We start from the raw sequence: 286,752 nt of genomic DNA, 5'->3' as shown, positions 1-286,752 counted from the left end.
ACTTGACTCCACAATAGAGCCGTGGCCTTGGGATAAGGGCCGTGCATCCCATCCTGACACTGCCCAGTCCCGCCCAGGCTCCACTGTGTGTCCCATGCAGCTGGACAAGCTCCCTGGTTATCTGAGCACACCCAGACAGGCATGACCAGGGCTTTGTGCAATTCTTGGTCTCATCAGATCAGATCCTCCAGTGTACACTGAAGCCAGAGAGCAATTTCCCTGTGAGATCCAGCTGCTGTCCGACATTGGTATGCTAGGCAGAAAGACTACTTTTCTATCCAGCCACCTTCAAGGCACCCAAGGCCACCCCCAGGCTATCAGAGGCATGGGTCAACCCCTGAGCTTAGAGCTTCCTTCAAGTGGAGACAAAGCAAGGCTGCAGTTTGAAGGACCCCAGGGGACAACCTGATAGACCCAGCCCTCAACTATCTGTCTCAGAACCGGGCTGGAGCAGAAAAGTGAGGCTGCTGGCCCGCTGGCCCTCTAGCTTAGGCCAGGGTAGCCCTGGCAGAGGCTCAGCGCTGGGCTGGCTGCTCATCCCACACTGACTGTCCCCCTCAAAGCCAATCTCTGCCTGGCCCACGTCTGCTACCTGAGGGCTTAGATAAACTGCTGAAAGTGGAGAAAGACCCTGGGGGCCAGCCCCTCCCACAGCCCAGCCCAGCCCTCCCCGCAGGCCATCATGCCCCAGATACACTTCTGGAAATACACTCACAATTAAATGGAAAGGCCGAAAGCGCTGCCCGCAGAGGAGAGCAATGCAATTACACAACATCTCATTACTGTGCTCCCAGCGGCCCAGGAAGACACTTGCCCGCCAAGGCTGGACAGCAGCGGTCCAGACTGCCTGTGGCTTCTGGGCCCAATAGTTTCCTGGCTGGAAGCAAGGGAAGAACAGGGCCCCACTGGCCTCTCCCCAGGAAGGTGACCTGAAGCAGCCTGCATCCCCTCAAGTCTTTAAATAAGGGATACCCTCCCGGGCTAACCGTGAATTAATGCATAGGGTGTGGGGACCCTGGGAACAAAGCCCTCTCCCATTTCCTGGGCTCATGGCGAAAAGAACCTATCTGACAGAGAGGTGCCTACCAGAGAGACAACATGCTGAGAGAATTTCCAAAGCAAGGAGGGAGACTCCTGTAGGAGGTACCTAGGTTTCAGTGGGGTACAGAGGCCGAGAGGAGGGGTTGAGACACAAGATGACCCTGGGGTGCAGGGCTTGGTATGGGTGATGCAGACAGCTGGGTAGCTCAGCAAAGATGTTACTAACCAGATGGCTGGCATCCTTTTGCTCTACCTGGATAGGAATTGTGGGTAGGTGAGGAGAATCTCTTTCTAGGAGGCCTGGCCTCTTGTGTGCCCAAGAGGTTGCCGGTGAACTGGCAGACCCAGAGCGTTAAAGCTCTAAGCCCTGAGAGCTACAGGCCTATTTCTCTAGGCTTCAGCAAGCCACAGGCTCATGACTCAAGGCACTCAGGCCAGAAGCTTATTGCTTCGGCCTTTAACTACCAATGGCTCCATCACTTGGCAGTGGTGGCATTCCTTGGTTTCCAGCAGTAGTGGGCAGCAGTAGCTGACAACAGCAAGCAGCAGCTGGAGGTGCCTTCTAATGTTACAGCCTTCATACACACGCCAGGAGCTGGGATCCCGTGCTCTTCAGTGGTAAGTGTTACAGCCTTCATACACACATCAGGAGCTGGGATCCCATGTTACAGCCTTCATACACACATCAGGAGCTGGGATCCTGTGTTACAGCCTTCATACACACATCAGGAGCTGGGATCCTGTGTTACAGCCTTCATACACATGCCAGGAGCTGGGATCCTGTGTTACAGCCTTCATACACACGTCAGGAGCTGGGATCCTGTGCTCTTCAGTGGTAAGTGTTACAGTCTTCATACAAATGTCAGGTGCTGGGTCTTGTGCCCTTCAGTGGTAAGTGTTATGGCTTTCAGGCAGAAAGAGTTGGACTCCTCAGCCCTTGACAGAAGCCAGTGTTGTTTCTCTCAGGCCTAGGGTATTAAGGAACTGCTACAGCTCTTAGGGCCTAGAGTGTCGAGACTGTAGTGAAGCTGTTTCCTTTATCTCTGTTTTGGAGATGAGCAACTGTGATGACCCACAGGAAACCCTCAGGAGAGGGTTAGCTCTCCCTCGTGGAAGGGGTGGGAGGGTGAAGAGCCTTACAAGCCTCACCGTACTCACAAAGCTCATGAGAATCACATCATCTCCACTGTGGAGGCTCCTCCATCCTGACTGCTGTGAAGTAAAAGGAAAATAATTGATTAGGGGCATTTCTAGGGGTGTAGCTGACTAGTTGCCTGCTAATAGCCATGGCATTTCTCAGTGATACAGCTGCTTTTGAGTTGCCCATGCTCCTGTAAGTTACCCTAATACAATTATTAGTTCACCAAGTGGGACTTGGACACACTCTTTTCTTTGGTCTATTGGTGACCCAGATAAAGTCCTGTCACAGAGATCCTGGAGCCCGCTGAGACCAGGGCCCACAGTTTCTCATCTTTTCACAGCCTTTGTTGTCTCCATGACTTCTGCCCCGGCTGCTCTCTGGAATTTTTCAGATGCCCGTTTATTGCCACTGCCACCATTGGCACCCCTGGAGCAGTGGCGACTGCTGCCTTCACCTCTGCTGACACCTTCCTTTCTTCATGGTACCAGCCCAGCCCACTCTGTTAATGATGGAAATCAAAAGTAGGCAAGAAAAGACAATTGGAGAGCAGTTTTGTTTGGGGGGAGGGGCGGGAGGGCTTATAATTGCAACATCAGGGTGCAGCACAAGAGGGTGTCCTTAAGCTGGCTCACAGAGTGAGCCAAACAGCTTGCTTATATAACCAGAAAAGGGGTGCGTTAAGGGTGTCTACTCCAGTTACAGCAAACCCAAGCAAAGGATAATGATTACACCAGTCATGGCACAGTCCCATGCAAATAAGAAACTTCATTTATACCAATTACCGTAGTCCCCCATGCAAATGAAGAGCTGCATTTACACCAATCATGCCATAGTCCCTCATTCAAATAAGAAACCATGCCTATATCAATCACATCAGTCTCTTATGCAAATGAAGGGCACAATTCCTCATGCAGAATGAGAAACTGCTCTTAAACTAATCATAGCAGTCAGTCTGTTATGGCAATGAAGAACTGTGCTTACATTAGTCATAAGCCTCTGCTGGGTCATCAGAGCAAGTACTTGTCTTAGGGTTTCTATTGCTGTGATGAAACACAATGACCAAAAGCAACTCAGGGAGGGAAGGGTTTATTTTGCTTATACATCTACATCACAGTCAATCATCAAATGAAGTTGGGGCAGGAACTCAAGGCAGGAACCTGGAGGCAGGAACTGAAGCAGAGGCCACTGGAGGAACTGTACTTACTGGCTTGCACTTCATGGCTTGCTCAGTTGCTTTCTTTTTCTTTCTTTCTTTTTTTTTTTTAATGTATTTCACTTTATTTTATGTGCATTGGTGTGACGGTATCAGATCCCCTGGAACTGGAGTTACAGACAGTTGTAAGCTGCCATGTGGGTGCTGGGAATTGAACCCGGGTCCTTGGGAAGAACAGTCAGTGATCTTAACCACTGAACCATCTCTCCAGCCCCCGCTCAGTTGCTTTCTTACACCATCTAGGACCACCTGCCCAAAGGTAACACTGCCCCAGTAAGCTGGACTCATACACATCAATGATTAATCAAGAAAATGCACTAAAGACTTGCCTATAGGCAAATTTTATGGCAGTATTTTCTCAACTGAGAGTCCCTCTTTCCAAATGAATCTAGAGTCTGTCCAGTTGACATAAAACTAACCAACACAATTGACTTCTAGTCATCTTGACATGCAAACACATCACTATTAAACCATAACCTTTCCTTTTTTGTTTGTCCCCAAGATGTCATGTTAATATTAATACCACAATATAAAACACTATGACTTCTGAAAGTTCTGGTCTTTAAAAATTCAAATACTTGCTAGGTGTGGTGCTGCATGCCTTAAATTCTAATACTCTGGAGGCTGAGGCAGGTTTGAGACCATACAGATCAACAGCCAAGCCTACATAGTGAGACACTGTCTTAAAAACAAAATAAGGCAAAAATAAATCTGAGTTCCAGATAGCCTGGTCAGTTCTACCTCTTTGACTCTGGCATCTTCAGCATACATAATTTGTTTCACAGGCTCAAGCTGGTTCTACTTCACAGCTGCTACTGTCTTTGGTGGTCATCCCATGGTATTGGTGTCTCTGAAATGCTGGAGTCTCCATTGCAACTGGGCTGCACCTTCACCAGTAGACTCTCCTGGGTTCTCTTTGGGAATCCTGGTCCTGCAAATGTCCTCTGTACCCAACATGATACAAAGCTTCAACTTTCGATCCTGGGGATTCTATTGTAACTGATGCTGCACCTTTACCAATGGCCTCTCCTGACCTCTCATTATGTCAAGCCTCAACTTCTCTCCACAATCCCTTTATACCTTCAAAATTTCTACCTGAGAAGCTCTTACATATTGCCAAGTTCAGTTGCTAGCATACAGTATAGTCTCAGGCCCCTCTGGACCACAGTTTCTTTGTGCTAATCCTGAGGAAATACTCTAAAAGATTCTCAATGATACTACTGTCATCATCATCATTGTCTTCTTGTTCTCCTCCTCCTCCTTTTTTGAGACAGGGTTTCTCTGTGTAACAGCCCTGGCTCTCTTGGAACTCTCTTTGTAGACCAGTGATTCTGGTCTCTTGTTAATCACAGTCCCAGTTGAACAGACCCACAGCTTATCAATTTGAAATGTCACTCACATGGCCCCAGTAAAGTCTTTATTTCCCTCTGAAATGTCACACACCAGACCTCTAATATCCACATTGCTCTCAATATGCTTATCTTCCAAGCTCCCACAGAACAGCCCACTGGTCTCTGAGAACTCAATGGTTTGTACAGTCTGGTGTTCAGATGTCACCACAATCCTCCCCAAAACACATGGTCAGGTCTGACACATCAATATCCCACTCCTGGTACCAATTTCTGCCTTAGGGTTTCTACTGCTGTGAAGAGACACTATGACCACAGCAACTGTTATAAAGGAAAGCATTTAATTGGGTTAAATTGCTTATATTCAGAGGTTTAGTCCCTTATTGTCAGGGCAGGAAGCATGGCAGCACACAGGCAGACATGGTGCTGGAGAGGTAGCTGAGAGTTCTACAACCAGATCATCAGGAAGAGAGAGTGAGCCATTGAGCCTGGTTTGAGCTTCTGAAACCTGAAAGCGCACTCCCAGCGACATACTTCCTCTAATAAAGCCACATGTACTCCAACAAGGCCACAGGTCCTAATCCTTCCAAACAGTGCCACTCCCTATGAGCTTATGGGAGTAAGCTTTATTCAAACTGTCACAGGAAAGAAGGGTTTATTTTTCTTACACTTCCAGACCATAGTCCATCATCAAAGGAAGTCAGGGCAGGAATTCAAGGCAGGAACTGATGTAGAGGCCATGGAGGAATGATGCTTACTGGCTTGCTCAGCCTGCTTTTTTTTTTTTTTTTTTTTTTTTTTTTAATACCATCCAGGACTATCTTCCTAGGGGTGGCACACACATGTCAATGATTAATGAATAAAACACACCAAAGACTTGCCTACAGGCAAACTTTATAGAGGTATTTTCTCAATTGGGAGTTTCTCTTCCCAAAAGAATCTAACTTGTGTCAAGTTGACACAAAATTAACCAACATGGTGCTCCCACTTCGGTCTAGGTGGAAGAGGCTAAAGAATCATCTAGAGTTTTGCTGAGGCTTGTGGTGGCCAAAAAGTCCAGTGCAAAGTGCTGGAAACAGCTGGAGCTGCGCCTTCAGGCACTGGCATTGTGCTTTGGCAGCAAGCAGCTGCAGTTACTGAGTAGCTTCCTCCTTGCATCTGTGGGGGATTCAAAACATCTGGTGCCAGCATGCGGGCAGTCTAGCTGGCCGCTTGGCTGATAGTCCTTTGCTCAAGTCAGCAAGGGCACCAAGAAAGAACTAGTTAGACCCCCATCCCTTGAATTCTAAAGCTTATTTAAGGAAAAGATAAACATCAGCAGGGGTGCTTACCACAAAGACCATACATTAACAGTAACAGTGATTTAACAGTATTCGATACGGCCATAATGATGTTTAACTCTTGCTCCAGAACACCCAGGGAGAAATGGGTCCTTTAAGTCTGTCTTGAAGGGACTGGTGTTCACATTTTATCCCACATACACGTGTGGCTATGATCCTTTGTGCAACCTATCCCTTTGTGTGCCTAAAGCAAAAGGAGGAAAGGAAGAGGGAGAAGGAGATAGATGAGGGGAATGGAGCTCTGGAGGGCACCTAGGGCTGCAGTTACATCCTTGGCTGGAAGAGGCAATGGCTTTGGCAGCATTGGGTAGAGGAGGCCTCTCTGAGCCTGCTGACCTCATATGAGTCTCTCCTCCTCTGAGATTCTTCCTGCCTCACAGATAGGGCTGGTAGTGTGGTTGGGCATGTGGGTCTATCTCCGAACCACAAGTATCTCAGAAAGTTCTGCAGATTTGGCACCTTGTCTTGTTCTGTGGAATAATCCTCTTGTATACTGCAAAGATTTGTCACTCAAATTGGTTTAATAAAATGCTGATTGGCCAGTAGCCAGGCAGGAAGTACAGGTGGGGCAACCAAACTAAGGATGATGGGAAGGAGAAGGACAGAGTCAGGAGTTGCCAGCCAGATGCAGAGGGAGCAGGAGATGAAATATGCCATGCTAATAAAGATACCACCACATGGCAGAGCATAAATAAGGAATGTGAATTAACTTAAAATGTAAGAGCTAGTTAGTAATAAGCCTGAGCTATTGGTTGAACATTTACCATTTGTATAAGCCTCTGTGTGTTTATTTGGGAATAGGTAGTTAGGACAGGAAACATCCGATTATAGTCCTGGGCCACTGACATTCTTGTTTATGGCCCTTTGGCCAGAAGTTGTCAATTTAGGCCCTATTAGCCACCTGAGGACAGGTCAGCTCTTATGCCAAACCTGGACCAGCAGGCCCAGGGGTCTAGAGGGTTCCCTCAGCCTGCCCACATCAGGCGGATCTCTGACCTCTTTGTTTGCTAGACATCTGCTCAGATGAGCACACATTTCAAAGTTTTCCCATAAAATAATGTTTCCTGACTTACTTAATGACAAACCGACTTATTAATAATATAAAAAATGTGTAAAATAGAAGAAAACATAAAAACACTCTAAAAAATCAGAGCTGTCAAGAGCTATAGCACTATAATTGCTATGACCTTCTGGCCTGCCTTTGACCTTGTAGCCTTCCTTGAGTGTATTTGCTGTTCAGGCCTCCTTCTGGCTAGCTCATGCTTGCCTCATGCTATGGTGGTGATAGGAAAAGGCAGAGTTGCCCCCAAACCACCCTGATACTCCTGCCCCAGGAAGGAAGCTTGCAAAACTGCTGCACAAGTTGTGTGCAGGGGCTATCTCTGGGGTAATTTAGATATTTATGGGATAGTTCATTATTTAAGGAAAACGAAGTTATGTCTTTTCCAAGTATTCATATAAATCAATACCAGCTGGATTAAAGAAAAAATGATGTTTCAAGGGGAAAATGTTCACATACATAAACTCTGCAAGCACATACATAAACTCTGCAAGCACTTTACCACTGAGCTACATGCCCAACCCTTGCTTTTTGAGGCACAGTCTCATTATGTAGCCCATGTTGGCCTTGAACTCACAACCTTCCCGATTCAGACTCCTAAATGCTGGGATTATCCCACTACACTCAGCCTAATACAAACTTCTAAGCATAAGCCTAAAGAAGAATCATCAGAGAAAAGTCTGGATAAATTTAAGTGGTTGTGATTTTCACACAGAGAGACGTTCAAAAATTCTTTCAGTGGATTAATAGCCAAGTGACAAAGAGGAGGGAATATTTGCAACAGATGCAAAACTCTGACACCAATAAAAAGACAAATGTCCCAGAGGAATGGAGAAAGAGCAGGAAGAAGCAACAGAAATAAATGAATGTCACTCTTTGGTCACAGAGCCACTAAGGTGAAACCAGATAGAGCTGGTCACAGTTGCTCCCCTCCGTAGTCTCAAGCCCTCTTGAGCGGTTCACTGGCCCTGCCGGTTGCCCCCTTTACTGAGGTCTCTTGTTTAGACTGTGCCTAGACTTTCCAAAGGCTCATTCACATAGTTTTCTAACCAACAGCCAGTTTCCCTTGGTGACAAACTCGCTCCAGAGCACAGGAACCTGAAGGAAGTCAGAACACAGATGGATGATGTTTGCAGTCAGGCTGCCTGGCGAGACTCACACCCTACCTACAGAGCCCTCTGCTCATCGTGACTGAGCCTTTCAACCTTGCAAGGATCCCCTCTCCACTACTCACAGCTCTCTGCCCTAGCAGTTAGTTAATAGCTCTTTCTGCCTTGGGGCTTTAGTGCTAGCTAGGCTTTCTGCTTGAGCAATCACTCAGGTTACCCGCTTACCAACTCTTTGCGCAATCTCACTTCATTCCAACGTTCTCCTCGATGGCCAGGCGGGAAACAGCTTGGCTGGACACCGGCCTGACTTTCTCTGAAAGCCTGAACTGTCACAGAGGGAGGCTGTGCAGATAATAAAGGCTGAGCCTATAGAAGGCAGGAGGACAGAGCTGATCCCCAGGCTAGGGGAGAATGAGGAGAAACCCTGGGGTCTAGCCTCAGGGAGTCAGGAGAACTCTGGGAGTATAGAACAGTGTGAACTGTTCGGGGGACGCCTATGTGGGCTGCAGTCCATACTGAAGAGCCAGCACATCCAAAGTGGCCTGGAGGGGACACAGCAGTGTCACAAGGCTGCCTGCCCCCCTCCTTTCCCAGTTCCTTCTGTTACCAAACCAACTCTGCATGCAGCCCACACAAGGGCCCGTTGGCCACCACAGGGCAGGACTGCAATTTCACCAGCACCCTGCTAAACTATAATTTAAATTGATTTAAAACTTAGGAGTTGTAAAATCTTTATAATTCTGAAGTGAAAAAATAAATTAAGTCAGAATTCTTTACCTTGCTGAGCTAAGCAAGCAAGATGAAAGACAGACCCAGCAGCAGCAAGCAGGACAGATAGAGCCAGGGAGAAACAACTTTGCTCTCAGGGAGGGAGCCAGAGGATCAATGCTTGATCAGACCAGTCAAAGAAGCACACAGAAGTTCCACTCAAAACAAGGCACAGTGGACATGATAGGCTGCTGCTTCCAGAAATAGTCAGATAAGGTGCAAAAACAATATCCGAGGTACCTAGGAGCTATGCACGCAACAAAGGTTGCGGACAGGCAGACCCTTTGCAGACAAACTGCCTGTCCCAGATGTTATTGATGTTACCACACTATCATCTCCACTACCACCCAGTCACCCACTTACCCATAACCCACCCTCCAGGACTGGCTGAGCACTGGTTTGGCCTGACAAGGATCCTCTTCTAGAAAGAGAAACCACTAGAACTTCCAGTGGTTGCTCCAGCTGAATAGCTAACCTGGGAGCCCAAGGCTCCAGCACAGCCCTGGCTTTTCTGGTCTTGAACTCACAGACATCATCCTGCTTCTGTCTCCCAAGTGCTGGGATTAAAGGTCAGCACCACACCCCACATATTTAATTATTTTATTATTGTGTGTATTCCTGTGTACATGTGTGAGTGTGTGCACATGTGTGCCCTGGCAGGCTTGTTGGGGTCAGAGAATAACTCTTTGGAGATGGTTTTCTCTTCCCCTTTATGTGGGAACTAGAACTCAGACTGCCAGGCTTGCTTACCAAGTGCCTTTTGCAGACCTCACTACCAGGGAGGTTGGGGGCCGGTAAGAGATCCCAGGGCAGAGCGACATCTCCAACACCCTGTCTGTCAGGGAGGAAGCTCCTTGGGTGTCACAAATCTCTCCCTCTGCCAAGAACATCACAGATAACAAAATAAGAGAGGGAAGTTGGAGGGCACTGTGGTGGAGACAGACCTTGCACGGCCCTTACTCCCTCTCAGAAGGCCATGCACTGAGCAGACAGACAAGCTGCAGACATGGTCATCTGCCTCCACAAGGCTCTGTCTTGACTGCTCTCACGTGATAGGCCCTTACCCCACCTTCTCACGAGAGCAAGAGACCCTCCCAAGTGAAAGATAATGCCACCTGGTCCTCACTACTTCCTCCATACACAATGTAAAACACAATCAATAATCACCAGACATGGTAGAGGCAATTAGGAAGGAATAATTATGAAGGAATAACTATGACTAATTGTTAAGAGAAAAGAGACAGCCGGGTGATGGTGGCTCATCCCAGCACTTGGGAGGTGAAGGTAGGGTAGCTCTTTGAGTTCGAGGCTAGCCTGGTCTATAGAGCAAGTTTCAGGACAGCCAGGATTGTTATACAGAGAAACCCTGTCTCAACAAACAAGCAAACAAAAACAAAAACAAAACAAACAAACAAACAAAAAAAGTCCTTTAAAAAAGAAAAGAGACAATGGAAGGAGGACCACCACAAACCCAGTCCTCCAGGATCAGCCTCCTGAATGCCTGGATTACAGGTGTGCACCACCACTCACGGCGTGTTTTCCTTTGAGATGCGCAAGTGTTATGGTGTTGGACGTGACTCCACTTGTTCGTAAGAACTGCTTTTTTATAGTGAATTATTTTCAGTAACCAATTGTTTAAGCCATTCTGTGCTTTATTTATTTCAAGACCCACTATAAGTATTTTAAATTTCAAGATGTGCCCGTCCTTTCTCTGATGTCTTTTCTCTGGTGCTATTTCTCAGCTGTCAGCATTGGAGAACGGGAATAGACTTCTCAAGCCCACGTCCATACAGGTGTGCCTTCCTCTAGATTCCTCGGGTCTCTCTAATCTTTCCTGTCACGCTCTTCATGCTTACATGACTTGTAGACACCTTCTCTGCTTTAAAAAAAACAACAACTTACTTTATGAAGACATCTTATTTATCCTTTGTGCTCTTGAGTCCATGTTTTCTTGGTTTTTAAATGAAAGTACAAAGCAGGCATTTAAAAAACATTTCTTTGCTGGAAAATAGTTCTAATATTGTTGTTATAGCCTCTGTCTTGCATGATAGAGAATCTTTCCATCAGCCCCATGTGAGTTTATTTTGGGCACATACATGTGTATGGGTTGCACATGTGTGTGTGTGCACATATGTGTGAACAAGTGTGAATAACTATGTGTAGGATGAGTGTGAGAATACATTGCGTGCCTGTGTGTGCTGGTATATGCAAATGTGTCCCCCACATGTGTTCATGTTGCTATATGGGAATGTGTTGTGTGCATGCTTGTGTGTCTCTAGATTGTTTACCCTGGAGGCAGGAGGCCTGACCCACCCAATAGGTTAGGTGCCTGTCAGTGTTTCTTGATCTTTTATATCCTTTGCTTTCACACTTAACCTGAATAGGCTTGGCCCCTGGCCATGCCAACATCTGTCAGCCTTTCTCATGCAGATGGTGCTGGCCTTTGTCCCCCTTAAAACTGGGAAAGGGAAATCTCTCTTCCAGGAGCAGTGGAGAGCCAGGCTCTGAGAGGAGCCCCTTGCTTGCTAACATGCGGCATCCATCACAGATCTAGGCACCTGGGTTCAAGGCATCCCATTTCCCATGCTGTATCTCCTCCAGCTAGACCATGTCCTGGGAATCCAGGTCCCAGAACGGGCACAGACCAGGTGGAGCGCCCAAGTCTACGAGTCCAAGCTGCGACACCATTGCACTCACCCTGGCTTCCTGCTATCCCTATAGTCTGGCCCTTCGAGGATGCTCTTTAGATTTCGGTGAGCTCCTGCTAGTGATCAATAAGCCATTTACCACCGCAGACAGAGGAGCTGTGTGTCTGACAGCCTGTGGCATTTTGCTGGGTAAGAATTAATCAGCGGCAACCTTTTCGGCTGTCAGCGTCTCCGCTCATGATATGTTCCCAAATCTAGGGCTTAACCTAACACTAGTCACAGTGGCTGCTTAGGTTCTTAGCTGGAAAGGCCTTGGGCTAAGACTGCCATCACCCTCTCTTGTCACCCAAAGATAAGGCCTGTCCCATCCTGCTTGCACAGAACAGACAGATGGCCAGAGTAGAAGCATTAGGACTCGTAGGGCAAGTGGTTGCCAGCAGCTTGGTGAGGGGCTGGCAATGCTCCCAGTGCCTCACTACCATGTATTCACTCCCTTGGGGGATGAGTACCTCTGTTCCTATCCAGTTGTACCCCTGTCTGAGGCACTGAGGGATGAAGATGTGGGCACACTAGGAGATGGTACAGGGTCCTCCTTGATGCTCCTCAGGTTGATGGCCAGCCCTCCCCAGTGCTTCTGTTCTCGTCGTCTTTCTCCACTTGACCCCTGGAGCTGCATCCGGCATCTCCTCATGGCTTACCTCTAATGGAAGGACCACCTCTAGCCACCCCTAAAACCCTCCTCCTGAAGACATAGCCCCAAGACTCTATTCAACCTTTTAAAGAATCAGCTCTAACATCAGGCAGCCCCAGGCTTCCCTTCCTATCATCTCTTATCTCTGACCTTGAATCCACCTGGAGCCCCTCCTGTCTCAGCCTGGAGTATCGGCTCCCACCATCTTCAGAACGCCCTCCTTCAGTGGGTCTGGCCCCGACATGATTTACTTGCTCCCCCTAGTGGCCGAGGGCTCCAGGAGGCAGAAAAAAATGTCACACAGAAGTCCTGACTTACTGTAGATTCACGAAGCTTCAAGGAGCTGCAAGGTTGGGACCTTCCTGCTCCCGTTGGCCTGTGCCCACAGAGATGGCCTGGAGTGAGTGTACATGAGTTCTCTTCTGTCCGGTACTCAGAAGTTTCTCCTCATTCCTGCCTGCTCCGCTTCAGTGGGACTAGCTGCCCACTGAAGTTTGTCTATTTGTGTGTGTGTGTGTGCACAGGAGAGCAAGCAAGAATGGGTGAGCGAGGGAGAGAGAGACAGAGCAGGGAGAGAGGGAGGGAGAGTGTGGGCGCATAGCATGGGGAGGCTAGAGGACAACTGACGACTTGGTCTGTTATTACAGGCACTGTAAACTTTTTTCTGAAACAGGATCTCTCACTGGACTGTAGCTAACCAGCTAGGCTAGGCTGGCTGGCCAATACACCCCAAGGATCTGCCCATCTCTGCTTCCCCAGCCCTGGGATTACAAGTGCATGACACCAAGACTACCTTTTTCTTTCTTTCTTTTCTTTTCTTTTTTTCCCTTTTTCTTATATGATGTCTTAGTTACTTTCCTGTAATAAAATACCACGGCCAAGGCAATATATAGAAGAGTTTGTTTTGGCTTACACTTCTAGAAGGTTAGAGTCCATCACGGCAGGGCAGAGGCAGCAGGCAGGCATGGCTGAAACTTTACATCCTGAGCCATAAAAGCACAACGGAGAGAGAGAGAGAGAGAGAGAGAGAGAGAGAGAGAGAGAGAGAGAGAGAGAGAGAGAAAGGAAGAACGAACTAGAAATGGAGAAGGCTTTTTACTCTCAAAGCCGACTCCTCAATGACACACTTACTCCAGCAATGCTACTCCTCTTAAACCTCCCAAAACAGTACCACAAACTGGAGACCAGGATGGGGGACATGTCATTCAAAGCACCACACATGGGTTCTGCCATTGGACTCAGGCCTTCAAGCTTGAAAAGCACGAACTTTACTGACTGAGCTCTCCTCAGCCCCTGAAGGCCATCTTTTATTGATTAACTATGCGCTGAAGGAACAGGAACATCCCTTCCTAAGAACCTCCTACTTATGACATGGTCAAGACTCACACCTGGAAGGGTCCTGGCCAGAAGTTTAGCCACAACAAAGACCAGGCGCCAGTCCTTTTAACCAACACAGAAGCCGCGGTCTTCCCACATGTTGGCTTGTTGTTAATGGAGCACATTCTTTCCTCATCACTCTGCCTCTTGATTCAATGATCCCATCAGATAGCAGTACATTGACTATTGTGCAGTTACAGGGAGATTTTTTTCTTGCTCCATCCTGATCTCAAGTCCCCCGAGGCACCGGGAGAAAGACCATGAGCCTTGAAGTTAGGATCGCCCACTTTACAGAGGCCTCCAGCCAGAGGCCGCCCAAAGACAGCTGGGAGTTCTGTGGGCTGCAGGACAGGCCCATCCAGCTCTCCACACCCAGAGCACTTTGGAGTGTATAGGCAAGGATTTGGGCTGTGGAGGCTGCCAAGGGTCCAAGGCCGCATTGAAGGCACACCCTTCACTAACTGAAAGGCATCCTGGGAGGAGGTCACCAAAGACCAGCCTGATTATTGCTGCCCAAACCACTAGTGCCTACAACACTGGAGCATACCGCACACCAAAGCCCTGGCTACATTTAGGGCTAATTTGTGCAGTTCCTGGTGTGCCTCCCTCCGCCAAAGTGGCCAGTGAGGCTGGAGATGCTTTGTTTCTTGCTTCCTTTAGCAAGCAGCAGGTGGGCCCTTCTTGACAGCTCACTTGGCTTCCAAAGTGGGGATAAGGCTTTGAGGGGGTCCCCAGATCATAGCCATGGAGCTGGGGATCCAAGTATTCTGCACACTGAAACTTGGCAGTGAAGGGCGGGATAAAGATAAGGGAACCAGAAAGCAGGTCATGGCCCTGTCTCTCACAGCACCCCTCAGGACACCAGGGTCCCAGAGATAAAACAGGAGAGACTTCTGTCCTCCAGGCCAGGTTGTGGGTGTGCAGAGATGGGGTACCCACCAGCTGCCCACCCTGCAGGTGCAGCCTACCTGCCCTCATTGCATGCAGTATTAAGGAAACCACCTCAGTAGTCATTTGTAGGTGCTTATTCTGGGCTTTCCCTCCATGATTTTGAGCTCTGACTGTGGCAGGTCACAGAGGCAGGGGCATACTTCCAGGGTCCCAATGCCTCTTAACTCCATCCCCTGCTATGTGTTTGCAGCCTTGAGGAGCAGGAAAAGGCATGGAGAGGTGTCCCCCATAGAACCCTCTGCCTTCCAGGCCCTCGGCCATCAAAGCTGTCCCTTGGACCTTATAGCTTGGCAAAAGTTTCTCAAGGAGAAGCCAGGGGCCAGGCAAGACCTACAAACCTCAGTGAAAAACTGGCTGTAGTTGAGGTATGTCAGAAGGTGGACGCAGATGTCCTGTTCTCCTGACATACCTAACTAAACCCAGTTGTTAGGTGTAGTGGGTAGCCATTCCAGCTTTGGTCTGGAAGTTCCAACCCCCATAGAGGCTTGCGTAACTGTCACGCCTACAAGGCGGGGCCAAGAGAGGACCCTGAAGACCAAAGATCCAGATGAGCCACTCTCTCTTGTTTCCTGGACCCTGGACGCTAGAAGTAGATCGAGGAGAGTTCTCCAGAGAACAATGCCAGACTGCGCTGCATTTTCCCCAGAACCTACAACCTATCTATCCCTTCATTTGTAAGTTACGGCACTAAATAAGTCTCCCATTTAACTATGTGGAGTGGCCTTAGTAATTTCACCAATAGTTAGGGTTTGAATAGAAAATGTCCCCTTCATCCTTATGTGTTAAATATTAGGTCAAGCCAGTGGTTCTATTTTGGGACATGATGGAAGCTTTAGAAGGTGGGGCCTCATTGAAGGAGTTAGATCACTGAGATTGTGTCCCTGAGGCCTATATATTGCCCAGCCCATTCCTATTCCCAGTATTGTGATGACCTGCCCAAGCTCATGGGAGCAGATAACCATGGGCTGAACCCTCCAAATCTGTGAGCCAACATAATTGCATTGCTTATGTCAGATATTTTGGCCACAGCAGTGAGAAAGGCTAACACACCCACTAAACCCCTGTTGAAGGACCTAGCATCACACAAACCTATGCCAGAGCAGGCCCAACTTTATGGGGAGATCCGAGGGTTGCAGTGAGGCCTGAAACATCCAGAAGCTGACCAGATAAGAGTCCTCTCAGTTGGAAGTACCAGACTATGTGCTTCTGTGAACCCCACTGGCTCAGAGTCCTGCAGGCTTGGCCCTGAGCATTCAGTCAAGACAACCCTGAGTAGGTTGCCCTCTGTGCTATCTGAGCCAAAGCCTGCCTTTGTTTCTTTCTCTGTCACAAAATCTCCAGCAAGGCTCACTGAACCTTAGACCAACATCCTGTGAAGCTGTATATCAAGGACCCTAGCCTATACAGCAGACACAGCCCAGGGGCATGAGGATAACATTGGCTAAATCAGAGCTCTGGAGGCCAGAAGGCTCAGACCAAGGTGTCACAAGGCCCTAGTCCTTCTGAAGGCTGCAGGGAAGAAGATTTCCTGGACTCTCAAAGCACACAAATGGCCACGCCAAGGTGGCAGCATCTAGTAAACTCATGGGACCCAGGTCAGGATCCCAGCCCAAGGGTAGGCTGAGAGAGCCATGAATCCCATCCAAGTGAATCGGAGGAGAGCTTTGGTGTGGATATGGATAAAGATGAGAACTCTGCCCCACCCACACACCCACACGAGATAAACTTGAATAGCATGGCCTCTTTGAGATAGAAGATAAGCTCCCATGGGAGAAATGTGCTGAGTAGAAACCAGCTGTGCCGTGTGGCATGGAGTTGAAACTGGCCTCATGGCAGCAGCCTCCTTTGCCTCCTCATCCCACAGACTGGTGGCCCCTTACATCCAGCTGAAATAGAGCCACTGAGCCTTCAGCCATTTGATCCCTTGCCTGGCCTACATGGGTGGAACTTCCATTTGTCATAAGACACAGAACTCAGGTCACAGGGGGACACAGAATGTCCTTACTCGGGGCCTGCCCAGCACTGTTCAACACATGGTGGTAATGTATGAGATGGACCCAACTAGGGCATGAGCTGCAGGACACTGACCCCTTTAACAAGAGGGCAAGGCAATGAGCCTGGTGCCCAGTGGGACACACACACACACACACACACACACACACACACATACACACACACACACACACACTATCGTTGCTCCTGGGTGATACCAGAGTCCTTTAACAACCTGCCTACCCATTTCCAGACCTGTGTCCAAATGGTAGACTGTCCCCAGCTGTCAGTGTCCAGGGAAGGGCAGTCTGTTTGAAGAAACAAAGGATCTGAACCAGGTAATTCCTCCCAAATCCACAATACCACTTCCCAGGAGTCTTGGTTCTCATCTCTATTTACAGACACGCAACACATATAAATGAAGAAGCCCTTTTGTTCTATCTATGTCATAAATGACATTCTACTGGGATTATTCTATAACTCCCTTCAAAGAAAAATGCTTGATGTTTTCCACATTTTTTTATAGTTCTACTGTATGCATTTAGAATTCTGCAAACAAATGGAAAATGGCTGGAAGTCCCCAGAGCAGGGTTGTTTCTACATGTGTAATATCGCTCACCGTGGTGTAGTGGACATCCTTAAGCCTGCTTCTCTGGTACTCACTCCTTTCAGTTTGTGTGTATGACAGGTCCAGCCTGGGAAAATAAAACTCTAGAGCCAGCAGACAAAAGCTTCTTTGAACCTTGGGTAAGGAAGGAGCCAGGCCTCTGTGGTAGATGAAAAAGTGTGATATGAAGGTGGAGGAGAGAGAATCACTCATCCCCACAAACAAGTGCCAGCTAGCAAGCATGGAAGACTGCAGGAGTGGAAAGATGGACACCTTACAGGAAACACAGCCACTAATGATGGTGGCAGAACCATCTGTGGGTCCTAAAGCCACGCCGGGGAGCATGCAGCCCCAGACCTAAAGCTCATCTGCAGGAACACACACTTTACAAGGGGGATAAGCACATGGCCACGCAGAAATCCCATGGTGATTTGGAGTAAACAGTAGTTACCAACACTTCCCCAGTAGACAACTGTGACGTATTGCATGCTTTGCCCTTTGTCCACAGCCCCAGGCTGCAGTCCTGGTATGGGGCTCCCCAAGAGTAAATCTGTCATAGCCCAGTGACCAGAATCACTGACAACAGTCAGGGCATTGGATTAGTTCCCAGCAGAGGCCCCTGAGGCTGCTACATGTGATGGCTCTCTGCTGAGACCCCACCCCAAAAAGGGGTGCCAGATCCAAGTGAAGACTAAGTTAATTGTAAGGTCAGTGTCCTATAGCTAACTCACGTGTACAAGGAAAGTGCTATTGTCCCAAAGTCACAATTGAGAGCTAGATTATTGCACACCAAAACAGACCTCTGTGGTCCTCCATTAGTCCAAATAGAGACGCATCCCTTACAATAGACCCCCAATCAGGAGAGACAAAGGGGCAGATGTAACACGAATCTTAAAAAAGTCTTATTAATGAAAAACAAACCTGGAGGGAGCCAGCTACTGGGGTCAATGATGGAAGATCAGAGAGACAGAACAAGCCACAGCTACCTCACCTCGCCAATTCCTCAGCTGATCCTGTTTCCTCAGACTGGAAGCCTCTCAGTCCTCATCCAGAATGGGTCTCAGCTGAACTGCTGCTCAAAAGCCTAAAAGTTTAACCAGCTCTAGTTCCTGGTCCTCATGCCTTATATACCTTTCTTCTTTCTGCCATCACTTCCTGGGATTAAAGGCATGAGTCACCATGCCTGGCTGTTTCCAATGTGGCTTTAAACTCACAGAGATCCAGGCAGATCTCTGCTTCTGGAATGTTGGGATTAAAGGCGTGTACCACTATTTTCTGGCCTCTATATCTAGTAGCTGTTCTGTTCTCTGACCCCAGATAAGTTTATTAGGGTGCACAATATTTTGGGGAACACAATACCATGACAGGCAGATGCAGGTTGAGGAGGAGAGAGAACCCAGGGCTGAATGAATCCTGGAAACCACTATGGAGGATGATACTGGGCCACTGAGCATTTTGACACGGAACATACACCAAGCACTGGGGAATGTCAGTGGAAAAGTCCATCAGTGATGTGCTGTTCTGTGGCTGTTTCCTCAGACTGGACATGGTCACTGTCGTTGTCCTAATTACTTTTCTATTGCTGTGATAAGCCACCCCACCAAGACAAGTTAGAATCCTTGAGCATCACTATGTAGAGCATGGCAGCAGGTAGACAGGCATGGCACTGGAGCAGTATCCCAGAGCTTACATCTTGATCCACAAGCAGGAAGCAGAGAGAGGGCACCCTAGGAATGGCCAGAGTCTTTTGAAACTTCAAAGCCCACCCAGTGACACATCTCTTCCAATGAGACCACACCTCCGAATCCTTCCCAGTTTCATCAATTGAGGACCAGGTATTCAAACATATGAGCTTATGGGGCTTTCTCATTGAAATCACCAGAGCCATCTTGAATCAGAAGAGCTGTGGTCCCTCACACTGGGCCCTTGAATGACTGAGCTCATTAACATTTCTTATGGAAGGAGGATCTGGTAGATTTGAGTGACTTATATTGGCATGCTGGTCAGGTTGATGGGGTGCTAAGGCAGTAAAGGGGGAATGAGAAAAGGGGGAGCTGGAACAGGGGCCTCTCTAGCCCCTGATTTGTGCTGAGCCAGAGTTTCTCGGGAAAAAGTTGACAGAGGCCCAGATACTTGCTTGTGATCGCTGGAAGAGTTTAAAGCAGTGGTTCTCAACCTTCCTAATGCTGTGACCCATTAATACATGTCTTCATGTTGTGGTGACCCCTCAACCATAAAATTATTATCGTTGCTATTTCATAACTGTAATTTTGCTACTGTTACGAATCATAATGTAAATATCTGTGTTTCCTAAACATCTTTGGCAATACTTGTGAAGGACTCGTGACCCACATGTTGAGAATCACCACTTTAAAGCCTGATGACAATTCACTGAAGAGGTAGAAGAGATGCCAGTGATCCCCAAGGTGCTTGCTACTATGAAAGAAAACCTCCAGGTGGCCAAGACTGCCCACGGGTGAGGAGCATACAGGGCAATAGGAGATCCCACTTTGAGTTGTGGATTTTTGGGTCCTCTACTGTATGAGTAAGTTTTCTCTTGCTGTGATAAAATACCATGATGAAAAGCACCTTATAGAAGAAAGGGTTTATTTCGGCTTATGGTTCCAGAGGGAGAAACCATAACGGCAGGAAAGGCATTGCATGGTGGCAGGAGTAGAGATCATATTTCAACCATACAGAGAGCATCAAGGGAGAACGGGAAGCAGGCTGAGGCTAATTTATGGCAACCCCAGAAGCTCCAGGAACAATGGGCAACAGTAGACAGACTTATAGAAGAATGCCCGTAAGAAAGACAAACCTTGTCACAGGGGTGGGCAGTTACCTCCTGAAGGCATGCTGTGTACATTGCTCCCTGGCCAAAGATTACAGTGAGGGTGGACGGACGGACGGACTGCTGGGACTCACCCTACAAACCGTGGTTAGAGTTTCACAGTGTGAACTGTGAAGGAGTCATGTTCAGCTGGGTGAAATGGGAGCTTATCGAGCTGCCCAGTCTCTGTAGGGTAGTAAATACCAAACAGTTTAGTCAGCCTGGCTGATATGACAAAATTACAGAAACCTTCTAAGAATTAGAAAAGATATCAAATAATTGCCCAGGCTAAAGCCCTTACTACAGTTGGATGTGGCTGGGAAAATAAGAAATAAAATCAAACAACCCACAAATGAGTCAGTGAGAATGACTTGATTCTTGAGAGCTAATTAAGGACGTCCCTCCATCTATGGCAACTGTGTCCAACATTGTTCTTTTGAGGAAACAACTGATATGTTGTGGGATCTTTCCCTTCTGTGCTGTGCCTCACCAATGCTTTCTTTAATATCCCCTTAGCGCTGAATCCCAGGACCAATTCCCAGTCACCCGACATAGGCAGCAGTTCACCTTAGAGTCTTGCCCCAAGGTGACCTTCACAGTCCCGCTATTTGCCACAGGATGGTGGCTTAGAACCTTCCTTTGTCATCCTGCACATCTTCTATTAAAAGCCTTCATTACAGAAATGATGTAATGCTAACTTCTGAGTGTCTTACGGAGTCAGGAAGCCCTGGAGGAAGGGCAGACACATCTGAGAGAAGGAGAATGGGAGTCAGTGTGGACAAAGCGCGAGGGTTGAGTCCAGCTGCAGAGTTTGGGGGAGTTTTATGGTTGGGTAAGACACGCATGCTGCGGAGAAGGTTAGTGCATAGCCTGTACATGTGAATGTGAAACAGCTGCAGATGTTTGGGGGCAGGGATCTTGGAGTGGTGCATCTTGGAGTGTTAGGTTTCACACCCCGCCTGGCCCAAGTTCTCTGCCATTTGTGTAACTTGATCAAAAGGGGCTGGCTCCTTGTGGGATTGGGACAGAAAATCTTAAGAGGCTTTTGAGCAAGTAAGATCCCTGCAGGACAGCCTAACAAGCTATTTGCTTCAGTGCATCCATCCCTTTGTACTAGAAGTCATGAGGAACCTGGAAGGTTAGGGGGGCTGTGGAAGAAGCAGCCTAAACAGGTGGTTCTAATAGGCTTTAGTCTCCGCCATGGAGAGGGAGAGAAGCTCAGGTACAGAACTAGAAGAGTGATTGCCAATAGTATGTAAAACAATCGCATCCATTATCCCACTTTAGTAACAGTAAAACAGTCTTGATTTAAATATGAATGCCCCACCCCCATGCCCATATATCTGACTACTTAGTCATCAAAAGGGACACTATTTGAGAAGGATTAGAAGGTGTGGCCTTGTTGGAAGAAATATGTCATTAGGGGTGGACTTTGAGGTTTCAAAAGCCCACACAGGCCCAGGCCCAGGCCCAGGCCCAGGCCCAGGCCCAGCCCCAGCCTCTCTCTCTCTCTCTCTCTCTCTCTCTCTCTCTCTCTCTCTCTCTCTCTCTCTCTTGCCTACATATCAGGATGTAACTCTCAGCTACTTCTCCAGCACCTGCCTACTTGCTGCCACACTGCCGCCATGATGATAACGGACTAAGCCTCTGAAGCTATAAGCAAGCCCCCGGTTAAACGTTTTCTTTCATAAGAATTGCCTTGGTCATGGTGCTTCTTCACAGCAATAGTAGAGTGACTGTGATGTTCAGCAATACAAATCAGCACAGACATCATGAGGCCAAGAAAGAGGTGGGGGGGGGGATACCCAGTGGACTGGGGTAAGAGCAGCATGAATGAAAACTGACCCACAATAATCTTTACTGACGATTAGGCTATATGTAGAGGCCTGGCTTTATGGATTGCCCAATGGAAAAAGGAGATCTGGCAGATGCTGGTTTAACCACTGTGGGGATAACAGATGTGGAAGGGGGTATATAACAGAGTCCGCCCGGGATCAGTTCCTGATACTTTTCATGTGACAACCCAATAGCTCATTGAGTCCTCTCAGATGATTGGTGGGTGAATACTATAATGGAGTAAGTGTATAAATATACCTGTTTTGTGTGGGATTAACAAATAGGCTGTATAGGAATACCTATGTGTGTCACTGAGGGATTCAAATACGCCCTCTCTGTATGGGCACTGCCACAGGCCTCTTGCAAACATTTACATACAAGCAAACAGCAGGTAAAGCTACCATCAAGGCCCTCACCCAACTCAGTGTTATGTGTGGGCACACCAGAGAATGGACAGTCACAGGGGCACTCATTTCACCAACACAAATTTGCAGAACTGGGTGGACGACCACTAAATCAAACATCATTTCTACCTACCTTACAACCTTAAAAGGACTGCATTAGTTGGGAGGAAGGATGAATTGCTAAAATAGCAATTTAAGAGTTTGAATGCTACCTACACTGGTGGGGGAAAAAAAGACCTTAGAAGTTATTAAGTTGACTAGATGAAATTCCCAGTGTTGGAGATGGGCCTCCTTTCTATGAGTTCTTGGAAGGGGGGCTCACACATTATACAGGCTATTGTCACTTATGTTGGTTACATGCCAGAACTGAACATATAAGTCCCTACTGCCCAAAATATCATAAATTTTGGTTGTAGGACATGTAGAAAGCGGGCTGACTTAGTTGGAATCTCTCTTCCTACTGGCTTGTATTGATAGTATCAGAGGGTGCTATGTGCTGTGCTACTGGGAGAGAGTTGTCACAGGTGGTTTTTATTCCTTATAGATTCTGCACATTGGTACCCACATGCCAGTCAAGTTATGTGCACTGGCACAAGAGTGGCATGACTGATAAGAGTGTAACCAACTAGTTTCTATTAGATTGAATGCCCACTCTACTGAAGGAAAGGAATGCTTGGTACCATAAGCCTGGGAGTGGGGGGCTGTGACTATGGAGGTCCTAGGCTCTAATGTGGAAGCTACTGCTTTTATTTTATTAAATGGATGCAATGCACCCATCAAATTACCTTAAAAAGGTTTCTTTTAAAGGTTAATTTATTTCTATGTATATGGATGTTTTGCCTGCACACATGTCCATGTATGCCTGGTACCTGTGCATGCTTGGTACTGCAGAGGGAAGAAAAAGGCACTGGACCACCTGGAACTGGAATTACAGATGGTTGTGAGCCACTGCATGGGTGCTAGGAACTGAACCCAGATCCTCTGGAAGAACAGTCAGGGCTCTTCACCGTGGCGCCATCTCTCCAGCTCCAGCAGTTCCACTTCTTTGTGCCAGCTTTCCATTTTAATTGCTTTTCCTGTAATAGAATACCCTAACAAAAGCAACTTGAGGGAGAAAGAGGCTTATAGTTTGGTTGGTTTGTTTGTCTCACAGTTTGAGGGGATAGTCCACCATAATGGGAAAGCCCTGGCCGTAGGAGCTCAAAGCAGCTGATCATATTGCACCGTCAGGAAACAGAATGGTAAACATTTGTGCTCGCTCCACTTTCTCATATTTATTTATTGAAACACAGTCTTACTGTGTAGCTCTTGGTGGCCTGGAGCTCTCCGTGTAGAGCAAGCTGGCCTTAAACTCACAGAAATCCACCTGCCTCTGTCTCCCAAGTGCTGGGATGAAAAGTGTGCGCCACCATGCCTGGGACTTTCTCCTTTTTTATACAGTCCAGCACAGGAGGACCGCCTTCAGACTGGACTTAGAAAACACTTAGGGGCTCACATAGATCACCAGAAGGGATGGCTGTTATTATCCTTGATTAATGGGCTGTTCCTTCCTTCTGGGTGGCAAGGATTTAATTAGGGAGGTGGGCTGGGATAGGTATGATGTGCTATAGGTAAATGCACAGTGAGAGGAGTGTGTCCTCAGGTAGAGGCTTGGTAGGAGTGGTAAACTGTCACATAAGTACACTTGAAAGGTTTGGACAGTCCTTGATGGAGAGGGAATCCTGTGCTGGCTGGATCTTGGAGCTGTTACTGACTTTCAAAGCTTGTTGCTTTTCAGAGCCTGTGACAGCCTGGATGACCTTCAGAAGCCCTTTCTGAGAACAGAGAGATGGGCCTCTGCACATCATAGACCCACCACAGCAAAAGGCAATTGAAAGCCAGATTTCAGGGCACCACATACCTTGTTGCTGAGGTTCATTAGATGCCCTCTTTCTTAGGGTTTCCACAGGAGCCTTTCTTCCTCAGGCCTGTGTTCCAGGGGCCTCCTCCGGGATGATTTTTAATATCTTTGCCAAATTAAATACGAGCCACCTAATTACAATGGGGACACCCTGCCCTTGGATGAACAAACTCGAGCTATAGAAGAAATGTTGCATCAGCATTGCATTCTCCCGGAACTTTGAAAAGGAGGGAACTAGAAGCTGTGTCTGCTTCTGCTCAGGATGGATCCGTCAGCCCCAGTGACTACTGTGAGAGCCCAAGGTGCTGCCCCAAGGTCCTTACGGAAAACAGAGTGCCACGCCCACCAAGAATGCAGCTGATAGCCCTCCGTGACTGTGGCCTCTCCTGTCATTCTGTAAAGTGAGCCAGGGAAGCAGGCCTGAGGCTGGCATGCAGCTCATCGGTGGCTAAGGCCATGGTCAGCATGAGAAGGAGCTGAACACACCGTTTCTAGAACTGCATCTGGACCAGACTCCCTTTAGAAGGGTGTGCTACAGAGCCCATAGGCCCTGAGTGGTCCAGGCAGTGGCTAGCGGGGCTGGATCCTCACCCTAGGAAACCCCCTCATAGCTGGCAAAATCTCTGGGAGTCCCAGGGACCCAGGGGCCCTGCTTTTGAAGACTCTGAGTACTCCAGAGTCCAAGAGAGGAAGTGACTGAGAGCATCAGAAAGAATCTTCCATGAGTGAGTTTGGTGCAGGCTATGTTTCTAGATGGAATTCTGGACCCCTCAGAGTTGTTACTGATTGATGCCTCTTTCTTCTAACAGTTGAGGGTTAACAGAGGTCCTTGCCACAGACTCAGTGTGGTCTCTGTCTTGTGAGAGTTCTAAGAATCTGTCTGTCATCCCTACTCTATGTAGTGTCTGGGAACCACAAGTTTTGTGGGAAGAGGGGTGAGAAGGAGAGATGATCACTCAGAGGTGATGGCTTCCTCGGGGTAACACTGGGTGAGAACTACAAGGGGGTTTGTTAGAGGTGAGGCTGACCCAGAATCTCAACAGCAGCCACCCCCCCAGCCTCAAAGGCAGCCTGATCCTGGTGGGGTCTAAACCTTTCTCTCAGCTGTTGTTGGGACTTGTCTGGGAAAAGTCTTCCTTCAGTGTTACCTTGTAAAAACAACTCTGTTGAGATAGCATTCACATACCACGCAGCCCACCCACCCACCCATGGTGTGGAGTCTGGAGGTTTGAAGAAATTCACCAACACCAACACCACCACAGCCATTTGTAGAACATTTAACATCACCCCCAAGAACAGCTCTGGGCAGCAACAAATCTACTTTGTGTCTCATGTTCCCCGGTCTGGAAGTTTCATAGGGATGGCATCCGTGGTCCGTGCCAGTTCCTCCCCCATGTGGAGTTTTCTTTGGACACAGTAAGCACTAACTGTGTCTGACTGATTTGCTTTCAGTGAGCCCTTGAGTTCTAATAACGGTTAGGTATATTTGGGATAGGAATGTAACTCAATATCCAAAGCCCTGCATCCCATCTACAGTAACCCAAACACATAGCTTGAATGACAGTATTGCTCAGAGGTCAGTGACATGGGACATCCTAATACCTGGGCTTCCTGGCTTCAGGTGAGGGAGGAACCACCTCCATGGGTAGAGATAAGCACTTCACCCATTTCTCTTGACTTCTTGGACACTTGCCACTCCCTCTGACAGTGGGGACATCATGTTCCCTTAGAAGAGTCATTGGTACTGCAGTTCTCCTCCCGAGCCACCCAGCATCTCCAATGGCTCCCCTCTATCCTAACCCTGCTTCTCTAGGAGGGGCAGTAAACTGATAACTACCCCACATAGTGTTGGAGAGATTCAGCGCAACCGGGGCATTTTGGCAGTCACAAGGGGTATGGTCCACACAGGCAGGAAGAAAAGACATATTTGAAGGAAGTTGAGTTGAGGGGAGAGATGTATAAACATCTGTGTGTATGTGTGTCTATGTGTGTGCATGCACATTACATACATGCGTGGAGGCCAGAGGTGAACATTCTCCACATTAATTCTTTGTGTGTGTGTGTGTGTGTGTGTGTGTTTGTTTTTTTCGAGACAGGGTTTCTCTGTGTAGCTTTGCGCCTTTCCTGGGGCTCACTTGGTAGTCCAGGCTGGCCTTGAACTCACAGAGATCCGCCTGGCTCTGCCTCCCGAGTGCTGGGATTAAAGGCGTGCACCGCCGCCGCCGCCGCCGCCGCCGCCGCCGCCGCCGCCGCCACCCGGCTCCACATTAATTCTTGATATAGGGTTTCTCACTGAACCCGAGCTCACAAATTGGGTAGGCTAGCTGGCCAATGGGCACTGGAGCTCCACCTGTCTCTGTGTTCCCACCCTTACCCTAGTGCTGGGGTTATAGAAGTGTGTTGCTCAGCCCAACTTTTATGCACATGCTGGAGATCCAGAGTCAGGTCCTCATCCTTGTGCAGCTAAATCTCTACTGACTCAGTCATCTCCCAAGCCCAAGATGTTTAAGCATTGTAAATGTCCGAGGTGCAAAGCATTCTTCTTTGTTGCCGTGATAAAACACTCAACCAAAAGCAACCTAAGAGAATTTGCTCACAGCCAAGGAAGTACAGCAGGAACCATGGAGGATGCTACTTGCTAGCTGACTTACAGGCTCACACTTAGCTAGATTTCTTATATAGCCTAGAGCTGCCTGCCCGGAGAAGGATGCCATGCCCACAATGAGATGGGCTCAGGAAAGGAGGACCCTGACCTAGTCCACTGTGAACACAAGCCAGCCCAGGATGATTAGAGTCATCATAGTCTAGCTCCAGGCTCCATGTGGCAGGCTGGGAGAAGTAACTGGGTCACAGTCAGCATGACTCCTTTTGGACTATAGGCTCCGAGAGCATCTTCATGATATAACCACAGGCTTTCATGTTAATGGCAGGAAGCCCCATCTGCCTTGACACTGCTTCAAAGAACCATTCCCTTTCCCTCTGTGAGATCAGTGAATGTGTCCCCAGGGGCCTCTGAGTCTGGAAATCAGGAGGCTGAGAACTGAAAGAACCACAAGACCGAGAGCCCAGCAGGAAGGCCAGGAGAGAACTTGACCCCAGGATGAAGTATGTAATATCCTTTGCCACTCTGCATGCTGTGCTTCAGGAGCCAGGGAAGGTGCATGCTGCATGCTGCCTTGGCCTGCTACCAGTCCCCACGGCCTCACCACCGAGTACTCATGTTTCCCATCACATTCCTCCGTGGGCCATTTGCCCCCAAAGCATGAAGACCATAAGGCATTCCACACTCACTCTGCACTGGGCCCAGGCAGCAGATTCTGACAGATAGTTTGGTTCTGCACACTGACAGCCATCTCAGGCAGTCCTATCAATCAGCCTCCCATCAGTAGGGAAGGGATGTTCAGGGAATCTTCCAGAATGCAGATAGTGGGAGCCCAGCAGCTTTCAAGTGGTTTTGGGTCCATTTAAATGACACTGGGATCCCACATAATGACAAGTTTGGGTGAGTATATGGCAGGCATGGGAGTTGGGGGAAATCAACCATCCTCCTAGAGCCAACCATGCAGCTGTAGTTGGTGCATGGGATGGGGGGGGGCTCAAATATCATAGTCCTCTCCCTCTCCATTCTTCTGTGTCTCAATGTAGCTGGAGTTTTCTCCAGTCCCACCTGGCCCCGCAGCCACTCAGGCCCAAGTAAACACACAGAGATTTATATTCCTTATAAACTGTTTGGCTGTGGCAGGCTCCTTGCTATCCAGTTCTTATTTCTTAAATTAACCCATTTCTATCAATCTATAAGTTGCCACGTGGCTTGTGGCTTACCGGCACTTTCACATCATGCTTCCTCTGTCTCTGGCTGACGACTCCTGACTCAGCCTTCCTCCTCTCAGAATTCTCTCCTCCCATCTATACTATGCTTCCTGCCTGGCTACTGGCCAATCAATGTTTTATTTATCAACCAAATCAGTGCAACACATTCACAGCATACAGAGTGATTGATGTCCACAGCATCTTGAGGCTCAGGACTTGGGACTATTTGCCCTGTTTCAAGCTTGGTGTGTGTGTGTGTGTGTGTGTGTGTGTGTGTGTGTGTGTGTGTGTGTTGGGGGAATCCACACATCACAGGGCACATGAATGTCCCATCCCTCTTCATTCTTCTGTGTCCTGAGGCTCAGGCATTGGGCAGACATAGAATGGGGGGATCAGTCAGACTTCCAGAGAGGTGGAAGATGAGTTATAGAGAGCTCTTCTACTGTAAAAGTGACCCCAGGGTGCTTTCTCTCTAGCATGAACCACGTGTCTGTAGTTGTTCCACTGGTGACAAGAGCAGCTTGTCAAGCACACTAAGAGTAACCATGTTGAAAATGAAGCTTGGTTCCTAGAAAAATTGTCATGTCCAGCATTTTTAGTCAGGGCTACTCTTCCCCATATTGGCTAAGGTGCAGGTAGCTCAGTGTTCCACCCAGAATACCAGAAGAAATGGGTAAGGACAGGATGCAGCCTCAAAGCAGGGCTAGTGGCCCAGGCTTCATCCAGGCACTCTCTTGGACACACTTGGCTTCTAGGGCTGTGGATTTAAATTCTTGCAAGTCTGTATTAGAGAACAAACCAGTACCATAGGAGCTCCCAGTCAGGTGCCCCTACCCTCAGGCAGGGTGTGTCCTGGGAGCTAGGCTGGCATGTTTGTGGCAGCCTTCTCATGGAGGTCAAGAGTGGGAGGCAGCATCTCTGCCCACCTGGCTGGTGGCCCTGAGCTCACTCCATAGGCTCACAGATCTGTCTCAAACCTCTATTGGTATCACTGAGTTTACGGCCTGAGCACAGCCACTCACATAAGCTCTACAGCAAGTTCTGAAGAGGTTGCACTTGAGCCAGGCATAATGCACCACATTTTTAATCCCAGCATTTAGGAGGCAGAGGCAGGTAGATTCCTGTTAGCTTGGGGCCAGCTTGGTTTCTATAGCAAGTTCCAGGGCAGCTAGGGCTATATGGTGAGACCCTGTCTCAGATTTTTTTTTTTTTTTTTTTTAAAAAGGAGGTTGTACTTGACTTAGGTTTGGCTGCCTCTCCCCAAAGCAGAGCATTTCCCTTAAATGAAATGACCTCTGGCCCCAGCTGGAAGTAGTCATCTCATCTCGAAAATTCATTAGGATGCGCCAGCTCTTTCCTGCAAAATGCTTCTCAGAATTTATATAAAGAAGGATTTAAAAATAGCTGCTAGGAGCCACAGTGAGCGCTGACCCAATTATCGATCAAGAGAGGGAAACAGGTGCCCACTGGGCATGCTCGTCTCTGCCCAGGCCTCCCTCATGGCTAGCTCAGAGCCTGTGCACTGCTGAACCTTCAGGAGAAGGTGTTAACTTCTCAGCATGCTCCCAGAACAAAATGTGCTTTTGACTCCTGAATTTTCTGTGCCTCAAGGGTCTTTCAGCCGGCACTATTTATCACCTGGCTCTCGTTTCAGGGACTGGGAAGCTTTTGGTTCGAGAATGTTCATGTACCTGCTGACCCCCTCCTCATTGTATAACTACCCCCAAGTGTTTTTAGGATTTTCAAGTTTTAGGACAATTGTTAGCGACTGGTTCCTAGTTCCTTACTTCTGAACAACCACATGGCACAGCACAGGTTCTAGCTATGGTCCTGGCTCTAAAAGAATCACAGGCCTCCATAGCCATCCTCTTGTCCTCCAGTTTAAGACTCTGGGCTTAGGCTGGGCGGGTGGTGGCACACAAGCATGAAGATGGCTTAAAAGCAGGGTTCAATGCCGGTTAGGAAAAGATAATGCTGGATGGACTTGTAGCAGGACATCATAATCTGGAGGCAAAGGGTCAGCTGGCATTTCTGGGGAAGTGGCATTTGAGAAGTGACCTTAACATGGCCTTCTTCTCTCTCTACCTTCAAACACATAGGCCATCTTCTTCCACTCTCCTCATTCTTAGGCAGGCAAGCCTTGGCTTCTAATCCACACACCAGGAATAGGCTTGTCCAGTGCCTCCCTCTGAGGTCAAATACTTTCATATTCAAGCTGTCTTGGAGGAGGTGTGTTCCTGGGGCAAGCTTTAAGGTTTTAAAAACCCACATCATTCATTCCCAGTTAGCTTTCTCCTGTGTCTCAAGATGCAAGCTCTCAGCTACTGCTTCAGCGCCGTGCCTGTCTGTCTGCTGCCATGCTTCCTGCCGTGATGGTCATGGACTCTCACTCTCTGAAACTGTAAGCCCCCAATAAACTCTTTCTTCTGCAAGTTGCTTTAGTCATAATATCTTATTACAGCAATAAAAAGTAACTAAGGCACACACCTGCTTCCTCGGCGTGTTTCTCTGGTGTATATTTCTCATATGTTCTGAATCTCTTTGAATGCAGGCCTTACATGTAATACACAGACAGGGTTGTTTTGTAATCAATTCCCAAGATCATTTTATCTTTACTTGTTTTTTAACAAGGAAAAAAAGGTGTAATCTGTAAATGCTATCCCTAGATGCTTTGGCCTCTGGCTAGAAGGGCAGTTGAACATAGAACCCTAGAAGAGGGCTCTGCCCAATGAACAGCCATCACCAGGTAGCCTGTCCTTCCTTCTACTTAGTTATTTCCAGCTTATTTATTTATTTATTTATTTATTTATTTATTTATTTATTTATTTATATTTTGAGACAGGGTCTCACTATGTAGCCTTGGCTGATCTGGAGCTTGTTATGTAGATCAGGCTGTCCTTGAACTCACAGAGCTCTATCTGCCTCTGCCTCCCAGTACTGGGATTAAAAGTATGCCATCACACCTGGTTTATTTCCAGCTTTCCTGCCGTGAGGTGGCATTACTTTTGAAGCAGAAGTCTTGTTATTTCAAAACTTGGTAGCACACAGAAGGAAGTCCCTCTAAAGCAGGAGGGTGTATGTGTCCCATCTGGCTGCCTCTATGAACAGTGTCTGGGGCCCATATATAGAACTGGGAATAAGTCCTTTTCAGAGGGAAGGTCCAGAATCTCAAGGCAAGACGGCTCTGAGAGCCCACAGAGGGGTACCTGGATGTGCTAGGTAGGGACCCCGAGGCCCAATGTCTAAGGGTGCCTCCCTCCAATAGGAACTAACTCTGGACACAACCTGACAACCCTGCACATCTGATGCAAAAGCTCACGGTGATGCCAACAGCATTTCAAGGAGTAAACAGAGATTACTAACTGCAGGTCCCTGCCAAGGCACCTACTCACAGTGACTCGGTCATTGCCTTCCAGGCCAGGCTAGAAAGGCAGGGCCAGCTGGCCTGCACCAGGGGCCTTTGATGAGCTGGTTAGATCTACCATGAGCCAGGTATGCAGGGATGGCATTCGGGGCACAGCTTGCCTGGATCTCTCAGGAATCTCAGGTGTGCAGACAGTCCTTACCCTCCTGGAGCTCCTGGAACTTCCCGGAATACTAGCAGCTGCCAGCACACTTGAGGGTAGAGAAAATGGGGTCATTAGCAGGTGCCAGCATACCTGAGGGTAGGGGAAATGAGGTCATTAACAGGTGCCAGCACACCAGAGGTTAGGAGAAGGCAGGTCAGTAGTCCTAGCCACCCTGTGTTCCTGGTTACATTGGGTTACCTCATACTAGAGTCCCTGCTGTGGATAGGGTCCTGTGTAAAAGGCTGGGACTTATGAACATCCCAAGATGAATCTCCAGTGTGTCCTGAGGTGGCAGGAGGAAAGGTAGGGACTCAAGCCAGCAGCTTGCCCCCTTTCCACACTCCTATGGGACTCCAGCCAGAAGCGACAGCAACAGGACCCAAAGCTCCTGTCAGCAGTTCCATGAGCCCCCATGGGTTCTGGCAGGATGTTGGTGTGGGCCAGGAGCTCACTGACAGGGCCACTTCTGAAAGTCAAGATCAAGGCAACCGTATATAAAGTGGAGCATTGTCTCTGCCTCACCAGGGAGGGAGCTATGCAAACAACTTGGCATTCTGCACTGGAGATAGGGGCTTCCATGGCCCATTTCCTCCTCCTGGACTCCTGGATGCAGACACCAGTGTGCTTGTCCCTCTTGGAGACGGCGATTGCTAGACACCTTCAGCAGAGGTATGCTCGGCTGTCATGCCTGTAGTCTTCGAGGCTAGACAATGCCATTGTGAGTGGAAACCCCTTCAGCACCCACTCTGCCACCCTTGCCTGCCTTCTGAGAAGCCTTGTAAGATGGGAGATGGCATACCAGAGGTAAGATGGTTCATACACACAGATGCTTGCCACCTAACTTACCACTGAGCTCCGGGTCCCTCCTGTAGCCCCAGAGGTGTACCCTGGGCTTTGTTTCTTCCAGAGTAAAGTGACCCTCTGGGTGACTGGCCACAGCTTTCACTCCACAGAGGCCTGACTGCATAGGAACACCAACAGGACCCCATGGAAGCCGGGAGGGGACAATCCCTAGATGAGGGTGAGGCTCCCGCTGGCTTTCTCTCCCTTTCACTCAGGAAGGACCTCATTCAGGATCTTCACTCAAGATTGGAAGGATACCTCAGGGGCCTCCTCGAAGCACCCAGGTGGGCCTTTTTGGGGACAGACATCTGTGTCAGCAGTGTGGGTGTCTGCGGAAGCCCGTGGGTAGGGTGAGGGATGCACTGTCCAGAACAGCATGTCTTTTCCTTTGGAAGGGAGTACGTCTCAGCCAGAACTGGGTCTGTGTTACCTGCCAGACAGGCTGGGAACAGCGGACCCACCAGTTCACTCAGCTGTAACCTCAGCAGTCAGGACTCTAGGCTTCAGATCCAATTCTGTCTGGTAAAATTGGAGCTCTCTTTACGCTAAATGGGCTCCTTGATCTGATTCCATGATCATCATGAAATCAGTTCTATCCAGAGCCCACTCTGAGGTCCTGGAAATTAATTTAGCTATTTCTTGAGCAAGCTCAGCCTTCCCACACTGACAGCCCAGCTTTCAAATGCACTGGCTGCTGTTCCCAGGAGCAAGGGAGGGAGGCCAAGATGTCACCTGTGGCATGCTGGAGAACACAGGACCCAGCCAGGATGCCAGTGAGGCCATTGGCTCTCTACTTGATGGGTGCATCACTAGGCCCAGCAAGGGAGACTCGACCTCACTCAGCAGAGGGGTGCAGAAGTAGCCTCCCTAGCCAGGGTCTCCTATGGGGGAATGTGTGGTTACAGAGGGGTCCCAGAGTTTGGACACAGGAAGGGCAGACAGTTCCTAGCCTTTGCCTCTTCCTTCTCTCATAATCCCCCACTTCGGACATGAACATTATCACATTGAAAACTATCCACTGTGGACCAAGTGTGTTAATAATAAACATGGAACTAGAGTGGACTGTCCTTTCTGGTCCTGCCTTCACTCAGTGTGTTTTAAATGTTGTGGCCTCAGGGTAGTTTTGGGGGAGTTTTTTCACTTTTCTCTCAGGAAGTGTCTGTTTCAAACTGGAATATTCTGTTCCTCGCAAACTTGGTATAACACATCTCTGCAACCTGTGTGAGACAAATAACACCTCCCACAGGTTCCTAGCTGGAAGGGACCCTGTGACAAAAGACAGCTGAAGCAGAGAAAAGTGCACAGAAGCTTAGTGACGTGTGTGTTTTGTGAGCACAGACACTCCAGGGAATACACAGCTTTCAGGATGGGCCTTGTATTGCAGCTTGTGTAGCTTCCTCAGTCAAGATCTGCGAGCCTGGGAGAGGTGACAAGGCAAGGAACACTCAGGGTCTCTAGAGTTGGTGTTGTCAGGCAAGACAAGTGCCTAGCAACGGATGAAAATGGATGTTCTCTCAACCAGGCTAAAGCCAGTCGGCATGGACCCCTCCAGGTCTCCCTGAAGGCTTCAGGGAATATGTTGTTAGCTTTCACCTCCCAGGGACAGGGGTGGTGGCGGGTCCCTTTGATCTGTAAACCTGGGGCCTGCTTTTTGGTGAGCAGAGGGAGGCAAAGCCCTTGCGCCTGACGCTTCTTGACCTTGGCACTTAGCGGCGTTTTACAGTTGTCGGCTGGGTTTTCTTAGGAGGAGATAATAATGGCTCTAGAACTCTCGGGTCAACCCTCTCCTCTTGAATCAATATTTAAGTCATTATTTTCTAGGAAGTGATTTGCTTTACATACTTGAACATCTCGTTCATTTTGAAGGAGACTTCAAATTGATTGGTCTTTTTATCCTTTAAAACTGCTATACACGTCAGCTGATTTCCTCATTTTTATCCTAACAGCCCCTGGCTTCCCTCCCATGAGCGCTGTGGACGACACTTCAGTCAACTCCCTTTCCTGGGTCTTCTGGATTGGGCCTTATTTGATGACTAATTTTAGCTCATGTCTTTATCATTTTTCTCCCAGTGACATTGCCTTTAGCCTCCTCTTCTTCCTCTCATTTAGGTTGGATATTTAGCTCATTGATTTTCATTCTTTCCTTCTCTTCAGGCTACAATTTCCAGGTACCATTACTTTAGTCTATGTAATGATAACAGAATACCTCAGGCTGGGTAATTTATAAAGGTAAAAAATATTCCTCAGTCTTGAGCCTGGAAAGTTCAGAAGAATGGTGCTGGCATCTGGCAGGAGCCTCCAGATGTATCCTGATGTGGTGGAGGGGCAAGATACACAGAGAGGGTTGGACTCATCCTCCTATCAGGACCCCACTCCAGGGAGACAAACCTGGTCCCTCATTCATTACTCTTGAAAGCAGGGCCCTCATTCTTGGTCACTGGGGTTTATTGTTATTATTACTTTTTAAGATTTATTCATTTTATTTTTATATATGAGTGTTTTGCCTGCATATATGTATGTGCACTACATGCATGCCTGTTGTCCAAAGAAATTAGAAGAGAATATCAGATCCCCTGGAACTGGAGTTACAGATGGCTGTGAGCCACCATGTGTGTGCTGCTAACCAAAGTCAGCTCCTCTGCAAAAACAAATACTCTTAACCACCGAACCATGGCTCCAGTTCCCTTGATCACCATTAAACCCACCTCTCAGCACTTCAGACTGTAATGGCGATTGAAATTCAGCTCATTTGATGTGTCTTGTTGTTAGTTAGTTTCTTTGTTTGCTTATTGGTTGAGATAAGATCTCACTACATGTCCCACGATGGTTTCAAATTCATGGTAATCCTCCTGCTTCACCCTCTTGAGTGCTAGGATTTCAAGTGTAAGCCACAACACCCAGTTTGCCAGTTTTAAGGATTTCTAATGTTTATTTTGCATCATTCCTTAATTTGTGTGCCATTTAGAACTGTCTGCTTTATTTTTCCAAATAAATGATGATTTGTAAAGGTTATTTTCATGACAATTATCTGTAAAATCTTGTTTTTACTTCAAACTAATTGCATTATGGCTGAAAACAGTTTGTATGCTACTGAGTCATTGAAATAGACTAACTGACTGTGTTGAAATAAAGTCATTTAAAAATTACATTTATTTATTTACTGTGTGTTTGTGTGCATACACAAGCTTGCCAACAATACACATGTGGTCATGTGGTCAGAGACAGCTTGGGGAAGTTGATTTTCTCCTTCTACCACATGGATTCCAGGGATCAAATTCAGGTTGTCAGGCTCGGTGCCTTTACCAGCTGAGCTATCTCACGGCCCCCACTTTTGTGTTTGAGAGCAGGAAGATGCTTCGCAGAACCACAGACACCAATACTTAGAAGGAACATCCATTCTCACTTGCTGTAGCCCCAAATTCCTACCTAAAACCTCTACCACTCACAACAACTTGGATACATACCAACCCTGTCCCCCTTACAAGTCCAGTAGGAAATGTGGCTCTGACTTTGGGGAGATCCAGATGCATCTGCAAGCCTTACCCAAGCCCTCAGTTTTTCTCATGTCTCAAATGGGGGCTCATCCTTCTGTGCATGGGGTCTCTTTAGAGGAGGTGCTTGGCTCACACCTGCACTTGATAAGGGCAGTTGCTTAAGAGTCAATGCCCTGAAGCTTTTGCTAGTGGTCCTTTCTCAGAGCCTCCCAGATGCATGAGGCGGGCATGGCTTCTCTTTCTCAGGCTGGTGATGGGTGGGTACATATACTGGTCCTTATTTGCTAGTGGGGTAAGGTGGTGTAGGCCGCAGGACTGCTTCATGTTTAGCCACAGGGTGACTTCCTTTTGAGCACAAGAAGGGCACCCACCCTTTCTTTCTGACCTTTGGCCTCCACCTTAACTGGCAGTGAGGGCTGGGTTATGATTGTCTGAATGGGTATCTCAGTTATATGGTTTTAACTTTAGCCATGGCCAGCAGAGGGACAAGAGAAGGAACAGGCCATATTAAGTCCTAGGGTCAGACAAGCCCGGACTCCAAGGAAGGGACAAACATTATCATCTTCAACTTCTGGGAGAGGGATGGGGCCATGAGCAGGCCCATTCCAGAGCTGTGTTGGGATACTGTGAAGCTACAGACATGCCCAGGACTGCTCTAAGAGCATTGGGAACACTTAATGCTATTCTCTGCAGATGGGCTGATGGGAGGGGCATGGCAAAGAGCCCTGGCCCTAAGTGGGACAAAGCCGCAGATCTCTCAGTGCCTACCTTCCAACCTCAAATGAAACTGCATTATCTCAGCCCAGAGGCTCCTACTCCATAGGCCAAAGTTCTGGTTTCACCACACACTGAATCACCAGCTTCCCTCTGTATGTCCATGAGCAATGCACCCACACACATCTGTCTACACACTGGTGACACTTCAGAATGAACCTTCAGAGAGCAAAGCACCTCCCACATGGTACGCCACTTTTTCTTGGGAATCTATTTCTATTCACCCCGGATAAAAGAGCAACAGACGCCCAGACAAATGGCACCATCACAGTCCATTTGGTGAATTCATGAGTTAGCTGGGGGTTATCTGCAGTGGGAAGGGTTACTTACAGAAGCAGAAATTGGTAAGTACTTATGTATCCTTGGGGAGGTCTGGTGAGTCTTCCCCTCCTTTCACGGGGGAATATTACCGAATTCACTCTTGTGAGTGTCTTGTGTGAGTGGCCACCGTTGTTCTGATTCAAGATGGCAACGATCGTATTCAACCCGGAGAAAACAGCTGTGCAACACTCTACCCCTTCTACCAGCTCTTAAATTCTATCTCCTCTTTCACGGTGTTCCCCGAGCCTTGGAGGGGATGATACAAAGGTATGACTCTTTTCTCCTATTTAGAACTGAGCATTGGGCTGTCATGACATGGCAATAATCATTTATTCTCAGTTGTTTCACTGACTAAGAGTCTCCTCAGTAACTGCTGCCCACTACAAAAAAAAAGAAAAAGAAAAAAGAAGAAGAAGAAGAAGAAGAAGAAGAAGAAGAAGAAGAAGAAGAAGAAGAAGAAGAAGAAAGAAAGAAACTTCCCTGACCAAAGCTAACAGCGACAACAATCTATGGGTATAAACTGAAATGTGTAGAAGACAAATACATATATTTGTATTGATAGGTACGTCTTATCATTTAGTAAAACAACAGTAGGGGCCTCTTCATGAAGCCATATGACATCCCCAGTTATAGGTTTTTGTCCTCGTTTGCAGCACCGAACATGAGTTTCCTGCTGCGGAGTCCGCCTTACATCCAATTGGAAAGCATTTGGTTACATTCACAGTAATCATCCACCGTTGTACCAGCAGACACATCTTGTCTAGCATCCTGAGAACATAATTGGGGATTGAGGGAGAGATGGGGGTGTCCATACCCAGGAAGGACCACTGATACCAATTCTTCCCCAGCAGCCTGCAAAGCACCCTCCAGCACTGTGTACAGCAGCAAGTACAGAAGCTGCTTTAAGATCAGCTACAGCCTAATTTCTAGATGTCCTCAAACACAAGCATGCAGTATTCTCAGGCATATGGATTTACCATCCAGTTCTGACATGTAACCAACATCAGTGGCAATAGCCAATGTTATATGAAGAGTCTCAGGGACCTCCATGGCTAACAAGTCATAAAAGGTAGACCACCTCTAGTGCCAGGATTTTTCACTCGGTAACCTTGGGGCTTCTGAGAGGATCTTTCCCCACTAGTGCCAAGTGCCTTCACTAAAACTCTGGAATAACTATTTCAGCAGCTCATTCTTCCTTTCAATTGACCCAGATCCTACAAAGTTTTCAGATAGCTTACGAGCCACTGGAGTTGGTTGTACCAAGCCCAGTTCTGCCTATCAGTGTTTGTGAAGTGTGTGCCCCCCACCCCCTGTCAATTCTCCAAGAATACCCATATATAACACTGACTTGGCTAAGACCCCTAATGGTAGCCTTCTATGTTGCTTGCTTGCATGGGAATGCTTACAAGAAAGCTTTGGCAGTGTCCACACGGATGAGGACGTATTTGCATCTATTATTGACAGGCACAAGTGTCATGGAGTCTACCTGGCAATCACAACAGGACAGGTAGTTGCCCAATCACAGCATCCATCTGTCATGCCAAGCCTCACATGTTTGAATGGCATTCAAAATATCACAATATCCCACGGGAATGGGGCAGTCGAAGCTATTTCCAGCCTATCTTGGCTCCCCTATGGCTGACCCAGCACTTGCCAGTTCTTCTTTCTCATGGGACTGTCCATAAAATCAAGCCTCTAATTAGAGTTCAACTGTCAGTCCAGTTGCTGCCACCATACTGCTCTGACTCATCTCCTTGGTCCAGCTGCACAGTAGCCGTGTTCACTTGGATTGCTGCAGTCACCCATTTCTATCTGGTTAAGTGACCTGCGTCACCAGGAAGTGCAGGGGAGAGCCCTTCCTAGTGTTTGCTTTGTTTTAGTCGGTTGTAGAATTTCATTGATTTCCTCATCAGGTGTCCACAGGTCGTACTCACCTGTGAAACTTGCCCAGATCACATAGCTGTGCCTGGCTCTTGCACCGTGTATGGACTCGCTTCTCTCTTCATTCCTTCAAGTACATTTGTACATTTTCCAGATGGCTTCCTGAATCTGTAAGATATCCAGAAATTAGCATTATAGCCTCTATTCAGTAAAGAGGGCTTTTTTTTGTTGTTGTTGTTTGTTAAATAGAAGTTGGGCATGATAACAACAACAAAAAAAAAGTCTTGGGCTATCATCCCATGACAAATGGGACTGGGACGGGAACCTTGGAGGAATCTAAAGTAAACATTGCCTGTGCCAGGTGAGCAGGAATTGGTCATGGAACTCAGCAGCTAACAGAATACTAAAGAAAGCACTACTAAGGTCCAAGGCAGAAGGGGAAGACCCCACCACATATCAATTATTTCATTAAAATAAAAAAGCAATAGCTACTTTATTTAGCTCTCATGAATCCGGCCATTCTCTATGACCCATTTGTGTTTTTGTTACCAGCCACACCCATCTGCAGAAAGGGCTTTTAGCCTGGGAAAATAATCTCCACCTTTCTAATTCCTAGAAGGTCTCTGTAATTTGTCATATCCGCCAGGCTGACTAAACTATTCGGTATTTACTACCCCACAGGGACTGGGCAACTCCATAAGCTCCCATTTCACCCAGCCAAACAGGACTTCTTCACGGTTCACACCCTCAGCTAAAACTCCAGCCATAGTTTGCAGGGTGAGTCCCAGCAAACACCCACCCCAGTATAATTTCTGGCAGAGGAGAAATGTACACAGTATACTCTTGGGTTGCCCAAGAGTTGCCCACCTCTGTGACACATGAGAAAGACAAAGCTTGTCCCAAGGGTGGGCAATTATCTCCCCATGCTAATTCACAGATGGTTCTACTGTGTTCCTGTTTTGGTGGCAAATGCTGTGTGACTATTCCTGGGTGATGTATTTCTATTCTACTCAGAAAGAACAAGAAATCATGGACAGAACTAATGATTCCCCCCGAATCCAGCTTGTGAACTAATAAGCGTATTGGAGTTACTTAGGAGCATGCTGACAAACGACCAGTCCCCTTCTCCCAAAAGTTAACTAAATATCCTTGAGGATGCATGGGGGCCTTATGGGCCTAGTGAGCCTTCCCATTCTCCCTGAGGGAATACTAACATGCTCAGTCCTGTGAAGGTCTTATGCAAGTGACTACAGCTCCTTTCTATTCAAAATGGCAGCGATCATTTCCACGCAGGACATGGAGCTAATTCTTCCTGGACCTACTAAGAGTCTCCTGTCTCTACCTGCTCCACCTCTAAGAGCAGCCAAGCCAAGCACACACACTGCAGGACAGACTCTCTCATCCCTTCTCTGCAGCCCTGCCCCCACACCAGCCACTCTCCAGCTCCAGAACCCACCAGCTCGGGGAAACCCATATTCTAAAGAGGCCGAAGTAAACGAGTGAGCCCAAGAGTGAAGGAGTTCATGCCATTGAATGAGCTGCTTTGGAGGCAACAAAATTGGGTAACTCCAGGGAGTGCGAAGGCTATGGGTCAGTCAGAGAAGGCCTCACCAAGGGCTACTGGATGACAAGAAGGTGGCCACAGCCTAGGCTATGGTAGAGGTGAAGGTCCTGAGACTAGATCAAGCTTCAGATTCTGGGTACAGAAAAGAGGCCTGGGTGTCACTGCGGGAGGAGAGAGGGAGGCACGTGGCCTGGGTGGTTGGTAGGATCTGAAAGACAGCTGTAGCCTACACCAGGACGTCAGCATGTGAGTGAGACCCTGTGGCCTCTAGAGCAACCAGTGACAAACATCAACCTTACTGTGTCCATAGGTCCTGGCAATTGGAGCTCGCTGCCTTTTGACTGCTCATGGGTCATTCACTGGAAGAGTTGGGAGAGGCTGAGGGTGGGGCTTCCATTCAGGACTAAAGATAAAGCCACGGTCAGGAATGAAGAGCATTGTATTAGGAAAGGGTCCCGGGTGTTTTTTTGTTCTTCTTTTTCACAATTTTATTTTTAGGTTATTTTATTTTATGTGTGTGAGTGTCTTGCTCACGTATATGTCTGTATTAGAGTTCTTTGTTTGTTTGTTTGTTTTTGTTTGTTTTCCGAGACAGGGTTTCTCTGTGTAGCTTGCGCCTTTCCTGGACCTCACTCTGTAGCCCAGCTATATTAGGGTTCTTTAGAGTAAAAGAACTTCTAGAACGAATCTCCGGAAATATAGAAAGGGGGTTTAATAGAATGACTTAGAGGTTGTGGTCCACCTAGTCCAACAATGGCTGGCTATGAGTGAAAAGTCAAGGAATCTAGTAGTTTCTCAGTCCATGAGGCTAGACGGCTGTCTGAGCTGGTCTTCAGTACACTCTGGAATCCCAAAGAAGTAGGCTCTAATGCTAGTGAAGGAATGTACGTGCTGGTAAGAGCGAGAGCAAGCAGGCAAAGAGCAAAAGCTTAATTCTTCCATGTACTTATGTAGGCGTCTAGTAGAAGGTGTGGTCCAGATTAGACGTAGATTTTCCCAGATCAAATGATCTGGATTAAAGGTCTGTCTTCCCAACTCGAGATCCCAAAAAGGCATACATATCTCTTCCTAACTCAAATGATCTATATTAAAGGCATGTCTTTTCCAAGCTCATAAGATCTGGATTAAAGGCATGCCTTCCTACCTCAAAGATCCAGATTAGAAGGGTATCTTTCTACTTCATATTAAGCAAACATCCTTTACAAGTGTGTCCATCATTTTTGGGTTTTACTTAATTCCAGATGTAGTCAAGTTGACAACCAAGAATAGCCATCACAGAGCCTGTGTACCAAGTGCACACCTTGTGCCCGAGAAGGCATCAGGTCCTCTGGAAGTGGGGTTATGGACAGTTGTGGGCCACCATCTGCATGCTGGAAACTGAACCTGGGTCCTCTGAAAGAAGAGCAAGCGTTCCTCACTGCTGAGGAACTCACTGCTCCAGGCCTGCACCAGGAGCAGAGGTGGCCACGAAGAGAGCTTCCGTTCCAGAAGAGGGAGGCTAGGTATGCTAAGTGCCCAGTGCTAGAGACGCCGGCAGGCAAAGGGGGTATGGAAAATGCTCCCAGGATGAATAAGACCGAGGCTGGGCTTTCCCACACAGGACTCTCCATTCTCAGGGAAGCCTCCTTCTTGGCAGGGCACCACCACACCCTCCCCTCTGCTCTCGTCAGGCCCGGCGCCCTAACACCTGTTCCTGGACCTTGCACCCAGCCATTCAGGCACACCCTCTCCTGTGGACTGTGACTGTAGCAATTCTGACTCACCATCCCTGCCCCCCCACCCCCGTCCCTGCTTCCTGCCCAGCTCTCCTTTCTCCCAGAGCCCCACCTCAGGTCCTCCCTATCCTTGACGGGTGCCCTTCCCTCTGACTTGAACAGTCCAGTGCCAGCTATTTGGTTTCTCCTGCCAGCTACTCCAGGATCCCCATCCCTAGTGCCAGGTCAGAACCAGGATCCCATTGTTGTCCTGGTCTCCAGCTTGGCTTGGAGGAGTGGTTTGTAGCTGCGGTGGTGACAGTAGTCACGAGCAGACTGGTGACATCTTCACTTCTGCACCTGAAGCTAGGCCAGCCCCATGATGTCCAGCACATAGACTGAGCGCCGCTTCCCTGCCCCCCCCCCCCCCCCCCCCCCCGTCTCCACCCCAGTGGCTCAATGTCTGCTGGTCCTGAGAAAACTTCAAGTCTGGCCAAAATAACCAGGAAGCTGCCATCTTGTAGAACCCAATACTGGCTAGTTTTATGTCAACTTGACACAAGCCAGAATCACCAGGAAGGAGGGAACCGCAATTGGGAAGTTTCCGCCATAGGATTAGGCTGTAGTGCATTTTCTTAATTAGTGATTGATGTGGGAGAGCCCAGCCCATTGTGGGTGGTTCTGTCTCTGGGCTGGTGGGCTGGGGTTCTATAAGACAGCAGACTGAGCAAGCCATGAGGAACAAGCCAGTAAGCAGCACCCCTCCATGGTCTCTGCATCAGCTCCTGCCTCCAGATTCCTGACCTGTTTGAGTTCCTACCATGACTTCCTTCAGTGATGGACTACAGTGTGGAAATGTAAGCCAAATAAATACTTTCCTCCCCAACTTGCTTTTGGTCATTGTGGTGGTTTGAAAGAAAATGGCCCTAAAGGGAGTGGCATTATTAGGAGGTGTGGCCTTATTGGAGTAGGTGTGGTCTTGTCAGAGGAAGTGTGTCACTGTGGAGGTGGGCTTTGGCATCTCATATATGCTCAAGCCATGCCCAGTGTCTCAGTTCACTTCCTGTTGTCTGCAGGATGTGAAACTCTCAGCTCCTTCTCCATCACCACGTCTGTCTACACATCACCATGTCCCGCCATGATGCTAATGGACTAAACTTCTGAACTCCAAGTCACCATCTCAGTTAAATGTTTTCCTTTATAACAGTTTCTGTGGTCTTGGTGTCTCTCCACAGCAATAGAAACCCTAATGAAGACAGTCATGGTGTTTCATCACAGCAATAGAAACCATAACAAAGACAGACCCCTTCATGGTCCTTCTCCCAGTGACCACTCAGACCATGGAAGCAGAGAGGAAGAAGCAGGGTAGGAGGAAGCTGCTGGCTCCATTGCCCCGTTTGCTCTATCTCTGTTTTGTAAGAGAAATCACCTGTGAATCTGAGAAATTCTCCAGAGCAAACAGGGGCTTCCAGCTTAGAGACGCCAAAGGAACCTGCCTGTAGCTGCTAAGATTCCCTTGGGAGGTCATGCCGGTCTTCCATGCCAGGAAGCAGGGAGTGTCAGCTAGACTTGGTCTTCAAAGGAAAGGGATGATGGTGCTCACTGAGCCCAGGCCAGGCCCAGTATCACCAGATCTCCACTAGCCTTCCCACATCCCAAGTCATCAGCCCTTTGCATTTTCATATTCAGCTGGTCCCACCTCTGAAACTTTTGATGACAATCCCAGTAAGATTTTACTATAGTCCATGACAGACTGTGAAGAAAGACAAAGATACTGCAAACAAAACAAAAACAAAACAGAACTAAACATCTCTCCCCAAAACCTAAAATAAACAAAGAAACTATGGACCATGACATCTCATACACACAGAAAATGTTTAGCTAAGTATAAATAAATTAGACTCAGGTTTAAAGAAGAGTGATATTACTTCACAAGCAAGTAGAATTTATCTTGGGAATACAGGGTGGTCCTTGTTTAAAAAATCAGTGTGGGGCCTGGAGAGACGGCTCACTCAGTAGAGAGCTTGAGGTGCAAGGGTGAGACCCGAATCCATTTTAAAAACGATGTGTGTGGCAGCATGCACTTGCAATCTTTGTACTGGGGAAGTGGAGATGGGCAGGTCCCTGGGACTCACTGGCCAGCCAGCCCAGCCAAATCAGTGAGTTCCAGGACAATGAGAGAGTCTGCCTTAAATTAAAAAAAAAAAAAAAAAAGAGGATAGCACCCGAGGAACTACAATTGGGGTTGTCTTTTGGCTTACACACACACACACATACACACACACACACACACACCTGCAGACACATTTGTACCTGCACACACATGAACACACCCATATACTCCCCAACCCCCCAAAGTGATCTACCATATCAACAAACTAGAGATACCCGTGGTCATCTTCCCAAAATGCAACATCCATGCATAAAACCCTCAGCAAAAGAAACCTCCTTCACGGAATAGAAGGCCTGGGCAGAGCTTCAGAGCTCACATCCTTCTCAGCCGCCAGTCCGAACGCTTTCTCTAACGTTGGGAACAAGGCAGGAAAAGCCACGCTTCCCAATCCCGCTCAGCTTCACTACAGGAGTCCTAGAGCAACAAGGAAAGGAAAAGAAACTGACCTAAGAGAGGAAGCTGAAGTGCTGTGGGATGATCCTTCTGTACTCTATGAGTGTGTATTTCTTTCATTGGTCGATAATAAAGTTGTTTTGGCCTATGGCAAGACAGGATAAGGTTAGGCAGAAGAATCAAACTCTCAGAGGAAGAGAGGCCGGGTTGACACAGACACCATGAGCCGTCTAAGAAATAGGATGCTGGAGGACCTGTAAACCACAGACCATGTGGCAATAAATAGATTAATAGGAATGGGTTAATTTAAATGTAAGAGCTAGTTAATAATAAGCCTGAGCCACGGGTCAAACATTTATAATTAATATAAGCCTCTGTGTGGTAATTTGGGAAGCAGTTGCTGAGTATTTGGGAGCAGGCAGAACAGAAACTCTGCTTCCTTTTACATGGAGGCCTGGCTGTGGTGGTACTTATCTTTAATCCCAGCACTCAGGAGGCAGAGGCAGACTGATCTCTGTGAGTTTGAGGCCAGCCTGGTCTACAGAGTAAGTTCCAGGGCAGCCCAGGCTATACAGAGAAACCATATCTCAAAAACCAAAAAAACACACACTCAAAAGGAGGGAGACCAGACCAAACAGAGGAGACAGTCATGTGGAAAATCACAATTTGCAGGAAATCCGAAGGTAGGCTGGGGTGAGGCTCAGTGTGTACCTAGCATGCTTGAGAGATACAATTCTAGCCTTAGCATTGCAAATCCCAAGGATCAAATGAGTGATTTTTCAAAAACTTTATGCCTTTGTACAATGTATTTTGACCCTATTCACCCGCCATTATCTCCCTCCAACTCCCCGTAGTACCTCCCAACTTCATTTCCCAGTCAACATTCTGACATTAATAGGGGAGGGTTCCCCTGCCCTAAGTCCCACCCCTGGCAGAAGAACTAAGGACAGTGGGTGGTTGCTGAGGGAGGGAGAGCCACTCTCCTTTGGACATGAGGCTGCTAATAAATTGCCCAAGCTTCCTGTTGCCCCACGTCCACGAACGTATGGGTAGCACTAGTTGAATTCAGGGTTATCAATAACACCAAAAAAGGTGCATTTTGTAAGGCCACAGGATTCATGAAAGTCACCTGTATCTGTGCATTCTTCTTTCCTGGTCTTCAAGCTTTGTATCAGTAGATTCAACCAACTGCATATGGACTATAGACTCAAATGTGTGTCTGCACCAAACACACAGACCTTACTACAAACCCCACGTGTAGGACTGGTGGGATGCCTCAGGGAATGAAAGTACTTGCTGCATAAGCTGGATGTTCTGAGTTTGACCCATGGAATTCACAGTGGAAGGAGAGAACAGACTCTTCTAGTCTCCAAATGCATGCTGTGGTACACATGCCTGCACACACACACACACACACACACACACACACACACACACACACACTAAAACCTGCCCTCTCCATTTGTTGTTGTTGTTGTTGGTTTTTGTTTTTGTTTTTGAGACAAGGTCTCGCTAAGTAACCCTGGCTGGTGTGGAACTTTCTATGTAGACCAGGCTGGCCTCAAAAGTCACAAAAAACCATGGCCTCTGCCTCTTATACCAGGATCAAAGCTGTGTGCCACTCTACCTAACCCACCTAGTAAAGCTCTCTGAAAAGACTACTGTGTGTAGATTAGCATTTCATCAAACCCCTCCTTGGCATTTATTGAGATGGGCTCTTTTCTTCATTGTAAACTGCTTGGAATCCCAGGCCACCACAATTTTCCCTTCTTGAATTCGATTGACTAAATAGTCTATCTTCGCATGCAAATAGTCCATAATTTTCTCTTTTGAATCACTTTTGACCTGGCCAAGGTTATTCTACCTCATAAAACACAATTAGGCAATATCTAGTCTTTTTCTTATCAGAAAAGTTTATATTGCCCGATAATTGCTGTAACTCTGTGAAAGGTTTACCCAACAGGACCCAAGTCAGCGATAATTCCTGAACATCTCCAAATGTCTACAGTGGTTCGTCTGCTTAGTTTTTCCACATAATTCTTGGAGCTTTTTTAAAATATTAAGTGTGTGTGTGTGTGTGTGTGTGTGTGTGTGTGTGAGAGAGAGAGAGAGAGAGAGAGAGAGAGAGAGAGAGAGAGAAAGAGAGACAGAGACAGAGACAGAGACAGAGAGACAGAGAGAGACAGAGACAGAGAGACAGACTGAGGACAGAACCCAGGGCCTAGTGAACTTGTCCACCTAGGCAAGGGCTCTATCACTGAGCTAGCCATATACCCTGCCCTCTCTTCTCCACCTTTTATATTGCGGCAGTTCTCACTAGATTACCCAGGCTGCCTTTAACTCACTTTGTAGCCTAAGCAAGCCTTGAACTTCTTGTCTTCTTGCCTTGTAACTATTTTGTTGATTTCTATTTTTACAGAATTATTTGTGATTTCATGTTTTAGCTGCCTTTGTGTTGTGATTATAATTTTCTTTCATAAGGACCAGCAGTTGGGAGCTGGAGAGATAGCTCAGTGGTTAATGCCAAGTACTCGTCTAGAGGACCTGGTTTCCATTCCCAGTGCCCACACGGAGGCTCACAAACTGTAACTCCAGTTCCAGAGCCTCAAACACACTTTTCTGACCTCCTCAGGAGCCAGGCATGCATGTGATACACATACATACATGCAGACAAAACACTTAACACACAATAAAATTTTTTTTTTTTTTTAGCTGAGTGGTGGTGGCACATGCCTTTGATCTCAGGATTTGGGAAGCAGAGGCAGGCTGATCTCTGAGTTCAAGGCCATCCTGGTCTACAAAGTGAGTTCCAGGACAGCCAGGGCTACATACAGAGAAACCCTGTCTTGAAAAAACAAAACAAAACAAAACAAAACAAATCTTTAAAATAAAGACCAGTAGTTGGATTTATGTCCAATTTTGACTGTTTTACCATTTTCACTTTTAAAGTAACCAGTTATTTCCTTGTGATGTTTGGTACTGTGTTTTTTTAGCCATTGTATTTGAATCCTTCACAAATTATCAGTTGCTTCTAGGAACAGTTCTTCATACATCCCAGAATACTATCAAGTAGTATTTTAATTTTCATTATGTCTCAAACACCTACAGTTCTTAAATTTTTCTATTTCTTTATTTATGTATTCATTCAGTGATGTGTGTGTGTGTGTGTGTGTGTGTGTGTGTGTGAGAGAGAGAGAGAGAGAGAGAGAGAGAGAGAGAGAGAGAGAGAGAGAGAGAGAGAGAGAGAGATCAAGTTACAGGCTGTGTGCCTGATGTAGGTACTGGGAACCAAACTCTGGTATTCTGGAAGAGCAGAAAGTTCTCTTAACCACTAAGCCATCTCTTCAGCAACCCCCCCCCCTCCAATGTGACTTCTGAGGATTTATTTTCAGTTCTTGTGTGGTTGGTGAATATCTGTGTGAACCATAGGATCAGCCCAGAACAATTCTGAGGAGAGGATTCAGCTACTACTGGCCTCCCTGTCCCTGATGTGAGTGGCACTGTCCCAGGTTGTCACTGAGAGGAGGGATTGCATGTCTCTGTAGCCCTGGCCCCAGTGAAGTATTTAAGGATGGCTGGCAGACTGTTATTCACTCCTAACATATATCATTGTAGAAAAAAGGGTCTCAACAAATCACATTTCTTTGGAGGGCATTGTAGAGGTCTTATAGACATTTTAAAATAAACTTTTACTACATGCTTACCAAATAAATTCATATTTATTTTCTTTATTCTTTATATGACATGTAGCATTTTGTAAACAACTTGATCAACCTTGTTACTTGAAAATTTTATCGCCTCATTTATCAAAAGTGGGCAGAACTAATTTTATGTATATATGTATGTATGTATGTATGTATGTATGCATGTATGTATGTATGTATGTATTTCCCACAGTAAATTGCTGATTTTTGTTTCAATTTACAGAATGGCAGCATTGATTTCTCTCACACTTTACTCTCCAAGTTCCTCCCCATCTCACCTTGCCTGATCCCCTTTTGTCTTCCCTGTGTGGAATTCAGCATAGATTTCTAGATTGTCTATAGGGACACTGCCTTTGAAGAATCGTTCCTCTAATAGCCAGCAGAGAGGAGGCATTTTCTATCTCTTGTGAAGGATGCTTTATGAGCCCTGTGGTGGTGAGGGCTGGGGGGACATGTGTCCTGTGTGATGTGTGTGCACATGTATGCCTCTATGCAGCATATTTGTATGGACCTGTGTTTGCACCTATGTGTGCTATGTGTGCATGTATATGGAAAGTTTGTATACATGTATGTAGATGTGTGCTATGTGTATGCTTTGTGTCCATGTGTGTACCTTGTGTGCAAGTGCACACCTATGTGTGGTGTGCATATATGCAGTATGTATATGTGTGTGTATACCTATGAGAAGTAGGGAATTACTCTCAGCCCCCTCTGGGGACATTTTGGAACCCACTTGGGGGATCTCAGAACCAGGGCTCTATGGCTGCCCTCAGGAAGCCCATTCCTGGGCACCTGGCTATGTCCAGCACAGCGCCTCTGTCCTCGGAATGCCTTTGTTATAGCCCTCACTCACATGAGACCAGGTCAGCCTGTGTGCATCGCCTGGTGGTTACTCACTCCTGGACTGCAGTGCCCTCCTGGGGGCTCCTAGGCCCAGCGTCACATTGTGTTGTTTCTCACCTGCTGGATGTGATGAAATATGGATGTTGGGGGGCTCATCCCAGTGGCTCCCAAAACAGCCTCCAGCCCCTGGCCTGGAGGAGCAGAGTCTCCAGGCACATTCGCCACAGATGTCTGTCAGTCTCCTTGTTGGTCCAAATTCCTGCCAGATTTCAACAAAAGATGGCAAACCCCAGTTTTAACAGGTGTGACCAGATTTGCATTATTCTGTCTTTGGGGGCACCTGAGTGGGAAGTTTCAAGGGGAAGCCTGCGGCAGGAACGGCTAGCAAGGTGTTTCAAGTGGAAGTCGTTTGCTAAGTGATTTGGAAGTTAATGAGAAACAGCATGCCACCTTCATTCTCTAAAGTGACTTTTTATAACTCTTTCTATTTTCCTTGCTTCATTAAAGCCAGACTTAGGAGACAGCAAACAAGCGCAGGATTAACAGGGTGAAACTGGCTTGGGGAACAATTTTCTCCCCTACATATAAAAGTGCCCTAACTCTGAAGCCCAGAGACAGAGGGTGGACGCTGTATGACTCCAGTGTGTACAGCAGCAAGTTGGCTTTTTGTAACCTCCCCTTCCAAGGGTATAAGCACAGTGAAGACCCAGTCACAGATACCTCATAGGAAAGGCAGAAAGGCAGGAAGTGGCTGGGAGTGCCAGTCCCCTGCAGAGCTGGGGAGGCCAGCCAGTCTCTACCTTAGCCCTAGCCCGTGTCCCTTTCCAGCATTGCCAGGGAGGCCCAGAGCCAGGGCTTCTAAGAACTTGTAAGGACTGGGGACTTGGAAGGCTTCAGGGCAGGCCTGCCTATCACCACTCCAGCTCCTGGACAGCTGCATCTCTGCCCATTGCAAAGCCTTCCCATTCTGGAGAAGGGCCCCCAGTGCCCGCTCCTGTTGGGGTGGTATTCCTCCTCAACCCTGAGCCTGACCCTGAGGAGGTGAGTGTAAACACGAAAACTGTGTTTGTGGACACACAGGCATACGTGTGCAGTAGACACCACAGCTACAGATGTATGCCGAATGTCAGCACATACATGAACTCGCCCTACCCCCAACCTCCTTCTAATTCTGCTTCCTACCCTTCCCCATCCTGGAGACCCTTTCCAGGACTGGACAGATTGGGGTTTCTACGCAGCCAAGGTTCAGGGATCCTGGCTGGGGCAGGAACAAGCACTGTTCCAGATTCACCCTGTGACCCGCTTCAGAAGCTGTTTTTCTGGGCAGCTGTAACTAACTGGGCTGTTGGGGTGAGGCCAGCTCAGTGACAGGCTGCCTGGTACCTTTGGGTGCTCAGCAATAGGGCAGGATGCAGAAACCAGTAGGCCAGGGCTGCAGCAGGGGGGCAGGAAGTGGGGGATGCTGCTAGGATGGAGTGCACCTCTCTAGGAGGAGTGGACCTCAGGGTGCCCAGAGATGCCCAGTGGGGACATGCCCACCCCCCCCCACCCCCCTTGAGCCTCAGGCAAGATGGCTCCCTGGGAGGTGAAGGTCAGGCCACATTCCTTGCTGAAGCTGGAATTCTGACATCAGATTTTCCATGCTCGCCTGTGGGGGAGGAGCAGGCTTGGAGCCAGAAGTGCAGGAGTGGCAGATGGGGGGAGGGCAGGGCGGCTGAGGCTGTCTCAGCCTTCCTAGGCCCAATGTCCAAGGAGGGGAAGGCTTTATGGCCCACCCACCACCTCCAGGGTCCTCGCTGCCCAGTTCCTTTCCCTGAAGCATCCCTGGCAGCAGCAACTTTCCCATCCCAGCCGGACCTTGCTGAGTCACAAGGGGGCTGGATTAGAGAATGCTAAAAATAGCTGGCGGCTAGCTGGGCCAGCATTAGAAGTTATAATTAGGAGTGGGTAGAGCCATCCTCCTGGGCTGGTCTCACTGTTCAGAGCTGCTGGAGAACCAAGGGTTTAGCCAGGGGCCGTGGGGCTCCGGTATCCCACCTTGGTTACTCTGGATGGCGGCTCAAGTGGGATTTATACCCTGGCTCCTTGGCCTGACCTCCGTCCAGAAGCCCCATGGTAACTGTGGCTGTGGGGCTGCTCTTGACTCTAATCTCCGGTCAGGAGAAACCTTCAGACCTCCTTTGGCTCTGGCCCCAGGAATTCACCAATATCGGTGGGGTCTTTTTCTGGACACAAGGAACCACACAGTTCTAGGGTTCCTTCACTTGGCAGGCGGAAGCAGTGCCAAGCGGAGGACCGGATCCTTGTTCAAAAATGACCAAGAATGTGAAGGCAACCCTGGAACCTGAAGGAAGTGCTCATGCCCAGGTCACAGGCCAGGAAGCCAGCCTACATCCTTCTCCTGAGGTCATCTGGCCTGCAGGGATGCAGGGGTCATCTGGTAAAGCCAGGGAACACATGAATCTATAACCTGTTTCCATGGGAAAACAGCCCCGGGCAACCTAACTTCAGAGAAAGGATCTCCCCAGCCCCACCCCAGACTCAGCCCCTAGAAGCCTTACACTGGACAGGGACTTGAACCCTCAGCCAATCCTTAAGTTAGTTTCTGAGGCCCTGGGCAGTATGCTGGCCCCAGACTGACTGACCAGAGGCCACTTGCCTATCTCAAAACAGTGGCACTTTTGTAACCAAGGGCTAGGGAACCAGATAAGCCCAAACTCCACAGCTGAGGCTTCACAGCCCCTAGCTCCACCCAGACACCAGCACCCTACGATTCAGACCTCTGCAGGCAAGCCTGGCCCCCAACACAGGCACAGTGTAGGGGTGAGCAGTTCATTCTGAAAACAACTTTCTGGCTATAAAAAAAAAAAGATATTGTTCTCTGTAAACAATACAAACCGTTAAAAAAAAAAAAGTAGGAAATATCTTCTACCAGAACCCCCTAAAGCATGCGGATGTGGAGGCCCTGTCTGTATGCCATCATAAGAGGGATATGGCAGGGATGGTCGGTGTCTCCAATCCAATAGGAACATTTCCTGTGCCATTCTGTTTGAATAAACCTAGAGTTGGGCCGATGTGCTTTGCCCATATCTGTCAGTAGACATTTTTGTGGGTCTGCATTTTTGTTTCTGTTTTCTTTTTTTTCCCGATGTTAGTGTTTAAAGCCAGGGCCTTGCCCATGGTAGGCAGACATTCTTCCACTGAGTTCCATTGGCAACCTGGTTCCATCTCTATCCGCTTTCTAATTTTTCTCAGATAAACCTCCCAAGAAGACATGGGTCAGGGAACAGTCTCTGTTAATTTGACTTGAATTTTTTCAAGGCAGGGATTCTCTGTGTAGCCCTGGCTATCCTGGAATGAGATTTGTAGACCAGGCTGGTCTTGAACTCAGGAATCCACTTGTCTCTGTTTCTGGAGCGCTGGGATTAAAGGCATGGGCCACTTCACCCAGCCTCCTGTTAGACTTTGAACTGTTGGGGCTCGGGAGTCTGGTATTTTACTTCTCTTCACTGATAGGTGATGGACCTAGGAACCATTGACACTGACCAAACCCTGTTCCTGCGCCAGCTCTAGTTAAGATCTTTGCTGTAAAATGAAAGGAGTTTTGGTTTTGGTTTGTTTTTTTCTTTCCCCAAGGTTGTGGGATGCACCTGGGAGATAAGTGCAATCCATTGACACAGGGCAAGTGGCCAGCTGCCTGGAGGGTAGGTCCTTCTCACTCTGGATAATCATCTCACCTCTGGCCTCTACACTCTGTGGTTCAGACAGAGCCTCCAGGACTATCCACTAGAGAAGATCTTGATGAAGGGTATTATCACCAAGCATCCTCCCTCTACTTTGGGCAGAGGTCAGGCAGGGTGTCTAGCCTTCAAGTGAGCCCGCAGTCTTCAAATACTCTTCAGGATCTGGGAAGTAGTCCTTCCCTGAGGGCTAGTTTCAGATCTTCTTGGCTGCTAAAGATCTGTCACAGAACAGTGTGAAGAAACCCTAGAGCACAGAGCTGGGACCATGAGGACGTTCCCGGAAGGGATGGCTGCAGATTGACAAACCCGGTGCCCATGAAATCGTAGTATGATCACTACCACAGTAGAACGTGTATTCAGGCCCCCTGAATTTGTGTTTCTGAGCCATGGTCACTCAAACTCTTACCCACTTTGGCACAAGTGCTGTAGTTTGCATCCACACTGTCCTGCTTGGCCTCAGCACCCTGGTTCCTCAGGAAGCCCCAAGGGAAACAGGAACTCCGCCCGGCTTGAGATATGTCCCCAGAATTCCACTGGGTGGGTAGGTGAGCTGGGGGATTGCAGTGCCCTAGCAAATACTAACAAGGATATCCCTTAAGAAGAGTTTCCAGGAAATTTCTGCTGATGATAAATGCTATCCAGAGAGACTCCAGCTTGAGGGGCGCAGAAGATAAGATCATCTGTGATCACCCCTGGGAAGTGCAGCCCTATACACACATGCTGAGAGTCTGGGAGTCTCTGGGTATCTCTGTGCTTAAGGAGGCACCTTCTCTGAGCTACCTTCCGAATGCCCACAGCAGGGGCCCCTCCCCCACCTGGTTCTCAGAGGAACGAGGCAGACACAGGGTCACATGCTTTCTCGGCAGATACCCATTAGAACATTCTAGTTGCCCTTCCTAAATTTTGCCACATCTGAAAAAGAAGAAACCAGATCTACACTTGTCCATGATCTCATGAACAGTCACTGTGGGCCCAAGGGCACTGCGAGCTGACCCCTTTGCTATCTGCCTTGGGTATGTCGGGCTCCACAGAGTCTTCGTGTCACAGGTAAACTCAATATTCCCGTCATGCAGCTGGACACTCGGGGATTGACTGTGAAGCTTTCCTGTTAAGTGGAGCCACCTGGAAGAAAAGAGGACCTGCTGGGTGACAGCCTAGAGGGGGGACAGCTGCAAGCTACCTGGTGACTGACAGGCTGACCCCTGATGACAGGGTGAGCTTGCAAGCACACCTTTTGCCAGAATCTGAGCCGCTCATAAATCCTTCATCCCTGAGAACAAGTCCACCAAGGGCCCAGCTGCCACTATGGCGTTTATCACTGAAAGTGGCGGGTTTGTTTACCAAAGGGAAACTGAGGCAGTTATGGGACACAAGGCCATTGAGCAGCGACTGCTAAGTGTCTCTCACCAGGACAAGTTGAGTTTTCCTGGGGCAGATGACACCTGTAACAAGACCTGACACATTCAGGCCCCTTAGGGGTACTGTGGATGGAGGCAACGCCCTGGCTGAGAGAGCTACAGAGAGTCAAGAGCTAGCAAAATGGACAGACCAGAAACACTGGAGGACGGGGGAAGCTGTGTAGCAATTCATGCAGGTAGATTGTGTAGGGCAATCTTTGGAATGAGTGGCTGTAGGGGAAGGAAGAAATGCTGTGGACCCCAACCCAGAGTAGGTTGCCCCTCCATTTCCCCTCACCCCCACAGCATGTGCTTGCAGAAGACATCTGGTAGATCCACATCTGCATGGATCCCTGGAAACCATGAGGTGGGATACCTCCGAAGCAACCATCTCTCTGGCCATGAGCAAAGCTAGTTCTATGACATAATGTCCACAGGGTCCCCGCCAAATTTTATCGTGGACACTATTAATCTGTGCCTAGTCTGTGTCCAGCAGCATTGGGGCCAAGTTAAAAACTATGCAGATAAAGAGGTAGGAGCATAGAGAATGATGGAGGTTGACTCCCGGGCTGAGAACATTTCTGAGACCATTCAAGTGGACAGTATGCCCTGGTGACTGGTGACCCTCCCAGCTTGTGGGGGTACAAGCTCAAGAGCAGGCTCCAATTGGGGCAGCTGCAGACCTGAGTGGTGGGCTGTGCAGGTACCATGTGTGGCTGGATCCTGTAAACCCTCTCCTGCCAGAGCCCGGGTGAGCTCGCTGCACAGTCCCTCTCTCAGCTTTGGTACTAGATCTCTGGAAACAGGCAGCCAGGCAACGGCTCCTCCCAGGCCTGGGAGCCGGCCCGCGCTGACTGAAAGGAGCGTGCATGCACTCCACGGCCTCTTGGCCTAGGGCTCTGACTTGCAGCGGTCCCTGTCATCGGGATGACACTCTGATGTCCACCTCATCCTTGAGTGTAGTGTCCAGGGTGGGGTGGGGGGACCTGGTGGCTGATGGCTTGGGCAGGGGACCCTAGGGTGGGAGACAGTCTGCCCGGAAGAGGGCAGTTTCATAATCTTAAAGTCTGCCTCTTCAGTTTAGTCAGTGGTCCCCAAGTAGGCCCCAGATAGGAGGCAAAGAAATGTTGGCAAGACTCCGTCCTGGGCTAGAGGTAGTGAAGGAAAACCGGCAGGAAGGAGCCACGCAGGAGCAGCTGGGCCAGCTCTGAGCCCCAGCATGCAGCCGGGCCAGGGTGAGCCCCTGCCAGACACGCCCACCATGGCCTTTGCTGCCTCCCTGACCGATGAATTACGGAAACTTGGCACTGATGTTGGCCAGGATCCTTGTTCTAAAGCTGGGCCTTGCCCTGTGCCAGGTGGAGCTGGTTGAGGCCTGGAGACCCGGCTCTGGCCAAGCGCTGATCCAGCTGCGGGGCCTGCTGGCCAAGCTCTTTGTCCCATCGCTCCAGGAAATGGAAATGTGCCTGCAGCTTTTCATTTTACAGCTGCTTTTACTTTATAAGTCTCTGCTTAAAATAGCTCTGAGTGGGGCCTCTGGTTTACCTTTCCCGAGGTTAAAAGCAGTCGGCTCTGTGGCTCTGCACTGTCAGGAGCCTGAGGGAAAGGCGGAGAGGGGGAAAGGCTGGCCGGAAAGTGTTTCTTCTTTTTATATAACTCTGAGCTGTGATGCTTATATTTTGAAAGTTAAGTAAATACTGTATTCATTCTTGAAACTTATTTTCTTCTATGCAGTCTAAAAGGGTCGTACCTGAGTTAAGTACGACAAAAAGACGCCCTGACATCACCCCACAGACTGACACAGGGGCTGGGTCCAGGAACTGAACGAGGGTCTTCCATCCAAGCCTCTGTCTTATATTAATCTCAAGGAATGATGTAATTGGGGTACATCATCTTACAGATGGGGAAACTGAGGCTGGGAGATTCAGTGGTTGAACTGAAGTCATGCCATTATTGAGGGTGAATACCGAGGAACAATGCCTGAAGGTCTTGCCCAAGCCAGCCTGGCCGGAACAGTCCATTGTGGACATGGTAGAAGCCCTTGCTTGCTTAGAGGCTACTGCCAACCTCTCAGATATCGCTGGAGGAGAATGACAGAGTCTTCCACAGACCAGCAGAGCCTCCTTGTCCTAAAGTCATAGAATGTTGTAAAGTCCTGAAGTCTCATCCTTGAGATGAGCCTCCCACCAGTCTCCTGCCTGAGCTGCTTCCTGGCCACATCCTGGGAGCTCTGGCTTCCTATTCACAGAATTCAGTGGATAAGACAGAACCTAAAGGGTAGGAGGAGCTCATGCATGCCATGGTGCTCCACACCCAGCTGCGCCCTGACCTAGGCAGGCCTAGGAGAGAAAGCCTCCGCTCCATAGGTGCAAGGCACGGGTGGGATGGTTTCCATCACTGAGCACCAGCCCATCACAAGGGGTTGGTGGGCATCAAGATGTTTCAGCAGACAACCTGGAAGCTGACACTCAGGGCCTGAGTCAGATCGCACTCTGGTCAGAACTCCACGACCACGAGAGCTGCAGGGCTTCATCTGTACAGATTTACCCTCCATACAGAGCTCATGAGACTTACCCCTTTTAGTCCTTGGGTGATTTTCTGCAGTCCCCAGGCTCATTGAGGGGCTCTAAAGTTCTTATCCAAGATTTCCTTTGACAGCTGAGAGAAGGAAGCATGCCAAGGCGGCCCTTAGCTATACGGTCAGTTGTATAACACTGCTTGGGGATGACAGGGTTTGTGACAGGAGTCAGGCCTGGATAGGTGGCTCATAAGCTCCACAGTGGAGGCAGGAGATAGAGGAGTTTGGTGTAGCCCGGGTAGGAATCAGTGCTGCTCAGCTCTAAGCCAAGAGGCAGTGGAGAATGCATGCCCCTTTTAGTAAGCACTAGCCGGATCCAAGACCTGGGTGGAGCTCTTGCCTGGCTGCCTGATCCCAGAGATCCAGCCACCAAAGCTGGGGGAGGAGGGACTATGCTATAAGCTCACCCAGCAGGGGAGGGTCTCTAGGACCCAGCCACATGTGGTACCTGCGCAGTCCACCACTCCAGCCTGCAGCTGCCCCAACTTGAGCCTGCTCCTGAGTTCTCTTCCCTTGTCCTGCAACTCCCAGGTCACAACACTGACCACACCAAGGATCTTCCGAGCCATGCCCAGAGCCATGTCTCCCTGACCTCAGTTGCATGGCCAGCTGCGCTAGGTGCTTCGAACCCCACGGTGCCTGCTCCAAGTATTTGTACTATCTCTGTTTCTGCCTCATTCTGTCTCTCTCCCTCCCCACCACGATCTCTCCACCCACCATCACCCCTCCTTTGTCCCGGGGCCTATAACTGTACCCTTCCTAGGTCACCTGACTGCAGCATTTGGGCAGCCTGGGCCCCGCTGAGCCTGGATCTACTCGAAAGGAAACAGAAGTCTTAGACACCACTTCCCATAACCCAGCATGTGTAGATTGCTGCTGGCCACACAGAGCAGGCTTATAACTCCTGGTGGGATGATCTGGCGTTCACATAGCCTGTAAGATTGTTATCAAGGTCCCCTGAGGAACAGGATAGGAGCATAGTCAGTGTGTTCCAGGGAAGGGCAGAGTGGTGTAAACCTGTATCACAGTGCCGGGGACCCAGGATCCAGGAGAAGAAGCCTGCACTTGGTCAGGGATACTCATACACTCTAGCCCAGCAGGGGCTGGTTGGGGACCTGCCAGACAAGTCCTGTGGCCCAAGCCATCAAACCACTGCCCTCACCCCCATGCTAACGTTTTGGCCACACCTGACTCTGTTTGCCTTCCACATAGAAGGATCCGTAGAGAAACGCATATGAGCCAGCTCTTGGAGCTTCCCATTAGCTGCCTTATGAAGAAGGGCTAATGTGATTCTTTCTTGAGAGGAGGGCCTTTGAGGCTGGGGACACACTTAACAAGAGAATCCCTCACTTCAGGTGGCCACCCCTGAGTGGAAGGGAGTGCCCCTTCCAGCCACAGTGCCACTGATCACCACTCCAAAACAGACAGAGCAGCCCAGGTGACTCAGGCCTGATGCACTGCTTATCTTGTACAGGTGTGAGATGGAAAGCAGTAGGTGGGAGGGTGTCTCCTCCCTCTTGGCAGGCTGCTCCTCAAGTTGGGATGGGGAGGCGTTGTTCCCACAATGCTGGCCTCTCCTCTCTGTTCCGTCTGCCCTGCCTTGTACCCTCTGCTGAGGCGTCTTGTGGCTGAACCTAGGTTGACTTACCTGCTAACTTCTTGAAGGATTCAACACAGAGGAGAGCCATGGAGAAAGGAACTGTATACTTCTTCCCCATCCTCCCTGGGCTGCCCTGACCACAAACCCTTGGGTAGGTATCCCTCTTCCATATGCAGTTATCTCGGGCTCTGGTAGGGGTAGCCCTCTTTTCTATCCCTGCAGAAGTTGGCTCTTCACTTGCCCCCAGGTTGAACAACTGCCTCCACTTGGGTGAGAGACCCTTTAGTAAATACCCTGGTCCATCAGCTGGCTGACATACTCGCTATACCCATGGCTTGTCCCTGACTCAAATTCTGTTCTTATGAAAGTTTCCTGGTCTTAGGAATATTTCACTCAGACTCAATCAGCAGCAGCATCCTTTGCTTCTGGCCTTGAAAAATTACATTCCTCCTCAGTTGACAGCTGCTGTCTCCTAACGTCAGACCCATTGTCTGTCCTTCACAGAGGAAGCTTCAAGGTCATATCATTACTCTGATGTATGGTCTGTCCCTAAACTCCAGCTTTCACAAGTGGAAGCTCACTGAGAACCCATTCCACTGAGAGTATTGCCCTGTGGGCTGGTGCTCTGTGGATTTGGAGAAGATGCATACTAGTACCTGGGCTGACAGCAGATCTCAGTCTGGGTGCTGATTATCAGGTTATGCTATCCACTCTGAGGTTTCTGGGCTGGGCCTAATCAGACAAGTCCAGGAAACCATGTGGGACAAGGCAGCTTTGGAGAAGAGACATGCAGCTTTCCATCTCTCTATATCTGAGACTCCTTACATTTCTTACTTTTCTTTTCTTCTCTTTTTATTTTATTTTATTTTATTTTATTATTTTTCAAGACAGGGTTTCTCTGTGTAGTCCTGGCTGTCCTGGAACTTGCTCTGTAGACCAGGCTGGCCTTGAACTCACAGAGATCCACCTGCCTCTGCCTCCCCAGTGCTGGGATTAGTTATTTTTCTTGTTGCTATGGCAAAATACTTGCCAAAATGAACTTAAAGAAGAAAGGGTTTGTTTTGGCTTATATTCTGAGGTCATAGTCCATCATGGTGGGAAAGGCATGGAGGGCATCAGGAGCTTGAGAAAAATGGTCACATTGCACCTGCTGTCAGGAAGCAGAGAGAGATGAATTCTAATGCTCACCTTGCTCTCTCCAGCCCCAGACCATAAGTTTGTGCCACCTATAGTCAGGGCTGGGTTTCCCATCTTGTTTAGCATAATCTAGAAACTCCTTCATAGACACTCCCAGATGTTTGTTTCCATGGTGATTCTACATTCTGTCAAGTTGAAATCAGTTTTAAGCATCACACTCCTGTCTGTCTTCTCTCTGATTGTTGAGTGACCTCTCTCTGTCTCTGTCTCTGTTTCTGTCTCTGTCTCTGACTCTCTCTGTCTCTCTCTGTCTCTCTCTCTCTCTCTCTCTGAGTGTAGACTCTTCATCTTTCTTTAGACAGTGCCCTCCTGGTTGTGGGAAGTAGGTTACATCATCTATGGCAGACTATCCTTCCCATATCAAGGTAGCCCCTGGATCATGTACAGCCTGGAGACTAACTTACCCAAGGTAAAGCCAGCAAAGGAAGGGAGAAGATGCCCAGGAGAGAGGAGAGAGAGAGAGAGAGAGAGAGAGAGAGAGAGAGAGAGAGAGAGAGAGAGAGAGAGAGAGAGAAAGAGAGAGAGAGAGCCCATCAGACAAATATCTTGAGTCTGGAAGGGTTTAAGAAGCTTGAGTGTGCTGAGCAAAGAGTGACTAGACCTCCCAGAAGTGATAGGAGGCATGCCTATCCCCAGCCACCCAGGGTCAGCAGAATTGAAGCTTGTGTGTATTTGCAACGCCCAAGGAAGCCATCCTACCTGCCCAGGAAGATTCAGGCTCCAAAGCTTTGGAGACCTGGAAATAAGCACTTGAATCATTCTTTGTGCTCCATAGCTCAGGTAAGGAACTGGCCCTGGAGAGGTCTGCTGGAGGAACCTAGCTAACACTATGGCTCTTTTTCTAACCCCTGTGTGTGTTTAGAAGCATAGCAAGCTGTGTATTCCTGCAGGCTCAGGATCTGAGCTCTGATCAGGCTCTGGGCTGCCCACATTCAATGATGCCTCTTCTGATCTGCCCACTTTTGTCCTGAACCGTCTGCATGTGGTTTCTTTCCTCTGTCCTTGCCAAGGCACTGCTGGTCTGAGATGTTCAAATGGAGAGGGGTCCCTGGGGCTTGTTATAAGGCCAGGAGCAGAAGCTTGCATGTCTGGGGCAAATGGAGAATCACAAGGCCTGGGAGACGTCCGAGGAGCTCCCCTTTTGTGAAGGGCAAATGTGCAGTAAGAGGTCAGCAGAATGGCTCTTGAGTTTCTCCTGAAATTTCAGGGTCTCAGGTCTATGCTGTTTTCTGGGCTTTGACTAGAAAAGGGTCTCTGCCGTTTGTAAGGAGCCTTGGGTTCCCCATGACTCTTGTAATGAACACAGCTAGTCTGGTTCTGCTACTTGCTGCTATACTCATTTGAGTATCGAAAGGTAAAGGCACCAGCTGCTTGTGGGCAGCTGAGTCATCTGCAGTTCTGCTCTTGGGCAGGAGGACATTGGATGATGGGGAGACGGCAAAGGAAGAGGTATGGTGCAGCCAGGATAGTGAGACCTTTTCTCGGTGAGACCAGTACCACTGGCCAAACCAGATGGGGATTCTGTTTACTTATTTACTGTTGTTGTGGTTTGGTTTTGTTTTTTAAGACAGGGTTTTACTATGTAGCCCTAGCTATCCTAGAACTTGCTTTGTAGACCAGGCTGGCCTTGAAATCAGAGATTTGCCTGCCTCTGCCTCCCAAACACTGCAACCAAAGTCATGTGCCACCATGCCCCTTGAGATTTTTATTTTTTAAGAAATATTTCATCTTAAAAATTATGATCATATGAGTTGCAAAACAAATATTTTTGACTCATATTTCAAAAAATAAACAATTTTAATTAAATTTATTTGTGGTTTGGAAAAAAATCTGTCATGTATTTTCCATTCTCAAGCATATTGTCATTTAGCTTTAAATAGCATTACAGTTTTCATTCAAACTTGCTGATATGATTGTCCACCTGAAACATTCAAGAAGTTGTCTAGCTGGGTGGTGGTGGAGCACACCAGGGAGGAGAGGGTGGGAGCCGCCCAGGCCTTTGGAATTTGCCCCACGTGAGCGCCAGGTATTGGTGAAATTATTAAGGCCACTCCACGTAGTTAAAAGGATATTTATTTAATGGCGTAACTTACAAATTAAGGGATAGGTAAGTCGCGGGGTCTGGGGAAGGTGTATCACAGTCTAGCGGTGTTCTCTGGAGCTCTGCTCAGTTCACCTTCACCTTTCAGGGTCCTGGCACAGAGAGAGCGCACAGAGAGCGCTGGCCCATCCAGCTCTTGGGTCTCCAGGCGCCTCCCCTGGCCCCATCTCATAGGCTTGACAGTTGCCAGAGTCACTATGGGAGTTGGAACTTCCAGATCAAAGCTGGAATAGCTACCCACTACAGCACACCTTTAATCCCAGCACTCGGGAGGCAGAGGCAGACATATCTCTGTGAGTTCGAGGCCAGCCTGGGCTACAGAGTGAGTTCTAGTTCAGGCTCCAAAACTATAAAGAGAGACCCTGTCTTGAAAAACAAAAACAAAAACAACAACAACAAAAAAGTCTAATAAATGGTAAAGGAGGGAAAATCAGAAGTGACAGTTTTCAAATGTTAAATATTCTTCTACTTACAAACTTCAGCCAATTTGAACATGTGGTAGAAGACAGGGTCAGTAAAAAAAGCACAAAATGCCCAGGAATAAATATAAGATCTATGACATTAAAAAGAATAGATATGGGCAAAGATGACGCCAGTAGACATTTCCCCCATGGATGGGGGAAAGGTCACGAGGTCTCATCCCTGCACCGTGAACTATGGGCAGCCAGGGGATGCTGATGGGAGGAGAAATAGTCTTCCCTAGGGAAGAGCACACCAGTTGGTTATCCAGTGCCAAATGGTCAGCTCTGAAACATTTACATATAAGTCACATTGCATAGACAGAGTAGGTTGTATTTACGTACTTAGAAATATCTATCTCTAGCTACACATACATGTATATATATGTAATAATGTAAAAAAGAAGTCATAAATTTGAAAGAGAGAAAAGAAAGGTACATGGCACGGTTTGGAGGGAGGAAAAGGAAGGGAGAAATAATGTAATTGTATTATAATCTCAAAAAATAAAGGGGGGGGGAGAATATACATGGTGGGGTGGGGTGTGCCTTTAATCCCAGGCAGAGGCAGGCTGATCTCTGTGAGTTTGAGGCCAGCCTGGTCTACATGAGAGTTCCAGGATAGCCAAGACTATGTAGAGAGATACCCTATGTCAAAGAAAATAAAACAAACAGGCCATGTGGTACTCTATTAATATACATAACTTTTATGCTTTATATATCCATTAAAATAATTGCCCTGAAAGAGATATAAGAACTTTTATATAATGGAAAGGCATGCTTTGTATTAGATTTAATTATATAATTTAAAGACTAGAGAAAAGTTTTCTACCAAGGAAAGAAACGCTTTGTATCATAGAACACTTCTGGGATTTTGTTCTTCTTTTTTTTAAGATTAAATTATTTTATTTTATGTATATGAATGTTTTACCTGTATGCATGTTGGCTAATCACATGTGTGCCTGGTGTCCTCAGAAGAGGGCTTTGGATCCCCTGGGAATGGAGTTACCAATGGCTCTGAGTCATCAATGTGGGTGCTGAGAATTGAACCCATGTCCTTGGCAAGAACAGCGGGTGCTGGTTGAGCCCTTTCTCCAGCCCCCATCATTGTTTTTGAGCTACTGATTCTCTGTATAGGCCTCGCTGGCCTCAAACTTTCCAAACTCCTCTACCTTTGTCTTCTGAGGGCTACGATGACAGATACACACTAGAATACTCTTGGTTTTATTGATTTCTGATTAATTAACAAGATAGAAAAAAACAAACACAAATAATAATAAAATATGTTATTTTTATCAAATTTGTAAATACTCTAGCTATTAGACCTGAACAAATGGTGAATTAAAGCAGTTACTGTAAGTCAGGGAGGAAGTGTCTGCAACGGTCTTGATTGTAACTTTTACAAGATGTTCCCATTTTCAGGAACAAACCTGTTTTCATAAGTTAAGGTAGCCCTGCCTAGAAGTCAATAAGCACAGTGGTTGAAATGGAGATTTGGATATGTTCCCATTGTGAATTCCCGGGACCACACTGGGCTTGTGCTCAACCATGAAGAGATGGGCACACATTCAAAGGATTCAGAAATGGAAATGATCAACTACTTTTTCTTTTGGTTTTTATTTTTCTTTCCTTTTTTTTTTTTTTTTTTTTTCAAGACAGGGTTTCTCTGTGTAGCTCTGGTTGTCCTGGAACTTGCTTTGTAGACCAGGCTGTCCTCAAACTCAGAGATCCACCTGCCTCTGCCTCCTGAGTGCTGGGATTAAATTTCTCATAAATCATGGTATGGTGATAGTAGCCTGTACACAGAGTGAGTATTTCTGGATGTATCTGTTACATGTGGGGGCTTTGGAGGTTCTCCCCACTACCCCGAATCCTGACACAGCTCTTCTCCTTTGACACAGAACTGTGGGTGTGTGTGACTGCGGAGGCCACACTTCCTCTTCCTCCCACTTGCAGCTCAAATTCCCAGAAGAGGACCCAGAGAAGCATCAGAGTGGCAGCACAGCTTTTCCTCCATGCCACTTGGTTGCCAGAACTACTCTCCGCAGAAAGAAAGAGTGACCCACTCCCCCTGCCCTCCTGGCTCCTCTCTGGACTGTCACAGACAGCCAAGAGCATGTATTCATTCTCCTGAGGGATAGAAGATGTACTATGGCCAATGTAAGCAACTTACCAAGAGCTGCCGAAGCAAAAGTAAACCATCTGACAAGAAAAAGTCCTGGTAGAGGTTTTGTTTTTTTGTTTTTTGGTTTTTTTCCTCTTCTTTTCTTTCTTTCTCTTTCTTTCTTTCTTTCCTTCCTTCCTTCCTTCCTTCCTTCCTTCTTTCTTTCTTTCTTTCTTTCTTTCTTTCTTTTTCTTTTTCTTTTTTGGTGTTTCAAGACAGGTTTTCTCTGTGTAACAACCTTGACTGTCCTGGAACTCTCTTTAAAGACCAGATGGCCTCAAACTCACAGAGATCTGCCTGCCTCTGCCTCTAATGGGTTTAAAGACGTGCACCACCACTGACTGGCCTAAATCTAGATTTTTTTTTAAAAAAATGTGTAGTCCAGGCTGACCTCGAACTCGTGATCATCCAGCCTCCACCTCCTTTATGAAATCTTACCAGTGTGGGACACCACAAGAAAGTTATTTTAATACAGAGAGGTGTGTAATGTGTATATACAGTGAGATTTATTTTTGAATGGACCATGACTTAAAAATAAAACAATGTAGAGGAATAGTATCTTCTCACTAGAACGGTTCAGCTCAGTGGGATCTGTTTACTAGTTCATACAGCTTCCCGTGTGTGTGTGTGTGTGTGTGTGTGTGTGTGTGTGTGTGCGCGCGCGCGCGCGCCAGGGACCATACTCAGCACTCCACATCTACCAACCAATGAAACTGGCTCCACCCAGACACACAATTTAGAGGATCTGAGAAACAAACTTTCCACTATGATATAGCAAATGCCTGCTCCTGCTCAGTTAGTTTGTTTGGTTTTGAGACAAAGCCTCACTATGCAGCCTTGGACTACAAAATGTGACCTGGAACTCACTCTGTAGGCCTTGAACTCACAAGAGAGCCATCTGCTCCTGCCTCCTAAGTGCTAGGACTAAAGACGTGCTACCACACCCAGATTTTCAGCTTTTTAAAACTTGTTATTTTTAGTTCTTTCCTTTTATAACGGCTGGAGTATATTTTTCAAGTGTTCTGTAGACTCAACAATGGACAATAGAAACGGATCTTTACAGAGATGATTTATTGAAACACAAAGTTGCAGAATGGAAATTATGGCTGATCAGAGAATCCTTGAGGATGGCTTGTCAACGCTAGCCTTGCCAATTATTATATTAAGAATGTGGGTATCTTCAAAACAATTCTTACTTTAACTCTAAAGAAAGCAGTTTTGGCATCAGTATAGAGCATTTCCAGTGCAGAGGCAAATGCTCTTTGTATGTTTTTCCTGACTTCGGTTTAGTTATTTTTGGGGTGGGGGGATTTCAGTTGTTTAGGGACCTATGTGCCTTTTTGGCCACAGAGGTGCATCCCCTCATTGGAGATTTATCCTTTTGCAGGGGTCCTGTTTCTGCCAGGTCTGGTGCAATGAGCCTCGATGCCCCTGAGCGTGTGTGTTTCTGTCTGACTCTTTGTTCAGGACAATGCTTTCTGCCTGCTAATTTTATGTGGATCATTTGACCCTGCCTGCAGTGTTTAAGACAAAGGAGAGGGAATGATTTCCTTCCCCAGAAGAGCAGTCATTGAACTCACACCATCCTACGGAGAGCATCCTGAGGTGGTCAGGAAGGATCAAAATTACCGTCTTACAGCACTGAGAGGGTGCTCTGGATCTGGGTGGCTGGGGAGGCCCAGGTTGCAAGGCATGCCTGAACAGGTTGCTTTCCTCCTATTGGAATCTCTTATCGGCATCAGTGACTTTTATGGAGCTGGTTAAGTGTGAGAAGGGCTGGGAATGGAGTTAGCCTGTGGAGTACTTAGGGTGGAGAGAGGCATCAATCCTGCAGAAGTGGGCCCCTGAGGGCAGAAGAGAAACCTTGCAGAACTGAGTGTCTGGTTGCTGGTGAGGTCTCTGCCTGTGCTGCAAGCTCTCAGGTGACTAAGGATTTGTAAAAGGTCAGTAAATGTATAGTGACCTTACAGCCCAACCCCCAACTGCTGATTTACTTCCAGGGAAGAGTCTGTCTCCTTTCGCAATGCTGGGAGCAAAGTATAGCCTGTGATTGACAGCCAACCCTCAGGGCCAGACTTTTTGGAGAGCCTCTTCTGGACTTGTACACTCAAGTGACTGCCTGCATCCTCCTCCCAGGTGATGCCAGATGTGAGCTGTTGAGAGCCAGATAGTCTTCAAGCGTCTCTTAACCAGACACTATAGGTTTGGGGTAGAAATGAGCATCAGTTGCTTGCCATTCTGTTTCCTGACGCCTCACTTGTGGAGTGGTTTTTTTTTTTTTTTTTTTTTTTTTTTTTTTTTTTTTTTTAAGAATGAAATGTGCCCAGGAAGCTGTTGTTATCTAAGGTACTGCTGCAACAGAAGGGCCACAGCACCTTTTCTGAACTTCTCAGGCCCAGATGCCATTCAGAATTCAGATTTTTCTCCCCAAGGACAGTAGTCCACACAGCTCATACATTGACCATGATATAATACAAAGGGCATCAGAATACCTGGGTGTTTCATTGCATCAGAAATGAAACCTTAGTACACACAAGACTATTTCTCCTTTTTTCTTTCTTTTTTTAAAAATATTTATTTATTCATTATGTATACAGTGGTCTGCCTGCATATATGTCTGCAGGCCAGAAGAAGGCATCAGATCTCACTATAGATGGTTGTGAGCCACCATAAGGGTGCTGGGAATTGAACTCAGGTCCTCTGGAAGAACAGCCAGTGCTCTGAGCCATCTCTCCAACCCAAGACTATTTTTCTTTACTTCCACTTAGGTCAACAAATTAATTCACAACTTCCTATGTATAAAGGATTATGGTTTATATTATTGCTTATAAAAATTGTCAGTATCCATACACATCAATGTGAATTCACCTCCTAAAAGTTCCATAGTGTTAGCTTGGTGTGGTGCCCTTTGGTACACGGTATGGTACAGTCCAGATTTATTCTGCTCTGCACAGGGAGCCAACTGATCCCAGCAGCATTTGCTGAAGAGACTTTCTTTCCCTAGGGAATTGCCACCTTGGGCTTCCCATCCTATGTCCCTCGAAAGGACTTTGACTGAAGTTTCATGACAAGTTCTGAAACCAGGTAGTGTGAGTATCCAAACTTTGTTGTTTTTTTTCAAAGCTCTCTTGGCTGCTCTATATCATTTGCCTGTGTCTATGTGTTTTAGTGTCAACTTCTATAAAGGAGAAAAAAAGGCGGGGGTGAGGGGGAGGAGGAGGAAAATGTAGAGGAGGAAGAAAAGGATGGAGGAGGAAGAAGAAGAAAAGAAGGAAACAGAAGTTGGGATTACATTGAATCTACAGATCAACAGAGGAAAATTCAGGTTTTGCTGCCCCTATGGAGTCTTCCATCCATAAACATGACACATTCCTCGGCTTAGTGTTAGGTTGGAGAGGCTGCTTTGTAGAGGGAAATTAGCCACCTCTTATATCCTATTTATTACCTTCCATAAGCTGGTAAATTCCTAGAGTATGCACTGCATATGTGCCTGGTGGCCGCTGAGGCAGAAGGTTTCTGATACCTTGGAATTGGAGTTACAGAAAATTGTGAACTACCATGTGGATGCTGAGAACCCAGCTTAGATCCTCTGCAACAACAGTAAGCATCCTTAACTGCTGAACCATTTCTCCAGGTCCTAAAAAGATCCTAAAAGCTGAAGATGCTTCACATTTGTTACAACATTCATTTTCTGTTTTTTTTTTCTTTTTATTTCCTTTTTTGTTGTTTGATTCAGGGATATGTAGTCGAGTATGATCTAGAATTCCTGACCCTCTTGCCTCCATATTCTAAGTACTGGCATTATAGACCTGAGTTACCACGTCTAGCTTATCACATTTTTCTAACTATGTGGTAGTAGAGACAATCTAACAGCAATAGGTTGTAACCAGTTAAGTGAATTACCATGAGACTATTAGGTGTCCTTTATTTATACAGCCATCAGAAACATCTATAAAGAGTTTTCAGTTTATCAGAAAGCACTTACAGTACAACATTGGGTTTAACTAAGGAACCCAAAACTGTGTGCCTGGTATGATCAGAGAGCGTCCTGTAGGATGAAGTAAAAAGAAGAAATACTATCAGAATAATATGTTACAAGTAGATGCTCCCCTTGTGGGGCTCTGTGCAGTGTTGTAGCTTTTTGATGTTCTTCCACCAGCGTTTGACTGTTCTGTGTGTACATAGATGCAAGTATGCATGTTCCTGTATGTGTGTGCGTGTGTGCATGCACATATATGTGTAAGTACATGTGTGCGGCAGAGATTAGCCTCAGGTGCCATTCTTCAGGAGCTAGTCACCTTTTAAAAATGTATTTATTTTAAGTCTATTGGTGTTTGGTCTGCTCCCATGTCTTTGCATGGCATGTGTGCCTGGTGCCCACAAAGTCTAGAAGACAGTGCTGGATCTCTTGAGACTAGAGTGACAGAGATTTGTGAGTCACCACGTGAGTGCTGGGAATCAAACCAGGGTCCTTTGGAAGGGAAGCCAGTGCTCTTAACCACACCTTAGGGTTTTGTTTTGTTTTGATTTTGAGACAGGATTTCTTATTAGGAACTGGAACTGGCCAATTAGGCTGGGCTGCATGGTCATCAAGCCCCAGGAATCCATCTGTCCTAATCTCTCTAGCAATAAGATTACAAACATGTACCCCCATGCCTGGCTTATATGTGGGGGCTGGGGATCAAACGCAGGTATTAACTCTTGCAGGGCAAGTATATTATCAACCAAGTCATCTCCCCAGCCACCACCATATGATTCTTAGAGGGAAAAGTTCAGAAAGGCATCATACATACAGCTATCTGACATACAGTACACGTGTTTCTTGCCTACCTCCACTGGGAATCTCAGCTTTTTAAAGATTTGGACTTTAGTGTTCAACCATTTTAAGAATGCACAGCAGCATGTTACCTTTCCTATGGAAATTCTTTGTGTTCACACCAGGTAGAGAAGCCACGGAGACACCAAAGAAACAAATAACCCCATCCAAGTCCAGCTTGGTGAATCAGTGAGTTCACTGGAGTAACTTACAGAAACATGAATGACTTGGGGAGTTGCATTGCTGCAGAGACCACCCCATTATGTGTGATGATCCACAAAAGCTATATGATTTTGCTGCACCTTTTGCTCCATTGGTGCTGACTGCTAACATAATCTCAGTGAGACCTCGTACATTTTGTAAATTTTATGAACCCACAAGTCTTTTAAACTTCTTGCTAGTTTCAAAAGCCGCGTGAGCCTGGTGAGTCCTCGCCCAGCCCTGAGAGAATGTTACCATCAGGAGGAAACAGCTATACAACAGTACCTAATAAATATTTGTCAAATGAATAGTGATGTGAGAGCATGTTTGCAAGATGAGGCTGCATGGTGCTGCTCAGAGCAGCTGATCTGGAGACCTGCCCGAGCCTGGGCCTGGCCTGTGCTCCTTAGTCTGGAAGTCTCATTTTAAAAAAAGACTTGTTTTTTTTATGATTTTAATTATGTGTATGTGTGTGTAAGTGTATGCACACAAATGTAAGTGCCACAGAAGTCATATTCCCCCAGAGCTGGGCTTATAGACAGTTGTAAGGCACCTAATGGGGGTGCTGGGAATCAAACCCAGGTCCTCAGGAAGATGGTATGTTCTCTTGAGCGCTGAGCCATCTCTCCAGCCCTTAAAGACAGTGCTGAGAAGCAGCAGTACACATTGTGACACACTCTCATACAACTGGACCTGAAGGTAGTGGTAACTGTTACCGGGCACATCAGTGAGGAGAGGACCCCTGAGACTCGGGGACACCCTCCTTTCCTTCAGGGCTTTTAGGTGATGACACATGTTCCATCAGCAAATCCCAGGCTCAACTAGGCATGCCGATCTATACCTGTCATTTTAGAATTTTGAGGCAGATGGATCACCAAGGCAGATGGACCAGCCTTGGCCACAAAATGAGACCTTGTCTCAAAACAAACATGTCCAACTAGATAATTCAAAGTGGATGAAGATTCATGTTGCCAAGTGTGACAATCTGTGTTTGATGCTCAGGATCTACATACTGGAAGGAAAGAACTGACTCTCACAGGTCACACAGGTTGTATACACACACACACACACACACACACACACACACACTATATATATATATATATATATATATATATATATTATATATATATATAATATATATATATAAAATTGCAGGTAAGTTGCAATAAATAAATGAATAGATAGATAGATAGATAAATAAATAAATAAAATATATCTCAGTTTAAAGGACTCTCAAGCCCCCTTTCCCCTACCAAAAGAAGACAGGACCTTGGATTCTTCTCACTCTGAACCTAGTTAGGCTCTCTGTTTACAGAAAATTTACAGAAAATCCAGTAAGTCACTAACCTCAGTGTTTTGAGATACAGTGGTGCTGAGGAGATATTCAATCACACTGTGAACCCAGAGTTTGCATTTGTGTTAATTAAACAAAATTAACCTTAGGTCAGGAGGCTGAGTTAGTAACTAGTTGACAGAAAGCAATCATAGAGCATCAGAGGGCATCTGGAAGAGATAGAGAGACACAGGAAGTAGTAGGGAGGGATTTGGAGTGGTGTGGCTTTTTTTTTTTTTCTTGACCAAGTGGAAGGATGCTCTTTCTTTGGGAGATACCAGCAAGGAAAGAAGGTTAGCTAGTTGCGACCCAGCCTCTCTGAGAAAGCAGATTTTCACCCCAGTTTTTGAATCTCAAGTCTTATTTGTAAATAGAGTGATAGAGATTTAGTTAAAGCTACCTTTCACAGCAGGGACAGAGCCAGTGCCTGCAGGAACAGAATCCTCCCAGGCTGCCGCCTGAATGGCTGGGCTGCTGCTAGAGAAGCAGGCCGGTAACTGTGGAGTGGCAATTGCTGGCTGAAGTAGCAGTAGATTAAGGCACAGCCACTGTGCTGGAGTTAAAAGAACCCAGTGGTGGGATGCTGAAGCCTGCCTATGGAAAGAGTGAATGTACTTAGCAACGTGAGGTGCCACACTACATATGCCAAGAGTGGCTTCTGAAGGGGACAGAGAATACTCACAAGGAATATGGGTTGTAAACTTTCAACTTTTTGCTAGCTCAGAATCTGTAAATACATCGGTACTTCCTTAGACTAAGTAACAATATGGCTAATGCGCTGCTCTTTCTAGGAAGGTTACAACATACAGTTTAGCAAACGGCTTGGGCCTAATTTCCTTCCTGGGGCCCCAAACCTTCTGGCCAAAGAGGGGTGGATGTCACCACAGCAGGCAGGACAGGATTCACGCTGTCTCTGCCACCTCCTCCATCTTCTGCCCTTCACTGTCCTGGTAGGCTCAGGTCTCTCCCAAACAGGGGAGCAGAGCTTTGCAGCCCTTCTCATTTTGTCTTGGTCCTGGTTCCGTGGAGACCCTGGACCACATCCAAGAGGTGATGGAAGCTCAGGGGAGGGGGCCTCTTTCCTGCTTTTAGAAATGTGTGGCTTTGAACTTGGGTGAGGTGAGCACCGTTTCTTTCTGAAGACTCGATGGTTCTGGATGCAGCTTTGTGGTGGGCCTGACATCTCACTGATTCATACTATAAATATTTGTTGAGAATTTTTTATATAACCAGCTTCATAACACCGTGATAGTGTAAAGGGACAAGTGGATGGGAGGTCCTATGGAGGAAGGGGCCGGTGTGGGGCCTGAGAGAAGAGGAGGCCAGTCAGGCTAATGAGACATGTGGTTGCCATGGTCCCGAGGCCAGAGCTAGGGTGTTACTGAGGGGATGATTAAGATGTTTTAGATATGAATTGGAGAAGTAAAGGGGCATATAGGTTTGTGAAAACCCTCTCTGAGTCACATTCAGTTGTGAAGACCAAAGGCAGGGTGTGGAACCCAAGAGTTCAGTCAGGCGGAAGTATGCCCCCAGAAAGTACACAACCAGGACCCCAGGACTTGGGTGGGGCACAGAGAGATCCTAGCAAAGGAGAGGAGAGGGAAGGATAAGAGAGATGCACAGGATCCATGGTGTAGGTGCTGGCAGGTGTGTCCTGAACGTTAGAGCAAGCATCCAGAAGTGATAGAGGCGTCAGCCACGTTGATGAGCTGGCTGAGATCCGGTCTGGAACCTGGACCCTGAATTAGGAGGGCAGCAGGAATCCAGTGTCAGGCCTTGATAGTATGTGGGCATGAGGAGCAAACCTGAAGCTCTGGAAGATGTGGCTCCTTGGCATGCTAGGCAGACTCCAGGACGCCTTGAGGACAACGTTTGCAGTTAAGGCAGAAAGAAGCAGGGACAGTTCGGGCAGTGGTGGCTCATGCCTTTAATCCCAGCACTCGGGAGGCAGAGCCAGGCGGATCTCTGTGAGTTCGAGGACAGCCTGGTCTACAGAGTGAGTTCCAGGTAGGCCCCAAAACTACACAGAGAAACCCTGTCTTGAAAAAACAAACAAACAAACAAACAAACAAACAAACAACAAACAGGGACAAAGCAAGGTACAGGGGAAAGGAGAGTTTTTAAAAAGCAGAGTCACAGGCCTGCTGTGAGCTGATGGCCCCAGCCAGGAGGTAGGGGTGGGGAGTGTGAGATTGGTGCCTCATCTTCCTGAAGGGCAGAGGAGTCACAGAGTAGCTACCAGAGTCCCACAGCCTGCTGCTGTAGCAGCATGCTCAGACTGCACATTATTTCCACAGTGAAGAGTGAGAACAGCTGCTGGGGTGGCCGGGGGTCCAGAGACAGGGGGCAGAGTTTTTGTTGACAGTCTTTAGTGATGATAACTAAAGGTGGGCAGACTGGGGTCTGGCGCTCAGTGGATGAGCCCCTGAGTATGAGGGTGCCTTGGATTGGGGAGTACAGACATGTTCTTTAGTTGTTTTTCTAGTTGAGTATTCTCTACTTTGGGGGCAGACTCCGAGCAAGTGCATAGACACATGATCAGTCTTGGGGGTCAGCCAGAAAGTGTAGGGAACAGAGAGAGGCAAGGGAGGGAGTGCATGAGAATGAGGAGAAGCTGAGGGAGCTGGAAGCCGAGGCAAGTGCATGTCTGTCTGTGTTGGTGTCATGTGGGCATGTATGTGCTGATAAAGGATGGGAACAGCATATTTGAAGGTTTTTTTTTTTTTTTTTTTTTTTTTTTTTTTTTTGTGTGTGTGTGTGTGTGTATGTGTGTGTCTTATGAAAGAGAATTTGAAGGGCAGAGTTGAGGGTGAGCAGCTTGGACTTGGAGGTAGTGTAGTTATTGATGATATGAGGAATGAGGCTATGATAGGGTAGGGGTGTAGCCGTGGGACTAGGACTACACACTAGGGTACTGGAGGAGTCCAGAAGGGTCTCACGATCAGAAGTCCAAGAGAGGGCTAAGACTGTGGGTGAGCCATGCTTGGAAGGATACGGGAAGGACAGAATCTGATGTGTATGAAGAAAGGAGGTTAGAACGACACCCACCTTGGCCAGGGAGTGATGGGATACGAGGGAGAAGATGGCCTGAGGGGAGGCAAGGAAGCAATGGCGCCACGTTCAGAACGCTTACAGGGAACAGCGTGCTCTATATTTCGTTTCTATTAAGGGTATGTTTACCAGGTGTAGTGGTGCGCTCTTATTCAGCCCTTGGGAGGTGGAGAAAAGAGGATTGGGAGTTCAGGGTCAGCCCCAGCTGTGTGAGACGCCCCCACCCCAAATAAAGACAAACCAAACAAACAAAACAAAAAAGATAGTGTTTGCCACATGTTTGCTTTGTTAAAAAATAAAAATGAAGACTGTATTATCCAGCTTGCCTGGGGTGGCAAAATGACACCGACTGGGTGGATTTGATAGCAGAAGTTTACGTCCTACAGCTCCAGAGGCTGGAGTTTCCAGCTCACGATGATGCTCCTGGTGTTAGGCAGAGGTCCTCTTGTGTTCACATGACCTTCTGTGTGTAGTTGGAGGGGCTATCGAGGACCGGGGCTCTCTGATCCCACTTCTTATAAGGACACTGATCCTATTAGACCAGAATGCCCCTCCCCCTTCAGGCCCCATGTAACTTTAAAGACCTCCAGATAGGCCTTATTTCTCAATAGTCCCATGTGAAGTTATGGCTTAAATCTATTGATTCTGGATAGGGTACACAATGAAGTTCACAGCAGACATCTACCACGGACTGGGGTGGACATCGGCTGAGGGATGGGTGCTTTAAAAAGGATTGTCAGGTGGATTAGGGAGGGAGAGGGGGAAAGAAGCAGAGTGCACTACTGCCCGAGTCTGATGCTACTGCAGAGTGCCCTGTAGGGCCGGCGGCACACCAAGTGACTGGGCAACGTGTAGACAGACACCCGGAATGAACATGGCGCTAACAGTCTTTGAGTCTTCATAACAGCATTTCTACGTCTCTGGTCCCATCATACATCTGGCATCATGACATCCCCAAACCCATGAGGACAGAGGAGTGAATAAACTTTGTTTTGGGAAAACGTCGATTCCTTCTTGGAATTTCTCTCCCCACTTCACCTCTTCAATACTCTCTTCTTCCAAAGCTTGCCAGTAAGACAGGATATCCAAAGTCACAGCCATAGAGTTTTCTTGAGAAGCTTGCACACATTCGCTTGCACACACACTTCCTCTCTGCAACGCTTTCTCCTAATTCTTTACTTTGTCTCATCTCTGAAATCTTTCTTGGATGGTGCCAAGAGTTGGAAAACACTTGGTTGAGACCATGTGGCTACTGGGCACTGTGCTGCAAGTACCAGATACTCATTTCAAAGCCTTGCTGTGGGAAGCTCATTAACATTGCTAAATGCTAGTTACACATTGGATGGTGTTTATATCTATTGGGTTAAGCAAATGTGCTGCTAAAATTAATTTTGTCTATTAGTTGTTACCTTTGAAAAGTACATCTACAGCCGGCAAGATGGCTCAGTGGGTAAGAGCACTTGCCACGAAACTAAATAAAAATTTAAAGAATGAACCCACCAGGAGAACTCTCATTGCAGAAGGGTTCTGGCATGTCTGTAGCACTGTTTCTTTAAGGTGGATGCCTTCCCTAAGGCGAAGATGCAGCAGTCCCATTGGACAGGGCTTTCTGGTGGCCTAGACTAGCTAGGACAGCTCAGCTCACTATTTGTTCTGTCCCAGGATCAACTGAGTCTGCCTCGGAGAAATTTCTTGATTCCTTCTACATTTAGGACTGACTCTACTCTTCCAACCAGCATACCTCCCATCCACCCCAGCTCTCTATGGTGGTTAAAATTCCCGACTGACTACAACCTCAACTCCGGGAACTGTCCCTGGGTGTGGCATATGGACTGCAGTTGGCTGTCCCAGCACCTACTCTGAATTTTCTTTCCCCCTCCCTTCTTCCCTCCCTCCCCGCCCCGCTTTCTTTTTTTGATATGGTCTCAAGCTATAGCCCAGGCTGGCCTCGAACTCACAGCAATCCTGCCACAGCCTCTTAGTGCTGGGATTACAGGAGTACACCAATACGCTTGTTTCTTAAAACGATTTTTAATTTTTCTGTTTCTGGATGCCAACAGCTTTCTGTCTTGTAAGCAAAGTCCTACATAAGGAACTGGGTGGACGTGTTAGGAAATTGCAAAATCCCATACACTTAATCTGCAGACCCACTCTTTGCAGACCCAGAGCTGGGGCTGAAGGAGGCTCCTCCCCAATTCTCCAAGACCTTGCTCCCTCCCACGATCCACCAACGTCCGATTCACTGTATCCGCCAAGAGCCCGGACCCCGGCTGGAGTCGCGTTCTCCATTCGGGCAAGGACCGAGGTTTCCGGAGCTCCAAAGCTCCCAACTAGAGCGGGTAGAAGAGCGCGGGCTACAGGTTCCCCAGCTCGCGGCTCCTTTAAGAGGTGCCTTGGTAGCAGGGTCGTGACGTCATGGGAGTGGAGGCTGGAATATGCGCGTAACAGCGGCAGGGCGGGGCAAAGCCTGGGGAGGATCCAGAGACCTGACTGACAGGAATGCCCCATAGGCCTCGCCTCTTCTCTCTCTGGTGTTGGCTCCGCCCCACCCTAGGCCTAGCTCCCGTAGGCAGACCCCGCCCCTGCACAGGCCACGCCCTCTCAGTCTGGCTCGGGCTCGAGGCCCCGCCCTTCCAGTTGACCCAGAGCCGGAGAGCCGAGGCCCCAAGCCAGTAGGCTGCCCGCAGGCCCCGCCCCATCCATAGGCCCCGCCCTCGGCGCGACCACCAGCCCCGCCTCCTACGGTCCCACCCTCTGTGGGGCGGGACTTGCCCCAGCCGGAGTCGGCGGCGGCGGCTGCGGGAACTTTCCCGGCGGGTCTAATGGCTGCGCGCGGGCCGCTGTGAGGCGCGGCGGCGAGCGGGCGCGGGGCCGCGGAGCAGCGAAGAGCCAGCGACCGCGAGGCTGGAGCCCCGGCCAGGCCCGGTCCGACCCGCGGAGCCCGCGATGCGCCCCGGTGCTGTCCCCCGGCGCAGCTGACGCCCCGCGGCCCCGCGAGACCCCAGCCCGCCCGGCCCCGCAGGAAGCGGCCGCCGCCACCCAGTCCAGCGCCCGCTCCGCCCGGGCACCATGGCGGGCAAGGCGGCCGCCCCCGGCACCGCGGTCCTGCTGGTCACGGCCAACGTGGGCTCGCTCTTCGACGACGTAAGTGCCGCGCCGTCGGCTAGGGAGGGGCGGCTGCGGGCCAGGAGTCTCCCAGCCCCGGACCCTGACATCCCCATTTCCAGCTGGAGACCCTAAATTCCGGCCCCTACAGCGCCTTCTACAGCCGCGGACTCCGGGCCAGTTGTCTTTTGGACGTGTGACTCTGATGCCCCCTACCCACAGCTGGGGACACCGATCTGGGATCCTCCAGGCCCCAGACCCTGACCCCATAGTGGTGGACCCTAGGCCAGGAAACTTCCAGCACACGCCCCAGACCTTGACACCGCTTTTCTGATTCCCGAGGCCAAACTCGAAGACCCAGTTTTTGAACCCCTGTCTTAACCCAGACTACAGGAACCCAGCCTAAGTCTGGATCTTTGAATCCCGATGCTGGTACCTTGCTGTGATCTCGAGACAGCAAATCTCTATCCCTTTTCTGCTCCCGAACTCCAGAGCCACAAGTACTGACCTGGAATTTTGACCCAGAATCCTGGTACTTGGATGCCCTGGCCTCTAAACCTAACCACATGCTGACCCCAGGTCTCCTGATTCAGTCCTGACCCCCCAGTCTCTGACTCTGATTTCCAAAGTCTGAATTCTGACTCCAGAAACCCAGCATTTGGTTCCTTCCCCCCTCAACCCAGACCACAGTGACCCTGAACTCTGAGTCCCTACCCTAAAACCTCAGATCCTACACCTATCCATGGCCTCGGAGCATGAACCCTGGCCTCTAATTCTGCTCCCCAACCCTATCCGTGGAGCCTTCCTCACGAAGTCACAATAGACCTCACCCCCAAACCTTGAGCTCCATCATTTGAGTCCTGATCCCTAGATCCCATCCCTAGGTCCTGTCTCCTGGGGGTGGGGGGAGTCCTGAGATGTGAAGCACCCTTATTTTGCCGTGTTACTTGTAATCGCACTAGCTCTCAAATGAGGCAGTTCTAGTCAAGCCATGGAGGACTTTCTATTCCTTGTTTACTAAATGAAAAGGTGCTGAAAAGCTCTTCAAGGCCAAAAACGATGCCAAAGGCCTTTATCTTCTGGGACTGCACCTCCAGTCCTCAGTCCCACCCTGGAACCCTGGGTTTTCTCCTCTGGGAGGCAGAAGGGAGCTGAGGCCTGGGGCACTGGGAGCTCCCTAGAGCAGGCTGAGGCTGACCTAGTTCAGCATTGCAGCCACGGTGCCACCCTGCTGTTGGTACTTAAACTGCCAACCCAAATAAAGCAGAATGCGGCTCCAAGTGGCATGCTTGTTTAAGAAGAAAGGGTAGTGTCACAGATGGAACTATGAAGCCACATACTCCCCTCTCTCTCTCCCTCCCCTTGCCTAGGTGAACAGTTGGGGCAATGCCAGGCCTTGGATACAGGCCTGATGTAGATTTCAGGGGAGGGTCTTGTTTCGTTCCTGGCAGCAAGCATGGGAGAGGAGTTTCGTTGAGCTGAGTTCTCAGACAGCGTAGACTTGGTTTTTATTAGTAAAAGGCAGGCGTTATTGCTGTATTTTGTGATTTTACTTATAAACATGTGAGTGTTCTAGTTCCCTGCAGGAGAGGCACTGTTTACCCTCTTAAGTTATAGACAACTTGATGTAGTTTCACGTGTGATCATTTTCTACAAGGGCCTGTATGGGTGTGTGCCCATATATTTAGCATTCTATTCTAGGCCTTCCAGTAACATGTCACTGTAGCGTGGTTTTGTTCAGATGATTCAGATCCGTTAGCTGTGGCTTCAAAGCCTCAGAAATGTCAGGAAAATTAGGCATGGTGGGGCACTTTCATCTCCAAGGGAAAATAATTTTGCTATGAAAACATTCTTTCTAGTAATTTTTGATTCTGAGTTCTAGAGTTTTTATTGTGTTTCAATCATATACATACATATATACATACGTACTTCTCTCTGATGATATTAAAGAGGGTTCTTTTTGGAACAGGAGCTCATCTAGTAGTCCTGGCTGGCCTGGAACTCACTGTGTAGACCAGGCAGACAGAGATCCACCTGCCTCTGCTGGGATTAGAGATGGTACACCACCAAGCCTGGCTCAACTCACTTTCGTTTAGCAACATGTTTTCTGAATTTTTATTTTTTCCTTAAGGCTCTCTGGAGTTTTGTACTGCATTTGTAGCTAGAAGGTGTATTTGTCTTGGTGAATTGTACCTAAGTTAATTCTGAACCAGTCTTCAGGGGCAGTCATACCCTCAATGGAATGACCAAGAAGGGCACACTCATATTCTGGGGCCTGCTTCCTTGGTGGGGGTTTGGGTGCTGTGGGAAAGAAGCTGGGGAGAGAAAATGGCGAATTCTCAAGTGAGGTCGATGCTAATTCATCGGTTCTACTAGACTCAGAAAACGTGCTTGTGATTGAGTGTGCCCCTTGGTGCCTCTGATGACAGACATGCCTCTCCAACAGTCTGCAGGACTATAAAGGAGTTTGCACTGTGGGAAACAAGCTCTGCCCTGCCCAGCACAGCGCTTTAGCTGCCGCTTAAGGGAGTCGGTTCCCAGGAGGAAAGTGTCCGATTTGAAACAGTCAGGCTGGCTCCGGAGGCATTTTTTCCTTTTATGCACTAGCAGTAGGTAGTTTGTTTCTGCGTTTGTAGTTTTGAAAGTCTTCCCTCTGATGCCCCTTTCCTCTTCCTAATTCAGAGGTGACCCTTCTTAAAACAACATGTAATTTTTTTTTTTTTAAAATTGGGGTTTGAACCCAGGACTTCCCTGCTTAGCTATAGGCCCCAGCCCATGTATGTAAATTTTAATCATAGCTTTGTCGTCAGTACCCTGGGATCTCCAGAACATCTTGTTCAGCCTGCTCTTGTCTCACCAGCAGTCCTGGCTGGCATCCTTGCCTGGCAGGGTGGCCCACTACAGTTAGTGAGCTGTGCTGCTCAGGGCCCGCAGGTTGCTTCTAGCCCTTTGACCTTAGAGTGTTGTCCAAATGCCTCACTGTAGGCAGACTTTTGTTTCATGTTCTTAAAAACTATTAAGTCCATTAATAGGTGTGTGTGTGTGTGTGTGTGTGTGTGTGTGTTGTACTATCAATAGTCATTGTGTTAGATGTCAGAACTGAAAATGTTAAGCAGAGAACACTCAGCGGACACTCCATTTGCTGGCAGAGGGATTGGTCACTTTATACCCAGCCGCAGGGCAGAGAAGCTCCACGGGCCCTCGGGTTGGAGTGAGACAGTTGACGTTATCACACGGTGTTAGGAAAAGGCAATCTTGGCGAGGTCACTCTTCGGGGGAAGAGTCTTCAGCCCATTCTCTGAGGGCCTCCGTCCCAGCTGGTGACCCTTCAGAAGTATTTTTCCAGGTAGCCAGGGCACCTGCGACTTTCTATCTCACTAGTGGTGACTGCCACATTGCCTCTCACTGATTCCTACTTTGACTTGGTGTCACTGGGAGAGAGGGAATGGGTGATCCGGGCCATGTCGACGGTTGTTCTGCTGACCTGGCTGGTGTTTTGACCAATGTGTTTCTAGCTCTAGTCTCCTCACGCATTGACTAGCAGTGAATGGAGAAGGTAAATGCCGGAAGGCTTGCTTCAGAGTTCTCCTCACGTTTTTACGGTCAGGCTTTGTTGGCCCTTGGTCCTGCTATAGATTCAGAATCAGATGTCATTTGGAGCTGGTTTCCTGCTTTGCTTAGTTTGCTCCCAAGTGGCCCTTTCCAGGCAGACATGGTCTTGCAGAACTGGCAGTAAGTGTTAGTGGGGAGCAAGGGTCCCTAGTCAGCAGGTGTTCTTGAGCCTTGGGGTAGAGAGAGGCAAGTCAGGCTGCTGTGGGGGGGAGAGACTCAGGCAGACAGCCTCTCCCTCCTGCCTCTTCAGGTTGTCTTCGTTGCCAGGTTTTCCCCATCAGTGTGGAAGGGGCTGTAGTTCTGGCTTCCACAGATCTGCTCTGTCCTCCATAGCAGCCTTCATGAGGGCAGTCTCCACCTCACTCATGTCCCCAGGTTCTGCCCCATACTACTGCACTCTGAGACTCTTGGTGTCAGTACTAGGGTCCTGTTCTTGCAGTCAGCCCAAGAACATTCAAGTCACCTCAAAGGGAAGCCCTGTGCATTGGCTGTCACCCTCCATTGCTACTGCCCACTAACTGTATGTCTGCCGTCTGTGGATTCGTCTGTTCTGGAGGTTCCTGCTTCCTGGAAGTGGATCTGTGGAGCATGTAGTTTTTGTGTCTGGCTTTTTTTTTGTTGTTGTTGTTGTTTGTTTTTTTAAAAATTTAGCGAGAAGTCATCAGGATTCTTCCTGTCATAGCATACATCACTGCCTCATTCCTTTCTGTGGATGGACAGTTGTTCATGTGTGCTTGTGTTGGTCCAGTGATCAGTTAGTGGGCATTTGGACTGTTTTTGCATCTTGGTTGTGAAAACTGTTGTGAACTCTGGTGTATATGTTCTTGCGCATGAGTGTTTTCAACTCTCAGGGTGTGTGTGGGCCATGCAGAGGACTTGCTGAGTCCTGAAGAAACTGTGTCCTGCCGCTGGAGACAACAGGCTGGTTATACGTGGCTCTCCCATCTCTCTCTCTCTCTCCCCATATATATATTATTACTATTTATTATATTACTATTCTAGGTTTGTGTTTTGCCTACTTGTATGTCTGTGTAACACATATGTGCCTGGTGTCCACAGAGGTCAGAAGAGGCCTTGGGTTCCCTGGGAGTGGAGTTACAGACAGTTCTGAGCTGTGAGGGTGCTAGGAATCACACTAAGGTCCTCTTCAAGAACAAGTGCTCTTAACCATTGAGCCAACTCTCCAGCTCCCTGCCTCCCTCCGTTTCACATCCACCCTAGTGGTTCTTGGTTTCTCCACATCCTCCCCAGTACCTAACCCATTGCTCTTTTTTCCCCCCTAAGACTTGGCTTCTTGGAAATGCTGCTGCATTTGCTTCTCCTTTCCTACTTCTCAGGGTGGTATACCAGGTGAAGCCACACCTTCCCTGCCATGCTCATCTTCTGGTCCTCACCTAGATTCCATTTCTCTTTGCGATGCCCAGAGCTTCAGGAGAGAGAGGCTGAAGCTGAAGCTGAGGCCAAGATGGACTTGTGCAGCACAGAGGGCCCATCCAGGCCCACTGCAATCAGCCTCTGCAGAAGACCAGCAATCTCTCTTTACAAAGTTATTTTTAGCCTGGCCATGGTGGCGCACGCCTTTAATCCCAGCACTGGGGAGGCAGAGGCAGGTGGATCTCTGTGAGTTTAGGGTCAGTCTGGTCTACAGAGCTGTCAGTTACAGAGAAACCCTGTCAAAAAAGCAAACAAGCAAACAACAAAAAACCACATTATTCTTACGTGTGTGTGTGTGTATGTGTGTGTGTGTGTGTGTGTGTGTGTGTGTGTGTGTACACATGAGTATAGTGCCTGTGGAGGCCAGAAGAGGGCAGTGTGAAGGAACTGGGACTTTGTGTCTCTCCACTGATCCCTGGTTGGTCTCAGGATAGGTAGGTAGCTAAGGAGTCTCAGTATTCTTCCTTTTGACACTGCTGTTTGTGAGCAGAGATTTCAGCAGACAGTCTGAATTCTAGTCAAGTTTCCTGAATATGTAAGACAGGATCACTGGGTGGTGGTGCACACCTGTAATCCCAGCACTCAGGAGGCAGAGGCAGGCGGATCTCTGAGTCTGAGGACAGCCTGGTCTACAGAGTGAGTTCCAAGATAGTAAGGGCTACACAGAGAAACCTTGTGTCGACCCCCACTCCTGGGGGTGGGGAGTAGGACAGGATGGCTCTTATCTCCCAGGGTGGTAGAGCTCCTGTCTCCCAGGGTGGTAGGATCAAGTGAGACAGTATTGCAACATTTATGCTACTGTTGCTGGCTCTTCTGACCACTGTATGAAACCATTTCTGATTTGTAAACACAGGTGATTTTCCACAGACATCATTTCCTGGCTGCTTTCAGTGTTTAGAGTTTTGAGATACAATGTTTAGAATTTAGAGATACACCTGGTGGTCGTCTGCTTCCATGCAATGCTTCCCGCCAACCCCAGCTTTGTCCCAGCATAAAGGAACTGGAACCATGTGTTTCTCTGTTACTGACTGGCCTTTGAGGGTGCAGTATTCCCCTGTGGGACTGCCATTCTCCTTGTGGCCTACTTTCATTGCTCCAGAGGTGCTGAGGGGCCTGGGTGCATGGGGGTGGCTTGAAATATTAAGTCTTTTTTCATCTTTTTTTTTTTTTGTATTTTTTCATCTTTGAGGTAAGCACTTTGAGTAGAGCTGTTGGACGGCCCAGTGACATTTGGGGGCGTTTGTGTTCACACGGTCCACATAGACACTGCAGCACTCTCATCATGAGGGGCAACTCCTCCCAGTGGCAGAGAGGGGCCTGGAATCTGATGGGTGTTTTCATGGACTGGGTGGTCTGACTGAGAAGTCACAGAAACCCATCCCAGACCTGCCTCTGCAAAAGGCCTCAGGAGTCCCTGGCCCCAGCAGTGAGACTACAGCTGAGAGGCTTTGACTTGCAAAGAGGAGCCAGCTTCCCTAAGTTACAGCTGGCCGAGTGTGGGCTCTCTCTGGAAATGGCCTCAGCTCTGAGGTGTTCGCCTTCTGTCCTGTGCTGTTAAGGACAGTCATGCTCACACTGGGTGTCCTGCCCTGGTGTGAGCTCACTGAATGACCAGTGTGCTTGAGACAGAGAAGGCAGGACCCCCACCCCCCACCCCAGTGCGGTGGTTGAGTCCTTTTCAGTTGTTAGGATACTTGGCAATCTCTCACACTGACACTCTCCAAAGGCCTGGAGAGGTGCTTATGCTGGCCAGGCTCTTGGTACTGCTAGGTAATCAGGTAAGGTCAAAGGTTTGCCTTGCAAGCATCACCTTTGGAGTTGTAGGGAGGGAATTTAGAAGGTCTGGTGGCCATTCTGGACTCTCGTCTTTCCTGGAGAGTAGATTAGGTTTTGGCCTCCAGGCATGGTGAAACCTAGAAAGGTCCAGAACTAATTCTCAGGGAAGACAGTGCTGAACTGTTTCATCCAGAGGACTAAGGACGCTGGTGTAAACCTCCTGACAAGATATAGTGGTGAGAAAGCTTTCTGGGTTTTCCTTAATGATGAATGAGAATGGAGTGCCCACAATGTAGGACCAATGTGAGGCCATTGCCTGTCTTCATGCTAGGATAATTTTGATCCAGATATGGAAATCTTACTCTGATTTAATAATACTGTAGTATTGGCAGATTGGGAGTGTTGTGCACCAGATTAATACAGAATCCCTGTGGGTTCTGTGGGAGGCTGGCTTCTCACCATTGGTCCTTAGCCCACAGTTTCTCACAACTGCTCTGTTTTGTGAGCATGTCTTTGGACTTTATCTTCTAGACACTTGAGTCACTGTTGTGCCTCAGCTTGGCATTAGTGATGAGTATACCCCTGGTGCCTTTGTAGCTCCTCCAACATTTAAGCTGTGAAAGGTTGTTTTGAGAGGTGGCATGCCACCGGAGGAGTGATTGCTGGATGCCCCTATGCCATAGGGAGGAGGTGTGCCAGCTGGTCCTCTATAGGATGATTGGGTAGTTATCTTGTGTAGATCAACTCTTATAATGCAAAGGGTCCTAGGCCCTGGCAGGGGCTCTGGGTGGGCTGGGCTTAATCTTTGATGTAAGGGGGTTCCTAGCCAGAGATAGGCCTTGAGTATGACACCAGGACACTAGTGCTTTGCAAGTCCAGAACACACTGCCTCTGGGTTTGCTTTTTCTTTTGCAAATGGAATGCCTTCAACTCTTTCCAGGAGTGTCTCCATGGGCTAGTTACTGCAGTGTCCCGGCATACTGATTGACCATTGTGACCTTGAGGCGTTTGTCTTCTTGATTTATCTCTCTGATGAGGGTATGGTGCCTTTCCTTGGAGTTTGCTGAGGCTTGGGTTATTCTCCCTACCCTTTGTCCTGGGGTATATGTGTAGAACAGAGCTGCCTTTTCATGTTGGAACAGTTGGACTAGCTCCTGCCTTCTGGTCTGGCCCTACTCCATCTCTAAACTGGCTACACCCCAGAGCACAGGCTTCATGATGAATCTGACCCTTACCATTTGCATCCCAAACTCCAAGTCTGTTACCTCACATGGTTGGACCTTCCAACTGATGTGCTAGCCCTTTCAAGTTGATCTCAGGCCTTTCTCTCCTCTTGGAGGCTCAGATAGCCCACATTCCAAGTCAGCATGGACCCTGGAGTCTGCTACTTCTCTTTAAAAATATATGTATATTTAATTCCATGTACATGTGTTTGTGTATGTGTGTGTAGGTGCCTATGGGGAGCAGAGGAAGGCATTGGATCCCCTGGAGCTAGAGTTTCAGGTGGTTGTGAGCTGCCCAACATGGGTGCTGGGAACCAAACTAGGGTCTTCTAGAAGAGCAATGCATTTTTAACTGCTGAGCCATCTCTTCAGTGCCCCATCCCCCCACTCACTTGACCTGTGACCCTGGTTCATCTTCTGCTCCTGCCTGTTGATGCTTTAGCAAGCCAGAATCACCTGGAAATCTGGTTAAGGACACCGAAGCAGAGAGGAGGCCACATGTCTTTGTCAGTGTTACTGGGTGAGCACAAGGTTCTTGAGGCTTTGCCTCTGCCCTCCTCGTTCCATGTGGGGAACTTGCTATGGGCCCCTAGGGACAGCAGCCTCATCTTCAGTATGTCTCTGGGTGCTGAGCTGCTGCCAGATGGCTGGCCAGCCACTCACTGAGCCTGAACGCATGTGGCTAACGGTTATAGCCTCTTGTATGACCTGGCACTGGTCCCAGAGGAACCTCATCCCCTGCAGCTTTGCTGTCTGGCTGCCTTGGCCGGCTGGAACACTTGGGACTCCCCAGAAACCTTGCTTCTGCATTGGTGCAGTCTCCCTTGCTCATGCTCTTGTTCCCTCTCCTCCCTCACAGTGCTGGTTGCTCAAGTAGGAAACATTTCTACATCTGTGGCCTCCGAACCACTGTTCTTTCCCAGGGACACCTCCAGATCCCTGCAGGGGCAGCGGTCGTCACTGATCCTTTCAGGACCAGCTTGTGTCCTGGCTGTGGGCAATACATTTAGACTTCTCCTTGCTTGCCTCCCTCTTCTCCAACCTGAAGTGATTCCAGGCTTTGCTTTGTCATGCCGTTTTTCCCTGTTGACGGCTCTCAACATATACGTTACATCCAGATGTCTGGCCTTTGACAGCAGCACTGTGCATGTTTTGGGGTTCTCCAGGAGTGGAGACCTGGTGAGTTTCCTTGAAGTTGCTGATGATACCCATGTCTGGATGAAGGCGGAGGCTGGGAGGTGTTTGAGTCAGCTGACACCAAAGGCAATGTGTTGCCCTGGCACAGTGACGTCAGCATTGGCTCTGTTTGCACCTCATGTGCTATGGGGGTAAGTATGGTCAGATCGACTCTTGGGGTTAGTGGAGGAGTCTGATTCTTAGACTGCAGCTCCCCTCCCCCTTTTCCTCTAAACAGTTTTATTGAGGAATAGTGTGCATACCAGTCAATTGACCTAGCAGGCTGTACAGGTCGGTGACTTGGAAAATGCCTGCATTTATGCAGCCGTTGCCATGAAGCGGTTTTGCAACACTTCCCGCCTGGCACTCTGCAGTGCTCAGCCCCAGCTCCTGGCCCCACCCACCTCAGCTCTGCTGTCCTGCTAGATTCTGTCTTTCCTGAAGTTTTCACATCCTGGAATCATATGATGTCCAGTGATGTCTGGTTTCTCTCACTGAGCACAGTGTGATGCTTTTGAGGTTCCTCAGGTTTGCGTGTCAGCAGTTGGTCTAGCTCATGGCTGAACTGTATTGCACTGTGTGGTCACATGGTTCATTCGCCCCCAGTAGGCAGGCCTTTGGGGTACAGTGAATGAGTAAACAATTTTTCCATGGACATAAGTGCTTGTCTTCCTGGGGCTTACAGTTCTGTATAGGAGTGGGTGCCTGCTTCCCTGGGACTGATCGAACAGTGTGTGTGTGTGTGTGTGTGTGTGTGTGTGTGTGTGTGTGTGTGTATGTGTGTATGTTTCTGGCTGTGCACAGTTTCATACCCTTCTGGCAATGTGTAGGGCTCAGCTAGCCCTTTGCTGTGCAAGCATCTGGTGGTGCCTTCCTGATGATGAGTAGGCATGGAGTGCCCTATGCATTTCTAGCCTCTTTTAAATAGTAGGCATCCTACAAGTTAGTTCCTTTGCCTTATTGTAATGGCTTTTGGCAATGACTGTGGTGGGCAACTCCATGGCTGCTATCCTCCTGCTCACCTCTCTAGGAGGGGTACAGGGACCCCCCCACACACACTGGAGGCTCCATTTACTGGACAGACAGGCAGGTGTGATAATGCTCCTTCATAGAGTATAGTTAATTCAGGTGAAGCAGGAGTAGGCATCCTCCCAGGAGATCTCAGTAGAAGATCCTCTTTTGTTGCTTACAGGTGCAGGGAACATGCCACTGTTGAGTGGGAAAGGGGTCCTGCAGTTCAACCCATGCCTGTCAATCTCTGGGGGGTGAGGTGGGCCTTTTCTAGGGCCCTCACTGACTCTTGACCTGGTATTCTTGCCCTTTCTCAATTACCGTCTCCTTGGGGTCTGGATTTGTGTTTGTACATCGGTATGCAGGTCTGGGAGGCACTTTGTGGCTGTAGCTCTGTGGACCTATTACCCAAACTCTATGTAGAATTGTGGTCATGCTGTGTAGATAATTAGTGGCATGCTGGGCAGGAGCATTGCTGCCAAGCAGGGTGTTTCTATGGACTTGGCTGTAGCATTCTTTGAGGTTAGGTGGGAAACATCTGTCTATGATGGGATGGGCTGGTATTCTTGGTAGCAGGTGGCTATCTTGGCATAGACCTGTCAACCTGGGCAGCCACTGTAGGAGAGTAGGGGGTGTTAATTGCAGCTGGGAGGCATGTGGCTGCCTCAGTGGTGGGAGAACAAGAGGAAGGGTGAATTGCTCTCATTTCTCTATTTAAGAGGGTCCTTGACCTTGTCTAAGGCTGCGGGGTGATGGGCTGTTAGGCTTTCTGGCCCATTGCACGTCTTCTTGTTCCTGTGGGCCCCTCAGCAGTGTGGGGCCAATTTGCCCTGCAGTGGTTGTTGCCTTTCTGGGAGTTGGCCATTGGGATGGCTTGGGTGTGTGGCCCTGGGTCCATCTGGGCTTCAGGCTCTGTTCTACTATCTGAGGTCCTGAGAAGGAGCCAGGGAGGCCTACTTCAGCCCTGAGCAGCTTCCCTCATCTCCCTTTTGGGATTTTGGTGATTGCTGACTGCATGATGAGTTAGGATGAGAAGTCAGAGTAGGGACATCTTTGGGCTGCTGGCTCTGACCACCCGAGTGACACACATCTAGGTGCTGAGAGTCAGCCTTGCAGCTTCCTTCTGTGGATTCTGAGAACCTTCTCCTGGAAGAAGAGGTTGCTGCTCTCACTGGTCAGTGAACCCCTGAGGTGTTTTGGGGTTGTGTACTGGTTGGTTCCAGGCTACAGAGTTTTGTTGGGGGTTTCAGTGGACACTTGCTTTGTCTAGTTCAGGAAGTGTCAGGTGTTCCCAGCATCTCGGAGGTGAGGCCCAGCCATGCTGTGTATGATCTAGGGTCATTTGGAGTCACTCTCCTAGCTCTTGTTCTGTTGGGATGGCATCTGTCCAAGGAGCAGGCACATTTCTGGGGACATGTTTTGCTGCTTTCCTCCTTCATCACAGTTTGGGTTTTTTAGATCTGTCATAACTTCCTGTTTTGTTGTAACGACCTGGGGCCCTCACTGTTGCAGTCAGGTGGTGTACTCTGTGACTGTCCAGGTGTGAGGAAAGGACCGGCTCGTGTGTGGGAAACGAGAGTGAGCCATGGAAACTGACCAGTAAGGTAAACAAAACAGCACCCTGTGACGGACCTGAGGCTGTCTGAGAGACCTCACTGTGTCAGGTGGGCTCTCACTTCCCCCAACCTGCCTCACTTGGTGCAGAAGCTTTGGGGTCCCCCCAGACCGGCTTGCTGTTACCTTTGCAGAGCTCCAGTTTCACTTGGCTCTGCTGTATCTTAGAGGAAAGACAGGGCCTGGGGAGGGCATGCTGGGGAGTGAGGAGAGGCCTCCAGCAGGAGGGTCTTGGTCCACTTGATATGGCCCAAGGTACTTTGCACATCAGGCCTGCCACCCTCATGGTTTTGGGGGTTCTGCCTCCCCTGCAAAGACATTGGTGACCCACGTTTCCCACAGCCTGGAACCCTACTCTGCCAGCCTTGGAGCATAATTCTGAATGAGAAGGTCTTCATGGAGCCAGTCTCGAATGGCCTAGAGCACAGAGATGCTCTGCTGTGGAGAGCACCAAGTCCCTGGTGCAGGTGGCCAGAGCTGAGTCCTAAAGGCTTTGGTTTGGAGGATCAGAGCCAGCTGGAGAGGCAAGGGAGGGGTGACTGTTGGGGTTCTGTGACACAAGAGCAGAGTCAGGAAATGGGGAGTTAGGCGGCCGATAGGGCTGACAGTAGTGGGAACAAGCTCCATGGGGTAAGAGGTGCTGTATGCTAATGGTTCTCAGGCCCCTGCTTGTCTACAGTGAACAAGGTCATTGGCTTGGGTTTGTGCCTAGTGGGAGAGTGTGGCGAGTTGTGGGGTGCCATGTCTGCTCCATTGTTATTGTCCCTTCGAGTGGGGGCTTGAGTCTGGTTGAGCCCCTGACCTGACTATAATCGTTTCTTTATCTACACGTAAGCAGCTGCTCCCATGGAAGAAGAGAGGTTGCATTGGGGGTGGGGTTAAGGGAGTCTAAAGGCTTCAAGTGACTTGGGACTTCTGGCTGTGGATAACAGACTCAAAGACACTGACACATGATCTTTGCATTTTATTTTTTGAATGCAATTCTCCTTGGGGAGAGGTCAGCTATACCTTAGTGTCAATAGGAAACCAACACCTATGCTTCGATGACCTCAATGACCATATTCTTCAGTAGTGGTGTGTAAGATAGATGCGTAACACTGGCCTCCCTGTTCACACTCTGGAGGGGCTAAATGCTGTGAGCTTCGTGGCCTACATAGATGTGCGGTGGAGGGATGTCAGTCTTTCCATGGTGTTTGCATTAGGGGCCTGTCTTAACTGATGAGACCCCGGCTTGCAGCATCTTGGTAGGAGAGTGCTCAGCACTCACCTGCTGGAGTCAGCTTACCTCCCGTGTCTGGGTGCTGCTCATGGAGCAAGTCCAGTTGTTAGAGGTGCAGATCTGAATCGACAGTTACTTGCCAGAATGTCCCTGGGTACTTGTTGAAAGATCCAGGTACTTGTGTCTGAGGGCAATGAATTGAATTAGATCAGGGACACGTGGTTAGGAAAAGAAATGAACAGTTTATTAAGAAGGAAAGCCCTCCTGGGAGTGGGAGTGGGAGTGGGCTAGTGAGTTAAGGGTAATGATCCCAAAGCACCAGGCCACAAGCAGCGCCACCCTTTATAGGACATTTACATAGAAATGCCCACCTCTTTTTCTTTAGCTCAGGCTTTTCTTGGAACAGCTCTGTTTGTTATATGAACCCCAGGTGAGGAAGGGCTTCCAGTCTTTTGCTAAAAATTGACCTGAACATGCTCTGATTGTTGTATGAAGCCCAGGTTGGGAAGGACTTCCAGGCTTTCTCTGTCAGTTGGCTGCTTTTCTGTTAATCTTTTTTTTTTTTTTTTTTTTTTTAAAGATTTATTAGCTGGCACATACCTTTAATTCCAGTACTTGGGAGACAGAGGCATTTGAATCTTTGTGAGTTCAAGGCCAGTTTGATCTACATAGTGAGTTCTAGGCCAGCCAGAGCTACCTAGCAAGACCCTGTCCCCAAAAACAAAACAAAAAGCATATACAAGGGATTTATTTTTTATTTATGTGTACATGTGTGTCTGATTGTTTATATGTGAACCACATGGATGCAGGTCCCCTTGGAGGCCAAAAGAGGGCATCAGATCCCCTGGAACTGGAGTTAAAGGCAGTTGTGAGCTGCCATGTGGGTTCTGGGAACCAAACTCAGATCCTTTGCAAGAGCAGCAAATGCTCTTAAATGCTGAACCATCTCTCTGACCCCTTATGTTAATCCCACCCCTCATAGGTTTCTCTGTTTAGCCCTGGCTGTCCTGGAACTCACTCTGTATACCAGGCTGGCCTTGAACTCCGAGATTCGCCTGCCTCTGCCTCTCAAGTGCTGCGATTAAAGGCGTGCACCCAGCTCCCTTATGTTAATCTTAGTGTAGCTTTCTTTCAGCCTCTATTCTCCCGCCATGCAGTTCCACTAGATTGCAAAGGATTCCAGAAGATCTGGGTTTGGATGAGGCCTGCCTGTCATTTGGCCATGGTTCTCTGCTAGTTGCAGAGTTACTGCCCAGAATGTGCTTTTTCACTCTGAGTGCTGTCCAAGTGTGATGGAACCTCTGGAAGGCTGCTCATAACTGTCTTGTGCTTTAAAGAGTGTCAGTCTCTGACAAACTGGGAAGCTGACACAATGTTACTGTTATTGTAGAAAGGGTTCAGAGTTTCACCATGCATTCATTTCTTACTTTGTACAAAAAGCAACTTGCTTCCAGGCATGGTGTTCAAGCAGGATAGGTAGGAGAATGTAGAGGTACCCAGAAAGGAAGGGGCACTCTGTCTCTGGGCTGACTTCCAATAGGCACATATGTGACTAGGTTGCCAGGAGCCATTTAAGAGTCCATGCCTTCCTGAGACTGACCCAGGAATGTTTGGGCACATGCACCAAGCAAACATGAACACACTGACACGAGGCTCTTGTGGAGGCTGCTTGTGCTGGGGCTGATCATAGCTAATCCTTCATGATCCCTTCTCATCCCTGGTGGCCTGGATGACACCTGCTCTGGTATTTCTGCCTCTTGAACAGTGTCCCCATCTGGGCTTTCTAGAGGGTGTTTAGACTACTTGGTACTTTGCTGCCAGTTCTCTGGATTAGAAGAGCCAGGACATGGTGGCAGTGGTATTGACTCTAGTGAGGGGTGTTATACAGGGAACCTGGTGTCTTTTCTCCAGAGCTGGAGCAAACTCTACAGATGGGAGGAGAATGTATATGTAACATTAATGGGGTGTGCCGAGTCCCTGTACATTGCCACAGGACTTTGTTTCCCCCTTCAGAGTGTGGGACTCTGATAGTCAGAGGGACCTTTGGGGTGGAAGCTACCTTGTGATAGTGACTTTCCAGGCACTTGCTGGCTGCTGCCTCCTTTGCAACTTCCAGTTTCCCAGAGTCCCCAGGGTCTATGCACATGGGCCTTCTGGAAGTTGTAGTCACGTCTGCATCTGTGCCCACTGTGCCTAGCCCAGACTGAATTGAGTAGATCTAGTGTCCTTCCCAGACTTGCTCAGTGTTGCCTCCTCCAAGGTGCTCTCTGAACCCTGGGCCTTGTCATTCACCTGGGCTGGCCAAGAGCTGTGGGTCCTTAGCTCACTCAGCTTGCAACTTGCATCTTGTGGCCCTTGCCTTTGAGCAGTATTACCAGACTAGAGAAGCCTCCATGGAAAGGTTTCATCATTCCATGGCTGCTGGCAGTTTGTGAAGCATTGGGTTCTGCTTTTGTGCACATGGTGTGGGTGTGGCCTAAACCAGCTGCTTCCTTAGGACCAGGGTTTTCTTACCTCAGCCCCACTGACTGAGCACATGGGTAAGTGAGGCCCCACCTTTTGAATATTTATTTCGTGTGTGTGTGTGTGTGTGTGTGTGTGTGTGTGTGTGTGTGTGTGTGTGTGTGTAATGTGTCCATATCTCTAGAACATTCCTCCTTTTCGTTTGGAAGAGTCTGTACTGGTTTCTTTTAGTATTATCTATAAATTACAAAGTTCATATAACATAAAAATCCTGTTCTAAAATATACAGCTCAGCACCTCCATGTATTCACCAGCTTGTGCAACCACTAGCACTCTCTAATTCCAGGGTACTTTAGCATCCTGAAAAGAAACCCAATGCTTACTTGTAGTCACCCCCATCCCATTGCCCTGAAACCCTAGCAACCGTGAATCTACTTTTTGTCTCTGAGTCACTGGTTCTGGATGTTTCCTATGAATGGGATTCAGCAGTCTGTCCTGTCGGATGCTTTGACTCAGCACTGTATTTTCTGGGATGGCCCATGGGGTGATACCTCATTCACTTTCATGACCCAGTGCTATTCCTTTGTGTAGACACACATCACGTTTTGTGGGTATTGATGGACAGTTGGCATTACAGATAGGGCTGCTGTGAGCATCCACGTACCAGCTTTTGTTTGAACACAGGTTTCTGTTTTCTTGGGTGTAAACCCAGCTGTGGAGGTGCTGGCCAAGTGAGCTTAGCTTTTGAGGAACTGCTGGGTGCTTTCCACGGCCAGACTGTTTCACGTTCCACTAGCAGTGAGTGACGGGTCCAATGTTTCCACATCCCTAAACAGCACTTGTTATTGCTCATCTTTGACAATAACTGTCCTGCTAGGGATAAAGTGACATCTTCTTGTGGTTTGATATGCATTTCCCCAATGTTGAGTTTCTTCATGAGCTGATTAGGTATTTATATGTCTACTTTGAAGATTCAAATCCACAGCACATTTTAACTTTTTAAAAGAATTGTTGAGTTATTAGAATTCTTTATATATTTTGGGTGCTAGCTTACCAACTTTGTGATTCAGTTTGTTTTCCCATTTGGTGTATTGTATTCATTTCTTGAGTGTTATTTGAGACATTGATGGTATTAGTTTTGATGGACTATGCCTTGCGTTTTCTTTGATTGCTTGTATCTAGTCTGAGGTTACAAAGACATCTGTTCCCTTTAAGACCTGTAGTCATATAAGGAAGGGGGTCTTGCTTCTTTTGTATGTGGCTATCTAGTCACTCCAGAAGCACTTATTAAAAAGATTCTTATTCCCCACTGAACCATCTTATCACTCGTCTTGAAAATTTAATTGGCTGTGAACATACAAATTTATTTCTGGACTCATTTATATTTCATTGGTTGACCTACCCATCCTTTTGCGGGCAACACACTCTCCTGATTACTGTAGCTTTGTAGTAAGTCAGCTTGAACTTGGACAGAGGTTTTCACGAGTCTGTAGTTTCTTCAGAGGAGTATTACCATTGCAGTGGTGTGCTTCCAATCAGGTTGAGTTCATTTTAATTTCTTATCTTATTGGTTTTTTTAAAGTTAACATACAAAATAAAATCTCTCTCTCACCATTGTACCTTGCTTATTTACTCTCCTACTATCTTTCCCACCTCTTTAATTAATTTCACTGATGTTTTAAAAATTATTTTACAGGTCTTGAACTTAGGTTAAGTTTATCCTCCTCGTTGCATTTGTGACATCTTCTTGTGGTTTGATGTGCATTTCCCCAATGTTGAATTTCTTCATGAGCTGATTAGGTTTTTATATGTCTACTTTGAAGATTCATTTGCTTTCATGACCCAGCGCTATTCCTTTGTGTAGACACACATCACATTTTGTGGGTATTGATGGACAGTTGGCTGTTACAGATAGGGCTGTGTATGATCTATTGAGAGTTTTCTTTCTTTCTGAGCCAGCTTTACTGTTTGTATCTTGCTAGGAATTCTTTTTTTTTTTTTTTTTTTTTTTTTTTTTTGGTTTTTCGAGACAGGGTTTCTCTGTGTAGCTTTGCGCTTTTCCTGGAGCTCACTTGGTAGCTGAAGCTGGCCTCGAACTCACAGAGATCCGCCTGGCTCTGCCTCCTGAGTGCTGGGATTAAAGGTGTGCACCACCACCGCTCAGCTGCTAGGAATTCTTATAGCACCTGGCTGCTTAGCTACTGCTCCATGATTGGCACCTCACTTCTCAGCTCACTGCTCCATGATTGGCACCTCACTGCTCAGCTCACTGCTCCATGATTGGCACCTGGCTGCTTAGCTCACTGCTCCATGATTGGCACCTGGCTGCTTAGCTCACTGCTCCATGATTGACACCCGTTCCTTTCCTTTCACTTCCGTGAGGTTGGATCATCTTGTCCTTCATTCCTGACTTTAGGCTTTTCCTCACCAGTCTAATTTAGCTTTACCAATTTTGCTGATCTTTTGGCTTTCTAGGTTCTCTGTCTTCTGGTTGGTGTTGGATGCATTCGGAGTTAAATCACCTGGAAGCCTTTCTTGAGTATTCCTATTTCACCCCCTGCCTTTACCTCCTCACTTCTTGTAGTTGGTAGACACTAAGCTGATGACCTGAAAACAGCTGAGCTGACTGTCTCCTGTGCAGACAGATGGGGGTCACCCTCTTCGGAGTGTCCTGGGTCATGGCTCTAAGTTTGAGGCTTTGCTCCTGTTTGCGTAAGCCTGGGGGGGGGGTTGGACCTCATAAGGGGGCACTCTTGTTGTCTTAATATACCAAGAGTGGGTCAGCTTCCAACAGAAAGATGAATGCCCTGGGTATCTTTTGAGTCAGCCGTTCTGTAACACTGTGCTCCAAGCATGTGAGAGGACACAGCACCCCTACAACCGGAGACCGTGTACCTGCATGTTGCCATGTTCTAGTGAGTTCTCCTCTGGCCTAACAAGGTTTCTGTTGTGATAGGCATCATGACCAAAAGCAACTTGGGGAAGAAAGGCTTTATTTCATCTTATAGCTCATGTCCATCATGAAGGACAAACCAAGGCAGGAACTCAAGGAGGAGGAACTGAAGCAGAGACCCTGGAAGGATGCTGCTTACTGGTGTGCTTCCATGGCTTGTTTAGCTTTCTTTTCAGACAATCCAGACCTACCTGCCTAGGTGTGGTCCACCCACAGTAGGCTGAGTCCTCCCACATCAATCACTAATCAAGAAAGGCTTGCATAAAGACCAATAGGATGGAGGCTTTTTTTTTTTTTTCAGTTGAGGTTCCCTTTTCCCAGATGACCTTAGCTTGTGTTCAGTTGACAAACTAACCTGTACACTCTCACTGTTGACCACTGCAGCCGACACTAGGAAGAAATCGGCACTTCAGGACTCTTGAAAGTGTTCGGCCTTTGAACACTTTCCACTCAGTAGCCCTCGGCAGTGAACACCCAGGGGTGTATGTTTTGTGTGTACTCCCTGTGGGCTTGGAGAAGTCAGTGTCCAGGCCAACCTGCCTTACTTGCGTTGTGACTCATCTACTTATCTTATTCCTGAAGATGACCTTGCTGGAGGTCCTGGTCCTTAGGGAACATGGACACTTACTGGCCTGGGGCTGCTTACCAAAAGTCTTATTGGGACCAAAGGCAGCTGTTAGCCTGGCTTCCTTCTCCACTTATGTGTGTTTGCTCACTTCTGCACTGACCTGTGCTGTCTCTGCCCCTTGCAGGAACAGAAACTGCTTCTTGCAGTGAGATACATTCGTCTTCTTGTGCATGATTAATTGCTTTCTTTGAGAGATTGGTTTGAACTGAGTTGAGGCGCATCATCCCATAGAAACTGATCCAGTGCTGCCTCTAACTTGGTTCTTTCCTGTTACTGCTTCATATTGATGCAGTCCCGCTGGTGTCTCCTCTCTGACTGCAATAACAGTTGCTAAGAGACCCTGAAGGTCAAGCCCTAAGCTACAGATGTATGGAGTACCTTTTGGGGTGATGTAAGACAGCCTTCTCATTGAGCCTCAAGATGTGACAGCAGTCACAGGGGCCTTGCTTTTTGTTGGCTGCAACCTTGGTCAGTGTGGCTTGAGCCCGTCTAGGTTGTTAGACTGGTTTCACATTTGTCTCCTAGAAGAATGTGTAGAAAATACATCTGGCTCTTGTGTCTTCTTTTAGGTTGTGGGCATGGTTATTGATGTCACAAGGGCTTCTTGCTCTCTGCAGATGTGAGTCTGTCTTGTGCAGGTTGACCTCCAGCTGTTGGCTCTGTCTTTAGGTGTGAGCTGCAGGTGCTGCTCCACCTCCTACTGAGAACAACCAGGCCTTTTCAGGCCCTGGGGTGTATTTGAAAGGATTACATACTACAGAATCCCTTAGCTACCTGTCAGCCTAAGGGTGGCTTAAGCAGAAGAGGAAGTTTAGAAACAAGCCACTGGATAGCTCCTAGGAAGAGCCCAAGAGCTAGGCTGTTGTACCAGCACCCCATGCCTCTCGTGAAGGAGTCAATGTTCATCTTTTACTGTTCATGTGGGCTGAAAGCTCCTGTCCTGCCCTTGTGTCCATTGCCAGGTGCATGTGTATGCTACCATGTCCAGAGTTTGGCTGTGTGGGTGGGCTGGAGGCTAGAACCTCTGGTTTATGGTCAACTTGCTCATGTTGTGGACAGCACCCTGGCACCTCCTCCAAGGAGGATGGCTCATGCCCTGAAGCCAGGAGCACAGTGCTGGGAGCGGGAGACAGTGGCTGCTCCTTTCCAGGGCCAACTCCTAGTTTCTGTTTCTCTGCTTTGTTCCATGTACTGCTATGATGTTTGTGTGTGTGGCGGCGGCGGCGGCGGCGGCGGCGGCGGCAGCGGCGGCGGCGGGGGGAGGGGGGTTGCCAATACCCTGGCTCCAAGCCCTGTCTCTGTGCTGTTTTTCCAGGCAGCCACTAGGCCTCTTCTTGAGCTCATCACCAGCAAGGATTGACCTATATCCCAAAGAAGCTTCTGCTGTTGGGTGGGGATTCTTAGCTCATCCTAGAACTGGCCAGGGAGGATGGCTGACCTGGTGGATGCAGTGCCCATCCCCACTTTCACAGGGAGGACAAGGGGCAAGGCCCCAAGGGAAAAGGTACTATCTTCATGGCTTGCCATGGCATCTCAGCTTTTTCCTTTGTGCTGTGCCTGAAGGCATCCCTGGGCAGGCATCCTGATGATACTCTATGAGGTTAGACATCCATGTAAAGATTTTACAGTCTGGATGAGCTCCACAGTGATTCTAAAGGGAGCTCTGTCTAGTGTTTTAAGGTTGAGAGCTTTGTTGGACCAGATGTGAAATGTGATGCCAGGAAGGTGAGCATGTAAAAGTCTTATGTTTGTGGGTGTGGTCAGCTTTCACATCCATGGTAAACTGTTCTTACATCCACGGTAAGCTCTTGGGCCCATGGTTAGCTCTCAGGGATCCATGATCCACTCTCCACTTTATGATCAGCTCTCAGGTCTGTGGTCAGCTCTCAGGTCTGTGGTCAGCCCTCAGATCTATGGCTAACTTTTATGTCTGTGGTCAGGTCTCAGGTCAGCCCTTAAATCTATAGTCAGTTCTCAGGTTTATGGTCAGCTCTTAGATCTGTGGCCAACTCTCAAGTCTATGGTTAGCTCTCGGGTACATGATCAACTTGCATGGCCTCGATCAGCTCTTTGGTCCACGGGCAACTTGCAAATCAGGGCTTAGCTTTCAGGTGTATGGCCTGGCTGTTAGGTATGTAGCAGCCAGATAGGCAGGACTCCAGGATGTGCTGCACCTGGGAATGCAAAGCTCAGGGCCATCTGTTCCTCAGAACATAAAGCTACCAGGCCACTTGATTGACAAAATGAAATGTTGCTGCTCCTACTTCTCACATATGTTCTGAAGTTGGGGCAGAAACACAATGCTTTTGACTGGCAGGCAGAGCAGAATGTGGGGTGCTCCTTTGATGTGGGGCTTCCCCTAGGATACTGCATTTGGCAGTTAGTGGAGTTCCCAGTGAGATATGTAGACCTGGCTCTCTGCATGTCCAGCGTGCATGCTTCAACAACTGTGGAGACTACTTTGGGGTATTGTGCTAACTATAACTAGTTCATCTCCCTGCCTCCCAGCACCTAGAGGTGCTGTGGATGTGCCATGGTGTGAGCTGAGGACTAGATAAACTGGAGCTGGTTCTCAGGTATGCCCTGAGCAGTTAGTTGTTCCAAGTCCCCAACCAAAGTGCCTGCAGGGTTGGCTGTCTGTAGAGGAAAAGCTGAGGCTGTCTGGATGGCAGGCCGCTGCTGCTGCTCAGGAGACTAGATGGAGCTCAGGGAAGGCTCAGGGTTACATTTCCTCCTCTCTCTGTGCTGCTCTCTGTAACCCTGGCCCCATCCTTTGGCCTGTCTATTACCCTTCTTGAGTATACTCAAGCCCTGAGGGCAGGGCAGTGTCCAGGCTTGCTTTGCTCTGTACAGACCGTGGCAGGGGAGCAAGACTTTTCTCTCCAAAGCCTCCCCCTACTCCCTCTGATTGCTCCTTCCTTTCTTGGATCCTGCTATCTGCTGCCCTTGTGCCTTTTCTGTTCCTTGGCAGCTACACTCATTCTAAAAGCTTGCCAGTATTTTTTTTTTTTTCTTTCTCACCTTTCCAAAAATCTGCTTCGCTATGATTCTCCCTGAGAAGCAGTGTGCATCTGGGTGGCAGGGACCCCAGCCCTGAGCCCTCACACCTACTCAGCCCTGCAGCCCCAGGCTCTGCTTCCTCTTCCTCCTAACGAGTCACATAGAGTTCTCAGATCATTGCCTGTCTCAGCCACCTTCCACTTGTTCTTTACTTTCCAGGCTGAACTGTGACTTTAGATGCTCTTCATGTCCCTCTGAAGACCTTTTCCCACATTCCTCAGGATGTCCCACCTTCCCTCCTTCCTCCCTGAGCGTCTCAGTGGGTTCACATTGGGCTTTTGGTTCAGCCATTCCTCTCTCCAGCTGGAGACACCATTGTGGTCTGTGTGAATTTATCCCTGTCATGTAGATCCAGGTCCCCAGTACAGGTCCCAGTCTATACAGGCCCAGACTTTCCTCCAGCCCCTATCTGGGCGAGGAAGGGCCCAGTGTTCATTATTGCAGCCTGGGTGTGAGGGAAGTCCTAGGTGCCATCAGCCATGGATGGCCATCTGAGGGCCAGAGCCTTTGGGGTCCTTTGGGTTAGGGCATGTGTCTGTGCCTGTCATGTTGTTGGCCAGTTCATGCCATTTCCTTTCTTGAGCTTCATCTTTTTTTTTTGGACATCACTGAGCTTAGTCCCATGTACCCAGCCTCTTCTGCTCTCTTTGTAGCTCTTACCACTGTGGCTTGGTGGTGGCATCTGTCTTTCTGCTGATCTGTCTGCACATAACATCAGCTTACTGTGGTCACAGCTGACTGTGCTATTCATTATACACACTACTACTAACAGCTTTTAGCCCGGGGCTGTGTTTTGGGAGGACCTGAGGGCAGTAGTCTTACGTGCAGTGGGGAAAGTTTGGATGTTGACCTGTGACCCCTGCTGCATCTTGTTCTCTTTCCTAGAAGACACCTGAGTAAATCACAGAGAGAGGCTGTGGCTTTTCCTTAAGCTTATGCACGACAGACAGGATGCCACACAGTTCCATGGATCTAACTTGGGTTTCTGTGTGCGTGGCAGAAGGAGGAGAGTAGAGAGGACAGATGACTGACTTCTCCGTACCCTAGGCCTTCCCCCTTTCTTCCTTCTCCTCCTCACTCTCATCTTGCGGTCTTCTTCCTCTTCCTTCTCATCCTGCCCTTCAGCATATTTGTCTTCCTCCTTCCTCTTACTCCCCCTTCTTCCTCTTCCCTCTTCTTCCTTTTCTTCTTTTCAAATTACTTCCTTCCCTCTCCCCAGTTCCTCTTGCTCTGCCTTGCCTTTTCCTTCTATGCCTATGGCCTCCATACCCTGGGCTGTAGGCTGTGATTCTTCTAGGTTCCTGCCATGAGGCATGTGTGCATGTAACCTCTGACCCTTTCATTTTGATAGTCTGTGTTGACCATATGATCTGCTTCCTCTGTCCAAACCCTTTGTTAGATTCTGGTTATGTGGTGAAAGTAGATTGGCAATGATGATAAGAGTGTGAATTGGGGATCTGGCCAGACTGGAGACGGATGCCGTGTTCAGAGTCAGAACAGTGAGACTAACCCAGCCAGCAGCCACAAGGGTACCTGCCTAGTGCTTGTACCCTCTCTTTTCAGCACAGCTTGGGCTTTGGTGTTGTTCCTGGTCTGGGGCAATCTGTTCCTGGTCTGGGGAGCTTGGTGGGGTAAGGGGCTCTGCCTTCTTCCGTAATGATGGGATGTTTTAGCTGCACGTGCATAAACCAGGGAACTAAACACCAGCACATTTCCTTTTGGGAATTTTGTTCTGTGTGGTGGTAAGTGGATATGAACATGTGCAGGGTGGAAAAGTAACAGTATATCCTTATATTTGCAAAGGTCATAATTGCTGCTGCTAAAATGCTAAGTAACTCTAAAGTCAAAAGGAGCTCTTTTCTCAGGCAAGCTGGGGTGGATGAAGTGTGAACTGGTGTCCTCTAGGAAAACTGAAGCCAGAGAGGAAAGGAAGGAAGTGAAATGGCCTTGTGTTTGGACCCCTGGCTTTCACTGGGACTGTTGACCAGATGTTTCTTGAGGGACTAGTTAGTAACAAGCACTCATCTCTTTTTCTTGGGTTTACTTGCCCCAGTTTTACCCACATGTCACCCAGGTGTGTCTCCATGTCCACCCTGCACTGATGGTTTCCCATGGTAGTCAAGGTCAGCCTTGGTTTATCACTGGGCCAGGAGGCTGGGTGGGGGCTAGTTTGTGAACTCCCAGAGATACTTCTGCTGTGTCAGCACAGGGCTGGGCCAGGCGACCCCTTGCCCGTGAGGAGGCTGGTGCGCTTCTCTGGGTGCTGCTTGGCTGCCTCCTGGCAACACTGCCCTTGTCTCCTCTTCACTGCTCCAGGACTTCCATTTGTTGCCCTGTCTGCGTGTTTGGGGGATGAGGGGAGAGGCTCCTGTGCGGGACTATTAGCGATCTTTAGTGGGACTCCATGGCTGTTGTTGGGTGGCAGGCCATCAGGGAAGATGGTGATTTGTATAGGATCATTTACTGATCTGGTGTCTTGAAGAGTTGATGCTTGCTTCCTCTCTGGGTTCAGGATTGTGCATCTTGATTGTTTTTGAGTTTCCTCTGCCATGTGCTGTGGTCTGCACATGTGGACATGTGACTTGAGGCTTGCATGGTGGCCAGTGACATTCTCAGAACTTTCTTGGCATATCCCCCTCCCTGCTGCATGCGGCCTGGTTCTGAGCTTGCCACTGTCAGTCATGAGTCTCAGCTGGGAAACAGCTCATGGAATCCAACATTGGTTCCAAGTTTCCTTGTGGTTTGGAAGTGTATATCCAGAGTAATGTTAAGTGGCCAAACACTTGACTAAATCCAAATGGAGAGCCAAGGATAGGAGAGAAAGGAGACCTCAGTGTGACTCTTGTGTACACCAGGCTCTGCGAGAGGCTGCTGCTCCCAGGCCTGTCTGGAGCTCTGGAAGTGGGTGTGTTATGCCACTTTGTATGTCAAGGTGGCTGTTAGTGTTCACTGAGTATGTGCTGTGGGAGGCATCCTTGGTTCTGAGCAGTGCTTAGGACATGGGACCCCTTGCTGGCCACCTGGCTGTGCCCTATAGGAGAGCACTCACACGGGCAAGCCACATTTATAGCATCTTTCACAACTGTGCCAAGTCTAGTGTGTGAAAAGCCACTGCACATTTCATGGATTTGAGTAGTACATATCTCATTTTTTAAAAATTCAAAACCTAAAATGCTCAAGGTGTAGACCACAGACAAGGCGAAGAACCTCTCCTGCCACTGCCCAAGCCTTGTCATGGCTCTCAGAGACACATTCTCTGATGCAGATGGTGTAGAGGTGATTTGGAGTTTGCAAGTTATCCTGAATACAATCTATCCAGAAAACTCGGGACTCAGGCGTTTAGTCTGGGGAACTATCTAGGCCAACATGGCAGGGGATTGGACAACAGCCTCCCAAGCGGTACTCTGATGCCGTTGGATGTCCTGTTGGCTCTGGCGGAAGTAGGGGTGTTCAGGGCAGTGGGGCTGCAAGTACTTTAGTCCATGGGTTTGAGAGACTTACAAGCTTGAAGGGCCTCAAGTTCCTGGTGGGGTTGTTTTCTGTTTGCTCGTCCCCCTGTATCTGGCTAATGCAAAATGGTGTTACTATTGCTTGTTACTATTGATGGTCTTGTGTGCTGGTTTCAGCTTCTCTTTGTAGCTTTTTCTAAGACCTAGGACAAAATACAGAGAAGCGTTGACTGAGCAGAGTGGCACAGCTTTCCGTCTCTGGGTGGCATGTATTGCCCTTCTGTTTGCAGGCAGCCTCAGAGGGTTTTCTCCTCTCTGCTGCTGGCTCAAACCTTGGGACCTGGCACTCTTCAGAATGGAGACTAAAGTACTGGCATGGAGCTCATTGTATCGCCCAGGCTGGCCTTGACCTCTCTGTCTTTCTGCCTCAGCCTCCTCAGTGCTGGGATTACAAGCATGTGCCCACCACACCTGGCTGAAAGTACCTCGCTGAAGACTTTTCGGCTGAGTGTATCTCATGTGTGCTTCTTCCACATGCTGAAATTTTATTGAAATGTGCACGTGTCCTGTGAGCTTCCAGTGGGCAGTTCTCCTTATATTCACATATGCCTCTCACTGGGGCTGGGGTGGAATGAATGAGGGTCTTGGGGACAATATTTCCATCCTTCCTGAAGGGCATCAGGTAGACAGGAGGCTGGCTGGTCACAGCCGGCTGCCTGGAAGCCTTGCATCTGGATGGTGGCTGGGGCTGTGCAGCACCTCTGCACATGCTGTCTAGGTGGCTTCGTAGTGGCTCAGGTGTCAGGTGCCCTGGCAAACAGGCGGTGCTGACTCTGCAGTGTGACAGCAAAGCACTCCTGGCACGTGCACCTGCTAAGACTCTTTCCTGGAATATCAGTAGCACATTAGGCAGCGTTAAAGTTAATTTTCAGGCCAAAATGGTAGTGACTAAGTCACGGCAGAGTTAGGATCCCAGGCTTGTTGTCCTGTGTTGGGGATTTTATGCACCATATGAAAGCATGTACTCTTTCTCAGAGGCCTGGGACCTGTACGTTCTTGAAGAATGGCCCCAAGAACAGGCCTGTGCATGTAGGTGATATGTGTTTTCTCTTTCAGTGGGTTGGTCCTTTTTCCTAATACAAGTTGTTGTATTTAGAAAGAGCTGGCTGGCTTTTGCCATCCTGTTCAGGGAGTTAGGTGCCATGGACATTAGCCAGTCCCCCTGAGCCAAAAAGTGGGTTGCAGAGGAGGACAGGCATGGTGCTGGTAGAGCCCACCCAGCACCCCCAGTCTGGTTAGAAACCATCAGACTAGTAACCAAACCCATCTAGCCACATTCCCAGTCATTTGGAAACCAGTGAAGGGGAGAAAACCCAGTGGTACCCACCTCCCCCAGCCGCTGAGGCTGTGGAGAATGTTTACTCCCAGGCTCTTCCTGCAGAAATCTGTTTATTTGAAGTTCTGTGTGTGATGTTTATGTTAGTGAGGGCGAGTCAAGCATGGACTTGGACAGGGGGTTCAGGGATGCGTTGGGCGAGCTCCCTGACAGGCCTTGCTGCTAATGTCACCCTTCCTGTGCTGGTGCCATTTCAGTGGCCAGGGGGTCTGTGGAGTGTCCACCAGGGCTGCCCACACTGGCCTGTTCTTTCTGGTGTAATTTCTGCCTCTCATTTTCTGTCTAAGTGTCTGATGTCATTGACATTGTGGCTCATGTGCACTTTAGAGCCTGTGGCTCCTGTCCATGCCTGGGCCACAGCAGTGTTTGAGGAAGTGGTTTCACTACACATTTCTCTGCCCACAGATGCCACCAGCCCGCAACAGCTTTTTGCGCTACTGCTGTGGGTCTCCTTGTAGCCCAAATTTGTCCTTCTCTGCTTAGTGTATGAGCTTGGACTTGGAAGGCCAGGTCCCGGGCTCCAGCCTTGAACTGACATAGGCATGGCTCCCTGCAGCCATGGTTGGGTTCCGGCTTTTCCAGGCTTCCCACCAGAAGTCAAGAGAACCCCTCGGGACGAGAACTCCTTGTCTGCTTCTCCCCAGATGACAGCACAGCGTGTCTGGTGCGATACAGTTTTGTTTGTAGGGAGAAGGGATTTAGAAGAAGCTCTACCAGGTGTTGGGCAGCACCACATGCTGCTTTTCCTTCCAGGTGTACAGATACAAACTCTAGAGGGTTCTTCAGTTGGTCCTGGGATGGGGGGGAGGGGTGCAAGCTTGGTTCTGGATGTTGAAAGAGGGAGAAAAAGTCACAGTGACCCCTCAGGCTGTGGCATTTTGGAGGTTTCATGGCTGGAGGTCTTCCACCAACTGCAGCCCTTGCTCCTTGATCCTCTGGGCACAAGATATATTGTCACCTTTCCCTCGGCCAGCTAGATGAAGCTAGGAATCTCCCTAGTGTTTATAGACATGGCTGCTGTTCACCAGCACACACAGTTGGGCATGTGCGGTCCCAAAATTGGCACCTTCTCCTCACTCACCGAAACCAAAAGATGCCCCAGGGTACCCATGTACCTGCCTTGGCCTGGGAGGCTCTAGGCTGTGTCCTGAGACTAGATATGGGGCAAGGAGCTGGCTGTGGCTTGGCTGCCACACCCTTACCTTGGAACTGTAGTTTCAGAATGACTTACACAGACCTCTGCTTTGCTCTATGGGTGTCACTTGGTTCCTCCTGCTTCCTCCAAAGTCTGGTCACCTGATCTTTTGACTTGCACCCACACCTAGAGGAATTCCTGTCTAGAGCACCTTGGGATCTTGGAGAGAAGATGTTAAGTTCCCAGGAACTTGGAGTGGAGTAGACCTTAGGTAGCTGGGTGTGGAAGGGTTTTTGGCAGGGGCCCAATGGAAAAGAGAACAGGGGAGGTAGAAAGTACAGGGACACTCCCTGGCAGGGCCACTACACCCAGAGCAAAGCTCAGAAGGCAAAGCCAGAGGGACAGACCATGCTGGAGGCCACCCTGGCCTCGGTCCTTTCCAGGCCCTTACTTTGACATGTCGTCTTCTGTGTTTCCTGTCAAGCTGGCTTGCAGGGTTCTAGTTTACTCTAGAGGCTGTGTTGCCGAGGTGGGATGTCAAGGAGGTGGTATGGGCCTGAGTCTCATGAATCCCTTCATGTTTGTGATTATTGCTTATCACATAGCTATGACTTGTCTGTCACTGAACTGAAGAACAAGATGTGACCATGAGAGACACACTGGCTTCTGTTCTGTCAGGTCTAGTTTTAGCAGGGTAAGAGTGAGCCAGGAGAAGGGTCTGATCCTTCTAGGGGCAGATGGGAATTGGAATCTTTAGGATGTGCCCTTTGCTCTGAGAAAAACAGGGCAGAAGATGCCTGGAGGAAAGGGCCTATGGTAGGAAAGAATGGGTAGTTAGAATCAGGATATGATGCAGGGTTTCCTCAGCTGGGCAGACAGGTACAGAGCCTTCTCTATCTTCTGTGGGGACGACTGGGCATTGCTATTGGTACTCCCTCAGTGGTGCTATTTACTAGTAAGTGAGCTTGGTAAATTTTTAATTAAACACTTTTTTATTTATCTGTTTATTTATTTATCACACTATTGGGCCTCCAGCTCAAGGCTTTTGCATGATGGGCAAGTGCTTTCCTACTGAGCCATCCTTAGGTCCTTGCTCTCACTCTTCAGCCCTCAGAATATTATGGTTTGCCATGGAGGAGAATGGGGAGCCAGGAGGAACCAGATTCAAGGAGCAGGTCGAAGTATGAGCACCGTCTTTAGTTTCTCCGATTCCAGCATGTTTGAGGAGAATGGTCACGTACATTCAGTATGCGCCCCAGCTTAGGAGGGAGGCATCCTCTTGCAGTGAACCATTCAAGCAGGGAGTCTGAGTGGAGCCTGGGAGGGGGTGTAGCTGACTCAGGATGCCTGGGTTAACTTGCTTCATTGTGATTTTTTTGTCCTATGGGGACCAGGGAGTAGGGGTTAATATTGGTGGCTTTCTTAGGTTTGTTTTGTTTTCAGGACAGGATTTTTCTGTGTAGCTTGGGCTGTCTTAGAACTACCTCTGTAGACCAGGCTGGCCTCAAACTTATAGATATCCACCTGCCTCTGCCTCCCGAGTGCTGGGATTAAAGGCATGCGCCACCACTGCCTGACCTTTCTCAGTATTTGCTCTAATGTTTTCCGTGTGGACCCATTATTCAAAAGGGTTCCAACAGTGTGTACACATTGGTGGGCTGAAGCTTGACATAGATATCTGTTTGCAGTCCCTGAGGATTGTGAAATACCTTCCCAGGGCAGTGCTGTCATCTCTCTGGCTTCTTTCTGGAGACTGTCAGCTTTTGTCTAAAGGTCAAAGGGACCCCTTTTGGGTGACTAAGAAAGCCATACTGTTTTTGTAGGGAGAAGCTGGGGCCAAATTTGGAGAGGCAGGTTGGTGGTGAGTGGTTCTGGACAGCTTTTGGGAACAGATTGTGACCCAGGCTTTGAGAGGACAGATATGGATGTGAGGGTGGACAGTTGTCCCTGGAGGGGCCATAGTAGAAGTGGAGAGGGAAGCAGGAGGGGACAGTGACTCATCTGGGCCCATGGCCACGTAGTGTGCATGGGGTGGCAAGTTCTAGGATTGCTGAGGAGAAGGCAGGCGTAAGGGCTTAGCTGTAAAGTTGAGTCCCACAGCAGGGGCTCCTCATAGTCCTGGTGCATACAAGACAGATGAAGGACCCAGCACTGCAGATCTCTGCTTAGGTTGCTACTGGCTGGTTCCCCATTGTGTTCCCACCTGGACTCACTGCATATGTAAGAGAGCTCTCTGCTGGCTCCTCTTCCTTTTAGAAGGACAGCTGGCCATATGCTCTAAGGACCTCTTGGACCTTAATTAGCTTCCTCTTGGCCCTGTCCCCTCATGTAGCCACATTGGGGGCTAAAGCCTCAGCATGAATTTTAGAAGGTGTGATTGATTTAGTCCATAGCAAAGGACTTGTATGAAGAGGTGTTGCGGTTTTAAGTAGGAGCTGCTAAAAGGGGAGAATTGCCACTGGCTGAGTCTAAGATGATAGGAACATACAGAGCAGACTGCCTTGGATTTTCCAGGGGTGCTCCTGGGCAGGAGGTAGGACCGCAGGGTGGTATAGGGATGGCACAGTCTTGCAGGGGAGTTTTGGTTGCAGGTGGATCTCTGGGCACAGAGGAGGCATAGATAGCTCCTTTTCCTGGTATCTATCTGGCTTTGCTTCGTAGCCTTTCTATGGGCTTCCATAGTGTGGCTTTATTTTGTGGACGACAGTGGCCTGGTTCTTCTGGAGAAGACCTAGCTTTTCCCCAGTAGCAGGCATCTGCCCCCGTGCTGTACTGAGCCATATGGACAGGAGGGTAGGTTTCTTTTAGGGGCTACAGAAGAGATGGATGAGTGCTGGTTCCATTAAGGGGGTGGGGCTTGTATCCATACTGGGTTATACAGGCTGCAATCCTGGCCCTGAGTGCCCAATGGCCTTGGAAATGTGGATGCCTGTGCAGCATTCCTCGGGACAGAGTGGAAAACTGTCCTCACTTCAAAACAGGATGTCTGTGAATAGCTCAAATCGGAGAGTAAAGGATGTTGGAAGCATTTCTGAGCTTCCAGAGGGGCCAAGCTGGAGAAACTACTTCTTTCTTTGTGAGTTCTGAGTTCTCCTGCTGGCTGGCAGGTTCCAGGTAGTTTCTAGGTTGTGTATGTGTCATTGGAAGGATATTTTCATTCTGGGTTCATGCGGGATGATTGATAGTTAAGACCTTATAAGTACCTTTTTGGGGATATGTGTAGGCATGTGTGCATGCCCACCTCCACATGTGCTCGCTCTGACAGAAGCAAGGTAGCAATGGTGGGAGGCCAGTGGGCCGGAGACCGCTGCTGGCCAGACAGCAGGGGCACTGGGTCCTGGGCTTGGTTCACAGACGCTACAGCTCTGTCCGCGTGAGTAGGTTTTGGTCTGGCAGCTCGGCTTGACTCGGGGACTGGTCTCCTTGTGATGTGAGACTGGGATAGCTTCAGTTCTGTGAAGGAGGGTTGTGCTGTGGGCTGTCCAGAGACCTGTGAAGTTGAGTGTGTCTCTTGGTGATCCTGAGAGACACAGCAGTCTGGTAACATTCATTGCTCAATGGTCCAGCAGGCTTGAAGTTGAACTCTTTAAATGGGCTAGCTCTCTAGAGGGAAAAACAAAAATCAAATAATTAAATTTTGTCACCATCCATAGTGGAGAAGCCCCTTGGCGGAGATGTTTCTCTCTAGGCACTTTTCATGGAGTCTTGTGGAAGGTGAGAGGTGGGCGTGGGGCAGCCAGTGAAACCTCTGTCCTCCATTGTTCCTGACTCACTTACAGCAGGTCCCATCAGGCAGGTGGCCTGTGCCCTGTGATCCACAAGCACCGGTGAAGCCATGTCCTTCATGCTCCTCCAGCTCCTTAGCTGGGCTCCAGCTACATTGTACATTAACCATAGTTCAGGAGCTCTGGCTGAGGGAGATGCATAGGGAGGCCATGTCCCTGGTGCTTGAATGTAGGTGCCATGTCTCTGATTTGATGGCTTTGGATGTGTTTGCATAAGCTAGTCACAGGCTTTGGGGGAGGTGGTTGTGGGGGAGGTGGCCTTATCTTGGTGGGAAAGATGCTGTGGCCCTACGTGTGGGTCACAAGTACAGCCAATACACTGCTACACTTCTCTTGTCTCAGTCCACAGCTGGGGACAGCTGCAGGTTTGAATAGACATGTGCTATATGGGCCAAGGTTGCTCTTCCTTGGGTGCCCATGTCTCAGCCTGCTTTCATGACTTTGATGCAGGCTCTGTGCTGTATGTTTGCCTATCATGTATTTCTGGGTAGAACAGTTGTCCCCTCTGTACCCCTGCTGTTCCCAGCTGGGTCCTGGTAGCCAGCTAGCCAGGCTCTTACCTAATTTTGGATGCAATGTCAGTTATTGGTCCAGCAGTGGTGCTGTGATCAGAGTCCTGGTCTGGCTCCAGCGTTCTCAACTGAGCCTTGCACTCACTGGCTGTGTGATCTGGAAAAGAGCCATGTTCGACTCCCCAGTAGGAATACTGCACATAGCTGACTGTCACTATGGGGGAGAAGGGTACTCAGAGGCTCTGGTTCCCTCTTTTACTTGAGAGCACACTCAGCTTTTCCAGTTACTCTTGTGTGCACCACTGGCTAAAAGAACAAATCTAGGGAAAGAGACAGGACAGTGGGTATTTAGCGCCAAGCCGGGGCCAGGCCTCCTGCTACCTCCTTCAGAGCCAGGCAGACTTCTCTTGCCTTACTTGTCCCTCTTCCTGGACCTGTGTTGATTTCTGGGCAGCTGGCTCTGTTTAGAAGCTGAGCTGGGAAATTAGTTGGACTCTAGCCACAGCTGGGTTGAGTGAGTATATGAAGGGTGGGCTCTTAGATGCCATTTGGTTTTGAGTAAAGAGGAGGCTGGCCTCCTGTGGGAAGAGGCTGGTCCCTTAGCCCAATAGAAGGTGTACCTGGAGGATATGTGTTACTTGGATAGCATTACAGTGTGGGAGTGTACTCTGAGCATTCTACTTACTGGGGGGAAGAATAGGAGGTAGGGCTGTAGTGAGCTGGAGACCTGAGGGTAGTCAAAAGTTTTCTTGTGTCCCGCCTGGTCCTGCAGCTGTTCAGACCCAAGTAAACACACAGAGGCTTATATTAATTACAAATTGGATGGCCTATGGCTCAAGCTTCTTGCTAGCTAGCTCTTATAACTTAACCCATTTCTTTTAATCTATAAGTTGCCACGTGGCCATGGCATTACTGGTCTGCTGGCATCTTGCTGTTCCTTGAGCGGTGGCTGGCGTCTCCCCCACTCCACCCTTCTTCTCTCTGTTTCTCTACTTAGATTTCTCACCTGGCTCTAAGCTTTCTTATCATAGGCCAAAATAGCTTTATTTACTAACCAATGGGAACAGCATATATTCACAGTGTACAGAAAGACATCCCACAGCACCCGAGGGTTGAATTTCATTCTCAGAGGTGTGGTCTGTGTCTTGTCTTGCCATGCATCAAGGGACATAGGCCCCCCAGTTGCCCTGCCCCTCCTTTTTAGGGTGGGGCTCACATAGCATAGAGATACCACTGCAGCTTCTCACTAGCAATAAGCAGTGTGGGAAAGAGAAGGGAAATGTAGCAAGTGCTTATTTAACAGTAATATCCCCCTCTCTGTCTCTGTCTCTCTCTGTCTCTCTGTCTCTCTGTCTCTGTCTCTCTGTCTCTCTGTCTCTGTCTCTCTGTCTCTGTCTCTCTGTCTCTCTGTCTCTGTCTCTCTGTCTCTCTCTCTCTGTCTCTCTCTCTCTCTCTCTCTCTCTCACACACACACACACACACACATCAGGGATTCTCTGTGTAGTTTTGGTATTCTCTCTGTAGACCAGGCTGTCCTGGAATTCACAGAGATCTGCCTGCCTCTGCCTTCCGAGTGCTGGGATTAAAGGCGTGCACCACCACTGGCAATGTGTCTCTTATTCTGTTCTTAGAAAGCCTTGCTATGAAGCCTGGTCTGGCCTCAAGTTCATGATCCACCTGCCTCAGCCTCTTGAGTGATGGGCTGAGGACTTTATTTTTAGACTTATTTTGAACCTGACTTCTTATTCATTACACTCTGTCACATAAAACATCTTTGCTTCCAGAAGCCATGTCCCAGGCAGCCTTGCCCTTAGAAGCTTTACCGAGCTGGCTAGCTAGATGAGCAGAAATGGTGAGCTCTGGGTTTAGCAAGGGATCCTGCATTAATATGTAAGATGGAGAGTAATTGAGGAACCACCCAATGTCAATCTTGGGCATGCACACATGTACACATGCACCTGCACATATGTGAACACACAAATACATGTGAGTGAACACCACACACACAGAAAACAGGAGGGGAGGAGGGACTAGAAGTTTTGTGGCTTACATCTCCCCATGGTATTTTTTGCATATACTGTGGATAATGGTGGAGGTCACTTTGCCCACATGGGCATACAGCTTGGTACTGACCACCTCTGTTGACCATGATTTGTTTTCCATTAGACTGCAGCAGCATTTTTTTTTTTTTTTTTTTTTTTAGTTTTTTGAGAAAAGGTTTCTCTGTAGCTCTGGCTGTCCTGGATTTCACTTTGTAGACCAGGCTGGCCTCAAACTCAGAGATCCATTTGCCTCTGTCCTCTGAGTGCTGGGATTAAAGGTGTGCCCCACCACCGCCTGGCCTGCCAGGAGCACCTTCATTGAAAATCAGGGTATAGGTGCATGTCTGTTTCTGGACTCAATTCTACACCACTGCTCTGTTGGGTCTTATTCCAAGACTTCATAGTTAGTCCTGAGGTCAGTGAAGCCCCTCACTGTTCTTCCTTTAAGATTGCTTTACAAATCGCTGGCATGTTTCGTTTCATGTAAGTTTTACAGTATTTTGCCAGTTTCTGTCAGAGCCTGCTAGGATGGTGACTTGTCCTGCCCTGAATCTGGGATCAGCAGGAGGCTCCATGGAGCTGTCTTCTGATCGACACTAGTGGTAGGTGGCTTTTGTCTGTTGAGGCAGCTTCGATTCCCTCACCGTGGTCTGTAGTCCTTGGTCTTGCATGTCTTTTGTGCTGTCCTGTCCTATGGAATGCACACTGTCGGCTGATGTGGGCAGCGGTCTTCATTTCCCAGATGTGTTCGTTAGTGTGTGGAAAGGAAAGGCGCTTTAGGACCTTACTCTTGTGTCCCTGACCTTGTGCAGTCACAACTGTTGTGTTGCTCTTCCAGTTTCTTATGTGAGCAGTGTCTACACACGAAGAACCTGCATGTCTTCCCGCAGTCCTTGCTGTGCCTTCAGGGCCCCGGATACACATGAAGTGCTTCTGTGTTTAGTAGCTCATCAGTAAGGATACAGCATCTCTGTGGGGTTGTTGATGTCCCTTATCTAACAGAGGGTATTTCCTCCTGTTTCCCACATCACTGAAAGCTTTTACTATGGAGTGTTGAATGCGGCTGCCACATGCTTTTCTGTGTCCATCCAAAGAAGCCTGTAGCTTTCCTCCATGCTGACTCAGGGTGGATCACAGTGATCTTGAATGTTAGAGACTCAGTTTTCCCAGGCTGAGCACTCCTTGGTTACACTGCTCCTTTCCCTGTAGTTTAGGACCCCTTGGCTGGGACTTCTGCCTGGGGCTTTCTTCTCTGTCTGACTTTGCAGCCATGTCGTCTGGCTCAGATGTCTCTCATAGTAGGCTGGGCTTTTCTCTCCTTTCAACTTGGAAAGAGCTGTATGAGACTGATAGTATTTCTTCCTTCGGTGTTTAAGGTATTCAGCAGTGAAGCCATCTGTGCCATTTTTTGTGGCAAAGTTTTTTTTTCTTTGACACTATTCTGAGATTTTTTTTTAAGAAGAGAGTTTTCTATTTTATTACATGCTGTTTTATGTGTTAAAAATTAATTTTGTGTGTGTGCACATGGCATGCATGTGTGTGTGTATGTATGTATGTGTGTGTGTGTGTGTGTGTGTGTGTGTGTGTGTGTGTGTGAGAGAGAGAGAGAGAGAGAGAGAGAGAGAGAGAGAGAGAGAGAGAGAGAGTGAGTGAGTGTGAGTTCAGGTATGTACACACAAATGTAGTACCTGTGAGGCCAGAAGAATATGTCAGATTCCCCTGGAGCTAGAGTTACAGGCAGTTATGAGTGTGAAGTCAGGTCCTCCAGAAAGAGAGGTATATGCGCTTAAGTGCTGAGCCATCCTGTGGTGATATTTTATGTATGCTCTAACAAATAAAGCTTGCCTGAAGATTAGAGGACAAAGCCAACCACTAGTTAGCCATAGAGACCAGGCTGTGGTGGCACACATCTTTAATCCCAGCACTTGGGATCTCATGCCTTTGTTCCCAGTATTTGGGAGACACACATGTCTTTAATCCCAGCACTAGGGAGGTTGAGACAGGAAGTGATATGGCTGGGTAGAGAAAGGAATATAAGGCAGGAGGAGAAAGGAGCTCAGTCCTTTCGGCTGAGGAGTTGGTGAGGTGAGAGGTGGCTGTGGCTTGTTCCTTTGTCTCTCTGATCTTTCAGCATTTACTCTGATACCTGGCTCTGGGTTTTTATCAAGATCAATAGGATTTGTGCTACACCATCCCATTTCTCCATCCCCTTAATTTTGTATTTCAAGGAGAGAAAAACCCAAATGATTAATAAAGTGCTTTAGAAGAGAAAATGAGCTTTAATTCAAAATCCATATTTTAGAGGACTGATTTGTCCATTTCTTCTCATTTGTTTGATTAGTGGTGTAGTATCCGTGTGTTGTCTCCTCTGTCATGTGTGTTGTGATGGCCCCTGTAGTCCTGAGCTGGCCATTTGTTCCCTTCTCTGTGTTGTGTCTCTGTGGCATCAGCTTCTCTACCCAGGAACCAGCTTTTGGCATTGCTCACTGCTTTCCTGTCTGTTTCCTTTATGGGTATGGAATGAGGGCCTTTGTCTGTCTGGGTTCCTGGCCTGCAGCTGCTTGCCATGTGAAGGATCTGAAGGAAGCCCATGTTGCCTTCTGAGTATGACTGATAGAGATCCCATTTGAACTGTTTCTAGTATGAAAACTTGGATTATATTTAATTAAAAAATACTTTTATTTTCTGGGCTTTGTAGGGCTGGGTTGCATTAAATTGAGTTGTTGGCCAAGGGGGTCCTCTGAAAACTGACAGCGGGGCTCCAATACTGAGGACAACATCTACACAACTCGCTGAACATGGAGAAGTCAAGTTGGTCCCTACATGAAACTTTTATCCCTGTGTTCTAGTCTCTTTGGTGTGGGAAGGTCCTCTGCAGGCTACTGAAAGAGAAACATGGACACCAACCCAGCCACAAAACCTTTGACCTACAGTCTGTCCTGCTTGCAAAATATGCTAGGGCAATGGTGGCACAGAACTTCTGAAAGTAGCCAACCAGTGTCTGATTTGACTTAAGGCCCATTCCCTGAGAAGGAGCCCATACCTGACACTGCTTGAGTAACCAAGAACCAGAGACTAGATAGCCCAAAGACCTAGGATAAATAAAACCAAACACAACTGGTCTAAAAAACAAATCAATAAAATTATTTGTAACGATATTCTGCTATACTCATAGATCAGTGCTTTATCCAGTCATCATCTGTAAGATGAATTGCCTAACAGTCTTATTAATAAAAAAACCCGGAGTCAGATATTGGGGTAAAAACTGAGAGATCAGGGAAGCAGAAAGAAGCCAGCCATGTTCTTACCACTAAAAATCCTCAGCCTCCAGAGAGTTCACACCTATTCTCACACCTATATATCCTTTCTGTCCCTGCCATCTCACTTCCTCTCTCCGCCCAGCTACATCACTTCTCTTTCTGCCCAGCTCTGTCACTTCCGGTCTGTTTGTACAGACCTCCAGACCTCTATGGTTAACTAGTATTGGAATTTAAAGGCATGTGGTACCATGTCTGGCTCTGTTCCCAGTGTGGCCTTGAACTTACAGAGATCCAGATGAATCTCTGCTTCCTGAATGCTAGGATTTAAGGTGTGTACTAACATTGCCTGACTTCTATGTTTAATATAGTGGCTGGCTTTCCTCTGATCTCCAAGTAAGCTTTATTGGGGTGCACAAATAAAATATCACCACAATCATCATAGAGGCTTCCTCCGACAGCAGTTGGGAATGGATGCAGAGACCCACGGTCAGACATTATGCATAGAGAGAGTCTAAATTTGAGCTCTCCATCAAGAGATCCCTTCCCTCAGAGATCAGGGAATCCTTCAAAAGAAGATGCAGTAAGATTGTAAGAGCCAGAGGGGATGGATGACACAGGAGAACAAGCCCCTCTGAATCAACTAAGCAAAGCACATATCAGCTCACACATTGAAGCAGCAAGCACAGGGCCTTCATGAGTTTACACCAGGTTCTCTGCTTATGTATTATAGCTATTAGCTTTGCATTTTTATGGAACTCCTGACTGTGAGAACGAGTGGGTCTCTTGACTCTATTGTCTGCTCTTGGGACTCTTTTCCTCCTATTGGGTTGCTGTGTCCAACTTCAATATGAAAGTTTTTGGTTCACCTTATTATATTTTATTTTGTCATGTTTGGTTGTTATCTTTTAGAAGCCTATTCTTCTCTAATGAGAGACAGAAATGGAGTGCATCCAGAGGGGAGGGGAGGGGGTGGAACTGAGAGGAGTCGAGGGAGGGGAAACATCTTAAGATGTATGAGAAAAGAATCTATTTTCAATAGAAAAAAAGTTACTCTATTATACAAAAGCAAAACAAAACAAAAATCCATATTTATTTGCGAGGCATAGTGGCACATGCCTTTAATCCCAGCACCTGGGAGGCAGAGACAGGTAAATCTCTGAAGAATTTGAGGCCAATCTGGTCTACATAGTGAGTTTTAGGCCTGCTAGGACCTGTCTCATTTTTTTTTTTTTAAAAACACAGTTTAACATGCTTTCAGATCATGTATATGGGGTGAACTAGAAACATAGGTAAATTCTGTGCTTAGATTTGAATCCTGTCCCAAACTAGCTCATTATGTGTATGGAAGTGTCCCCTTACTCCAATTCAGAATCCGAAACACTCTGGGCCAAGCATTTTGGATAAAGAGGCATTCAGCCCTGTGACTGGGTTTTATCCCTCAGAAAGAGCTTCAGCTTTTCCTAATTCTCCACAGACATTGTTCCTAGCTCATGAGGTGGAAACACCTGCTAGCTGAGGTGCCCAGTGGTCAGTGTGACCACTGGCTGAGGTGGTCATACTGGTACTCTAGGTCTTGCTTTTGAGTCACAGAGGAGCAGGCCCACATGCAAGGCTTGGAATGACTGCTGGGATTTTCCAGACACATTTTAGGGTAGAGGCCAACCCCACTTGGGCAGGCGTGTGCAGAGGCCAGTCCTCCTTCAGAAAAGTCAGGGTCCCTGGCCTTTCCTAGTCTCTCTGATCACAGCTCGCATGTCACCAGCAGAACAAAGCATTGACCTCCGTAAAGGAGATCGGTTCGCATGTGGCTTGCTGGCCGGGCTATCTTCCTGGGCACATGGTGTGGTAATGGCCCCGTTGGGTTGAAGGCTGCCATGGACGTGGAAGGATGTAGGAAGGCCCATGCATTTCTGCTAGGTGGTTTTCTGATGTGTGGACACAGGTGTATCACAGAGCTTCATGAGAGCCCCAGGAAAATGGTATCATCCTTATCACAGTTATGACTTTCTTCTTGTATGCCCTCTTGATGACTTTCCAAAATTTTTGAAGTCAGCACAGTTCATGTTAGAAAGCAGCCTATTTTATGTTGGACTTAGAAGTGTCTGTACTCATGATGTGGCAGAGAAGGCACACGGTGGAGAAGTGGCTGGACACCTCTCGGCTAGCCTACTCTGTACACTTTCTACGTTCTGGTTTTCAAATGTGGCTTTGTCAATGATGAGCTGTCAACTTGGTTTTCTGGCTAATTTCTCATCATCTTTTAACTGTAGACTGCCATGACTTAACTGGCCCTTGCCCCTTGAGGTTCCATTTTTCCCATCCTCACTCCATGCTTGTTTACAAGCAAGAGGACCATGAGCATATTGTTCACCACAGAGCCACATCGTGTGCTATGGCTTGTTTGCTATGATTTGTTTTCAATATTTTTTAAGAGATGAACATATTTAGAAAATACAGAGGACATAAACGCCGCCTCCTCTGCGCCTGCTGCACTGTGTGAAGCTGGCAGGAGCTGAAGACAGAGGTGGCATGTGTGAGGGAAGCTCTTGTCTGAAGGGCATTGGGCTTGTGACTGCCTGGGGGCATGCTGCTCTCAGAGGAGCAGCTGAAATTTCCATGTTGCTATGTCAACCTGCTGTACTGGCTTCCTTTTCTTTTCTTTTCTTTTCTTTTCTTTTCTTTTCTTTTCTTTTCTTTTCTTTTCTTTTCTTTTCTTTTCTTTTCTTTTCTTTCCTTTTCTCTTCTCTTCTCTTCTCTTCTCTTCTCTTGTCTTCTTTCTTTTCTTTTCCTTTCCTTTCTTTTCTTTCCTTTCCTTTCCTTTTCTTTTTTTCCCTTTTTTCTTCTTCCTCATCCTTCTCTTCTTCATCTTCTTCCTCTTCCTCCTTCCTTTTCTGTCTAGTTGGCACCAGCTAGGGTCATCTGGGAAAAGGGAACCTCACCTGTGAAAATGCCTCCATTGTATTGGCCTGTAAGCAAAGTCTGTGGGGCATTTTTTTTTCATTAATGATTGATGTCAGAGGGACCAGTCCATGATGGGCAGTGCCACACCTCGGGAAGTGGGCCTGGGGTGTATAAGAAAGCAGGCTGAACAAACCGTGGAGAGCAAGCCAGTAAGCGGTATTCCTCCACGGCCTCTGCATCAGTTCCTGCCTCCAGGTTCCTGCCTTGAGTTCCTGCCCTGACTTGCCTTCTTGATGGACTGTAAGCTGTAAGAGGAAATAGCCCTTTCTTCCGCAGGTTGCTCTTAGTCTTGGTGTCTGCCACAGCAGTAGAAAGCAAACTAGGCTGCCTGCCTGTGTTCCAGTCTTTTACTTTATTTGGTTTAAAATTTACCTGTTTTCTCTTGTGTCTGGTGCTCGAACTCTAGCTAGACAGGGATGGTAAGAAGTGGGACCGCTGAGCCTTTGGTCTCGCCCAGCCAGTGGCCTGGACTATGCCTAAAAAATGTGGATCGCTTCATTTATTTTTAAAATTTTATTCGTGTGTGTGTGTGTGTGTGTGTGTGTGTGTGTGTGTGACATGTAGGTGTGATGCCTTCACAGGCCAGGAGAGGGTGCCAGATACCCTAGGACTAGAGTTACAGGCAGTTGTGAGCTGCCAGTCATGGGTGCTGGGATGGAACTTGGGTTCTCTTGGAGAACAGGAAACACTTTGAACTGGTGAGCCATCTTGCAACCCTGGTTTACTGAATTTTTGTATGCTACTATTTCAAAGTTTGACTTTTTCATAGAATTTGACCTTCTCTAATGAAAAACAATCACTTAAAATTCTGGTCCAGGGTACTTTTTTCTTTTTTAGGATAAAGTCTTTATATGGTTTAAAATTTACCCAGCCTTTCTTCCCGCTAGATCAAGGTTCTCAGCCTGTGTGTCCTCTGGAGAAGCTCAGCACACTTCACAGACAGCCAGGCTGCTTTAATCTCTGGTTTAATGGAGGATGAGAGATTTCCTAATTGCCTTTCAGAGGAAGGTGTCTGCTCCTTGCTGTCTTTCCAGTCCTGCTGTCAGGGCTCCATGCGAAGAACCATTGTCATCCATTGTCATCGAGGAAGCTGGGTCCAGGAGGGCTCCTGGGCCTAGCACTCTCTCTGGTGGCTCCTTTTCCTGGCTTCCCCCCAGTCAGCAGGAGCTTCTCCCCCCATCCATGGGGACACAGCTTGCACTTGTCATTGGAGTAGGGAGGCCCAATCAGCACTTCCTTTTATAAAACTATTTTTAGCTTCAGTGTTTTCGTGACTGCGTAGACAAGATTGCGTTCCTCATGAGAGGAAATGGTTTTCCGCAGGGATAAGGGTGTCATGGGGCAGGATTTCCTGAAGAATCCAGCAGCTCCACCCTGGGGCCCTGTGCTGCCGTGGGGTGCACTCTGGTCCTTGGGAAGGAAGCTCCAGTGCGTGGCTTCTACGGGGTTTGGAAGCCCATGACATTAGTTTATGGCTTGTGTGCAGAAGATCTGAAGAAGTGTTTGAGGAAAGATGAATTCATGTTGAAGATGGTGTTCTCAGTTGTTGTTGATTGGGCTGTGGGATGTGGTCTCACCACAGCGGGCCGTATGAACGCCCAGTATACTGGGTGCAAGGGCTTCTGTAGTTTGTGTCCAGTCTGTCCAAAGCTTGGGTTCCAGACCTTGGAAACTGATGACCCTTTGCTGTGGGAGAGGTGTGTTCCCCTGTAGTGGTAGAGAGAGATATCTAAAAGAGAAGACACTGCATATGCTGAGTAACCACAGGGGTGGCTGTTTGTTCCTCCCTGGGTGTGGTGGTCCTTGAGGTGGAACTCCGCACTTGATCTGTCAGGTGTCAGCTGTATCCCTTGCCCTCTGGGTCTCGGCAGTAAGGGTGAATGTGAGAGGTGGCTTGTTCGCTCCACACTCCCTGTGTTGACGTATAGCCTTGGGAGTAGCCAATGCAGCCTGGCTCAGGGGCTTTAGAGGGCCCTCTAAAAGTGGATGCCTGGAGCTCTCACACTGGGGAGACACAGAACGGGGCTCAGGTGCTGGTATGAGCTGGCAGATGTAAATGTCAGCACTGTCTCATGGGTGCTCAGAAGACTCAATGTTCTAGACTCTAGAATGCGTGTGCCTGGTTTTGTTATTTAGTATATCCAAGAAAGGAAAGGGTCTAAACAGTTATAAGCTCACAAGGTAGCTGCCAAGATGGCCGAGTCAGAGGGCGCGATTGTTGGTTGATGTTCTGTACCACCGGAAGGGATCCATTTATGGGAAGGGACTCCTTCTTTCTCGTGGTCTGACAGCAGGCTGCAGAAGGCAGCACGGTCACCTTCATCTCAGATGGGATCCAGGCTGATGGCCAGCACTTTTCTCAGTACCTTGTGGGGAGAACTTGGATGTAGATTTAAGCTTGTTTGCTGGACAGTTCTCATGACTTTTCTCTGCCCTCCATTGTTGTGCATAAATAGAGCCTTGTCTGCCTCTAAAGGTGCAGGATGGTGAGTGCCTGCCTGCAGGAACAGGGCTCTGTGGGGTTGATGGGCATGTGTATTACGTCCTCAGTGAGGAGGCTTCCAGCAGGCAGTATGTGGAGCATGGGTAATGATTGACACCTGTTTACCTCTGGGGGCTCATGGGTAGGAAGTACTCCTAGGCCTAGAGAGAAGTAAATAGATGGAGAGGCTACAGGGGAAGAGCTGAGGCTCTATTGAGCATAGCTGCTGTCCAGTGATGCCTGCCAGGGAGCAAGGTGGGATACTCTGTGTCCTGTCTCAGCCGGTAAAAAGGCCATCTGCACATGCCACCTCTCAGGGTGCAGAGGGGACTCCATTGGCAAGTGAGCTACATACAGACACGCAGTCGTGAGATACCAGAGCCCGGCACTGCGGTGGTTCTTATCCCCACGTGGCCATCCATGTTGTTTCTGTAGTCCTTTCCAGTTGCCTGTGTCCCCAACCACTGTGTGTTCTTCCTCCCAGAGAGTAGTCTGGGTCCTCTGGGGTCCGTGGAGTATGTATATTCTTCAGTCATTAGCTTTATTCTCGCCCTCCCTCCTTCCCTTCCTTAAATAGGGTCTTATGTAGTTCAGGCTGGACTAGAACTTGCTGTGTAGCTGAGGATGATCTTGAACTCCTGATCCTTCTGTCTACACCTCTTGAGTCCTGAAATTGTAGACATGAGTTACTATGCTTGATTTTATGTGGTGCTGGAATTGAATCCAGGGCTTTATTCATGCTAGGCAGGCGCTCTACCAATTGACCTCTGAGCCTCATTTTGGCCCTAGTGTTTGGCTAAGGAGGGGCTGACTTTAAAATGCAGACAATCATATATGGTATGCACTATTTATAACATATATTTCATAATATTTAAGGTTGCTGCTATAAAGCACAATGTAATAAACAGACTCAAAAGCTAGAATATAGAACTACATCATACCTGAAGGAGTGTAGAAAGGGAGACAAATCCTAGTGTTACTGAGTGAGAAGACAGGAGAACCATAAGTTAAGGAAATGTCAAGAGTTGTTTGAAGACGTGGACAGCAAGTATTTGGCAAGATGGAGAGAAGTGAGATGATCAGTCTGATAGTAGTTGCCCTTTAATAGCTCTGCAGGGCAACATTAGGCAAAGTTTTAAATGAAATCCTGACCATAGATATTATGCTAAAACAAACCTGGTTGGGACAGATATTTGAAATATTCCTTGTGTTCTGCTCTACACACTTACGTATTTATGACAGTTTTCTGTGCTAGGTGACAAGTAATAATTTACTGTTGTGTGTTTCTGTGGGTGGGAGTCAGACTTCACCCAACTGGCTTAGTCTCTTGAGGCAGTCAGCTTGTAGGTGGGGCTTGTTCTCCCCAGAGTGGGGCTGTGCTTCTGTTCCTGGGTGGCTTTGCTACTGATGCCCTTTCTCCTGGCTGAGGGATCTTGGCAGGTGCCTGCTGTGGTGTTTGCCTTCAGGGTCTCTCCTTCAGACTCAGAAATGGTCACATGGTGAGACCAAGTCTGCCTGGGACTTCCCCCATCCGTCAACCTGAGAGCCGTCCAGGTGGTGCCTACTTGTATCTGTGGAGCCCCTTTGTGGGGAGGGGTGGGGTTCTTCCCTTGTTCACAGGTCCTGTCGTGGTTGTAGGTGAGGGTTATCCTGGAATGAACACCATCATGAGATGTTGAGCAGGTGCTGACATCCTGCCTGCACAGGAAATGCCTGCAGTCTGGTTCTCACAGCCTTATCACAGATGGTTGTTAGCCTTTATGATTACTTTTTAAAGTATATTTTATGTGTATGGATGTTTGGCCTGCATGCATATCTGTGCACTGCATGCATGCAGTGCCCACAGAGGCCATAAGAGGGCGTTAGATCCCTGGGACTGGAGGTAACAGATGGTTTTGAGCCACCATGTGGATACTGGGAATTGAATCTAGGTCCTCTGGAAGAGCAGTCAGTGTTCTTAAGCCATCTCTCCAGCCCTGTTGGCTACTATTGAAGAACTTTACACTCATTTTTTTAAATTAATTTTTTTCATACAATATATTTTGATCATGTTTCCCTTTTCCCAATTCCTCCAAGATTCTCCCTACCCACTGAACTTCATGTTTCTGTTTTCTCTCTCTCCACAAAACAAAATAAAAACAAACAAACACCAATAAGAAAAAAAAAGCCAAACGAAACAAAAAGCCCATAAAAAAAGCTTATAAAAAACAAAACCAACCAATAACCATAGAGTCGGTTTGTGTTGGCTATCCACCCCCCCCCCCCCCCCCCCCCCCCCCCGCCCCCAGGCACAGGACACTCAACTTTTAAAATTCCCCTTCCTTTGCTCGCTGTTCCTTTGCTCGCTGGGTGGGTCTTGTCTGAGAACGCTTTTTCATTCTTTCATGTTTGAAGGGCGATTTTTCTGTACACAGGATCCTAGATGATTTTTTATATTTTGTGAAAAATAGCTCACCACTTAAAGTGGTTTACTCTTTTAACTTGCATGGTTGTGCTGAGAAGTTGACTGTAATTCTTGTCTCTGTTCCTCCACAGTTAAGATTTTTTTTCTTGCCTCCTTCAAGACTTTCCCCTGGTATCGGTGTCCTGAAGTTTGAGTGAGACACACTCGGGTTTGGAGGTTTTCATATTTATTCTCTATGGTGTTTGCTGAGATGATCACATCTGTGGTTTCTTCTGCTTGTCATTCATTTCAGAAATTCCTCAGTCATTGCTACTCCATACTTTTGCTATCCTTTCTTCCTGGTACTCTTGGTATACTATGTACTCACGGCCTTTGAAATGGCGCATTTCCAGATAGCCTCTTCTCTTTCTCTCCCTCTCTCCACCAGAGGTCAGTCTTAGGTGTTATTCATCAGGAGCCAAGTATCTTTTATTTCTACCTAACAAAATGATTCGAAATTTTATGCAGATTAGCGTTTTGTCAGCATGTGTGTCTGTGCACCATGTTTGTGCCTGGTGTCCAGGGAGACCAGAAGAGGGCATCATCGGATCCTGAGAATGGAGTTGCAGTTGTGAGCTGCCATGTGAGTGCTGGGAACTGAATCAGGTCCTTTGGAAGGGAAGCCGGTGCTCTTTACTGCTGAGCCCTCTCTCCAGCCCCTTATCTTTTTTTTTTTTTTTTTCTGCTAGGGAATCTCTCACTGTCTTGGGCTCCAGGATTATGATAAACTGCCTGCCTTGTGCGCCCTGGAGATGTGCTGTCTCATGTCCCAGCACTAGGATCACAAGCTCGCCGCCACATTAAGCTGTTACACAGGTTCTGGGCCTTGAACTCGGGTCCTCATGTTTACATGGCAAGCACTTTACCAAATCAGCTTACCCCTGGCCCCCAACCACCAGCCCTGTTCTGTTTATTTTAAGATCTCTTTTCTGTCTGTGCTTCAGGCTAGGACATGGCTGTTGACATTTCTCTGTGCTTACTGACGGTCCCCTCTGTGGCTGAGTACACAGGGGGCCTGGCAGAGGCCATCATTTTTTCATTGCAATGTCTGCATTTATGGTTCCATCACTTTGTCATAAGACCAGTCTGTCCTCACTGGCCACCCACTCTCCCTTTAGAGTCCTTCGTGTTCTTGTCTCCATTGTTTCAGACATATGTCACTGCTGAGGTTGGCTGAGGTTGGTTCTGATGTGTGTTTTATGTCTTTGGGCTTTTCTTGCCTTTCACATACTTGTCAGTTTTGCTGGAATGCAGACATGGTGTGTGAGGTGGAGGAGTTGAGGTTGATTGGTGTCTGCAGCTGGCTGTTTCTGGTATTTGTTGGAGCCATGGCAGAGGGTTCGAATCTCTCTAGTATCTTTGTCCCTTTTTCTTCAGATGCCTTTGGTTTCTCTGAGTCTTCAGAGAGGCTGTGTCGGTAGTGTACCCCTTACTGTCCTGTCTCGCTCTGTTGGAGCCATGGTGGTGCAGCTGTCATGTGGGGGAGTGGTCTGTAGTCTGTGGTTAACTCCCAGCCCTGGTGGCCCTGGGCCTAGACTGTCCTCCGCATCTTGCCTGCTCTTCCCAGGTGAAAGGCTTTGTGAGGGCGGAGCCCTTGCAGGCGGGCTAGGTGTCTATTAGAATCCTGACCACGTGGGCACAAGCTTTGGCTCTGGGGGTGCTCAGGGTGCATTTCACCACATTGCTTGTATCCCTCAGGGCCTGCAAGGATCTTTCCCTCAGGACTTTCCCTTCTCTTTACTGAGAACCAGGAAGATTAGCAGAGGTGAAGCCCACAGCATCTGGAATGCCCAGTTGAGCTTTAAAAATGAAGTCTCCTACAAGCTTGTGTGCTAATGCCTATTTCTAGCTCGTGGTACTATTTGGGGGAGGTTCTGGAAACTTCTGGTGATAGCATCTAGCTAAAGGAAGTAGGTCACTGGGGCAGGTCTTTGGGGGTATCCTGTCCCCAGCCCCTTTCTGTCTTCTTCTCTCTGTCCTATGCTCTGAGGTGAGCTTCAACTCTTGCTGCCATGATGTCCTGCCCAAGTACGTGGGGCCACGCAACCGTAAGCTGAGTGCTGTGTGACCACGAGCCAAAACAAACAGCTCCCTTTAAGTTGCTTGTCAGATATTTGGTCACAGCAATGGAAAAGTAACCAACACACCCCAAACGTGGTGGTGTGGACTTCCCTTTTCTCACACGAGTCTGCACCCAGACTCCAGTGGCTTGTGCAGATGATTATCTGCACCCTTCTGCACCATGGTTCCTAGGGCTGTTCAGGCTAGCTGCTCCTGGCTGTGCCTCCCTCTGGTGTGTGCTTGTTCCCAGTCTCTGTGCTAACTCCCCAGCCACTGAGCCTTCTCCCGGGCCATTGGTACTCACTGAGGACAGGGGCAAGGGCCTTGAGCTCTGTCTGTGTGGAGCTGTGCTTGGAGTGAACTGTGGAGATTGTTGCTTGATTGTCTTTGATAGTGTGAGCAGTTTTGTTTCCCCTGTAGGAAGCTGTGTGTGTGTTCTTGATTTTTCTACTGAGTGAGGCGTGGGAAGCTGTAACTACTGCTCGGTGTGCTGGGGATGTGCGATAGCTGTAAATGCAGTTGGTTTGAATGGTCCTTGTTTGTGTGTGCTTTGCTTGTCATGTTTCTATGTCAGTGTCATGTTCATTGAATCATAGGAACTCAGAGTTTCCTCTTTCTGCAATCTAGAGCTCTCCTTTCTAAGAACATAGCCGCAAGCCCCCTATTTAGTTTAAACAATAAAAATTGCATAAAATACTCAGCCACACTAGCACATGACCAATACAGAGCTGGTCACTACAAATGTAGAACATTTCTATCCTCAGAGGAAGACAAAGCCTGTGCTGACTTGCAGTGGGAGAGACTCCTGACCTCGGCATGCTCTGCAGTACCTGGGGCAGTCACCTGACCCAGGTGGCTTTTGAGTTGATGTGTGCCTCTGTCCTTGTGGGCATGTGTCTCATGCACGTGGTATAAATGGGTTTGTGCGCAGTCTCTCTCCCTCTGTGTGTGATATGTATGTTTGAGCTGATGATCTTTTTCTGGCTTATTCAGAGCAGCTTTTTATATAGCCAGGAAATTGGCCTACCAGCTTTCACAGAAGCTGTAAATATTTTCCCTCTCCGCCTCTTGTCTTTTATTGCTCCTTTCAGCCACTAGTAGTTATTCACAGTGTTGGCTAAAGCGTTCTGAATGCTTCGCTTGTTTTCTTTCTGAGACCTTGAAAAAGAGTTAAAAATATGAAAGCAGTGCATGGCAATTATAAGAATAAAAGAGAAGAAGAAGTAACCACTGCTGAAAGGACAACTGTTCCAAAATGTGGTGTTTTCTCCTTTCCTATTTAGAATGCCGTGGACAGGATCCAAGGGCTGGGGTGGGGGAGGGGCTGGCTGACTGGGCCTTGCTGCTGGGGACTTGTCTGAAGGCATGGTATATTTTGCCCACCCTCCCTCTCTTCTTCTCTCCTTCCCTTACTCTGGTTGTGTGGCCCAGGCTGGCCTCAAACTTGTAGCTCTCTTACCTCCACCTCCCAAATACTGGGGTTATGTGGGCTCTTTAAGATAGAAGCCGCCATGTTGATGGGTGCTATCATAAACCATTATTTATGTTTTCTGGGGTATAAGAGGTAGAAATGTGTGTACTTCCGCTGGGCCCTTCCTTTTTCCTCCTGCTCCCCCCAGCCTTGGGAGGCCCATTCATGTGTGGTGAGGGAGGACCCACAGGGCTTCAGGGTGTCTGCCCCGCTCCACAGGTGATGGGAATGTTTTGTGCCTATGCTTCCTTATCTGCGCTTATTACAGCCCTTACATTTGGTGGGAGAAGATTAGAGGCAAATATTAGGATGTCAAATGATAATTTCTGCTGTGACCTTCAGGAGATCATGTTTTCCCACACATCTGTAGGAACATGAGAGAAATATTAGTAGGGTTGTGGGACTATCTTTATATACAGAGTTGTTTTTTTTTTAATAATTTGTGTGTGAGCGCATGTGTGTGTGTATGAGTGTGTGATGTATGCACATGCTATGGTACAGGTATGAGGGTTAGAGGACAGCTCTGTGGATTTGCTTCTCTCTGCCTATATGTGGGTTCTAGGGATTGGACTCAGGTCATCAGCCTTGTGTGACAAGTGTCTTTACTCAGAGAACCAACTTGCTGGTCCTTTATGCAGGATTTTATTTTATATTGTATTTTTGCTTTTCTGAGTCAAGGTCTCACTCCTGGCTGGCTTAGAATTTGCTATTCACACCAGCCTGGCCTTGAATTCCAGAAATCTACCTGCCTCTGCCTCCCTGAGCACTGGGATTAAAGGAGTGTGCCACTGTGCCCAGCCCCTGTACGCAGGATTTAAGACTGTGTTCAGATCTCTAACTGTGGGATTGTGGTTGTCTCCTCATATCTTGTGTTTCTTTCCAGCCTGTCTGGCTTTTGCTGTGTGTTGTAAGGCCGCTGGAGGTGGGCTTTTCTGCTCTAGCAGGATTTCCCCTTTCCTCTCCTTATCTCCCCTGTCTGAGATAAGATCTTGCTATGTAGCAGTAGCTATCTGGGGACTCTCAGTCCTTCTACCTCATCCTCCTGAGTGCTGGGATACAAACATACTACTGTGTCTATCTTGGACCCAGAATTCTCTTCACCTTAATTGGGTTGAATTTATGGGGCATCTTGTTATTGCTGGCTCTGGACCTTCTCCCCCTGGTTTTTATAAAATGAGAATAAACTGTAGTAAGACTGTAAACAGCTCAGCCAACCTGGACCTAAATGTGCGTGGAGTAAGTTACGGCTTTCCCTTGCTCACCAAGTGGCTTTGGTAGCCTTCTTAAACTTCACAGGACAGTGTTAGTCAGGGCTTATTCCTAGGCCCTCTGGTCTGTCCTGTCAATCTGTGGTCTTCCTTTGTGCCAGTCCGTGCCAACCTGTTTTCTGTAGGACTAAAGGCGGTTGACACTAAGTTGTAAGGACCACCAACTTCCTGCTGCTGCTGCTCCCTTCTCCCTCTCCCGCTTTCTCTTCCTTCTCTTCCTCCCTCCTCCTTCCTCCTTCCTTTCCTCCTGCCCCTTCCCCACTCCTCTTCTTCTTCCTCTTCCCTCTTCCCCTTCTCCTCCTTCACCTCCTTTCTCAGACTCCCTAGAACCAGGATTATAGGTGTATGCTACCGTGCCTGACACAATTTGTTCTTATTTTTTCTTAAAGATTATTTTGGATATTTGGGGTTCCTTGAGAGTTCCGTGTGGATGGTAGGAGTTTTGTTTCTGTGAAAAACATTATGGGGATTTTGCTGCTTCTGCACTGGCTGTGGATTGCTTTGGACCCGCAGCTTCTCCACTGCTCTCCCAGCCCATGCAGTTACCACTTGGGTTCTTTGGGTGTTGTTTTGCACTGGGGAGTAGACAATATTTTGATTCCTTGTTTAATTCCTGCTTGTTCCTTATGATGTTATCCTAAGTGAGGTGGGTTTTTAGCTTGGCTTTTGGATTGTTTATTATGAGTATAAGAAACACTGTGTGTGTGTGTGTGTGTGTGTGTGTGTGTGTGTGTGTGTGTGTGTTGATTCTTTATCTTGCTCTTTTGCTAAATGTATTGGTTCTAAGAATTGTCTCTGTGTATAATATTGAGCTTTGTATTTCCAAGCTCATGTCGTCTTTGAGAAGAGGTAATTTCTCTTCCCCCTTTTCAGTGTGACACCTTTCTTTCTTTCCTTGCTTGGTTTTTCTCACTGGGACACAGATTGCTATGTTGCACAGAAGGGTATGGGCATCTTTGCCTTGTTCCTGGCCTCAGCAGAAAAAGTCTTTCTGTAGTTGGTGTGCTTTGCTGTGGATCTTTTGGGTATTGCATGCTAAAATTATGGATAGTTCCTCAGGATCCTTCTTTGCTTTTTTTTTTTTTTAAATTAAAATTTTCTTGGACTTTATTTATTTTTATGTGTGTATCTTTCCTGACATATATGTCTGTTTACCACATGTGTGCAGTGCCTGTGGAGGACAGAAGAGGGCATCAGATCTCCTGGGATCTGATGAGTTAAAATTTTTAGCTATCAAGTGGTGCTGGGAATTGAACCTTGGTCTTCTAGAAAAGCAGTCAGTGCTCTTAACTGCTGAGCCATCTCTCTAGTCTCTGCTTTTTGTATCCAAAAAGAACTCCCCTTCTATTGAAAAAATAAGTTAAATTACTGTTATTGTAGTACTGGAAATTGAACACAAGACTTCAGCACTGCTGAGCCATACCCCAGCACCAGCATGAACTTGTGCTATTGGCTTATATATATTTCTTTTTAGCATGAGAGTAGCTATTTATTTTTCCTCTCATTCTCTTGTGGTTTCAAGTTTATTGTTTATATCTTGAATTCCTCTGGATTTTGTTTGTAAAGAAACACACATACATATATGTCTATATATACATATACGATTCTGGAAATAAGCACTTGTCCACTGGCCTGGTGTTCCTTATCTGTTGCCTGACCTCACCAGTGGGAAGTGCCTGGGTCCCTCTGCCAGCTTTGGCCTCCTAGGCTTTCTGGGGACAGTGTCGTCAGGCTGCCTGGGCATTTGTGCCTGTTTTCTGCTAGGATGTATGACAAATATGCTAAGAGGCCAGTCTCAACTCTCACATGTGCCCCATGAAAATGAAATTACTTCACGACGGTCTTCTTTTCTTCCTTTAAAAAAGCATTAGAGAAAATCACAAATCACCTACAGATTCCATCTCTCAGAAATCTCCATTCTTGTGATGGCTGACATCACAGGTGGGCAGCAAGTTACCTGACAGTGTCCCCTGTCCCCAGCTTGAAGGGTTAGAGTCTGTTCTTCTGGGATCACGGGGCAGAGCACAGAGCTAAGAGGGACTGCTGAATTTGAGATAAACCATTATTGGTGCAAGAGGGTTACCTCTACAGTGCTCCTAACAGCCAATCAGGAATGGAGTTTGGAGCTGCGTGTTCATGTTAGGCCATGTTTGTGAATGCCCTGCCCTGCCTTAGGGGGTGACTGCTTCACACCAGCTAGCCTCCCCCAACTTTCTCATTTGCTTGCTGTCACTAGTCTTTTCACTGGCTCTCACCCTGTGCCCCTCTGTGGCTAACCACAGTCACACTGTGCTTTTGCCACATCTTGGGGCTCTCTATGCTGATGTGCTCGAGGTTGTCTGCTGTCGTCTCTGTTCCAGTGTTGGGGGGTCACTGCCCTCTCTCTGGCCTGGTTGGCTTTCCTTCCCTCCAGGATGTTTTCACGTGGTATTTGTTCTGCGGTTTCCCGCCTCATGCGTTTGTCCTGGTGTCTTCACCCCGTCCTTGGCTGTTACGTTAAGGACCTTTTCCAGCAGTGCCTTCTCCCTGTCCCTTGACTATACTCCCCAAGGTGAGGTGAGAAGTTGCCCCCACTATTATTCTGTTGTTTCAGGTACAGCCATCTCTCCACCTGGCTCAGATTGGCTGTCTCTGTCTCAGAACTTGAGGAGGGTTGACGTTACTGTCATACTGAGTCTTACAGCTCATGTGGGGCTAGGAAGAAATGTGTAGGGGTTAGGAGATGACAGCTTCTGAGGGAGGCAGGGCAGGACTATGATGTAGCTTGCTTGCTTAGGATGGAAAAATACGGGCTTAGGATTGATTGATTGACTGTTGGTTGGGGAGCCTCGGTAACCCAGGGATGGCATGCTGGGGGAGGTGGTGGCCTGTGATCATGCATGGTAGCAGTGTTGAGCTTCTAAGACTCTGAGGACAAAATGTAGAGACCCTGATGTCAAAGAAGCAGAGTCTGCACTGTGTGATGTGGATCAAGGGTCAGGAGCTCAGGCCTGGTGGTTCTGAAGATCTGGAGGTTGTTGTCTTTTACTGAGGGATGAGGAAGACTGAGTTCTGGAGGGCTGACACTGTTTTGGAGGCTGGCTGTGTCCTCTGGAGACTACTCTGCAGGAACAAAGACTGAGAGGGGAAGAGCAGACAGGAGACACTGTGGAGGAAGAAATGTAGCAGTTTGGGGCTGAGCAGTGTAGTCAACGTGGTGCTCCACTTGCTTCAGTGGTAAAAGCAGAGGACATAGGGATGGGCTGCATGTGGGCAGATCCATAATGAGCTGAGGAATGGGGCCATCACTACAGTGATGGTCACCCTGAGGGGAAAGGTTGTGGGAGTGTGATGGTCTGAGAGAGGCAAGTACATGGCAGTATATGGTAGAACAAATATTTGAGTAGGTGAGACAGTGTGTGGGCACAGATGAGTACAGAGTTTGTGAAAGTGAGCATGGGCATGTGTGAGTGTGGAACTTGTGAGAATGAACATGTGTGAATGTGAATGTGGGTGTTGGTGAGTGTGGAACTTGTGAGAATGAACATGTGTGAGAATGAGTGTAGGCATGGACTGGTAAGTGTGGAACACATGAGAGTGAGCATGGGCATGGGTGAGTGTGGACATGGACAGGTGAGTGTGGAGCTTGTGAGAGTGAACATGGGCATGGGTGAGTGTGGAGCCTATGAGAGTGAGCATGGGCATGGGTGAGTGTGGACATGGTCTGGTAAGTGTGGAACACGTGAGAGTGAGCATGGGCATGGGTGAGTGTGGAGCCTGTGAGAGTGAGTGTGGGCATAGGTAAACGTGGGTAAAGGTGAGTGTGGAGCCTGAGAGTGAACTTGAGTGAGTATGGATACAGGTGGGTGTGGGCACAAACGAGTGTAGAGCTGGGGAGAGTGAGCATGTGTGAGTGAGCAGGCACGACACTGTGAGTACGGAACCTGTGAGAGTGTGGGAATGAGTGTAGGAAGGAGTGAATGTCTGTGAGATCAGAGCAGTGAGAAGGCAGTTCACGAGGACCCGGGGGAGCCTGGTCAGGGGTGAGGGAGCATGTCCATCAGACCTGGTGGGCATTTCCTGTGACTCATTGTAGTGCTGACCTTGTCCTTTTCAAGTTTTCCTCTCCCTGCTTTCCATGGAGCATTTTCAGTCATGTATGTAGATGGCTGTCTAATTCTTCCACAGCTGAAGTGACCTCTTACAAATAGTAAGCACAGAGATTACTTTTGTCTAAAGCACTTTCTTGGTGCTGTTTGGGTCGTAGTTGTTGTGCATCCACAGTGAACACAGGGAAAAGTCAGATAAATGTTCTAAACAAGACCGTGATCCAAAAACTGGATTGTAGGGGCTTGCAGTCCCAAAGTACTTCCCGAAGTATGAACATATGCTCTCACAGCCATGTCCGTGTAGCCTTGAGCATGATTCCTGGCAGGGCCACTTTGGAGGGGTTTGCCAGGTTCCGTACAGGATGAAACTGGATCTCTGGCAGTATCACCCTGGTTCTGATCCATTTCCAAATAAGGCAGATGCTGTACTGATACAGCAGCTGAGATGGGTGTGGGGTCCAGGTCTTGCACAGCTGGACTTCCTGGTGTGAGCCAGAACCAGGGAACATGTGGTCGGTGTGGGCCTGTGGGTATGTCCTGGTGGCAGAGCCAAGTTGTGCCGGGAATTGCTTGCCTCACCTCCCCTTCTTTCTGGGTGGTTTTGTGCTCGTATGAGGAGATGAACAGAGGTGATGTTTGAGTGGGCAGAGCACGTGTTGGGATCTCTGGCTTCTCTGGACAGTGAGGCACTAAGATGCGGACATCAGAGGAAGGTGCAGGCTGTGGAGGTGCTCAGCTGGTTCCCACGGAGGCTGAAAGTGTGTTTTCATCTACATAGGAGGGACAGAGAGAGGGGTCTCAGGCTTAAAGGTGTGCCGTGTTAGTGTCTAGCCATGCCTAGTCCATGTCTAGCCAGCTGAGTGGTCATGAGACACAGGCGCACATATATCACCATGCCAAAGTCCCTGGCAGCACAGGACTGTGCCAGGACCTGGTATGATTACCCTATGTTCCTAGGCAAGTTGTTATGTGCAAAGCTCATGTGCGCAAGTGACAGGAGAGGCCAGTACTGTATGCTCTAGGCTGGGGAAGGTACCCTTCAGCCGGTTCCTCATTTGTCTTCTTCTGTAGAGGTAGTGCAGAAATGGCAACATGCCTGGGTGCTATTGAAGTGAGAACTGAGTCTAGAATCTAGGCTTCCCTTGTCCTTGCTCAGTTCAGAACATTCCTGCTGGCCTGTCCTGAAGTATGGCTTTTCCTCTTTCTCCATTAAGGATCCCATGCTCTGGTTCTGAAACCTAATGACACATGTGTCCATTTGTGTGAGCAGTGGGAGTACTGGATAGATGGGACTGTGTGGGTTGGGGCCCCTATGACAAGTAGCTCGGAGAGAATTGTGTTGGGTTGCCGGTGTCCCCTGCTGAGAGACTTGCTGTAAGCACATGGAAGCCCAAGTTTAGCAGGGCAAGGCACACGTTTTGCTCTGCACTACAGAGCCCCTTTGGAGAGCTTACCACCCCTGGGTGGGGGTTCTTGTGCTGGAATTGGTGGCTACTTAGGAAAGAAACAGCAGTCCTGGAAGACTGGCTGCCTTGAAGGCCATGCAGTGGGCTCTTTCACTGAGAGCTTCTGGGGGCTCCACTGCCCTTGCCTTCTCCCCTGCTCATAACCCTCCCCTGCTCAGAGGCCTGGGCAGGACTGTATCTTCCATGACTCAGCTTCTACCTGGGCCAGAGGAGCAGTGAGGCCCGCGGGCCAGACCAGCTGAGACTGTCCTCTATGTGTATGTGTCCCATCTCCTGTACCCTTTCACATGGGCATTCAGCTGTGTCTGTCTTTTGGCTGCTGTCAACCTCAGTTTCCATGTGGAAAGCATTTTTACTTGTCTGGAGAATACGCCAGGGACTTGCTGGTTAGATGGTGTCCAGAGTTAGCATTTCAAGGACCAGCCTAAAACTGCTCCCTTCAGCAGTGTAGAGGGTTTGTTTGCTACTCTTCGCTGACACTTTTAGCATCCTAACCATTGTATCATCTGCCTTGATTGGTTGGTTGGTCATTTATTCATTCATTCATCCATCCATTCATTCATTCATTCATTTATTCATTCATCATCCATCCATCCATCCATCCATCCATCCATCCATCTATCTATCTATTTTAAAGATTGGCTCTGCCTGTGTAGTCCCGGCAGTCCTAGAACTCAGTTTGTAGACCAGGCTACCATCAGACTTGCAGTGACCCTCCTACTTCTGTTTTCTAACACTAGGATTACAGTGTGCCCCACCATACTAGGATCCTTTGTGGTTTTGGATTGGCATTTTCTCAGAGGCAAGTGATGCTGACCCTCTGCCTGTGCTTGGCCTCTCTGCCTGTCCTTGCCGCACTCTGGCTTGTCTTTGTAGTGCCCTATTGCCGCTTTCAGTGGGGACAAGGCAGGGAGGCAGTGTCTCCTGTGTGTGTGGAACCCACCTGGGAGTCCCGCTAAGGCATCCATTTGAGAGTTGGTTAATGTCCGGTTTCCTCTGTGTTCCTTGTGTGAGGTCTGTGATGCTCTTTTTCCTCGCCAACTTTTCCCCATCATTAATTTTCCTGCAGTTCTCTGTCCATGATTTTCAGGACACTCAGTGGACAAAACTCTGGGAGTGGTTCAGGCCTAGCCATGGCTAGACAGCCTGGGCTCTGCTCCTCTGAGCCTTGCTTGTGGGTGGATGTTCAGGTTCTGACTATCTGGGATATACTGGGCAGTGACTTCAGTCAGTGGCAGAGGCAGGCCTTGTGAAAAACCAACCAACCAACAGACAGACAGACAGACATATAACATTATGTCTATGACATTTGCAGTTTTTTAAGTGTGTACTGCAGAGGGCAGAGTACATTTGCATTATTGGATGGCTTTGACATGCCCAGGGCAGCACTAGCCTGCTCATGGGACACTGACTCTCCTCCCCCATGCCGCCTTTTGACCAAGGCCTACCCAGGGCATCTCATGCTTGCTCACACCAGGCCCTGGCTGAGTCCCACACTTGGGCTTGGTTGGGCTACACTGCCCTGGGCCTGATTGGCCCAGAGCCTAAGGGAGCACTGTCAAGGTTTGGGGGCCTTTAAGTGTGACCACAGCTCCTTCCTACTTCCCTGAGCAGGGCTTGTCATGGCTGATACTTGGCTCTTCTGGTCCTGCTTCTTGTTTGGGAGCACTGTACATACATGGTGTGGGGTTTCCATCTGTCCGCTGTTTCTTGAAAGTTCTGAGCACTGGGATTAACTCCCCAAACACCACCCTCCCCACAGCACCTTCCCCTTGCCCCAACTCCCAGCAGAGCCCCATGGCGTCGGATGGTGTGTGCTCATGCGGCACTGCAAAGCGGCTCTGGTTCAAGCAGGGATGCTGCTGCTCGGCTTTGTTGTCCTTTGGAAGCAGATCTATGATGCCGCTCCTGTCTCCTTCCCTACAGCCCCAGCTGGGGACAGAACAAGGATGTGGGTCAGTGGGACATAGGTGCCCTGTGCCTGACTCTGGCTAAATGTCAATTTGCATCACAGGGGCAGCCCACAGGGCCCAGCTTGTGTGTGGATGGTCTCCCTCTGAGGAGTACAGACCCCATGTGGATAGAGGTCCCCCATACACACCCCTAGCTCCTCACTGTGAGGCTTGCCCTCAGGTTTCCTCACTGGAGCCTCGGCTCCCTGTTTGGGGTAGTGGCCGTGCTCTAATTTCCCCCTTTCCTCTTCATTTACAGCCAGAAAACCTGCAGAAGAACTGGCTTCGGGAATTTTACCAGGTAAGAGCCTCTGAGCAAGCACTTTCCGAGTAGCCATTTGGGTGGTGAGTATCTTCATTGTGGTGTTTGGATGCCAAGGTTACATCTTGTCCACGTGGAGCGCAGGAACAGCTTTCACTAGGTCAGTCCTGGGAAGCAGTTGTTATCATCTCCCAATGACTGACACTTGGCTCTTTGGCTCCCACCTGGAAGGGAGGGAAACAGAGAACACAGAGGGCCTTGGTGGGGGTGTTTCTTTGAGGTTGGGTGTCGGTACCATGATGAATAGCACTTTTCAGGAGGATTCCCCTAGCTGCAGCATGAACATGGACAGGCCCATACAGATGACATGAGCACACGGGGGCTGCCACAGGTCTGGGTGGGAAGCAATGGGGGTGTCACTTTGAATAGGTAGGCAGCAGTCTCCAAGTGCGTCCCAGGAGGAGGATGACTAATGCAGCAAGCAGCCACCTGGTTCTGCAGTTGGCTCTGGGTGGATGACAGACCTCTGAGCAGATGATATGTAGACCTGGAGGATGGGAAGGGCTGAGCAGCCAAGAAGGGTAAACCAAGGTAACTGGGTAAGTGACCACAGCCCAGAGGACAGCAAGGCACGCTGTATTTGTACACAAAAGTTCCCACAGGGTTAGGCCAGGACTCTGGTGCTTAATTTTCTCAGCTTTGTTTATTTGTTGGGTGGAGGTGGACAAGGGTGGGACCCAAGCCATGAAGGAGACAAAGAGACCGGGAATTATAGATATCCCAGGGCACATGGCGCACACCTGCCTGTAGCTCTGCAGCTTGCTTTAGGTGCAGGCTGGTAGAGACAGGGTTGGGGGGCGGGGGTGTCACAGTTCGTACGGGTCATCCTGGGTACAGTGATGTAGGTCTTTTGGGACTGAGTCTTTTCATCCACACAACACTTGGCCGCTCTCTGTCCTACTGGCCACCACATATGTCTACTAGGCATTTGGATGTGGGCTCATTCAATCCGTACCTAGCATTTCTGAGTCTCCTATCATCTAGGTTTTACACTTGGTTCTCATTAGGGATGTAAGGCAGAATTTTGGTGTGTATTTAAGGCCAAGGAAGGAAAGGCCCTGATTATGCTTGGGTTGGGACAGATTAGGAGTTGGTAGTCACAGAAGGGCCTAAGACAATGTGGAGCAGGGCAGGGCCCTACCATTTAAGGATCTGAGGTCATAAGGAGATGGGCTTTGCCATGGGAGGGCCTGATTTAGAGAGGGGCTGGTCAGGACCCTGTCAGGGAAGGGTCTGAGGTAGTGAGGGGCAGGGGCAGGTCCTGCATAGGAGGCCGAAGGTAGCAAAGGTGGGCCAGAGACCTGTTGTGAATATGGAGGCCTCTGTCAGAAGAAGTTGGGTTCAGGGTCTGGGAGCCATAAACCTTGTCTCTGGAGTACCAGGTCTGGGTCTTGTGGAGCTGGTGTGCCTGGCGTGGCCTTGAGATTGTTTTATGAACTCATATGATTGTGTTGATACCCACAAGGTGGTAGGCATGTATTCCTCCTCTTCTCACAGTCTCTGTATGATATGGTGCATATTCTTAGGTTAAACCAGGGAGCTCATGGACCTTGGTATGGGCGATGGCCATAGTAGAGATGGCATCACTCCGTTGGTTGTAAACCAGTTCTAAGAGTGATTGGTGTAGGGAGAGTCATATCTAGGATTACTCTGAGGTACAAGGGAGCAGAGTTCCCAGCATGCCATGGTGTCAGCATGGATAGTTGGGTGGGAGATGCAGCCTTACACTGGGGCCCCAGCTGCCTCCTCTGGCCCTCTGAGTCTCTGTTCCTGGTTCCTTGGTGACAGATGGAGGCATGACATGGTGGGATGACAGACTTCTGTCAGATGAGGCCAGGGCATTCCTGTGAGAGCAACAAGAGCAAGTGGAAGCTAGTTCTGGATATTTAGGATAACTCTGGTCAGTGATGTCCCAAGATGCTCATCACAGAAATCCAGAACTGTGACTTTGGAGCTAGGCCTGAGAGTATGGAGATGGTGCATGTGAGTTTGGTTCTGGGGGTACTCACCAGAGAAAGCCAGTACAGGAGCTGTGTGACTAGAGCTAGGTCTGGCTTGTACTGTGTCTATCTGATTAATTTCATCTGGGTACTTGCCTTCTAAGGCAGGCTCTCAGTGCTGATCTGAGGATTCTTGCTGGTGTTGCATACTTGCCTTCACTCTCCACTGGCTGTTTGGCCAGGCCCTGGTTCTTCACCCTCATTGGAGGGGAAGCATGAATGAGCATGCAGCTAGTGCTCTGAATGTATGGTGAGGACAAAGGGTTCATGTTGTGAAAATTGGGGAGAATGAGGAATAAGGCCTCTCCTACATATTTTAGCATGCCATTGCAATTATAGTGCTAAATGTACATACCACTGTAAATTTCAGAGCCGTTTCCTCAGCCCACTCATTTATTAGTTTGTTTGTTCATTCATCATTCATTCATATTAACTTCATTCATCTGGGAGGTACCAGCATGAACAGGACAGACATTGCTCTCTTGAACATCTGTGCATCATGGTTGGGATGAGGAACCTTTTTCTTGGTGTAGTCATGGACAGCCTCCAAGGGAGATTAGGAGAAGCCCTTGCTGACTTTGTGCTGATTTTGTTTCTTCCAGCCTTAAAGGTGGGGTAGCTGGAAAATTAGTTTCAGTTTTATTGATATTGACAAAGGTAATATACTTTAGTGTTTGAGCTCTCAGAACAGGGGCCTCTTGCCTTGTGTGTTGGTGTGCCCAAGCATTTGCCTGCCTGGCATGTAGTGTGTGTGTGTGTGTGTGTGTGTGTGTGTGTGTGTGTGTGTGTGTGTGAAGGGGAGGGGCAGTTGTTAGTTGAATATCATTCTAAAGAAATTGAACAAAGAAAAGTTAAAAATATCTTCTCTGCTACATTCCACATCCAACTTGATATACACACATGCATTAATATGTATGTGTCTGTCTATGTGGGGCTGCAGGGGAATACATTATATCTTCTATAAGTGGTTCACATACAAATACCCTTTTCTCTAAGTTAATACTCAGAACTGTTTGAGTAGCTTAGCGGTATTTCCTTATATGGTACACTTTGAATTTTTGAAGTTATTTTTCTGTTACCAGAACTTCTAGGTTGTTTGAATTTGGTAGCACTATAAGGATAATTTAAAAACAGAACAGGATATAATGTTATTTGTACAAATATAAAACAAGAGGGTTGTCTTAGTTACTTTTCTATTGCTGTGATAAAATACCACAACCAAGGCAACTCATGAAAGAAAGCATTTCATTTGGGACTTACAATTTCAAAGGGTTTAGAGTCCATGATGGTGGAGTAAAGCTGTGATAGGAATAGCTGAGAGCTCACATCTTGATCCATAGGTAGGATTGCGCGTGAATACACACACACACACACACACACACACACACAGAATGATGCAAGTCTTTTGAACCCTCAAAGCCTGCTTCCAGTGACATACTTCCTCCAACAAGAACACAATTATTCATAGTTCCACCAACTTGGGCCTAAGTATCCAAAGATATGAGCCTATAAGTGTGGGGAGCATCCTTATTCAAGCCACCACGCAGGTATTAAAGATTTTTAAATTGATATGAGAGCTAGTTTGTATTTATTAATAAGAACCAGAAAGATGTAAAATGATTCAAAGAAGAAGCCGGTGCACAGAGGTCCTCCCCTCAGCAGTTCTGAAGTGAACTAACTTAATATATGTGAAGATGGCTGGTGTCTACAGCAGGGCAGTCATCATGAGCATCCTTCACAGCAGGCCTTTCCTTGATCGCGGGGCCCGTGCATTGCTGTGTCTTTAAATGTTCACACTTACCAAGCAGTTCACAGATAGCAAAGGTGAGAGAGCAAGAGGTGCGCTAAACAGGTGCCAAGCTCCGTCCTCAAAGTCTTCCACGGTCTTTCCTTGCAGGGCTTTTAAGAACTGGGTGATGGATCACATCTGTGTCCAGCGAACATGAAAGAACAGTTGCCAGTTTATCCTCCTGCCTTAAGACACCAGAACCATGCTAAGCGCAGGCACCCATGTTTCAAGCACTAGACAGTACACACCCTTGGACAGTGGTCCGCATGGGAGGGAGCAGCTGAGTGAGAAGAGCACTCTGCTCAACCAGCTTGTAGCAGAGAGAATTTCCACAGCAGCATCCAGCAGCCTCTTACAGAGAGTTTAACAGCCGGTGGCAAACTACTCAGCAGGTGAAGAAGCCACAGGAGAGCATGGCCTGCAGTGAGGAAAACCAACTGTTAGTGTGGGTCGGGTTGCCATTGTTTTTTTTTTTTTTGTCAACTCTAAAGATCCTGCTTGTAGTTTTCCTCACTGTCTATTGCCCACTTCTTCTTTTCACCAATTTTTGCCCTTTCTTTTCCTTACCCTGGGTTCACTCTCTTCTTTTATATCTAGCTTCTGAAGATGGAAGACAAAATGAAAAAAAAATCAGAATACAGCATGGAATATGACAGTCAAGATCCTAGAGGAAGTAAAAGATAGTCTGGGGACCAGCGCTGGCACTTTATGCCAACAGATTTGAAATTTTATATAAAGGGAGCCAATTCTTGGAGAACCATAGTGTCAGTGTTTACTCTAGAGACAGTAAATGATTGTGGCCCTATAGTAAATGAGCTTGGTCTCGTACTCATTAGATTAAAATTTTGCTCATATATTTCCCCTAAACCCTCCAGGTCCAGATGGCTTCACTGGTGAGTTCTGTCCAACATTTCAGCAAGAAGCAATAACAGTTTTACAGGAACTTTCCAAGAAAATTGAGTCACAGTTGATGCTTCCTAACTCAGCCTGTGACATGAACACTAATTATCCTGGCACCCAAAGTAGACAGACATTGCATGATAAGAAAAACACATATCAGTATCCACCCTGGAAACAAGTACAATGCTCCTTAAAGGTTCAGTAGATCAAAATAATTTGTTGTCAAAATGTCTTCTAGAACTGTTGCCCTCGACATTAGCCAGAGAAGCTTTCCTCTGCAGTGGTCTGCAGTCAGTGCAGAGAGCTATAACTGATCAGAGTGCTGAGATTAATGCTCAGCCCTGAGTGAGACACCATATCAGTTCTCACCCCCAATGGTCAGGGACCATCACTGAAGAGGGGCAGGAAGAATATCAGAGCTGGAAAATGGGGAGGGATGCTGTGAAACACTGTCTTAAGGACATGCCATGGCCGTGGCGCCCATGGACTCACTCAGCTGTGATTAATTGCACGGGCTCACTCAACACTCCAACAGCCCAACTAATTGGACTAAGTGGATTATTAACCTAAAAAAGGAGAGGACATGAAACAGGGAGAGGGACTTTTGGGGATACCTGAAGGGAGTGGAAGGGAGAACTGGGGGGAGCATATGGTCAAGGTGCATTGCTTACATGTATGAAATTGTCATATATTAAGCAGAAGGTATTCTGTTTTAAAAGATTGAGCAAACCAAAGCTATAAACATGAAAGTACTCACACATGCATTGTGATGATAGTTTTTCCTCAATTTCTATGGGGGATGGGCTCTGGTGCATCCCACAGATATGAAATGGCTCAATATTTTGAAGAATTTGTGTACATCTTCCCACAGGGTTTACTATCTAACACAATGCAGATACTGTATAGTTATCACTTATATTGTTTAGGGAATAACAAGACAAATGTCTGTGTATGTTCAGTACAGAGGCAGCTTTCCTCCGGCCAAATCCATGTGTATAGAACTACAGATGTAGTTAATGTATAATGACTTAGGAATTCAAGGCCAGCTTAACATTCAGATAACAATGACTATAATTTACTATGTTGATTGAAGAAAAAAAAACATATTTGTCTCAACAGATGTAGAAAAAGCATTTGAAAAAATCTTGTAATATGTTTGATTAAAAATCTAAAGTAACTGAGAAAACAGCCAGGTGTGGTGATGCACATCTTTAATCCCAGCACTCAGGAAGCGGAGGCCAGTGGGTCTCTGAGTTTGAGTCTAGCCCGGTCTACATAGTGAGTTCAGGCCAGCCAAAGGCTACATAGTGAGACCCTGTCTCAAACAAATGAACAAATGAATAGACTAGTGTAGAAAACAGCTTCCTCTGAACTGTGGAAGCCTGTGTAGTTCCCTCAGTTCACTTGTATCTAATGGTGACAAGCACAATGACTTTTATTTTTTTGAGGCAGATTTCTCTGTGTAGCCCTAGCTGTCCCAGAACTCTCTCTGTAGACCAGGCTATCTATCCTTGAACTCACAGACATCTGCCTGCCTCTGCCCCCAAAGTGCTGGCATTAAAGGTGTGCGCCACCACTGCCCGGCTTGCATAACGGCTGGAGGAGCAGGTAGTGTTGCCTGTCTTCTCACTGTGGTGTTGAAGGGCCATGTCACTGCAGTGCAGCAAGAAATGAAACAAAAGAGAAGTAATAAAACCCTCCATTGGCAGAAGACATTGTCGACTGCCTAGAAAATCATGACGGTCCACAAAGACTTTGGCTGCTGTACTGCTGACTGGATATATTTAGTTTTCAACATATAAGGCCAGTGGGAAAGCATGTTTTTATTAGCTACAGACAACTATAAACTTAGCATTAAGAAAAGGATTAGCAGTAAAATGAAATACCTGGGCAAACTCTAATGTAATGTCAGTATATACACTGAAAAGCTTCGAGACACCAATGCAAGAGCAAAGAATATGAAGAAGTTGAGAGATGCCACATTCGTGGATTAGGAGCTGTGAATTATGTCAGAGTGTTAATTTTCCATCATCTGATATACTACTAATCTAATGTAGTTGTGATAAAAATCTCAGCAGAGGACAGGTGTGTGGTACATGCTGGTAATCCCTGTACTTGGGTGGCTGAGTCAGGAGGATCATGAATTTGAGAACAGCCTAGGCTGTATAATGAGACCCTGTCTCAAAAAAATTCTCAACAGAAGTTTTTGATGCAAGTATAAAATATGATTCTAAAAATATATGGGCAAGGAAAGGAACTAGAAGAGCCAAACAGTTTGAAGCAAAACAGGATTTGAGGACTCACGTTCTGGTTTCAGGAAGTGTCATAGAGCTGCAGGAGTCAGGACATGCATTGGCAGTTGTGTGGAGGAGAGGGGTGTGGCAGCAGAGATGGATATGGCCAAGTGACCAGCAGCAGGATAGAGTTCAGGTTCGAGAGTGGTGGCCTGGCTAGTATGCACTGGGACAGCTGCTCAGCCAGGTGCAAATGCACCTGTAAAGTCCACACTTTGTACTGTGACTCAGTGTGAGTCATAGAGCTAAATGTCAGTCCACACTTTCTACTGTGTACAGAAACTGACTCAGCGTAGGTCCTAGAGCAAATGTGAGACTTAAGCCCATGACACTTCTAAAAGGAAGTTTTTTTTTTTTTTTTTTTTTTTTTTTTAAAGAAGATCTTTGTAATCTTGAGTTGGGCAAAGGTTTCTTATGTCCAACACTAAAAGCATAATTCAAGGTCAAGAAAGAAAATCAATAAGTTAGACTTCATCATAATTAGGAACAGTTCTTCATGAAAACAGTATTAAATGAATGAAAAGAAATCGCAGGTGGGAAGGTGTATTTTAGGATGCAATAGTCTCAAAAGCTCATGTATTGAGGTGTGCTTGCCAGCTGATTGGAGCCATTGAATCCCAAGGGCTAATATATGGATCTACTGGCATTCATTCTTTGATTCACAGTACAATTTCATTCTTAGGAAGTAGGGCTTGCTGCTGTCTGTTTACCTAGCTGACACAAGGGCATATTTATGCTGAGACTTGATGCAAATATGTACAGTTGCTTTGTTTGTAATCCTTGCCTTTGAGAGAAGCCAGGCTCAGAACAGGACTCCATCATGTGGCTTGGAGGAGACAGGACTATGGAGCAGAAATGCTGCCTTGCTGGGCTGCCTGGGTTCTATGAGGAGTTGATGGGAGTGTCTGAGTGCCAAATGGATGTCTAGAGTGACATCAGATGTTTATTTGTGTACTTCGTACTTCCTCTGGTAGCTCCTCTGTCCCTCTGGTATCCTTCCCATTGCCACCATGTCACAGTACCCAGATGCAGGCTGCCTTTTTATATTGTGCTGTCCTCACTTTTTTGAAATTCGTTGCAGATGCTCAGGGCTTCCTGAATTGTTAGCCTGTTTGCAGCTCTCCTTTTCTTCCCGGCCCCATTTCCAGCAGCTGGAGTGACCTGGGGCCTCTTGGTCAGGTTTTCCTGTCCCGCTTCACACACCTTTGATGGCTGGCTCTGCAGCCTTGCTGTGCCTGATAAAGCCCTTCATCCTCACTTTAGTCTTCAGACTGTGTAGGTAGGCAGGCTTTTTAGCCTCCCTAGTAGCTGAGGTTGTAGGCTTGTACCACCAGGCACAGCTTCACCAGAGTCTTTGAAAGATACCATATAACCCAACCTCATTCCACAAAGGCAGCAATCGTCCTCAAATTCTTGGTCAGAGCCTGGCCTAGAATAGGAGGTAATACATTTTCACAATGTAGCATAGCCAGAAGTGAGGAAGCCAGTGTCCTGTGGTCTTCTGTGAAGTACAAGAGAGGCCTATTGGACAGGGGCACGGGAGGGGATAGAGAGGGAAAGCTCTGGGACTAGTCTTGTCACTGGGCCCGGCTGCAGCTGACCCAGGGTTCCACGTGCAGGCTTTGGAGCAGCATGAGCCTAAGTATATAATAGTTGTGATAAAGTCAGGCTCCTTTGCTCTCAGATTGTCTCTTTGGCTGAGGTTCAAGAAGTGCCTTGGCGAGAGCCACAAGACATGGTTCAACAGACATCAAGCAGATTTGGTCACTGGCTTGAAGCAGGGGTCCTGGAGTTGAAGGCAGTCCAGGAGCCTCTTGGGACTTTCTACTGCCAGTGTGACCTTTTGAGGACCGAGGAGGCCTGCTGTATATAGACCCTGTTGCGCCCTAGCTCTTTAACTTGAAGTGACCGACGTTGGTATGGTTTTGCCCATCCATGCCTAGTGTCTTTGGATCCAGGGTGTGGACATCCTGCCTGCTTCCCAGGGGGCAGCTTGAGGTTCTGCCAATCTGAGTGGCTTATTCTAGAATGCCTGTTGCTGGGGTCTTAATCTTCCTTCTTTTACCTCTTAAGACTTAGAGGCATCACATGTCACTTTATAGGTACTACTTCATTCTTCTTTAATGGTACATGTGACATATGATTGGCCCATTGATGGTATCTGGGTTCCGTCAGACCAGACCTACCTGAGCATTTGTGTGTCATTCTCCATGGACACATGGGCCCACTCCTCTCAGTCCACTTCAGGAATGTGTGCCGAAGGCTGCAAGAATGTAGCCAGGTGAGGGTGCAGGAGAATCCACAGGTGGTGATGTGGCTGGTCATTCTTGCTCTGTGACTCTGGGGAGGGCATTGTGGCAGCATCTACCCGAGAGAGCAGCACACAGACAGGCACAGCTGACGAGAAGCAGCCGAGTCGACCAGGCTCACCAACAGCTCCCATTCTGAGGGAGCTTTTGTTGGTCTGTGTTTTGGATCCCTTACATGGTCACACTTGCTGTAGGATTCAGGCATTCAGTCTTCACTGTGATCCTGTCCCCGTGAAGTCCAACCCTCCATTGTGATGGTGCTGGTGGTGGGACCTAGGCGGTGATGAGGTTTAGACGAGGTCTTGAGAATGGGCCCGAGATGGGATTAGTGCCCATGTCAACAGAGACAGCAGGGCTTGTCTGCTTCTCACACGGGACAACATGGCAAAGGTAGTGTTTTGAGCTGAGGCAGAGACCTCACTAACCCCCAGTGGGCTGGCATCTTGACCTTGTGCTTCTGTCCTCAACTGTGAGTGTGTTTAGCTTGGCCCTCATGCAACATTTTGTCCAACTAACTATGCTGACCAAGGCAGAATGGTGAGGGTACTGCCTGAGCTTCCAGAAAGCTTTTGGGGGAACCAAGACTGGGAGGGCCAACCTTGGGTGCTTTGTGAGGGAAACTGGGGTCAGCATGATTGAGGTCTTGGGTGTCATGCCTCCAAAAGATGCTGCTGTCCTCTGTTGGCTGACTTGCTAAACAGTGTACCCTCTATAGAAGTAGTGGCCTTTTATGCCTCTGTTCGCTCTGTCCCTCTCTGCCAGAAAGACCCTGGTCCTTCTCTTTACATAACTGTAGAAGGGATGGATGGATGAATGAAGGAATAAATTACTGAGGCTGGAAGAGAAGCATCTTCCAGCATGAAGAATGGTGAAAGCAAACAGTTTGGGGCTGGGACAAGGAACAGCCTGGAATATAGGGAGATAGGGCAGAAGCTTGCAGAGGAGGCCTCAGGAACCTTGGAGAGCTGGGCCCTTCCTATGGGGGCAGGCCCAATCCCTGATGGTTTACAGTGGAGATGCTGGGGTCAGATCTGCTACAACTGGGAGTTGGGATGGAAAACATGTTCAAGGAAGCTGTAGCATGGGAGGTTCCCTGGGCAGGTGTGACCCTTCCAAGCATGGAGAGGAGTTGGAGGTGATGGATGGGTCTATCTGATTTGAAGATATTATTGCTAGAGATTTAATTCCATTGCCATTGTTGACAAGTATGTTTATGACATATGGTTCTGATTGGCAGTCCTTTTTTATTTGAGATTGGGTCTTGCTTTGTTGCATAGGTTGGTCTTGAACTTGTGAACTCAAAGCAGTTTTTCCATCTCAACCTCCTGAGTGTCAGGGACTGCAGGTGCCACCATCTTGCTTGACTCTGATCAGCAATCATAAATATGCTCTTTGTGAAGGGAGCCCAAGTATAGATGAATACTTTTCTAGAAATTTATCTCTAGCAGAAAACCCTGAAAGGAGGGGTGCTGACCATGTCTTTCATGAAGGGAGTGATCCTTCATGCCACGGCCATGTTTCTGCCTTAAGTGGCCTGCTGGCACAGGCCCTTTCATGCCCACCAGGAAAAGGCTTCAGAGCATGGCTGCAAAGCCCAAGCAGGCCCCGGAGTCTGACAGGAAGGGTTCCATTCTCACTACACATAGCCCATCTTTGCTATGTGACTCTAAGCAAGCTTTGTAACCTATCTGTGCCTCCTGTCCTGAAGTAATGGCGCCCAGCCCAGTAGGGTGAGGATTAATGAAGTTATTGCAAAGAAAGTGCCAGCGAGTCCTCCTGGCTCAGGTGCTCAGATGACACAGACAAGGCACTTCCTGCACCACCTGTCACCTGTCCTCCTCAGTTTTGTCTGGGGACTCTGGGTGACATGGAGTGAATGTAGCTGTGTGCTGTGTGAAGCAGACTGCCCTGGGCTCCTGGTAGTTGAAGGGTTCCCAGAGGAAAGGGCCTGGCTGAGCAGGGCTAGCATGTTCCCTCTGGGCTCTGACAGTGTCAGTGTTACTAAAGGACAGACTGAGCACACACTGGAAAGACAGCCTCACTCAGAATTGGTAGTTCTGAACACATCAGCCCTCAGCTGACAGGAGGGCCTGTCTTCTGCCCCACTAGAAATACCATCTGGGAATGAACACACTTTCAAGTTTTCCAGGACCACAATTAACAAAATGGAAAGAAACAAATGGAATGGATTTTTTGTTGTTGTTGTTGTCGTTGTTGATCTAGGGTCTTACTATGTAACTGGCCTGGAATTCGCTATGTAGACCAGGCTGGCTTGAACTCACAGAGGTCTGCCTGACTGTGCCTCCTGAGTACATGGAATTTATTTAACCCTGTAATTCTAAGCTCTTACTGCTTCAGTTTGTGATCAGTGTAGTTAGTAATAAAATACTTCATGAGCTTTTGTGCTGCCTTGGGAATCGAGTGTGCTTTATGCTTAAGACACATCTGTGCAGTACAACCAGTCACCAGGGAAGGTGGCTGGCTGCTGAATGTCTCGATGTGCTCTGAACTTCCTTTCCCTGCTTTTCACCTGAGAGTTGTATTGACAAGCTTGTTGCCACAGCAGCATCAGGGTTGGGTGTGGTCAATGTCTGTCCTAGTTAGGGTTTCTATTGCTATGATGAAAAACCATGACCAAAGCAAGTTGAAGAGGAAAGGGTTTATTTACACTTCCACATTGTAGTCCTTCACTGGAGGAAGTCAGGGAAGGAACTTAAATAGGGCAGGAACCTGGAGGCAGGAGCTGATGCAGAGGCCATGGAGGGGTGCTGCTTACTGGCTTGCTCCTTGTGCCTTGTTCATCCTGCTTTCTTACAGAACCTAGGACCACCTGCTGAGGGATGGCATCACCCGTCAATCACAAATTTAAAAAGTGTCCTACAAGTTTGCCTACAGCCCAGTCCTATGGAGGCATTTTCTTAATTGAGGCTCCCTCCTCTCAGATGACTTTAGCTTGTGTCAAGTTGACATAAAACTAGCCAGCACACTATCTTTTGGAAGGAATGTGGTGGGTTTACATCAAGGTCATCCTGTTTGCTCATGTCCTCTTTTAGGGCACACTCTTCAGCAGATCTCCAGAAACATGGATTTTCAGATGTGCAGGGACACCTAACTGGTCTGGATCAGAGGCCCAGCAGCTCGGCCCCAGGCTAACACAGGTGTCTGCCATCAGGGTGGTGACTACTCAACTGTATAACCATTAGTGTGTGAAGATACTTGTCTGGGAGAAGAACTTCAGATGCAATATTGTAAAAATGATTGGGCAACAGTGGTGTCACCTTCATACGCATTGGAAAGGTTGGTGTGGTGACAGGTCTCATAGTCTCTTATGTCTTTGTTCTTCCTTTTGTTTCCCATCTCCTAAGTCAGTGATGGTGTCCCTAGGCCGTGACACACTGGGTGCCCGGGCTGCAGTGCTCTGGGTGTCTGAGGGTTGTAATGTGCTCCATCCCTCTGGGCTGTGATGCTCTGGGTACTCCCGCCCTGGGTTTTGATGTTGTTGTGCTCAGCCCTTCCTTCCAGTTTCCTCAGAAGTTTGGTAATTGAGTTACTCTTCACACCCACTTTCATAGATAAGAAAATTGAGGCTTCAATAGGCTATGAGATGTTCCTGCAGCCACAAGGCTGATCCGTTGTCAGGATAAGAGCCCTGTCACTGCTGTCCCAAAGCCGTGCTTGCCAACAGCCAGACCTGGAAGAAGAGGCAAGCAGGATCTTGTGGAGAGAAGTGTGCAGGACTGAGGATCTGCTGTGCTGTGGAAGGGCTGGTGGACATTCTCAGAGTTGGGACAGGGCTGTGGGAAGCAGGTCCTGAAGAGAACCCTTGTGACTTCCTAAAGTGGGGTAGAAAAAAGGGAGATGGGAGACCCAGCAAGACTGTTAGCCTTCCTCTACACCATAGGCTGGATGTCATTTGTTGTGTCAGAGGCAAATGGGTGGAGTGGGGCACTTAGAGAAAAAGAAAGGTGACTGAGCCATGAAGACTGTGCTAGACAGTTTTATGTCCACTTGATACAGGCTAGAAGTCATCTGAAAGGAGGGAACCTCGATTGAGAAAATGCCTCCATAAGATCCAGCTGCAAGGCCTTTCTTAATTAGTGATTGATGGGGGAGGGCCCAGCCCATTGTGGGTGGTGTCATCTCTGGACTGGTGGTCCTGGGTTCTATAACAAAACAGGCTGAGCAAGCCATAGGGAGCAAGCTAGTAAGCAGCACCCCTCCATGGCCTCTGCATCAGCTCCTGCCTCCAGGTTCCTGGCCTGTTTGAATTCCTGTCCTGGCTTCCTTTGAGGATGTGACAGTGCTGTAGAAGTGTAAGCCAAATAAGCCCTTTCATCCCAATTTGCTTTTTGATCATGATGTTTCATCACAGCAACAGAAACTCTAAGACGAAGAAAGATCTGGGACAGAGTGTCTTGCGAGGTCCCAGCAGCCTAGCCAGGCACTCTCTGTGCAGTCCTTTAGAGAGCTGTCCTGTGCCAGCTGTCCTGGTGACTCAGATGAGCCTGGCAGAGTACAGTTTGGTTCTGAGGACCCAGGTCTAAAAGACATTGATGGGGTCAAGGTGGAAATGGAGGAAGATGGGAGAAGCTGGGACTATTGATATGGAGACCAGACTATAATTAGGGCTCAAGGAGCTGCCAGGGGTCTTGGGAACCTTAGAGGCTCTGTACTTCACATATAGGGACCCCCTCTCTACTGTGTGTCTTTAACACCAGTGATCTAGAAGTGGCCAGAGTGAAGAGGAACCTTATGTGATTCTTCCTGAGAGAGGTGTTGAGCAGCATCTCTGGCTGATCTCATCAGTCCATGACTTCCTGCTGGAAAGCCAGGAAAACATTCGCAGTGCTGTGTGAGCTTCAGTTTGATTTGCCCTGACTTTGGTTGGAGGCGCACACTTCTTATATGAAAATGGACCAGTCCATATAGCTTAGAATTCCTTAAGCATAGGGTCTAAGGACAGGACCTAGTTCCACAGCTGACTCGGTTGTCACTCTTCACAGGTACAGGTTTCTCTCAGGTCCCCAGAGGAACTGTTAGTAGTTTCTGCCCTTGAAGAACACAGCAAGAGCCCCGGCCTTATTAAGAAACCTTGGGCTGCATTCTAAGGCTGACAATGCTGCCTGCCCACGAGGTCAAGGAAATTCACAGTGTCCTATGTAGAGCAGTGAGACCCCTCCATCCCAGCTGACCCTCTGTGCTAGACATAGACTTGATTGAGAGAGGCCATTTGATGGGGCCAACTAGGAGCTGCATCTAGTGGATCCCACACTATAAAGCCATAGACCCAAGTGCAGGGTACCTCTGTTGCCCAGCCCACAGGGATGTAGGAGAGCCCACATCTGAGCCCAAAGGCAGTGGATGTTTAGAGCCTGGCCTTGGTAGCAGGGCTGGTGAACTCTTTTGTCCCTCTGTGCTTATTCTGGCCGTGAGGCTCCTGTGGTATGGCCTGCAGGATGTAATTCCTTTTTAGGTCACCAACACTCCTCTTTGGAGGAAACCTACCTAACAAGGCCTGGTTGTTGCTATTTTTAACTCTGCTCTTGGCAGTGTACAGGGTTGGTGACCACAGGCTCACAGTGCAAGCTTCCTGGGAGCTGAGTATGGCCCTGTATTCGGGCATCTGTACAACATCACAAACAGAGAAGGGACTTATTGTTGGAAGGCTGTGTACCAACCTGCATGGGTGTATTTAATTCCCTGTGCAGTTTCTGGCCAAAATGTCTAGTTCGCTCTTTTCCAAAATACTTTAATATACTTAATATTAAATATTATTTAATATATTTTTGTGCTTTCCTTGAAGAATGTAGTCCACGGAAATGGCACTTGAACCCCTGTACCAACTGTGTTATCTCTAAGTCAGAAGCAGCTCCTTTTGTCCGGGAGAAGACCTGTCATTTCCATTGTCAGGCAAGGGCAGTGTTGAGTGGAACTCTACATCTTACACAGCCACACCCTGTGGAGGGCTGGAGCTTGTTTTGCAGTATGCTTCCTGTTAGTGGTGTCATAATGTGACATCCTATACCAGCTGACTTTACATTTTTTATTAATAAAATTTATTCTATGTGCTTTTCACATCATGTATCTTGATCCCACTCATTCCCTGTCCCTTTGCATCACCTCCCCCCCAATAAAACAAAATTCAAGAGAAAAAAATGAAGAAGACAAAATGAGAAAAATTAACATAAAAAGTGGAGAGGGAAGGAATTAAAAATCTTGTCATGGAAGCTGCAATGTGGCCCAAGAAGTTACACTGTATACTCCTTGGTCCATACATCTCTACTTGTAAGTGCTTGTTTCAAAGAGTCATTGGTCTGGTTCGAGGCCCCTGGTCTCTTCTACATGTTCAATGCTGAGCCCCCACAGGAATTCTTCCTGGACATCCTATTGGTACCCTGTGTTGTGGTGATCCTTCAGCTTTGGGTCTGTGGATCAGATCCCTTCATGTGCTCCAGCAGATTGTAGATGGTGTGGATGTAGATGGGGTGGGCCAAGTCTTAACCCTGGGTCTAGGCATGGGCAGCTGTAGGGTTGGTCCACCAGATGGGAAATGGGGACAGCTGTTTCATGCTCACAATTTCAGAGATAGCTCACCCACACCTCCACTAACAGGGTTGGATCTGTTGTGCTGCCCTGGTGGAGTACAGGGCCTGCTCTTCCAAGTGTTGCAGCTGATGGGGATCAGGGATAGCTCTCCCACTCTTGTGACCACAGGGCCAACGCTCCCAGGGGCTAGCTCTCCCACCTGCCCCAGGCATTGGTAGGCAGTGGGGAGGGCTTCTTTTCCCCACCCATGCTGCCACAAGACAGATGAGAAATGGGGGCAGCTCTCCCATGCATACAACTTCAGGGCTGGCTCACCTACTCCTGTGCTAACAGGGTTGGCTCTATTGTGCTGCCCTGGCAAGGTGTGGTGTCTGCTCTTCTGAGTGTTGCAATCAGCTGACTTTACACTCTGTCAGGCAACCCCTGAGGTCTACTGGTTTCTCCAAGAAAACTGACCATGCTGCTCTCAAGCCAGCTACGTTGCCTGCCCAGGCTCTTTAAGGGCACAAAGCTCCTTCCAGAAGCCAGTTAAGGGCAGCCCAGGAGCCAGCTGGTTGTCTTGTAGCTGCCATGAGAACTTTGCATGAGGTCTCCATGCTCCCTGGTCCTGAGTGGGGCAGCTCTGTGCCCAACATGGTGACATCTCGCTAGCCCCTGATGCATCCTTTGTCATAAATGCTAATGTCAAAGCAATACCACTTGTTCTCCTGTGCTGGGTACTTGGTGTAGTTATACTTTTTTGTTCGGACTGTCAGCCTGCAAATAATGACACAGAGACTTATTGTTACTTATGAAAGTTTGGCCTTTAGCTTAGGCTTGTCCCCAACCAGCTCTTACAATTCAAATTAACCTGCTATTAATCTACATTCTGTAACGTGGCTTGGTTACCACTGCTCTGTACTATGCATCTAACTTCTTAAGTCTCATTGGCGTCTGTCTGGGGACTCCACCTTTTTTCTTCCCTGCATTCTCTCTCTCTCCCAGGAAGTACCTTCTGCCTAGCTATTGGCCATTCAGCTTTTTATTACACCAATCACAGCAATACATCTTCACACAGTGTATGGATATCCCACAACATTTTCCTCTTTGTGTCTAAATAAAAAGGAAAAGGTTTAACACAGTAAAACTTTATATAATAACAATTAAAGGAAAGGTTTTAACTCTATCATAGTAAAACTATATACAATAAGGACAATTTTAAGGTAATAATTACATTCACAATGTCCAGTCCATATGTATTTGGCAAATCCAGAGGAAGAACTGTATTATCTATCTTACCTTAGTAAGTCCGAAGTTTTATACCTAAACCACTTTCTATCATAACTTGTATTACTATTCTAAAAATATCTTTTTAAACTTTAAAACATCTTCTTAGATAAACCACTTAAGCTTTTATGTCTCTCAACCTTTACAAACTTTACATCTCTTTTGTAAATTTCCTTTCTGAATTTGGTAACAAGAAAAACTGTAACTATAACTATCCAGTCTTCAACACCATCAAAGACCTGAAAAGGATATAATATTACCTGAGTAAACAGGAAGTGCAGAGCAAGCAACTTCCAAAACTATAGAAATGACAGAAACAACTGGCTGTCTGGACAATCACTCAAGGTTCTTCTGCAACATTGGGGCATCCATCTTCAGCCTACAGGCCTACGATATCTGAAAGACTTTTTTTTTGTGAAGCAGAAATTTCAAAGGACTGTCTTACCTTGTCTTGGCAAAGTTTGGCAGTCTCCTTCTTTTGTGCCATGCTTGTCCAATTTTGACAGCATACTGCAGCATTTGAGGTAAGGGCAGTTTCTTGCCCAGTGGCTAACTTTGCCATAATGAAAGCAAACTCCATATGGAGGTTCTTTGATGACCACCATCCTTTTTTGAAGTATATTGGTGCTGCCAGAAGCAGATGTTTCTCACTATCATGAAAAGCCTTGTGTTTTAAAAATATCTTAAATACCATATTCTGTAGGTCTCTGAAGTATTTGAAGACCATCTGTCTATCTAAAATATATCTCTTTGACCTTGAAAACATACCTAACATAGTCACAAATTTGATTGTTAGATGACTAACTACTAACCTGTATTTCTTAATTATCATAAATAGTAGTTTCAAGGATTTGAATAACTTTTAAGGACTAGAAATTTACATTATATTGTTAACTGAGCTGCATAGGCACAATACCTTAAACAAGAGTAGAAACATATATGCAGTGTAACAAAAATAACCTTAAATTTGTATCAGTATACAAAAATCCATACCATTGTAAAATATTTAAGACTAGTAGTTGCTTTTTTAGTTTAAAAGTAGATTCAATAACCTACTCTTTTATCTTTTTATTCCTATATTCCTTTTTCTTTTCAGAATGAGGTCCCTGAATCTAATCTTCTTTGCTTAGTTTCCTCCCTGACTGTGACCAATAACAACTTGCAGCCAACACCCCTAAACAATGATAAACATCCATAATCCACTGAACGACCAAAAACCATCCACCCCACCTCTTGGGAATGTGGGTGTTGTGTTTCTCTAGACTGCTTCCTGTTGTCTTGGGGGGTGATGTTATCTTTAGGGGACCCTGAGAAAATTGGGATAATGACCAAGTCCTGGGAAGGCTAGCTGTATTATTTTCTGTTTAGTCTCTGTGTTATGGGAAAGTGTAGAGCTTAAGTCTTGGCTAGAGTAGTCTGTGAGGTTGGACCATCTCAGGTAGCAACTTTGAAGTTGTTCTGGATGCAGAATTTTGAGGAAACTACAACAGAGGCATTCTGAGAGGCTGGATCATCTCAGCTGCCTGTCTTTATTGGTGTCTGGTCCTTTTTTTCTGAAAACTCACAAACTTTTAAAGGCAACATATATATCTGCATTAACACAAGTATAGGATGTGTGGTGTGCACAAGTCAGCTAAAGATCATTTTTTGTTGTTGTTCTATGTTTGAATAGGTAAAAGGCATCTGTCTACTTTATAAGTCCATTTGCACTGAGCAGCTGACACTGGGTACAAATTCCTGCTTCAGGCAGACACAACAAATTCCCAGAGCTGGGGAGGGTAAATGCAGCTCCAGGACCAGTACCCACTGGCATGAGGCATGTGGCATGAGGCTAGTCTCTCATGGAACCGAGGTGGGTGGAGGCAGCCACCAGCACCACTCCATGGAAGAAGCCAAGCAGTTTAAGATTTGTCTTCCATGGTCAGAAAATGCTGCATATCCAAACTGTAATATAATAAGTCACGAGGGCTCTGTAACCAACAAGATTTATCATATCCGGTCTCAGAGCTGTTCCCATGTTGAGGGATCAGCATATATGTCACCTATCCTATAGTCTTTCTTGGCTTTGTCCCTCATGTCTGTAACCAAGATCCCCAGGAAAATGGGTACAGACAGTCATAAAAAATAGTTCAAAAATAATAGTCTTTAAAGAGAAAGTAAAGTAATATAAAGAAATAAGCCACATAAGGACGAAAAATATTGTTGCACAAGGAGTTTGGACCTTTTATGGGTGCTTTGTTAATCTTGAAATTTTTAAATGCTAATGCAAGAGAACTGCTCAAGTGCTCAGCTGCACAGCAGGCCTCTTAAAAGAGCTGCACCTTTGTACAGCGAGCCTACCTGAGACCGCTTTCTCTGGCCCTATATGGATATTCAAGGCCTACATTAAGCACCAAATATAGTTGTACTTGTTCATCTGGCCCGCCAACTCTCAACTTGGTACATACATTCTCATCAGTCCCTTACAACAATTGTCTAAGGAGGACAAATACACTACAGACCCTCAACTGAGGCCCGGGGCCTCTGAGACAGATGGCAAAGCAAGAATCAGTTCTGTGAGGTTCCTGGACAGGGCTTGCTCTTCCTCTGCTGGCCCTACTCCTTGCTAAATGGGCAGCTACAGCTGGTTGGCTTGCTCACAGGAGCCTATGGAAGTGCTCAGGAGTTTGTGGACTAGACATTTAATATTGCTATTATTAAGAATCAAATTATCGGGCTGGAGATATGGCTCAGAGGTTAAGAGCAACGACTGCTCTTCCAGAGGTCCTGAGTTCAATTCCCAGCACCCACATGGTGGCTCACAACCATCTGTAATGAGATCTGGCTCCCTCTTCTGTATACATAATAAATACATAAATCTTAAAAAAAAATATGCCATGTGATGGTGGCACACACCTTTAATCCCAGCACTCAGGAGGCAGAGGCAGGTGGATCTCTGTGAGTTCGAGGCCAGCCTAGTCTCCAAAGCGAGTTCCAGGGGAGGCACAAAGCTACACAGAGAAACCCTGTGTCGAAAAAAAAAAAAAAAATCAGATTATCTGACCCCATAATGAAGTAAGTGACAGTAAACCTGAAGGTAGAGATCACTCGAGCTCATCTGTTCTAATGACTTGGTTTTGCTGTCTTTGCCTGTGGCCCTAGTTGACCTGCCTGTGCTGTGAGTTTGGAATTGCTGCATGGCAGTGAATTCCTGGTGTTCCCACCCCCAGGGTGTTGGTGTGCATTAGTGTGCTCGAGGCGTTGGCCCCGGGGAAGTGGGTAGGTGCTGTGCACAACCCTTTTCCAGCCTGCGTTGCTGCATAGTGAGTTGAGCAAGCACTCTCTCTCATTTGACCACTGAGGAGACTCACGTCCCCTAGGGCAGTAATTCCTGGGATGTTTTAGAAACTAGTGGAAGACCGTGAGCCTGCTTTGTCACATGGCATTGCAGCTAAAGTGTTCCTTGCTCAGCTGTCTCCGGACCACCCCCCCCAACCCCCCCACCCCCGGCGCTGGCCCTCTTCCCATCTTCCCACAGAGAGTGGCAGTATCCTATTCCTGTGCCCCTGGGACTTGCTGCTTCCTCAGCATAGTGTTTACATGTGCCTTACAAATTACTGCATGGCTTCACTCCCTTGTAAAAGAAATAGTTATTTTTTATAATGTTATCCAAAAATGTCCAACAGCATGTCACTAAAAATTACTATCTTCTGCTAAGCCCCTTTGAATTCTTTGTTGTGTACAGTGGCTGGCTCAGTTTTGAATGTGCTCTCGTTGGAGCGTGCAGTCAGGCCCTTGGGCCAGCCTTTTAGACAGCTGGGTATAGGATGGATTCACACAGTCTGAGCATAGCTCTTCACTGTCGTGGGAGCTGGGTGCAGGTTCCATGCTGAGCGCCACAACAGGACAGTTGTAAGGAGCCCGCCTTCTCATTAGCAAGCTAGAAGAGGACAGAGACCCCAAAGGAGGTCAGAATTTGTCACCATCCAGGCGTGCTCACTGTAACACTTGACAGTGGTTTTTAATTCCATTCCAGTGCTCCAGCAGGGACTATGGTCACTGGCCCAAGGGGATGTAAACTTTTGGTCTCTCTGGCTTTGTTCCTACCCAGTTAAACTACAAGTGTATTCAGCACATTTGCCGGGTCAGTTTCAAGCCTGTGGATGTAAAGAATAGTGGCATGGTATAGGCCAATCCCATACCCCCATCGGAGCTTGGCAGATTTTTTTTTTTTTTTTTCCGAGACAGGGTTTCTCTGTGTAGCTTTGCACCTTTCCTGGGACTCACTTGGTAGCCCAGGCTGGCCTCGAACTCACAGAGATCCGCCTGCCTCTGCCTCCTGAGTGCTGGGATTAAAGGCGTGCGCCACCACCACCCGGCCACTTGGCAGATTTTTTAAAACATTTATTTATTTATATGCAGGAGTGTTTTACCTACATGCATGTATGTGTACCTCATGCATGCCTGATGCCCTCAGAGGTCATAAGAATGTGTTGCATCCCCTGAACTGAAGATATGAGCCAGCATGTAGGTGCTGGGAACCAAACTCAGGTCTTCTGGAAGAGTTGCTCGTGCTGTAACCACCGAGCCATCTCTCCAGCCCAGCAGATTTGTGATGTTCTCACCCGCTCCTCCACTTCCGTTATCTTCAAGCAAAACTGGACCCTGAAACAAATTATCCACTAATGTTCTTAGGATTATCTGCAAAGAAACAAGAAAGAAGTCTCCTGCCCTTTGTCACTGTGCTTGAAGGACAGCATCGAGTCCTAGTGAACATCAGCCAGGACTCAGATGCTCAGGGTCATTGTTAGACCTGATTGCTCTCCTGGGAGAAATTTAATTTTGGTGATTTTTTGGGGGGATATTCTTAACATATGGCTCACTTCATATAATTGGGATATTTAGTGAGGGGGTTCTGATATAGGTCCATACCATGAAACCCTCAGCATGACCAGGATGTGATTATGCATTGCAGTGGAAGGCCTGGGGCCTTTGCCATCCCTTCCCTTCCCCTGCTGCCACTGGGAAGCTACCGTGCTTTATGACGAGTCAGCATTTCTAGTTTCATTCATTCATTCAATCATTCATTCATTCATTCATTCATTCATTCATTTGTATAAACCGACCCTAATAACCTATGTTCTTTTCCTTATGACTCTTGATCCTGTGGTGAGAGGACAGTTTCTGTGACTTCCATCCTCTAGGACTCACTGAGACTTGATTTATGGGCAGCAGAGGCTTCTTTTGGAGAACACACCCTGACAAGAGCTGGCATCCTGCAGGCACTGAGCGTGTGGTTCTGTGTTGTCATAGATAGGTTTTGACTCACAGTTATCTGTCCTGTGTCCTGATTGTGCTTGTATGCATGAGAATATGGTGAATGTTCGCATGTCTACACATGCGTATGTGACCGTGAGTCTGCACATGTGTACATGTGTTGTCACTGTCATTTTTGTCCAGTGTGCTTTGGGTCATTGTCCCTCCCCCCAGGTTGTTTTTCTGTCTTCCTCTCTGATGGCTCTGAAGTGTCCATCCTCTAGGCCTTTCTGTCATCAGTACTGCCCCCTCCGTCCCCGTACCCCAGCGTGCTCACTGCAAAGTGGGTCTTTCTCTGTATAACTGCTTCAAGCCTGTACCTTCCTAATGTGGGGCTCTGGCTGGCAGCACACCTGAGGCCTCTCTGCCCGCCCTGTATTTCCCACCTTTTACTTGCTTTCCAGGCTGGGCACGGCAGCAGGACATATGTCTGACTCCAGGGCCATCTGGTACCTTGCCACAGGCCCTGTGAGACTGGTGACTGTCTCAGTGGGTTTGGTTCTGGGAAGGATCTCAGACTGTTTCCTTTTACACAGCCACATCACACAGAGCAGGTCTTACGGCCTTGCCCTTGTGGGCCTTGCCCTTGTGAGCACTGATGCTGCTGGGTTGGGGCTTCTCTGTGCTTGCTTGCTGTATGTACACATTGCTTTTTGTTGTTTCCCATTCCTGCTTTGCTTTGGGTTTTGCATTCTGATCTCGCTTCTGTTTTAGATGTTTGCCCTTTTACCAACATTTTGGGTGGTTGCTCTAGTTTTGTGATACACAGTCATGTGTCACTTAACAGTAGGGACTCATTCTGAGAAGCATGAGATACTTTTGCCAAGCAAGCATCCAGAGCATACTCCAGCCATTCAGTGTAGCCCCTGGATATAGTAAGGAGATATGGTGATTAGAGATGGAGGAGGCTGTTGCTGCACAATAGACAGACTATTTTAGGGGAGCCTTTTTTAGTAAGGAGGAGCAGAACACTATCTCCGAAGATACAGCACTCTAAATACGTACACCAGGAACAGTCACTGTGGCCGGCTGTTCTATAGTGCTTGTACAACACTGGCTGAGTAGGATTGGCTGTGTGCTGGCATCACCACAGATAGAAACACATCATGACATCATGGGGTGGTAGGATTTCCAGCTCCATTACAGTCTTGGAGACCACTGTCATACACATGGCTTGTCATTGGTGGAAACATCATTTCGAGTGCATGATGGCAGAGGTAAAAATGCTCCACTGTCTGTGAGATCTGATCTATTGTACCTGTGAGCTGTGTGGAAATCTTGAGGTTGGAAAGAGTTATATGTGGCATAGAATTGCATCTGTGCCTGCTGAAGAACCTAACAGGCACTATCATTGCTTCAAACCTGAGGTCTGCACCCCTACTAGCCAAATTTGATTTTGGACATGAGGCTCAGCATGTGGCTGGTCTTGTGTCTTCCCTTAAAAGCTCAGCTTATACCCTGACAGGAATGGCTAGCTGAGCCCAGATAGCCCCTACCCTGATGGCTTAGAGATGCTGCATTTTCTCATGAGAACCTGCCTCGATAGTATTCTCAGTCTGCATTTCTCACTGAGATGTCTCTGAAGGTGTTTCTGTTGTTCCCTTCCTTGGAACATTGCTTTTTCAGAGTCCAACCTTAGCCTGAGTCTTTGCCATTATTGTTTGTAGGTTTTCTGCCCTGGAGGCCTGTGAATCTTGAAGTTGATGCTTCGGAGTTTCTGTTTTAGGTGCTCCAGGAGCCTGTTCCTGGGCAAGTTCAAGTCTTGTTCCTTGATGGTGGTGATCAGTGCTGCTCTGGCTTTTCTGCTTCAGTTCTGCATTATTCCTCCCTTGCCCCTGACTCCATCCTCCTGTTTTTTTTCTTGCCAGGCACTTCTTACGGACATGTTGCTGATGTTGCTAGTTGTGGAATTTATCTTTTACTTGTTCTTTTCTGGTGCCCTTTGTGGATTTGTTATTTATGCTGTTAACTTTGTCCCTTCCTTAAGGTTACTGTGGTCCTCATCTCCCAGTCTGTGGCTCTTGGTTTCTGACTGGAGTAGCTCTGGCTCTGTGGGCGCAGTGGACGTGGCTTACTCTGCTGTGTGGTTGTTCTGCAGAGAATTCTTTATAGTCAGGACCTTTTAACCTTCTGGTTGTAGGGTTTTCAGCAGGATGCCAGGGACTCCTAGAACTTATAGATGCTTCTGCTGCTGGCGATGGTGGTAGTTGGTGAGATTCCTGGTGTGCTGGCGCCCTCTTCTGTCAGTTGTTGAGTCCAGGTACCCTCGCTGGTTGTCGCTTATTTTACTGATTGTTAGTTACTTCTTGAGCATCATGGTTCTTGTCTTGTCAAATGCTACTTTTTGGGCTTTTCCTTCCTTCATGCTTTCCTACCCAGTTACCTGGGTGGCTTCTTATTTTCTTTTCTTTGTGCTTACCTACTTCAAATTGCAGATCCCTGAGATTTTCCTTGAGTCCACACACTGATGTTCCAGAATCTGCCCTAGAGTCCCTGGGACATCTTCCATTTCCTGACCTAACTTTTTGCTAATCTGGGAGCACTGATCTAGGGTGGGGTGGTAGCTGTTTTATTGTCTTCAGCCACACTGAGGCTGTGGTGTAGGTTATTTTGCATATGTATAAAGACATGTATCATAGTTTGTATGTTGTGTGTCTGCACATGCATGTGTAGCTTGTGTTCAATATATGTAGATATATGTATATATGAAATTTGGCAGGACAGATTTGGGGGATTAGATTCAGCCATCCTGGAAGCTACATATCTAAAGCAGTAAGAAGCCATCTTTGTGGTTGCCCAGGCTTTTTCTTCACTCCAAGAACTCCAAAAGCGTCTTGGAAACATCTGTTCCCAGTGCTACTTGGGGTAGAGCAGGTCTGTGGTTGGGATTTTTCTGAATTTTCATCTTCTATGAGATTGTATTTATTTTGCCTTTGTTCCTCATGAATATGGCCTGTGTTCTTGTTGGAATAAGTCTGTCCCCTGCAGGACATCTGGGGACCCAGAATATCTCCACCGAGTCCGTGTTCCCTTCCTTGCTTGCCTCTAGATGGACGGAGGACTTTACCAGTCTTTGGTTTTCATAGGTTTGGTGATGTTTGGTTTTCTCTGGCTTAGCTTGCCAGGAATCCGTCAACTTTCTAGAGTTTGTGAATCTCAGAAAACTAGGAACACTTGACTTTTTTCTGCTCTGATCTCCACCTTTTCCTTTATATTCCGTTTATAGTCCTATGCCACATAATGTTTCAGTCATCCATGTTTTCACCCAAGAGGGACTCACTCACCACATGGTGGGTAGTTATGCAGCTAAAAATTTCCTCCAACCTAAGGAAAGTATAGCTGAAGAAGCAAGAGAAGAGGACCTACAGAAGAGAGAGCAGGACCCTGAAGACATGCATCAAGGGGGCTGAGCAGAAGTGGATTTCAGCTTACTTCGTAGAGTTTGAAAATACCAGAGCACCTGGAAGCATGTTTTCTATTATTATTGTTGTTATTACTATTCATTTTTTTTTTGAGACAGGGTTTCTCTGCATCCTGGAACTCACTGTGTAGACCAGGCTGGGCTCGAACTCCCAGAGATTCACCTGCCTCTGCCACTTGAGTGCTGGGATTAAAGGTGTACACCACCACCACTCAGCCTGGAAGGTCTTTTTTAACATGGAAAGTTCTGGGTGTGATGTTGGCCTGTAGATGAATCTATTATGAATGTAACCATACTGCCAAGTCTCTTGAAATATGGTTCATGAGGAGAATGGGCACGCCAGCAGCAAAGCATCTTGATGTACATCTGTGAGGAGATGGACACACCAGCAAAACACCTGGACATAAGTCCATGGGGAGAATGGGCACACCAGAAGAGCACCTGGATATAAGCCCATGAGGAGAATAGGCACACCAGAAGAGCACCTGGATGTAAGCCCATGAGGAGATGGACACACCAGAAGAGCACCTGGATGTAAGTCCATAAGAAGCGACACACAGGCAAAACACCTAGATGTTAGTCTATGAGAACAGACACACAGGCAAAACACCCAGATGTAAATCCATGAGGAGAATGGGCGCACCAGCAAAGCACCTGGATGTTAGTCTATAATAATAGACACACAGGCAGAACACCTGGCTATAAGTCCACAAGGAGAACGGGTACACCAGAAGAGCACCTGGATGTAGTTCTAAGTGATATTCCTGTTTGAGTGCTAGTTCCTAGGTGTATGTTCTCATGAGAGAAGCATGCACTGTAGCAGAGTGGCCCAAGCTAGGGCCAGTGTGTGGAACCTACAAGGAATGTCTTCCCAGCACATGCCTCTGGTGCTGCTGCTGTGGCCAGGTGAAGCCATCTTGGCTTGGCCCTCTAAGGTGACACTCCTCAACTATACCCCAGTGACACAGGCTGTTGGGATCTCAGGAGACAGCAGTGCCTATTGCTTCCCTGGTCATGGTGGATGTGTTGTAATTGTCCTGGTGGACTCCATATCACCAAGTATAATGCAGATAGGACCCTAGTCAAAATGTCCAGGTATGAAAGGAACAAAGGAGCCCTGCCAGGTGGCAGTGACCTATGGCTTTTCCTCATGCCAGCTCATGACTTCTTCCCATCACCTGTGGGGCAAGCCGCATCCTTAATTACTAGAAGCAGCTTATGCAGGGCAGGAACTGGCCCCAAGGTACACAGTGGTAGCTATGGGGTGATCTCCAGACCACCAGTCCAGTATGAGAACAAATCTCAGTGCTGAAGACTAGAACCCAGGGCAAGATGAAGTCATTGATGTGCAGGGCCTTGGGCAAAGCTCTTGGGTGCTATCCTTGGACACACTTCACCACTCATCAGGTTCATGTTCTTGAAGTTGCAAAGCACCCTGGTTTTCAGGGAAAGTCAAAGCCTATGCCACACACACCACAGCTGGCAGAGGTGGTGCTTGGGAACTTACAATGAGATTAGGAAGATGCTTCCTGCCCAGCCTGGGTCAGGTCAGAATTTGCCAGTGCTGGCCCTCATCTAACAGTTCCTATGAAGATCTACTCATCATTCCCTCTGGTCCTTTAAAAGTCTTCACTGAAATTATACAAGAAACATGCAAACATGCTTTATTTTTTAAAATTTTAGTGTAGCTGAAAAAACCTAAAGCACCCCTTGACCCCTGCCGGCCGGCCAGCTATCCTTCTAGAATTGTTCTTGTGATTTGTGGGGCTTTGGCTTCTATGTCCTGTGCCCCTAAGCCAGATGTTCAGGGCCCCAAGACTTTCAGGGTTGTTTGGGGTTTGCTTTGATGAACTCTTACTCCCCTTTCTGAAGCAGTCATGGTGGGGCTAAGGTCCTCCCTGGTGACTCTGGTGGGCTCATTACTATGCCTGCACTGTCAGACCCACACAGTGCTCTTCTGCCCTAAGTGTCTGTGGGACACGGGCTGTGCTCTCTGGCCCTGGGGCTGGCTGTAGCTTTGCTTGATGCTCAGGTGGGCTCATTACTGCTCTGGTCCTGTGGCTGTGCTGACTCCTGCTGTATATGGGGAGCATCTCCTGTTTGCTAGCATTCAGTTTGTAGCTGTCTATCAGACACTGCTCTGTTTTCTTTGAAACAGGGTTTCTCTGTGTTGTCTTACTCCTGACTGTCCTGGAACTCACTTTGTAGACCAGGCTGGCTTTGAACTCACAGAGATCTGCCTGCCTCTTCCTACTAAGTGCTGGGATTAAAGACAGAAGCTGCTCTTTTTAACCAGGGACCTTCAGTGGAGCAGACTGATCTGCTGGATAAGTGTGGCCCTTCAGAGTACCCACCCATCTGTTGTGTTCCTTCTTCTCCTGAACCTTTTCCCTGAGTCTAGATCTTGCTGTGGGTCCCATTGTTTTGTCATGTGGAAGATAGCACTAGCCTCTTCCGGGTGATATCTACTGAAAGTTATCTTGTGGCCATAGCATGACCCGATCTACCTTCCTCTCTGTCCTGGTGAGGTTATCTTTTCTCTGGAGTGTCCGGCAGAGTCTAAACTCCTTCTGAGCAGTGTCCAAGGAGGGGAAGGATTTTTATGTCTGGTGTCATGCCATGCTTGACTATTGGGCTGGTGTTTTTTTTGGTAGCCTGTCGCTCCTTCCTTCACAGCCCACGGGCGGGGGGTTCCTCATGTAGCTGTTGATCTTAGATCCTTCTCTTGTGAAGATGTATAGGATCATAGTTGAATCTTGAGTTCCAGTCATTCAAATATTGACCTTTGTGCTACTAATGGCTATTTGCCTAATCAACAATAAAAACTCGCAGGGCGGTGGTGGCGCACGCCTTTAATCTCAGCACTCCAGAGGCAGAGGCAGGCAGATTTCTGAGTTTGAGGCCAGCCTGGGCTACAGAGCGAGTTCCAGGACAGGTTCCAAAGCTACACAGAGAAACCCTGCCTCGAAAAACCCAAAATAAATAAATAAATAAATACATAAATACTCATTTAGAAAGGGGAAATATTACTTGGAAGTTAGATGAAGACAGAGTCGAAGACTTGCAGAGAGTTGTTATATAACTGTTCATAAAGTGAAAGTTGTGACTTTGGGGGAACTGGGACTGGGGCAGTCAAAGGAAAGGTGCAGAGAAGCTAGCAGGTGCCTGCACGAAGGGACACAGTGTCCAGGCCTTTGAACAGGAGGTTATTAAAGTGGTTCCTGTCAGCTGTCATGAACTGAGTTGAAGACTGCTAACATTGATGTTACTTCATTTTTAATAGGAAGCAGGGGCATCACCATGGATACCAGCATCCATGTCTGAGCATCATGTTTACTCCTCCACTTTCACTCTACCCTTTCTCAGTTTAATAGAGCTAAGTAGTAACATTCTGAGGAGTTCTAGGAAGCTGAACTCAGCTGAAGTCATGAGTCTTATGAAAATCATTGTATCGGTTCACCGTTCACCCCCATTTCTTGTGCTATGCTATGTGTCAGGAATGCAATGACAAAACTGCAGGGTGACAAAGAGCTTCAGATGGGCACTATGCCCCTGCACCATAGCTTTCACCTCTCTGAGGAAAGCATGCATTGTAGATAGGCCACCATTGGGACAGGTGGCTTCTAGAGGCTGCAGGGATGGGAGAGATCAGCCTGTGGCTGTTACCTTTGAAAGGAAAGTCTTTTGTCCACTGATGGCCACTGCCCACGTGACGTGGTCATCATCATGTGCTGATGTTAATCCTGGGCCCTGGGGAAGTTCCCAGTATAACGGCTATGTAGCTGAGATCCACTCACTCCCTTCTCGTGCTGTCCTGGAGCACCTGCCACCAGGCTGAGCAGCAGCAGCTGGTCTTGCCGCCTAACAGCTTCTGCAACTACAGGGCTGCTTAGGATGCTTGTATGGAAGCAATGTGAAGCTGCACCTGGAGTGCAGGGAAATGCAGAGGCTGTAGGGCCATGGGTGGGGTGCTCATTACACCCAAATAGTTTCTAAACCTTTGGCTTTAGGTACACTGGCTTCCAGCCCTGCCTGTGGGTTTTCCTGCTACCACCTTGGCCCTATGGTGACAGTAACCCCAACTTAGTGGTTCCTTTTCTAAATCCTTCCAGCCCTTCCTTTCTACTGTACCAGTTCCTCAATGGCTGCTGGGGCTCAGCCTTCCATCAGTGATTCCCCCGCCCCCCATGCTGCCCTTCCTGTACTTGCGAAGGGCAGAACCAAATGCTTCACCACCTTCCTACCCAGGACATGCATGGGCTTCCTGTGTTGTACTGCCCATGCCCAGCAAGGTTTATTACTGGTAGATGTAGGCTTATACTGCTGTCTGGACTCACTGAGTCATTTACTGTGCTGCTCTTTGGCTGAAAAGTTTAGGACTCAGTGTATGTGTGGTGGGGGAGGGCAATTGAATCAGAATCCTTGCTGATAACTTCAGCAATGTGTTGGAAACCCAAGCACCTTAATGGTTGGACAGAGGTAGGTTGTGAGCTGTAGACAAGTTCAGGCCATGCCACTCAATACCCTTGAGACCATGGGTGTTTTTCTGCCATACACTAGACTCCTCCACTGCTGTAATTAGATAACAGGGTAACACCTTATAGAGCTAAGGAGAACACAAGCTGTGCATTTCTGGTGCTTCAGACAGCATGGGTACTAGAGTGAGCTTAGAAGCCAGCCTTGATGGTTCCTGACTAAGAATAAGACTGTGCATACTAAGCTCACACATGCATACACACATACAGGCACACAGACAATGCTCTCACTCTAACTTAAGCTGATACTCACATCCTCATGCATGCATGGTGCATGCACAGGAACACATGCTGTCACACACATGGTTGCCTGGACTCTGTCTCTCAACAGGTGTGCACAGCAGTGTTGATGTGATGAGGTTGTGACTTGTGGTGAGAGCTTTCCAGATGTTCTCCTGTCCACACATATTACTTTGTTGTACTTAAAGAAAGATGCCTCTAGGTTATTGAATAAGGTTCTCAGAAATTCTGAATCTTTGCTAAGGAAACAGTAGAGGCCAGAAATAAACCGTTGGAAGCATCATGGTGGCAACCCATAGACTCTGTTAAGAACTTGTGGACACAGATATGTGGACTTTGCCCTGTTGTCTGGGGATGCTCTGGCTATGGAGGCAGCATTTGAGATGTGCCACTTTACCCTGCAGTGGTTTTGTGCTCTAACTCTATGCTTTCTCCCCAGGTCCTGCACGCACACAAGCCTCACTTCATGGCCTTGCACTGCCAAGAATTCGGAGGGAAAAACTACGAGGCCTCCATGTCTCATGTGGACAAGTTTGTCAAGTAAGTCTCAGCTGGAGCCTGTGGACTGTGGGATAGGTCTTTGGATGGGATGTGGTCTTGAATGCCACCCTTTGAAACTCATCTGTGGGTCATGTTGAGGCAGTTGCAATTTTCCCCAGAGAGGTGTGGTTCAGAGGTCTGGCAGCTACTTGCCTCCAAAGAGTAAGCACCTCTGCTAGGCTGGGGGGCAGGTCTTGGGGACCCATTAGAGCACCTACGGTGGATGGATGCTAGCCAGCCTGCTGCAATGGATGATGGATGATGGGCAGGACTGGGTTCTACAGCAGCTTCTGTGCTTTGAATGCCTTCGAGATAACATTATGTCATCCAGGAAGGAGACACTGTATGTGTAGAGCCAGTACAAATTGTGCTCTGTGGCTCCTTAGAGGACAGAACCATCTGGGCTGAGCCCAGGAAGAAGGGAAATGGGGTCTCTTGTGGTGGCTATGTGAATGGAGAAAAAGTGGAATAGCAAGCAGGTACCCAACCCTGGGCTCTAGGTCTGGAATTGGGGCCCTTCCCAATTGGACCCAGCTCAGAAGCCCCCAGACACTATTGTACCCATTCTGCTTTTTTTTTTTTTTTTGGTCTTCTAGAAGCATCCTAACAGTGACCAGAAAGGTGACTAGGGATAAAGAGGAACAGTTAAAATTTATAGAATCCTGGATATAGTTTTCAGTGGAGAAATGGAGTGAAGTTCTGAAAAGATTGTAGAACCACATCAGGGTTGCATTGAGGTCATTTGTTGCTCCTGGTATATGGCTTTGAAAGAAGTCATCTAGGCCACAGCTTTGACCATGGGGAATGTTGCAGAAGAAATGTCCATGTGGTGTTCCTGGGACCTACCCTCTGTTGGAACAGCTTGGCATGGACACAGCTGGGTCCTGAGTTTGTGATTTTTCCCTCAGTTCCTGGTATGCACTGAAGGTGCTACCTACCCTGTGAGTCTGTGGTGTTCATTCCATCGCTGGCCGTGCTGCTGCCAGAGAGAGAGAGAGAGAGAGAGAGAGAGAGAGAGAGAGAGAGAGAGAGAGAGAGAGAGAGAGAGAGAGAGAGAGAGAGAGAGATTGTGTCTTTGTAAGTAAGGGGTTGTGCATATGCCACAGAGCTCATGTAGAGGTCAGAAGACAACTTTTTGGAGTCAGTTTTTTCAACTTTTATGTGAGTTCCTGTAGATTGAAGTTTCTTGGTCCCACCAGGTCCCAGCCATTTTTTTTTTTTTTTATAAAATAATCACTCAGAGGCTTAATATTAATTACAAACTGTTTGGTCTATGGCTCAGGCTAGCTAGCTATTACATCTTAAATTAACCCATTTCTGTTAATCTATGTATTACCATGTGTCTCGTGATTTTACCTGTGTTATTACATCTTTTTCCCCCTGGCGTCTCACAGCATCTCTCCAACTCTGCCTTCTCCCTGTATCTCGTGTTTTCTGCCTGGCTATAACCTGTGTTGCCATAGGCCAAAACAGCTTCTTTATTAACCAATAGTAGCAACACATATTCACAGCATACAGAAAGACTATACCACAGCACTTCCCTTTTTCTGTCTAATCAAAAAGGGAAGTTTTAACTTTAACAAAATAAAATTGTTATATGTTATCAAGCAAGAATTACAGTTATAATATCTAGTCTATTGGTATTTGAAAAAATTAAAATACTCTGTCCTATACTCTCGTGAGTCTAAAGTTTCATATCTAATTTATCTTTTATCATGACTAAGGAAAACTATAGTTATAACAATTTAGTCTTCCACTCCATCAAAGACCCCAGAAGGATCTAATATTATCTGAGTAATCAGGAAGTGCATTTCCAGAAACTTACGTAATTCTGGAAATGACAGAGACATCTGACTGTCTGGACAGTCATCCAAAGTTCTTTTGTAGTGTTGGGGCATCCATCTTCAGCCTATGGGTCTAGAGTATCTGGCAGACTTTTCAGAGAAGCAAGAAATTCGAAGGACTGTTCTGCCTATTTTGGCAAAATTCATCAGTCATTTTCCTCTGTGTCCTGCAGAATGTCTGGCAGTTTCTTCTGTGAAGCAGGAACCTGAAGGACCATCCCACCTTGCTTTTGCAAAGTTCAGTGGTCATCTTCTTATGGGTTCTGCATTTCCAGTTTATACAACATACTGTCAAGCAGTCCAGGCGGGAGCAGTTTCTTGTTCAAATGGCTAGCCTTTTCCATATTGTAAGCAAACTCCATAATGAGTTTCTTCGATGCCCATTATCCTCTTTGAAGTAATTGAAGCTGCCAGGAGCAGATATGTCTCATTGTCCAGAAAAGTCCAAGTTCTTAAAACATTTTAAATGCCATATTCTGTAGGTTTTTGAAGTGTTTGAAGATTATCTAATTGAAACGTATCTTTGTATACCTAAAAAACTTAACTAACATGACTGTAAGTTTGATTATCATAGATGGCTAGTTATTAATGTGTATTTCTTAATTATACATTACAATTTTAAATGAGTTACATAAACATACCTTAAACAAGAGTAGAAATATACATACTGTGTAACAAAATTGACCTTAAATTTGTATCAATAAACCAAAATCCATATCAATATAAGTATTTTGAGATTAACAGTTGTTTTTTGGATCAAAGTTGATTCAATTATCTTTTTAAAAAATCATTTCTGTATTATATCCTCCCTTTTGTTTTAGAAAGAAATTGCATTTATAATCAACCCCCTTTAAATAAAAACCAACATTTTTTACAAACATTTATAAACAATATTTGGGAAATTTGGGTGTAGCTTTTCATACTACTTCCTGCTGATTGTGGGTGCTGGTAATCTTATGGGGATCCTGAGGAAATTTAGAATTATGGTCAAGTCTTGACTGTAGTAGTCTGTGAGGCTGCATCATCTCAGCCAATTGCCTTGAATCTGTTCTGGATGTTGGATCATCTGGGCTATAGATCCCATTCGAGACCTCTCAGGGGGTCTTCCTTGATGGAATTATAATAACGTCGAAGGAATCCACAACTTTTCAACTTCTGTGGAAACAAAAGCAGAACCTTTTTTTCCCCAAAGCATCATATCCTTAGACCTAGATTTTGAAGTCAAGATATCTTAAAAATATATATGTTGGTTTAACTTAGCAGCCCCCACAATCAAATGTCTCTCTATAGTTAAAAAAAAATCTCAAAGACAGCACAATTATATACAGTATCAGATTCTCTGTGTATTTTCCATTTTTACATGGCTTTTTAAAAAATTCTATTTCTTTTTTAAGGACTTTCTCTATCCTTTTTCTTTTTTTCTCCCAAGCCTATGTGTAATTTTAAACACAGTGTAACCTGTTTAGAGTTTTTTTTTCCCCCCCATCTGAATCTATTTTATTGTGTATCTTTAATTCTTTTCTGACCCAGAGAGTTTTTAAACTGCTAAGCTGCATGGCTAGAACTGAAGTGGTGCCCTGGCTGCTGGCTCTGCCCTGTTGGCTTTTCAACATGGCAGAGGTGTGTTCACTGCCAATTCTGGGAGTCACGCTCACTATCCCAGTTCTGGGAGTCACGCTCTCTACCCCAGTTCTGGGAGTCACGCTCTCTACCCCAGTTCTGGGAGTTGCGCTCACTATCCCAGTTCTGGGAGTTGCGCTCACTATCCCAGTTCTGGGAGTCGCGCTCACTACCCCAGTTCTGGGAGTCGCGCTCACTATCCCAGTTCTGGGAAGCCGTGGGTCTGTGCCTCCATCAAGCAGCTTGTAGCAAGCACATTGCCCACAAGCCCCATTTAAGTGCTCAGTAGCAGGACCTCTGGAAATAGCTGTTAGAGCCAGCATGGGTCTAGAATCCCCTTTTAAGCTTTTGTCAGATTTTACGCGGAAATTCTGGCTCCATGTTGGGCGCCAGATGTAGCTTGAAGTTTCTCGGTCCCACCAGGTCCCATCTGGGCAGCAGACATTTTTATAAAATAATTACCCAGAGGCTTAATATTAATTACAAAATGTTTGGTCTATGGCTCAGGCTAACTAGCTATCACATCTTAAATTAACTCATTTCTGTTAATCTCTGTATCACTCCATGTTTCGTGGGTTTACCTGTGTTCTATTACATCTTGTGTTACCCCCACCCCCAGCAGCTTGCAGCATCTCCCTGACTCCACCTTTCTTCTCTCTGTATCTCTCTTGGATTTCCTGCCTGGCTATATCTGTGTTGCCATAGGCCAAAACAGCTTCTTTATTAACCAATAGTAGCAACACATACTCACAGTATACAGAACGACCTTCCCACAGCAAGTTCCGGGACTCAAATTCAGGTTTCCAGGATTGTACAACAAGTGCCATTACCCAACTGAGCCTTCTCACTCGCCCTGTTGCCACTCTTCCTTGACCCTTCACTCCTGCTTGCATCTGCCTTAAGCTTGACAAGAAAAGAAGAAGAGTTTCCTCGGTGCTCAAATGCCCCTGCTAGTACAGCTGGGAACCTCAAGGTCTCTGTGTGTAGAAAGATCCTGTAACCAACTTGTTCCCACCAGAGAGCTTCTTCCAAGCAACATGTGCTTCATTCCCACCAGTCAAGGTCTTGGAGCTTGATCAGTTTTCAAAAACCCGGCACCTTTCTCCCAAATAGTCTATAACTTCAAGGCATTTTTAATGAAAGTGTTAAAAGCATTCCCCTGACACTCTATAAGCAAATACTGATCACATGGAGAAGCATAGTACGGAAAACAGCTGAAATGATCTTGAGGAAAACCAAGGCAGCGTTCTGTTGGCCAGGGCACCAGCTCTGGCTGCAGCAGAGACATGCTGTGCAAAATGTGTGGCACCACTCCCTGCTTCCTTGGTGCATGGCCTGCTGCAGGCTGAGAAGTGCCGAGTCTTGCGTCAGGAAGATGCTGTGTCACAACATCCCTCGTGGTTACCTTGCCTCAGAATGAATTCCAGTTGTAGATACCACAGGGTGTCTTTATAGCTTTGAGGCAGGGAGGGTTTTTTTTTTTTTTTTTTTTTTTTAGAATGTGAAGCTTAGAAAGATAAGACTCACACATTTACCATGTTAAAGAGAGCCATATTGTTACAGATATTCAGAACAAAAGAAGATCTAAGTCACCTTATGGAAAACATCTGCAGCACACGGTCACTGACAGAAACCAGTGTTTACGCCAAGAACCTCACATTGATAAGGAAAAGAAAAGCTTGTGGGCTAGAGCAGCAGAGCATCTGAAGGGAGAGGTGCAGTGGGTGCTGAGCCCTGGGCACCTGCAGGCCAGTGGCCTTCGAGAGGGAGGTTCCACCACTACGGTCCCTTCCGTGTACTGTGTGTGGCAGCAGCGCATGCCTTGCTGCTCTGGCTTTGAAGAGAAGGCTGAGGGCTGTCGGGTACCTTCCTGTGCATTTCCTGCACGGTGCCATTTGCTCTGGGCTGGATTCAGCTTTTACCTGGACCGTAGTTCTTAGCCATAGAGCTTTTTGTGCTGTTTATTTCAGTACTAGTCAGCTGCTGCCGATTCTCTCAGCCTTTGTTTGTCTGAACGAGGTTGTTGTTCTCATTTTTGAAAGCTGCGTTCATTGGGAATGAATGGGAGCTTGTCAGTTCCCTCACTACTTCAAGGACGCGGTGTCATTGTCTTCTGTGTTTCATTGTTTCTGACCAGAGCCCAGCCCTTGTGTCCATCTTCATCTTCTTGTATATAATGTGCTTTCCCGGGGCTGGCTTTCCTCTACATGTAGCTGCTTTTGTGGCAGCTCAGTTTGCTGTGCTCTGCTTTAATACTGTTTATTTTGACCAAGTTTGGAGAACATTAGTTCCCTGTGTCTGCAGGTGCTGCTCTTCACTCCCCCCCCCCCCACTTTCCCTTAGATTCATTGTTGCCCAGAGAGGCTCCGCTATTCCCCATGGAGTGGGATCCCCTGCTGCACTGCTGTACAGGGCAGCCCACTCTCAGTCCATCCTGTGAAACCCCGATTTTGGTCTGCGCCAGAAGCGCCTTTCTTCTGTTCGTTTCTATTTTCCTTTAGGGCTCTGACCATATTTATATTCACCATTTTAAGATTCTTTCAGCTAATCCTATTACATTTGCCTTTCTGGGTCTGGATCTGTTGATAGCTTATTTCAGAACAAATTTCAGCACCAATTTGTTGCTCCTTCCCACGTCTTTAATCACATTTCTGTGTCTGTGGGGCGGGGCACAAGTGTACCAATGGCATGTGTGTGGAGGTCAGACAGGAACTTGCCGGAGTCGCTTCTCTTCCTCCACCTTGTTTGTCTTGGGGATTGAACTCAAAGGAAATGCTAGTTGCTGTCACTGTCCTTCATCAGTGTCTTCATCCCGGGGAGGCCTTGGGGCACAGGCATCTCATGGGCCTGAGTGGAGACGGAGCCTGCTATGTGGGCTGCTCTCCGAGTGCCGAGGACACATTGAACTTTGGTTTCACCTTGGCTGTCACTGATCCTCCTCTCTCCCCTCCGCCCGCCCTCCCTCCCTCCCTCCCTCCCTCCCTCCCTCCCTCCCTCCCTCCCTCCCTCCCTCCCTCCCTCCCGCTTTGCCCCATTAGTGGCTGTGTGGGTCTCTGGGTATGTGAAAAAGTTTTAACCAGGGCCTTGTGACTGGGAGCACATCTGTGGGAAGGCAGGGTGTTTGGGCTTTGCTTACTGTGCTCACTCTTTCACTCCCAGGGAACTACTATCAAGTGACGCAATGAAAGAATACAACAGGGCGCGTGTCTACCTGGATGAAAACTACAAGTCACAGGAGCACTTCACGGTGAGTCGTCTCTAAGCTGTGGTGTGGGCCCCAGGCCAAGGGAACCTGAGTCTTGGCTGTTCCTGAAGAGTCCTGAGTTGGCTTGTGTGCTCTGTCACAGCATAGTGTGACTGTCCTAGTGAAAAACTTCGCACATTCTAATGGCTGTTGGGTGGTCTAAGTCCACCGAAGACTGGCAGTGCTGCTGGCTGAGCTTAAGTTTGCATCCTCAACTGCTGGTGCAGACAAAGTGTGGACAGGAGCTGGGATGCAAATGGCCGGTGGCAGGAGGCTGGCCTTGGAATGTATGACATTAGAGGAGACGTCTAGGGTCTCGAGGCTGGCTTAGATGAGAGATTGGACTGGAATGTAGGCTGCTCTGGTGAGCCCTCTATACCAACGCCCCTGTTCCTGGGCTTGCCTATCACTTTGTAAGCCATGAGCAGGCCCCCAGAATTAGGCCTGCTTCAGAACAGGTGTACCTTGGCATCACTTTAATAAGAACTGTCCCTCTTCTACAAGGGTCCTGCCTCTGGGACACAGTGTGGGATAGCTACTTTAGGAGGTAGGAGGTAGGCAGTGGGAAGGGCCAAGAACTCTTGGGAGATGTTTGAAAGCTTTAATAACCGTTGGTTTGGAGGCCAGTGTCTCAAACTGTGGGGTGCCCAGGCCTTCAGGGGTTAACTTTCCGTTCTTTCTGCTCCAGTGCCTTTTACTTCATCCTCTATCACTTTGTCACATTCATAGGTGCTGCTTCTCTTCTCCATGAGGGGAGATCTGGCAGGGATTCTTGTCTGTCAGCCTGTCTTCTGCCTTGGGCTGGCCTGAGCAGCTGCTCGCCTTCTGTTGAACCTGTATGGAGAGTTGTAACAAGGGTGTGTGTCATGGTGGGCAGAGCAGCGATATGACTCCTGCCCTGCATGGTAGTGACTTTGGGGTTGTCCTTGGGGTAGAGAACCCTTGTCATGGTTTCAGTCTTTGAGTTTGAGGCATCCAGTGCCAGGTTTGTTCTAGCCTCTCAAAGACGTTTTCTCCACATCTATCTTCCATCCACATTCAGGGGTGCCCTTGCCTCTAGCTCTGTTCTGCTTAGAAAACAGTCCTCCCATTTCCCCTTCTTCTTCCCTTTGCCCTTCGGCTACTGGCTGCTTCTCCCGAACTCTGTACTCCCTCCATTCTTGTAAACAGCCTCTCCCCCTAGACTTCTGGGAGTCTCCCAGCTTCTTGTCTTTTCAAGTCAGGCCTACACAGTTTAAAAAAATATGACCTATTGGTGAGGATGGACAAGAGTCTAGACACAACAGGAGAGGGGATAAACTGAAGAAAGCAATGGGAACTGCTAGAGATGAAATGGAGCAAACAGCCCATAAAGCGTCACTCTGAGATGATGTCACATGGCCTGACATCATGTCCCTGGGGCCTTCCAGAGGGCAGAGGAAACAGAGATGCTTGGAGAAATAATGGCTGAGGGTTTCCACAGTTCCACAAAACTTACACACTCATAGATCTGATTGTGGCAGTGGGATTTCTAGCCAAGCTTCCAGACAGAATCTCTGTAAGGTACAGCATCGTCAGAGAGTGGAGCACCAGTGCTAAAAAGGCTCATCACCGTCTCTCCTCGTCTCTCTGCCATCAAGGCCTTACTCCTCTGCAGGCGTCATCTGTCGGAAGGGCCTTTTCTCCATAACCCCCTTTAAATATATAGACACAGTGATCTAAAAGCACAGGGAAGGGAGGATAAATTTCACATGTGCAAACAGGGCTGGTTTGGCACCATGAGAGCCTTCATAGCTGGACTGACAAGGGAGGAGGCCACTGCTTGAGGATAGAGCACGGTTTGTGATAATTCTGCATTGCTCTCCATTGCTTGTCAAGTGGTGACTGTGCCTTGGCATTCCTGTCCTGGTACCCAGTCTCTGTCAGCCGCAGTGTGGTAGGAAGTGCCTCCGTCGGACTGAGTGGTGACAATCAAGGGCTCTCCATGTCTGTCTGGAGTCACTGTAGGTAGCAGAGAGTAGAGGTCACGTACTCACTTATCCAGATTGTAACTGCAGTGACCCTGAGTCTTTGAGCACCATCCACCTCATATGCCTCCACTGCAGTCCCTTGGTGTGTCATGGTCCTTAGTAGGAGCCTTAGGCTGTCCTGGAAGGAAGGATCTACACCCCTGAGGTCCTGAACAGAGTTGGTAGCATCTGGCTGCTAGGTAGCCATCCTCCTGTCCAGCCTGGTACCCTGTAGCTTCAGACAGAGAAATTTAATCTTTGTAAGATTGATGGTATCAGCTGAGTGTTTTTAGCTGAGTCTGGTTCAAATAATAGGCCATTAATTGAAAAAGGAAATTGAGATGAATTTATCTTATACATAAATGCTGTCATGGGCATTAATAGGGATCAGAAAATAGTGGCCTGTTTCCAGCAAGCTGCTGAACTGAATGAACTGCACCTGCTCTATGAGCCTGCTGTGGGGGTGGTGTTGGGGTGGGTGTGGAGCCCCGGAACTCCGGGGCTGGGGTGGCCTGTTGGGGTAAGTGCGGCTTCATTTGCTGAGAATGCCCCAGGGGCTTAGAGTAGGACACTTGCAAAGGACCCTGGCTGCCAGCAGGTGGCACCAGTGCAGCACTTTAGCCACAGTCCTCCCTACAGGGCCTGTTCCTAAGAGCATTTTCATACTTAAATGGACACATTAAATTTTGTGTGCTTACCGTGGCTAGCATCTGTGTCTGTTGATGTGAGATGGACGTCTGCTGTCTATGCTATATAGAGACCACGAAAATGGCCCCTCATTTCTGGGCCCCTGGCTTTGTCACTGGCTAGCTCTGCTAGTTTTACATGGAAAGTTGTGTGTCAGAAGCTGGGTCTTCAGAGGTTCTGCCAGAATGGCGTGTTGGATTGTTACCACTGGAAGGTCTTGGTCCCCATCCTGTTTCTTGTGTTTGAATGTTTCCACTTGAACAGAGGGGATTGGCCTTGGGCCAACACAGTGATTACTTGTGAATCACATGAGAGGCGGGAATGAGCATACTGTGTCTGGGGACACTGAGAGTGCCTGACTCTACTTCCTGGGAGAGCCTACCTTGGTTGGCTTAGCTTGGTTTTGTTTGCTGTTTCCTCCTGGGATTGACCATAAAGGTGCCCAGTCACATGTTTAGAGTCACTGAATGAACTGGTCTCCTAGCAGAGCACTGGAGAGCACTGGAGAGCACTGGAGAGCACTGGAGGGCTGGGAGTGTGAGTCATTGTGAATACATCCACAGCCCCTCTGGGTGGAATGGGAGAAGGCAGTGGTATCTTGGAGAGAGAGCGGCGGTCGTGAGCGGAAGAGAGAGTTGGAGGCTGTAGGTGGGTGTGTTTAGTGTCAGGGACTAAAGAGGGTCCCTGGCTGAGTTGCCAGGAGCATGGCTGCAAGGAGGTGAAAACTCAGGGAGGTGTGAGGGAAACAGGAAGTGGAGGCCCAGAAGCCAAAGTGCCGTGAGAAAGAGTTCCCCAAGATGGGTTTTCAGGGAGGTAGAGGCTACGTCTCTCTCCATACTGCCCTTCCAGGCCAGACCCGAGAAGAATGAGATATGACATGCAGGTGGGAGGGCCCTGGGGTCTGTGCAGTGTGTGGAAGCTGGCATCACTGAGACTGTAGCAGAGGTGGCTCTGAGGCCTGTGCCATCCAGAGAATGGTAGGTACGTTTCCTCTTTGGTCATGTGTTGGTGTCCTGGTCATGCTTTTGTGTTAACCCCAAAGAACAAGGTGCCACCAGTTGAAACATCAGTGAGGCAAGTGAAACATAGAGCTCTTCTGTTGAAGTGGGTTGTGTGTGCCTCTGTAGCTGCCTGTAGCAGGAACTAAAGGAGCAAACGATGTGCTCCCCAAGTAGGAGAATCCTTCTGGGCATCCAGGTCACCACACTGTTCTGTCTTTCCTGCTCTGGGGCCCAGGGATCCCCTTTAGCTAGTCCTGATCAACCCTTTTTACATTTCTCCTCAGCAGCACCTGGGGTAGGAGTCGGGGTAGTAACATAGACCGCACACTCCTGCAGACCAGGTCATTGCCATTGGGTCCTAGGATGTCAGATGTCCATGGCATGCTCCTGAAAGACATCTGCAAAGAGACACACTGAAAGAAAAATCTTGTCATCCAGCCATCCTCTGTGGGCTGGGGCCATCATTGCCATGCTCCTGGCCCTTCTGTCATCTTAGCTGCCTGTGACACTTACTGTTACCTGGCCTTTGCGCTGGCTTGCCTGTCCACTTCTCAGACACTTGCACCCTGTCCTCTTCCTGAGGGACTTCTAGAGTAGGTGTCCTTCTACTGGTGGGCACACCTTAGCCAGGGCCACTCCTCACTGTCAGAGACTGGCTCAGTGAGGACAGGGCTTTGTCTTCAGAGGAGGGGCTATACCACTTGGTATAAAGTGCAACATGTGTTGGTGTGAATAGCCCCTGTGCGACATTTATGTTGATAGAACGGTCAAGGAAATCTGTATTAACCGTTTGGCATGTAACATGAAACTATGACTTCATAAGAAGAGTGATTTGAACAAAATGAAGAACAAACTTGACCTTTACAAAGTTAGACTCTACAGTGGAGTTGAGGTTTTTCTTGGATGTGCCAGGTAGGAGCCCTGGGTTGCTTATTCACAGGGTGGCTCTCTTGGGCCTGCCAGGTAGGGTGGGCCCGAGAAGGAGGGCCCCCAGCTGGAAACTGAGCTCTGTGCTATGTGGATGGAAGATAGAAACATGATCCTGAACTGGTGTGGATGATACCCTAGGTGCAGAGGATCCAGGAGAGAGAGAGAGGGAGAGGGAGGAGGGAAGAGAGAGAAAGAGAAAGAGCTCTGACCTGGTACTTGAACTACCTTCCTGAGTTTAGGCCTCTCACCGCCAGTATTGGAGATGGACTTTGAAGGCCACTCCCAGGGCACTCAGCATCACAGAGTGGCACCGTTGAGTTTCACAGAAATCCAGCCGTGCAGATTGGACACTGAGGAAGTACCTGGGTGAAGTTTTCCAAGTCTGTGCTAGTGTCTATTGATCAGGCACTCTAGCAGCATGGAAATCATGTGTCTGATTTAGCCAGCCACTCAGAGGAGCATAGAAAACACATCGCTTACCTCCCGACAAGCTGGCGCATCAATAAGAGTACGTGAGGTAACGGCTTCCTTGTACTACTCTAGCTTCAAAATGGCAAAGTGAGGAAGAGATTGGAAATTTATTTTCGTATAATTCCACTGCTGTCTTGTTTTGCTGCTGAAGGAAAGCATTGCAGCATGGGGTGTTCATCAATGCTTTGCTGGTTGTTCATCTGGCCTGGGAAGCCAGAGGCTGTGCTCACTGTGGTGGACTTCAGACGTGGCCTGGGGATAGCCATGTTTGTCACCTCCTGTCCCAGATGACCTGATATCTGAAGTTTTGGTGCCTGAGTAGGGGATCTAGAGCCCAGGTCCAGGGCTATGGTCCTTGCCTGGCTTCAGAGCCAGCCTGAGTGGCCTCTTGAAGCTGCAGCTGATTCAGTAGCATTGCTGCTGGAACTGGAAAGGCAGGAGGTCTCTTGGTTTTACTTCTGTCTGCACCCAGGAGAGGGCACTGGCTGAACCTTGAGAGCTGGTGAGATCTGGCCAAAGCTCTTGTTTCTGGGCTAAAGATGCTACAGAGCCAGGGTGCAAGAGGGAATCCTCCCTTTCCATGTGGGTTTTCTTGACCAGCTAGGGGAGGAGGAGCCACACCTTACTAATGACTTAATGTGGGAGCAGAAAGACTTCGTTGTTGTGGGTGACACAGCTCCTGAGATGTCTGAGAAGGCTTAGCTAGCTGTCATAGGTCCCCAGGAATGGCACATGCCAGTGGGGCAGTTGATAAGAGATGGCATCTGTAGGTTTCTTAGTTCCATGCCCTGCCTGGACCTGGGATTGCCCACACCCTGCCTCAGGCCAGGAGAGGAGGCTGTATAGCTGGACACAGAACATTCTTGGAGGCTGCACATGCTTCTTGAGGTGCAGGTGCCTGGAGAAAATCTTGCATGCTATGCTGCTGGTGGCAGGCACAGGTGTGGTAGCTGGGATGGGTAGACCAGTGGTGTTTGGGGAGCTTAAGAGGATTCTGGCCTCAGTTGTTCCCCTAGGAATCTTGTTCATGAGCAGTCTATGTGGGCTGTGGAGTGATGGTGGTTGAAGGGAGTCCTGGGCAGGTCAGAGACTGAAGATCCCAGTGACCTGTCTGATTCAGGGACAGTAGCAGGCCAAGGGTGGCTCCAGGAGGCAAAGCCTACCTCAGGTTCAGGGACCGCAGCTCTGTCGGTGCAAAGGCCCTGCTGTCTGTTTACTCGCGGCTCTTACCTGGCAGAAGGCCTTGGGCCTGCCAGTCAGGATTGCCTAGACATCTGGATGCTGCTCACATGTGGACTGGTAGTTCCTTTTCTGCCCTCATACAAGGTCAGGGTCTCCTTCTTTACTTTCTCCTGCGTGGCGGATTCCAGCACTGTTGGGAATAGGTGTTTCTTGGAGGTCCAAGAAACAAGCTAGAGCACTTGGACATGTGAGACATGACTCTGCTTTTGCCTGGGTGTCCTGGGTTTTCTTGGGCTCTGGAACTTACTTGCAGAGTATGGGGTGGGGTGTGATAGTGATGGTTAAGTCAGGGTTAAGGGGGGCATGAGATGCTAAAGGCTGATAAGGAGCTGTCACAGCGTGATGTACACATTTACCTTCACTCCCCGAGTGAGCTCAGAAGGCTCCTGCCCTGTGTGGCCTGACTGCCCCAGCAGAGGTCCTGGTGCTGGCGTTCAGGGTGTGACTGAGGGGTGGAGGTTACCCCTTCCTGGAAGACCCCTTCCCACCACAGTATGAGGGGTCTCTCCCTGCTCTAAGATGTTAGGGGAAATTTGTGGGAAATTAATGGAGTTTGCTGGTGTTCTTTGATCTGAGGAAGAGGAAGGAAAGGCAAATGTGTTTATGATGAGGGACTAATCTTTGCCAGCAGCAGCCCCCTCTGCACTGGGCCCTGCCCTCCTCCTCCTCACCTGAGGCCTGATGAAGTGAGGAGCAAGATTGGTTTTCTGAGGGCATCGGGCGCCCTGTGCTCAGTTAAATCATGGCTGTCTGCACCCCTGGCGGGTGATGACCTGCCCTCCTGCCTCGGCACCACGGCCCTTCGGGATGTGATGATGTGCAGCCGCAGCAGCCGGGCTGCAGTGAAGGTGAAACTGTCGTATCGATCTTTTTAGCACTAAAATATGAGCCACTTTACGCCGCTCCCCGCTGCTGTGATGTGAAAAATAATAACTCGGATCCAAATTAAAAATATTGATCCCTGGAAGGTGTTGAAAGTAAATAAACACCTTCCGAAGTTTTCGGGTCAGCCGAGGAATGGTGCTCAGCAATAAATGTGTCGGCACGTCAGAGTCAGGGTTCTTGATCTGTTTTTCCTCTGAATTGATTTTTCATTATTTACTTCCTAAAAGTGTTGGAATTTGGTCCTCTACCGTTAAATCCCAGTGTTTGGGCAAATGATTTCTTTGGGGCTTATGAGGTGCTCCTGACCCACTCCCTCATTGATTGATTGATTTTTGACTCAATGAGCTTGCAGTCTACGCTTTATTTAGGACTTCCATCATAATTTTTTATACATTTAGGCTTGACTTTTTTATTTCCCTGTAACAGATGAGCTGACATTGGCCTATCAAACTGGGGAAACAATTGCCACGAGGTTAATTTTGTTGCGGGCTCCATGCATTGTGCGGAGATGTGAGGTTTTCTCTAGTATAGCCCAGGCCCTGGAGGGAGTCTGCCTGACCCAGGACATACATTTAGAACACCTGGGAGGGTGGTGCCTGTAGGGACCCCAGGATTTGTAAGTGGCTGACACTGGTTCTCATGAGCTCGAGGACAAGCTGAGACCTGTCTCTTAGGAAGTTCCCTTTTCAGAAGGCAGCTGAGAGCTACTAGTAGCTATGTCTCTACCTGGCCTGGCAGGAAGACCAGGGGGCAGTTGCTAGGCACCACACAGGGGAACATTGTTGGCCCATCCTCACTGGGTTTTCCTGGGTGGAAAACATGACCATACCACTCATCCTCCTGTCTTTAGAGGTGAGGGATTCTACTCGCCAACATCCAGACAGGGGTGCTGAGTCTGTCAAAGCTGTGTAGGTTGGATGTTGGAGAGCTGCCTGCAGAGAAGAAGGGGTAACCTTCATCTCCAGCAGCTTCAGTAAAGGCCCAGTACCTTTCTGCTCTGCCAGTAGCTTCTCATGCTCCTTGTTCTTGGTGCCAGGCAGGCTCAGCTGTGTGCCTATGGGCATTGGGCAGACCCTGATGCATGCCTGCTGGCATTAGGCAGACTAAGATATTCCCCTTGGACATTGAGAAGACCCATATGTGCTCATTGGGCATCAAATAGATTCAAAAGTGCCCATATGAGTGTCTACCAGATCTAGATATGCCCCTGTGGGCATCTGGTAGACACAGATGTGCCCAGTAAGCATGGGGCAGACCCAGATATGCTCCTCTGGGAATCAGGTAGATGCAGATGTGCCCCTGTGGGTGTCCACTGGATCCAGACATGTTCCTGTTAGTACCAGGCACGCTCCAAGGTGCCTCTGCAAATGTTGAGAACCCTCAGGTATGCCTCTGCAGGTGCTGAGGACCTCAGATGTACCCCTGTAGGTGTCAAACAGACCTAGGTATGTTCTATGCATGTCAGGAGATCCAGATGTTTGAATGTTGGACAGGACAAAATGTGCCCCTGCGGGCATTGGAAGACTCAGCTGTGGGCCTGTTCATAGGGCTCTTGGTCATCCATGAGAAGCAGTTGCTTATGGTCCCATATTCTGTCTACTTTCTGATGGAGGAGACTGGGCCAGAGAGCTATAGTAACATGGTACTCATACCAGAGCTTTCATCTGCTTATCCACCAGTGTCTGCCAGAGCTCATGTGTCCCATGACTAGCCCGCCTCTCCATTGTCACTCATATTTGGACTAAGGTAGTTGGGAACAAGAGGCTGGGATATCTACTGATGGATTTTGGACAGGGAGGGAGCACCACAGGCATTCTGAGAAGGCTCAGTGCTGGAAGGAGGGATGGGGCCACCAGCTTGGGTCTAGGTATCCTTGATTGAGTCTGTGGCCTCTCACAAGGGTGGAGTAGCCCTGGCCAACCATGTTGCCTGCTTGGCATGACTGAGTGGTTTTAAGAAAAGAACACTTCAACCTGGTTTAGCGAGCATTGACTGAAGAGGAGGTGACAGTAGCTGGCTGGTGTGAAGGAGGTTGGTATGTGACCCCCAACACCTCCTCTCTTCAACATCGTTCTGGCATTACCTCCCCTAGGTGTGGTACTGTGGAAATGCCACCGATCCACCAATACCAGGCTTGGGATAGGAGATGACCAGAGCCCAAGTCATCTTCACATATATGGTTGGCTCCCCTGGGGTGATGTGGTGACTGCTAGGCCACACTCACCTCCCAAATTCCAGATGCCCATGACTAGATGGGAATGACGCATCTTCTTATGGGACTGTCTTTTGCCAGACAGCAGTGCCCAGCTCACCTCTAGCAGTGGTTGGACAAGAGTCTTGGAGGGAGGCACACATGCCCTATGCCACAGGAAGGCTCACCAAGTAACCACACAGAGGAGTTCTGGGACACTGCCAGCCATCTCTTTGTGGGACAGAGAAGACAGGGACATTGATTTTCTTCTCAGGAACCAAAGTCTACCAAGCTTAGCCAAGAGCTTGGGCCTGCTTCCCTATCCTGAGGGTGACATACACCCTGCTTATCAGCCCTGGAAAACCAGGGTGTGCTCCTGAGACACAGACACAAGGATGGCTACCCTGCCCCCTGCCCTCCGGACCTATGTTGTAGGCTGATGAATACAGAGGGTATAGTTGAGACTTTGGCCCCGAGGCTCTGAGAATACATTAGGATGAGGACGTTCTGAAGAAGCATCTTAGGAAATCAGGGTAGAGTGTTGTTCACTCAGCTCACCTAACTAGCGAACCCTGCACAATGGGTTTTCTGTGCCAGGCAGTTCAGTCAGGGCTGTGTGGACCACAGAAGAAGGACCAAAGTCTCCACTGAGCGTAAAGCCCCAACACTTGAAGCCAGCTGCATCTATTGGTCCTACTGGCCAGTCACTCCAGCAGAGCTAGCTGGATTCTGATAGTGTCATTTTGTGTGTTTTGCTGGGTACAGTAGCCGACATCCCAGGTTAACATCAATATGCAGGTATGGGTGACCCAGGCCACATTGAAAGATGCCAGGCAGGTAGTGCTCACACTCTGGCAGTTGCCAAGGAGCCCTTAGTGGCCAGCACTGCCTGAGCTGGGTCCTCACAGTTGCTGAGCACTAGGCTGTCTTGAACAGAAGTGGATCCAAGAGAAGTTTAGGAACTCGCCCAGAGCATAGCACAGTGGAAGCTTATACTTTCAGTTGTAATAATACATCTAATGCTCTGACTTGAAGGAACAGACAGGCACTTAAACAGCACACATGAGGACACATAGGAAGCCCCCGGCATGATGGTGTAGATAGAGCGTGCCTTGGGGACCTGGCGCCCAGGGAGCAGATGTTGCATTGAGTAGTACAGGGAAGGTCTCCCATCACTGATACATAGACTATCTGAGCATGGTTGGCAGGGAGAGAGGAAGCCAGAGTTATGCCATGCTTAAGGCATCAAAGAAAGAATTAGGGTGTGACGAGGTGGTCAGTGGGGACTGCTGCAGGATTTGGGGGAAGAGGGAGGCAGTCATCTAGGGGCAGGTTGGTTGTTTCTAATTTAAAGGTCTATCTGATTTAGCCTTAAATTCATATTGAAGAGAATTCACAAAGTAGACTAGAAAAAGTGATCCAACCAAGTTTGTTTTCATTTTTCTTGACTTCAGTCTTCTGCCTTTTGAAAAAGAGATGCAAGGTCAGACCTTGGTGGGTGGAGACCAATAGGGAACTCCCGTATCTTAGTGGGACATGGAAACCAGATGGAGTGTGGCCAATCCTATAAATGAAGCTGTGTTTTAGTTCCTTTCCCACATGCCCTCTGCTCCTCCATCCACCTCACACTGTGCCCCAGGGACACACTTTCACCTTTTGTGCTGGGTTTGAGGAATCAACCCAGAGACAAACAAGAACTGTTTGAGCTGTAGGATCAACTTCATGAATTAACTGCACTGGAATAATGAGACAAGTTTCCTTCAGTGAACCACCAGGGTGCAGTGCTCTCACAAGCGGCCAGATCGTGAGTTAACATGCAAGTACTTCGTTTATATCTTTGACATCTTGTCCCATGTCTAGTGGCTTGCAAGCTATGAATTTGTAAATGATTTTATGGGAAACTGAAATTTAAATAACACCAAAATATGAACTGTTCAGTACTGTATTAGGTCAGTGCTATGTAAGACCTTTATCCTGAGAGCCTTAGCATGCTGCTTGCAAAAATCAGTGAGATCTGAGTATATGGAGCTGTACCAGGCTTGGGGGAGCCTCAGTAGTATTGACGTATCTATTCTACCCAGGTTGACATGATGCTTCAATGCTGTTCTAATCAATATTGGAGTAGATTTTTTTTGTAGAAATCAAAAATCTGGATTTAGGTTTTATATGGAAGTGTAAAGGACCTACAGTGGCCCAGCGACACTGAAACTGGACAGAGTCAGAGGTCTCATTTTGCCTGATCAAGACTTGCTACAAATCTACAGTAGGCGAGACAATGGAGCATTATCAGAAAACCAGAACAACAGGCCAAGGGCTAGAGAGGGGGCCTGGAAGTCATTTGAGTTTGGCTGCCCTCAAGACTCTGAGGGCTGGGATTTCAAGGGCATACTGCCTTTGAGTTTTGACAAAGGTGTCCAGGCTATTCAGCCATGAGGGTGTATGATCTGCTTAAGGGATGAGTGACCCTTTGACCACTTGCCGTGAGTCAACCCCAGCTTTCACCAGAAACTGTGGAAATTAACTTCCATGTGGTTACAAGTCTGGGGGAGAAGTGATGACGGAACTTGGCAGGCAGCATCAAATGAAACATTGGTGTTTTTGCAGAGTAGAGGCAGTTCGCAGCCCATGAGACAACATTGCAATCTTACCTGACCAAGAATTTTCACTTGAAGTTCTTCAAGTAAATAACTTACCAATCAATAGAAGTAGGACAGAGGGCCTGGTTTTTGACATGGGGGGAGGTCTGAACAGACTTATCAGGAAGATGCAGAAATGGCAGGTGAGAGTGAAAGGTGCTCACCTTCTGGCCACCAAGGCAGTGTCCTTGTCTCTGAGTGTCCCTTCAACCAGCAGCCCAGCTTCCAGTACTAAGCACTGTCCCTGCTCTGTGCTGACAGTGTCCACTTTACAAGTGAGGAAACCCCCTCATATCTGGACTCTGGGCTGCTTCTGGGCCTAGGCTCCAATTTTACGTGAACCCATCTGTCACAGAAGGTGTAAAGCATAAAGCCTCAGGCTTCACACGTGTACCTGTGCCTGGTCCTAGAACATCTGCTCTGGGAGCACACATGGAATAAGAACTAAGGAGAAGCCTCATCTGAGGGCAGCAAGGAGCATGACCCTGCTCCATGTGACCCTTTAGCCACAGCCATGGGGTGCCACCCATCTGCCCCGGCTAATTGTGACATCTGGTCTCATGACTCTGACTGTCTCCCCCCCCCCCCCCCCCAGGTGTCCTCCACTTCCAAAACTGTGGACATTGTGTCTGCAGTAAAAGCAGATTCTGTGGTCAGTGTACCCAAAGCCTTCAGGAGCCTGTGTCTGCAATCATGGCTTCTACTCCTGCCCTTGCTTTCTACTCCCATAGGGCATTTGCTGGTGGTGGCTGTGTCAGTCAGCTGTGAGTTCGGGACCCTGGTTTCTGTGGGCAGGAGAGCAGTGTGGAGTGGGAAACCCCGTGGCTGCTGGCTGCATGTATGGGGAGGGGTGATGGAGGCTTGACACCCCCAGCCTGCTGATCCAGGCCAGCCTGACTACTTCCCACCTAGGCCCTCAGTTACTGTATGTCTACCTTTGTCCTACGCTCTCTGGTGAGAAATCCCTAACAGGCCTTTGGTGAAGCTGAGCCAGGTGCCTGGTGGCGGCAGATCCATCAGGCTGCAGACAGGCATGATCGAGGACCGTGTCACATGAGCCTAGGAAACAAATACACTGCAGGAAATGTATTGGTGAACAAACTGAAAGATTGTAAAGCTCTTAAGGACTTTGATGCTTGTTAGCATTTTTTGACAGAAAATCACTGAAGCAGTGGACATAAAAAAAAATAGTGCTGGTGCTCACAGTGTAGCTGCTCATTCTATTTATTTGGCCTCAAGTGACGTTTCTCTTCGGAGTCCCCTGTGAGCCTTGCCCTGCTTCCCTAGACTATTTTTCCTGGGAGTTCCAGCAAGCCCTGGCCTCTGCCTCATGTGTGCCTGGTCTCCTTGAGGGGTCTTTACGCTGTGGATGGAGGCCAAGCCATCTCATGAAGTAGTGTATCCCCCTTAGCCCTGACAAGCTTGACCTCAGATGCAGGAGCATCCTGGGTCCTTGTCCTCTGGAACCCAGTTTGCAGGGCCTGTAGCCCTCCAGTGGGGGCTGCTCTAGGGGCTTTTCTCCTCTGACCTCAGAGGTTTTCATGTAGATGATAGCTGGGTCTCCTGCAGTGGGCCCAGGGTCAAGGTCTCTGCATGTGTGCCAGGTATATGTGGCTTCAGTGGCTAGATCTCTGCACTCTTACCAAGTCCTCAACCATTTCCTCGTCTGTAGCTCAGTGCCCAGAACAAAGGTTTGAATGGTCCGAAGAAAAGGACTGTGGGAACTTCAACATCTGGCCTGGCACCAGTCTATATAATTTGCTTCTCTAAAACCAGCCCCAGGCGGAGAGGGAGATGTCCTTGTCTGTGAGCCAGGTGGCCACTTTTAAGATGCAGCAGTGGGGGACAGCTGATTGATTGGTGTGTACTCTAACCGTGTTTGCTGACCCTTTAGCCATGAGATGGTGGCCAGGGTCAGTTTTGCTGAGCAGTCTCTGGTTTCTGGTTAACCTCCAGTGCCAAGGTATGTACACATTTGGGTGTGGGTCAGTGTGATATCTGTAGGGTGTGGTGGTCAGGGGAGGGCTCTCACTCTGCCTCCTCTGGGTGATTAGGGTTGTGGTCTTTGGTCTTTATACTTAGTTCTCATCTGTTTTGGATTCATGTCCTTTCAACTGGCTGTTTGCTGTTTTACAGTTTTAAACACAGCCCTGTTTACATGAAGAGAGTGACCCAGGAGGACACAGTTGATGGCTTCTGTGCCTGGGTTCTTACTCTCCAGTTGACACTGCTCAAGGACTTCCTCATCCTGTCTGTGGTGGAGCTTCACAGTTTACTTGTAGGGAGGAGCTGCACTGTCAGGTTGTCCCTCCTTTTCCAGAACTGTGGTAAATGGGTGGCTGGGCTGGTGTACCAGCCTTGCCAGCCAAGAGTGAACTATAGCCTATCTGGCATGGGCCCCCACTTTTAAACCTCATATGTCCAGGCCCCACCTCTGCAGATGTCCCTTGTTCTTTCAAAGGCTGAGGACAAGTGCCTGGCTACCATCATCAGAAAGCATCATCCTGAGTGTCTCAGGGTCACTGAGTGTACCACAAAGGGACATGGGGAGCCACAGCCATGTAAGTACCCTTCCCAGAGCAAAGCCAGCCTCCTCACCTTCTTGTCTGTTGCATTGTGTGAGAAGATCCTAGTTTTCTTTCTGTTTGAAAAAAAATTATATTCTTGTGCCCGTCTGTCATATGAAGGTAACTGTGTACATGTGGAAGTTAGGACAACTCTCAGGAGCTGGTTCTCTCCTGCCACCATGTGGGACCGGGGATCAAACTCAGGCCATCAGTCCCAGCACACATACTTCTGCCCACTGAGCCCAGTTTCTCAGTTGGTATAGTGCAAAATGGTGGTGAACCTTGGAGGAACTTTCTGTAACTTTTCCTAATGGTTAGGAATTAAGGATGCCCCAACTGTGTCATCCCTGTAGAGCATTTTCCTAGACCAAACATCTTGAGCTCTGGATTCCACTCAGCTGTCTCCACAGCATGAGAACTTCTCACCGGTGCCAACTTCCTCTCTAGGTCCTCGTCTGTAAACTCTGGAAAGTACTTACACTCAGCAGAAAAGGTAACCCAGCTGAATACATTTTGCATTTTCACTCATCTTAAAACTGATTTCTACCAATGGTTGTTTTGTATGTGAGAACAAGAAAATGATGTAGTTCTTCACTTCTGCAGGGGCATGTGAAAACTAACGGTACACGTCTCTTGCAGAATGTTGGAAGTTTAGATAGTTTCAGTATGCATTCTTCCCTGGCAGGGGCGCCCTCCCCATCCAACTCCTGTAGCAGATTAAGGCCTGCAGTTATCTGAGTGGATCTGAAAGATTGGCCGTTCATTGTGCAAACATCTCTCAAACGGAAATTGTTACACTTTGCTCTTCATCTTGAAATGAATGTTTGGTTGTCAATTTTTATTGCTGATGTAATGAATAAAGCCCAGTGATGGCCACTGTCCCTGAGGCAGCCCTGGCCCATGGGCAGAAAAGTGCTGGTGTGGAGCTCTATGGGCATCCCACTCCCACTGTGCACTTGGCCCCTGGAATCAAAGCAGAGTGGTGATTTTTCCCCTTTAATTTTCTTTGTATTATTGTCCCCACTGTCTACCCAGAAAGAAGATGCCTGGCTGCTGGTTCCTGAGCTGGAGCTGGGCAGCAGGATTGGACAGGCAGTTCTGGTCCATGGCTGGCGAGTTTTATGTATCTCTTTATGAGTCCAGCAATGCAATGATAACACGGAGCTTGTCTCATAAATGCTGCTGTATAGCTTGGGACAGCAAGCGCTTGCATGTGACCCAGATTATCTAAGCCGCAGTCCCTTTGGGTTGGAGCAAGTCTCTTTAATAAATGTTGGCTGTCCTTCCAACCATCATAATTATTTAAAGGGTTTTCAAAAGAGAGGGGACAAATCAAATCAGGCCATTGCTGCCGCATCCCATTGTGGAGGTAAGTGTATTTGTAAAACGTGGGTCTTGTTAGAGTCTCCTCCCAGTTTTCGTCTATTATCACAATAATTGAGTTTGTAGCTGGAATTAAATTCATCAAATTGTGTTATCCTCTTTAGAAATTGGATAGGCACCCTGGCAGGGCGAGGCAGAAGTTAATCCGCTTTGCTAAAGCCTCCAGTGGCACCATGCAGCAGGGTGAGGAGGCTCAAGCGTCTTCCTGTCACCTCAGACACGGTGTGATTTCTCCTCGATCCCCAGTGCAAATAATGACATTTGAATCGAGCATTAACAGGCTTAATTACTTTAAAATTGTCATTTTAATTTACACTGATATAGTATTGATCATACAAGCAGAGATTAAGCTGTTCAGCGGAGCGGATGATGGGGAATTAAACATTAAAGGGTCCTCGAGGGGCTGTGCACACTGCCTGGCGTGCGCCGGAAGAGGGATGATAGTTCTTCGTAATGAACTGGCGGCATGCGAGGACATGAATCTTGGGCTTCTGGAAAAGGGGAAATAATGGGGTTTGGGACGCATTTGCAGGTTATTCATTCGCTGCCATGCGCCAGTTCTCCAGTGATTCATCCACCTTGCCGGCGTTTATTTATCCAGCAGATTCCGGAGCTCTGACCTTTTGCTAAGTACACTGAGCATAAGTTAGAGTGGAGATTTTTCAGGTGCAACTTTTTATCAGTGTTTGTTATTTTTTCTTATTTCCAATTGGCATCCAACAGAGTGATTCCAGGTTTTGGATGTTCTCATGTCTGTAGGGCCTTGCAGATGGTCCAGTGGTGAGAGTAAGGTATTTGAGGGAAGGTGTGGGGGAGGGTGTCTCATGCACTACGGTAGACATTTCAAGGGTAGTCCAGACTTTAGTCTCATATCCCTGTGTATGGACGGATGTCATGAGATGTCATACTTGTGCCTTTTGCCCCACTTCCCAGTTTTTAAGTTTTCTGGCACAGACTTGTTGCTGTAACTATTTAGACCCTAGGAAGAGAGTTGAGAAGGAAGAAGGCACGTCTGTCTCAGAAGCAGATGTATCTGACAGATTCCTTTTGGCTAAAATGAGAACCCATCAAATCTTTTAACCTCAGAAAGGTCTGCTTTTCTTAGGTTACGTCATAAAAACTTAAGTGATTGATTTTTATGCTCACTAGGGAGTGATGAAATTCTTGGTCACTATCCATAATGGCTTTATTTTAAACTGTAGGCTGGAGATTTAATTAAAGTATAATCAGGGAACTGAAAGAGTGCTGATGCTTCGCCTCAAGGTGGACACTAGTGTGCATGGGACCTTAGGAGGGCTCTTTTTTTTTTTTTTTTTTCCCCAAGACAGGGTTTCTTTGTGTAGTCCTGATTGTCTTGGAACTTGCTCTGTAGACCAGGTTGGCCTCAAACTCACAGAGATCTGCCTGCCTCTGCTTCCCAAGCCCTGGGATTAAAGACATGTGCCCCTACCACCCAAAGGGCTCATGATTGCAAGTGTTTCCTGGATGCTAGTAGGGCTCATCACTGTGAGCATGCTCAAGCTCAAGGTCTCATTGCACATGGACAAGGTGCTAGAAGGCCTCCTCGTTCCTGGAGATGTCTTTTCAGAAGTAGAGGACTTGTTGCACAGCTTAGTGGTTGCGCCCTTTTTGATGACACTTGTCCTTTGTTGATGCCTATAGCCTTTCATGAGCACCTCTGTGATCCCATAGGACTCCTAGCGGCCACTGTGCACTGAGCACAGCCCACCTGCTGGGTATTGTCTTCAACCCTTAGCCATTGTTGCTGAGGGCAAAGCTGGGATGCTGAGCATAGAGTAACATGTGGCACTGGGTAGCAGATTTCAAGCAAGTGGTCCACTGATGGTGCCACTGTCCTAGGCCCAACTGTGGCTTCTTTGAACTGGAACATGGGGAAATACATGTTCTCCTCCAGTGTAGAGCTTTGGGATTATTAGCAGTAACAGGAAGGGGAGGGAGTTCCAAGTCCCATTTTATAAGCCAGAAGTAACAAATCTCAGAGGCCTTGGGGGACTGGCAGCTAAACGTGAATGGGTTAGCCTTTTTTCAATTTCTCTTCTCCTTCAGTTGATGGATTTTGACCAGTGTCCCACATTGTAGAATACTGTATGCCGTTAATGAGAGCAGACTGGTCAGGCCTCATAGGCATGGAGCCATGTAGAGAGAGCTCCCTCCACTCCTGCTACATAACTGCTTCCATGCAGGGGGCAAGTTTGGTTCCGATTATGTGGATGTGGTTAGGATCCCAGAGCTTAGTTTCTTAGAAGAGCTGGTTCTCCCAGGTTCTCTCCCCACTCCTTTGTCTTCTTGGTGTTTGCACACTAACTCTGGGTTAGATTATGGAGATCCTGTGTAAGGCATCAGGGGCAACTGTGTGCTTCCTTCCTGGCCTGGCAGAACTCCGTCCACTCCACCTTGGGCAGCTTCTGTTCTCCTCAAGGCTCACCCCCATTCTGCTCTTTATGTGGTGGTTCCATCTTGATACCTCTAGCCTACTTCTCCCTCACCTGAGATACCTTTCCCTCTGGCTCTGTCTATACTGGCTACTGCAGAGACTCCATGGGCAGCCGTGTAGCCTCTCCCGATTCTGTGGACCTGCGTGCCCTGTGCCACCCCTTAGCCCTTCCTCCTCATCAACCTCTACTTCTTCCACTGGCCGCAGCAACTCTCTTCCAGAAAATCCCTTTTCTCTGGCTCCACTGAAACCTAGATGCCCACCCATTTGAAATCAGTTTTCCACTGCAGCCTAGGTCCTCTGTGTCATTAGAATCCCACATGTCACCTGCCATCCTTCCCCTTCCTCTAGCTCATCTTCACTCACCTGCAAGACTAGTAACCAGTAAGAAAGGACACAGTTGACCGCCAATGTGGAGGTCAAGCGGCAGTCAAGGGGGTGTTTGCCCCGACTCAGCTGCAACTGGTGCCATCCTTAGTGACCTTTCAGGAGGCCCCCGCAGTGGTGGATCCCTGGGATTGCTGGCATGCCCTTCTTCCGTGACCTGTACTTCCCTGCTTCTGTCCTAATATTCTGGCACCATTTCCTTCTTTAAATGAGAATGGCAGACACGTGTGAGGTCAGGACAGTGGTGCTGAGTCTGGAAAGTGCAAACATCAGGTCTGCTTGATGGGTGTCACTTTTCCTTGGTCTTTGTCAGTAAGGTCTAATTTATAACAAGGCCATTAGTGGGAGATAGCTTGTTTTGGACATCTTTCCCGTAAGAGTTCTTCGTGATTTGCCTCAGAAAAGAGGTGAAGGTCTCCTTACAGATGGTTAAAGCCCCAAGCCCTGCTGCTTGCAATACCAGGTCAGGGGCAGAGTGTGCTGAAGCCCCTTTTCTTCTTGGGGTAGCCTTGGTTCTTTCTGGTTGAGGCAGAGGTCATGTTTTGGGCTGGGGGGAGGCACATTCAGGTGGGGAATTGGATGCATTGAGATTGTTTCTCTGCTGTGGAGCTGCTTTTCTAGGCTAGCAGCCTTCCATGCTGGGCCCCTGTGTTCTGGCATCATCCAAGGACTTACTCTTGTGTGCTGAGGGAACAGATTCGGAAGAAGTGACACCCTGATAGAAGCATCGGTCCCTGTTGGCTCCTGACACCAGCCCGTAGTGCTTGGTAACCATGGGGATCTGAGGAATCTGGTGGTGTTCTCACCATCCCTGTGTTGTAGAAAGGAAACAGGCAGAGGTTTTCAGTAGCTTGATGACAGTTCTGAGCCCCAAAGAGGCAGGCATGGGATGACACAGGGATTCCTCACTCTGGACTTGTGTTGTATGATCAGAAACAGGATAGGGTGGAGTGATTCCAGCTAGTGAAACTGTCGGCTAGGAGGTGACATGTTGTCACGTATTCAGGAGACTGCATCAGAGCTTGAGGACAGGCTTTTGCACACTGAGACCTGCCAGCAGCCTCCTCTACGTGCAGGAATCAGGAGGAGAGCCCTGTGTCCTGATTGTGTTCACCAGACAGGCTCCTGACCTTTTCTGCTTCTGTGACTCTTATCACTTTCCTGGGTGGGGAGAGGTGGGCTCACTGGGTGGGAGCAACCCCAGAATTTGAAAGTAGAACAAGTTTTACTCACACTTTGCATTTAGTGGAAACTGCAGTGATGAAAATATTCTCAGTGAAGTACAAATAGGACAGAAGGAAATGCCATCTGGAGCGTGCCACATTCTGGGTGCCCACATTGTGGAGTACACATGGCCCAGAGTTGGCTGATGGAAGGCGAGCCTGGGAAACAAGCAGAGAGAGAGGATGCGAAGACAGAGATAATATTTTTAAAAATATTTATTTATTTTTGCTTTATCTATATGTGTTTTGCTTACATGTGTGTATATGTACCACATGTGTGTCTGGTGCCTGAAGAACCAGAAGTTGTTGGATCTTCTGGAACTGGAGACAGTTGTGAAGTGCCATGTGGATGCTGGGAAATAAACCTCCGTCCTCTGCAAGAATAGTGGGTGCTCTTAACCACTAGGACATCTCTTTAGCCCCAGAAATTGTTTTGGATGGGATGATAAGTCACAAATTTCCAGAGTTATGGAAGATCTCTATACAGAACTGGGAATCCCAGTGAGTTCCTGTCAGAATTGGAAGAGAAAGCCATATCAGATAGTTCAGATAATTCACCTGAAAGCAGAGTAGAAGAAAGAGAGAATTAACCATTAGCTGACAGCTCATATTCCAGCACAACTCTTAGAGGAGGGGCATGGCTCTTGGTGTGGCAGAGGGAGCCTTCTTACTAGTTCTGTCTAGTAAGATCATCTAAGGATGAAGGAGATGCTGAGATGGTAGTTGTACTGGCTAGTTTATGTCAACTTGACACTAGCTCGAGTCATTTGGGAAGAGTGAATCTCAATTGAGAAAATGCTCTTACCAGAATGGCCTGTGGGCAAGCTTGTGGTACTTTAATTAGTGACTCCTGTTGGAAGGCCCATCCCTGTGCCACCCCTGGGCTGGTGGTCTTGAATGCTATAAGAAAGCAGGCTGAGTGAGCCACGGGGAGCAAGCAGAGTAAGCAGCACCCTTCCATGGCCTCTGCATCAGCTCCTGCCTCCAGGATCCTGCCCTGCTTGAGTTTCTGTCCTGACTTCCTTCAGTGATGGACTATGATGTGGAAGCATAAGTGAAATAAACCCCTTCCTCCCCAAGTTGCTCGTGGTCATGGTGTTTCATCGCAGCAACAGAAACCCTAACAAAGACCATGGTGCAGGCCTGTAACCAGGTCAGCCTGGGCTGCATAGCAAGATTCTGCCTCCCCCCAAATCCAAAGGAGGGGGCAGTAAAGGTGAGAAACACATTATTATTCACATGAAATCAGAAAAGATTCATGACCAACAGACCCACAAAAGATGATAAATGTTGAAGGATGCTCTTTAGACAGCGGCCCAAGTGAAGAAGGAAGGAAGGGAGGAAGAGGGATGAGATGGGAAATATGGGGCTACGTAAGTGGATGTCAGGTATGTAAGACAGATCATCCATGAGAGAGAAGGTCCATCACGAAGGACAGGAGCAAGTGGCATTCTCACTTCAAGGCCTTGCAGCCTGAAAGGAGTGACAGTTAAGGAATGTCAGACCTGAAGTGTGGCGGTCAGGACCAGAGCTCACTCACACAACACCCTTGGAAGAATCGCACCACAGCAGCATTTCCTTGGGCTTCGTACTAAGTTAAATGATTTGGAACAGAAGTAGATGGCAGTTTTCCAATATAATTGAAATTCAAAAATCAATTAAAGCCTTCCTGCAGTGTTTTCTGTGTCCCGCACTTCGCTAATGGCGGGAGGTATTTTGTAAACAACCCTTGCTTGCTGCTGGCCTCTTTTAAAGTGCATTGTGCTTTAATTATCCTATATCCATAATGCACATAACTGGGATTGTAATTGAAAAGCTAATGATTTCCCGAAGCCAAAAGAGAAGGCAGGGCTGTTGCAGTGATGTGAACTCATCACATAATTCAATGGCCATGAAAATCTATTGATTGACTTCTGAAGCCATTCAGATATGGAAAAAGTATAACTTAATAAATTTAGTAATTAAAACTAGATGTTATTTTAAGTTGAATTTTATATTATTATCAAATCTCAGTTTGAAAAATCTATGTTATCAAAAAACATCTAGCTTGCATAGGCTGTAAGTCTGAGAGGAAGGTACCTCAGAGGTGCCAGTGAAGTCTAGATGCGTGTATGGGAAGCCCTGTACTTACATAGCTCTGTCTTCATTAACTATGCAGAAAGCCTCAGGGTTGGCATCCTCTCGCATCACAGCAGAGGCATGTAATAGATACAGCATGCTGTGTGAATTTTGCAAGGCTGCACTCTCCCCGTCCACACACCTCCTGCCACAGTGAAACAGATAGCAGGACTTGCTTTTCCCACTTGTGGTCATCAGCCACCCAGAAAATAGATGGAATTGGGCACGGCAGGTGACTGCGTGCCTCCAAAGGCCTCCTGCTGGCCTGTGCAGATGATGTCTCCCTTCTGCTGGAGTGCCTTGTTTATCCTTAGCGCTTACTTAGTCTTCAGTAAGCTAGAAATGGCCCGTCCTGGGGACCACTGTCCATGCAAAGCTGCAGGACAGAGTGGAGGACCTCTTCCTGCCCTCCCTTTACGATTAATTTTTCTGACTTCTGGCCAGAAGTTGTCCAGCCCCTCTGACGTCTCAGAGAGTTAAGACAGTTAAGCCATGCATGGTCAAACTAATTCAGATTAACTGTGGATGTGGCCTCTCACGTCTCTACTAGCTTTCATACTGTGCAGTCTGGGCTTAGGCTTTGTCTCTGTTGCTCTTGGCATGGCAGTCACATTGTCCCCCTGTGGGCATCCTCCTGGCTCACCCCTAGGTTGCTTCCTATCATTGGCTCTCCTATGGCCACTCCTTGTCCCCACTGATCACTTCTTGTTACTATCGGCTGCTTTGTGACCCCACCCCCCACTTCTTATCCCTTACCTACCTCTTGTTCTTCTATCTAGTCATTTTCCTTCTTTGCCTGACACCCCTGGGTCTGGACCTTCATGCCTGCTCTGTTCTCCACCCTTAGTTCCTGTTGGCGAATTCTTCATCACATGCTCATACTCAGTGGCTACCCAGGCTGGTGGTTTGGCCACTGTACTAGATAGTTTTCTGTCAACTTGATGTAAGGAGGGAACCTCAGTTGAGAAAATGCCTCCATAAGATCCGGCTGTAAGGCATTTTCTTAATTAATGATTGATGGGGGAGGGCCTAGCTCATTGTGGGTAGTGCCATCTCTGGACTTTTGGTCCTGGGTGATCCTGGGTTCTATAAGAAAGCAGACTGAGCAAGCCATGGGCATCAAGCCCAGGAGCAGCACTCCTCCATGGCTTCTGCATCAACTCCTACCTTCCTGTCCTGACTTCCTTTGTTGATGAACAGTGATGTGGAAGCAAAAGCCAAATCAACCCTTTCCTCTCCAAGTTGCTTTGGTCATGGCATTTCATAACATCAATAGTAACCCTAACTAAGACAGCCATGTTGACCATTTCTCCCAGTTTCAGGTGAGGTAGTTGTGGCTACCAGGCTTTCTAGCTTGTTCTCAGGCTCCTATTCATCTACCTTCCTTAAATAGTCTAGGACCACCTGGGTCCTAGGGGTGGCACTGCCCCCAGTAGGCCTGGCCCTCCTGCATCAATTATCAATCAAGAAAATGCCCCCACAGACATGCTTATAGGCCAGTCTGATTGAGACAGTTCTTCAATTATGGTTCCCTCTTCCTAGTTAACTCCACTTGTGTCCATTGACTATAGAAACCAACCAGCACCCCCATGCATCCAGCCCATGTGTCTCATCCAAGTAGGAACCTAGTCTTACCCTTCACTGTCCACACCTTCCAGATATGTACCTCTCCCACAGCCCATCTTCAAGACCGTCTTGTTCTGATTTGGCTGCTCCGCACTATGGTAATGTGAAATGTTAACAGGCCTACTAATCTGGTGGAATTTATTGTAGTTCAACACGAGATATTAAGTGGCTGTTGTGTGTAGTGTTTACCCTCACTGTCAGGATGACTTGTGCTTTGCCCTGGCAGACAAGGCCCTGCCCTTCCCAGGCTGCCTAATTGGAGATGCAACAACCAGGATCTGTGACAGGGTTCAGCACCCCATGTATGACATGCCAGCTCCCATGGTGCACGCTTTATAAAATGCTCCTTAATTCAGGGACAGAATATCATTAACTTTGTAAGTGGATGAATACAGTGGACAACCAATTTAATTAACTTCTAATGTCGGCTGTTGGATGGGAGATGGAATGAAATTATGTGTGCATCTCTCGGGCCAACAGCCAGCCTGGATGGGGCTTGGTGCCGAGGGTCAGGAGGTGGGGAGGGGGCAGCTTTGTGCCATCTCTCCTATCCAGCCCTAGGAGCTGAAATGCATCAGCTCTCAGTTTGTACTGGTTACAAAGGAAGACACTCTGTGACAGCGACATGCTAAATGCAGCCTTTCCCACGTGCATGTCCCCCACTCAGTAATGCTAGGGAGACAGGCGGTAATGCTGCCTCATCCAATTAGATTGGCTGCCTGTGAGTTTATTATACAGGGAAGAATCAATAAAGCTCTGCATTGATTGAAACAAAAGCTTTGTTTCATTTATTATTGTTTATAATCTAATGAATGTTAAAATAACTTTGCTTTGATTTATTGCTCAATCTGTTAAATTGTTTTAAAGCCAGTCTTCTCAGGGCTTACCTTTGGGGTATGATCAGAAGAGTATTTTCTGTGAACACACAGTTTCTCAGAAGCTGTGCTTGAGGTCATTTCTGAGACTTGAGCAGACAGTTGAGTGTACCAAGTCAGAGCTGCTCAGACAGCTGGACCCTAAGGGCACCATGCTGCTGGAATTCCTCCAGGAACCATTCTCTGCTGGGGGACTCTTATCACATTCCTGCCCTCAATGAGCTTCCCCTGTAAGAAGGCAAGTCTGAGGCAGCTGGGATATGCAGCATTTTGAGGGAATAATGGGGTGCTGGGTTGGGTTTATGCCGCTCAGAGGAGATAGTGTTTCCGAGGAGACTTGGCATAGCAGGGGTTCCTGTGAGAATCACCTGGAAGAGGAGAAAGAAGCCATGTGGTGACCCCAGAGACAGAGATCTTGGCCAGCCCATGCTTCATGGCCAGCAGTGCTGGAGCCCTGTGAGTGGCAGGCGTGCTGACTTGTGTGAGAGTGTGGGGCAGAACGTGGATACCTGTGGAAGGCTGGTGGACTTCTGAGTGGAGAGGAACTGAGGGCCAATAGCAGTGGCACAAGGAGTACCCATTTGGAACTGATGACTTAGCGTTGGCAGAGGAGAGGATGGAGTTTAGAGATAGACAGTGGGTCTGGGGTCTGCCAAGTTTGCAGATGAGGTGGAGATAGGTTTGCAGAGGAGGTGTGTGGTGATGGGAAAACGCTGGGGGTCAGGGAAGTCCATGCTTTTCAGGGGAGCAAGAGGAGAGGAGGGTGAATATACATCCTAAATTGGGAGATTCAACTTCTGAGAGATCTAAGAAGGATTGTGAAAGCACCAGAGGACCTTCTAGAAAGGGCCAGTGCAATACATGTGACCTTATCAACCAAAGATGGGGTGGAGGCCACCCTAGAAGGAGGAGGAGAAAGACAGAAAGGCTTTGTTGGGTGCCCTATCCAGATCCATTTGTTGTCACTGAGGGTGGGGTATGGGGTGGTGAGGAGACTCCAGAGAAGGGAGTGTGATACCCTGGAACTCAGGAATAAAAGTGCGGACCTATCATCTCATTACTCAGGAGGCTGATGCAGAAGGCAAGCCTGGACCATCTGAAAAGACCCTGTCTTCAAAAAGAAGAGAGGAGGGAAGGATGGCAGGGTGGGTGTCCTGTGTTGCTGAGGGAAATGTCTGTCTGATTTGCAACATGAACACCATTGAAGAGTTGGAATAGAGGAATATTGTGGTGGTGAGAGCAGAAGCAAGATTGGAAGCAATTTTTTTTTTTTAACAAAAATTCAAAACAGTGTTTGTTGCTGGAGGGCTTCTCTCCAGGTTCCCCAAGCCCCGCAGTCCCACAATCCACTTATAAAATAATCACTCAGACGCTTATATCACTTATAAACTGTATGGCCGTGGCAGGCTTCTTGCTAACTGTTCTTATATCTTAAATTAACCCATTTCTATAAATCTATACCTTGCCACGTGGCTGGTGGCTTACCAGAGTCTCTACATGCTGCTTGTCCTGTCGGTGGCTGCAGTGTCTCTCCTTCCTTCTTCCTGTTTCCCCAATTCTCCTCTCTCTTTGTCCCGCCTATACTTCCTGCCTGGTCACTGGCCATCAGTGTTTTATTTATATAGAGTGATATCCACAGCAAGTGTTAGCAAGCAGAATTCCACAGGATATGAAAACATGATGAGATCAAGTTGGGTCTCTGCCCCAGAATGCAAGACGGGCATCTTCACACCGGTGCTTCCCATGCAGAAGTGGTGATGTCTCAGCCTCTGATGTCGTAAGTTTGTTCTCAAGAAAGGAGAGCTGTCAGAACTTGATCCTGAGAGAGTGTGTGTCCTTGAAGGCAGCACAGTGGGGCGAGGCTACCTCCTTCCTTTGGGTGGGGTATCTGCCAGGTATAGAAGAGGTGTATATGAGGAGGAGGGGTGGAGGTGTGAATGGTTCAGCCTACTCATGGTTTATTAGTCTGTCAATTCTAATTGGAACAGTTAAGCTCTCTGGTTGGTTGCAGGCCTAAAGATTAGTTATTGTTATAGTTTATAGAGCTTTTTCCTGCTCATAGATTCATTTCATTTTATAAAGAAAGAAAAAATAAAACAACCAAACCCTGGAGCTGGAGACACTTTATCCATAAAAACAATATGGTAGACTCTTATGTGAGGTATTGCTTGTCCAATTCTGTATTGCCTTAGGGCCTGCCTCATGTAGGAGATGCTTGGGTGACCCCCTCATTCATAGAATCTGAGAGGCAAACGGCACTGTTGTGTGCCTCTGTTGATGAGTCAGTTTGGCTTAAGTTTAGGACTAAGCCATTTCCCGGAAGAGTGAGCTCCACACAGGAGCCTGGGTTAATGGTGTGCTCTTTGCTGCCAACTTCCCAGCAGAAATGACAGATTACCTAAGCCAATTTGTTTGTCACATTTGTTTGAGAATACACAGTGATAGAGGTGTTTCTGTGTGAGCTTCTGCTCTAGACCAGGGAACTCCCAGGTTTGTATATGGCTGGAGCAGGAGTACACCAAACACATTGCTTCTTGACTCTGCATCAGACTTGACAGTAGTAATTGACCTTCGTTGTTCGGATTCTCCTGTATGTACAAGCTGGGCCTACCACTGTTCCTTTCAACCAATGGAGATATGTGGGTGGCTGCACTCTCCCTGAGGCTGGAGTGTGTCTGGATGGTTGCACTCCCCTAAGGTTGAAGTATGTCTGACGATGCCATTAATACTTCATTTCTAGTCAGTGTGGCTGCTACGGCCTGGCAAGCAGGTCCACATGTCCAGGCTAGCTTCTCCTCTGCTCACTCCCTGTCACATACTAACATAGCTGGAAGTCTGAACCCAGTGTCCAAAGTGCTCTTCATAACACTATCTAGTTCCTCTTCACCTGAGGCAGGTAGAGAGGCATCCTACACAGAGCTGTGTGTCTTGTGGCTCTGGAGCAAGTGTTAGGTTCATGCTGGGTCCAGCCCTGCAATTTTCTCTTCTGGCCCATAGAGGAGGCTCAGTCCCTGCATCTGTATGAAGCATGGTCTCTCCTATTGATGCAGCCTTAAGAAGGCAAACTGAAAGCTGGCTGCTTCCAAGTTCTGCTGTGCAGGTGCCTCACTTATGCACATGTGACCAGAGGAAAATGTGACCGTGGGTCTGCCTGGACTAGTCACAGAGCAGAAGAATCTTCCTGCTACAGTACAAATGGGGACAGGACGTGAGATAGCAGAGCCCTGGGATCTTCCAGAAGCGAGGATAGATGTGATGCACAGAGCATTTCGTGAATGGGTGTCAGGCAGGATGTGGGTGGACCGGAGGAGGAATGAGGAAAACCCACAAAATTCTAGGGGACACTAGATTCTGGGGCTAAAAGCGTAGAGGTGAGCTGTGTGGGAAACTAGAGGGCTGGGGAATGATCAAGAGATAGCTGGGGATTGATAAGGACATAAGATGGCAAGAAGAAGAAAGGGGTTGGATAAATAAAGCCCTTCCCCACCCCACTGTGGAGTGGCCAACATGGTCTAGGGAAGCAGGTAGAATTCTACATAAGCGTATACCAGATGAGGTCCAGCTTCATGAGGATGTCATATGTGCAAACCCATAGACCAGGCACCTTGAATGCAAGGTTTGAGTGGAGTTTCCTCCATTGACAACCAGAGTTTTATAGAGTGTGACAGCCAGGGGAAAATTAAAACCAAGCAGTATTACACAAGAATTTGAGTCTTACTTTTGAAAGGTCAAAAATGCCATCTGTGCTGCCAGCAGATATGGCCTTGGTCTCGTGCTTTGCTGTCCTTGGAGTCTGATGGCAAGTATAGAGCAGGCTATTCTTATGTGAACGCTGAAGGAGAAGGACCAAACCCATCCTTGTGTGGCCATTGAGCTGGGTGACCAGACCTATTCCTTTGTAGACCGTGAGCTGGGGGATAAAACCTTAGACTTTGTGGGCATTCTGGCCGGGGGAAGTGGACTGTTTCTGTGTAGATGCTGAGTTGGGGGTCAGACCAACTTTGTGTGGACATTGAACTGGGGACCAAACCCTTAGGTGAACACTGAGTTAGGGGACTAGACGTGTTTCCATGCAGACACTGAGCTGGGGGACCAAGCTTTACCGTGTGAGCAATCTAATGGGGTCCCAGACTATTCCTGTGGGGACGTTTGAGGTGGGAACTGACTAACTTCTACATTTTGGTCCTTATTATTGAAGTCATTTGTTTTCCAACTCCCATTTTTCTTGGTAAATCCCATCTGTGCCTGTGTTGTGGTCATTGGTAGATGGCGGTGGGTGTGGGATCAGATGAGTGAAGCCTGGGGAGATGAGCCTGGATCTCCCGGGGATCCAACTCCTGAAGAGTGTGTGGCCTGGCATGTGCAGCTTGGGACGGCAACTCGGCAGCTGTTTGTTGTTGGCTGAACGGTGCTGCTCCGAGCTGACTGGTTTAGCACTGCCTGAGCTGGCAGGGGGAGGTGCTGGCCAGCCCATGGCCGCCTCTGCCTCCGCTGCTGGGACTGAATAACAGTTTGTGTCCTCCGCTGTCCTTGCAGAAGCATTTTTTGTGGCCCCGAACCTCACATAGTAGAGAACCATGTCCTGACCATCTTTCTCTTTGCTCCTACAGGCACTAGGAAGCTTTTATTTTCTTCACGAATCCTTAAAAAACATCTACCAGTTTGACTTTAAAGGTAAGACTCCATGCTGGCTTCCATGATCAGTTTCTGCAGCCCATCCCTTGGTCAGTCCTCCCCAGGTCTCTCTGGCTTTGTTGTCATGAGAAGGCCTGTATGGTCTGGGTTTGATGTCACTTGCACATCTTGTAAACCTGGCACCTTGCCGTTCCTGAGGGGAGATGCCACTGACCTGCTCTGCCTATCCTGAGTCACATGCCAAAGCTCTGCCCATCTCAGTGGGCTTTAGCTTTCTTCCCTTCCCCTCCCCTCCCCTCCCTTCCTCTTTCCCTTCCTCCTTCCTTCCCTCCCTCTCTCCCTTTCTTTTTTTATTTGTTTTGAGACAAGTTTCTCGGTTTAACAGCCCTCACTATCCTGGAACTCATTTTATAGACCAGCCTCTGCCTCCCGAGTACTGGGATTAAATGAGTGTGCCACCATGCCCTGCTGGCTCTAGCTTTCATATAGGAACTCAAAGGAGATAGAGGTTTCTTACCCATGTTCCCTTGAAATATAAGAAAATGAAATGGAATAGGGGGAGGGTTGCATATTTCAGAAACAGCTGGCTGTCATTTAGTGGCTGGTGCTGGCCCTGCACTATTTGCCTGAGTGTCACTGCTAAGATGGCCTTTCTGTAGTTCCCTAATCTAGAATCTTTGGGAGCACCTGTTGCCACAGTGAGAGGGATTCCATCAGGGCCCCAACTGACTATTCCATGCTACTGCTTCTGTTGTATGTAAACCTTCTTGAACTCCATGCTGGTCTGGACTTGGAAAAGTCACTGAGTTCATGACCATCATGAAAGTAACTATTATATAAGATGTTCTTCTCACACATTTAAATGTTTGGTTCCAGCTGGTGACTCTGGTTTGGGTTGGTAGTTGTGGCGTCTTAGGCTGTGGGGCTTCACTAGAGGGTACTAGGTCACTGGGATCTGACATTGAGATTTAGCCCAATTCTCCTTCCTGATCTCCAGATGTGAACAAGTTCTTCCCACCAGAGCCTCAAGCCACCTCTGCCAGGACCCCTGCTAAGACTTCCTGCCATGATGGATTGTGCTCTCAAACCCTGGGCCCAAATCATCCTCTTTTAAGTTACTTTTTGTCAGGCATTTGTAACCAGTGACGTAACCACTTCCATCAGCTGGTTCAGGTCCACTGTTGGTATGCACCCAGAGAAAGGTCCCCCTAGGAGGTGGAGGAACTATCTGCTCTACATCACTCTAGCAGCCTGTCCAGCCTGTGATGAGCAGGACTCTGGCCAGCAGAGCGGTTGCCACTATGCCTCGGCAGCTTCTTCTCAGTACAGCACTTGTCTTTCTTACCAAGCATTTGGCCAGGATGAGGTGGCTAGAGCTACTTTTCCCGGACTCCATGAACATTGGGTACCAGTGCATGCCCCCAGCAATGATATCCAGATATGGACTATTTTCTGCCATGCTAGGGGTAAGACACAGAATAGCTTCTTAAACATGAACATCCGAGTGGTGGGGCACACCTTTAATCCCAGTTCTTGGGAGGCAGAGGCAGGCAGACCTCTGAGTTTGAGGCCAGCCTGGTCGACAGAGTGAGTTCCTGGACAGCCAGGGCTACACAGAGAAAGCATGTCTTGAACTCCCCCTCCCCGCCCTCCAAAAAAGAACATCGAACTCAAGAGGTTCTGAATCCATGGAACAGTTTTCTTAAGAAACCATTTGCATACATATTTTACTACTAAATGAAGTCAGTCATATTGTGCCTTGCTAATACACAGTTCAGTCTGCAAAACCTCCTGTTGCCAGTAGGAACTGAAGCAGTGCCATTGTAGGCATGTGCTTAGCATGCTTCTTTCTGGGATGAGAGTTGATTCTGCAAACATATTGGCCTGACCTGGTGGTTGCTGGCACTGATAGAGCCTGCTGCATCATCTCAGGCTGGGGTGGGCACACAGTACTCGCTCTCCTGGCTTGATGAATTACAGCAAGAAATCTAGAATTTGTGAAAAATCTTGAATAGGCTTAAGAATTAGTAGTTCAATTTGAAAAGTAATAACATTGTTAGAAAGTGTTAAGGAGTCTCTAAAAGTATACCAGAGAAAGAGGGGACTTCTACTTTCTAGTCCAATATACATTATTTGGAAGACATGGTTCCCATTCTCACAGATGAACACAGAACAGCTTTTTTTTTTTAATCCAACAGGAAATAAGGTCATAGGGCAAATTCATCCCCCCACAGACAGGTGGATGCAGGGGCATGGTTGCCAGGAGCAGGCATATCTCTGGGACTGCAGCTGGTGGGTACATGCAACAGGATCCAACTGGGTCCAGGAGGCTGGTGTGGATAAGCTTGAGGAGGAAGGTTCCCAGGATCCATGTGTTTGAGTTTTTCTTCCAGGTGTCCCACAGAGATCTCACAGTCAAGGACAGGTATTCCCTTCTGCTTCACAGGGCCTGCTTTCAAGGAGACCTGTTCCCTAGCTAACCAGACTCTCATCAGAACCCATTTGGCCAAGACGTTGAGATACTCAACCCAGCTTCTAGCCTTCTTGTCTTGTGGGATGCAGGGCTGCTAATCAGTGGGAAGATCACAGCCAGGGGAAGACTTAGTGGAAGACAGGTGCTGCTCTGAGCCTGTGAGAAGACGTCTCACTGGACATCCTCAGGCAGCAGAGACCAGCACCAGGATGGGGAGAAGGGAGACTGGGCACCTGACACTCTTTGGCCAGGGCCGTGGCCCCAGCCCAGCACATCTGTCTGCTTCTTTGTCCCAGTGGCACATGCTCTGTCCTCAGCAACATGCTAAAGACTTAAACATCAGGTTAAGGAGATAAACCAAGTCTCTGGCACAGACTCAAATATGACAGAGATCTGGAGCGATTGTACCGGGAATTTAGAGTAAGTGTGGTTAATATGCCCAGGACTGAGGTGCAAGAAAGTAGAAAACAAAATTCACAATAAACAGAAAAAAAAGAAATAAAAATTGGAGGTAAAATTAATGGAACTGATTACAGGAAATCAGAGAAAATTGGTCCTTAGAAAAGATCTATTAAATTGATAAACTGTTAGCCCCATGAACCAAGAACAAAGAAGAAGGAAGATACAAAATATTGATAACAGAAATGAGTAAAGGACCACTACTGATAGCAGGGTAATAACAATATTATAACAAGTCTCTGCCTATAAGTTTAATAACATAATGGAGCAATTGCAGGAACATAAAGTCGGAATACTTGTGCAAGGGCTTTGAAGTGTAAAATACCCACAGCTGTGAGTGAAGCTAAGTCAGTGGTAAACCTTCTGAAAAGCAAGTGCCAGGTCTGGTGGGTTCACTGATGAATCTACTGAGAAAACCACAGCGTTCTCTCCCAAGTTCCCAGGTATAAGCTAAGGAGCACCTCATGACTTGTCCTGCAAGGCCAGCCCTGCTTGAATCCCCAAACCAGATGGAGACATTGGAAAGAGGGAGGTCGACAGACTGCCTCATGAAAATAAAATGCAAGAGTTCTCAGGAACATGTTAACAAGGTGTAAGAAGGATTATACACTATGAACAGTTGGGGTTTACTCTAGACATGCAATTGACATCACATTCCAAAATCAGCCAATAAAATTGCTCACACCATCTGTTAAAGAAAGAAAACCTGTGACTGGGTCAGTAGATACAGAAAAAGCATATGGCAGAATCCAGCAAATACTCTCAGCAAACTAGGAATAGAGATGACCATCCTCCACTAGACAAGAAAATCAACTACAACCCCCCACTCACCCACCCACCAGCATGCATCAGAGTTAATGAGAAACTAGAAAAATGAGCAGTGTGTCATTACAGAGGGATGCTGGATAGCCACCAAGAGAAGTGAGCAGAGGAAAGATGCTGGTCTGGTGGCTGTACATTGCAGGATCGAGGCTGTAACTGTCTGGAAATGGAAGAACTCTAGAGATACAAAGAATGTGACTAGGTGGAGTGAAGTGATGTGCCTGGGCACAGAAGACATTTTGGACAGAAAAACTGGTGCATATGGTACATGACATTTGTGTGCATTTGTCAAAACCCATAGCAATGCAGCATGAAAAGTACACTGAACTGTACTGAAAAGTACAGAGCCTGAAGTACACTGAGCTCCAGTGGGTAGCACGGTCTGCAGACAGTGTGGGATAGGTTTACGTGCAGTCTTTGCTGCCTCTGAAAATTATATATTTAAGATATGTCCTTCCATCCCACTCTCTTCCTTATCCTCAGTGAACAAGATGGTTGCTGGATTGCTCCTAAGCCCAGTGGCTTCCCTCGGCCCCCGCCATTCCTCCACTTACATTCACATGTAGACCTGCTTCCCCTCAGCCATGTAGCATAGCCCTTTCTGTATCCATGAGGTGTTCCTCCTTGGTGTATGTCTTCAGCAGAGAGACGCAGGCTCCTAGGAGAGGTGTTGCAGTTCAGCCAGAATTGCCGAGGAGCCCAGAGTGAGCCGAGCTTTAGAGTGGTGTCTTCTCTCACTGGTGTGTGGCAGTCTCTGACTATCTAGCTGACTGTTCTGACTGCCCAACTGGTCACAGGAATACACACGTGACGGGGTGTTTGAAAGCATTGTGTCTGTTCTTGCCTCTTGCCTAGCCTCTTTCCTGTCTGAGTGGGCCCCTGCTATTGCTTTTTCATCTCAAGAGCCCAGGGCCCACCGAGGGGATGGATGTGATGGCAAGAGGTGAGTATCGAACACTTTAACTTTGTGGGTCTGGTGGAGGGCAGCCCACAGATAAGCCTGTTGGGGAAAGTTACCTGCCTGGGTACCCAGGAGTGTCTTTTCGGACCTTCAGCCTCTGGTGGAAGCTTCCACTCTTCAGGCTTCCCGGTGGCCTTCCAGCAGACACTTGGCCACCCTAGTATGTCTGGGTACTACTGTATGTGCCAAATACCCTCCTGTGGGATTGATGGGCATCTGCAGCAGATGTTCCCGGGGCCAAGTGCACTTCTGCCCCAGCACAAGGCTCACTGGGACCTGTCTGACCTGCCTACCCACCCCAGGTGCTGGCTCCATGTTCTGTTGAGGCCTTGTTCTCTCTGAGTGAGGAAGACACGGAGTTCCAGTTGCCCTTCTGCAGTGAAGGTGGTGGTGTTGGCTTCAAAGCTAAGCTCACTCAGGTTCTCCAGTATCTACTAGAATCTGAGGAATATGATCAGAGGCCCGTGGTGCATTTAGCTCATAGCTGACCCAGTCCCTGGACAGGCTCCCATGGGCTTTCAGGTCCCTGTTGCATTCATTGTGAGCCATCAGTACAACCCAAACCAGATTGTAGACCTGAATGTGGAACCCTGACGCTAGCTGGTTCCTTAGAATCAAAACTTTGTTTTTTACCTGGGTTCAACTTCCATCCCTTTATGTCCCTGGTGCTACATCCCTCAGCCAGCTCCTGCTGTCCTACTCTTGCCCCTAGCATGGAAAGCACCCCAGACTGTGAAAGTCCTGCTGTTCCTAGAATGTGAAGACACCCTTAAAATCAAGGCAGCCGATGGTCCAAAGCTAGTCTCCAAGAACCTGCTTGACAACCCAAAAGCTTCTGTTTTTTTTTTTTTTTTTTTCCAGAGCTGAGGATTGAACCCAGGCCTTGTGCTTGCTAGGCAAGCGCTCTACCACTGAGCTAAATCCCCAACCCAAGCTTCTGTTCTTGGCCTGGGGATCTTGGGGTGCTGGGATTGGTAGCCAGGGTACAAGACTGTCTGGGCTACATTCTGGCCTTAGGGACCAAATGTTGCTTGAACCTTATGGCACCTTGCTGAGGCCAGCAGTTAGTTCTCTTATCCTGCCTGCGAGAGCCATGAGAAATACATTCTCATGTTTGTTGCACGAATCTTAACAGGGCTTATTAATAAAATCAAACCTGAGGCCAGGTATTGGGGTGAATGCTGGAAGATCAGAGAAGCAGAACAAGCCACAGCTTCCTCACCTTGCCAATTCCTCAGCTGATCCTGTTTCTTCAGACTGGAAGCCTCTGAGTCCTCATCCAAATGGATCTCAGCTAAACTGCTTCTCCAAAACCTGAAAGCTTAACCAGCCAAAAGCTTCTAGTTTCTGGTCCTCACACCTTATATACCTTTCTGCTTTCTGCCATCACTTCCTGGGATTAAAGGCATGTGTCACCATGCCTGGCTGTTTCCAGTGTGGCCTTGAACTCACAGAGATCCAGACGGATTTCTGCCTCTGGAATGCTAGGATTAAAGGTGTGTGTGCCACCATTTTCTGGCCTCTATATCTAGTGGCTGTTCTGTTCTCTGACCCCAGATAAGTTTATTAGGGTGCACAGTATTTTGGGGAACACAATATCACCACATTTCCCCTTTTTTGTCTAAAATTTAAAAAGCTTATAACTAATACATGAAAAACTATATCCAATAAGTACAATAACTATATACAATATATACAAGCAATAGATACTTAAACAATGTCTAGTCTATTTGCATTTGACAAATTCAGAGAAAATAATTCCATTATCTATCTTATTTTGGTAAGTCCAAAATGTACCTGATTTACTTTCTATCCTAACTTATATTACTAACAGAACTATCTTATAATGTCTTTCAAATTTATTACTTAAACTTACACCTCTTTAGTGAATTTCTTTTCTAAAAATGTCTAGTCCATTAACATTTGACAGATTCAGACAAAAAACTCCATTATATATATATATTAACAATGTCCAGTCCAGTAACATTTGATAAACTCAGACAAAAAAATTTCATTACTTATCCTATGTAAAACAAGTAGTTCCTTTCTAAAAGTAGATTCAATAATCTCCTTTTTGATCTTACCATATCCATATTCTATCTTTTTTCTTTTCATAATAGATTCAGGAATCTATCTTTTGTCATTTTTATATCTTCCCCTTTTTCTTTTTAGAGTAGATTTAATGTTCTACCTATTTATCCTATTATTTCTTTATCTTTTTTCTCAGAGTAGATTCAATGATCTACTTCATATCTATATTCTCTTTTTTCTTTTTCTTTTTTTTTAAACAAAAACTTTGAATCTAATTTCCTTGTTCAGCTTTTTTCCTGACCATTAACAACTTGTAACCAACCATCATAAACAGTGACAATATCCATAACTCATTAAACAACCAAAAACCATGCACCCCACCTCTTGGGAATGTGGGCGTCATTTTCTTAAAATTACTTCCTGCTTTCTGGGGACGAAGGCATCTTTAGGGAATCCTGAAAAGAAATTTTTTGGGTTAATTGTCAAGTCCTGTATCATTTGTCCAGTCGCTTCATAATGAGAAAGTGCAGGGCTTGTTTCAAGTCCTTGTTCAAGTAGACTGTCAGGCTGGATCATCTCAGCTAGCCATCTCAAAACTGTCCTGAGCAGTTTGTAGTCCAAAGTCGATCTTTCTGTGGTGTTAATCGGCTTAATGGCTTTATCATAGTCTGTGTGGAAACATCTTTGTGGGGGCCCGTCATCCTTTTGAAAATTTCAAAGTTGCTGTTAGGCTTGGTCATGGTTCCCTGAAGACATTTTTTTTTTCTTCCTCTGTGGTTTGGAGCAATCACAGTCTGATAAATGTCTGTCTCTCGGAACCATGAATGTTCTTCCCTAGAAGAGAAAATCTTCACAGCAATTTCTCCCCACTATTTGTCTTGCCACACTTTTCCAAACTGACCTTTTCCGACGTTTTCTTGTAACAGGATGGTCCTGGCAATTCTCTGAACAAGTAGCAGTAAACCCTTTATCCCAGGTAGCAGTATCACCCAAGTCACCAACACGATGAGAAGGAGCCAGCAACTTGGAGCAGCAGCCGCTGCCTCCATGGTCCCACCACCACCGTTTGTGGCTCAGTCTCGACCGAAGCTTCTCTTTAGCAAGCCTCCTAGGCCGGCCTCAAACTTGGGATTCTCCTGCCTCTGCCTCCTTCAGTAAATCCTACCTGCATGTGCCACTACAACCGGCAATGTGTAGCTTGGGTCTGAGTTGGGGCCCACAAGGCCACAGGCAAGTGGCTTTTTTGAGAATTCGTACCACGAACGTTGGGCGCCAGATGTTGCACAAATCTTAACAGGGCTTATTATTAAAATCAAACCTGAGGCCAGGTATTGGGGTGAATGCTGGAAGATCAGAGAAGCAGAACAAGCCACAGCTTCCTCACCTTGCCAATTCCTCAGCTGATCCTGTTTCTTCAGACTGGAAGCCTCTGAGTCCTCATCCAAATGGATCTCAGCTAAACTGCTTCTCCAAAGCCTGAAAGCTTAACCAGGTTCTAGTTCCTGGTCCTCATGCCTTACATACCTTTCTGCTTTCTGCCATTACTTTTTGGGATTAAAGCGTGTGTCACCATGCCTGGCTGTTTCCAGTGTGGCCTTGAACTCACAGAGATCCAAACGGATTTCTGCCTCTGGAATGCTAGGATTAAAGGTGTGTGTGCCACCATTTTCTGGCCTCTATATCTAGTGGCTGTTCTGTTCTCTGATCCCACATGAATTTGTTAGGGTGTACAATATTTTGGGGAACACAATATCACCACACATGCTTATTATGTATCACTGAATGTGGGACACTTGTCCATAGAAAGAACCTCTCCCAGACCTGCCTGTGGAGGGACTCAGACCAGGGCCTGTCACAGTGCTGTCAGTCCAGGACGGGTAGGGTGGCAGCTAGCAAGGCAGGTCTGAAGAGTGCCTGCCCTGTGTCCCTGTCTACATCTCATGTAAAAATTGTTCCCTGGAATATGAGTAATGTCGTTCGTGTGTGAAGAGGAAATCGATGTTATTAAATAAATTCCTGTGAAGGTCTGAGTGAATGGTAATTCCACAGCCCTCTTAACTATATTCACGGCTTTCAAAGAGGGTGCCAATTAGCCCCTGTAAATCTGCAGGCTGGGAGCTCTTAGAGGATAATGAAGTAGAGTGTCAGGTTCCAGGTCATGGAACAAGAATTTATGAGCCACAGGCGCCTCTGGAGCAGCAATTGGCCCCTTGCCTGCTTGGAGACATCCCTCTGACCCAGGCGCTGCTGTGATAGGGCATGGCATCCCCCAGTAGCATGTGGCTAGTTGATAGGCTGTGGTGATGGTGTTAATTCATGTATTCCTCCTATCTTTTCCAGCTAAGAAGTATAAAAAAGTCACTGGCAAGGAGATCTATTCGGACACCTTGGAGAGCACGCCCATGCTGGAGAAGGAGAAGTTCCCACAGGATTACTTTCCCGAGGTGTGTGAGGACTGGTGCCTCCTCATCAGCACCCTGATTATCAGAATGAGTGAGTCAGAGGTGATGTAGGTTTGGACTGTGTTCACTGTCAGCGGTCACAGCGCTGTCACACTACAGGACTGTTGTCCCTGTAGTTTGGAGGTGATCTGAGCTGCCCTGGATAAGGGCACAGAGAACCTAAGAGCTCAGGTTTTGTTGTTACTAAACTTAAAGCATCATAAGGAGGCAGGAGAACCATTCTCCAAAGACAAGGAAATGTCTTTATTCTCTTGGGCTGACCCTGTGGCTGGAGTCACTGTGTGCTGTGTCTTATATGCTATGCTGTGCAGGAACTGTGCACATGGTACACCTTCACCTTCCCTGGGGCTTGCTGGAGTGAGAGCTAAGTCCCAGAGGAGGCCTCTGGGTTGCCTCAGCCAGTGAAGACACAACAGCTAATGCAGAATTGGTGAGTTAATGATACATGCTAGCAGTTGCACCTGCTTGATAGAGTTTAGAAATTAAAAAGCCAGAGCTGCTTTCTGCCTCTCTGCTCAGATGTGAGTAGCTTCCTTCAGGCTCCATTTTGACACCTTGCCCTGAGTCATCTGTTAAGGTACGGTAGATGTTGGATGCCCTGGTTGGAAGGTTTTTAGGTGCCAAGGTGGGAAGAACTGAGAATTGGCCCCGATGACTGCTGGCTGTTCATCCATGTTGCACCTTTGTCATGGTGTTTGGGGCATTTTAACCAGCTCCAAGGACTGCCCTGTGGTTCTCTCTCTTAGATGGCTGCACCATGTAGTAGTACTTTTGCTCAGAGCTGGTTTTCATCAAGGCCACAACTTTATTAACTTGCATGAAAGGATCATGGCCACCTCTTGTCACCTTGTGGCTTGGCTTCCCCATTCATTGTCCCCAGGCCAGGGATGTTCCCAATCTCTTGTCCTCTGCTGGCTCAGGTCCACCCTGGCTCAGATTCTTGGCCCTTCTGCTTCAGGTATCCTGAGGGTGGGGTAGGGTGGCAGGGGAGGTTGCAGCCTTCTGTGGTCCATATGTAATGACACCTGAGTCTGAATGTTGCTGATTTCCTTGGAAGGACCTCATGGATGTTGTTCCCATGAAAAAGCCATTAGCCACCATGCCAACTTTAGTCTAGTTACTCCTGAGTTTGGGTTTCTGCCTGCCCAGGACTCATCCCAGTTACCTCAGAGGTCTCTGGGATCTCACTCACCATTTAATCTCTCTTTCAAAATGGCCAGGGCTTGAGGGGCCCAAGTAGAAATGATGGGTGCTGGGGCAGTTCTGGGTGAAGCTGGCAGAAGCCAGGGCTGGCTGAGGTAGTACAGCACAAGCTCTGGCTTTAAGATGTTCCCTTGCAGGGCAGGTGGCGTGCACTGAAAGGTAGTGTTGAGCATAGGCACAGGCGTGGTGTGTGTACCAGTTCCCTGGGGAGGCAGCGTTTGAGATAGCCCTCTACCAAGCATCTCCTTTTTTCCCTTTAAATACTTTTTAAACTATCTTACACACTGAGAATTGTGGCAAGTAGACAGACATGTGGGCCCCATCCAATTAGAGTGAAGCTAAGACTGTATACACTCCCTGTGTCTTGTTGTGAGTGTATTGAGGCCCTCACCCTATACTCCCCAGTAGGCTCTCCTGAGGACAGTGTCTGTCCTCTCTCTAAAAGCCCCAAATATGCCTGTTCTCTGATGAGCCCTGCACTGTGCTCTGTATTTTAACTCTTGTGGGTATGGTTGCACTGTGCATCTCCTATACCTCTACACATATCAGCAGATGTGGTGTTCCCCACAAGAACCTAGTGTGTAGCATCCTTCCACATCCATGTATAGCCTCCCTGTTGCCTTATTCTCACATCACTCCTTGAATTCTAGAACTAGAATCCTATCACAGCTTTGTCTACTGCACTAGAGGCTCAAGATGTATGCCACAGCAAAGTGTATCCTGAGTGGGCAGGAATAGGGGAAAGGCTGGGGCTGTGGACATCAAATGGAGGACTCTTGCAGAGATGTGCCGCTGGTCCCCAGCAGCCCTCAGCCCTTGCTTGTAGAATTCTTCCAAGGGCCTCCTTGTTCCTACCTGTAGCCTTAGGGCTTCTCTGGCTAATAGTTCTTTTGCTTTACTAAACCTGGAGGCCTCAGGAGTTGAGGTCTGTGAAATCTGGGTGGTCTTGTCTATGACCTACCACCCATATAGGGAGGATACCCTTTACTCCTGAGGCCAGTTCTCTGTCCCCTTATGCAAAGTGGAACATGCATCAGGACAGAGTATGGGAAGCTGACTTCCCCCCATAGGAAAGTGACCACAGCCTGGGTCCATCCCTTCCTGTACTTAGCAGACCTGGTCAGGGGCCTCATTCACGTTTTCTGCAGGCAGAGAAAAGGATACATCTCTGTTGTTTTGTTGAGACAAGATCTCATTGTGTAGTCCTGTCTTGCTTCACAGAGATCTGACTGTCTCTGTCTCCTGCGTGCTGGGATTAAAGGCATGCAGCCCATCCCTAGGATATGTCTTTGAAGAATGAACTCTCATCATGGGAAGGCCACAGGATGTCTTTAGGTGGACTCCTGTCTTCGCTTAGAACAAGCTGCTATCCATGATTGGCAGCTGGTTCACAGACTCCTGTGGTGGCTGGCTCCTGGGCCTGCAAGGAACATAAGTGCTCAACTGGGGAGTGTCTTGGGGTTCTGTGTATCAGCTTTATGTCTGACTATGCCAATGTACCCTCACATTTCCTTTCACCATAGTAATAAACAGAAACAAAATCTCACTTTAAAGTCACAAACCCCAATACTTTCTGTCAGTTCTGTGGTACTTCTTAATGCCTAGAACATCACAGAGCATGCTGTGTTCCATAGGTTAGGACCTGGGGCTCCACTGCGGAGATCACCAGCAATAGCTCTGTCTAGACCCTTGGGATCCGCTCCCAGACTTGCCCCTTCATGCCTCTGCCAGGCCGTCATTGCACCCAGCACATTTAGGGGAGAGAATTAGTTGAAGACTGATCTCTCTTTCTTTTATTGCCATCACTTAAGGATAATCTAAATGTAATTACTGTGATGGAGGCATAATGCAATTCCAAATAATGACGGCCCTCTGCTTCTAAAACTAACAAAACTTTCTCTGCTGATTTATGGGTGCTTCTGGCTCAGTATGAATTCCAAATGACGCCTCTGGGAGCAACACTCCAGATAACGCAAGGCCATTTTTAAAAAGCAGATTTGTGTAGTCGATCGGACCGAGTCATTTTTTTCCTCTTGGCCGTGGTGAGAAATTGGTTGTTACCATAGATCACAGGCCCTGCTGCATGTGCCCATGAAAGATGAATTAATTCCACTAATGCTCCAAGCAGGCCTTCCTCAGTGGGGCCGCTTGGTGATAACCTCCCGCAGCCCCTCTTTTCTCCGCTGCGATTTATGCTCTCTCAGTAGATGAAGCTGCCTGGATTTGCAATCCATCTGCCGGCTCAAGGAACCCTATTAACAGGGGACTGAGCAGAGGCCACACGAGGTGAGCACTGTGTTGCCCTCCTGGGCCTGTGTGGGTTCCCTTTCTGTGGCCATGGTCCCTCTAAGAGAAGAGATGCCACCACCCCAGAGATACGAGAACCTTGCCATCCCCATTGGCTCAGAGGAGTTCATAAGTGAAGGTTTCAGAAGGTGGCCTCCTGGAAGTGACCCATCAAAGTCGAGCCCCCCTACCCTCTGCACACTGCTCCCATCTTCAATGGCCAGGTGACAGCGCCATAGCTGGGAGCGTCTAGGCCTTCCAAGACCTTTACTATGGCCTGGGTTCCTGCCTCCGTGCCTTTCTGTCTGGGCCTTCCCCACCCTCCACACCAAACACAGCCAGTCATAAGTACATAGGTAGGTTGTGTGTGTGTGTGTGTGTGTGTGTGTGTGTGTTTACATGTGCATGGGTCAGTTCCTTTGCATGTATTTATGTGTGCTGTACACAGAGGGTGTCAGGAAGGCCCCACTAAGGAGTCGCTGATGGGGGTGCTGGGGGTGCTTCTGTGGGCTAGTCCCATGTAGCAACTACCCATGTGCTTATACTTGACCATAAAAAGGAAATGAGTCATCAGAAAGAAAGATAGAACCTTGGTCCAGGAGCAAGGAAGTGGATCCCAGTTCTGTTCCCTTCTGGTTGCTGGCAGTCGGAGGAAGTTTGGGGCCCATGTCTTCTGGTTAAAAGAAGAGCTTTGCTGTGACAGCCTCCTTTCAGGCCACTGAAGGGAGGGTGGGATGCTGGAGGACCGTCTTTTAAAGTAGCTAAGTAGAGAGAGCCCACTGCCCTTGCAAGGACAGAGATGTATCCCAGCTCAGACCCAGGACATAGACAAGCCCAAGGCCATATACAGAGTGCCCTGGGTGGTGGCTACATCTTTCCATTCTGTCACAGTGTTGGCAATGAAGGCTGAGTGGCCATAGCTGTAGTGATGAGTGTGCCGCAGAGGCAAGATGTAAATATTTCTGTAAATATTTTACCAAACTGTTGGATTATACAAATATTAACTGTATATGTCTTGAGATTCACCTGCAACTCCTGTCTCACTTCTAGTTAGAATCCTAGTTGCAGTTTTTACCAACATCTGTTATAGAAAAAAGTGCACTTTTTGCTTTGTATTCAATTAGTAATTGATGTTAAAGTCATGCTCTATTATGGAAACCTAATCTCTCTATGTATCTTAATTTACACAAAATTTGTGTAAAAATGTATCTTAATTTACACAAAATTTGAAAACTGAGGAGAAAATGGTTCCTGGTCCTAAAATCCACAAATGCCTTTCATTTGCAGTGGCAATGAAGCTGTTGCCCACTCTAGAATTCTAGGCCAAGGGCAGGTGTTCAGTTTGGGGTCAGAGCTTGGGAGTGTGACTGCAGGTGGGCTGGGCTTGCTGCTTCTCTGGAAGAATCCTTAGGAAGGAGAGAGGGGTGAGCCCAGGAGGGCTGATCCTCCCTGTGGCGCACACTGGCCTGTGCCCTGTACAGCTCTACATGCTGTGAGCCTGTGAGTATTGGACCTTAAGACAAGTGTAGGCCTGGTCTTCTAGAGCCATTCTTGGATGAAGAGGGACCCATGCTGTGCTGCATTCATGAATTCTCAAGGTGCTGGGACTGTGGTGAGTGCAGGACCACACAGAGTGATGAGTGGGCTTTGGAGAGGTGGTCAGGTACCTTTGTACCACAAGGACATCTGGTGTAGATTCTATGTTAGTTATGATGGTAACTGTATTAGTCAGGGTTCTTTTGAGGAACATAACTTATGAAATGAATCTCTATCTAGTATCTATCTATCTATCTATCTATCTATCTATCTATCTATCTATCTATCTATCTATCGGACTTATTAGAACAATTTACAGGTTGTGATCCAGAATGTCATGGAGTTAATTTCTGAGCTATTTCTGTAATGTAAAGGAGTAAGATGCTGAACACAAAACTATCCTACCTTACATCTCTGGATCCTTTTTGTTTTCTTTTAGATTTATTTTATGTGTATGAATGTTTTATCTGCATTTATGTATGTGCACCGTGAATGTGCCTGGTGCCCAGAGAAGTCAGAAGGGAATGCTGAACCCCCAGGAACTGGAGTTAGAAATGGTTGTGAACCACCATGTGTGTGCTGGGAACCAAACTTGGGTGGGTCCTCTACAAGAGCAACTAGTACTCTTAACCACTGAGCCATCTCTCCAGCCCTCTTTGCATCCCTCTTAAGGCAGAGAATGTTTTGTTAGAAATTAACCAAATTCCATCGGATGGCGGTGGTGCATGCCTTTAATCCCAGCACTTGGGAGGCAGAGCCAGGCAGATCTCTTTGAGTTCGAGGCCAGCCTGGTCTACAGAGTGAGATCCAGGATAGGCACCAAAACTACATGGAGAAACCTTGTCAAAAAAAAAGAAAAGGGAGGGAGGGAGGGAGGGAGGGAAGGAAGAAAGGGAGGGAGGAAGAAAGAGAAAGAAAAGAAGAGAAAGAAAGAAAGAAAGGAAAGAAAGAAGAAAAAGAAAGAAAGAAAGAAAGAAAGAAAGAAAGAAAGAAAGAAAGAAAGAAAGAAAGAAAGAAAGAAAGAAAGAAAGAAAGAAAGAAAGAAAGAAAGAAAGAGAAAACCAAATTCCCTTGTGGTCACTTCTATCCCTGCCCACCTGGGCGCCATGGAGGAGATGCCCTCTTCCCTGGTCCTCTGTCAACCACAAAATTACCAAGCCTCTCAAGATTCATCTGTTCTCTTCTGTCTCTGAGACAGAATACCCGGCACTGTAGAAGATCCCCACCCTGTAGGCCACTCTCCTTAGGGAGCCAAGACACTTGTTCCTGCCTCCCCTTTGTGACCTAGGGATTCAGGAGGAGCTCTTCTTTGCCTACAGGACTTCTGCTCCCAACACTGAGAGGCCATGAGGTGGCTTTCTGTAGGGTGTGTGAATTAAAGTTCAGTTCTTTCATTCACATACATTGAGTGCTGGAAAGGCCATTGTCCCACAGGCAGGTCTGATGTCAGCAGACTGCTTCCTGGGCCTGACCTCCTGTGTGCAGTGAGCAGTCTTGGCTAGCAGTACTGCAGCAACACTGGGACTGGAAGCTGGGGAGGCTGGCTCGGGGTGTATGCAGTCCATCTGAAGCTGTAGTCCAGAGCAAGTCCAGCTTCTTCCCTCTTCTCTTCCTCTCCCTCCCATTCCCTTCCCATGACTTTCTCTGCTTTTTCATTTTTCATCATTTTAGAACCCAGGCAGGGGCTTCCCAGACTCTGAAGAGTGGTTGTCTGTTTGATGGGAGAGAACAGAGCGTAGAAGTGACCACCCCTTTCTTTAGTCCAGCCTTCAGTTAGCAGCTTTAGCCTGAGGACCAGGTAGTTGGTCAACCACAGAAAGTTCTTCTCAGAGTTTTGGATTCCCAGTAAGTGCAGGATCCAGGATCTAGCAGAGTGTCTGGTGAGGGCTGCATCCTTTTCCAAGGTAGGACCTGGCTACCTGCCCTCTACAAGCCCAAACACATGTTCCCATGTGGCAGAAAGCAGGCAAGGGATGAAAAGGTCCAGACTCCCTTCATCAAGCCATTTGCAAGAAGGCCCAGCCCTGGTGACAGAATCACCTTTCAGAGACCCCTGCCTCTCAAACCTATCATATTGGAGGTCAGTTGTCAACACCAGGGTTTAGGGGACATTCAGACCACAGCACCCACTCTGCCTAGTAGCTGCCCCACCTGTGGATGAACATTGCATGCTATATAACTGCTGGGAGTAACACTTAGAGCTAGTAGGATCGTGAGTTTAAGGCCAGCCTGGATTGTATGGCAAGGCATTGTCTCCAAAACAAACCAATAAGCAAAGGAAAGACCGCCTTTTAGCTGTGCTATGACTGCAGACGAACCCCATGGCTTCCCATTTCTCTGTGTTGCTGACGGTGTAACCTTTACTTTTCAGTGCAAATGGTCAAGAAAAGGCTTCATCAGGACGCGGTGGTGCATTGCTGACTGGTATGTTTTATGGCATCTGAATTGACTGTCTCCACTTCATAATTTTGAGAGTGATTTTTACCCTTCTTTTGTATGTGTTGAAACATGTTGTTAAAGACTCTACTCACTTAGAACAGAGATCCTGCTGCTCAAACTGCCCCATAACTCCTCTTTTGGTTGATGGGTGATGCCACATGGCACAGTGTTGTTTCCTGTTCCATGTAAATTGGAGGTTCAGGTATTCAGTACAAATGAAGGTCGAAAGACATCACGTCCATCCTCAAGTGTGACCTGTGTGTGTCAGAGCATACTGCACAGTTGAACTGGTGGGAAGGCCTTCCATTAGGTCCCAGGCCACAAAGTTAAGCTCTGCAAAGACAGCCTGGGGTTATTGGGCACAGACAAATGAGGTCTTAGCTCTACTCACTTGTCCTAGCCTATTCATCCTTTAGAAAAGCATTCTCCATAGTAATGCTCGCCTTGTCCACCTGAGAACCACAGAAACGTGGCTCAGTTTTCAGCTCCTGAAACAAGAGTTGACTAAGCCCTGGTCTCTATAGTTCAACTAAGGTACTGACCCAGGCCCATAGAGTTGGTCAGGACAATGTCCAGAATGGACATGGGGGAGAGAAGCAAAGGGTTCCTAAGATAGAGCTAATGACCCCATCCAGGAGGTGGCTGGCCACCCATGCTACTCTTTGTCCTTGTTCTCAGGGACCAACTTCTCCCTATACAGTATGGGAGGATCACTTAGGCACAGAGCTAGTGGCTGAGTTATTGGGCTTTCCTTCACATTGCTGCTGAAGAGAAATGGTGAGGTCCAGTTCCAGTGCCCTATAGAAGATGCAACATGGTAGTATGCGCCTTTGGGATGGTATGAAGCCATTATCTGGTAAGGCAGATGGTCCATGCTAACTGGAGATGCCTAGGGACGTCACAGGTCATGGGAAAGGTTGATGCAGACCTCACTCTGGCCTCATCAAGTCCATATACATGAGGCCCCTCAGGCTGTATGCTCAGAGGCAATGGAAGGACAGTTTTTTTGCTTGTTTCCATGCCCCTGTCTTACAGAGTCCCCAACAGTGGTTCATCCCTGCAGTGTGGGCTCTTGGGAACAGAGACTCAGAGAGAAGTATCCTCCTCCTTCCAGCTTACAGGAAGTTTTATAATAGTATCTTTTCTTTAAAGGAAAATAGCTCTAGTTTACTTGGCCAGAGTGATGATTTATTGGAGATATAACTGAAGGTCTCATGCCTTCTGGCCATGGGGAGGCAATGCTGTGGTTCACTTTGTAGTGACTAAGGATGGGTGCCCAGGGCTTTAATCCTGAGCTGAGGAAGAGGGTGGGAGCCAAAGAGGCATAGCTCTGTTCAGGGTAACTGGAATTCTAGCTCCTGGTATAAGGTCCCTTTTTTTGTTCATTACAGTGCCTTCGACTTGGTGAACATCCATCTTTTTCATGATGCATCCAACTTAGTGGCCTGGGAGACAAGCCCCTCAGTGTACTCGGGTGTCAGGCACAAGGCTCTGGGCTATGTGCTCGACAGGTAGGTGCTGTATCCTAGCCACTTCTGAGCATGGCTGAGGCTGCTCGAAGGCCACTTCATGGTTTCTGTTTTCCTGTTTGAGAATGGCCCTCCAGAATGTCAACCCATAAGGAATGTAAAATCTCCAGCTCTATTTGAGCAGACCCTGATCAAATGAGCAAATGGTTGCATATTACTTCCCTTTCCTTCTGTGTTCTGTGGGAAAATGAAGAAAGCTGTGCCTTGAAGAGGAGGGCAAATGCAAACTACACAGAATTGCCATGGCTGTGTTTAGGTATGGATTCAAGAATGGATACCTCTGGTGCTCTGCCTGGGTCAACTCAAGGAAGCTCTGCTGCCCAACCATACCGTTGCCTTCTTCCTGCCTTTGTCTCTTTCCTGTCCATCTGTGCTTCCTGGGCACAGGATCATCCCTGAGGAAGGGCTGGTGGCCTTAGTAGTTGTCAGAGCTAGGGACTACTCACCTTCTGCCGGGGCTCCCTATTGGAGAAATTATTTTGGCCACTCCACGTAGTTGAAAGGATATTTATTTAATGGCGTAACTCACAAATTAAGTAATGGGTAGGTCGCAGGGTCTGGGGAAGGTGTAATGCAGTCCAGCGGTGTTCTCCGGAGCTCTACACAGTCAATCTGCACTGGTCAGCGTCCCGGCACTGAGAGAGTGCCCAGAGCGAGCGCTGGCCCATCCAGCTCTCGGGTCCCCAGGCGCCTCCCCTTGCCCCGCCTCGTAGGCGTGACAGTTGCCAGAGTCTCAATGGGGGTTGGAACTTCCAGAACCAAGCTAGAATGGCTACCCACTACATCTCCTCCTTTTTGTCTAAATAAGAAGGTTCTAAACTAATACAAGACTATATACAAAGGAATGGTTATCAAATATTGTCTAGAAATAATGAGAGATAATGACCTAGATAAGATGTAACTACAACCAATGCAAACAATATCAAGCAAGAAACACATACTAAAATCCAGAGAAGTATAGAGCATAGGTAAACAGCATGTTATAAAGATCATTCAAAGGTGTCCTATCCTAAAGAACCTGAACCTAATACTTAATATGTTCTATCTAAGATATTATATATACTAAGTTGTGGCTACCCACTACAGCTCCCACCTGCTCTGGCTATAGGCTCCTCTGTCTGTGATATCCTGTGTGATCTTGGATGGGTTAGGACTAATGGGCTGTCATCCAGAGAAGATGGTAGCCCTGACTGATAGGATGAATCTGGACCTGAGTAACAGTATCCATCTGACTTACAGATAGGCATTTCTGAAGCCCAGTCTGGGAGACACATCTGGATCTAGACTCAGTTCCTTTCTTATGGTCCTTAAGTCGATTCTCTTGCCATGTGATGAGGAAGGATCAACTCTGGTTGGCTAAAGCCACTTCCCACAGACCAGGGCAGGTGGTCTTGGTTCTTCCTGAGCTTCACACTGTTTCCTGGAGGCCTTGCTCTGGCCTTAACTCAGCAAGGGCAATACATTGAGTTCAGAGGAGAGGGAGTGTATGGGGTCTTGTCTGGCTTGGCTTTAGTCTCCTTTTCTCAGCCCATCCTGACTTCCACTCAGATCTTAGCCTCCCACTAGCCCATGGCTGGCCTCTCCTTATGCTCTTCTATCCCCTGCACCTTCACAGAGCACTTCCTGTCTGGTCTCCTGAAGTGGCCATCTGTGAATACAGGTGTTTTGCTGAGCAGAGGATTTTGCAATCTCCAAATCACCACTTGTCCTGTGGACAGTCATATTGATTGTTGCTGCATCCCTGAGAGAGGACACACTAGCTGGGATGTGGCAAGCACTGACTCAGGCAGGAAGAAAAGATTGGCAGGACGCAGGACATTTCCTGAGCCTGTGCGGGCTTCTTGGGAGATTTGTGCACCTGAAGGAAAAGCAGTCCACCCAGGGTTCCCATAGAATCACCTCTAGTCACATGTAGCGTGTTGTTCTTGCACCATCAAATTCTTGAGGGCAGAGCTAGCAGACTCCCATGATGGGAGATCCTAGGGAGTATGCAAATTTCTGCCCCAGCATGACCAGGGGCGATGGCCTAGTGGTGTGTGTTGAGGGTCCCTAGCATCAGATGAGGTCTCAAAGAACAGCTGCTGAGTAGGTCCTTATATAAGCCTTAAGCACAAGGCCTATCTCCTCCTTGTGCTTCTCACAAGGAATTTGTGTGTGTATGTGTGTGTGTGTGTATGTGTGTGTGTGTGTAATGTCTATGTGGAGGAGTGTGAGCATGTTTATGCCTGTGAATACACATATGTGTTTGTGGGGCTTGTACTGGGCAAATTTGTACATGCATGTCTGTGTCATAGATCAGTGTGCCCCTAAAGTAAGAGGCAAAGCTGGGCCCTCTGGACCACAGTGTCCTGTAGGGTGGGGCTGGGGTCACTGGGCATCCTACCATCTCTCTCTTCAATGGCACACGAGTAGCTTCTTCTTCTGTGAGTTCCTCCTTTATTGTCTTCATGTGCTTCTGAAGCAGTGCTCGATACAAGGAGTCGGGAGACAGAGTCTCACTCCTGTCCATCACTGGACAGCACAAGGCTAGTGACCTCTGGAGACCATGCCATCATGGAAGAGAGGTCAGCCTATGGTCCTTCCACTGGGTCCTTTCCTCTGTTGACCTCTCACAGCCTCTAGGGTAAGAGAGGGCTCTAGTGCTACTGGTGTCATCCAGGTCCCTGCAGAAGAACCACAGATAAGGGAGCTAGACCTGAGGTTTCTCCTGTTGTTGCTCCGGTCTAAGGGCTTGTCTTTAAAATCTGTATGCAGCCACACCTTTCATCTGGGGCTGAAGCCCAAGCAGGTACTGTACCATGCTTGAAGCCTGAACTCAGCACCCACTATGGGAACAGCTCAGGCACTTGGAGATAGGTTCAAGTGCTTTGCCCCAACAAAACATCCCATTTCTGTCCATTTGTATCTTCCCCACGTAACCTGTGAGCCCAGAGGTCCTCATCCTTTGGTGTCCTCAACTCAGCTCCCCTGCACTTCACCAGCCCTGTTCTTAAGTATCCTCAGGTGTGGGCCCTGCCCAGCCATGCTTGTGTGGAGGTACCATGATAATGTTGCTCACTAGTTCCTGGAGTGAACAGTAGCTGGTGCTGCCCCCATCAAGACCAGATCCTGAGGACAGCACCGAACTGATCGTGTCACCTCAGGATCATGTCTAAATTTCAAGGAGATTGCTAGAGTCTCGGGTGGGTGACCCTGGAACCTCCTTCCTGGCAGGTTCCTCTGTGGTGGTGATGTCTCCATGGGGCTGCCTTCCTGGGCTAGTGAATCAGCAGCCAGCAGCAAGAGCCTTGTCTGTGTGGTTCTTCCTGCTGTTTGCTCCATGGCCGTTTTTCTGGGACCTCCCAGGGAGCTGGGAGCTGAGAGAGACCAAATGTCCATCAGTCCTGGTGACCATGGTCAGCTTGTCAATGTGGTAAGGCATTAGAATATGTCATTGCCCTACACCACCATCCCTCCAGAAAAGCAGCCTCGGGGTCTGGGGGCCACTTTTCTGCATCTTTGCATTCCAATGAATGGCTTCTGTGGCGAGTTCAGCCAGCCGCAGATCCGGACCTCCGCAGTGTAGGGCTGGGCTGCTGGGCACAAAGGGCCACTCTGCAGGAGCGGTGAATCACGGCCCGCCCTTTCATCGGGAGGCTAACCTTTTGGCAGCCACCAGCAGACTGCATTCTACTGTGCTGATTGGGGAGGACAATGCTGTACTGGCCTTTGAATGGACACCGCCACCAACAGCGCTGTATTCACAGCCGCAGCACTGGGAACCGTGCGAGCATTGTCTGCAGGCCCCACTGAGCTGCAGGAGACAGTGAGGAGGCTGGGATAGGGAGGCTGGCTTCTTCGGTTTAATCTCCCTGTCCAGCCTGCCAGTAGGTCCCTGTCTTCGTCTGAGAAGTGGGGGCATCCAACCCAGGGATCAACAATATCACACCCCTGTCTGCAAAAGGGGAAGAAAGATGGTGTGAAAACCAAGAGGCGCCAGTATGCCATCGTTTTCCTCCAAATCGAAGACTATTCTAAAATAAGTTATAAAGAAACAAGTCCAAGAGCCACTGCTGACTCAGTTCTCAGGAGCCTCAGCTGTGAGTGGCATGCCTGCCTGCACTAGAACCATTGCATGCAAAGACACTTGTGTCCCTGAGACACCAGTGAGGCACTGGCCCCTCACTCCAGCATACGCAGCTACAATTGCCTTCCTTCACAGTCTTTCCTTTTCTTTGCAGGTTTGTTTGGGGGTTTTGTCTCCCTCCCTCCCTCCCTCCCTCCCTCCCTTCCTTCCTTCCTTCTCCTTCTTTTCCTTCCTTCTTTTTTGTTTTTTGATGCAGAAACTTACTCTGTAGCCTAGACTAGCCTAGAACTCATAATTCTCCTGCCTCAGTTTCCTGAATACTGGTATTGCTTTCATGAGCCATCATGCCTGGCCAGCCAAGACTTCTTGTGTAAGATAATGTGTCTATGTTTGTGTGACTTGTGAGCTTTTAGCCTTAAATATCTAGTTATGAAAAAAATTGAAATATTTTAGATTTATTTATTTTATTATTCTATGTGTATGAGTGCTTTGCCTGCATGAATATATGTATGTCCCACATAGGCCTGGTATTGGATCTCCTGGGACTGTGAGCTGCCATATGGATTCTGGGAATCAAACCCCAGTGCAACAAGAATTCTTAACCACTGAGCCTACTCTATAGCCCAAAGTTTTTTTTTTTTTTTTTTTTTTTTTTTTTTTTTTTTTTTTTTTTGTGTGTGTGTGTGTGTGTGTGTGTGTGTGTGGCGGTGGTGTGTATATGTATGTATGTGTGTATGTGTGTGTGTATGTATGTATGTATGTATGTATGTATGTATGTATATGGGGAGTTTTGTTTTGTTCTGAGAGCATCTTACAGTGTAGCTCTAGCTGCCTGGAACTTGCTTTGTAGACCAGGCTGGCCTTGAACATACAGAGATCTGCCTACCTCTGCCATCTTAGTACTTGGATTAAAGGTGGTACTACCACACCCTGTTATGAAAGATTTTAAAAGAAAACCCATAGGTGCTGAAGAGCAGACTGAGAAGTTTAGGTAGGTTCAGAGGCCCAGGAAGTCGAAGGCATCTGTGTTAGGGCCTGGGGATGCTGGGATGTCAAAGGCCTCCACCCTCTGTGGCTCCAGGGGGTGCCTGCACTGGTCACTGCTGTGATGCTCTTCTTGACACAAGGTTAGCCCTTAGAGGGTATCTAGGGTGACAAAACCAGGACCCTGAGGCAGCAACTGTGAGGATGCCCTGAAACCTTCCTGAGTGCTCAGCCCATGAAATGAGATTTTTTTTTTTTTATGCCAAGTGACAGGAGCCTTCAGTGTCCCCTTTGAAATGTGGCCTGGCTAGTTCAACAGAGACATTTTTACATTACAACTGTGAAACCCTGGCATAAAGCACCCCTCTGTCCCCCCATTATTTTCTCACAAACACAGTCCATTGTCACAGTGCTGAAGTTAATTTGATCAACATTGGGACATTTAACTTTTATGTCCAGTGAAAAGAGTTGTTTCATGCTCATTTTGGGCATTCAAAGGAAATGATTGCCAGAAAAATAATGTTCCTTGGGACAATCCGGAGCAATTAGTTTCCCAGGGAGAGGCTATGTGACGCCGGCTGCCACACAGCCCCTCTTTGTCGCTTTATGGATGGTCATCCGTCAGCTGTCAGGCTGCTCAAAGACCCCTCCAATCTAAATGTTTCTCTTTAGGCCGTTCCCAGAACTCGCCTTGCTGTTCAGTGAGCAGAAGAAAAGCGCTGTGTCTCTAGGCAAAGGCGAGCTCCCCGCTAAGGATCTAGGTCATTCCGGAATGCTCTGGTGGGGCTGGCACAGAGCTGTTTCTTGCACCTCATTTGCTGCCCACTGCCCTGGAGAAAAAGTGCAGGTGTCTCTATGGGCTGTGCCTACAGCCCAAGTTTTGGAAGCCTCAGGACACCCACTGCCTGGAGCTCACCCTGCACAGTACAGAATTCCCATAGCAAGCCGAAGGGCCTGGAGCCCGCAGACTTGCTATGTGTGTCATCAGCCTGAAACCCCAAGGCCTGTGCCAGCATTGCCATGGATTCCATTGAAAGCATGGTAGCCAGGACATGTCAAGTCCAGTTACAGTTGAGCAAGATGAGTTGGTAAGGGCCAGTGTCTCAGATGATTGATGAAATTTGCAGTATGTTCTTTATTTTACTAAAAATGTCCAAATGCATGTAGAAGGCTATGATGAGGAAAATTACACACCTCTACTCAGTGGTTGACATGTGTAACCTTTCTCCTCTTTTCTGAAGAAATAAAACAGTGAGGTGCTGCTGGCACCCTGCGTCTGTGTCTTGAGCCTCTGGGGCTGCGCAGTACCACCTGGATTCAGTGTCTGGGTTTCTTTGCATGCTTCTATGCTTTTGTCTCAGAGGTTGTGCATCTCTTTCTTTTCCATGCCTTAGGTTTAGATCGTCATATGTGTGTAGGTGTGTGTGTGTGTGTGTGTGTGTGTGTGTGTGTGTGTGTGTTCTGTGCATGTGAATATCCACAGCAATGCTTGGAGAGTGCTGTCAATGGCTTCTTGCTGCTCATCCTCCGTCTGCAAGATGTTTATGCTCTGGTGGCTTCATATCAACTGCTCCTTGACGGATCCCCACCAGACTCTGGTGGAGACCCCCTTTAAAGGGTCTCGGTATTTTACCAAACATGCCTCCCCCACCTATCCACTTCTAACTAGTCTTGGGGAGGCAGCACAATTTTTATTTCCCTGGAGCTGGTGAAACTGAGCATTGCTTTGAGTGCTTATGGGCATCTGAGACTTAAGGGCTGCTCCGTTTCTAGAGATCTCAGCTGTGGTTTTTTCTGCTAGATTCCTAAGAAATACGGCATTCTCATAGGAGGCTAAGGTTCTTCCATGTGGCCCGGTGGGGTTTTATAATCAGTGGAGTTGTCTCAATGTGAGGAGAGGAAGTAGTACATTCAATATCTAGATCTTTTATTTTTTATTTTATTTTTTAAATTATTTTTATTTTACAATACCATTCAGTTCTACATATCAGCCACGGGTTCCCCTATTCTACCCCCTCCCACCCCCTCCTCTTACCCCCAACCCACCCCCCTATTCCCACCGCCTCCAGGGCAAATCCTCCCCCCAAGGACTGCGATCAACCTGGTAGATTCAGTCCAGGCAGGTCCAGTCCCTTCCTCCCAGACTGAGCCAAGTGTCCCTGCATAAGCTCCAGGTTTCAAACAGCCAACTCAAGCTATGAGCACAGGACTTGGTCCCACTGCCTAGTTGCCTCCCAAACTGATCAAGCCAATCAACTGTCTCACCTATTCATCAGAGAAATGCAAATCAAAATGACTCTGAGATACCACCTTACACCTGTCAGAATGGCTACGATCAAAAACACCAATGACAGTCAATGTTGGAGAGGATGTGGAGCAAAGGGAACACTCCTCCACTGTTGGTGGGAATGTAAACTTGTACAACCACTGTGGAAATCAGTATGGCGGTTTCTCAGAAAATTAGGAATTGAACTACCTCAAGACCCAGCCATCCTACTCTTGGGCATATACCCAAGGAATGCTGATTCATACCATAAAGATACATGTTCAGCTATGTTCATAGCAGCACTATTTGTAATAGCCAGAACCTGGAAATAACCTAGATGCCTGTCAACGGAAGAATGGATGAAAAAAATGTGGTACATATACTCAATATCTAGATCTTATGCTTAGAAAACAAATGGGAATGGTGACTGATCGAGAGAGAGAAGACCAGCCATTTAGCCAGAAGGTGTAGATTAGAGGCATGCAGCCCTCATGCTAGGGATACACAGTGGGACAGAGTTCCCCCGGCAGAGTGGGACATGTATCATCAAGGAGCCTGACTTTTGCAAGACTGGGTAAGATCAATGTGGCTATGGCCCAGAATGCCCCTAGCACATAGTAAATACCCAGCACATTGCCATTGGGAGAGGGAACCATTCACTTTCCAGAGGGAAAAAACCAATCTCTAAAAATTCCACCAATAATTTCAGTCTTTACTGGAGCACTGGGAAAGTAGGTGGAGTCCAAGTTACAAGGAGCCTTGGCCAGTAACTTACAAAGTCTAGATATGCCCCAAGTCTTCCATGCCTGTCCTGCTGTTTTTTGGTCCATGGTCAGTGCTCTAGAGATGGATACTGTCCCAGGGAGTGCTGGATGCTACAGCAGAAGGCTTCAGACAAGAGACTTGACTGAGATTCATTTCTTGCAATTCTGGAGGCTGAAGTTTAAGCTAAGGGCAGCAAGCCAGGCTCTAAAACTGGCTTATGGACACTGTGTCCTTACATGGTAGAAAGCCAACAACTCTGGGGATTCTTCCTTTCGTGTCAGGTCCCCTCTGACCTTGTTAACCTCCATGACCTCTTTAGAGGCAGCTTCTCCAGTGCAGTGACCCTTGGTCATTCCCTAGAAGGAGCTCATGTACCAAGCTTGGACCATTAGCCTGCTAAGGCAGGGTCTGCTAGTCAGGCAGGGAGCAGCAGTTCCCATAGGCCAGGGTGGGGCAGGTGCTCGCTTACCAGAACCAATTGGCTCAGGTCGTCAGTGTTCTGCTGCATGAAGCTGTCCTATATGGTGCTGGGGGCAGGAGCCTCAGAGTGTCCTGGGTTTAATGGCAGCTGCTGGAGGAATAGGATGGGGTGGTAAGGTTAGAAAATATGTCTGTGTGGCAAGGGCATTATGCTTGGGATCAGTGGAGAAGTTAGGAAAGAGGAATGTGGTCGTTACTAGGACTAGATCCTATGAGGCACCTCAAGTCATGTCGGGTGTTCTGTGCTCCTACTACTTCTGGGTTTTTGCTGTTTGCCTCTGAAGTGTTAACTCTCTCATATCTCAGTCAGACCCTCTGAACTGAGGGTCCCCAGGGCTTCAGGCCTCATGGAGCTATATAGATCTTGTCCCCAACAGCACCTTCCCAGGGCTTGGGTGAGGAATGAGAACCTGGGAAGTTTCAGGCTGGTTGTGCACTTATTTTATTGGCTGAATTTACTTTTGTGACTAGATGACTTATGATGAAGAGAAACCTTTAGGAAATTAAATTACCCTCAGATATTTTGGGTAATCTAGCCATTTTATATTATCAGTATTTGAGTTACTTAAGATTATTTGTTCAACAAACATGGTCTCTCCCATAGCTGAGGACAGAACCAACCTTAGTTGATCTCTAAGTTTATGTAGACTCCACAGTTAAGTAAAAATATAATGCCAAAAGATCCTACATCCCAACCACTGGTTGGAGAGTGAAAAGGGAAGCAAGCCAGGTTATCAGTGTGTTCGAAGCACTTCAGGGGATGGCACTGACCAGTCGTGACCAATCCACCTTTCAGACCTTTGCAGCTCCTTGGGGGCATCTCTCACGTCCTGTGGAATGTTGCATGGGTGCCCTCTGCAGTCTCAATGACCATGGGACCCTCAGTGGGTCCAAGGCACCCCAGGGTTCCTGTGTCACAGACGTGACTGCAGCTGAAAGGGTGACTTTTCACTGTGACTTTCCTCCAGAAGTCCAGAGCCCTTTGCATCATGGGAGGTAATGTCCTCGGATGGGGAACAGGCCCTGGCCAGATAGAAAAAAGCCACCCTTCCCCCAGTGGGGCTGTCACATCCTGGAATCACCTGTCAAACAAGAGACACCATTTCCAGGCCTAAAAAATTGATTTTTATGGCTCTTCTTGTAATTCTCTTTCTGAATAAGGCACATGATATTGATGTGGGCCTCCTTTTTAATCATAATAGCCACTGACAAGGTAATTAATTTTAAAACAACTCTTTTTTTTCTGGTCCAAATGGCACTATGTAGAAATTAAAAGTGAGTGCCGTGAGGGCCGCTGGCCTGGCACTCAGGCGATTGCCTCGGCCATGACAGCCCCTTTATCTTGCTGCTTCTGTGCGACCTTCAGAGATGGGCGTTGTTATTAATTGGCTTGGGCTATTATATCAAAAAGAGCAGGGCAGGAAAGCATGATAAAGTTTAGGTTTTTAATGATAGTCTTACAGGAATCAAGACATGCCAGTGAAATTGCCTTCCTGGGTCATCACAGGCCTAGCATGGGGCACAGCCAGGACCCATCAACACCTCTCTCATGAGGAATGCCCCAAATGCAGCATTCTCCCACAAAGCACACAGGCATCTAAAGTTAGTACACTCAGCCTCAATCTGAAATAATTTACCATAACATGGATTCTGCCATTTGATTAGCCAGGTGGTGTGTGCCACTGGTTGGCGGGTTCTAAGACATGCCTTTATGTTGCTTTCTAGGCCTTTGTTTTCTTCTCCTCAAAACTTAGTGCAGTCCATTGTGTTTGATGCTCACACTAGTTGATGAGACAAAAAAAGACCTGGTTTCCACGTTCCACACATGAGCCTGTAGTTTCACTTGCCCACATAGACACACCTTAGCATCTTGTGAATTCACTTCCTCCTGTGGTGCTCTTATGCTGGGCTCAACTTTGGCTTATTCCACATTCTTTGGCCTGTGGGTGCCATAGACTCCCAAGATGCTTCATCATAACCTCTGAGCAGCTGCGAACACCTGCTAAGTGGTTTCTGACCACAGGAAAAGCCTAAGTGCCCTTCCCAGCTCAGAGCTTGAGGTGGTTTGTGCACATTCATTCTAGAAGAGATAGAACCCTTGAAAGTGAAGATGTAGTCAAATGTATTTGCCTCAAGAAATTAGTACTGATGAATGCAAGTTAACTCTCCTTCATGTTTTTTTCATGAATCCTTCAAAGCCATCCCTCTCTGTAGAGGTAGATTCTTGCTGTGAAGCTGGATGTACATGTCTGCAACCTGTGCACATAAACACACCAGTGATGTGTCTGTGATATGTACAGTAGCACATGCCTGAGTGGGTCAAGCCTTCTGAAGTATGTATGTCATTCATGTGTGTATAGGCGTTCATGACAATGAAAAGTTCAGATCATCTGTAATGTTCATTCCCATTAAGAGAAGTGGAAGTGGGGGATAGTGGGAGGGGAAACTGTGGTTGGTATGTAAAATGAAAAAAAAATTAAATTAATTAAAAATAAAAGGATGTGTAAGTAGCCAGGCAGTGGTGGCACACACATTTAATCCCAGCACTCAGGAGGCAGAGGCAGGTGGATCTCTGAGTTTGAAGCTAGCTTGGTCTATAGAGTGAGTTCCAAGATAGCCAGGAATACAACACAGTGAAAACTCTGTCTCAAAAAAACAAAAACAAAAAAGAAAGAAAAGAGAGGTGGAGAAGTGTAAGTAAAGGAAGCATGGTGTGTGTCTGTAACTCCTGTACTTGGGAGGCAGAGATAGGTGTTCTAGGCCAAGCTATTCTTTATAACAAGACTCCCCAAACTAGAAAACAGTCAGCAACAGAAAAAACACTAGTAAACTTCATTCACCCAGGAGTCTTTATTGTTATTGATATTGGATTTCCTAATGTACACGAGTATTCCGCGATGAGCATGTGGAGGACATGGAGTCAGTTCTCTCCTTTCACTTTTATGTGGGTCCCGAGTATCAAACTCAGGTCTCCAGGCTTGTACAGCAAGCACCCTCTCCCCCCGAGCCATCTCACCACCTCTGTCCTGTGCATTCTCATGGGAGATATTTGGGCTTAAAGACAAGATAGTAAATGTTCAGACGTACAAAGGGTTTCTGTCCAGGATGTGATAACGTTTGTTCTTTCAGCCATCCCTGCAGCTACACAAGCTAGAGGTTTGCTCCGGTTTGGTTCTCCTCTAAAATACAGAGTTGGGAAAAAGAGGAAAGACACGAAGGAAGAGTAGAGGCAGGAAGAGGTACATGTATATGGCTCAGTGCCATAGGCACAGCACTCTCTTGGAAGAGAGGCCCAGGCCCATCTTCAAAGAGCCCAACACTCTGTCCAGGCCATGGGAGTCTCACAGCGGTACTGGCCCCAAGCTGCCTGCTTCAAGTGTCTGACCCCATCCATCCCCCAAGAGGAGGGCAGGCTGGCCACAGTCAGGGAGGATAGTCCAGGGCTCCACAAACGAAAGTGAGATGTTGGAAACCGGTTGAACTGTGGAGATAGAGCAGGTAATAAGACAGGCAACAACCTTTTGAGTGTAGGGGAGAATGAGGCAAGAAGGGCCCGGGGTGGGCAGCAGGCCTCTGGTTCCTGCATGTGGTCAGAATGGCTCTCTGCTTTCTCTAGACTCCTAGTAGAACCTGGTACCCATCACACAGCACCTGTGTGTCCCTGGTAGAAGCATTGGTGTCCTCACCAATTGCATCCTTCCTCACACCCTAAGTCAGCATCGTGATATGAATTAGTGGTTTTGTTGTTGTTTTGTGTCTTCTGAAATATTTTGATTTATTTCATACCTCTGTCCCCTACAGTCCCTTCCTCCAACCCCTACCATACCCCTTCCCACCTTCGTCTTCATGTCCTTTACTAAATATATCTCCCGAAGTCCAGTTAGTGCTGCCTGCATGCACGTGGGTGTGGGGTCGTCCACTGGAGCATGGGCACCCTGTCGGGGCCACACTTCTAAGAAAATTCACTCTCCCTTCCCCACCAGCGATCAGCTACCCGTGGCTCTTTAGCTGGGTGTGGTAGCGCCACCTCCATCTGCACCGAACTGTTGGGTGGCTTAATCTTGTGCTGGTCCCCAGCCGTTGTGAGTTCCTGGGTCTAACAGATGTGTCATGTCCAGAAGACGGCATTTTACAGCACTGTTCCCCATCCTCCAGATCTTAATTCTTTCCAGCTTCCCTTCTACACTGTTCCCAAGCTTTGATGGGCAGGGGTGGTGTTGGTGTTGATAAAGATGTTCCGTTGAAGGCTGAGCACTCAACGGTTACTTATCCTCAGCTCTTGGACTAGCCTTGAGTCTCTGTGTTCATCACTGCCCCCTGCAGAAAGTCTCTGGCCAAGGCTGAGAGCAGCACAGTCTGTGGGTGTAAACATCTCTAATCAAAAGGCAGTTTGATAACATGGACATTTAGCAAAACAACAGTAGAAGGGTCCCCTAGGGCTTAAGACCTCCGCAGCCTTGGACTTTTCACCAGGGTTACAGCATCAGACATGAATTTCCCCTGGAGAGCACCCTCAGATCCCATCAGAAACTAGTTGGTCATGGACTGGTTAGGAGGGGAAAAGTTGATTATTCCCAGAATAGTCATGCCACTATTACACCCCCAGGCATATCTTGCCGGTATAATAGTAGCATTTTGTATTGTAACAAATCAGGGTCCAGCACTGGATAAGACCACACTATCTTTTCTCCCCCAGCAACCTGCATCTACCTTCGGGGCACTGTAAAACATGGTAGATCTTCCTGGTCATTTGCAGATTGATTTCTCTATGTCCTACAACAGTGGTTCTCAGCCTTCCTAATGCTGCAACCCTTTAATACAGTTCCTCGTGTTGTGGTGACCCCCATCCAGATAATTGTTTTTTTTTTTTTTGGTACTTCATAACTGTAGTTTTGCTACTGTTATGAATTATAATGTAAATGTCTGTGGTTTCTGATGGTCTTAAGTGACCCCTATGAAAGGGTTGTTCGACCTTCAAAGGGTTCACAACTCACAAGTTGAGAACCCCTGTCCTGTAACCAGTGCAAACTCAGTCTTACCATGTAGTTAAGGTGGATGACCAAGAGCATAGATAATAGTCTGTATTGTTTGGGGGGCCTCCGAGTCTCTCTGACGAATAAGTTATAGAGCGGTATCCTATGCTTAGCACTGAGATTTTCATTTAGTTCATGTTTTCTTGGAGCACCATTGTCCACCTATTAGGGTACCACTATTTAAACTTCTTTTTAAATTATTATTATACTTTTAAATTAGCTTACGAAGCAGTGAGTTTCTAGTTTGGGTTAGCCTACCCCTCCTCCTTTCTACATCACTGCTCTCCATCCTCCATCAAACCTTTAACTTTAGTGTTCTCTCCCTCTCTTGGAATATCACGTGTGTTTGCTGACTCTTCTCCGCATTAAGACTTCTCCCCTTGTTCTTCCTGCTGAGAGACAAACGGGGTCCTGTCGGGATGGGTCCCACTCCCCTCACTACTCCAAGCAGTGCTGGCACCCACTGGGTGAGCAGGAAGAAGAAGGGCAGAAGGGGCAAAGCTGAGCACAGCCTGTGACCCAGCCAGACTCAGCCCTCGCCGCTGTGAACGGGCTTCACCCCTCAGCCACCTTCCCTCACAGCAACCTTTTTAAAAGTAGATAAGCTGCCGGCCGTTTGCATTGCTGTTAAGATGCGACTTTCTCTGTAAATTAATATTTAAATTAAATGCAATTCCAACTAGAGGGAAGACAGATTTTTTTTTTCATGGAATTTGGCCGGAGGATACAACAAATTTTACATAAGAGGAATATGAAAAAGCTAAAGGAATTTTTAAAAGAATGTCAATAAAACTTTGTTATTAAAAGTCATATGAACCAAAGGTATATAGGAATAGATGTTTATTTTTAAATCTATGGAAAAGAGTAGGTGGTCTCCCACTGTTTCCCTAGGCTGACCCGTGTGCTCTGTGATGTGAGGCAGCTTGCACAGGAAGTGGTGGACTATTTCATGACAGACCAGTCAGCCTTGTAGGAAAGTCAGAGCAGAGACTGTACTTCTCAGACCATCCCACACAGCACTGGGAAGGACACAGCCCAGGGAGTCTGGGTCAGGCTGTGTGAGTGGAAAGAAGGAGCAGCAACAGGCCGCAGGAGGGAAGCCCACAGCGATAGCCAAGCACAGGGCCCCACAGACATAACAACGAAAGAACAGAGTCCCATTCCAGTAGAGAAGACTTCTTCCCAGCCTGGGCCACTGGGCAGAGTTCTCCAGCCCCACAGGATGCCTGGCCCACAGAACTCTCCACATTCCTCTCCGGGGTAACTGATTTCCTCTCGGTGACTTCCTTCTGTCAGCCCAGGGTTTGGACACCCTTTATACTTTCACTGTGTAAGCAGTGTAGCCCACGTCACAACAATTCCACATACGAGACGGCTCTTCCTAATGAGCAGGTGCTTCATTGGCTGCTACTTTCCAGGTTTCTTTTGCAACCTGAGTTCAGCTCTAGGTACCCGACCCCACCCCAAGGCTACACTCCCTGGTGGTAGTCATTGATGCTGACAGCAGCACATCTGTAACAGGGTAGCAATAACCAGGCCACAGCAAGACACATTGGGCTAGCCACTGACACTTGAGTCAGTGTGACTGAGAAAGTCTGTCTGATTTCTGCCCAATAATCAAGTTTCTCTCTTTCCCCTTCTTTCTCCTCTTCCTTCTCCCCACTCCTCCTCCTCTCTTTCATGTGTGTTGTGTGTATCACATATTTATGCATGGATGTGACTGTGAGCACACATGTTTAAGGCAGAGCAAGGTGTTGAGTGTCTTCCTCTGTCATTGTCTACCTTACTGCCTGGAGACAGAGTTTCTCCTGGTCATTTAGGCATGGCTGGCTGGCCAGGGAGCAAGCTCTCAGGGTGTATCTGCCTGTCTTTACCCTCTCCATCTCAACACACAGCCACATGGGGCTTTTTAAGTCGATGCTGGGCATTCAAACTCAGGTCATCATGTTTGTGGAGCAAGCAAGCGAGCCATCTCCACAGTGCGTCCAGATTACTTTATTTTAAACATGAGCCCGTCTCTTTTCTACCTTGGACCTTGTCACAGCAGGTAGCATAGATAAGGCTGGAGTGGCCAGTGAATTCTGGAATAACAGCTGCTGTCCTCTGCCTCTGAACAGAAGGCACACTTTTGTTCTGATGGTGTCTGGTTAGCGAAGCTGTGCTATAAGTGACCCTCGCTTCACTTTCAAATCAGAAACAAGGACCACTTACCCTGCCTCCGGAGCAGGAGAGCTGTTCCACGTGGCAGTTGAGAAACTCGGCTCCTCTGTAAGGGAAGCTGCTGTGTGTCCATCTGCCAAATGTTTGTGTGTTTATATCTCGATGGGAACAATTCTTCATAAAGTGATTGTGATTGGTAGAGAATTTGTAGAGAGGTCCTTCAGCAAAGCAGCATGATCCCCATTGTGACTTGGAAGCATCTGGGTGGAATGTGATTGCAGAGTAAGAATGAGCTCATGATGTAAAAGGAGGGTAACTGTGGGCAGTGGAGGCAGTGTCCTCCTGTGGGCACAGAGTCCCACATGCAGACATAAGCATACCTGTTTCCTGGGACAAGCTCTCCACTTCCCCTTTCTTCTGAATGCTCTTCTCACTCAAGTGTCTGTCTAGTCCTGCTTGCACTGCTGATTTCCACATCCTCCTGGCCAGCCAATGAGGACACTTAAGTGCTGTTTGTTGCAGTGTGCTTGATGGTAGCCTTTGCACTAGATTTAGGAGTGCAAGAAACAATCACCATAAGGTCTTTATAGCAGGAAGCATTTGGGGAGCATGGAGGAGCAGCTGGCCCAGGCCAGTTAGGCTGGCCAGCATTGCGGCATCAGGTGACCACTGTCTCCTTTTCTCTTCCCAGAATCATCGACCAGCGATTTGAGAAAGTTTCCTACTTTGTCTTTGGTGATTTCAACTTCCGCCTGGATTCCAAATCTGTTGTAGAGGTAGGTAAGCATGGGTTGCCTCCTCAGTCTAGGCATTGAGTTCCCTTGTGGCAGAACCAATTGTGGCAAAGAAATGCTGTTTAGGCCACTTCCATGTTAGCATTTTCATAGTTTATGGTTTTTTTGGTTTTTAAGTAAATTTTTGCCGGGTGGGGAGAGAGGGGTCTGTGCAGCTGTTCAGCCAGTCAGACATCACTGGCTTTAAGAATAGGCATCCTGGCCAAGCGGTGGTGGCGCATGCCTTTAATTCCAGCACTCGGAAGGCAGAGGCAGGTGGATCTCTGTGAGTTCAAGGACAGCCTGGTCTACAACTCTGGTTTCAGGACAACCAGGGCTAAACAGAGGAACCCTGTCTCGAAAAACCAATCAGAATAGGCGTCCCTGCATCCTGCAGGCTCAGTGTCCCTTAAGAAAAAAGCCTGGGGAACCCACTGTGTGTTGCTGCTCGATACCTGCAGAGCTGGAGACGGTTGAGCTCTGGGCTGTTTCCCCCTGGGATTTCCACTGCTTAATCCTCATCAAACACCAGGAAACTGGTTGTTCTTCTTGATTTAATCAATTGAGGCTCTCTTGGTTTGGGGAACTCTAAAGCTATGCTGACTACTATGGGAACTCTAGGCTGGGTGCCAGGGTCCTGGAATCCCTAGAGTGACTGCAGCTGGCAAACTTTGGTGCCAAGACAAGTGATGTGACCGCTGAGGTTGGAAGGAAACTATGTGGCTAGGGTGTGCTGCCAAGGGAAGCAAGTCCTATGATGTTGGCTTAAGGGCTAGATCTCTCTATAGTGAGGTCCATGCCTGTCACCAGATGCGTGCTGGCATCCTGAGCCTGGGACAGGTAACTGAGTGTCTGGCTTCTTGCTGCCGTTCTCTCCTGGTTCTTATATGATTAGGATGTACTACCTTCTCTGGTGGCAGAAAACTGGAGGTGCAAAAATGAGACACTTACCCCTTCCACCTTCCATACCACCCTGCCTAGGATCTCTCAAGCATGTGGCAACACTACGTAGTCCGCATGCAGGGGCCCAGTAAGAACAGCATGAAGTCATGCAGTACTTCATATTACTATCTTTGCATTAGTAGTCTTAGTTCCAAATCTTGTCACACATTAATCTTCCATCCTCAGTAGAAAATTATTTTTTAAAGAGAGCTGAGCAGGTGTCTCCCTTTGGTTGATAGAAATGAGTGATGTGCCATTAAAATCCTTCTGTATTTAATTAAGCTGCAGGTACCTCATCAGGGCAGGCCCACAGGGTGCGTTTTGAACTTTGTAGTACAAGGGGTCTCTCTAGATGCCCAGTGGGTGCAGGGGTCTCCCCTGGATTTTCAATGGGTAGTGGGAAGGGGGATCCTGGGTGTTCAATGGCTCCTGGTAGCAGTACATCATTTTTTCTTTTATTCTTCTCTCATACATTACATCCTGACTGCATTTCTCCCCTCTTTCACTCTTCCCAGTCCCCTCTCCCTCAAAAACCTCCCCTCTCCCCCTGATCCACTCCTCCTTTATTTCCCTTTAGAGAAAGGGCAGGTGTCTGAGGGATATCAACCAAACACAGGGCTATATCAAACATAGCAAGTTACAATAAAACCAGACACAAACCTTCATATCCAGGCTGGACAAGGCAACCCATTAGGAGGAAAAGGGTCCCAAGAGCAGGCAAAAGAGTAAGAGACATCCCTCACTCCCACTGTTAGGAGTCCCACAAGAACACTGAGCTACACAACCATAACAAATATGCAGAGGACCTAGCTCAGATCCATACAGGGTCTATGACTGTCACTTCAGTCTCCTTGAAGTAGCAGTGTATCTAAACCCAGCCATGAAGGAGGAAGGAATACCGAGGAGCAGGTGCAGTTTCTAAAACAGTCAGATTAAAGACTCATTTCCCATACCTCCACTTTCTTGTTCCCAAGCTTCTGAGTAGAGTTGCCAGCTTACTGCTGGAGGCCAGCAGTTCTGCTGCACACAGTGGTTTCCCTGCCTCCCCAGAGGCTTCCACTTGGAGCATAGTGGCCATTTTGAAAGTAAAGGACTCTTAGAAGGCCAAAGCTGGTCAACCTAGAGCTGTCTGTGGTTGGGAAAAGGTCAGAGAATCTTTTTCACAGTAGACTTTTCTTTCTGGGTGGAACGCAGGCTATAAGAAAAAGCAGCCCATCTGGACAGACTCAGAATGGCTGATGAGCACTCTCTGAATCTGCCCTTCAGGATGTGTTTCTGTGGGAGGACAGTTTGGTTGTGTGGGTGAGTGGACATGTGGATATTCCATACCGCAGGTCTGTATGCAGAGTCAGGAAGGAGCTCACCAGGGCCGTTAGCTTCATTGCCTGCCCTTTGCCTCCTTATGGCACCTGGGCAAGGGTTGGGCAGCTTCAGTTATCATAAACCCAAGGAAGCTAGTAAGTGCCCAGGGGTTCATCAGCCTGACCTGTACCATATAGCTTCCTATTAGCTTCCAGCCAGAGCTGTGTTGGCTGCTTTGCTGAGCTGGAGGCAGGGATACTGGGGAGGCCAAGTGATGATGGAGCTGGAACAGGCACCAAAGAGTGGTGGGTGGGAGACGCCTGTCTTCCAGCTACCGCTCCTTTGCTGTGGGTCACACCATGATGAGGACTGGAGAATGGGACTGTGGGACTTAGAGAAAGCACCAGGAGATCTCACCTAACTGCGTAGTCCCCTTTCCTCAAGCTATGAATGGTTTGTGTCTCATGGTTGTTGGCTGCCTCTGTGAATAGTCAGGCAACCCACAGAAATCAGTGTTGCCTCCTGGTCTGTCAGAGAACTGTTGGCCTTTATGGTAATCTGCTAAGTGTTAGGTGTGTCTGGAGCACTGGCCTAGCTGCACTGGCCTCATGGAAGGTGAGTTTTTGTCACCTGATGGCAGATTGATGCATCTGCAAAGCCACCCAGGTCTCCTGCAGTCCTCACTGTTTGAAGAGAGGTTTTCCAAGAGGAGGGGTGGCTTTTGGGACAGGACTCTCTCTAAGTTTCTTACATGAAGTTCCTACTTCACTGGAACTGTCACTGAACACAGCCTGCTGTTAACCCCTTTTAACTGGACATTGTCCCCATTCATGCCTGAGCAGATGGTGTTGACTAATGCAGCTACATTGCCTGTACTATCCCTTCCAGGGTGCATGGCCTTGAGAATCAGGCAGCCAAGGAGCCAGAGTTCAAGTCTCATTTTTCCCAGGTTTTACAGAGCCAAGTAGTTGGGCTACCCAGTGGCAGATCTGGATGAAGTTGTAGCACAAATTCAAGGACCTTTGTATTTGAGAAAATGTCCTATGGACTTGCTATCATGTTGCACTGGAATTCAGCCTCCTTGCCCGTGAATAAAATGTCTATATTCATCTTGGAAACACAGTTCTGAGATGTCCACAACACAGGGTCTCCAGCTAAGCCCCAACTTTCTTTACAGTGCTTCATCTGTGGCATTATCCCACTCCAGATGGGGCAGCACTGTGTGTGATCTGCTGTACAGACTCCCACAGAAGGGACAGGCAGTGTCTCCAGGCACAGGGAGAGGCCCCAAGAGTGTAGAGGAGGAGTCTCTCCAGCCATAAGCAAGGTACCTGCAGTGGCAGGTCTCTTAAACACACCGTCTTTGTGCCGCCTCCCTCCAGGTATTAGACGACACATAGTACCAGGGCTATAGACACTGTACTTCACTATGGGCTCTGGGCCTTGCCTGAGGAGGGACCACTGCAGCCACTTGTCATCTATTGTGCGGTGCTTTCCTAATGCACAGCTTGGCCTGCATTTCCACATGGGGGCTTCTGGCATTGGTGTGCTGTGGTCATCTCAGCTTTGCTGGGCTTCTATGAACAGCACCCTCTACAGTTTTCTTCTCAAAGCCACTGGGATGGGACAGCATGACCTACATTGCTGTAACATCCCCAAGGAAGCCTCCTCCTCAGGGAGGCCCCCAGAACAGGGCATTGAGATCATTGGCACAGGGCACCTGCTGACCTGGCATGCCACCCACCTGATGACTCTGGCTCTTCCCAAAATCACTAATTCTGGTGTGCGACCCTTCCCACTTTGGAGGCCTGGAGTTCCTTGTCTCTGCTATCCATCTGACACGTGCAAAGGAGTGGGAGGAGAATCAGTAGTTTTTAAACTGGATTATTTGCTCAGTAAGTAAATGAATATATCTTAGATCTGTGCCTTAATTCCTGGAGGGCTTTTGAGGCTCGTTAAGACCTGTGGATAGCTGCTATTCATCCAGCCAGTAAAGCTTACCTTTATATTCTGAATATACTTTATCACATAAGTAAAGCAAACAATCAAGAATGTGGGAAACGCCGGGCGGTGGTGGCGCACGCCTTTAATCCCAGCACTTGGGAGGCAGAGGCAGGTGGATCTCTGTGAGTTCGAGGCCAGCCTGGTCTACGGAGTGAGTTCCAGGAAAGGCGCAAAGCTACACAGAGAAACCGTGTCTCAAAAAACCAAAAATAAATAAATAAATAAATAAATAAATAAATAAATAAATGAAAAGAATGTGGGAAACAATGCATTAGTGTAGGTTTTAAAAGCCCATTTAGTGAAGCAAAGGTTGTAGCTCTGAGACTAAAGAGCCTGTATTCTGGTGATTTTACCATTACCAGCCCAGTGTGAAAATTCCATGGTCCCACTACCCCACTTGAGAAATCTGTCCTACCACACCTCCCAGGCTCACTGCTCTGTCTTCTGTCTTGCTCTACCACATGTGCTCCTCTGCCAGGAGCCTCCACCCCACCTAGAACTGCCCGAGAACTCACCCACAGGGACCATGCAGCCGAGCCAGGCCTGCTTCCTGGAGCACTGCCTATGGCGGCTTCTGTGGGCCTTTGCCTGGAACCCCAGTTCATGGACATGGCCGCTTGGAATGCCAAGCCCTTCCTTCCTCTCTTCACTTCTCCTCTCTGTGCTTGTTCTTCCTGGAAGGGCCTCAGATGCCTCAGTGTACATACCTGCAGACCAGCCGTGACCTTAGGGAAGACCCTAAGTGTTCTTAGGGATTCTGTACCCTCATTTCTGGCAGGTCACCTCCAAGTGACTTCCCTATTTCTGAAAAGCAGAGAAAAAAACAAGAAGAGTGAGAAATCAGAAGAGTCACAGACAGACACAGTCATAAGTAGAAAGGTCTGCTGCTCAGGATACAGGATGCCCTGCAGGGAGGTGTGTGTCTTCTGGAAAATCAGTCCTGGGGCTGTGGGTGGGCTGGTGCCTGAGATACCCAACACATACAGGTATTTCATCTACAGGTGGCTTACCTCCTAAAATGAAAGTGGAGATGGATCGTCAGTGCCTGGCCCAGCCTAGGCTTTTTGCTTTGTTTTCTTAGGCCACTGGGTCCCCACCCAGAACAGAGCCCCCTCAGTTCTCCTGCCATCCTGGACAGGCGAGGAGATCCCAGTCTTGCAGGGAATAGGGCCCATTTGATAGCCCTGCCCCTTGGGGTCTCACACCATCACACTGGCTGGCAAGATTCATCAGAGGTTAATTAAATCTATCTCCAAAACAATGAAAGGCCAATGAGCTAAGCCCAATCTCAGTAAATTAAATGCATTAAATGCAGCCATTGTTCATCCTGCAGGGAGGGCGGGCTCAGGCTCCGGGGTGCCTCAGGAAGGGACCAGCCTCTAGGCTCTGGGGGCTCTTGGAGCACAGTAGAGACCTGCTTGTCACTTGCAGTGAGGGAGGAGTGTGGGGATGGGATGGGTGGCCTGTGAAAGAGGCTCTGTGTGTAGAGCTGTGAGGCATTGCTCCCAGGAAGAGCAGCTTCTTATGTTTCAAATGCAAATTAATGCAAACATGCTTGCAGAGCAGAACTGAAAAGATGATACTGTGATCAAATTTGGCACCGCTTAAGCCATAATTAAAACATACACAAATTAAACACGATTATCCTGCCGTGTAACAGGACCACGCGCCATTACTCTAATTAATAATGCAGTCTCCAGCACAGTCCTGCTGCTGGGATTGCTTGGAGGGTATGTTTTATGCCTTGCACAGTGGCAACTGGCAGCTGGGGTGTTCAGCTGGCCATGGTGACGCAGAGTGACAGCAGTGCCATCCGCGCCTGTCTCTGCATGGCCTGGGCTCACCACACCTGCTTTCCATCACCTCCCCATCAGTAGTGGTGATAGATGCATTTTTGGAAGCTGGTTGTCTTTGAAAATCCTGTTGCCAGTTGCTGACAGCTACACGCTCAGATGCCAGCTGTACCTGTTTTAGAGCAGGGCCCAGCGAAGGCACCACGGTCTCAGCAGATGCCTTCCTCAGCAGAGGGACTCCTGGGACACAGTGCAGAGTGGCACTGAGGTGGTCTCAGTGTTGGGTATGCCAGCTCTGATGAGCACTTTGAGAGGATCCGCAGTGATCCACAAAGTGATGAAGACCATACAACCGTAAGACAGCTCAGCTCAGGCTCCCTGGTGTCCAGATACTACTAGTATCCAGGGGCTCCCAAAAGTCAGCCAGTGAGGTAATATTGCACCTGCTCATTACTTTTGATGGCTCCACAGGACCCCCTCAGCCCCTTACACTAGCCAGTGAACTATTTTTGTGTGGGGTCCAGCTGAAGTGGTCATTGGGTCCTTGTTCGACCAAACCCTCTGCTGTGCCCCTGTGCGCACAGCCTACACGTACTGTGAACATGTTTCAGACCATAGCAAGAGGGACTTAGGCCTAGGCATCAACCAGCATATCCCCAGGGGCTCAGTGAACAGGGGCAGTTGTGGCAGCCATGTCCACCCTGCTGTGTGTGGACAGCTATGTGAATTGAGTCCTGTTCCTCAGCGTTTCAATGACTGGCCTTGGCCTTACCCTGGTAAGCCTTAGCAGCCCTTTGTGATATGAAGCTTTGCCTGTGTTGTGAAGAGTGAGCATTAAAACTTGGGCTTCATGTGATGTGGGCACTGCTGTGTCAGAGTCCAGTAGAGTTCCCATGAGCCCCTCAGGGTCTGCTTCACCTGGCTAGCAGCCCTTAGAATTCTATCTTAAGTCAAGAGTGCAGGCAGATCTGCACTGCGGCGCTCACCAGTGCCTGTAACACTTTGCACACTCATGTTAGTCCCCCGCAGTAAGTCGTAGTAGCAGCCCTTCTAACTTTCTCACCAGGGCTCCCACAGGGTCAAGGGGACATTTCATTCCTCCTTTGCCTGCAGGAGACTGGGCCTTCAGGTGGCAGGAAGCCTAGGTCCTGGGGCCTCAAATAGGGTGTACACAAAGTACCACCCAATTTGACGGCTTCAGAAAAGTAATGGCAGTAACATAATTAATTCCTAATTAAAATTGTTGTATTTTTAATGACTTCAGAAGGAGACCTAGTTGGTCCATTTCTGAATAGGGGTGGTCATATCAGCTGTATTGCAGTAAGTTATAACAACAGTTTGGATTTTATATTCAGAGTATTTACTTCTGCAAAGATCAATTTGCATACCTTAATTAGCCAGTGTTTCCTCTGTTTTTCTATTCCAAGACCCTATTAGAGGAGCTAGGTCTTTGGACTCACTGCTCAAGGATTTGTCTGGCTGCATACTTACGGCCTGTCCCAGCTCTAAGAGTTTGAGGGGACTCTGCTCTGCTTTCTCTCCATCCTTCCCCACCTCATGATCCTAGGGACATCCTGAAGGGGTCCTGCTGCAGGTGTACCTCCGGCCACAATAGAGCATGATCCACAGGGGCAGCGCAGTCTTGTGAGACACTTCTGGTCCCTGGATGTGGGTGCCTGCTACATGTGAGCCCCAGCTTGTGCCCATACTCCTATAAAAGTAGGTCCTGTCCTACCTTGGTGGGACAAACAAGTCACTCAAGCTCATTAGTGCCATGTCCACCTTTGTCCAGCTGCTGCAGGGCAAGCCATCTCAGGAGAGGAAATGACAGGGTCGTTATGATACTCTGTTTCATTTCATATGAACAGTTGACAGTGTCCAGCAAGGGGAAAGACAGAAAATGGGCCTCTGCGACTGTTGATTGACAGTTCTCCAAACAGCATCCACGGCTGATGCACTTGTGGGATGTGAATTTTGCACAGTGGACGTGAACTTTGCCCTTATGCCCCACCCTGTGACTACAGTGCTAGCCAGCCAGCAGGTGTTTCCTCTGCCATCATTGGTAGCTTCTTCTGATCTCCAAGATCACGGTGAGGCTCTTCACCTGGAACTCATTTGTTTGGATAGTCAGAGGAGATGAACTGGGGTGATGGATGGGGCCTGCCTGAAGGAAGCTTCAGTGGCCAGACCTGCTTTGCTCTCAGGCCTCCTGTGTCACATGAAGCCCCATTCCAAAACACTCAAGAAATCATGTAAAATCCTGCCCTCAGTTTCCGCTGAGTCAGTCTGAACTTCTGGCCTCACCGAGGGTGGACTGGTCAGCCGCCACAGTCCCGTAGCCACCGATCTACAGCCTGTTCTAAGTGAGGCTGTGCTGCTGTGCCTCCCTGCCCAGGGAAGCACACATGAGCTAGTTAGGCTAGCTCTAGGACACTCAGGTTTGGGATCAGTGAGGATGTTTTATGTGCTGTGCCCTACTGGGCACCTGAGAGGCCGCAGATGTGACATAGTGGCTGTAATGCTGATGTGAGTATCTGTAGTTCCTATAGCCTGGCCACAGACAACTTCCCTATGGGACAAGGCACCCACTGACCCCCATCTAGACTTCAAGAGAGATGACAGACTGGAAGGGCTGGACATCCAGAAGCTGAGTGTGTCTATGTGCATGCCCAAGGTATGCAAGGTTGGCAGGGTGAATTCAGTACTTTTTGATTATACTATTAAGTCACAAGTTTTTATCAGACACAATTAGACCTGATGTGGTATTATCCTTGCCAGCTCCATGGTGGCTTTTTGCCTCTATAAGGATGGCAGTGGCTTCTCCACATGGTTTCCTGTGGATCCAGGACCCTGGTTTCCACCACAAAGGGCATAGAACAGGAGTCAAGATGAGCATCTCTTATGTGTGTGCTGACTTCTGACTGGGGTGCAGTTAATGTCTGAGAATTTGTCTAGATACTATTTTCATATGCTGAATGCTTCCATCTTAGAGCTGTCACTTGAGTGACTTGCCAGTTGGCCTTATTGTCCACTCCATTATATGATTTGAAATAATGTTCATAGACACCAGTTATCAAGGAATGGTTAGACAATGCTTATTTGTGTTTTAAAATTCAAGTGGCTGTCATAGGACAGTGACAGACTGTGAGGGCTATCACATTTTAACATTTAAATCCCTGGTGCCTGTTTCACAGTGGCCTGCATTTAAACCTAAGGATTTCATCCACTGTTTTATTGGTGAGGCAAGTGTGTTCTGGATCCAAGATGTCTGGCTTGTGCGGGTTACAGTGTCTAAGCACCCTGCATCAACAGCAGTAGTGGGGGCCTTTTTGTTAGCATCGCCTGGAAATATTCCCAGGAAAACATTCTATTAATTCAACAGCATATTATGTAGTAGAACCCAAATTTATATTAATGTTCAGTATTCTAAGATACTATTTTTAACCTACATAATGATTATTCTCTGGGTCAGTTCTTCATTTTAGAGACATCAAAATGTGAGCTTAGTGGTAAGGATTGTCCTTTGATATGCTTCAAGGGACATCTGTGGGAACTGCCAGCGTGGCTAGGAGCACTTGCTGGGAGTCCTTCCCTCTTCAGTAGAGCCTTGGGCTGGCTGGGAGCTCACTGCACTCGGTCCCTTTCGCTCTACTGTCATCTCTGCCGTGGGAAGGTTGTTCGGGGAGCCTTACGTCTGTGCATTTGCTTGACGGGAGTTTAGCTAAAAGCCCTGGATGGGAAGAGAAAGACTGAGTTAGGATGGGTGTCTTCTGCACTGTCTGTGACCACCATTCCAGTCAGGAGCCTGTCCTAGGCTCACATGCTCTTGTCAAGGTGTCGGCTCTACATACAAGATGGGCCTCCTTGGCACAAGCAGTTTCTTGCCACATACCAGCTGCTATCTGTCTGGCTGCCTAGACCAGGGCAGGCTCATCCCATGGACTTCAGTTGCCCAAGCCAGAAGGGGTTCACTTGTTCAGGAGACTTCAAAGCCCATCATACCCAGAAGTGTCCCAGAGTGAAAGCAGAGCCTTCATTGTTAGTGGCCTGTGTCCTTCTGGCCGTGTCCTCTGACCTGGTGGGCCCCTGTGCAGAGGCTGTGCGGTCAGAGAGAGTCACAGTCACCTGCAGAGCAGCAGAGGCTAGGAAGGCAGGTGATCTCTGCAAGCTCAGGTTTCCTGGAGAAGCTTGTCCTCATGTCAATGAGCACCTGCACATGTCTGCCCGTGTGTGTCCCACAGCCATGAGTGTCACTATTCGTTAGTGACACTGATGGATTTGCGTGCTGATGAGATGGGATACAGCCACCATATTTGTAGCTGAATATGGATGCTGAAGGGGTCTTGTGAGTGATGGCATGTGTGGACAGAGTCAGAGGAGCCTCACTGGGCACACGCACTTCTGTGTCCCTGCTTCCAGCCCCACTCTGTGCCAGCACCATGGAAGAGCAGTTGGCCCAGGGACTGGACTTTCTTCAGCATCCCTGCCCCATTCACAGCACAGTGGGAGGTAGCACAGCCATTGTAGCCCCACTCCCAGCCTTACCCCTCTTAGTCTGGAATGCTGCCCCTCAGTAGCGAAATGTACTTCAGTTGTCTCAAACCAGAGTTTCTACATCAAGTTTTCCTGTCTTGAGTGATCACTGTTGTTGGAAGTCTTAGTGTAGATCAAATGCCACTAAACTGGAAAGCTATGAAGCAAAATTCATCTTGGAAAGAGAACAGACTGTGGTGTGGAACACACAGCTCAGATGGATGTGAGGGCCCAGTACAGCCCATCACTAAAACTTGCAACGTTGGTCTGGCCCCATAGGGGTCCAGTAACATGCTGCTGGGACTGCCTTCCCTCCTCGCTACTGAAGACATTGTTTTAAGGCTCATTTCTTTTTAAAACATCAGCTTTCAGACATTCCGAGGAACATCTGTGTGTGGCTGAAGTTTGGCCGGCCACAGCCACCCCTCCCTCCTTTGTCCCCAGGCCTTTGTTCCTGATTTCACGCTATCAGAGGGTCTGCATGTTTTCTTGCATGAAGTTGTCAGAGGAATAATGGCTCAGGAACAGGGTCATGTTTAGAGGATGGGCATGAAAAATTGATAAGCTCTGTCTCTAAGCCCACCCAGCAGCTGATGCCCGAAACAAGCAAAGGCAGGCCCACGGGAGGAGCAAGCCCCCCACACTCTACCTGGAGTGGATCCGTGCTGAGCTCCACTCCTTCCTCCCGGCAACCCCACTTCCTTCCTTCCCTTATCCTCCCACAGGCACATGCAAAGCTTGTGAGTGCCAGGTCGTCCCTGTGCCTGTGAGTCAGGCACCCTTTTCAAGAGCAGGAGGTCACTTAACTGCTTTCCCTGTGCAGACAGACCTCTACTGGTTACAGTGCAGAACCAGTCATCCCACCATGTGACACCTTTACCCACGGAGGAGCCTCTGGAACTTGGTGCGACCATCCTAGAGCCTTGGATGAGGATTGCAGGGAGCTAGCCCGAGGCTGCCAACAGATGGATATCTCCACCACTGTGGGAACCAGGGCTGCCTGGTTTTTAGTGGCGCAGACCGTGACTGAGTAGGGACAAAGCGGAAGTGCCCAACAAGGTTTTACTTAGGGGAAGCTGCCGGTCTTGGTCACCTGGTGCCCAGCTGGCTAGACGGGCTTCCACAGAGGTAGAGTTGCGGCTTTCCTGCTGCCTGTGCTCTAGGCTGTCTCCACACAGAGTGCTGGCGAGGTGAGGTCTTAAAGCACAGACAGCTGGGGCTGCTCCTCCAGGAGAGGATCCACACCAATCTTGTGACTTAAAAGACCAGGGGACGTCACAGCTTCAAGGAGTCGGCTTGCTTTGCATTTTCAGTTTGAAGGTGGTTTTACCACTGAGGAGTTACTTGTTCTTTGTGTGTGGCCCTCAAGTCTAGGAACCAGCCGGGTCAGGTCTGACTGCTGTGTCTCCACTCTTGGCTTGGCAGCTTTGCTGGTTGGGCAGAGCAGCGAGAGAGCCCTAGAATCATTGGTTCTGCTTGCTTATCGAGTGTGCATTGAAGGGCCTGGTCTCCTGGGTTCTGCAAATGGAGTTGCAGGCATGGTTCCCTTCAGGTTTCACTTGGGGTGGAAGGGATGCCTAATCCTCTTGGGGGTGGTTTAACTTCTATCTTGCCCTGAAATGGCTCCCCTTGCTGCCTGTGATGTCTGTTAGTGGTGGTACTGCTTTGTGATTAACTCTTGACCCCCCTACTCCCATCCCACAAGCCCCCTTGAAGGAAAGAAAAAAAAAAGTGAGGCCAGGAGGCTCTGGGTTTTTAAACAGCCTGGGACATCTGGCCTCTGGTTTTCATCTGCTGACTAAAGTCAGGATTAAACCTTGCCCCCACAGCTTTGTGCAGCTACTGGTGAGTGACAGGCTACCTTAGACAATGGAGGCGTCAACCCCTCCCAGAGCACAGTCCTGGGCTGGACAATGGAGTGTTTGGTGGCTTTGCAAGGTCCGGAGCTGTCCACCAATCTGCCCATGTCCCCCCTGGGACAAATTCTAAGCGATGCTGTGCTCTAGCCAGAGGCCAGGCAAGCAGGCCCAGTGAGGAGTTGATGCTGGCTGTGTTCCTCCTCCCAGATATCCAGAGGCTCTTGGAGAACTGCAGGTGCTGATGCTGGCCAGCCTGTGCTCGAGCCCTTGCTGAGGACTAGGGCCTCTGTCCCCTCAAAGAGCTGCTCACCTGCCCTGGCCTGATCACCCCTGGGATGCCTCCTCCCTCTGCAGAGATGCCAGGGGAACCCTGGATGTCACCAAGAGATAGGCACCCATCCTTGGGGCATTCATCCATCTAGCTACCAGCAGATATCCTGGTCTGAGTAACAAACAAGTATAATATAGCCATTATGGAGTATGGTGACTCACGCCTTTAATCGCAGCGCTTGGGAGGCAGAAGCAGGTGGACCTCTGTGAGTTTGAGGCCAGCCTGGTCTACTGGAACCTCTGTGAGTTCCAGGACTATGTAGAGAGACCCTGTCTCAAAATAAATAAACAAACAAAAACTTTTAATGGTCAGCATGCACTGGGCCTTCACAGGTTCATATGGGTTCCAGTGTTGAGGGAGAAATTGGACATGAGCTCCTGTCATTAACCAAGAAGCTATTTCCAATAGACAATCACTCGCAAAGGAAAAAAATTCTCTCCAATGGAGTCTCACCGAGTATATAGACCACACTCAAGGGTAGGCCTCAATCCCAGCACTATGTGTTTTTGTAGATTTCTTTTTGTCTCATATTGCTTTGTTTGATTATTTATCTCACTGGTCTTTTGTTTTGGATATTATGTTTTCCAATTTTATGTTTTTATGGGTGTTTGTGTTTCTCATTCCTTTTCATTGTTTTTATTCTGATTTGTTTGCTTTTTAAATTTTCCTGTTTGTTTTCTAAAGAGAGAGAGAAAGAAGGCATGGAGTTGGATGGGTATGGAGGTAAAGGATCTGAGAGGAAATGGGGGAGGAAACCATGACCAGAATATAGTGTATGAATCTTCAATAAAAAAAAAAAAAAAGTAATGAAGCACCAGGGGAGAATCTGGGGTCAGACAGAAATGGATATTCCTGGCCCCACTGTTTCTGGAGGCGTCTTCTGGGGCTCTGAATCCTGTTCCTGTGAGCCTAGTGCGTGTGCTCGCTCGCGCTCTCTCTCTCTCTCCTTCTCTCTCTCTCTGTTTTTCTCTCTGTTTCTCTCTCTCTTTAATTTTTAAATTTTTTTATATCCTGACATCAGTTTCCTTTCCTCCTAGCCCCTCCCCCCCAACCTTTCCTCTGCCCACCTCCACCCCATTCATTCTTCCATTTCTCTCCCGAAAAGGACAGGCCTCCATGGATATCAACAAAACATGGCACATCAAATTGCAATGAGACTAGACACCTCCCCTCATATGAAGGCTGGACAAGGCAACCCAGTATGAGTAAAAGGGTCCCAAAAACAGAGCCTGTCACTCTTGTCTGGGTGCTTCCTCTACAGAATTATTTATCACTATCGGTGCTAGCCTGGCATAAAGTGGCATGGCCAGAGTGCAGACAGATACCTGAAGCTCCTTTAGACGTCCAGGGCCCCCAAAGCTGGCTCCTCACCATGGAGAGTCCTTCAGCAGGATCTACTACAATATGGCATTCACTATTCCTGCCTTGGAGCTTAGGCCAGAAACCCAAGTTATCCCTGAGGCTATATATCCTGCAGCCCAAACCAGGTACCCACAGAGTGAGACATGGTCCCAGCTGCAGATGAAGGTTAAGATTCAGGAGGGTCTCATCAGCCCTTAGGGATGGGACAATGGCAAAAGGCACTGCTCCATGCTCTGCTGAGGAATGACTTTAATACGGGTACATTTACTGTATGTCTGGGTGAATGAAATAGGCAATTTCGAGGCACGTTTGGATTTTCTCTCCCTCTGAGGAGTGAGAAGACCCTTGGTTCCAGCTGTTGTGTACACCCTGTTTCTATTCTGGCCTCTCCTGAGCCACAGGGATGGGCCCCACATCTGTGCTCCACCCTATGGTTCTATCCATCACCTCTCAATTTAGTCCTGGTCCATCTTTCTTCCATGCTGTCTCTCTGCCGTGGCCACCCCCTTTCAATATTACTGCCCCCCTTACTCAGTTCCACTGTCTCAGCCTCAAGACAGGGTTCTCCTGTGACCCTCATTGCTTATGTAGCCACCCCCAGCTCCCTCCTTCCCAAAGGCTCCTGCAGCCCCTCTCTGTACTCTAGACTCCTGCCTAGCCCTGGCCTGCCTTTGTTCAGGCTGGGGTTTCCTTCCAAGGACCCCCATCTGCTTTGCTATAACCCCCTCTTATTTCTCCAAGAAGCCTCATTAGTTAGTTGTCTGTCACCCAGCCAGTTTCAAGGGTGCTGGGATCACTTGGCTTCCTGAAAACCCCTATAGTCTGGTAAGGAGACCCATGCAGCATGTCCAGGTGATCGATGGACACAGGACTTCAGTGCCCACTCCAGCCCTGGCACCGGAGGCCAGTAGAGAAGGACCGTGAAAGCTTGACCTAGGAGTCCCTGTCTGCCTAGCCCAGGACTATATGATCCTTTGGAAACCCAACCTGGTGGAGCCCACCATATGCCATGGCAAGGTACAGAGGAAACCTGCCCAGTGAAGGCAATTCTGGACTCTTTCAGCTGCTGACAAGCATGCACCAAGATGCTTTTTAAAGAATGTTGTTGGCTTTGGAGGCAGGCGTGCTGGATACTGCAGAGAGGCTGCAGTGTGGCTTGGTTTGTGTTTTGTAGCTGGGGAACTCCTGGAGGACAGCCTAGCCAGATGCACTCTCACTGAGCTTAGAGCTGCCTTGCCTGGATTCCATTGCTGATACAAAGTTTTTAATATCTCTTTATGTATTTCTACAATGTGCTTCAACCGCTATTATCAACAGTAGCTCCAAAACTTACAAGCGTGCTTAAAACCTCCCCAGATCACCAAAGCAGATTCAAAAATGTCCAGAGGCCATGTGAAGGTTGTCCTGGGACTAAGAAGCCATCTCCTCATGGGACAGCTGCACCCTCCCCTGCCCCTGTAAGGAGATAGTCTAGGAAGGACCTTGAGTGGGCTGGAACCTGGTTATTCTGAGGTTCGAGGCCAGCTGACTGTTACTGTCTAGCCCAGATATACCTGTGTGTCAAAAAGCGCAGGTAAGGACCAATGAGATGGCTCAGTGGGTGAGGTTGCTTAGCCACTAAGACTGATGACCTGAGTTCCATCCCAGGGACATAAGTGGTCGAAGAAGAGAACTGACAACTACAAATTGTTCTCTGGTCTCCACATGCATGTGGTGACACACACACACACACACACACACACACACACACACACACACACACACGTCAACTCTCATATGCACACACACAGGTAAATTCCATTTTAAAGATTTTTTGCAGGGGAGGCAGAGACAAGCAGAGCTCTGTGAGTTCAAGGCCAGGCCTGTTCTACATAGCCAGAGCAACATAATAGAGAGACTCTGGATGGATGGATGGATAGATAGATAGATAGATAGATAGATAGATAGATAGATAGATAGATAGATAGATAGACAGACAGAGATGTTTTTAAAGAAAGCACAGGTAAATTTTGCTTTTGCAGACAGACTCTTTCACATTACATCTGAGAGGCTTGGTCTGCTGTCAGGGCCAACAGGCTATTTGCCCTTAATAGAGTTCTGATCTCTGTGAGTAGTGTTTGTGACAGCTGAGTGGAGGGAAGGTGAACAGATTTAGTTCCTGGGATGAGTTGGCCAATGCCTACACTCACACGAGGGCATCTGATTATGGGTAGCTTTGTGCAAATCTAATGAGCTGTAAAAATTGTGTGGTTTGATAGCACAAAAAACAGCTGTCTGTCGCTGTCATCAGTGTCCTGGGCTTGGGGATGCCAGACTAGGCATCATGCTTTGGTAGCTGTCTAAGCAAGAAGAAACTAGGAAAGGCAGGTGACCATCCTTGGCACATGGTGATCCTAGCATATTCCAGGAGACAAAACAGTCCTTTGAGGGCTAAGCTAACCCTTCCAGTGCCCTGTGATGAAGCCATTGGTGGTAAAAATGGATCTTAGATGGCTTTTAAAAAATAGCATTTGGGTTATTTCTTCTCTTTTCAAAAGAGTTAAAATCCCTTCCTTAGGTTGAGCCGGAAAGGCTGGGCCTGGCAGCTTTCTGCATGAGTGGTCACGACTTCCCGGGTTTGAAAGGCCAAGAGAAGGCCGCTTTGCCTGCTGAGTCCTGATGGAGCCTTTACAACCTGTGAATGGAGAGGTTCCATGGGAAGGGATGTGGGAGAAAGGGGCGGGGTGGCTGGCTCTTGCACAGCTCTGGGGGACCTTCAAGATGTCGATCTTTTGGGAGCTGCCAGCTTGGTGAGATAAAGCAGGGTTTTTAACAGCTGAGGGCAGATGCCTTCAAGGAGACACAACCATGAATTTCCTGAACCATCTTGCAGTGGTCACAATGGCCCTCTGCCTGCCTGCCCCCACCCAGAGCCTTTCCCCCATTCATAGAAAGCAGCTTAAGCCACTTAAGCGCATTAGCATCAGGATGGGCCAAGACCTCCATGGGATGCAGGGGGCTGGGTGGCCTTGATGCCCCTGGTTGTTTGGGTACTTGTCCTAATCCTCCACAGTTCCAAGGCAGCCAGACTGATTTGTGACACAGAGTCCAAAAGCCACTTTGGGGGCTTGGCTGGGTTAGCTGATCTGTGCCCTGAATGTCAATGGCCTGGCCTGGAGTGTATTTGGGGAGTGGAGGCCTGGGCTGGAATGCTGCACATAGGGCTGGCTCCACTCACCCTCGCCCCCATCCACCTTATAGGATGGGGACTGTGTTGCTCCAGCTGCCTAGGAGCACCTGGGCTTGTTCCAATGGGTGTCTGACACCTCGGTGGGCCCCAGGCAGGAATGAGGTGCAGAGCCCTGAACTTAAGCAATTCTGCGTCTTCACAGCACAGACCTCCAAGGGATCCTGCAATATGGAGACCTTAAAAGGTCAGATACTTCTGAAACTGGTTTCCTTATAAGTAAAGCTCATTCTCTTTGTTTAAAAATAAAAATACTTTGTTTACATATGGCTCAGTTGAGGACTGTCACTAGCCCCAAGTAGTTCCTCCTATAATCCCAGTCCAGGTGACAGGCTCTTGCTTTCTCCTTGACTTGGCTGTTTATACACGTTTTGTGCAACTGTTCTGTTGGCCAAGAAAGTAGCCTCTCCCTTCATCTTCGCCATCAAGGCAAGAGGCAGTTACTTAGAACCTCCGTTTGTCTAAGAGGTGTTTTGCATTTGTCTCTAGGAATCTTGTGTTGCCTTATCACTTGTGTTGTAAGTGTCTTGTTTTCGCTCCAGCCCCCTGCAGTGTGTGTATTTGGGGCAGAGGGGAGAGGGAAGGCTGTTGTTCCTAGTGGCTCCTGTGCCTGGGAGGGGGGCAGTCCCCAACTTTGGCCTGCCTTTGGGGAGTGACCTCTTTGACCCCTTCCTGCATGTATTGAGGTTAATTCAAACAGGCATGAATTTAATTACCCACCAATGCTCTAGCTGGTTGCTTTTGGTCCAGGACCACCAAAGACAGCACAGCCAAGCATGCAACAAGAAGGCTGTGGTTGCTTCATAGCCACCATTCATTCCTTTGGTGGAACAGACAGCCTGAGCATTTGCTGATTTCATCAGGCTACTTGCCCCTTGTCACACCCGCGCTCAGTTCTCCTGACTCGTGAGCAGAGCCCAGGACTTATCTCCTGAGATTCTGACCTTTTGACCATCCACCTCTGCACCTTCTGGGTTTAGTGCCCCATGCCATGGCCCTTCTACATCTTGACAGCCATAGCCAACCCTATAGGGCTCAGGGCAGCCAGCAACAGCAAGGAGCCAGTCCCTTGAAGGGCTCAACTTGCTGCCTGGCATGGGCACTGCTAACGAAACCTTGCCTCTTGTAGAAGCATGAGCATATTGCATTTGTGTTACCCTATCAGCTACATGCAGTCAGGGCCCTGTGTAGCCTGGTGGAGGGCCTTCTGAGGAATAGCCCACAAAGACTGTCAAGCTGTTCTCCTGGAGTGCATGTGAATCCTTTGTGTCGAGGAACCCTAATCCCCTTCCATTCCCATTGGAGACATTGGGAAACCATTGATTGTGGGCTTTGGGTGATACCAACTGGGGCAATGGGTAGACAGACAGGGACTGAGCACCCTTGTCTTCTTGCAGACGCTCTGCACAAAGGCCACGATGCAGACAGTCCGGGCTGCTGATACCAATGAAGTTGTAAAGTTGATATTTCGGGAGTCAGACAATGACCGGAAGGTAAGTGGCTCATGACTAAGGGCAGCCACCAGCCACACCCGGCCTGAGGAGTGGGAGCTGGGCAGGCACTGATGCATCTCTGACCCGGCAGGTCGTGCTCCAGTTGGAAAAGAAGCTCTTCGACTACTTCAACCAGGATGTCTTCCGGGACAACAACGGCACTGCGGTGAGTTCTGCTGTAAGGTGTACGTGTGGTCACCCTGGATCCTTCCCATGAGACACTCCTTGCTCTGGAGTACCATAAACATATTTACATGTGTTTGGGCCACTCAGAGTTCGGCTTGGGCTCCAGGCTCACTTGGTAGGAGTGACTTATAGGGCTGGGGCAGGGGCAGGCTAGGCTAGGCTGCCACGATTATCGTCCTGTCAATGGGCAGCACAGTGTTCCTGTGACCTATGAGCGCAGCAATCTCCTTGTGAGAGTGGTAAGGTCCTGCCTGCTACTGTGGAAACCAGAAAGTCCATGGCCTTAGGTATGTCCATAACCAGCTGCAGCCCCCATTGGGGCAAGCAGGTAGGAGATGAGTCTTCTTGTCCTCAGGAAGTTGCCCTCAGCAGTGGTCCAAGAGTGTGAGCACATGCAGGCGCTAGGTACAGATTCAAGTACTTCAAGTCAGGTACTGTTGCATGTGTGCATAGATTTACTCTCCCTGACTTGCTGTGACCTAGCTGGATGCCTGTTTCCCCTCATAAGGTATAGAAGGATACATGTATAGTACACGGAGTGGAGCTGGGTACATCAAATGCTGATGAAGGGATGCAGTCCATCTGCATCTCTCAGACACATCAAAACCACCTGATGGTAGGCCTGCCTCCTATATCTGCAGACCCAGTTCAGGAACTTTAGGAATCTTGGGAGCTGGCTGTTAAATGCAGTGGTCACAGTGTAGTTTAGGATGCCCACAAAGTAGAGTTTATACCACAGAGATTGTCACGACACAAGTGCAGCTCCCACCCCCAGCATAGCTCCACATTGACAAGAACGTAGTCAACTGCATGCCCAGCCCTCCGTGCTGTAACCTCTCTAACAGCTATTCATCTGGCCGAGTCCAGCAATTTCTGTGACTCCCAACTCCTCCTACTAGTCATGCCCAGCAGCTACTCCTCGAGAAGCCTGAATCCATCTCCACTGCTGTGGCAGGCTTACCCTGATTATTAACCTCACTCCTGCAGCACACCCTGTTGACTTTGCACGTAACACTAACTCCACTGCTGCTGTCCACAGGAGAGCTTCCTACAGTTTCTCCCACTGTGTCCTTCAGAGCCTCGGATGGATTCCTTCCCCTTTCCTTTTCTGCTTCAGTGCCCACTGGTCTCTTCCTGCATGCTCAGTCACTCAAAGACCATAGCTACTGGTGGTTCCTGCTAGAGAGGCTTCCCTAAGGCAATAATGGTTGTGTTAGCCTGCCAAACCTGTGCAGGAACAGGCTACTTTCCAGTTCACTTCAAAAGAGTAGAGCAAGTTAGGCATGGTGGCACAGGCCTTTAATCCCAGCAGCACTCAGGAGGCAGAGTAGAACTGATGAGTTCAAGGCCAGCCAAAGCTACATAGCAATATACTATCTCAGAAGAAAAGGGAGGGAGGGAGGGAGGGAGGGAGGGAGGGAGGGAGGGAGGGAGGGAGGGAGGGAGGGAGGGAGGGAGGAGTAGAACAAGGACCTATATGAGCCTGGGCACCTAGGTGATGTACACTGGCCTCTGCTACATGGTTTCCAAGCTGAGAGAAGGCCAGGGAAAGATGTTTGGGGGCCCCCATCAGAGCTTGCTCTTTTGATCCAGAGAATTAAGGTCACTTGGGGCTTTGCACAAGGCAAGAAGCAAGTGAGGTTGGATGCAAGGGCCACAAAGGACACAGAACATTTTGGAAGAAGCAGAGAGACAGATAAGGAGACTCCAGCAGCTAAAGGGAAAACAGTTTGACTTCGGGCAGCACTGGGAAAGAGAATGGAAAAATGTGTCCTAGAGACATCCAGGGGTATGCCACTGGAGTCCAGGGCTCTAGAAGGCTGCCTCAGCATCTAACAGAGAATTTGCTGTGCCGTTGGAGTAACCAGCCTTGTTCTTCTCCGGGAGATAATCTGCATTCAGCACACACTCTCTGGCCTTTCTTTAAGGTGAAATCTGAGTGGTTATTCCTGTGCTTCCATTACTGCAGGGCTGTAGGCAGGAGAGGTGGGAATTCAAGGGCATCCTCGCTTGCATAGAGTTTAAAGCCAGCCTGGGCTACATGAGACCTTACCTCAAAGAAACAGAAGAAGAAGGGCTGGGGAGATTGTTACCATGCAAAAACAAGAAACTGAGTTCGGATCTCCAGTGTTCTTGTTTTGTTTTGTTTTGTAAGGTCAGGTGTGCTGATCTGTTATCTCAGCATTGAGAAGGCAGAAAGCGGAGGGTCTTTGGGACTCACTGGCCAGCAAGTCTAGCTGAATCAGTGAGCTCCAGGTCCAGTGACAAATGCTGTCTCAAAATGAGCTGGAGAATGACTGAAGACGACACTTCATATTGAGCCATGCCTTCCATGTATGTGCACACAGATGTGTACAAGCACCCCAGCACACACATATGTGAACACACACAAGAATATTTTTAAAGAAGAGGAAAAGAATAAGTAGAAGGAAAAATTGCACTAGGCATGTACAGCTGTGTAGACATGGTGCAAGTCTATAATTGTGGACTTCAGAGGTTGAGACAGGAAAATTTGAGGCCATTGGGGACTACATAGTAAGAAAGGCCCTGTTGGTTTGTTTGATTTTTCCATTTTGAGTTGCATTTATTTTTATTTATTCTTATCTCATACAATACATTCTGACTGAAGCCTCCCCTCCCTCCAGTCCTCTCAGTCACCACCGCACCTCCCGTCTCCCCCAGATCCACTACTCCTCTGTTTACCTTCTGAAAAGAGCAGGCCTCCCAGGGATATCAGCCAAACATGGCATAACAAGATGCAATAAGACTAGGCACAAACCCTCATCAAGGCTAGACGAGACAACCCAGTAGGAGGAAAAGGATTGAAAGGCTCTGTTGTTGTTTTGAAAAAGTGTGAACATCCAGGAAATGTTTGGAATTTGACTCTAATATAAAAGTTTTGAAGTAGGGGACATCTCCACATGGTAAGTTCTCAGGACTCCTGCCTATCTGCCAGAATCTTACCTAGGAAGGTGCCAGGTTTGCCAGGTGCCTGGAGCTCAAGTGGCGCATGCCTCCACAGGCTGCTACTCAGAACCTGAGACATACTTGAAGGAATGTCCCAGCCATGCTGCTGATGCCCAGCCTCTGCCCAGGTCACACATTCAGAGGAATTGGCCACCATCACTCAAGCCAACTCTGGGCATTGAGTCCCTTCAGCCTAATGAGCAGTGGAGATAATCTCATCCTCATGGCCTGGTTGAACACGCTGTGCCACAAGCACTACAAACAAACTCCCGTCTGCAGGATGGATGTGCCCGAGCCGGACTCAGCCCCCAAAATCCATCGCATCCTTCATCAGCCACTGGTCTTGTACTCGTCTGACAGAAATTTAATTCAAGCTGGCTCCTGAAAATAATTATTGTATTTTAAGAGTAGTAATCATTGGCCGGGACATGATTGAATGTGTCCATGCGTATTGACTTTTTCTATGATTTATAGCTTTGTTTAGTCGATATTCCCATCGAAATTGTATAATTAATTATAAGTGTGGCTGTCAGGGCTGCAGGATGGAGTGCCCTGGTGAGGATTTGGAGAGATTAAATTTTCCTTGGCTGTCCCAGGGCAGGGCTTGGGAATTTTCTAGGTGCTTGGCCTGTTGGATAGAGATGTTTTCTGTGTGTTTAGCAACCGCCCGGGCTCTGGGTGCATTGATTTTCCAAGCCCTTTTTTCTTTATCAGCACAGTGTCCACGCAGCAACAGTGGAATTTGTGCAGCTGGGACGGCTCCTGACAGATGCATGAGGCCAGCAGCTGCTTTATCATTGTCCACACACATCGGTGCTGCTTTTCACTTTGTAATCAAGAAGAACGTTTAAGATACATTTGAAATTGGTTATCATGTTTGTGAAAAATCTCAAAGAGATACAAATTATCAATTCACCAGCAGTGTGGTGCAATTTCCAATCAGAAATGCCTCACAGTTGATGTTCTGGGGCAGCGGCAGCTTTAATCCCGGTCATCCTGTTGATGTGGCAGGCCTGGAGCTTCGGGCATTCTGCAAGCCAATCACACAGGATCAGGGTTTCACCGGCCTGTCAGAGCCAGCTGGTTGAGCATGGAACCAGTGACTCCATCCTTACTTATCTCTGCACAGAAGAAGCAGAGTGAATGTGTGATCAGAGAGAGTGCACATTTGAGTTCCAGAACATGTCTATCTTTAGACAGCACCAGCTAGCAGGAGGATGGAGGGCAGGGTCCAAGTGTGTTTTCTCCAGCATGAAGCTGGGGACCTGGGTTAGGGTATGTGGGAGTAATGGGTGACATATGGGCTATGGCCCTAAATGAGGACAGAAGACTTGGGAGTTCTCCACCTGCCATTCCTGAGCCCCCTTACCTTCTAAGCAGTTTTTAAAATCCAAATTCCAAATTCAATATTTTTTCCTTTAAACATTACAAAATTGAAGAAGGGTTCTTTTAAAATAGAGGTTATGGTGTGACAGTTTCTTTAGTACTTTAGGAAAGTGATACATTATATATATTCACATTGGTGACTTCAGGCAGGAGCCTAACAGGTAGACCCTGGCCATCCAGAAATAAGTGCTGACTCTGAAGAGGCCCCCGGGGAATCCTGGCACAGCTCTGCAGTGTCTTGAGCGTGTTTAAAACTGGAGAATGTTGGGTGAGTGACAGTGAAGGCCACCCACACACCTGAGGTCAGAGACACAGGTACTCAACGTCCTCATACACAAAGGACACACTCATGTGCATGGCTAGAATTATAGAGTCTTCACCTTTCCGGGAGTGTCAGAACTGGTCATGACCAGTGGCCAAGTCGACATTTAGTGGTCTGATGCAGAGGCAGAAGCAAAGATGAACACATAGAAGTAGTCTCGCCGGTGGTGGCACACGCCTTTAATCCCAGCACTCGGGAGGCAGAGCCAGGCGGATCTCTGTGAGTTCGAGGCCACCCTGGGCTAGCTCCAGGAAAGGCGCAAAGCTACGCAGAGAAACCCTGTCTCGAAAAACCAAAAAAAAAAAAAAAAAAAAAAAGAAAAAAAAGAAAAAGAAAGAAGTAGTCTCCCATGTACTCCCTCAGCCCAGCCCAGAGCTTTGAAGCAAAGCATATGTGTGTATATGCATGTGTATGTATGCATGAGTATATGTATCCATGCATGTGTATGTATATAGTGCTGGGTATATACATATTTACAGTCATGTATATTCTGCACATATATATGTAAGTATGTGTGCATGGAATGTTTGTCAAAGAGCTTTAATGTTGATAGCATGGCTTGAGTACTAGGGCCATGGCAGAGATGAAGAATTGGGAAGCTAACCTGTATAACTAGTGGGTGGGCATGGACCCTTGGCTAGCCCTGTTCATCTGTCTTCCTCATGTCCAGAGGGCTTCTGACCTGTGGTGGGTGCAGAGGAAGAGTCTACATGGTAGAGAAAGGTGTGACCTAAAGATGCAAATGCTTCAGCTGCCCCTTCTGTGCTCACAAACTCCTGCGGACCTTGACAGCCAAAGGAAGTGACTGCCCACTCCTGAGCAACAATTAACCTCACACAAAAACAGCACTTCATTATCCAAGGTTAAGTAAATCATGTTGGCCGAAATTCCATCTTTGCAGGGTCCCTGCCTGTGTTCCCAGCCTTTGTGTCCTTGATCCTTCTAGAAATCCGACCATAATCAGGGTGGAAAATAGAGCAGGCCAAGAGCCCACAAAGGCAAGAAGACTCTACCCTGGTGACTTCTGTAGCCCAGGCAGGTGTCATTCCAGGACTGTGGGCCTCAGACCACCAGGTGGCCACAGGGCAGTGGGTGTCCAGCCCACAGCTTCCTTGTGAGGACTCAAGAATTTGTCTACTATTTTCTGTGAGTGGATTAGACTCTCCTGGAGGGTATACCCCATTCACAACTAGAAGTTTTCTCAAACTTTGAACCAGCAAAGACAAGCTCACAACCCCAATCTGCAGGGCACAGGAGAAGCACTCTACTTTTGATCAAGATTCTGAAGACTACAGCCAGAGGCACAGAAGACCCATGAAAATGCCAGGTAGTTGAGGACACAGAGAGCTTCTGAGATCATAGTTGTTGAAAATAAATGGATGCATGCCCAGGCTGAGCAGACACAGCTGAAGAGAGAATTTAAAAACTAGAGACTAGATGGAGGAGTGGCCCAGAAGCAGTTCCAAAACTTAGAGGGTGTGGCAGAAGGTATGGGGCAGAGACAAAGTAGGAGGACAGAGGACCCCATCCAGCAGGAAGAGATCACCTGCCTGTTTTCACACCTGTCTACATCACAAATCCTCACAAGTGAATCCTGAGCTAGAAGAATGCAAACTTCAGATCCCAAGTGAAACAGCAGAGCATCAAATAGAAAAGAAGAAATCCTACAGTAGCCTGAAGAAGTTGCCATATAACTCAGGAAAGACAGTAGACAGTCAAGAGTCACAGCAGCCAGAAGCAATGGAGTCAATTAATTGAAGAGTAGGGTTGCAGTCACCTCTCAGGAGCCTATTCAGGAGACCTCATGAGGTTGCATGTCCTCCTTAAAAGTCCACAGTAAACATGGAAAAAGGAAGGGATTTAAGAGGGTGGGATGCTAGGCTCCACCTACTTTCCTGAAACTGCTGTTAGCAGGTGCTTCTGTGTTTTAGTCCAATGCACCTGTTGCTTGTGGTACTTTCTATCTCTGAGCTGCCTCAGGCCTCCACCCAGACCTTTGAGGAACACTGGCTCCTGACTCACACTGGTGGCACCTCCGAGCAAACATGTTTTTTTCCTCTTTTGTTCATATGGTCAAGACCATAGTAGGGCCAGACAGAAGCCAATGTTGGAGCTATGCCAGACAGGGTCTGAGACCCCCTGGCTTAAGTCTGTGAATGTCCAGCATGCCACCACATGGCTCTGAGGTTATGATATTAAATAAAGAGGCTCTGTCTGGAGTGATGTCTTATCCTTTTCTTCTCTCTCATAAACAATATCACCTCAGAGGGGGGTTTCAGCTGGCCTTAACTTGACCCTTGTCCAGTTCCAAGTCACTCTGGTTGGTAAGAGTGGCACCCAGCCTGGTGCTGATCTGATGAAGACAGCTCTGAGAGGGGCAAGCAGGCAGGAGACCCATGCCAGTGAGCAGGTAGCAGGCTGGCACACAAGTAATTACAGTGTACACATGCTGGTAATTGCACATTCAAGAATGATGGATGAGGTGGTAGGAAGAAGTGAAGACATGGTGTGGTTTTGAGGGGAGCCCCAGCACGATGCCATGGCTACACACAGCTGTGGGGTAGGACATGATTAATGGATAGTATCCCAGAGGGTGTTTATGGTGACTGGACAGAGCCATGGCTGGTGTGGCGACCTCTCCTTCCAGCAGGCACAATGCTCTGATGGAAGCCTCCTGAGGGAGCCAGGCTGTCTGCCATCTCCTCTGCATACAGAAGTGAATGTTTCCTCCCTGGTGCCTGCTAGATTCTCACCAGTGTGCAGACTCAGCTGCAGTTTATGATGCACTGAGTTGATTTTGCTCACTCAGAGGGTTACTTTCAGCCCTGGACATTTTCCCTTACTTTGGAAAGGACAATCAGGCCCCCTTTAGGGGATGCATGCTTTCTGGGGCATCTCCATGTGTCTCATGTGAGCAGGACCAGGCAGTCTGAGCACTGTTCTTGCACTGCTCACAGCAGATGCAGCTGGATGCTAGAGCCAGGCTGGCACCCCTGAGTCTTGGTGGTGATGGATCTTGGTTTCTGGGTAGAGCAAGGTCACACTAGATGCTCGAGTCCTTCTTGTTTTTAAGAATTTACACACAACCCAGGTATGCACAGCTCACCACCTTCCAGTGAGGAAACCAAGTGATTCTCTTTTCTTCTTTCTTTCCTTTAGCTCTTGGAATTTGACAAGGAGTTGTCTGTCTTTAAGGACAGACTGTATGAACTGGACATCTCATTCCCCCCCAGGTAAGGAGACCTGCACCTGCTAAGACCCAACGACCTCCTCAGATGTGCCTGTGTGTCGGTGTCAGTGTGTGCATTCATGTGCATGTGTGCACACATGCATCTAAGTACATGAATATGTGCACGTGTGTCTACCTGTATGTGCCCTGTGTACATAAAGACCTGTGTATATCACCATGGCATCTTATGTATATGTCTGTCTGCATGTATGTACCTGTGTTGTGTGCATCTGTCTGTATGCATATACCCATCTGTGTGAATTACATCTCCCATCATTTCCATGGCCTGAAGAAAGGAATTGGCTGTGCGTAATTAATGATTCTAATTTTTAAGACTTCTTTCCAATGTGAAAGAAAAGTTATAGATTTGCAGGCACAGGTTTGTGGGCAGCATGCTGAGGCTCTCTGGAAGTCTTGAGACTCACCACCGTGTGGCTACCCTGGCAGAGGGTTCTGAATCTATCTTCTAAAGCAGATAAGTACTCAGTGTTTCACTCTGGTGCTCCTGGGATCTTGATATCTGCAACATTAGCACTGGTTCCCTTGAGACATCCAGGGCCTCCGAGTGCTGTGGTGTAAAGACAGGGGAACGGGCTAACAGAAAGTAGTGCGTGGTATGTAGTGGACCACGCAGGATTACCCAGCACCTGCTGCAGCTGTGCCTGGCCTCTTGGGCTTTGCATCTTCCTGGAAGCACTGTACAGAAAGAAGGTGGCTCCTGAGGACAAGGGACTGTGGCAGGCCCGAGCCTCCAGTGCTGTGGTGTTCCTTCTCCCAGCCCTTTGGCTGTGTTAGACCCCAAGTCCTGTGACCTAAAGTGGTGAGGAGACTTTCCAACAGACTGAATTATGCCAGCGAATTCATCATGTGCTGGTGCTTGTTTTATGCCTACATGGTGGGAAATACTGGGGATCTTTTCCTCAGAATGAGGGTCCTGCATCCAGTGTGTCTGACCCCGGGGAACTTTTCCTCTCTCTGCCAGTGCCCTCCATCTCTGCCAACTGGACATAATCAAACATGTGTGGTTCCTTCCTTTTCAGCTACCAGCCCATACCCCCTAACCTAGGAGACTAAGGTGAGGGGCCTGGATAGAGTATCAGGGATAGAGAAACCTGACCACAGGCCCTAGTAATTCCCAGTCATCTGATTAGTGCCCAGACCAAGGTATTAGACACTTATACATTGGCTCATAGCAGCAGGGCTCAAGGAGGTAACCTCATGAGACTCTGAGCAGAATACCTGAGATTCTTCTCTCAGTGTTGCAGTCTTGGGAGTCACCTGGACACCAAAGGTACAGGACAGGACCCAGCCAGGCCGAAAATCCAGAGGGCCTTGTAGTCTTAGCCCAAGTAGCTAAGAGAGAGCCCGTGACCCACATGGCAACCACGGGACCCACTTTCCCTACCTGGCAGGAGCAGCTGACACCTCTCACAGGGTTGAAGCCATCATGACACACTGGCATGTTCTAGTCAGTTGAATGTTATGTTATCAAGAGGGGGCCCTACATGATGACCCCAGTGTCTGGAGCTGCAGGCTTCCAGGAAGGTTCCTTGTGCCAAGCCCAGGCTGGTGGGGGGTAGCCACACCCACTCCAGTCTGTTTACCAGGGGTCCATTCCCCTGAGTAGGAAGCAAAGACAGCAGTGGATTTTTAAGGCAGAATCTTTGGCACAAACAGGAAAGAATGTAAGAGCCATCTGTGTGTTCAGAGATGGGGAGAGGTGCATGCAGCACAGTGCCCAGGATTCCCCTCAGGAAAGGTTAATTAGCACAGCAGAGAGTACCAGAGGACCCCGAGAGGACCATATTCTCATTTTAGAACTACCTTTGTTGTGTGACTCACCATAGGGGTGTTCATAGGCAACTGAGGAAAATGCCCTTAAAATAGAGTAGCATCCCAGGTATTGGGGTAGAGCTAGACAAATCATCTGAGCCCTCAAAAGCAGAGCTTCTTTGGTGAGAGAGTCGAGTTCAGAGTAGTGAAGAGAATTCACATGCTAGCCTGGAAGACGAAGACAGCCTCAAACTAATAGCCATCCAGTGGGAGACCAATAATGAAATGGGAACCTTATGCCACCATCCAATGGGCAGAGGACTTCTCGGCATGGCACAATGATGCTTCATCTTTGGGTTTTGAGACCCTGAGCTGGGTCCACCCAGGCACCCAACCCAGGGAGACTTAGGGGCAGTCTGTGCCCTGTGAACCGGAAGCCTGCTGGACCGTCAGCCAGCAGTGGTGAAGGCTGGTGGGGCATTGGGAGCCTTCCCCGGACTGTTTGCTGTGAGAGCATTTGTATCCCATGTCAGATCACAGAGGCTCCCGCCCGCCCGCAGGCCCCATCTCCCTTCAGTGGTCCCAGTCATCTCCGAAGCACCCTGCCCTGCTCCTGAGGCCTATCTCCACAACTCAGGATGCACACTGTGTTCCCCACCACCACCACCTCCTGGGACACTGCTGACTTCTCTCACTCCCAGAGAGGACTGACGTTCCTTCTCCATTTGGTTCTACTGTGTTGTGAAACGGTGACAAGCTGGGAATGGTGGCTTGCGATGGTAATCTTGGTCACTTGGGAAGATCAGGAGGTGGAAGCCAGTCTGGAGAATACAACTAAGACGATCAAACTGTTCATAGTCCTGTTGTGTTGTATGTGTGGTTTGGAGAGCCATTCCAGTGTAAACAGAATAAGCCAAAGTGGAAGTGGAAAAGACCGGGGATTGAAGTGGGGGATGTGAATGGAAAAAAGAAATAAAAAGGAAAGGACATGCCTGTTCCTAGGTATGGGGAGGAGAAAGTTTACTGTAGATAAAAGGGAGAGCATAGCCAGTCAGAGACATCTGGGAGAGTCCAGAGTGGATGTGACCCTGAGCCATGTGAGGAGAGGATGAAGGGAAGGGAGAGAAGAAAGGGGAACCAGGTGCAGCAGCCAGGAGACTCACAGGGAGCCTGGTAATGAAAAATGATTGGATTATATAGGGAAGGGCAGCTGGAGGAAGGGCAGTCCACCCCTGGGCTGGAGAAGTTTAGGGTAGGGGGCAGGGTATGCCAGCCAGGAGGGTCCTGTAACAGGTACGGACTGAGGGATGCCAGGAGCATTGGTGGCCAGGTCTGCTTTAATATATTAAATAGACACCTCAGCCATTTGTCCCAGATTTGAAACCTAACAGAATGACCAAATACATTCTTAGTCTATAATAAAATAGATAGTCTTGGGCCAGGTGTTATGGTACACATCTTTAATTCCCATTCTCATGAGGCAGAGGTAGTCTGATCTCTGAGTTTGAGGCTAGCTAGTTCTTCTACACAGTGAGTTCCAGGCCAGCCAGGGCTACACAGTGACATAGTGACTCTGTCTCAAAAAAACAAAAATAAAAAAAACTAGCCTTAAGCATACTGTATGCACAAAAATAGGTGTGTGTGTGGTATGTATGTGAGTATGCATGGGTGATAATGTATGCAGAGAAATCACTGTTGTTTATATTTTGCTCATACATGTGCACACACTATGGGCTTGAATATGTGGTGTGCAGGATGTATATATTGCTGAACTATTTGTACACATGTATATAGTATATGCATATATAGACTGTTCTATGTGCATGGACATTTGTGCTGGAACATGGGTCTTCGCATCACTGTGTATATGTGTACACATCAGGACATGTATCTTTCAGGGCCTGTGTAGGTGTGTACATATGTACATGTGTGTGTAAATCATGGTCATGTGCATATAGGTACATGTGCAGGGATTAGATGTGGGAGGAGTGAACTCATGAATGTGCATGTATATGAGCAAGCACATGCATCTAAGTGAGTACGGTTGCATGAGTGCACAGCTGCTAACACAGCAGTCTGTCACTGATGACTTGGGACTTCAGTTGTACATCCAGAACTCACTCCACTTGGAACAGAGAAGTGGACCACAGGATACTGCCTAGGGAACATGGGAACATGAGCTTTACTGTAGCCCTGTTCCATAGGCAAGAGGCCGTGCTCTAGCCTGAGCACTGTGTTATCTGGAGAGGTCTTCAAATAGGGTTGGGAGAAGCCTTCCTGGGAGACAGCAGTGCCTGAGGCATCTCTTCTCCCTGTGAGCTCCTTTCCATCCTAGGCTTATGCCTGCATCTCATCACCAGGTATGGCAGGTGAACATGTGGAAAGGCCATGGTTGCTCCACCACCATACACGCTGGGCCCATGTAGGAAGCCCTGGGTCCCCCTCAGAACTGTACCCCTTTTGTTGAAGGACTAGTGCCACCACTTAGGCCTAATATCTGACTGCTGGACATACAACTACCCTAGGGAGCCCCAGAGTCCCTGTGATCCCATTACCAAGATGCCCAGAGTAAATCTTAAGTATGCATGCTTGCTCTACTGACCCCAGAGCCACTCTGGGTAAGTGAAACTGCTTACCTTTAAAAGCAGCTCCTGCAGTCTAGAGCTCCTGTCTCGGTTCTGTTTTTCTACAGCCAGATGGTCAGTAACCAGTGTGAAGGTTGCTGGCCATTTGAGATGCTGGTATGTATGTGAGTATGTAGAACAAGGTACTCCTAGGTTGCATGTGTCAGGAGCCAGCCAGCTTCCATGCATCCTTGAGGGCACAGAACACACCAGGCAGGTAGGAAGCCTTCACATAACATACAGTCCTGCCCACCACCCAGGGCTCTGCCATGGTTTTCATTTTTACTTCCATTTTCCAAGCTCTTTCTATTTTGGCTATATCTTGAGGAATAAAACCTCTACCATCTGGGATTGGGGTCAAACTCAGATTTCCATTCTTGTTGGCAAGTACAATTACATGCTGATCTTGCTGGTCCCTAAATACTTCTTACTTTATTTTAAAATAATAATAAACTCATTACATGTTAACTAAGTAGCATTATAATGAAAAAAAATTATTTTCCAAACAAAAATAATGTTAAAGGCAACCTCTCACATTTAGAAGTTTACTTAGAAGTTTGACTAGACAAGTGACAGGAATGTGACAGACACATGCATAGGGAGAACCCCTCCGCCTGCTATGGGTACTTTGCCTTTCTTTCTGATGACTTGTAGAAGTGGTGATTCCCTAGTCCCTCACCACCATGCTATATTGAGAACCTACTCTGGGCTAAGAGTGGACCTGCCCCATTGTGTTTGGTGGCAGCATGTATCAGATGCTGAGTGGGGCAAGTGCTGGACATCACTCCAAAGCACATGGTACCTTCATCAGAACACATGGACCTCAGCAGACATGTCCTCATAGGGGGAGGGCTGTCAGGCTCATTGGGCACTTGAATTTTGTGGTTGGCCACAAACACCATCACATCCAATCCCAGAGAGACAGCTTTTTTGGTGCTTTCTTGAGAAAACTCTGTACTTGTCTCTCAGCCTGCCTCAGAAAAGGTGCCCAAACACACAGCTGTCCAGTAGAACAGCTGTACAGCACTGGCCTGAGATTCTGCCTGCCTAGCCTGGAGCATGAAGTGCTCACATTTCACACCTTTTACTCCCAGGAACCTTGTTTCCCAGGGTTGGGGTTTGGGAGGGTAAGTATTTAGTCTGCACAGGCATCTGCCCTGCTGTGAACGTAGCACTGAGGGTGATGACGTGCAGCTTTGGCTGGTTCTTGCCCAGGCACCTCTGCTTTCCCCATAGTAGTCTTTGCTTCATCGGTACAGAAGCAGCACCATGGAAGCCTTGTCATCTTGGTGCCATTATGAGTGGTTTCTCCTTCGGGATCATGGAAGAATCCAGGGTTCCCTCACCCTGAGGCTCACACACCAAACTACCAGTAGCCCCAAAGCAGCAATAACCAAAATGCCATGAACTGTGGAAGGGACATTTGGAGTACAAACAAACACCTTCAGGCCCTGAGAACAAATCCACAATCAAAGTGTGTATGCGCCAGAATGGACATTTGGAGTACAAACAGACCTTCAGGTGGTGAGAACAAATCCATAATCAAAGTGTGTATGGGCCAGAATGGACATTTGGAGTACACACACCTTCAGGTGGTGAGAACAAATCCACAATCAAAGCGTGTCTGGGCCAGCAAACATGGGGTGAACCCTTTGAGATCCTATGTGCTCTTCACTGCCAGCCAGACCTCCCGAGGAGCTGAGCCTGGCATCTCCCACCTTCAGTGGAATCTGCTGGTGCATTTTTATCCTGTGTGCACTTTGCCTCATACAGAGCTTAACTTAGAAAAGGCAGTTTAAGTGCTATGCAGATCAGAATCTTTGCTCAGTGAACACTGAATAGGAAGAGCTCCCCTCTCAGCATGGAACAAACTTGGCATAAGATCAATATTTTGAAATGGCACGCATGTTTATAACATGGATGTTTCAGCTCCAGTAAGCTCAGCATTGGAAGTACCATTGGTCACATTGGCCAATAATCCAGAAATAGGACTTATATCTGTGACTTGGAACCCAGTCAGGGAACAAAGAGGCTATGGGACCGGGCTGTCTCTGGGTCCTGGTTACACAAAGTCAGTTCAATGTGGGGACAGTCAGTGAACCAGCAGACAGAAAAGCCATGCCTGCAAGCTGTGGTCACCTGAGATCTAGTATGAGCAAGCTGCCCCTGAAGCCACAGCAAAGGAAACTAGGGCAGGCTCCAGCCTCACACCTCCAGCCACCATACCAGGACACTCCTGGGCACCTCAGCTGCTGGGATCTCCTACTTAACGTTTCAGAATTGGTCAAGATTCTGGTGCTCTGTTCATTTTCTTTGGCTTTAGCCTCACATGCTCCTCCCTTTTCAGACATTTTAATAGCAGCTGGTGTCTTTGAAACCTGGTGTCTGTTCGTTGTGTCTCTAGACCTCAGTGCATGTAGATGTGTCCCTAATGAAATTCCTTCTGTGACACACACGCACCAGGGCTAAGTTGCCCTTGATGCCAGTACCTTTGATGTGCTGTGTAACCAACATCAAAAGCAGAGCAGGGACCAAGAACAGGTGACCTTTTGCCAGGTGAAAGCAGAGAGGCTCCCTGCCTGGCACAATGGGGTTCAGCCCTTCCACCCTCCCCAGTCTGAGGACAGCCTCGGTACTACACCTCAGTACTACCCAGTGACCTTCTATGCTTGTTTTCGTGTAGTCCAAGAAGGGCCAGGAGTTGAAGGCATGAGTTACACTGCTTTCCTCTTCCCACCACCCAAACACAACAGGCTTTGTGCTTCCCACAGTGGGTCATGGCGGCCATGGCAACACTATCCAAGCCTAGCCCGCCCAGGTCTTGAGCCTAGCCTTGTCACCCAAGCCAGGCTGGCTGCAAGCAAACAGCCAGCAAAGGGCCACTGCCCACATCCTGACAGAGTTCGAGGGGCGAAGAGGAAGGGAGGCAGCGTGGAGAAAGCACAGGTGGACAATTGTTAATTTTATCAGCACTGCAATTAATTATGACGATTATTCCCGGAGCTGTACGGAGCTGAGATAGGGTTGGTTTGCCCTGCCTCCCACCCCTTTTAGGTTTGCTTCCAGATAAGTCTGCATGCACAGCCTTGTTTGCATTAATCATCCACATGCAGCCACATCCAGGCCTTGCACTCAGATGAGCAGCCCCTGACCCCTGAATACAAGATGGAATGGCTTCATACCCAATGTGGGCCCCAGACCTGTCTGGATCAGAACTTCCTGCTTTTGTATTTTGGATGTTGCAGAACACCCTCAGGCACTGCCCTCACCCTTCTCCAACCAGAGTTTGCTCTGAGTCCCATAGGATCCAAGGGAACGTGGGATCCCCAGAACTTGTCAAGTATAGACAGTATTGGGAGATACAGAGAGTATCAATCCCTGTCTCTCCCACTGTTCTCTTCTCTAACTCATGGAGCCTAGAATGTCTAATCACTGACCACCTACAGAGCCTATCTCTGGTGGCAGAAGGGTTTTTCCTTGCCTCCTGCTTGTTCTGACTGTGTAGGTCTGCACAAGTTCTCATACTATTCACTGTGCCTGGGGGACAGAACTTTCACATTTACAGACTCAATGGCAAGTCACTTATAATAGCCAAACCCAGAACTCTGTTTCCATTAGACTCTGGTCCTGGACTAGCAGTAGAACATCCAATAAGGTCTCCAGGACACAGGGTTTCCATGGATGGTGACCTGTGGTTAAGAACCGTGTCAGAGCCGGGCAGTGGTGGCGCACGCCTTTAATCCTAGCACTCGGGAGGCAGAGGCAGGCGGATCTTTGTGAGTTCGAGGCCAGTCTGGTCTACAGAGCGAGATCCAGGAAAGGCGCAAAGCTACACAGAGAAACCCTGTCTCGAAAAAACAACAACAAAAAAAAAAGTGTCAGAACTGTTAGCAGACATGAGATGATGACTTCTAAGAGCATGCGAAGTACAAAGCATGGTGATGGACACTTGTAATTCCAACACTTGGGAGGTACAGGCAGGAGGTCAAGGTCATCCTTGACTATGCAGTTTAAGGGCACCCTGGGATACAGGAGACCCTGCCTCAAAAACAAAACAAATCAAAACAAAAAAGAAAAAAAAAAAAAAAAAACTAAGAGGGCCAGTGAAATGACTGAGCAGGTAAGAGCACTTGCTGCCAAGCTTGGTGACCTGAATTCAATTCCCAGGACCTATATGATGAGAGAACCAACTCTCACAAGTTGTCCTCTGGCCTAAACACACACACACTATTGCATATGCCCCATATTAGTAAGTGTAATTTTAGTTTTTATTTTAAACTGATAGCATGCTTGGTTCAATCCTCTTTCCAAGTTGGCACCTCCCAGTGATGCCTTTTAAGTTGAGCATCACTGGGCTACTGTTAGACATTTAGCTGAACACTGAACCTCTCCTCTGAAGAAAGTGCCAAGGCCAGACTATGGCAGTAGGCACAAACAAAGGTACTCTGCCTGCTGAGGTCTCACTCCTGAATCCACATAGCCCATGTAGAAGAACCAGCTGGCCAGCACCCTGCTGGACCACTGGGATGGCCAGTGAGTGAGAGTTCTGTTTCCATGGAGACTCTTATTACAGTGCATGTGCAAGTTGGAGAGGGGCCTTGAGTCATGATGCCCTGCATCTGGTTAAAGCAGTAAGCTTCCTGTTACAATCAAGCCACAAGAGGAGGATTCAGCCACACAGCCCTGTGGCTTTATCAGTCCCATGCTGGCTGGGCCCTTGCTTTTCTCATTCCAGCCTCCACCACACTGGTTATACTCACTGTGAGGCTTTCTCCCTTTGAAAGAGACCACCATGTTTGTTCACTATCATGGAAGCCAGGAAGACCATGTAGTTCATTTTGCAGTTCACAACACTGCTTGGGGTGGCCGTGTTAATGTGTGTGCTCACAGTAAGATGTTCCTCTGACTCAGCCTATGTCTTGGGTGGACTGAGGAGCACTTGAACAAGGTCATTGTCACCGTGATGTACAGAAATGGGATTGGCCATTGGCCTTTTGCTTTTCCCGAAAAAGAAAGTGTGGGAAATTTTACATTTTAAAATGGTATAATGTACAGGAATTACATAGACTTTGTTTTTAGCCTGATTTGAGATCAATTTAATCAGGTAAAGTGGTAATTCCTACAAAAGACAAAGATCACAAGCCATGGCTTCTACGAAGGATACATGCCTCCTGCAGCATCTTCCAGCTTTAGATGGTTGAATTCCAGGGATATATTAGTTCCTACGCTCCCTTAGAGTATAGTGCGAGTGGGGCCAGGCCTGCTGGTAGCATAAGCCCCTTCCCACAATCACCAACTGGTAAGTGGCCTGACAGCCACAGTCACATTCTCTTCTTAGCTGAAGACAATAGGAACATTTGAGCATAAGCCTGGTGCTCTGAAATTGACCTGAGAAAACATACTGCACTTTTTTGAAAGAGAGTCTTAATGGTCTGAAAACCATGTAGAGAGTGAATATGCAAACACCTGGGCCAGCTAAATTCTGGGAAAGGCTCTTTCTCTTCTCTTCTCCAACTAGTTCTACATGAAATTCATTCTGCAGTGCAGTCCAGCAAGTGTCCCCGTGTGTGTGTGGAGGGGGGGGGTATTGTTTTACAGCTATGGTGAATTGATAGGTCCCCTGGGTGGCAGGTACAGGAGGTAGGTGGCCTCTCCACAAGGTTCAGGCCATGAGTGCCAAGGCCTCTGTGTGAGTAAGGGGTATAATATAGGAAGCAGCCAGCCTGACCCACACAATCTATATATAGGTATATGCAGGGAGAACTAAGTTTGATGGGGACACTTGGGTTTCAAGTTTGGCTTTATATTCTAGAAACCTCACTGTGTGCATTCTTTCCTGGATAGCAGCACACCCTTCCCTTCAGAACTTGGAGGCTTTCTGGGACCAGAGTGCAGTTGACACTTTGTTCCTGTGTCTTCACAGCTACCCGTACAGTGAGGACTCCAGCCAGGGAGAGCAGTATATGAACACAAGATGCCCTGCATGGTGTGATCGAATCCTCATGTCCCTGTCTGCCAAGGAGCTGGTTCTTAAGGTAAGAGGGAGCCCTGGGCTAGCCATGAAGAAGGAGTACCCAGCCTGGGGAAACTTGAGTAGCATTCAGTCGATTGTAAGATGAGTGGAAGGGAAATGCTTAGCCACCTCTCAGCTGGCACTCAGGCCCCTGTAGGTGCCACTGTCATCTGAATAGAAGCACAAAGACCCTGCTCAGAGCAGGGACTAACCATAATTTATTGCATGGTGTTTTGTGTTCTTGTGGGGGTTCATAGGTTATGTAAAGCAAAAACAGTTTGCAGCTGGGCTCAGCAGGATCAGGATGGAGGGGTAATGTGCTCAAGTCACAGATAGGGTTTTCAGATTTCCTACTATTTTTCGTTTCCATATTTTACATGTAAATTGCATGTTTTGAAAAGTACCAACATCTGAATTAGCTCTCGGCCCCATCCATGCAGATCTAACAGTGGAAAGGGTAGACTCATGCAGGGACAGCAGTTGGAGGCTGAGTGTATGCAGAGCCACAGTCAGACTGAGTGAGGTATGGGTCCTTGTGAGGAGGCAGTGAGAGAAGCCTCCAGTGGGCTGGAGGTGTGTGCTCCACTGCTCCATCCCTCCTGCTGGAGTCCTGTGCCGGGGAGGGAGGAGCCCCTCATGGATTCCCACCTCCACTGTGCTGCTAGATTGCATTGTAGACCCTGTGAGCTGCCACTGGCTGTCCCTGTGCCAAACACCCACCCACACACGTGTGCTCCTCAAGCAACCCTCCCCCAGCTTGTGGGATAGCCCTGCCGTCCTCTACCTGAGGCTCTGCTGGCCTTTGCTGGGTACCACTGTCCTCCAGATCCCAGACTTTTCACCACTCCTGGGTGAACAGACTGGGTGCAGCTGGTGTTCAGGCCCTGGCCATGGAGAGGAGTTTGCAGGCAGGTATGCTGGAACTGAGGAAGGGTGTTGGCCAGAAGCTTCTTGGATCTGCAGCAGCCTTCTAGCCTCATGAGTGGGGCCTATGCCGCAGTGTGCCCAATGACCCAGGGCCATCTCTGAGGAAAGACCCCTCGGCAACCTGCAGCTACATTACCTGTGACCTGGGCCTACTCATGGGCTCCCTTGAGATAGAAGTACAAGAATTAGAGCCTCCCAGTTTGCCACAGTGGCAGCCTCAGCCTCTCCATGGGACTGAGGTGGACAGAAGAAACTGATGTCATCCACCGAGAAAACAGTAAAGATCATCAAAGTGCACCTTGTGGGAAGGTCCCTAAGATAAGTGCACTTTGATTAGTGATCAGAAAGCTGCCAGGAACCTGGAAGGTCATGCAGGGTGCCATGCACAGCTTCAGGAAGGCAGCAGTGGAACCTGTTTACATGCGCTCACGTCTCTGGGTCTCCAGACCCAGGGTTCATACTTCAAAGGCACGGGGGCAGACCAAGCTCTGCCCTTTATCTAACTGAGAATAAAGATCTTAGGAGAGCTTCTGCCTGCAGGGGCTGGAGTCTCTGGGGCTCACAGTAAGCTACCTCCAGAGTGCCTCAGGCCGCCTCCCCGGTACCATCCATCATGCCATGCACTGGTGCCCTCATCATGTTCTGTTCTGCTTCCTGAACCCTAAAACGCCAAGCGGCGTGGTGCCGGGGAGCCTCGGTGACGAATGCTCAGTGAGGTGTGCCTGCATCCTGTCTGAGACCCTCTGTCATTTGTTTATCTGTCCAAAGATTATGCAGCTGAAAACCCACGATTTTATGCTGCCTTTGTAAATTACCATGCAGCATTTGATGGATGTTTCTCCACTTCTGAGGAGTCGGCCACAGGAGCCTGAAAGATGGGCGAGTGTTCATGCATGCGGTGCTGAAGGTTATGTTTTCATACTTTCTGGCAGGCAACCGTGCTGGAAAGTAAATCTGACCTTAAGCTTCCTACTGCATTAAAGATAAGTCAGTTTTAACTTTATCGTTGTAGATGCTTCAGCTGCGGGTATAAAACTCCAGCCTGGTCAGAGTTGACTGACTGATTAGCATTGACAAAACCTCTGCCTTCAAACCCAAAGCCAAGGGTCTGCCAGGAAGTACAGGGAACAGTCAATTAATATGCATACATGGCCTTGGACGGTGTGCTCTAGGTTAATAAAGCAGGCTTTCAGAAGCAAGTGTAAATAGGGAAAATGGGAAACAGATGAGCTACTCAGATAAGGACACACCCTTAGAAAGGAAGCTCTGAGTGGCCCTAATTACAGGGCTAGGGGTTCTGTGCCGGCCAGTGGACCGGCAGAAGAGACCTCGGGGACTCCCAACTGCTAGACTGACCTGCCACCCCTCTCTGAGGCAGGATTCCTCTCTGGCAGAAGAGCCAGCCACATGCTGAGGTGTAGCACAGCCCCCAAGGTCTTCCTGCAACAGCCCCTCCCTTCTCTGATCCCAAGGCCACCCCAAAGCCCCTGCCTGTCCCCTCCTGGCAGGACTGCAGATTGCCTAAGCCTTCCTATACACCCCTCTCTCTGTTTGCTTCCAGTCAGAGAGCGAGGAGAAAGTTGCCACCTACGACCACATCGGGCCTAATGTCTGCATGGGAGACCACAAGGTGATGTTGCAGTGTGTTGCTGGGGTCCAGGGGCTGAACCCCGGTCGGGGACAGGGGGGCATCATATCATCTCCTTTAGTCTGGCTTTACCAAGCAAACAAAGTTAATCTAGTTAATTGAGTTTTAATAAAATACCAAAAGATGTGTGGATGAGTAAGCAGGAGAAGAAATGATCAGTCATAACAGAAGATAATCTCACTGTGTGTAAAAACATCATGTCACCAGCTGGTTATGATTGAAGGCTGCTTCTTGAGTCTACATTGGGACTATGTTCCTGGCCTTCACATGCTGAGCTCACTCCTGTCAGAGTGTGGTAATGCATGTCTCACAGACCAGGTGTATGCGCATTGACCCTCTGCACAGACTTCCCAAGTGTGGCTATCCCTGAACCCAGAGTGGCCCACCATCCCCAGTGACACTGAGGCCAGGTGAGAAATCTCAGCCACATTAGACAAGTCCACATCCTCCGTATCCACGTGCTCTGAGGTAGGACACTGCATGCCCTAGTCATGGGTGCATACATTCCTCTGCATTTAGAACGTACTCCATAGTCCCTTACACTGATTCCAATCTGGAACCTATCCTCCTCATAAGCAGAAAGGGGTTGTGTGGGTCCTTTCATGGCCCTGCTCTCAGCTCCCAGGTCCAAGCTAACTGTCTCAATTCCTGCTTTGTACGCATGACTGCCTTCATCTCCTCTGGACTCAGTTCCAGATACTCAGGAGACATGAGGGCTGAGTCCAGCCAGGGGCGGTGGGCTGCAGCCTGTCCATGCTGACCTCTCCCTTTTCTCCCACTGCAGCCGGTGTTCCTGGCCTTCCGAATCGCACCTGGGGCAGGTAAACCTCATGCCCATGTGCACAAGTGTTGTGTCGTGCAGTGACGTGGTGGTAAATATGGCTCCTCCTTGCTCTCCTTTCTGCAGCTTTCCCGGTGTGTTTGATCCTTTAACAAATTACTAATTCCACTCCAGGGAAGAGGTGCCAGCGCCATGAGAGGATCCTCGAGAGACCTCCCTGTAGCAGTGTATCGAACTCATCCTCCTAACAGCTGCATCGGAACCCGCCCAAGCATCACCTGCTAGACGGCCGGCCCCACACTTCGCTTCAGCCTCCGGACCTCCGGAAAGCCTCACATACCTCACTGTCGTGTCTGTCACGTGACATTGTAGACATATTGGGTTTAATCAAGCCACAGTCCTATTGCCAAAACTCTAACAGACAGCCGAGCGCCTGTATTTTAGACTTCACAGTTTTCCATTTTTAACGATTGTCTGTGGAGGAAGCTTCTCCATTTAGAGCCCCAGGTGTCCAGCGTCCCTCTCTGCCAGGAGGAGTGTGCCGGGCACCAGCCCAGGCAGCAAGGCTGCCGTGTGTGCTCGAGCCCGAGGCCCCGAGGTCTGACTCTACTGCCATGTTACATGGCGTCTGAATCACACTGCAGCTGCTTTCCATTTTTATATATATAAATACATATAAATATATACTTTTTAAAAATAATTTATAAATCTTACCAAAACTTATGCTGAATATACTTTCCAGTATGAGTGCACGAGTGTCCTGAGCAGGCAGAACCGCAGTCTAGTTGAATGGTGAGTCCATCAGCAGTCAGCACAGGTTCCTGAGACAAGACCTAGCAAGTGCCCAGGGGAGAGGGGCCCCTGCGGCATGCCTGGACTAGCAGCTCGTCACTCTTCTGCCTTTTTCTGTGTAATATTAAGAACTGAATGTGAAGTTGATAGCTAGCCTGGGTGTACCTTTTAAGAATTTTGTAAACCGTTTTGTCTGTCTTTTGTTACCGTTTTATGGTGCCAAGTATCCTACATTAAAACCATAATCTCGTGGGAGAATTAGAAGTAGCCTCGTCCACTTCCCACAGATCGCTTCTAGCATGGGCTGTGTGTAAACGTGGCAGAGAAGCGATGGGTGATGCCGGGCACAACCTGTTGCCCTTACTCGCACCCAGCACTGAGTACCACGGAAGGCGCCTGCGGAGCCTGCTGAGGAAACACAGCGTGCTTTTATTGATTTACTTCTGAACACTACAGTTCCTGGATGGGGCGGAGGCGCGAGTTAATGTCGGTTTCCCTAGAAATCACCGAAGGCCGGCCTGTGTCCTTGATGCCAGGGTCGGGTCTGTGACTGCCATGGTCGCTGCTTGCCAATGTGCCATGTCCGCAGCGGTTGTCTGTGGGTTCCAGCTGTGGGTCCTTCCTCCGAAGGCCTCTGGAAGTGACTGCTCGGTTCCTAAGCAATAAAATTGATCATGGTGAAAACAGTTCCTGCTGCTCTGTCTCTTGCTTCAGTCTCCCATGCCTTTGAAATGCTAAGTGCCCGGGAGTGGCCTCCTTTGTGCCCGGTTTGCTCTGCCCCATTCTGATTCTGGGAATTTCAATGTCCATTCTGCCACAGGGCACCAAGCTCTCAGAAAAATCACCTCTTGGACTTTTTACTGTAGTGTAAAAAGGCTGGCCCCTCACTATTTTAAATGGAATTATACAAACGCTGTTCTTTTGCTTTAAACAAAACCTTCAACAAAATTTCTCTGCTCTGAACTTTGGCCGAGAAGCAACACAGAAACAACACACTGCCCCATTTAAGAAAGGAAAAAAAAAATGCTGCTCCCTTTTAAAGAAAGCCAGCCCGTGGATCGAAAGAAGCGTTTGACTCTGGTTGATGGAGCCACATCACAAAAGGCAAAACAAAAGAAAAGCTTTTCATGGTTGTAATAAATATTTTTAAATGCCCTACAATAGAAACGATTAGCTTGTGTTGAAATTCCACACTTAACGTTCAGTACATTAAGGTGCAGCTGTGGAGCGCGGAGGAGGCTGAAGCTGAAGATGGGTTTTTCCACTACAGGGAATTGTAGCTCGGGCGAAGTGGGTGCAGGCTCTTCCCTGGCTGAGCATGAGCCACTGGTCTTACAGATGCGCTAGCTCAGGTAGGAGTGACAGTGGTGGGCTGCTGGTCAGAAGTGACCCTAGTTGAGGGCCCTCTGAGAAACCTGTGGTGGGTGTCAGGGCTGCTGACAGGCTGAAGGCTGTGAGCAGCATCTTTGCAGCCCTGCTTAAAACCGTGCTTTCTTCCAAGGAAATTCTGTTAACACTGGTAGCCTGGGGCCCAGCAGGGTACAGAGCCCCAGGCCCTATTACCCACAGCTGGAGTTTAGTAAGTAATATATTCAAAATTCCTGGAATTCTGGCTAAACGGGATAATTATTATTAAATACTTGTGACAGAACGCAGCCCACGCTTTGAGACAGTGCTGATTTGGCCCGAACAGGGGCACTAAATAACAGGGCACACTCATTGCCCCAGCTTACAAAAAAAGAAATTAAAAAAAAAAAAAAAAAAGCGCGAGGGTGCCCACTGCTTGCAATGGGGACAAGCCTTGCTGGACTTTGGGCCCCCTTCAAGTGTGGTTTAGTTAATGTCTGCCCCAACTTCATTCATTTGAGTCAAGGACACCCAGCACTGTACATCTCCGGTAGGGGTGCAGCGGATGGGATGCCATGTCTCTGGCCACTGGAAATGGAAATCATACCTGGGGTCTCTTCCACCGAGTTCCCTGCTGGTCCTGCTCCTTCAAGCACTACACTGTGGTGTCCTTCCCTTCCCAGGGCGGTGGAAACTGCCTTTGCTCGGCCTGGGCTCCAGATGCTCAAGTCTCACCACTTCCGTGCTCTTGTAAGCTGCCATCACCGTGCGTGCGCTCTGGGACCATCACCATGCGCTCAGCCTCTGAACCCAACGCGCACACGGGCCCCGGGTCGTCATCAAGCACTGTCGCGCCCCCCTGCGCCAGGCCCTGGCGCCCACAGGGGGAACAGGCTAGGTGGGGTCTGGAGGGTGCTGCTGCCTGCCCGCCCGCTGGCGCCAGCTCCGTAAGGAAGAAACACGATGTGCAGCCTTGGGAGCCACGGCTCCGACGGGGACGTGTTAAATAATTTATTGATTATACAAAGTGACCGGCCCAAACCCCGCGCTCCGCGCCTCACGCCGAGGCCGCGCCAATGTCCGCTTTATAACTTATTCTGTAAAAATATATATACACACTGCGGCTGGGCGGCTGGCGTCGGGGCATGCCGCGCGCCCCGGTTCCTGAGTTCTCTGGCCTGGCCTCGTCCTCACAAGGCGTCCCCCGCGCTGCCGCCGCACGGGCTAACCAGCGCCAAGTTCGAGGGTTTGTGCTTTTTCAGAAGCCGCGTGATCTTCTCGTCGTCGGAGTTGGGGTCCAGGGGCCGGTTGTACTCGTCATCGTCCTCCGCGTCCGAGCCACCCACCTTCAGCTTCTCGGCATCCGAGTCCTGCTTCTTTTTAGCCGACGCCATCTCTGCCGCGTGCCGCTTGCGCCACTTGGTCCGCCGGTTCTGGAACCACACCTGGGGGGTTGGGGAGGGACCATCAGGCGGGCACCGAGGCTCGCCACACCAGACTAGCACTCTGGACCCGCCTGGCACCAGCGCTTTCCGCGGTCCGGCAGCAGCCGAAAGGCCGCTTTCCCGCTGTTCGCAGGACGCGGGCTCTGGGCCCGCGTCAATACTGCTAGACCCCGGCCCATTCGAGCTCACCTTCACCTGGCTCTCGGTCATTCCCAAAGAGTAGGCAAGCCGCGCGCGCTCTGGGCCTGCCAGGTACTTGGTCTGCTCGAAAGTCTTCTCCAGCGCGAAGATCTGCTGGCCCGAGAAAGTCGGCCGCGAGTGTTTCTTCTTGCCATCCTTGTCCAGGATCCCGCCGGCTTGGGCTGCGAAGAAGAGCCGGTGAGCGCAGTCCGCGGCCCGCGCCCAGCCCCGCTCCTCACCGCATCCCGCGCGGGTCACTTACCCGAGCCGGCCAGGCGTGGGTCCCTCCAGGGAGAGCCCTGCACCACTCCCGGCCAGAAGATGGGCGGGCGCCCAGGCAATTCCGCCAGCGGTTTGGGGTAGCCCCGTGCCACGGCTGCCGCCGGCCCGAAGTAGACACCTGCAGACGAGGCGAGCCCGTTGAGGCGGGGCAGGCCTCCCAGGAGGCCGCCACCCGCTGCGCCGACCGGCCGTCCCAGGATGTCGCTGATGCCGTGCGGAGTGCCTAGAGGCAACTGCGCGCCAAGGCTGCCTAGGGCGGGCGCCTTGAAGCCGGCCGGGCCCTGCAGCGCGTAGGGGAACAGCGACGTCTTCATCTCAGCCATGTTGTGCAGCGCGGCCAGCGGCGCGCTGCTCAGCACAAACGCGCCCGGCCGGTTAGCGTCCATGGGCGCCGCCGCCGCCGGCCCGGGCTCCCATCCGGGCCCCGCTGCCACCGCCCGCGCCCTCCGACTCGGGAAGTTTGAGCGCGGCACCGACGGGCGCCGGCTGCACTGGGACGCGTGGAACGCGTTCAGACGGACGCCGACGGCCCCCGCAGGAAAGCGGAAGGACCGATGGCTACTGCACGGAATGGGCAGCGGTCAGAGAGAAGGCAGGGATACTAGGATCGGCGGCGGTGGCGGCTGCTCCGGGGCCGGTCGGAGCGGCGCCGCGCGGGACGGACGCACTGATAACCGCGGGGCCTGGGCGCGGCGCGCGCGCTGATTGGCTGTAGGCACTGGCGACCAGGCCATTGGCCAACGTCCCGCCCGTCTGCGCGCGCCCCCGCGGGCCATGCACTCCATGAAGGGCCCATTAGCGCGGCAGGTGCCTCCGGGGCTGTAAATTTGCCCCCTGATTTATCTCCCCAGAGATGAAATAAATCCCGTTGGATGGGAGTTTAGTTAGGCAAAGGTTTTAATGAGAAAATCAGGAAAAAATACGAGAACATATTTTATCGACCTAAAGAATGTAGATTTCAAGATCCAATCCGCAAGCTCAGTATGCCCAGTTCAGGGAAGAGCCTGCGAAGACTGGACACCACGGGTCAGGGGGCTCCATGCCGGACCAGGGCCCAAGCCCCGTACTGTGGCTTTTTAGCCTCCCAGATTGTGGTGGTGCCTGCTGGAGTGAACTTGTGGGTATCATTTTCTTGAACACAAAAGGGTGGAGTCTAGTGAGCAAATGGCTAGATTTGCCTCTCTCGGATCTACCAAAATCCCTCAACTGACAATTGGCTCCAGGCAATGTTCGGGCAAGGCTGGTGGTCCTGGTACTACGCACATGCCTGTTAGAATAAGTTGCCCAGCCCCGCAGTTCCGAACTCGTTGAAGTTGGATGGGGTATTGGGAAGAGGCCCGGCCTTCTCGAGGTTTTCTGATTATTAGGCATTCATCTGGGAGGTTACTTGAGCCAGACTTTGAGACCCAGGGCCAGGATTCGTCTGCCCGCAGCTTTCCAGCGAGAGGAGGTTAGGCGGCGAGGCCCAGGATGCAGCGGCCTCGGAATTCAAGGTCCACGACGAAAAGATCACCACATTCAGTGACTTAAGATAGGTGTGCGCTTGCAGTCTAGAGGGCAGAGTACCGGCTATAGACTGACCTATGGGGTCCACTTGGCCCTAATTCCTTTTCTAGTACAGGGGCCTCTCGCTCCATAGAATTGCTGAAGGGTTAACTGAAATTGTAGTGGGCTAGAGCGGACAGGGCGGGCTGTGAGAAGGTGGCACGCAGGCACTTTCCTTCTCTTGGCTGGTGCTTCCGGTTAACCTTGTAATACCTAGTGATTGTGATACAACCTGTGGAAACAGAACCGACTGTTTCCTGCCCTGGGGATCTAGGCAGAGGTCCTGTGCCTTTGTGGAGCAGTTTGTTAATAACGACTTTCCCTTTTTGCCCTGGTCTCCGGGGTTTTTGTGTCATGGACGAAAGTGTTCCGAGTGGCTCCATGTAGGGGCCTCAACGTCCATTCCCGCTGGTCCTCTTAGAAGTTCATTTTCGTTTTTTTACAGTTAGTGTCCGGGTCTTGACGCCACGGGTCTCCAACAGGTCAAGGCTTGGAACGCCATTTTATGGCGGGAACTGAAAATAAGTTCTGTGGTCGCCCTTGACTTGTGAAAGACCTGGAGCGTGGTCCACCTCACCCAAATTCCGGTGGCCCCTAGCGCCTACAGGTTTCAGTGTACTGGCTTCCTAGGCTCAATCTGCACTCTCAGGAACGGATTGGGCACCGCCAGCAATCAGCGGGAGCTGAGTTCCCTCCAGCGCGGAGCACACAGCCCTCTGGACCCCTGGCTGCTGATGGTACCCAGCCTTTAGACCAGCGCTTTGGCTCGCTTTCGCTCCACTTTGATTACGATCGTGATGCGCTCCGAGGATCTGGCCATCGGAAGGACAGGCCATGGTAGAGTGTGGACTTTCCTGGGCTCGCAGGAGACCACGAGGGAGTCCAGAGACTCGAGCTCTTGCGAAGAGGGATCCAGAGCTGAGAGCAGCATGAGGGTGGGGCGGGAGAATGCCGGGCGGGTCTAGTGGGAGGTGCTGAAACCTCCTACCCTAATCTAAGCAGACCCTGGACATAGGAGCGGGCTAGGAATAGCACGGGTCCTCGGAAAAGATGCACCGCGAGACAGGGCTGGTGTGCCCTGGCCTTTCACATGCTCGCGGAGCCCCGGCTGTGAGGCAAGAAGAGTGCGGCAGTTCCACTCTCGTACTCTGGATTTTCTCGTAGGCCTGTCCCAGCCTCGTTAAAGCTGGGAATCGAAAGATGCAGCGGCTTGAATCTGTGTACGCCTCCCGACCCACTCCACTGGGTCCGAAACCTGCGCTCTGTCTGAATACACATTGCATTGCTCTCCCTGGGATCACAGACTCCGGGTGCGGTGAGGCCAGTGTGCCGGATGAATGAAGCTGGAGTACGGGTTGAGGGCTGGAGTGAGTTGCATAGCTCTCTGCAGGCGCTCTGTCCTACCTAGCGCATCGGGGCGCGGGGCGGGGGTGGGGGGCGGGAGGGCACTTCTTACCCCTGAAAACGCTGGGCACAAAATCTTCCCCCAGCGCAGCCGGCCAGAATAGAGGGGCTAAACTGTCTCTTTCCCACAGAGTTCCCACCTGCAGGAGCCCCTCCTGTACCCCCAGGTTGTGCCCTTGGGTTGGGCCAAAGGTGATTGCCCATCCCCCAGTCCCCACCCCTCGCGCACACCAACCGGTCAGAAGGCGCTGGAGCCTTCAGCCCGCCCACGGAGATGCGATCCCTGGGGGCTCCTTCCTTGTGACTATGGAGAGGTTCGCCATCTCCCGGTCTTGAAGAAAATGTCTGATGAGGAAGACTGTAGGCTCTTTCGGCGCAAACTTAGCTCCGGTTGGGAAACTGTTTGCCATTCGGCACTTAGGGCACTTAGTCTACTTACATCTGTTGTGTGCCCAGTGGCCCTGTCTTGGGTGAGTGCCCTGAAGGTAGCTAACTACAGCTTCCAGGTCCCCTTCCGACTACAGGGAACTTAGTTAGGGAATGGAATTTAGGAAGCAGTGCGGGCGTGGAGAATAGGCAACCCACCTAGAGTGGAAGGGTGTCTCCCAGAGGTTGCCTTGTCAGAGGGTTCGTGGAAGGGAACAATTGTCACAGTGACTTGGCAAGCATGAGAGGCGCCCAGACACTATGGACACTACATCTTAAGAAAGTCAGACGCGCCGGTGAGACCCCAGCCTGGAATCGTTGACTCGAGCTGCTGGAGGCGGCAGCCGCTTGCTGTCCTGCCCTGGACTCGGGCATTCTGAACTGGAGTCTTAGCAGCCCTTTGTTCTTTGCACGGGTGTGAACACTTCCCAAAATGTCTGTGAGTGCCTCAGCAAGCCGGCTTCTAGGCTTAGGGCTGGGGTGCTTTCACCGGTGTGAGCAGGGGGGAATCGCTGAGTCACTACAGCTGATGAACGTCTGACCGCACTCACCCGCCTGGGGATAAAAGGGAAAGGGTGGGGTACAAACGCCCTGAAGCATTCCCTAAGCTGGAACCCGCCCTTCACTATTTCTAGGACTTTTGAAGAAGCCCACAAGGATGCCCTGGGGTTGCTTAAAGCCAGAAAAATGAGAAAATGGGTGCCCCTTTCTCCAGCGCCCTCTAGTGTCCTACCCCCACAGCGGCAGCAGAGGACTAAGGGTGTTGTAGACCGCAGGCCGCCAGGGAGGATCCTGTACTGGGAGGAGAGCATTGACAAGAGGGAGGAGGTGCAGGTCCTGAGCAGAGGTCTTTCCCTTTCGTCGCCCACCTGCTCAATTGCTGCCACCCGCCTTGACTCCCTTTCCGGTGCAGGTCAGTGTGGACCAGGCTGGGGGCCATGCTGCCCACTCTAGGTCCCTTGTGAATAAAGGGTCCATGTTCTGTGTACTCTGGGACTGAAAAAAGGTGATTAAATAACCAAAACATATGCCAGAGCAGTGGGTTCCAAAGGGTTCCAGAAGCTAGGTGGTAGTCCATCCCTTTAATCTCAGCAGCCAGGAGGCAGAGGTAGGTGCATCTTTGTGAGTTCAAGGCTCGCCAGGGCTAGAACTACAAAGATGACACTGTCTCTAAACAAAAACAGAACAGTATGTGTGGAGGCTTCATTTGAGACCTTCCTGCTCCTAACAGCTGGTAAGAAGTGAGGAAGAGGATGCAGAACAGGGGAAGAGGATGAGGAACAGGGAGGAGCACTCCCCAGCAAAAGGCCCTACTACACAACTGGGCCAGGAAGGGGAGCTCTGAGGCAGGCCTCTGTTTGCTCCAACAGCACACAGGTGGCTCTGGGACTAAGAACAGCAGGACGCTGAAGGTGGGCTAGAAAGAGGGTCGG

General features: G+C 48.3%; 2 protein-coding genes and 1 long non-coding RNA gene across 3 annotated transcripts; 2 read left to right on the top strand and 1 right to left on the bottom strand.

Annotated features, from left to right (window-relative positions):
• Positions 1-76,746: 76,746 nt before the first annotated feature.
• On the top strand, positions 76,747-279,376 carry Inpp5a (inositol polyphosphate-5-phosphatase A). The gene is made up of 16 exons (XM_028869475.2): positions 76,747-77,103; positions 135,264-135,305; positions 166,361-166,461; positions 173,085-173,172; positions 202,445-202,508; positions 211,556-211,659; positions 219,074-219,126; positions 220,533-220,652; positions 237,116-237,200; positions 255,947-256,042; positions 256,134-256,208; positions 264,063-264,136; positions 274,453-274,564; positions 277,031-277,099; positions 277,902-277,989; positions 278,073-279,376. The coding sequence occupies exons 1-15, from the start codon at positions 77,029-77,031 to the stop codon at positions 277,980-277,982; spliced, it is 1,239 nt and encodes a 412-aa protein (XP_028725308.1). The 5' UTR covers positions 76,747-77,028; the 3' UTR covers positions 277,983-277,989; positions 278,073-279,376.
• On the top strand, positions 197,818-200,836 carry LOC114693200. Its single transcript, XR_003734516.1, has 2 exons — positions 197,818-199,126; positions 199,478-200,836. It is a non-coding gene; the product is annotated as an uncharacterized LOC114693200 (long non-coding RNA).
• A 1,657-nt stretch (positions 279,377-281,033) lies between the features above and the next one.
• Nkx6-2 (NK6 homeobox 2) lies at positions 281,034-282,581 on the bottom strand. The gene is made up of 3 exons (XM_028869487.2): positions 281,925-282,581; positions 281,672-281,844; positions 281,034-281,482 (listed from the first exon to the last, which is right to left on the bottom strand). Exons 1-3 carry the CDS (start codon positions 282,328-282,330, stop codon positions 281,228-281,230), a joined length of 834 nt encoding a protein of 277 aa, XP_028725320.1. The 5' UTR covers positions 282,331-282,581; the 3' UTR covers positions 281,034-281,227.
• Between the last annotated feature and the right edge of the window lie 4,171 nt (positions 282,582-286,752).

The sequence above is a fragment of the Peromyscus leucopus genome, chromosome 1 (assembly GCF_004664715.2).
Source record: "Peromyscus leucopus breed LL Stock chromosome 1, UCI_PerLeu_2.1, whole genome shotgun sequence".
Classification (NCBI taxonomy): Eukaryota; Metazoa; Chordata; class Mammalia; order Rodentia; family Cricetidae; genus Peromyscus; species Peromyscus leucopus.
This window is presented reverse-complemented; position numbering and strand designations above follow the sequence as displayed.

Bases quoted from the DNA above. Each gene is read 5' to 3' on its own strand.
- Inpp5a (XM_028869475.2), top strand. From the start codon at position 77,029: ATGGCGGGCAAGGCGGCCGCCCCCGGCACCGCGGTCCTGCTGGTCACG. The intron at 202,509-211,555 runs GTAAGACTCCAT...TATCTTTTCCAG, and splicing joins CTACCAGTTTGACTTTAAAG to CTAAGAAGTATAAAAAAGTC. The intron at 211,660-219,073 runs GTGTGTGAGGAC...TTTACTTTTCAG, and splicing joins CACAGGATTACTTTCCCGAG to TGCAAATGGTCAAGAAAAGG.
- Nkx6-2 (XM_028869487.2), bottom strand. From the start codon at position 282,330: ATGGACGCTAACCGGCCGGGCGCGTTTGTGCTGAGCAGCGCGCCGCTG. The intron at 281,845-281,924 runs GTAAGTGACCCG...TCTTCTTCGCAG, and splicing joins CCCACGCCTGGCCGGCTCGG to CCCAAGCCGGCGGGATCCTG. The intron at 281,483-281,671 runs GTGAGCTCGAAT...CCAACCCCCCAG, and splicing joins TGACCGAGAGCCAGGTGAAG to GTGTGGTTCCAGAACCGGCG.